The sequence below is a fragment of the Myxocyprinus asiaticus genome, chromosome 40, assembly GCF_019703515.2.
Source record: "Myxocyprinus asiaticus isolate MX2 ecotype Aquarium Trade chromosome 40, UBuf_Myxa_2, whole genome shotgun sequence".
In the NCBI taxonomy this organism is placed as follows: Eukaryota; Metazoa; Chordata; class Actinopteri; order Cypriniformes; family Catostomidae; genus Myxocyprinus; species Myxocyprinus asiaticus.
This window is the reverse complement of record NC_059383.1, coordinates 18,235,510-18,505,402: the sequence shown is the minus strand read 5'-3', so window position 1 is coordinate 18,505,402 and position 269,893 is coordinate 18,235,510. Positions and strand designations below refer to the sequence as shown.

Below are 269,893 nucleotides of genomic sequence, written 5' to 3'. Positions count from 1 at the left end.
CAATAATATCTCGGTTGCGTATTGGACATATGGCACTTAAATATTATCTATTTATTGTCGGTAAACATGAGTCTGGTATTTGTAATGCTTGTGGTTCTCCAGAGACTTTGGAGCATGTGCTTTTAAATTGTAGAGCATATGAAAATGAAAGAACACAACTCTGAGAAGAATTAAGAGGAATGGGTATAGAACAGATATAACTGAAAATACAGTATTATTGCAAATTGCCCCAAAGCAGGCTTCACACTCCAGATCAGTAAGTGGTGGAAATGCACCTATTGTTGGTTTGCCAAATGCCATAAAGTGATTGTTTTCAGGGAACATGAACATTCGGAAGCAGCATGTCGATTTCCCGTATGATCATGTTGACCAGCAGTGATTAATTGACCCATTTAATTGGCACATCCTTGCTTATGAAAATAAAGGTGGAGTTGGAGTGGTGGAGGAGAGATGCTGGATGAAATATTGGAGTTAGTTGAGGAAAGTGGCTTTTAATTTGTTCATCGAGTTTGACATCATACACTTTCCTTTCGAACTTTAATTTGGAACTCCATAGAGTATACTGAAAACCTTTCATCTCTGTGGAGTTATAATGCATAGAGTGAGTAAAGCATTGAAATGATAGGGCTCTTTAATGGAGTTCTTCCCTCTGAAGGTCATGTTCTCTGAAGTAGGCGTGAAGAGCCGGATCAGTCTCTGCACTTAGACTTACTCCAGAGAAATGAGTGACAGATCTTTACATCAGATTGTATGCTGCACCTGAGAATGAGCACTCCAAATTACCATCCGCACTTGTGTCACCCAGTGAACCAATTGAAAGTGACAGCCCCTTCCTCCCACTGTTTGGCTGTTTCAGCTCCATAACTAAAGTTTAGACCATTCATCTGAGCTTTAATACACAGTTTTATAGAGAGTGAGTGAGTAAAATATACCACTGTTGCCCTGGCATGTCAACAGCTGAAGTGCAGTTTCTCTCTGTACATGTATTTGAGCTTGAATCCAAAACTCTGCCCTCCAGTTAAACTCACGTTGCCCATAATTATCCCCTCTGTGTGTTGTCACAGTAATGGTCAGCTGTGATTAGCAGGGACAGATTTATTTACAGGATGGCTTGGAAAGGCAGTGGAGTCTGGGATTGTCTCATGTCATGCATCTCTGAGCCAGAGGGTAGTGCTTTTACCTAATGAGCCAATGAGTGCAGGACATATTGAGCCTCTGGGCAGAGTGAGCGCTCTGAACATTGAGACCTGGGACACAAGGAAAGAATGAGTGCCCCAGCTAGGGAATGGATTTAAAAGCCAGAGAAGAGATAATAAAAAGTAATAAAAAATAGATGATAAAGTAAAAAAAAAAAAAAAAACATACATTTGTATGTCAAAATTTCTTCTTAATTTATAACTTAAGAGAAATGTGAAGAATATTTTGTATTCCTAAAAAAAACAAACAAAAAAAACTTCTTATCCTTTTTCTTAAAATCTCTTTAGAAAAACTTCTTAAAAATCATCATAGATAACATAGATTAAAGTTAGGATAACCTCACAGTTTTCTTAAATCCCAAAAGGTACAATGTCTAATGAATTTACTGGGTTGTTTCAAATGTGACGTGTCCTATCATGTTGAGTCGAAAGTCGCGATGGGCTGTTTATGTAGAAACATGATTTTAGACCAAAACACATTTTTTTACTGTTTTGTGTTTTATATTGTTTTTATTTTCAGCTTTCAAACCATATACATTTCATCATGAAACTCAAACAATAAATGTTGTTTTGAAGCTTCTTAATGTGGTGACCATTCATGTGAGTCAATTCAAACGGACTCTCTCTCTATGATCTTTAGAGTCCATAGAAACATAATAATTATATCATTAGAAAGCTGAGACTGTATTCCGCCACCTTTTCCATGCCTGCCCCTTTCAGAAGTGATATAGCCTAATTATCAAGCTTCCCAAGGAGAACTTTTTCCTTGCAGTAATTTCCTTATTAAGAACCTCTAGCTCTTGTCTACTTAAAAAAAATAAATAAAATAAAATAAAAAAAATAAAAAATAAATTCTGATCGCAAAGTACTTGCTACTAAAAAAAATGGTTTATAGGAAAATATTTGAGAACATCTTAATAATTTTTCAAGAACTGCACTTAGGAACAATCTTACAAACTTATAATTTATTCTAAGAAATTTTTTTTTTCTGAAGAAAATTTTTGTGTATCCGGCTCCTCTGGTTCCTTTGCAATTTTATTAATGATTATTTTACCTATTACCCAGGGGGCCACAACGTGGTGCTGGGGGGTTTGTGGAAAAAAAAAAAGAAAAAAAAATTGTAAGTTAACGTATAGAATTGTACAGTAGTTTTACATTATTACTGTTTCATTCTACTTTTTAAAGACTGGGTGGAAATCAATTTTATTCTAAATAAACCTGCTTTCTGTTAAACTATATATAGACCTTATTCACGCTTGCACCATCTTTGATTTTTAATGTGAATGACATGAGGCTGTGATAGACTTACAGACTCTTCAAAGGGCTGTACTGCAGTTTAATGTGTTTTTGATAAAATATCTGTTCAAGAACATTCAGTCTAAAAAGAACTTGTGAAGAGTTGTGGAAAATCAGATGTGATCTAGGAGCTTTTAAACAGCTTTATACTGTTCGTGCCACTGAAGAGATGGAAGTCTATCCTTCAAAGCCTCATTGTCATTCCCATTAAAAATCAGTGATGGTGCTAGCCTGAATAAAGTCAATTGGTTGTGCTGCATCTAGCCTTTTTTAGTGCAAGAATGCAATTGGTCTGAAGTCATCATCAGTGTTTTGCACACATCCAAAATTCTAATGCACAGTTTTAGCATTCGAATGTGTTTTTTTTTTTCAAAGAATATTTGAATTTTGAATTTTAATTTGACAGCACTAATACAGTCAACAGCAATTAATATTTTGCTAACCCAACTCCCTAAACCGAATCATCAGTGGAGTAAAAATGTAATTCTAGAGCGATAATGCAAAATTTGAATTACTTCATGGTTTCCGTGGGATCAGAACCCGTGTCTCAGAGATTACTCGTGCCAGGGGTGGCTAGCAAGGTCCCCCCTTTATATTTAAAGGAGCAATAAAATATTATGAAATATTTTAAATTCATCAAACACTTTAAATATTGAAGAATTAAAAAATAGGCTCTTATAGCATTTTATAGCATGGGTTTGGTGAAAATCCGCAGAGTTCAGGCAGTTCTGGCTTGTGCTGCCATATCTTTTCTAACTCATCAGCGTTGCATTCAGAAGTGATCATCTCTATACCCTGTTTAAAACAATTTAAAACTTTAAGACAAGGTTTTGTCAAACCAACATTATATTTTGTCTTGACAAACTTATCTAGTTAAATCATTACATTTGTACCACACAAAATTAAATATCAAAATACCACTCTCAGGTGGTAGAGCTCAGGATGAGGCGGACGCTGAGTTGGCAGCCATGCTTGCCCGGGTGGCCGTGAACATCGGGCTTGAGTGGAACCCTCCGCCCTGCCCTGAGTGCTCGCGGCTAGATGATTGGTTTCTGGACTCACGGCCGCGCCCCGCCCCAGTGCCCTTCTTCCCAGAACTGCACGAGGAGCTCGCAGAATCATGGAAGGCACATTTCTCTGCCCGTACACGCTTCGCCGGCTCTTCCACCCTGACTACCCTTGACGGTGGAGTGGCTAATTGATATGTCGAGCTTCCCCAGGTAGAGCGCGCCGTTGCGGTGCATTTATGCCCGCAGGGCGCAGCCACTTGGAGGAACCGACCAAGGCTCCCTTCCAAGGCGTGTAAGTTTTCTTCATCACTCGTGGTGAAGGCTTACAATGGTGTGGGTCAGGCTACTTCCGCCCTGCACGCCATGGCCATCCTGCAGGTCCACCAGGCCAAGGCGCTCAAAGATCTGCATGAGGGTAAGACCGACCCAGGGCTTATGCAGGAACTGCGTACCACGACCGACCTCGCTCTATGGGCGACGAAAATCACGGCACGTGCCCTGGGCCGGACGATGTCCACCTTGGTGGTCCACGAGCGTCACCTGTGGCTCAACCTTGTGGAGATGCGTGACGCCGAGAAGGTCCGCTTTCTCGATGTTCCCATCTCCCAAGGGGGGCTCTTTGGCGACACTGTCGAGGATTTTGTCCACCAGTTCTCGACAGTGAAGAAGCAGATGGAGGCCATCAAACACATCCTGCTGCGGCGCAGCTCGGCCGTCTATAGGCCTCCGCCAGGGCCATCCTCCTGTGGTGCCGGCCCTGGCTCCCCCACCATCGAAGCCCGTACGCCGGTCTTTGAGAAGAAGATCCTCCTGCAGGAAAGCAGCACCGCCTGCCCGCCAGCCGGCTGCCAAGAACCCCGAACGGGCTTTGAGGCAGTCCTGAGACGGGCAACCCAGGGATGAGGCAGCTCTCATTGACGACTCTGACCCAGGTGTGCGCATGGGCCCCACTCCCGCCCCTGGGTCTGCACGAGGTGGGTACCCTAACATCGCCGGATGCCTTCTGGGCTCCGGCACCTAAACTGTCAATAGAAGAGCAGTTTCCTCATTCTCTGGGTCATTCTCCAATGCTCAGCCCCTCCGGCCCTCGCACCCGTGACGGCCAGGTGCTAAAAGTCTTTCCGGTCAGCGAGCGGGACACGAGTATCTTGTATTCCCTTGTTTTCCATCGAAAGAAAGCCAGCAAACAGGTAAGAATGGTGGTTCCTGGGGCCGCTAGCCCACCCCAGCCACCGGTCACAGCACGCCTCCCCTGGACGATCCTCCCGGTGGGGCGACGCAGAGCATCTCTTTTCTCGGTATGGAGATGGAATCGGTCACCCTGATGACACGCCTTATGAACGAGCATACACAGTCGGTGCTGGCCTGCCTGAAAACCTTCAGGCAGAAGGTAGCGGTTCCGGTGAAACAATTTCAGAGGCTCCTGGGGCATATGGCATCCTCGGCGGTGGTACTCCCCCTCGGGTTGATGCATATGAGACCGCTCCAGCACTGGCTACAGACTCGAGTCCTGAGGTGACTATCACGCCTTGGTGCCGTCAAACTTTCAGTCCTTGTCAAAAACAAAATACACACAAAAATTTACCAAGCCACTAGACATGTTCCCAGAAAAGAACTGCCAACTATCAAAGTATCGCATAAGGATGGAATGGGAAGAGACTGACGCCAGCGTCTCAACCCAACAATTGGCTGTAGGATGCCCATTTTACACCCCACTACCCTGTCACATAAATGATACAATACAAGTGTGTACATTTTCTTGTAGCATTTGTAAAGAAAAGTAAAATAAAGGAAAAAGAAAAAAAATGTGTATATTCAAGATTAGAACATTAATGAACACAATGAATCCTATTAGCAACTAACACTCTATTCTTGGAGAGCTTGAAAAACTGATCTACAAATGGTTTTAACATAACCCTTGGGATCATGGATCACATCTTGCCTTGACATGGTATATATCAGTCTGTTCACTGGTTTAATAACACGTCTGAATCATGATGTCATTTGAACAAATCCACTTGGAACGTCATCATTGACATGCACTCGAACGGTTTGACTATCGTTCGAATCACATGGCTGATTTGGTAGTGTTACAGTAACAGGAGACTGCTCTTGGAATTCAGTAAGTCCACCTGTCATTCCTTCCACCGCATCAGGATCATTGGCTGCATTAATAGGATAAGACACTTCACTGGATAGAGCAGGATCAGCTCGATCAGAGCTATCATCAGGTAACTGAGAGACCCATTCTAGAGTTCTATAGGTACAGTCTTTGACACAAGAACCTAAACAAATTGCCTCTGTGTGTTCACAGACATCAGTTTCATCCATTATAGGCTCAGATTCAGCTGGAATGGGGACAATACTAGCAGATTAATCAACAGCCGTCTTACCAGTGTCAACATAAGAACTTGCATTGACAGTCTCATCTGAACAATTACCATCAGAAACTCCACCAACAGTAGTCCCATCCCGTGTGAAGCACAAGTTAGTATTGTGCAAAGAGGCATTCTCAAAAGATGATGAAGGACTATCAGCTTTGACATCATTTGAAAAAGGTGGAGATGTTGAAGCATTACAGCAAGCATCTGTCACAGGAAGAAAGTTGACCAATAGTAACAAATTACAGTGAACTACTTTTTCCTGTCCAGTGATAGTATTACAAATTCTGAATGTGTTTGTGCTAGGAATTTTGTTAACCACGGTATACACAGTTGATTCCCAATGATCAGCAACTTTTTTCTTCCCCTTTCAGTACGGTTTGCAAAAAGTACGTGATCAGACTCTTCTATATTGGACCCTTTTGCCTTTCTGTTGTACAGCACGGCATGGCGGTGTTGCTCCTTAGAAGCAAATTTTTGAGCTATGTTCATAGCTTCAGAAAGATCCTTTGACAGGGAGGACACATACTTAGAGAAATTTGATGATGCTGAATCACTCAAAACACTTCGAAACATCATGTCTACAGGCAGACGGGGAACCCTCCCAAACATGAGATAAAAGGGTGCAAACCCCGTCGATTCATGCACTGTATAATTATACATGAAAGTAAGAGTCTGTAACTGTCTCGCCAATCGTGTTTCTCGTCAGGAGGCAAAGCACGAATCATATCACCAAGCATCCTGTTGAAACGTTCAACAGCACCATTCCCCATTGGGTGGTATGGGGTTGTATGGGATTTCCTCACACCTGTAACTCTGAGAAGTTCACTAATAAGGTTGTTTTCAAAACTAGCTCCTTGATCGGAGTGAATTCTCTCCGGAAACCCATAGATACAAAAGTATTTATCCCACAAAACCCTGGCTACCTCCCTGGCTGACTGGTTTTTACATGGGAAAGCCTGTGCCAATCTAGTAAAATGATCAGTCACAACTAGAACATCAACAGATTTGTTCCGCGAATATTCTGCTGACCAGAAGTTAATGCAGACAATTTGTAGAGGCCTGCTGGACTGTATATTCACTAGAGGGGCTCTACCATCAGGTTCAGCAATCTTGCTAACGACACATCGTTGGCAATGATGTACATATTCACACACATCCCTGTCTAGATGCAACCAGAAAAATCGTTGTCTCACCAGGCTGAGGGTTCTGAACTGACCCTGATGGCCTGCGTGGTCATGTGTGCCTTTCATCACCTCAGCTCTGAGAGAATCAGGAACCACAAACTGAAACCACGTTGTCCTCAACAAGCTGTACCTAGACACCCTGTAAAGCACCCCATCAACAATCATAAGTTTCTCCCAGTGCTTCAGATACCTTACAACCAGATCAGGCTCTTTCGCTCTCTCTCCTCGAGGGCCTACGACATCTCTCCACATACTCCAAAACACGAGAGAGAATCCTGTCACTGTGTTGTTTGTCACGAAGTTCTCTTATTGTTTAAGTAGGGAGAGTCAAAGTCAATGTCAACCATCTGTGGCAAACTCTGCAAAGTCGTCACAGCACAGACTTGTGCTCCAGCTTCCCACTCATTGTGAGACTGCATGACTGCTGAAACAACATCACTTGGCACAAATGTGGAATTCTGGACAATAGAATCAGCGTGAGTGAAGTGATCAGCACAATTTGCTGCCTGCCTAAAAGCATTTTGAACAGAGACATCAGACATCTCTTTCATATCGCACCTAAGATGATCAAACGATTCATTCAGCAACCTGTGTCCCATATTCACAAAAGGCACACGGCTCAAAGCATAAGCAACTGAATTCTGAGAGCCCAGGACATACTTGATGTCGAAATCATAACTGGCTAACTTCGCCACCCATCGCTGCTCACAACAATCCAATTTCAGCTTAGTCATAATATGGGTCAGTGGATTATTATCAGTGCAGGCAATGAATTTGTTACCTTTTAGTCAATGGCTAAACTTGTTGCACACTGCCCATTTTAAAGCCAGAAATTCTAATCTATGAGCAGGATAGTTCCTGTGAGAACGAGACAGCGATTTGCTAGTGAATGTGATTGGCCTAGCCATAGTGTCACCCTCTTGCACTTGAGATGGAACAGCCCCAAGGCCATCCAATGACGCATCAGTGGAAAGCATAAAAGACTGATCAAAGTTCGGATGTGCCAGAACCACACTATTAAGCAGGGATGACTTCAGCATTTCAAAGGCTCTATCGTGGTCATCAGTCCATTGTTCACGACTCAGCTTATGGCCCTGTGAAGATCGCTTCAACCTCCAGCCACCCTTAGACTTTCTCGTCTGTCCTGCAAACAATTCAAAGAGAGGTCTAGCAATGGATGAGTACTTGGGTATGAAATGTTGGTAATAATTTACCATGCCAAGAAATATATGTTTTTGACTTGGAGTCACACCATCCTGTTCCATCAAATCAGTACAAGTCATTTTAGCAATACTCTCAACTTTACAAGGGTCAGTAGAGACACCCGTCTCGTCAACTATGTGCACAAGAAACTTGACTGACTTTCTGAGAAAATAGCATTTCTTTGGTGACAGCTTCAAGTTGTGTCCACGCAATCTGCTAAAGACCATTTCCAGTCGCTCCAAAGCAGTCTTCTCATCAGGGGCAAAAACGAGAAGGTCGTCAAGATAACAGAGAAGGCTTAAGAAGTTCTGATCACCAAAAATGGCTGTCATCATTCTCATAAAACTACCAGGACTATTGCATAAACCCTGTGGAAGGTGGTTATACTCGTACAGCCCCATCGGGGTTGTGAATGCTGAGTATTTCCTGTCATCATCATGCAAGGGCATATTGTAAAACCCTGATGTGAGATCCATGGTGCTAAACAAACAATTGCCACCTAGCGCAGCCAAGCAATCAGCTTGGTGGGGAAACGGGTATGCATCTTTGGACGTTCTTTTATTCAGCCACAGAAAATCAGTGCAGATGCGAATGTCTCCATTCTTTTTCCAAACCAGCACCAATGGAGAGGCAAATTCACTGGTTGACTTCCGAATAATATCTCTCTCCTCCATCTCATTAAGAACTTTGCAAAGAGCCTGATAATGACTCGGGGGCACTCCGGTACGGCAAACGAAAAGGTCTAGTATCACTAAGGTGAATTCTGTGCACGAATCCCTGAACCTTACCACAATCAAGGTGATGGCGGGAGAAAATATCCTCATACTGCAAAACAAGGTCCAGAAGTTGTTTCCTACGACCTTCAGAAACCTCACATGAGTCAATGTCCAGCCCACCCAGACCAACATGTAGCAGCTGCTCATTTAACTCACTCTCCCCTCCACTCTGGCTTGATGTGGAGTCAGTCACTTGAGAATAGCTCAACAGAGGAACATTTTTACTGACAGGTACATCATCATCCATATCCTCAAGCGCCACACATGCAAACACATCAGCAATCTTTGCATTGCGTCTTAACAAAATTTGCTGATGAGACTGGTTAATGAGCTTCAGTGGTATCCAACCTTCACCCCACAAAGGCGTGACAAGTCTGGCCACTAACACATGTCTAGGAGCTGATCTGGAAGTAGTAGTTTCAGTTATCACAGTACTGCCTGGGGAAATGGCACAAGACTTATCTAACTTTCCCCACAACAGGTATTCACGGCCGGGTTCCAGACACACTGCTGAAGTACATCTGACTGTACCAACCTTATCTGGGATTTCTCCACCCTTCCAACGTTCCACTCCTGCCAACATGGAAAGAAACTGTTCAGATTCTAAATCAGCATTCAAACATGGATAAGACAATGCTTTCCAGTACACAGCACAACGTTTAGACTGATGGATCACATGTTTTATTACATTTGTCCCTATTATAAGGTCATCCAATTGGCCTTGAACAACCAAGGTAGGCACAATGATCTTACAGCCGTACACTTCCATTTCAAAATCATAAGCAGATTTAGGCTTCACTCGACTACCGCCACAGCCTGTTAGCACTACGTCAAGATTTGATTCATTCTTTTTTGCCAACACACCAGCATCGAGGAGTTTGGCCTCTGCCCTTTCACTCATTGTGCAAGCCATTGACCCGCTATCGAGCATGCCATCAAGAGTTAACTTGTTCCCCATGATGACTGGTGTGTAAAACAAACTATCACTTCTGCATATTGTATTGGTGTTCTGTACAATGACATTTCCAGTTGAATCACAAAAGTCTTTGATCAGCGTAAACGCAGCTTCAACATCAACATCAGTCATATGGGAGTTGTCACCTAGACCCGTACACCCCACCACCATATACGGTTCTATTAGTTTCCCTCAGTCTGACTGCGCCAAGCAGACACCCTGCGCGGATATGCATTGCGTGAGTGCCCAGAGGAAAAACAAGAGATACATAACCTTTCTCTAAGGCTGAATTTTATTGGAATGTGTGTTCGCTTTACAAACATCACATATTCTCACTCCCTCGCCTTGTCTAAAATCAGCACTGTGTGAAGTATGAACATTAATATTTTGCGCCACCTTCTCTAGCACTTGTTCCAGCATACTCATCATGCGGCTGGAAATCTCCCCATCTGGCTTCTGCACACTTTGTGCCATGGAGGCGACTGGGTTGGTACAATGAGCACCACATGTCTGACTTTGTGCAGTTAGAGGAACATTGGAACAGCTTGTCTGTGCATTAGATTGACAAAGTTCAAATGGCTGTGATGGGTCATCGCACTGAATGACAGCAGCAAGGTTTAGGAGATGAGGACTACCATGTCTCAGTGGTGCTCTTTTTTCTCTCTGGTAATCATCCAACCTTCGCTGAATGTCTCTTGCATTCCACTCGTCAATCGGCTTGCATTTAAAGATGCATGACAACTCAGGGTCAGGGCAATGTTTCACAAACATACGCACCACTTCCATACTAATACTATCCATAACTCTACCCTGTCTGTGCAACCCTTCTTCAGCCAAATCCGCTGCTTTATTAAGTCTGATCCAGTAATCGACTGGATTTTCTTTTGGCTCTGGACATGTGGAATAAAAATCAGCCTGAAGCAAGCAAAAAGAAGCATCGCTAAAGTACTTGAGCAGTATGGAATAGATAATGTCGGGGTTGCGTGCCACATCCAGAGAAACATCACTCCTCAACCCAATTTTTACGATGTCCCTTGCTTTGCCCACCGGTCTTGACAGTATCTCGTCAGCTTGGTCGGATACTGGACACTTCTGTTTGTTTAGTTGACATTTTGTCAACTCAATCCAATCACAGACAGAGTATTTATCAGAACCATCACATTTAAATATCACTGGTTCTCTGTCAGCTTTAACATGAACTGTGACTTGAGGCATATCTTGTCTGACACTATCAGAGCTTGCATCTCTGCCATTTTGTGAGTTACAATTTGCATTTACAACTCCAGTTTCAACAAGTCTCGCCATAATCGAATCACCTATTTGGGTTCCGAGTCTACCCATCATATCTGTCAACTGTTGCAATGCATGGTCAGTATTATCAGCTCTTGGAGTGGAAACAAAAGGTCAATACCCCAAAAATTGTCTCATTGTTGGATTTCTTATGGCATGTCCACGCCCTATACCCCTTTCACTATCACACATAGACTGGAGATGGTCAACCCCTTCACAAAATGACTTGTTGCGTGGCGTGCCACCATTATTCAACGCTGAAAGTAAAACACCAACTCCCTCTAGGGACAAATGGGCTAGTAGCATCATAATCTGAAGCAAATTTCTCAGCCATTAATTCAAAATGGATGGGAAGGAAAAAGAAAAGAAGAGAAAGTACTTGCAAGTACACAAAATGAAAAATGAACTTGCATAAACAGATGAAATTCAATTATGAATACATTACATGGCGAATTGAGTCCAAAGTTCATCAAACGTTCCACTTGACACACAAAGTACTTGTCAGAATGTAAAAGGAACGACCAACCAGTCCACTATTCATCCAGTCTTCTCAATTCCGTGATGAAAATATGAAGTCCATCGAGATTCAGCAACCACACGGTGATCTGCGTGATGCGGATCTTTGAGATGCGACGAGTCACGGCACTAGTGTAACGCTCCTTATCCGACGGCACTCAAATCACCAGGCGGACACAAGGAACTGCGTTTCATGCGTTGTGTTTATTTCTGTAACACAAGGAGAAAAATATTTCCTCTGGCGACACAGTGGGCATTTAGACATATACACATGTATCCCCTCTCAGCATGAGATACACTTCTCTGCCCTTGTTTCAACAAACACCAGATCGCGATGCAACGCAAATCCATCTTAACAGAATCATTTTAACAGTCAACATATAAACATACCTGTAACACAAGGAGAAAAATATCTCCTCTGGTGACACAGTGGGCATTTAGACATATACACATGTATCTAAAAGGACAAAGAGAAATAAGAGATTCACCCGCATTTGAAAAAGATGTTGTCAGCCTTGCTACGCATATGACGAGCAAATTACGTCTAAACTTCATAAAGTTGGTCAATCGACTAACATATCATTACACAACATCACTGAACTTTCAATGTAACATTATTTGTGAGATAAACATGTATTATTTTACAAAAAGAATCTCATTTTACTAGAGCACATTTTTACCTACCCCCTCTCAGCATGAGATACACTTCTCTGCCGAGGGAAGGGGAGTGGTTTCACAGGTAAAAGGCGAACAACCCACTAATTACTTAATGTCGCCACCAGAGGTCCCCCAACAATAATTAACTGAACAAAAACACAGCAATTTTGGTGAAAGTCATAATAACATTTACAGTAACATTTTTAACCCCGTTACACTTGGTCAGACCTGGCATTTCTACGGGCAGGGGTTCCCTTAGAGCAGTTCTCGAGGCGCGTCGTGGTCACGACAGATGCCTCGACTTCGGGCTGGGGCACTGTGTGCAATGGGCAGGCAATGACAGGGCCCTGCCTGCAATGGCACATTAACTGCCTATAGTTGCTGGCAGTATCGCTGGCTCTGTGGAGGCTTCGGCCATTGATTCAGGGCAAGCATGTGTTGGTACGGACGGACAACACAGTGACTGTGGCATACATAAACCGCCAGGGCAGGGTACGCTCACATCGCATGTCGCAACTCGCCCGCCGCCTCCTCCTATGGAGTCAGCAGATGTTGAAGTCTCTGTGAGCCACTCACCTCCCGGGCGTCCTCAACCGAGCAGAGGAATAGCTCTCATGGCAGGTAACGCTCTGCGGAGAGTGGAGACTCCACCCCCGCGCAGTCCAGCTGATTTGGGAGAGATTTGGAGAGGTGCGTGTGGAACTGTTCACCTTCCGAGAGTCCTCTCACTGCCCCCTTTGGTACTCCCTGTCCAAGGCTCCCCTCGGCACGGATGCCTTGGCGCACAGCTGGCCTCGGGGGCTGCACAAGTATGCGTTTCCCCCAGTGAGCCTCATTGCACAGATGTTGGGCAAAGTCAGGGAGGACGGGCAACAAGTTCTGATGGTTGTGCCATACTGGCCCAACCTGACTTGGTTTTCAGACCTGATGCTCCTGGCAGTAGCCCCTCCTTGGTGCATTCCCCTGAGGCAGAACCTTCTCACTCAGGGGCAGGGCATGCTCCGGCACCCACGGCCAGACCTCTGGAATCTCCACACCTGTCTCCTGGATGGGACGCGGAGGACCTAGCAGGCTTTCTGCCAGCGGTGGTAGACATGATCACTTAGGCCAGAGCCCCCTCCACGAGGCGGCTGTTCGCTCTGAAGTGGCATCTCTTCGCGAATTGGTGTTCTTCCCATGGGGAAGATCCACGGAGATGTGCAGTCGGGTCTGTGTTGTCCTTTCTACAGGAGGGACTAGAGAGACGGCTGTCTCCCTCTACCCTGAAGGTGTACGTGGCTGCTATTGCAGCATATCACAATACACTGGATGGGAGACCCTCTCGAAAGCACGACCTGATCACCAAGTTCCTCAAAGGCGCCAGGAGATTGAATCTCCCTAGACCGTGCCTGATTCCCCCTTGGGATCTCTCTGTGGTCCTACCTGCCTTACAGAGAGCCCCCTTTGAGCCCCTGGAGCAGACCGAGCTCTGCACTTTGTCCCTGAAGATGGCCCTCCTGGTGGTGCTCACTTATATCAAGAGGGTGGGGGACCTGCAGGCACTCTCTGTCACCAGCGAATGCCTGGAGTTCGGGCTGGCACACTCTCACGTGATCTTGAGATCCCGGCCTGGTAACGTGCCCAAAGTTCCCACCACTCTCTTCCATGATGAGGTGGTAAACCTGCAAGCGCTCCCTTCAGAGGAGGAAGACCCGGCCCTGCACATCTATCTGGACCACACGCAGAGCTTTAGATGCTCGGAGCAGCTCTTTGTCTGCTTTGGAGGGCAGCAGAAGGGGAAAGCTGTCTCCAAACAGAGGTTGTCCCATTGGATTGTGGATGCCATTTCTCTGGCTTACCAATCACAAGAACTGCCGTGCCACTTGGGAGCCCGGGCGCACTCCACCAGAGGTGTTGCATCCTACTGGGCACTGGCGAGGGGCGCCTCTCTAGCAGACTTATGCAGAGCAGCGGGTTGGGATACACCCAATACCTTTGCGAGGTTTTACAACCTGCGCATAGAACTGGTTTCGACCCGAGTGTTACGGGTGTATTGCTTGCATTGCGACTTTCCCCTTTTGAGGTGATGATGCACGCTATCTTGTCCACAACAGTTCCCTGTAACTGGTGAACAATGGATGCTTCTTTAATTCCTTAAGCACTATTCGGTGGCGAACTCAGCGGAGGAGTAACGGCGCCAGGCCCAGTACTCGTGGTATGCCCCTTTTCAGGTGAGCCAGTGTACTTGGGCTCAGTGCTCCATATGTGGTGATTCCCCCCTCTGTAATCCCGTATGATGCGTTTCCACTGTTCAGTTTTCCCTCAGGTGAACCCTGTGTTTCCCCTCGTCAGAGCTCTGCTCTGCCTCGGCCACTGTGGCTGTGTACCCTCTCCGTAGATAGGGTCTTCCCAGTGGTATCATTCCATATGTGAACTTCCCCGTCGGTAAGTCCATGTGAGGTATTCTCCACATGTTAACCTCCCTCCGGTAGGATGTGGTCTCCGTAGTGCTCTCCCTCCTGGAGAGGGAAGAGCACTACCCCAGCGCTATTCTAGCAGGTGCTCAGCGGGAAATTGCTTAATACAAAAATCAGGAAAGGCAACCGCCTGTAGCTTCCTCAGGTAAGTCTTCCTCCCACCCTTATTGGGACCCGGGAGACACCTTACCTAATTCACTGGAAGGTCACGACGTGGTCGAGCACTCGCTGCAAGGCACGCAGCAGTCTGCCCATGTCCGCTCCTCCATACCTCGCGGCACAGTTCAGCGCCTTCTGCGTTTCGTATAGGAACCCCTAGTGTCACTACATCGACACAATGTTGAGTGAGTGACAGACAGGGAACATCTTGGTTACTGATGTAACCTCTGTTCCCTGATGGAGGGAATGAGACGCTGTGTTCCTCTTGCTGTGGCGCTGAACTGACCGCTGACATGGCCGGGACTCTCTCTCGGTTCCTCAGCACAACACTGAATGAGTGGTGCACGCAATCTCCTTTTAAACCCGTATGTCCGGGGTGGAGAGTGGCATGCATATTCCACTCGCCAATTTTCATTGGCCTTTTCTGAATAAAGCAAAGGTGATTGGGGCTCTCAAGAGCGAACCCCTAGTGTCACTACATCGACACAATGTCTCGTTCCCTCCATCAGCAAACAGAGGTTACCAATCAGTAACCAAGACGTTTTTGTTTTATCTGACCATAGAACCTGTCACATTTGAAGTTCCAGTAGTGTCTGGCAAACTGAAGATGCTTGAGATTGTTGTTGGATGGGAGCAGAAGCTTTTTTCTTGAAACCCTCCCAAACAACTTGTGGTGATGTAGGCAGTGGCAGACCATGCATTTAAAGTCTAGGCCTTCAGTGAGATTCATGCCATGAAGAAAACACAGTTTCACAATGAATAAGACGGCGTATGCCTTTGGGCATCATACATTATGTCGCTGCTAACTAGTAATACCAATTTACATTTTAAAAACACGTCCACGCACGAAAGCCAGAAATTGAAATGACACTTAATGCTCAAGCAAGCCTAATTTTAACTGCAGCATGAATGTTTTTTGAAATGTCTCCCGAACAGACATTCAAAAATCATAATTTTTCATATAAATCTACCAAGGAGGTCTATAATACCTGGAAAAATCTATCTAATAACATTTGCGATTTAAATGTTGCTTGCAATAAATTTCGTTTCGTCAGGATACACGGTTATGCTGCATTCCATTCAAGGTGGATGTGGGATATTCCTACTTGATATCTCCGACCATAAATGCATTCCATTCCCTGATATTCGGAAGATGACATTTAAGGAAACAAAACTGCAATGCTCCCGATAGTTTAGCTGGGGTTTGACTCTCATTAGAGATGTCTCCTAGCAACCCAACTGATAAACAATGCTGCAGTGCTAGCATTTGTGCTTCAGGTGTACAATTATCAAAAGAGATTATAATGTTTTATACACCTCTTTCTGCAGGCGTTTGTTAAACAAGCTTTATGTAACGGGCTCTTAGGTACCGCCTAGTAGGGGAATACTACAACGTTACCCTGGAAGACCTAGAAGTGACAGGATCTTAGTCCCCACCCCCGGTGCTTTGAGTCTCAATATACACAGTTAGTGTGTATGTGTTTTAGCTTACCTATTGTATAATATACTGCAGGAATAAGAAGTGTGGGCTTCAGGCAATTAAGTGTCAACACGGTGGCTTCCTGAAGAATAAAACTGATGCAAAGTAATAACTTAAGCTCATGTTCCCACCCCGCTAAACCTAATAGTGTAAGTGAGATGCCCCTACTCCAAGGTAAGTTCCACAAATAATTATCAACTGTATTACCTTTAACAATTAATAATTTATTTTCTCTTTTTTTGTTACAATTAAATGAAATAATTAAATAAAATGATTAACTTCAAATAACTCTGATGACTCTTAACTTCATTCAAATGACTCTTTTGAATCAACTTTATGATTCAGTTTCCATTTGACTCAGATTCACATCAAATAGTTCAAAATCACAGTTCAGGTTCACAATTCAGATAATAACTCAGTTCAGTTAAATCCAACTCAGTAAAATGTTCATATAGGTGTGTGTAAAGAACATTTGTACCAGATTGTAGCAACGATGACTTTGATGCGTCGACTTTGCGATGACTTGTGACGACTTGCGATGACTTGCGATGACTTATGATTTATGATGACTTGTAACTTGTGATGACTTGTAACAGTGAAACAAAACATCTGAGACAGGATAATGAGGAGATGTCATCTGGTTGGCAGAGTAGTAAACACAAAAAACATCAGAGAAGCTTCAGCGCGGCTCGGGAAATCTCTGGAACTTTCTGGAACAAAATGGCGCGGCTCAGTCACAGCACGCACGTGGCCCACTTGAATAGGGTCGATCCACAAAAACAAGAAAAACACTTCTTGAAAGCAAATTTTGATCTTCTGCAATTGTCAGACTCTTCTGAATGCCAAAAATATTCAGAAAAAGGGAAAAAATCACTCCGTGCAAAACTAACTCTTGTTCTAGCGCACTTACAAATACACTAAAGCGATTTGCAGGAAAACAACGTATCACAGTCTATGACACGGTTCATAGATGACTCCAAAAACGCAGTATGATTCTACAAAAACTTAAATTCAGTATTACGCCAGAAACAACAATGTTCTGAATGAAACTCACGGCTTTAGCAACTCTCTTTCGTGCTCTCTAACACCGTTCTCCGTTCAATGTCACAATCAACCGAACTTCTGCTTCAACTACGTCTTCAGTTTCACATGATCATGTCGATGTACACTTAACTCACAAAACTTAAACTGACTGTGTGCATCTGTCGTCCTTTACATTTTCAGCGGAGAAAATGTCTACTTCTTACACAGCGATCACGGCGTGTCTCTCTTCTCGCACAGTGTGACATCTCCAACGACCAAGGCACGACTGACTTCTACTTCTCTCTCGCGCACAATGTAGACAGCGCCACCCACCAAAATAAAAGTCCCTTAGAGAAAAATATATCACCGTTACATTTAATATCATGTAATGTGGAAACTAACTAATTTATCGATATTACTTAATAAAGTGAATATTTATCACTTACTTTGCATACCTCCCTGAGTGTCGACATGTTTGTGTGACATCATGCCCCTGCATCTCGGCGAAATCAGAGTTGAGAATTTCTGCATGAGCCTACAAGTTGTAATTCTGACTTCAAGATGCACTTCCATTGCACTTTTCCTAGTAGGAACTTTCCTAGGACTTTCCGAGTTGAATGGAACGCAGCACTACTTTTCAAAACTCGATCCGACACTGAATGCTCAAGCAGCCTAATTTACACTTACACTCCTGATGTTGCTATAACACTGCAAAAAGCACTTACCAATTAGCTTGAAGTGAAAATTAGTCCTCCTTTCCTATTTAATAAATTAACCAATCACAGGGTCATGCAGAACATCTCCTGTTTTTAAATCCATAAGGATCTCTTTCTCAATGGTGATGTGGCAGTGACAGCCGACTCGTCAGCAAGATCTCGCGCTCTTTGCTTTCGAATTACGTACATCACTTAAAGTGTGATTGCGTCACTCAAGGCCAGCTAGAAGGCCTCTACTGGGACATATCCTAAAGATCACACCCACCAAGAACAAATAAATCTGATTTCCTGATGAATCTGACAATATGACTTTAGTTGCTCATTCATTTGCATTGTTGAGGGATTCTGAAGAAATTCTGAAGGCCTGACGGTGTGGAGCTCAAACTCACGCGCTGCTTCGGGTATGCGATTTGTGAAATAGTTGTCACACTTTGCTTGTAAGCATCAAGGAATAAATTCTGACTGGATAAACTTTTCAGTTTTTCTCTATTTGTTTGTAGATTAATTAAGGGTGGAAAGCGGTTAAAAATACATAGGCAAAAAGGTGATTGAGTATGAAAGGATGAAAAATATTTATTTATTTGGCATGTTAGGCCAGCAGAGAAGGCTTTGCTGGACCTGAGAAATCGCCACTGGATGCAGGTGATGTCTGATTGTAGTTTTGGAGACTTTCTGACCCCAAGACCCAACTAATTCCTGCAATTCTCCAGCTTGGAGAATTTTTGGCCACTCGAACTATCCTCCTCACCATGCGTGGAGACAATATAGACACACATCCTCTTTCTTAATTATTGCCCTGTTGGTGGAAATGGGTATTTTCAATACTTCAGCTATTTTCATATAGCCACTTCCCATCTTGTGAAGCTCAACATGCTTTTGCTGCACATCAGAAATGTATTCTTTGGTCTTACTCATTGTGATGGATGACTAAGATAATTTGGCCTGTGTATTACCTCATATTTATACCCATGTGAAACAGGAAGTCTTGGCTGAACAATTTCATGTTCCTTGTCACCCAGATGTTTTAGTACAATGGAACTGACAATGGAATTCTTGTCAAATATGAATGGGAATATACATACTTCAGATATATTTTACTCATATGAATTTCTAGGGGTACCAATAATTGTGGCAATTTATTTAAGACATTTTCCCTCCTTTCAATTAGTTTACTTCAATTAAAGTTTAGATTTTTGTGAATATTTTGAATGAAAGATCAAAAGGATAAACAATAAAGACATATTTTTCACAGCTTTCTTTGCTCATATTTACCAAGGGTGCCAATATTTTTGGCCACAACTGTACCTCAAAAGCCTGTTGTATCATATTTGATACACACATTTTCAGCATGATTTGTCTATAAAATAATTACATTTTAAGTGAGCACATGCTTCAATTAAATAAATACAAATTTTGAAATATCAGTAAAAATATAATCATTATTGTTTATTTTACTTTATCAAAATCAGCAGAGATTTCACATCAAAAAGACGAGAACATCAAAATGTGAAGGTAGCCATTCTGGAATATGTATTACTAGGTCTTCTACTTCCAGAAGAGCATGAAAACTTTCACCAGGAGGCAGTAAAGGTCTAGTACACAGCATACAACAGGTTTTTCAGCTATGTTTTAATCATGTTGATGATGTAGGGGCTCTAGAAAGTCATGTATCAAATATGATACAAGCGGCACTATAGGGTTAAAGAGTGGCTCAAAAAATGTAATTAGAAACAGGAAGGAAAAAGGGTTCTTGTGACAAGGAGGAGGGCAGGGCCAGGCTGTGACTATGGACTGTGACCCGGCCCCCAATCGGGCTTATCAGCCAAGGAGAGGGATAAGTGCAACGAGATGCGACAGTTCGGGAGAGAGAGATATACAGGCAGCTGCCCTGTATACGTTTATGTTTATGTGTCTTTGTGTTTAAGTTTATTAAAAACATTAAAACTTTGATGCTTCGTCCGGTTCGCCTCCTCCTTTCCATTGAACCCTGTTACAGCTCTATAATAGGACTGAGGGCCCTCATAGTCACAGGGCACTATTTAGGGGGACTTGTATAAGCTGTGAGGCCCACATATTCAAGCTTATATTAAATATTTGTTTTCAAAGTAGATGGGCCACAAGACCTTGCAGCCCAGGGACCTCCCGGGCCCCTGGTAGTCAAGGGCCCCTGGGTACTGTCCCCATTGGCCCAGTCCGTCATTCACCTATGACTCATGCAACACACTAAGTAGCGCCACAGGAAAAGGTGAACATGTTTAAATGTTACTGTTTCATTTTGCTTTCTAAATACTGGATGGAAATCACGTTTATTCTAAAAAATATATTTTATTCTGTTGACAGCCATAAGTCATAGTTTTTCACCCCCATCACCTTTACCTTGCTCAATATCAGGCAATATAATATGTAAAATGCTGTGGTACAATATTTATTGTATAAAGTGTTATGAAAATACATTTGAGTTGAGTTGAAAATTATTTCTTACATTAGACTTAAAGGAATAGTTCACCCCAAATTTTAATTCTCTCATCATTTACTCACCCTCACACCATCCCAGATGTGTATGACTTTCTTCTGCAGAACACAAACGAAAATTTTTGGAAGAATATTTCAACTCTGTAGGTCCATAAAATGCAAATGAAAATGTTGCCAAATTTTTGAAGCTCCAAAAAGCACATTTAGCCATTATAGAAGTAATCCATATGACTCCAGTGGATTAATGTCTTCTGAAGTGAAACGCTAAGTGTGTAATCAATATTGACATTTGTTTTTCACTAAAAATGTTCGCTTCCGGCCAGATCGTTGAGGAGGGTGGAGTTCAAACTGCCTCTTGCGTGACGTAAGCGCGAAAGCCTCCTTTGCATAGATATTCATATGTAGATACCTTATCAGCAGCTGTTTCTATGGACTGCAATACTGTTTCGACAAAAAAGCAGTTTATGCAGCGGTTTGACCAAGGAGCTCGGTCTGAGGCATCTCCTCCATTCACTTGCATTCAAACTGATTCAAACAGCTCTCCTTGTTGACCATTCCAAGATAGTTGATGTATCCAAACCAGCTAAATGAGTCATCTATGAATATCTATACTCCTCTGTTGTAAACAACACTGCGCTACCATATTTGTTTGTATTTCATGCATCAGTTCTCGCGTGAACTTGCCAACGCGCTTACGTCACGCGAGAGGCTGTGTGACTTCAACCCTCGTGAATTATTTGTAATAAAAGTTTTTAAATATTGATCTATTCCTTACACACACCTAGCATTTCGCTTCAGAAGACATTAATTAATCATCTGGAGTCGTATGGATTACTTTTATTATGGCTATATGTGCTTTTTGGAGCTTCAAAAATTTGACACCCATTCACTTGCATTTTATGAATATACAGAGCTGAAATACTCTTCTAAAAATCTTTGTTTGTGTTCTGCTGAAGAAACATCATCTGGGATGGCAGGTGAGTAATGATGAGAGAATTAAAAATTTTTGGTGAACTATTCCTTTAAGACCATTTAAAGGTTAGGGTCATACAACTGGGTTTTGGGTAATTTTCCATATATTATTTTAATAATTTATTTTGGCTGTTGTGCAGTGACAATATAAATGCCATTTGTTTATTTAGCATGTTGTCATTATAATATCACACTTATAATTTTTTTCTATACACAGTATAAATGAGTCTATACATGGAAATATATTTCTGCTGTTCTATTTTAGGAAGAGGGTTCCTTGCAAGTGGATCATGATATTTGGACATTACCGGGTTGTATTAGCGAGTTAGTGAGCAAGTTAGCCGTGGACTACCAATAGCAGCCGTAACATTACAGCCTGTAATTATAAAATTATATAAGGCTCTTGAGATTGACCATTTTGTTACACAGTTTTGGGTAAAAGCCGGCCCACAGCTGAATATTAAACCCTTACCAAAACAATAACATTACACTGCACTACCGTGGATTGCAGAGGTAAAATTACCGTTTGTAAAAATAAATCCATCTCCACACTTGATCACTATTCATGATAGTAAGAACGACAAACAATCTGCATAATTCTACACAATTGTAGGTAAAAGTGGGACCACAGCTGATTAGCAAATCTATTTCAACATAATAACATTAGCTAGCAGGTTAGCAGAGGCCTATAGCTGTGCACTGGGTGTACACCATAGTTACAACACAAAACTCTGCATTTGAACTCTCAGTAGCAGATAAATCCACAAATAATCAAGCATACTTACAGGTTGTGGTCCTGAAGCACCAGATTGTCCCAACAAAGTCAGAACTGCACCATTTTTCAGGAGTAACCATCTTGAAAATCCGGCATTTGTTGTGGTTGTACTGCTGAGGAATAGTGGTAAAAATAAATTTTAACCACTGACACTTCAATTTGTCTGCCTTTGGAAGTCCAAACAAAGAGGTTTTGCTTTCGCAGTGAAGACAACAGCGTCTTCTCGACATGGCGACAACACTAACCCAACTCATCCTGGCCTCGGCTTTAACTACGTTTGTTTGAGGGCAGGCCAATGTAGCCCGTAGGCGGGCATTATGCAAATATGTTATATAGTGACAGAGATACTTTATGGAAGAAATGGCTGGACTACAATCCAGCCGTTTTGTGTAGTTCTTGAGCAGTGTTGTCTGTGGGAGAGAATAACTCCCTTTTGCATGGACTTTGTGCTTTGTAGCTTTGCAGACCTTTTACATGCACAAAGAGCTATGTTACACACTAAAGGAAAAGCAAAATCCCAAAAAGCATAATAGAGCCTCTTTTAGTGGCATTTTACTATGATTCGATAAGGTGCGTTTACACAGATTTTTAAATTGTGGGAAACAATGTACTGAAAAGTAGATTGCTGATCTTTGATTGTAGATAAATACTAGTTCTCGATTCTCAACTGTTGTAAAGTAATTGTATATGCAGTTCAGACTCATGGCAATGTACAGCAGAACATACAGTACAGTTCAGTTAGAATCCCAGTGGCTCTGTTAGTCTGTTTAATTTTCTCTCATAGATTCTGCATAGTATGTATTAATACTTAATAAATGTCACCTAACATATAAAGGATTTTACCTTCTTTACAGCTCTGAGCCCTGCTGTTATGACTTGACAGGCATATAAAAATGTCTGTTAATGTCAGACGACTGAAAAGGAACAGATAAAACACCCGTCAATCATCAGCTGAGCTTTGAAAAGCATCTCTCAATTAGAAACACACTTTGAATTTCAGTTAGAAGAGAGGACATCGTTTGTGCCCTCAATTAAGTCCTAAATGGGTTCTTAAGGATCCATTTGCAAAAATCTCTATGAAGTTTTTAATAGATGCTATAAAGGAAAGGATGTGGCTTTGGCACCCTGCTGCCCTCAATTATGAATAGGTGACAAACACACAGTGGCAGAATGTGACTATGTCTACGTTAGCTTTGATGTCCTCTGTGAATGACCTATGATCTACTGTCACTGATCCACACAAATGTCAGCTTACGTAAATGCCTGCCAGAGAGCGTTTATTTATATCTAGATCAATACTGTGTTATAGATTACGACAACCTCAAGTGGAAATGGGACTTGTGAAGTAAATGTCTTTTAAGTGTGACCTGTATGTCTCTTGACTGAATGACTGCAAATGGAAATCTCATCCCATTTAGACATCAGCAACATATGTTCAAATGGTATCAGAAAAATAAATTGTGGTGTAGTCGGAAAGCTCAGAGCTGGTAATCTGAAGACTGATGCCCTTATGGAGCAAGCCATGAGCCATCATCATTGTGCCCTTGAGCAAGGTTGCTCCAGGGGGACTGTGTTACTTGTCTTGGCATTTTTCTATGGCGACATCATGTGAAATTCGTGGAAACAAGTTCCACTATATCTGGCCATGTGATGAAAAAGTGTTTTTTTTTTTTTTATAATACATGGTTACTTCTGGTCCTCTAATTTGATTGGACAAATAGTATTCCAAGAGTGGTCTTCCTGTCATCATTTATTCACCCTCATGTACTTCCAAACCTGTATGACTTACTTTTCTTCTGTGGAACACAAAATTACTAGGATTTCAAACAAAAACATATTAGTGTGGACGTGGCCTTAGTGTTAGTCACCATTCACTTTCTTTTTCCCATACATTGAAAGTAAATGGTGACTGGGGCTGTCATTCTGCCTTACATAATTATTCTATTCTATTTTATTCCATTCTATTATTTGTCTTGTCTACTCTGCTCTATTCTGTGTGTGTGGGTATGTGTGTGCAATGAAAGTTAACGGTGACTGAGGTAGCCATTCTGCCTAATATCGAATTTTTTTATTCTATTCTATTCTAATCTAGTTAAGTCTAATATACTAGTGCTTCTATTCTGTGTGTGTGTGTGCAATGAAATTGAATGGTGTGAGGGGTTGTCATTCTGTCAAACACCTTGTCTAAACTGGATGCGTCGACACTAACGTTTTAAACCGTTTACTTCTGTTGTTGGTAGTAGAAGTGAGTAGCAATGGAGGCTTCCAGTGCAGACAGCATCATTGATTATAATAGGTTCTATTGCTTTTGACGCAACACGCCACTGGCGTCTGCTATAGACAGGGTGTAAGTTTTAATTCTATTCTGTTCTATTCTATTTCAAATCAATGAGGTGCGCTACACCACCACATATCAGCTCCAACGTCCAGAAGAGCAGTGTGGCTGAATCAGAAGCATGTTATCTGCTACCTGGCACAAATAACACATTTTAAGTGGTGAACAACTGCATCGTGCAGCCCAGCTAGTCATGTTGAATCTCTTTTGAACACAATGTTACCACCTGCTGTCAGATCTGTTTACTCAATTCCACAGCTGGATCGCTGTAGGAGTCAACTGAATCTGTCTATCTGTTCAAACTTTTTTGAATTTGTTTGAAAAGTAAATGGCTTTCATGGTTCTGTTAAAATATTATGATGCAGCTGGCACTGTAGCAATGGCTGTGTTAATCAATGACTACAGAAGCACCATCCACTCTGCTCTCAGACACTGGTTACTCACACTTTTAGAAGCAGCTATTTTTTTTCTTTTGGCACAATCCAGAAAGCAGAAATATCTTAATTTCCATGTGTGTGTGAACTGTGTGTGGCAGAACATCTTTGACAGTGACGTCTTATCTGGCTGTGGCAAAGCTGTGCAACAGAGCGGCAAGTATTTAAACATTAGACAAAAAAAGGTGACTAATGTCTTTATGGGAAGCATTATTAAAATTGGTTTATTAAAGGTGAAAGTGATTTTTTTGTTGTTGAATGCCACACATTAAATGCCACGCTTACCTGAAAGATATCACTGAAAAAGGTATCCTGTGAAATTACCTGTCTACAATCACTGGGCTTGTTCTGGTTTGACGACTTAAGGTTTGCCTATGGAGGGTGTGGTTCTGTCTGGCAGAAGTTAGCAAAACAGCTGAAAACATGTAAAACCCCTTTTAAAGAAACATAAGTCTGTTTAAAGATGAATGATTGCCTAGTTACTACATTACTAAGTAAAACTTCAGCAGGCACTTCAGTCAGGTCACCTGTAAATAGCATATTATCTTTTAGATAGAACATTTAAACAGCCACATTTGTTTGGATGTGTTCTCATTCTTCTAAAACTCTGAGATACATTATTCTTAAGAATACTTAGCAAATGGGCATATCAGCAGCAATATAGGCAAATCTTGTAAAAATGCACAATATGTTATGTTGAGGTTTATGCTCAGAATAACAACACTCTTCCTGTAACTTATTTCAGGCATGGTAGAGGAATAGATATTCCATAAATGTAAGACTCCAGGCCCCTCATATTCTCCGCACAGCTGTTATTACTCCTCTCAATTTATCAGTTCACTATGGGAACATAAGTCCTACCATTGCTGAAGGCACACTTATGAAGTTAATTTTATCTGCTCATATTGCTTAACCTCAATCCTTTGCTTTGAAGCCAACAAAACATGAACACAGAAGTAGAGTGGGATTCTAAAAATAACTTTGATTGAAAAATTACAAGCTGTTTTTTTTTTTTTTTTTTTTTTAAGATGCATTTAGTTGGACTTGTTATGAAAGTTCACCACATTAGCCACAATAAGGTAAAACAAAGTTTCTACATGTAGCCAGTTAAAATAACACTCTTAGTCTATATGATCCCTTAAGCATTAACAGTGATTAATGAATGATTTGGATAGCATTGACCTGTTGTCCCACAGCTTGCCTCTTACAGAATGTTACATTGATGTATGTTAATTCTACCATCTGCCCAATCCAGTGTTATGCTTCTAAATCTTTTTTTTTTTTTTTTTTTTTTTTTTTTTTTTTTAGAGCTGTGAAGCATTGAATGTAAACTTTGTAAACTAAATTGTCTAATTATCAGTTTAAGGTTCTGCACTATTTAGCAGTGTAATGTTTGTACCCAGTGCAGTTCAGACTTGGGATAGAGTGCTTTACTCTGATGATTCACATTAAGAACACTCAGGTTTTTGAGCTCTGAAGCTCGTCTTTAGATGCTTGTTGCTATGGGTACCACTCTTCACAAGACATTCTCGAGACTTTTTGCTTCCGCATTCCCAGATAAAAAATCCATCTGTATTTTGTGTGCTGGCCTGGTCCTCTAGCAGGGCATGCTGCTGTGCTGGTGACCCTACCAGGCTTTTTAATTAGCTAAACCTGCTTTTAATTAGCTAAACCAGACCATGCACGTATGGATGACATTTATACTGACTGTCTGTGGTTTTTGGAGCTTCAAAAGAGAAATCTTCATTCACCTGCATTTAAGGACCTACTGAGCTAAGATAGTTTTCTATTTTCCATCAAATGTGTTCTGTGAAGAAAGAAAGTCATACACACCTGGCATATCACGAGAGTAAATAATGAGAGAATTTTCATTTTTGGGTAAACTATCCCTTTAATATTTGTTATTATTTGGTTCATCCTTCAAAGAGTATTATTTGCTTGCAAAAATTGTGAGAGCTTTTTACTGTTTAATGAAGGGGTTTAAGGATTTGAAACATTTAATAAATCTGTAGTGTTTGTTCAGATCACTTGATGTTTGATTTAATACTGCAGACTGATCTCACAGTGAAATCGGAAACAGTAGGTTGACTTTTCTTTAGCTAAAACTGGTCTGTGCTTACTAAAATTCGAAACACTGCCCCCATCGGTCATAGTGATAAGTGTTGTTGGGCATACGGGCACGTGTGAGCTCCATTTTCTGGGTGTAATCTCCACGGAGGGGTACCAAAGGCAAGTTGTGGAGCGAGTTGTTTCCAGCTGTCCAGGCAGTAAAACAGTGAAGAGGAATGCATGTTTTATAAACTATACCCTCCAACCCAAACCCCAAACCTAAACATCAGTGCATTAAGTCATTTAACAGACACTTTTTGTGGTCAAAATTTAATATTAGAGGGAAAAATACAACCTCAGAATCGTGCTTGTCACTGATTCATGTGTGTGTGTATCTGTCCTTTTATGCAAGTGCAAGTATGTGTGAGATTAAAAGTAACGCCAACTCCTGTCTTTTTTGCAGTTTTAGCATTTAATGTCCTTTTGGTCTCTGCTTCCTTGTAGCTTACTGTCTGTTGTTCATTTGGTAAGATTTCACTTACCTTTGTCAAATTCAAAACAACATCTCAACAGCAACCAAACATCGTCTACATTTAGAAACATTTTAAGACAATTTAAAAATTGTGAGACAGTAGACCAGCCGCGGGCCATGCATTTTAAGTCTAGGCCTTCAGTGCGATTCGTGCCATTAAGAAAACAGAGTATCACAATGAATAAGACACTATGCCTATCATACATTACGTGGCAGTCAACTAATAATACCAACTGACATTTTAAAAACACATCCACGCACGAAAGCCAGAACTTGAAACGACACTTAATGCTTAAGCAAGCCTAATTTTAACTGCAGAATGACTGTTTTGAACGTAAAAAATCATAATTTTTCATATGAATCTACCAAGGAGGTCTATAATGCCTGAAAAAATATCTAATAATATTTGTGATTTAAATGTTGCTTACAATAAATTTCGTTTCGTCAGGGTACACGTTTATGCTGCGTTCCATTCAAGTTGGATGTGGGATATTCCTACTTGATATCTCCGACCATAAATGCATTCCATTCCCCGATATTTGGAACTGCAATGCTCCTATTAGCTTAGCAGGTGTTTGACTCTCATTAGAGATGTCTCCTAGCAACCCAACTGATTAACAAGGCTGCAGCGCTAGCATTTGTGCTTCAGGTGTACGATTATCAAAAGAGATTATAATGTTTTATACACCTGTTTCTGCAGGCGTTTGTTAAATAAGCTTTAATATCATGTAATGTGGAAACGAACTCATTTATCGATATTACTTAATAAAGTGAATGTTTATCACTTACTTTGTATATCTCCCTGAGTGTCGACATGTTTGTGTGACATCATGCCTCTGCATCTCGGCGAAGTTGATAATTTCTGCACGAGCCTACAAGTTGTAATTCTGATTTCAAGGTGCATTCCATTGCACTTACCCTAGTAGGAAGTTGTAAAATCAAAACTTTTCAAAACTTGATCCTATACTGAACGCTCAAGCAGCCTAATTTACACTTAGAAAACTCCTGATTTGCTATAACAATGCAAAAAGCACTTACCAATTTACCTGAAGTGAAAATCATCCCTCCTTTCCTGTTTAATAAATTAAGCAATCGCACGATCATGCAGAACATCTTGTGTTTTTAAATCCATAAGGATCTCTTTCTCAGTGGAGATAGTGGCAGTGATGACGATCTCAAGCACTTCGCTTTCAAATTACGTACATAAAGCGTGATTGCGTCACTCAAGGCCAGCTAGAAGGCCTCGACCGGGACATATCCTAAAGATCACACCCACCAAGAACAAATAAATCAGTCTGATTGGCTGATGAATCTGACAATCTGACTTTAGTTGCTCATTCATTTGCACTGTTGAGGGATTCTGTGGAAATTCTAAAGGCCTGAGGGGGTGGAGCTCAGACTCATGCGCTGCTTTGGGCATGTGATTTGTGAAACAGTTGTCACGCTTTGCTTGTAAGGATCAAGGTATAAATTCTGACTGGATAAACTTTTAGTTTTTCTCTATTTGTTTGTAGATTAAATAAGAGTGGAAAACGATTAAAAATACATAGGCAAAAAGGTGACTGAATCAGAATCAGAATCAGAATGAGCTTTATTGCCAAGTATGCTTACACATACAAGGAATTTGTCTTGGTGACAGGAGCTTCCAGTACACAACAATACAAAACAGCAACAAGACTTTTAAAATATAATTAAAAATGTAATAAAAAATTAATAAATATTGAAAAGAAAAAAGTATATATAGAATACACAATAGACAATATATATATATATATATATATATATATATATATATATATATATATATATATATATATAAACATACACACATACATACACATATATATATATATATATATATATATATATATATATATATATATATATATATATATATATATATACATACATACATACATACATACACACATACACATACATAGTGCAAATCTAAATACAAATCGGTTATATACAGTGCAAGGGAATGTAATGGCAGAAGAGGTTGGATGTGTTGGATAATATAAAAAGACTAAGCTGTGTATTGCACATTAATTATTGCTCAATAGGGCAGTTTTAACTGTTCATGAGATGGATAGCCTGGGGGAAAAACTGTTCCTTTGCCTGACGGTTCTGGTGCTCAGAGCTCTGAAGCGTCGGCCAGAAGGCAACAGTTCAAAAAAAGTGGGGAAGGTGAGTGGGGTCCAGAGTGATTTTTCCAGCCTTTTTCCTCAATCTGGAAGTGTATAGTTCTTGAAGGGAGGGCAGGGGGCAACCAATAATCCTCTCAGTAGTCCGAACTGTCCTTTGTAGTCTTCTGATATCTGATTTTGTAGCTGAACCAAACCAGACAGTTATAGAAGTGCAGAGGACAGGCTCAATGACTGCTGAGTAGAACTGTATCAGCAGCACCTGTGGCAGGTTGAACTTCCTCAACTGGCAAAGGAAGTACAACCTCTACTGGGCCTTTTTCACAATGGAGTCAATGTGGGTCTCCCACTTCAGGTCCTGTGAGATGGTAGTGCCCAGGAACCTGAATGACTCCACTGCTGCCACAGTGCTGTTTAGAATGGTCAGGGGGGACAGTGTTGGGGTGTTCCTCCTAAAGTCCACAATCATCTCCACTGTTTTGAGCGTGTTCAGCTCAAGGTAGTTTTGACTGCACCAGACAGCCAGCTGTTTAACCTCCCTTCTGTATGCAGACTCATTGTCATCTCGGATGAGGCCGATGACAGTGGTGTCGTCTGCAAACTTCAGGAGCTTGACAGAGGGGTCCTTGGCGATGCAATTGTTGGTGTAGTGGGAGAAGAGTAGTGGGGAGAGCACACATCCCTGGGGGGCACCAGTGCTGATTGTACAGGTGCTGGAAGTGAATTTCCCCTGTCTCACAAGCTGCTGCCTGTCCATCAGAAAGCTGGTAATCCACTGACAGATAGACGTGGGAACAGAGAGTTGGTGTAATTTAGTCCAAAGAATAGCTGGGATGATGGTGTTGAAAGCCGAACTGAAGTCCACAGAAAGGATGCTTGCATATGTCCCTGGTCTGTCCAGATGTTGCAGGATATGATGCAATCCCATGTTGACTGTGGATGCACAGCCCTGTTTGGCCAACACCAGTCTCTCAAATGACTTCATGACCACAGACGTCAGGGTGACAGGTCTGTAGTCATTAAGTCTTGTGATTTTTGGTTTCTTTGGGACAGGAAGGATGATTGAGAGTTTGAAGCAGCAGGGAACTTCACACTGCTCCAGTGATCTATTGAAAATCAGTGTGAAGATGGGTGCCAGCTGGTTAGCACAGGATCTAAGACATGCAGGTGAAACGCCATCTGGGCCCTGTGCTTTCCTTATATTTTGTTTTTGAAAGACACGGCACACATCATCTTCACAGATCTTAAGTGCAGGTGGAGTAGCAGGAGGGGGGAGGAGGGGGGTTGCAGGAGGAGTTGGTGTTTGTGTGAAGTGAAGGTCAGAGCGGGTGTGGGTTGTGAGATTGGGCCTTTCAAATCTACAGTAGAACACATTCAGGTCATCAGCCAGTTGTTGGTCCACCACAGGGTTGGGGGTAGGAGTCCTGTAACTCGTAAGTTGTTTCATGCCACTCCACACTGATGCAAGGTCGTTAGCTGAAAACTTGTTTTTCAGCTTCTCAGAGTATCTTCTTTTAGCCAATCTGATTCCCTTATTCAATGTGTTCCTGGCCTGATTGTACAAGACTTTTTCCCCACCTCTGTAAGCATCCTCTTTGGCCTGACGAAGCTGCCTTAGTTCTGCTGTAATCATGGTTCGTCGTTGTTAAATGTTAAATAAGTCCTAGTAGGGATGCACATATCCTCACATAAACTGATATATGATGTGACAGTATCTGTGAGCTCATCCAGTTTGGTGTCTGCAGCCTCAAAAACACTCCAATCAGTGCAGTCAAAGCAGGCTTGTAGTTCCAGCTCTGCTTCATTGGTCCATCTCATTATAATCTTTACTACAGGCTTAGCAGATTTTAATTTCTGTCTGTAGTTTGGAAGAAGTTGAACCAGACAGTGATCAGAGAGTCCCAAAGCTGCTCTAGGGACAGAGCGATATGCATCCTTTATTGTTGTGTAGCAGTGATCCAGTATGTTCCTGTCAGTGGATCACTGCTACACTGCTTCACTCATTGAGAATTAAAGCATGCATTCCCTTCGCGAGGGACTTTGTTCCCTTCTCACTCAAAGCGCTCGTGCTTGTTAAGGAGTGGCGTGCTGTCATAGCAACCATGTTATGTTCCGTTTCTGTTCATCCTACAAGGGCCGTCTCGTTTAAACGAGACTTGTTTAAAGGAGGACACTCGGTATACTGCAACCTTCAAAGGAAGTGACCTCCGGAGGACGCATCCTTCCAAACGAGACACAGCCACTGAGCCCGCTTCATCTTCATCTACGCCATTCTTCTTCTCTGACGCTGACAAGACATGACATGCGGCGTGCAAGCGCCCTCTAGCGGCGGATGACTGTATAGAAAGCCTTATCAAAGTCTGCTGTCATGGTTACTGAACACGTTTGTCCTGAAATTAATTCATGGACGATCGATAAGCTTTATCGATCAAATTATTAATGACGCTTAATCGATTAATCATTAACATCCCAAGTAGGGCTAAAAGAGAGCTACAGTATAGTGGAAGTTAAGATTTGCACATAAATGTTGTATGCCTTCAGAAGACTGAGGTCATACAGGTTTGGAACAACACGAGAATGAGTCCTGTAAATAATGACATAATTAATTTTGGGTGAACTATTGCTTTAAAGGAATAGTTCACCTACAAATTACAATTATCTCATCATTTACTCACCCTCATGCTATTCTAGATGTGTATATGACTTTCTTTCTTCTGCAGAAGGAAGAGGAATATCTTAGCGCTGTAAATTCATACAATGCATGTGAATGGTGATCAAAACTTTGAAGCTCTGAAAAGCATAGAATAAAGAATAAAAATAATCAATTAGACTCCAGTCATTTAATCCATGTCTTCTGATGTGATTCAATCAATTTTGGGTGAGAACAGACCAAAATGGAACTTCTTTTTCACTATAATTCTTGGCATCAGCAATGTGCTTGGTAATCATGGTTTCAATCTCGATTACAATTTTATGCGCCATCAAGCACTCTGGCCATGCGTCAAGCACTAGGAAGTGTAATTAAGCTTGAAATCATGATTGTGCCGTAGAAACTGCATGTGGCAAGATGTGCAGAGAAAACAGTGTTATATATTTATTTCTGTTCTCACCCACACTTATTATATCACTTCTTAAGACATGGGTTAAACCACTGGAGTCTTATGGATTACTTTTATGCTGCCTTTTTGGAGCTTCAAATTTCTGGTCACCTTTCACTTGCATTTTATGGACCCGCAGAAAAAAAAGTCGTACACATCTGGGATGGCATGAGGGTGAGTAAATGATGAGAGATTTTTCATTTTTGGGTGTACTACTCCTTTAAGTTATTATTATTATTATTATTTTAAATCATCTTGGTTGAGAACCACAGGTGTAGCTACTGTAACTACATTTTTTTAAACAAGCTTGACTGTAGTTTAACTACTTTCAATTATGAGTAGCTTGTAGCTTGGCAAACTACAGTTTCAAGTTAGCTTTCCCAACACTGTTCTTAATGTAGGTCAACCAACCATGTAGTTGTTCTAGGCAAGTATAAGAGGAAACTCTACATAAATAAGCACTACAATTCATTGTAATGTCTGCTCTATTCTTCAGAGGTAAAGAAGACTAGCAGTGACAGTCTATGCAAAGCTTTACAGATTCCATTCAAAGTAGGGGCAAGCCATGAACTTTATCCTTGCTCTGTGATGAACTTTCACATGTTGAATATCAACTCTGAAGTTTCTTCAAAAGTCAATTTTTTTTTTATTTTTTATTTTTTTACAACTAACTACATACTTACTGAATACTAACTACAAGACAGACAGAAATTTCCTTGTAGAAAAATATAATTCCCTCCAATCACTACCTCTCTGCTGTCAAACTGATCAATGCAATAAAGCAGTGCAACAAAAGCAAACAATTAGGATAAAATAGAATGGTTGTTTATTAATATTTTTGATAACTGAAACACAAGATATACAGTGCATCCGGAAAGTATTCACAGCACTTCACTTTTTCTACATTTTGTTATGTTACAGCCTTATTCCAAAATGGATTAAATTCATTATTTTCCTCAAAATTCTACAAACAATACCCCATAATGACAACATGAAAGAAGTTTGTTTGAAATCTTTGCAAATTTATTAAAAACAAAAAACGATGTACATCACATGTACATAAGTATTCACAGCCTTTGCTCAATACTTTGTTGAAGCACCTTTGGCACCAATTACAGCCTCAAGTCTTTTTGAGTATGATGCTACAAGCTTGGCACACCTATTTTTGGGCAGTTTCTCCCATTCTTCTTTGCAGGACCTCTCAAGCACCATCAGGTTGGATGGGGAGCGTCGGTGCACAGCCATTTTCAGATCTCTCCAGAGATGTTCAATTGGGTTCAAGTCTGGGCTCTGGCTGGGCCACTCAAGGACATTCACAGAGTTGTGAATTAGGGTCGTTGTCCTGTTGGAAGATGAACCTTCACCCCAGTCTGAGGTCCAGAGCGCTCTGGAGCAGGTTTTCATCAAGGATGTCTCTGTACATTGCTGCATTAATCTTTCCCTCGATCCTGACTAGTCTCCCAGTTCCTGCCGCTGAAAAACATCCCCACAGCATGATGCTGCCACCACCATGCTTCACTGTAGGGATGGTATTGGCCAGGTGATGAGCGGTGCCTGGTTTCCTCCAGACATGATGCTTGCCATTCAGGCCAAAGAGTTCAATCTTTGTTTCTCATGGTCTGAGAGTCCTTCAGGTGCCTTCTGGCAAACTCCAGGCGGGCTGTCATGTGCCTTTTACTGAGGAGTGGCTTCCGTCTGGGCACTCTACCATACAGGCCTGATTGGTGGAGTGCTGCAGAGATAGTTGTTCTTCTGGAAGGTTCTCCTCTCTCCACAGAGAAATGCTGGAGCTCTGTCAGAGTGACCATCGGGTTCTTGGTCACCTCCCTGACTAAGGCCCTTCTCCCGATCGCTCAGTTTGGCCAGGCGGCCAGCTCTAGGAAGAGTCCTGGTGGTTCCAAACTTCTTCCATTTACAGATGATGGAGGCCACTGTGCTCATTGGGACCTTCAATGCTGCAGAAATTATTCGGTACCCTTCCCCAGATCTGTGCCTCGATACAGTCCTGTCTCGGAGGTCTACAGACAATTCCTTGGACTTCATGGCTTGGTTTGTGCTCTGACATGCACTGTTAACTGTGGGACCTTATATAGACAGGTGTGTGCCTTTCCAAATCATGTCCAATCAACTGAATTTATCACAGGTGGACTCCAATCAAGTTGTAGAAACAGCTCAAGGATGATCAGTGGAAACAGGATGCACCTGAGCTCAATTTTGAGTGTCATGGCAAAGGCTGTGAATACTTATGTACATGTGATTTTTTTTCGTTTTTTATTTTTAATAAATTTGCAAAGATTTCAAACAAACTTCTTTCACGTTGTCATTATGGGGTATTGTTTGTAGAATTTTGAGGAAAATAATGAATTTAATCAATTTTGGAATAAGGCTGTAACATAACAAAATGTGGAAAAAGTGAAGCGCTGTGAATACTTTCCAGATGCACTGTACATCTGTTTTTCCAACAACAGATGCATCTTTTGTTTTCAAGAAGGAAATTATATTAGATTCAGAATCACTGCATATTACGCCATCATTATATCCCAAATGTCCCATTAACTGGATAACTAACCTTGAGCAATAATTAAGCATGTCTGAAATGGCCTGCTTTCCATATCCACATCAGTTTTTGATAACAGTCCTTAGAGAACAGAGATGAAATGATGTTCTGCCTGTCAGTCGTGCATAAATCTGCCCTCCGTTACACTTTCCTCACACTCATGTGACTAAAGTTGTTTAATGTGGGACCTGACAAGACTGTGGCAGGGCGGAGGACGGGGCCGGGTAGTGATTCCGCACACCTGGCCCCTAATGAGGCTGATTAAGCCCGAGAGGGATAAAGGCGACCAGAGACGGCAGTGTGACAGAGAGAGAGTTACGGGCAGCTGCCCGACACCTGTGTAACACAGTTCAATGGAAAGGAGGAGGCGAGAACCGGCTTAACAATTTAAATAATAGTTTAATAAGAAACTGAACCAAAAAGACAAACACACACAGGTGTCGGGCAGCTGCCCATAACTCTCTCTCTCTGTCGCACTGCCGTCTCTGGTCGCCTTTATCCCCCTCGGGCTTAATCAGCCTAATTAGGGGCCGGGAGTGCAGAATCACGACCCGGCCCCACCCTCCGCCCTGCCACAAAGACCTGAGCATATAGTGAACATCTAAGTTTAAATTGGTTAAAATTGAAAAAAAGAAAAGAAAAACAATTACATTTGAAAGTCAAACAAGTGCAAACCTGTCTGTTTTCTGTGCATATAATATATTATCATTCTCTGCCCCCTCTGTTGAAGACAAAGTGAGAGAAACAATATCACATGAATGCATAAAGAGAGATAATTATGGCATTCGTTATGTAAAAAAAAACTTTTGTAGACCTCACACAAACCCTTGGTTTTCAGTCATCCTGTAGTGCAGTGCAGAGGTCTTTCTCTCTCTTTTAAACTTTTCTAAAATAAAGGAGCAAACAACACTATAATGAACAACACTGGAAATGAAATTTTCTACAAAGGTCTGATTGCTATTCAGTTGCATTTTATGGCCCTAGAGTTGTAGTTGTAGCCGATTTGAGAAACAAAAATTAGTTTTCTGTTAAACTATCAATGGATCATGGTTTATTTTTCAATAATTTTTATTATGTTTATAATACATTTTAAATAATTCTTATAAATAAATAATTATTTTAAATTTTCAAAAGCAAAATCTTCTGGTAGAAGTGTAGTGCGTGCCCATTCAATCACTTTTAATACTAGCCATGATTTGTTTGTAAGTAGATGAAAATTATTTATTGCACTTGCATTCTCTATAATTTAACAGAGCGTACATCCAAATCCTGATGAGAATCACATTTTCTGTGTATAAAAGGAGCATGTCACTGTCATAGAAATATGCCTGACATTCAACAAGGGCACGGTTAATGCACAAAAGAACGTAAGTCTATATTTTTATTCTTCTAATTCATTGCATATAGTCCATTTACACTACCAATGTCTTATAAATGTGCTGCTTTGTATATATCACTGGTGCTTGACAGGGAATGGATTAGATGGTGCAATAACTGGAGAAGAACCTCTGGATTAAAATGCACTTGACCCAGCCCATTAGCGCTTTGTGTGCTGTATTCACCAAACCCACTTGAGCCTAGACTTAGCACATGCTTGCACAAAAATACCAAAACTTCATTTCCATGCTCACACTGACTTTGTGCTTAGAACTTAAAGCATAGGGTTGCGCCTAGTGCTGCTAGTGCTCTTAAAATAGGGCTCAAGGGTACTTAACTCTTCTTTTTAAGTTACATTTTTGTCATTTTTCGCTGTTATGAGATAGTTAAGTGGCAAGGGAGACAGAAAACGACAAGGGGAACTGCATCAGGTAAAGATGTTGTGCCCAGACTCAAACCAGGCTCACACGTGATGCTACCACATCATGTCAGAACACCGCCTTCAAGGTAAATTATTGAAAAAGAGTCAAATCTTGACAGATTAGTGTTAACGATACATACACGATGAATATTTATAATAGCCTTATGACACTAAGAGAGTCTGTTAACTATGTGAATAGTCTTTTTAACCTATGGTTTCTGACACCACGGTTTTTGATTATTAAGTCTTCAAAGTGAGTTTTGCTACATGGCTTCCGGACGTTTGTTGATTGGATTAGCTGGTAACTAATTTGTGCTGCTGGCTCCACCCACCTGCTTGCTTGTCTCCTTGTGGCTCTTAAAGAAATGTGTCTCATAGGCTTAATGTCAATGATTCAGATGTCAATTTGGCACACTTCTTCCTCAGCTCTCTTTTAAGGTAAGGAATGATTTGCTTGTTTTGAAGAGATACAAAAAAATTTAAACTCTTGGGTTTTTGTATTCTTTTGTAATTTTTTTTAAAATTTATTTTTTATTCTAAACTAAGATTCCATGTATCCTCTGCAGAACTTAACATTAACAATGAGAATATTATCTGTAATTGTACACAGAGAGCATTATAGCTTTTCTTTAAATAATGAGGCTGTAGAGAAACAGTCTGTCTTTGTCATATCTTTTGTGTGCAACTGATTTCTTGCTGACTTTGAAATGCAGTATTTGAGATAGTTAGTCTTTTAGCATTTTAAATAAAGCATGTCCTAACATGACATATGTTGGACATGGACATATTATGGACACATATATATATATATATATATATATATATATATATATATATATATATAAACATTTTTATAATTATTATTTCTTTTATTAAACCACACATACAGTACAGGGACGTTGCTAGTGTTAGAAGAGTAAGTGGCTCAGCCCTCCTTAAAACCCAGCAGACACCCCTGTCAACCAGTTGTTTCTGAGCTAAATGATATAAACTCACAGTGATGGGCACAAATACATGAAAATGTATTTAAAATAAAAATAAAAAATACCTCAATAAATATTTAAATGAATCAAAATAAAATACCAAATACTGTGTGGAAAAAATTTATCAAAATAAAATACAGTAATTTGTATCTTGAAAATACACAAAATACATGTAAAATTGGGCATTCAGTGAAGTATCACTATTAGGCTGAAGTCTGTCTGGACCTATTCTGAATGAATAGAACATTTTGGTGTATAATGGCTTAGAAACTTTTGTTTTCATTTCACCTACATCTTCCCTTCCCATGCCCAGTAGGAAATAAGATATTACAAAAAAGTTTTTTTTATAAAAATTTTTTATGTGTTACCATGTTTTTCAGTGGCGATTTCTCAGGGCCAGCAAAGCCTTCTCTGCTGGTGTAACATGCCTAATAAATAAATATTTTTTCATCCTTTCATTCTCATTGACCTTTTTGCCTATGTATTTTCAATAGCTTCACATTCCTAATTAATCTACAAACAAATAGCAAAAAACAAAAAAATTTATCCAGTCAGAATTTATCCCTCAATGCTTACAAGCAAAGTGTGACAACTGTTTCATAAATCGCATGCCCGAAGCCATGCTCCTTAGCCGAATCAGCGCGTGAGTCTGAGCTCCACCCCATCAGGCCATCAGAATTTCCAAAGAATCTCTCAACAGTGTAAGTGAATAGGCATCTAAAGTCAGATTGTCAGATTCATCAGCCAATCAGATTGATTTATTTGTTCTTGTGGTTGTGGTCTTTAGGATATGAGTGACAGTCCAGTCCAGAGTGACGCAATCATGCTTTAAGTGATGTACGTAATTTGAAGCGAAGAGCGCAAGATCTTGCTGATGAGTCGGCTGTCATCACTGCTGGTTTTGCCATTGAGAAAGAGATTCTCATGGATTTAAAAACCTAAGATGTTCTGCATGATTGTGCGATTGATTAATTAAAAAGGAAAGGAGGTCTAATTTTCACTTTTTTTTTCAATTTCAATTTTTGCATTGTTATAGCAATGTCAGGAGTTTTCTAAGTGTAAATTAGGCTGCTTATGCATTCAGTGTCGGATCAAGTTTTGAAAAGTAACCGTGTACCCTGACGAAACAAATTTTATTGCAAGCAAAATTTAAATCGCAAATATTATTAGAGAGATTTTTCTTAGTATTAGACCTCCTTGGTTCTGGCTTTCGTGCATGGACGTGTTTTTAAAATGTCAGTTGGTATTATTAGTTGACTGCCACGTAATGTATGATAGGCATACGGTGTCTTATCCATTGTGAAACTGTGTTTTCTTAATGGCATGAATCACACTGAAGACTTAAAATGCACGAACCGTGGCAACATAGCACCTGATGTAAACTATGGTAATGGTTTATATCAAAGTACCATCTGATGCCATCACTGTACCATGGCACTGCCACAGTACTTTTTTGTAAAAGTTAGGCAATGTAAAGCAATCAATTAAAGACAATTATATATAAACAGGTACATGATTACAAACCTATGTAGTGCAAAATGCCAAATAGCAGCCATTTGTATACTTATTTCTGTCCAGGTTATACTGCATCCTGCTATTACTTGTGGTGAACCCTATTAAATAAATCACATTGTAAATTATCTCAGTTCGTGGGCAGTGGAGGAGTCAGGAGACAGCGAACAGTGTCTCCAACAAATGGCTCGTAGTGGCCAACTCAAAATAGCTTTCTCTCTGGTGATCAGTCTCAGTTATTCTGGGCCACTCTCTCTCTCCTCCTCTGCCGCTCTGGTGAGCCTTATCAGGTCTCCCTCTGCCATCACTATAATTAGAGACAGGTGTTAGAGTAATTACAGCCCAGGTGACGAGCCTTGCCGCTTTCCCCCTCCCGCAGACAGACAAATGACCACGGCCCCTCGTGCCACATACCCCCACCACTGATTCAGGCCAGGGCAACATCCGGCCTGCCTTCTCCCCCCCCATTTCTGGAGAGAAAGTCAGCCACCACCATCTGCGCCCCCAGTCTGTGGATCACCTCAAATTTAAAGGGCTGAAGAGCCAGATACCAAAGGGTGATCTGCGCATTAGTATCCTTCATGTGGTGGAGCTACTGCAGAGGAGCATGATCGTAACAGAAAGTGAAGGCCCGCCCCAGCAGGTAGTAGCGGAGGGTAAGAACAGCCCACTTAATTGCAAGACACTCCTTCTCGATGGTACTGTACTTTGTCTCCTTGAAGGAGAGCTTGCGACTAATAAACAGTACCGGCCATTCCTCCCCTCCCACATCCTACGAGAGCAAAGTGCCCAGCCCCCTGTCAGATGCATCAGTCTGCAAAATAAAGGGGAGAAAGAAGTCAGGTGCATGTAACAGCAGCCCCCCACAAAGTGCAGACTTTACTTTAAGGAAAGCCTTTCGGCACGGCTCTGTCCACTGGACCGGATCGGTAGCCCCCTTTTTAGTAAGATCAGTCAGTGGGCTGGTGACATCAGAATAGCTAGGCACAAACCTTCGGTAGTAGCCAGCCAGCCCCATAAACTGCCTTACCTCCTTTTTGGTCTTGGGCGCCAGGCAGGCTGCGATCACTGAGGTTTTGGTAACCTGTGGACGCACCTGCACGTGACCCAAGTGGAACCCCAGATACATAACTTCCACCCACCCAATTGCACACTTCTTCGTGTTGGCCGTGAGTCCCGCCTGTTGCAGTGCTCTCAGGACAGCCCTCAGATGTTGCATATGCCACCGCCAATCATTACTATAAATGATAATATCGTCCAGATATGTGGCGGCATATGCTGTGTGCGGTCTGATGATCTTGTCCATAAGGCGCTAAAATGTGGCCGGGGCTCCGCACAAACCGAACGGAAGCGTCATAAATTGGTGTAATCCGAACGGTGTGGAAAAAGCCTTCATTTCTTGGGATATTGGAGTTAAAGGGATCTGCCAATAACCCTTTGTTAAGTCCAGCGTAGAGTAAAACTGAGCAGCGCCGTCAAATTTGGACACCGCGTTCACTTTCCAGTAGTCAACACAGAACCGGACCGAGCCGTCGCTCTTCGGTACCAGAACTACCGGGCTGGCCCAATCGCTGTGCGACTCCTGTATTACGCCCATTTCAAGCATTGCCTCTAATTCTTCCTGAACAATCTTTTTCTTGTGTTCAGGAAGCCGATAGGGGTGGCTACGAACCACCACTCCCAGGGTGGTCTCGAAATGGTGCTCTATGAGGTTTGTGCGACTAGGTAGGTGTGAAGACACGTCCGCAAATTTCGCTTGCAACCTGGCAATGTCTGTAAGCTTCGACAGTGAGAGGTGGTCTCCGGAAGGGACCAGGGTGAATGAACTTGATTTGGGAGATACCTCCGGCCCAAGCTCCACCCTCTCTGGAAATACCATTGCCAAGGCTACAGGCACCGCCTCCCTCCATGGTTTGAGGAGGTTGAGGTGGTAGATTTGATGTGCCCCTCTCTTATCCGTTCGCCTAACCTCATAATCGAGATCTCCAACTCATCATGTGACCTCAAAGTGTCCTTGCCACTTGACAAGTAATTTGGAGCTTGAGGTGGGTAGTGATACAAGCACTTTATCTCCCTGTGCGAATTCCCATAGTCAAGTGCCCCTGTCGTACATTCGGCGTTGCCGTTCTTGTGCTTGGAGCAAATTCTCCTGTGTTACCTGCCCCAAAGTGTGGAGTTTTGCTCTAAGGTCGAGAACATATTGAATTTGGTTTTTACTATTCGAAGGTCCTTCCTCCCAACCTTCCCGTGTGATATCTAGCACGCCGCGTGGCCGGCGACCTTACACTAGCTCAAATAGGGAAAACCCTGTGGAGGCTTGTGGGACCTCTCGTACTGCAAACAGCAGGGGTTCGAGCCACTTGTCCCAATTCTTAGCATCTTCATGTACGAACTTACGAATCATGTTTTTTAAGGTCTTATTAAATTGTTTGACCAACCCGTCGGTTTGTGGGTGATAAACGCTGGTGCAAATCGATTTAATGCCTAATAATTAGTATAGTTCACGAAGTGTACGTGACATGAATGTTGTGCCTTGATCAGTGGGGATTTCCTTTGGAATCCCCACTCGTGAGATAATTCTGAAGAGTGCCTCCCCAATACAACGTGCTGAGATGTTGCACAGGGGCGCTGCTTCCGGATATCGCGTTGCATAGTCCACCAGAAATAATACAAAGTGATGGCCACATGCAGTCCACTCTAATGGCCCGATGAGGTCCATGCCAATTGAATGCCTGGCCAAAAGAAACGGGCCATTATATGGTTCAAAGTCTTTTCGTGACCTAAGTGGCCAGCCATTGGGTTATAGTGAGCTGCCTGGAAGAGTGTTTCCCAACGGCTCTTTGGTACTAACAGCTGAGTTGTATTCTCTTTGGTCTGAGTGTCCTGCGTCACTCGATACAACCGCTCTTTGATAATAGAAAAGTATGGGTATGTGAGCGCAACATTAGGCTGGAGCTATTGACCATCAATTTTTACATGCTTGTGGGACTCATCACACGACTTCTCCAGAGGGAAATCCCCTCAGGGAAGCCCCTGAGAACAGGAATTTCCTCGTCTGTGTCATCCTGACACGGAGCCGACGTTGATGGCCCTGGCACCGCCTCTCCAGCCATAGCGTGGCACGTCACACACTGCGACACTACTTTGCAGGACCCATCCACACACATTACCCTCAATAGATTTCTAAAGCCAGGCCAATTGGTTCTGAGAATTAGTGGATGGGTGAGGCGGGAATTAACCACCGCCTCGACTTTATGCCTTTTTCCCCTGAATTGTATCTCAATGGTAACCACTGGATACTTGTGAATGTCACCATGCACATACCTCACCCTCACCCGTTTATTCTTATCCAGTGCCCTGCCTAGCACCAAGCGTTGGTGGATCGAGGTTTGAGAACAACCTGTATCCACCAAAGCTTGATGTGTATCCCTTTTACTCTTACCGGTATCTGATACATCCCTGCCCGATTGGGGCAGCCTGTGGAGCGTCGAGGATCCGGACCATCCTCCACCTCCCCACCTCCATCACCGAACACCGATCCTGACTGTGTCCGGCTTCCCCACAGCTCCAGCAGACTGGCTCAGGTCTTCCTTCTGCACTCGTGGGGGCGGTCTCACCAACCTGGGGGTATAGCAGAGGGATACAGACAAGGGGAAGGGTCCTCTGGACTAGGGGTGGGGTATGGACAGGGCTCCTCCCCACTTCCGAAGAGCTGGAACTGGGTAGGACTGAGGGGGATGGGAGGGGGGGAAACATGAGACACAGGGGGTGGAGAGAGAGAAGAGTGAGGACAGAGAGAAGAAAACACTGCTTCGCTGCCTCCTGGAAACATCGCCATGTAGTCCTCCTCCAGAGATGCCAGGCGGTGGCACTGGACCCACTCGGACATGCCTCGAGGAAGTTGGGAGATGAACTGCTCCAGTGCCACCAGATCGATGACTTCCACGGCACCGCGGGTTCCCCCCACCAGCAACCATTTCTGGCAGGTGTCACAGAGCTGCTGCGCAAAAGCTCAGGGGGCAGCCATGCTTCCCGAAGCTCAGGGACTGGAATAGCTGCCAACTCTGCTCCAAGGTCTGACTGACCCCTTGCTGGATGGCCTTTATCAGGTGGCTGTAATCAAGGAAGCTGGCGGTGGGAAGTTGCTGTGCCGCTAGCTGCGCCTCCCCGGAGAGTAAGGGCAAAAGGCGGGCCGCCCACTGATCGGGAGGCCATCTCCATACCTCCGCTGTCTTTTCGAAACAGGTCAAGGAAGGCCTCTGGATCATCATTTTGCCCCATCTTCATTAGGGCCACAGGTGGGGTAGGCTCCGGGGAGGTTGCAGCGCCAGCCCCCTCCCTGGTGATCAGGCTCTGGAGCACCTGCCAGTCCTCCGCTTGTGCCTGGAGCAGGACTTGGAAGCGTTGTTCCTGCTCCAGGCATACCTCCATGAGGACTTCATGCTGGTTCTGCTGGATGCTGGTGAGGGTCTTGAAGACTTCGCCCAGCGGTGAGGACTCCATAATGGTGTTCTCCTCCAAAGCCGGGTTTTCGGCACCACTGTAAATGATCTCAGTTCGTGGGCAATGGAGGAGTCAGGAGACAGCGAACAGTGTGAGTGTTTTATTCTGACACTTCAGCTTCACACACAAAGCAAACACACAAAGCAAATGGATCGTAGTGGCCAACTCAAAATAGCTTTCTCTCTGGCGATCAGTCTCAGTTATTCTGGGCCTCTCTCTTTCTCCTCCTCTGCCGCTCTGGAGAGTCTTATCAGGTCTCCCTCCGCCATCACTATAATTAGAGACAGGTGTTAGAATAATTACAGCCCAGGTGACGAGCCTTACCGCTTTCCCTCTCCCGCAGACAGACACATGACCATGCCTCCTCATGCCACACACATGTAAAACAGTGGGTACTTTTCTTGCTATCTAGCAAGGAGTAATGCTTTACACACTTGATTAGCTAGCTAGTAAATACACAAGTTGATAACACCAACAACTGATTAGTTAGCAAGTCTGACTAATGTCCAGTGCTAGTGCTAGTGCTATTTTCCCCTTGCCAGTGCTCTTTTATTCCTTCATGTTAACTGAAGGCAAATCTTAATGATGCTCCATTTTAGCTTGCTAGCTAGCAATCTAGCTAACGCTTGCTAGTGACCTCGTTAATGATAATTAGACTATGCAGCTTGCCTGCATGAAAGTTGGGGTTGGGGGGGGATGCCTGAACTAGTTGATACAGGAAATCAGCAGCCTAACAAAGAGCCTGACTGGCACAAAGTATTTTATGTATTTTGAAAATACACAAATACCAAACATAAATGTATTTAGATACAAATTACATTGTATTTTAAAGTCTTAGAAAAAAATCAAAAGGACAAAATAGTATTTTTATTTCAAAAACATATTTCCAATACATATATCTGAAATACTACCCATCCCTGACTCACAAGTAGTAAACTACCAAGACCAGCATTTATTTGGTTTATTTGTAAAGAGAAATGTGTGAATCTTCAAAAAAGATCAGGGGCTTGCGACAACACATCAGGGGCTTAATCCTCCAAGGGATAATCGAGATGAAGAGAATAAAATTCAGTTAGTAATACGATCGCAACATAGTGGTGATCATGAATGTGCACCCAACACAATGAAGACTAAAGCAGGTTTTTCTCCAAGACCCTTAAGACTAGAGTTTTCATCTAATTTTAGTCTATATCATTTTTAGTATTTTTTTTTCAAAAACACTATTAATTTCATTTTGTTTAAAAGTTTAGCAATTAGCAAAAAAATAAAAATAAAAAATGCAATAAAAAAATAAAATAATCACTTACCTTTAACTGTAATAGCATACAGCACTGCGGCAGTGCTAGCCTGTAAATGTACTGCTAAATATAGATTTAGAGAATGTGCAACACTGGAACATATTACTCATACAGTCAGGAAATGTTGCTGAGCGACACTGCATCTCCCGACACAAAAAAAACCCCCTCCATCTGTGAGCAGTGCTGTAACACACCTAAAATAAAATGTGGGAGAGCCATCAGAAAGCCATCTCAGGGATTATCTATCATTCTTTCATTAACTATAGCAATTGGATAATTTTTGGCAGCACTTAGACTTCCATCTTTACATCGCTTTTTTGTGATCTTTTTAACTGTCGAGAGCATCGCTGTCCTCTTTTACTTCTCACTTCTCCGTGGACAGATTTTCTGAGGGTTGGTGATGAAGATGTGTCATGCTGTCAGCAGATGTTCCACATTCTACTATTTTCTGACTTTCTGTTGTTGGTTTGATGAGAGGGAAAGAGAGCTGACTCTGCTCCAGCAACTATCTGCCTGAAGTACTGCTGAACTTCTCAAGCTGACTTTCAGCCCAATTTCAGGTTAAACAGCAAGAATGCTAATGGTTCATGGTTAAAAAGTAGCATGTGCCATGGTGTTTCTTATACTTAGCCTAGGCCTGCAGCTAATGCAATGCAAAAAAAAAAAAAAAAATCTTCATTTTCTTAATCAGTATTTTTCTCTTTTGTTCCAGTAAAAAAAATCTAAACATCCCTAAAACAATATATAGGCATGTCCTAATTTCTAATTTAATGTCCTAATTTACTCACCCTCATGTTGTCCCAAACTAGTATGCTTTTCTTTCTTTTGTGGAACACAAAAGGAGATGTTAGGCAGAATGCTATAGCTTAGTCACCATTAACTTTCTTTGTATGGAAAAAGTCTGAGTGAAGTTTGTTAGTGAAGTGAATTTTGATTAAGGCTGTCAATCCATATAACATCTCCTTATACATACTGACTTATTTTCAGAGTATATACATATGGTATATTGAATTAAAATTGTACTCATCATTTTGGCAAATATTGTTTTTTTTTTTATTTTAAGCTTACATTTTTTTGTGATTTTTGTTTTTGTTTTTTTGTGAAGTTTATGCTTAAACTATTTATCATTAGGTTAAGAAATAATTTAAGATATATTCTCTGAAAACAAGTGATATTTTCAAACACACTCTTATGGCGAAATCGTAAGGATTCATTCGATTTGGTTCAATTTGGCTAAATTGTATATAATCAAACAAATTGTGTCATATGAATTCATTTGCATGTGTTAGTAGAGTATTAGCAGAGTGGAGTGGTGGTGGCATAGTGGACTAAAGCACTGAACTGTTAAGCAAAAGGTTGTTGGTTCAATCCCCATAGCCACCACCACTGTGTCCTTGAGCAAGGCACTTAACTCCAGGTTGCTCCAGGGGGGGATTGTCCCTGTAATAAGGGCACTGTAAGTCGCTTTGGATAAAAGTGTCTGCCAAATGCATAAATGTAAATTAGTACAGATTCAAATGACTGAAATTGCATAACATTGTGATTTAGCCACCTCATAAAATGAGTTGGAATTCATGAGATCAGGTTGGTTTTATTATAATTTATTCTTAATACGATTAATCTTGTTTTAAAGATGTTTAGCTATGGAAAACAAGAAAATACAGTGTAACGAGTTTCTTAAGATGGGCAAGGAGGAGGCGGGAACAAGCTGAATCGTCAATGTAAAACTTGAATCCAGAAGAACTCAAACATAACATAAACTGCAAAACAAACAGACACAGACACACACACACACACACAGCTTCGTGCATCTCTCTCTCTCTCTCTCTCTCTCTCTCTCTCTCTCTTAACTGGTGTCTCCGGCTCGTCCTTATCCCCCTCCCGGCTGATTAGGACGATTCAGTACCGGGCATGCATCCTCATGGCCTGGCCATGCCCTCCCCCTCATCACATGCAGATGATTTTTGCAGTTCAGTAAGTAATGAACAACAGTTCAATCATGATCTGACGATTTAAAGAAATAGTTCACCCAAATAATGACAATTCTCTCATCATTTCCTCACCTTTTAGATGTCTCAAATTCATATGACTTTCTTTCATCTGCGGAACAGAAACAAAGATTCTGCGCATGCGTTAATTACGTGTAAGGGTGAGGAAATGATGAGAGAATGATAATTTTTGGGTGAATCCTTTTAATACTTTATTTTATCTATAATGTAGTGTGGACACTTAAGATCAGCTCTGTGAGTTCAGTGAAATACTGTAAATGAGGTGTATGAGCACATTTGTTATTCACTGTCAGGTACAATGTGGTTGCACACACTATCATTAAATCTGCATTTTATGTAAATTAAGAAAGTGGGTAGTGTCCATTTTCTCAATGTATTCTTGTATAGTATTCTTGGCATTGTACTGCTCTATTTGTGTGCTGTTTTTCAAGTCTGGACACTTATGTTTGGATAATTCAATGCAAGGCAAGCAGGATGACTCATATATGTTTTTCATGTTTGAGGTCGAGTATATAGTACTCTCCCTCCCCTCCGCTGGGGTCTTGGTGGACTTATAAGCAAGTGGTGTACTGGTTCTGCACGTGTGGCACTTGCTGTGGAAATGCTTTCCCTATTACAGTTCCTTATATTTCACCTGAAGGAGAACTGCACACACATAAGCTTTAGACAGGCTGTGAAATCCTGTTAGTCAACTGAACATTCATAGTCTATTAAAAATATAAAGCATAGGGTGGACGTACAAACCGAAACAGAGGAGTGGGTGATAGGTAAAAAAAAAACCTCAATAAACTCCATCCATCCATCCATCCATCCATTCATCAAGCACATTTCACATTTCAACATACACCACATATAATATTTCAGAATTATGACCAGATTCATTGTATATGTACATTTTCTAGTTGTGGATGATGCCACAAGTTATCTCATTTTAAAGTTTAATTTGCTTCATGGATTTGATTTTGTTTGAGATGAAAGACTGCTTCCTGCTTGGCATTGCACTAAAGGGATGTATTAGTTTACAGTAAATCAAGTAGAGCATGATAATGGCATTCACACTATTCTTCCTTCATGTACCTTTGAATATTTTGGAGGCTTTTTTTTTTTTTTTTTTTTTGTAGATGTTGTACTTGCCAGTTAAGCATGACTCTGATGTTGGTCACATTAGGGAATGTAAATGGCAGTATTTGCAAGTCAGATCTGAATATTTTATTTTTGCATGTTAATGAAGTGAGAAGGTGTTGGAAAGTTGCTGAATGCTTGACTGCAATTTTGGAGGAGACACAGGAGAGTTTTGTGTGGACATAAACATCCGTGATGAACAGACAGATAAGGACAGGGAAATAAGCTTAAAAAGTCCTTGACAGGGAATTGTTTTGGCAAAGAATTGCTTTAGAGTGCTTTAACTGACTTTGCTTGATGCTCTGTTTGGCACACATCTAGTACCTAAATGAAAGTCGAGAGGTTTTATTTATTCTTAAGTGCTGTGTCATTCCACAGAGGTTGCAAACTTTGGCATTTTTAATGAACTCTCAAAAATTTCAGAAATTCAATTACAGAAAGTGGTTCCACATTGAAAAGGGCTTTCTAAACATTTAGTTGAATGTTGAATTCTTCTCAATACCTTGTTTAGCAGAAAGCTAACAGAATTGAGTAAATTGCAATAAATGCCAGACAGGCTTTTGCGGCACAGCACCTGTTAAAATACCTGTCCATAAGCTCCACTCTTTACCACAGGACAAGAGCATGGACAAGCAGCAAAAATGAATCTTTGAGCGCTGGAAGGTTGAAGAGCTTACCGGTCGAAACATCTAATGAACAATTTCTTTCCTCAAGCTTTTCCACCATGAAACTACTGACAACCTACCAAATGGACTTCCACCTTCTCCCCCACCTTCTTATTTCTGGAATTCCTCTGCACAGTATTTGCTCTACTTACAGTCATGTCAAAGGCACAATACACTTTACAATACAGTTTTTATCTGTTTAGCTGCTTGTTCTGCATTAGTATGCATGAGGTTTAAAATATTTGTCAAATATAATTATTTTGACCAGAGCAGGCTGAATCTGTAGGTTTGGAAGACTCACTTCAGCACATCAGAGAGAATGCTTGCTGGGAAGGGCTGGGCTTTAAAGTTGTCTGCCTTTGTACTCTACTCATCGTTTCCTCACTTAAAGTGAATAATGCATTTGCTTGTGATTGCTGCAAAGTACACAGCCCCACAACAGGTTTGTAACACAATACGGCCACAATAGTATGTGGTATTTCCATCATTTGAAATGAAAAATTAAAACATGGCATTTTTATTCAGTGCAACAGTAAATACAAAAATGATAAATTAAAAATTTAAGTCTGCTTTATACGCAATGACCCATACAAATTAACACAATCATTATTACATGTTAAAACAATCTCATTCTCATTCAATGACCACACTGTTTTTCAAAAGAAAGGTGTCATTTTTTAATGTTAAATCATTGTACATTGGCTCAACCACTGGTGTGAGTTTGGGCCAGGACTATCTGTTTGTCCAGAATACATTTTATGTCATTAAATTTGCAGATCAGTTTGGTGATGCTAGTTGCACTGAAAATACAAATGAAAATTTTCTGAAAACTCAATTAATTTCTGAAAACAATTAATTTTAATTACATAACCTGGTAAGTCCCTCTGCTGATCCTGTATGTAACTATTTCCCCAAAAAGGGATGTCTGCCTATCTCATGGGTCAACTCTGATGAAGATTAAAAGACTCACTGTGTGATATTCATAATGAAGGTCGATAAACAACTCAGCAGGTTTATTAATACAGTAGAGAAACTCTTTGAGAGGCATTTTTGCTCAACTCATTACGCATGTGGTCGCATGAAAACACTTGCATCATATTAGTGACTGGGGAGCTATTTAAACAGCTCATTAAGATTTACTCTGGGACTGGACTAGACAAAATGGCCGATTCATCACTTTGATAACTTGGTCCATCCCAAAGAGGCCAATCACAAATCTAAGTATACACCCAAAATTGACCTACTTTTTCCTAGAGAGCTAGAGCTAGATCATCTAAGAAGTGTACTGTTAAAGTAGCTGAATAAATGCACAACATTGTTGGGCCTCATGTATTCAGATAGAAGACAAAGGCAGGCCTAACACAGTCGTAAAAACATAACTCAAGACCCACCTTCTAAGTCGTAAATTTTACTGATAAAAATCGCACCAAAATCAAACAAAGGGAGTCCAAAACAGACTACAGATCCATGAAGCCTTGCTCACTAAAGGATCGAGCTCTCAACTCCTATTGGATGAGGCACACAACAGAACGTCCCTCAAACATGACATCATCAGGAGTTGAAATAATTCTGAAATGCATCCAGAATTCTCTTCCAGCGACTTAGTTCACCGAATATAGACGTAGCTTTTGCTGCTCTCCGGTGCAACCTCGTGGCACAAGGAAGTAATGTCTGACTTGAAACTGTAGCCATACAATCTCCAACTCGCTGGATGAGTTGAGATTACTCTGTGTTCAACCAAACACTCTAACGGATCCGAAGGAGACCGCCGAGCAATTCGCATCTTCATCCGTTTGCCTACAGAAGTGAAGAGATTAAAGATTTCTCTTCCATCTTCAATCAAGTCGACATTTCTGAGTTCTCCGCCAGCCCGCTGAGAATCAACAGCTGTACCACCCGCTGACAATCAACAGCCGTACCGCCCGCCGACAGAGCGAGGAAACGGCCTCCCGTCATCACACGAGCCTCAAGGAACCGGGTCAAAGTTAAAGGACGGAGGAAAACACATTCTACCTGTGTCCTCATGCGATACAAGTAAGAGGTTTACGTCTGGGCAGAGATAGAATATTATAGTGTGTTATTCTTGTGTTTCAAGGTTTTTGCTTGTACAGTTTACGGATCGCCATGTCCGCTCATTATTAATACTCAGGGTATTAATTATCACAAATTTGTTTTGCTGTATTGTGGTCCAACCAAATTGGATTGTGCAATTTCGCCATCGCGGGTGAGACAGAAACTGAGTTCATCCATTAAAGAGTCAAATAACGCAGGACTTTTACGAGCCCCGCTCGTAAAACTGCGTCTCTGAGTGATGAACATAGCTGCTTTCTCTCCCGCTAACGCAAGAATTTTTAGGGCTGTCACTTAATCATCTCTCTCTCTCTCTCTCTCTCTTACTAACCACACACACACACACACACACTGTCACACACACACACCTTATGTGTTATAGGATTATTTTGATTTCCATATCTAATCATATCAATGTTTAGTTTGTAGTTGTAAGTCGGAAGTTTATTGACTGCATTGTATTAATTATTAATTGATATTACTGCATAAATAAACTTTGTTTATATTACAAAGAGAAGTGTTTTGGTTTGTTTTGCATACGCCTGTGTCATGCTGATGGGATGTCAGTGCTCGGATTCAAACCTTCATTCATTGTTTTTTTTTTCCCGAAAATCGATATTCTTCGGATGCCGATTTTCCTAAGAAAACAATCTAATATTGAGACTGTTTTACTATTTGGTTATTAGTCCCTAATTCCAGGGTGGTGCCCCATCAATGTTAATCCTTATTAATATTCTATTGATTTTTGATAATTGACAATTATCTTTGATGATTGTTGAATTTGAATGATCAATAAACTAGTGTTAATTTTAATTAATGTTTCATCGATGTTAACAATTAACGATATATATATATATATATATATATATATATATATATATATATATATATATATATATATATATATAGACAGACAGAGACAAAAAAGCAACATGTCTCAGCCCAAAATGAGCTACCCAAGTTCTAAATGGTGCCATTAGTGGTAATGACATAATTATTGGCTCTAGTTGATAAAACAGATACCTTTGTGAACACACACTGCGAACAAATTATCACCCTTCCTACACATCTTTGAAAATGTATAAGAGTCTCAGGCTGCAGGGCCAATGACTTTTCAGAGCTATGTGATGAAAGAACTGATTCTGAAAGAAAAATACTTAAACCTTAGAAATACTATAGTATTTTTCCACTAAAGAAGTATTGTTGATATATGTAAGGTATAAGAAATGGTTACAAATCTGCATGGCATACCAAAATTTGGTACTTAAATATTAGTGGTTAAATAAAGTCTCTGAAACCATCAAATATTCAAATATCAGCTCAGACATACTGTAGTTAATTTACTGTCTGACACTCAATCATAATTTTGATAGAGCAAAACGCATATGGTCACTACTAATCACAATATATTAAAAAAATGTGGCAGACTGCTGCTTGCCTATCAGAAGCTTTTCTGTTTTTATGTCCGCTCTTTTAGATGTGTGTGTCCCTGCAAATGGCCATCTGAGATCATTTCTCAGCAACCATCTGTGCAGTTGGATGTCTAGCCCTGTGAAGGCCCCTATTAAGATCTGATTGACCATTACATGATAACGGGCTCCAACTGCCAGCACTCACAATGAAACACACTCAAGCTCCTTGACATGATATAATAGTTCCATGTATTATGTGTCCATGGTGACTGATTTCTGTCCAAAGTTCTTTCCTTTACTGGAACACACCTGCACACTTTAATATAATGTACATGTGTCAAAAGTTGTTATAGAATTAAAATTTGTATTATAATGCAATATGTTCCTGTAGCTCAGCTGGTAGAGAATGTTTTATCAACACTGAGGTCATAAGTTTGATTCCCAATGAATGCATATACTGATCAAATATAACATTTGAATGCTAAATAAACAAATCTAATATAAATGCAATAGGAACAGTAATTCCACAGAGAGAAATAAGCTTTGCTTATTGTTTACAAGAATGATCAAGTGTCCATTTGTGCTGTCTGGCCCACATGGCATCAGAACCCAAAATGCTTTAGCCATCATAATAACACAAAATTATGGCTAATCAGTTTCTTGCAATATCTTATAATTTCCCATTTGTTCCCTGCATCTGAGGGCTTCAATCAAATCTGTGAGCACATAGTAACAAGCATATATTAGCCCCAACAGTGACCAAGAGTCTTACTTTTTGAAATCTTGCTTCTCCAGTTTAAGCCAGGGAAATCGAGTATGACCCAAAGCTATCAGAGGCATCAACATTTGTTCTCTGCATGCTCATAATCTATTTGCCAGTTTGCTTGTTCTCTCTCATGTGCAGAGGAAGTCATTTAGAGAACATCCTTTTTGGAATAGCGCGATCTGTAGACAATTTCACACAGGCTTGATTCTGCTTCAACAAAGCTTGTTGCGATCGTGCTATGCTGTGTGTTTCTCTGTGTGACTTGGCAAAGAGAAGTAGAGAGAGAATTTGCTGACAAAAGGAATTGGGGGATCAAAGCAGGATTTCGTCCTAAAAATTCCACCGGGAAGAAATGTATGGTGCTTACATGACAGTGACTGCTTGCGTGTGAAATGAGAGGTGTGTTCTGGTAAGAACAGTTGAAGTGAACAGACACTTAAATGTCTCTATATGACACTGTCTGCATGGTCCATGATTTTTTTAGCATGAGAGGTGGAAAACCCATGTTTTTTTGTTGTGAGAACTATTAATTATGTTAGAGGAACTATTAGCCAACATAAAACTGCCAGCTAGTTTAACTAGTTTAATAGAATATATATAAGTTCATTTATTTCAGTAATTCAACTCAAATTGTGAAACTCGTGTATTAAATAAATTCAATGCACACAGACTGAAGTAGTTTAAGTCTTTGGTTCTTTTAATTGTGATGATTTTGGCTCACATTTAACAAAAACCCACCAATTCACTATCTCAAAAAATTAGAATATGGTGACATGCCAATCAGCTAATCAACTCAAAACAACTGCAAAGGTTTCCCGAGCCTTCAAAATGGTCTCTCAGTTTGGTTCACTAGGCTACACAATCATGGGGAAGACTGCTGATCTGACAGCTGTCCAGAAGACAATCATTGACACCCTTCACAAGGAGGGTAAGCCACAAACATTCATTGCCAAAGAAGCTGGCTGTTCACAGAGTGCTGTATCCAAGCATGTTAACAGAAAGTTGAGTGGAAGGAAAAAGTGTGGAAGAAAAAGATGCACAACCAACCGAGAGAACCGCAGCCTTACGATTGTCAAGCAAAATCGATTCAAGAATTTGGGTGAAATTCACAAGGAATGGACTGAGGCTGGGGTCAAGGCATCAAGAGCCACCACACACAGACATGTCAAGGAATTTGGCTACAGTTGTCGTATTCCTCTTGTTAAGCCACTCCTGAAACACAGACAACGTCAGAGGCGTCTTACCTGGGCTAAGGAGAAGAAGAACTGGACTGTTGCCCAGTGTTCCAAAGTCCTCTTTTCAGATAAGAGCAAGTTTTGTATTTCATTTGGAAACCAAGGTCCTAGAGTCTGGAGGAAGGGTGGAGAAGCTCATAGCCCAAGTTGCTTGAAGTCCAGTGTTAAGTTTCCACAGTCTGTGATGATTTGGGGTGCAATGTCATCTGCTGGTGTTGGTCCATTGTGTTTTTTGAAAACCAAAGTCACTGCACCCGTTTACCAAGAAATTTGAGCACTTCATGCTTCCTTCTGCTGACCAGCTTTTTAAAGATGCTGATTTCATTTTCCAGCAGGATTTGGCACCAGCCCACACTGCCAAAAGCACCAAAAGTTGGTTAAATGACCATGGTGTTGGTGTGCTTGACTGGCCAGCAAACTCACCAGACCTGAACCCCATAGAGAATCTATGGGGTATTGTCAAGAGGAAAATGAGAAACAAGAGACCAAAAAATGCAGATGAGCTGAAGGCCACTGTCAAAGAAACCTGGGCTTGCATACCACCTCAGCAGTGCCACAAACTGATCACCTCCATGCCACGCCGAATTGAGGCAGTAATTAAAGCAAAAGGAGCCCCTACCAAGTATTGAGTACATATACAGTAAATGAACATACTTTCCAGAAGGCCAACAATTCACTAAATTTTTTTTTATTGGTCTTATGATGTATTCTAATTTTTTGAGATAGTGAATTGGTGGGTTTTTGTAAAATGTGAGCCAAAATCATCACAATTAAAAGAGCCAAAGACTTAAACTACTTCAGTCTGTGTGCACTGAATTTATTTAATACACAAGTTTCACAATTTGAGTTGAATTACTGAAATAAATGAACTTTTCCAAGACATTCTAATTTGAGCTGCACCTGTATATATATATATATATATATAAAACAGCTAATATAAAATTTAGTTTGACTTCTTGAAGTCGACTGTCAACATTTTCAGAGACCATTTGTTGAATAATAAAATAATAGAACTAAATTTAAGAGTTACAGGCCTATTTGTACTTTATTCATGGTTAGTGCCCTGAGCTACAGCAGAGCATTGTTACCGCTGAAGTTTACACATTAATTAAACAAAGACTTTATTAAAGTTTTGCCCAAAGAGACATCTCTGCCCTTCAAACACCATATAAGCCGATCTGCCACTGGAATATAAAAGCTCAAATTCTACATCTGTATAGCTGCCAACCCACAGTCAAGACCATCTTTTATCACCATGCCTGTTTTTGCTTTGTTCCGGAAACTGATTGTGTGACGGGAATCTTCCTTGTGGGAGATGCTCCATTTTTAAGAATCTTTCATAAGGAGGTCACACTTGCTTTTTATCTGACAGCCCATTGTAACGTCTTCCTGTCTTCTTCTGTCTTAGTGTGACCGTCCCTGTCCTTGTCCATGGGCCTGAATAAGATGCTGTGGAGAAGAGATAGCACTGTGCTTGGGTGAGCTACAAGGGTGAATCACTGTGACAATGCACCATGACTGAAAGCCCACTCAGCTCCATCCCACATGCCTGTGCAGACAATGCTGTCACACCCTGGGCCTCTGCCCGGAAGAACTTCAACTGACTCAAATCAGACACCATCCAGAGATGCTTTTCATAAGGCGGACAGCTGCTTGTTGCTGTCGCGGTAGGCTCTGTGTTGTGGGATATACTTAGAGTAAGTTGATAGATGAAATATAAATAGAGAAAATCCCATATTTTTAGTACTATAGTAGCATGTGCATGTGCAGCTCTAAAAATGCATGAGCTGTTGTTCTGGTGATATGGTTTTCACTTGATTATAACCCTCTGTTTCATAGTTTCATGATGTGTTGGTTATGGGAGGCAGGCTAAGAATACTACATTCAAATTCATATGGCTATGCATGCATTGTCTGACAAAATGCTCCTCTATTTAGCAAATAGGCCTTGTCAGAGGTAAATATGATTAACTCGCTTGAATGCTGATGGCTTAAATGAAGATGACGTCTGACAGAAGTTGATGAGCCAAATAAAGTGGGCAAAGGATATCCTTTAATTAGCATCTTCATATGCAGGTAATTTTCCAGTCTTGATGGCTCTTTTAATGGGTAATAGCAGGCATTCTTGCAAGGTCCATGCCATGCAATTTAATGATGAAGTTAAAATACTTTCTCCTATCTCAGTTAAATATGTACAGACAACTATAAGTAATACTTTCAGAGGTTGAGTTGAGGTTGAAAACACTGACTTTATAATTTGATCCGTTTGTTTGAGTGGTCCACTTCTGACTCAACCAATGGCATGACTTCAGAGCAGGACTACTTGTTTCTCTGAAAAAAAGACAGATGTAATTGTATGGAAATGGCACAAGGAGTGGTTAGGAAACCTGCCAGACAGTTTTGGGTAGTAATGGACTACATATAAACTGGATTGTTATCAGATTCAAAGTATGTGTAATTAGATTACATTTTTTTAAATGTGCATCATCAAATTAAAGTTACTTTTTATGGATTACTAATGCTTATGTAGCTTTTCTTATTATTATTCCGCCATGGGAGTCTATGGTAGCCCTATGAACTGTATGTTGGAAAATGCTGAAATCTGGCACACTGATAGGGATGGGCATGAAAAGCCCCCATAGCAAATCTGCGACCTCTAGGACAAATTCTATAGTGCCACCACCTGTTAAAAGTTTCACTATTCTGTTCTACGGATATTTTGAACTGTTTGGCCTAGAAACAAAATTATTTTTGCATCTGATTACTCTTCTACTGATGATTGCAATGGCCCCTTACATTAAAACTCTGCCTATTACAGTAGCCATCATCTTGGATTATGGATAATGGATTATGACATTTATGTTTTTTCTGCTACTATTCCTTGACATTTTGTCCAATTTGCTCAAACAATGGCTCAAAACAGATGTGACTTTACCCCATTTTGATATTCCCAACTGTTGAAAAGTTACGCTACTGCAAAGTTAACAATGTCAATGTAAAACAAGAAGTGTGGCTGTATCTCCGGAATGCTTTGTCCTATCGAAATGAAACTTGGTATGCTTTATTAGGGCCATGATATAAGGGTAAAGTTTGGTGACAATGTATGGGTCATATGGACTCCAAAGATACCACAGACTTTTGAGTCTTCACATTGTGTTTACTACTATGTAGGCTTTACTACATTGCATAATTCTGCTTAAATTCAAAACCCCTTAGCTCTATCAACACCAATTTCTCAGCTATTGTTTTGTACTCTCAGGTAAGAATGTATCTTGCGTCATGTAGTCTTGTCAGTTGTATGGTGCAGTGATTAATGCTCTGGTCTGCAGTATAGAAGGTTGCAAGTTCAAATACAACATGGGCAAGTGCCTCTGTTGAACTGGAGCATTATTCTTAGTGAATGTGTCAACTAAAATGTTTTTTTTTTTTTTTCATTTGGAGAGAGAGCTACTCACAATGCACATTGTTTTAAATCAGCTTTCCAGAAAATTGTACAGTAATGTTTTAAAGCTGACAGTGACCAGCTTTATAGAAAGTCATGCCTTAATGTGTTTGTCAAACCATGAGGCTAAAGGGCTTGGTCCCGCTGCTCTGTTTACATATTGATTACATTACTTGTCAGTAATGTTTTGGATACAATAATATCAAAACATACAATAAGTAATCCAAAAGATTAGATTACCAAATAAATGTAATCTAAAATGTTACGTTACTGATTACAATTCAGTTGTGTAATTTGTAATAAGTACCAGATTACATTTTATCAGTAATCTACCCAACACTGCTGGCCACAATCATTTTTGCAATTCCACTTGGTGCCGTAAATTGTGCCGAAATTACACACTTTAAGTTCCACATCACAATCTTAACTTCTTCTTTAGTGAGTATTCTGACATTTGATTTGGCTAAATTAGTTTTCATTTAAGAACAGACTTTGAGTGAATATACACCCCTAACCCAGTTTAACCAATCTGTTTCTATAAAATGAACAGCTGTGTAGTGCTAAGGAAAAAACAGAGAATGGCATCTCTCTCCTAAATTTATTTTCATCATTTTACTTGACAGACTTTCTCTTAAATCATCTGTCTGTTTTTCATGAAGCAAGAGATGACAAACAGCATGGTACCTGTCAGAGATGTTCACTTTTGCATTCCCTACAAAATATATCAACACTAAATACAGTGTATTCAAAAGGCACTGGACAGATGAGGGTCATTTTATGAATCAAACCATTCCAATCACTCCAAGACCTGAATGAAACAATTTTTAGACAATGAAGAAGTACTGTCCTTTAACTAGAACTTGGGGAGTTTAAATTAAGGGTATGATTTGACAGGAAACATATTTCTGAGATACACAATAGATCAGGAAAACAGTAAAAGCTCAGCTAAGTTCTGTAGCCCAGCCTAGGCTCACAGCTGCAAGGCGCTTCTGCTCTGCCCTAGGCCTTTCCTGGATGAGTCACAGACACACATTGGAATTCACGTTGCTGAGAGTGCTGTTCAGACAGGGCTAATTAGATCTCAAAGTTCAGTAAGAATTCAGCTTCTCTATGACTGCCATTATTAAAATCTCAGTTTGCAACTGACCTTTTACAACGTTAAAGGTACAGTTCTGTCAACATTGACTCTCCCTCATGTTGTATCAAACCTACATACCTTCTTTCTTCTGTGAAACACAGATGGGGATGTTAAGCAGAATGTTAGCCACAGTCACCATTTACTTTTGCTGCATCTGTTTTCCATACAATTAAAAGTAATGGTTGTTGAGGCTAATGGCCAGGGTATACTTAGTTTTTCTGTGTTTCGGATCGGGTCGGGCCCGGCTGACCGCATTGCCTTTATGAGGATACTCTTCTGACCATGAGCAAATATGAACGCGTTTGATGTATGCTCACTAAAGCTGCTTTGTGAGACACTTTTAGTACAGTCAGTGGCCGGTGCATGCACCGACGTTGCGCACAGATGAAGACCACTTCCGCAGATTGAGAAATTTGCATCCGCATACTGTGTGCGTGATCAGCAGCGTGGACAACTGAAGTAAACTCAGGCCTTAAACTCAGGCTTTTTAGCTGTTCCTTGGAGGAAAGAAAGTCATATTTTAGTCGATTTGGAGAAGCGTAAGGGAAAGAAAATGATGATAGAATTTAAAATTTTGGGTGAAGTATCCCTTTAACAAGTTATTCTACTTTAAATCACTATAAAATTTCATTTCATTTGCTTACAATTCATGGCAAATGGCAAACTGGCAAATGCAAGTCTTTTAGCTGATTTTCTTAATATTTCAGCCTACATGTCCTACATAGAAAGGCACTGGACATACAAGAAACTGTATTAGAATCCATACAGTAATGGGTCTCTGGAAGTGTAATTAACATCAAAGCATGCTAGCTAATGCTGGTTAATTAGAAGCTCACTGGGATGCAAAACTATCAGTAATAAAAGTGCCGAGGATGAAGAGATTAGAAAGAAGATTAGGATTGGAGAAGTCAAGGCACATGACAGAGGATCTATAGGTTTAATGACCTGATTATTCAACACATGCTCCAATTATACTGATTAAGGTGCACAGAAGGCTTGTTTAATCTTTGAATTTTTCCTGCAACATTGAGGAATTTGCCAGATGAAAGTGTGTGGTCCTTGTGCAATATTATATTTAAATGAGGTTTTGGGACAGAAACAACAAGGTTTAATGTGTGACACAGTGACAGTGCCATCATTTAGGACTGTCACTGCATTTCTTGTCAACATTAAGAGTTCACCCAAATATGAAAATTCTGTCATTATTTACTCACCCTTGTGACTTCCTTTCTTCCATTGAACACAAAAGGAAATGTTTGGCAGTATGTTAGTCTCAGTCACCATTAATTTTCATTGCATCTTTTCCATCATTCTATGGAAGAAAAAAAAAGTCATACAGGTTTGGAACAGCAAGAGGTTGAGTAAATGATGACAACATTTTTGGGTGAACTATCCCTTTAAGATGTGCCATGTGATATCACAGTGCGTATCAGCCATTAGGCTTACTATGCATCAATTAAATCTTTTTGGAGACTGGCAACTATTTAAAGCCTTTATTAGGGGAGCTATTTTAGGGGTTATTTTGGAATTGTACGAATAACTGTATGCTCAGAAAGTAACTAATGAAAAAGAAAGCTTTGTCATTGTTTCATAATTAAGTTGGGTTGACTGAGCATCCCTGCATTCTCTGAATACCTCTAAATGAACTTTCTGAGCCCTCCAACAACAACCTCTTTGTTCAGGTCTCTTATTCCCTTAATCTCATTGTTTTGAGCATCAAAAACATATTACTCAAAAACATATTCCTCAACAGCGGCTGGAGTTGGGAGAGATGTCTACTGCCCTCAGTGTTTTCTCTCAACAGTGGAGAAAACACAAGGTTTAAATAAATTAAGGAACAACAGCGGTGGTTGTGCCGTTCTTGTTTCTACCCTGTGTATTCTGCACAGATGAGCATGCAAAATGGATTAGATTATACATAAAGCATTAGGACACACGGTTGCTCCTTGCTGTTCTGAAAGTTCTTAAATAGTACTCATAGATCATCATTCTTTAAAAGAAAGAGCACAACATAAATGAGACCAAAAACATTCCTTTTTCAATTTATTTATCTTGACATCTCCCTTAACCTTTGTAATTCTTATTTAAAGGCTCTTGTGTAGGATGTAATAGTTAAAATGTGATCTTTGTAAGACATTATTGAATGTCTATCCTGTTTAATGCATAAAATGCAACTGCTTAATCTGCTGTTCTGTATCCTCAGTTGCTGAAATATTATGACACCGCCAATGCGTGAAAAAGCTCTTGAAGACACACTTCACCCATTTTGAACTCCCTAATAGACAGGGTTGGGGAGTAATGGAATACATGTAATGGGATTACATATTTAAAATACAAAATATAAGTAACTGCATTCCACTACAGTTACAATTTAAATCATTGGTAATTAGAATTGTCACATATTCCCTGTTTTTTGCAATTACTTTTATGTTGAAATTCTTGATAAGTTCCCACGTTCCTGTTTCCTGTTAGTTTGTAGTCCTTTGTAGTTTCATTTTATGATTGGTTTTCCCCTGATTGTTTCTACAGGTGTTCCTCGTTCCCTTGTTTGCCCATGTGTATTTAAGCCCTTGTTTTCCCTGTTTCCTTCGTCAGTCTTCACATGTTTTGTCATGTTCTTTACCTGGTTTCATGTGGTTTGTTTTTATTAAAAATAGAGTTACTTTGTTCATCTTTTGCTCCATTAAAAGCTGCACTTAGATCATCCATCCCGCCAGCCTCTTTACAGAAAGACTGACCCAAAAATTGGATCGCCCGTCCCAGAGCCAGCGTCGCCAGCCTCGCCCATCCCAGAGCCAGCGTTGCCAACTTCGGCCATCCAGAGGAGGAGGAAGAGAAGTTTCTGTTCCCAAGTCTCTTCCCGTGTACACGACCACGGAGGTCGTTTTCCATTCATCCAGGACTCTGTCTCGAGCTTTCCATGGCTTCGCCCCTCGAGCCTCTCCTGGTTCCGCCCCCAGAGACTATTCCTCCAGCGGCTCCTCCCGCTCCCCCAGAGACTATTCCTCCAGCGGCTCCGCCCGCTCCCCCAGAGACTATTCCTCCAGCGGCTCCGCCCGCTCCCCCAGAGACTTCTCCTACAGCGGCTCCGCCGCCTGACCCGGTCCCTATCCTGCGGCCGCCTCCCAGGCCTCCTGACCCTGTCTCGGCCCTGCAGCCACCTCCCAGCCCTCCTAACCCTGTCTCGGCCCTGCAGCCGCCTCCCAGGTCTCCTGACCCAGTCCCCACCTTGAGGTCATCTCCTTGGTCTCCTGGCCGTCCGCCTGATCTGCTCTGGCCTCCTGGCCGTCCACCTGATCTGCTCTGGTCTCCTTGGTCCTCACTCCCACCGGCTCCGCCTCAGTCTTCCGAGCCCCCAGCTCCACCTCAGCCCTCTGAACCTCTGGTTCCAGCTTGGCCCTCCGAGCCTGCAGCGTCACCCTGGCTCTCCATCCCTCCAGCTCCACTTTGGTCTCAAGCCTCCCTAACTTTGCCTTGTTCCTCTGCTCCCCTTGTGCCCCCCTGAACTACCTGTTTTACCCCACACCCCATGGATTTCTTTTTTACAAAAAAATGTACCAGTGCTGAAGTAATCCAAAGTATTTAGAATATGTTACTGACCTTGAGTAATCTAACGAATATGTTACAAATTACATTTTACAGCATGTCTTCTGTAGTGGAATAAATTTCAAAAGTAACCCTCCCAACCTTGCTAATAGATTGCATGGCAGCTTTGCTCTGCATTTCACCTTTTCGTGAAACTTTTCCATTGGTCTCCCACTGTTTGTTTCCTGTGCAATTATTTTGCTTCATGAATAAAATAACATTTTAAAAAATAAAAAATAAACATTATTTTAACATGGGCTTCATCCACTGGTTTTGGCCGAGAAACACATTACTAATTGTTAAATTACAAATTATTCATCACATTTTTTTTAATGCATAATGCATTAGATATGCAAGCCTAGCAGGAGTTACAGAGGGTAACCGAGGGGGAGATTTGACTGTAGGTGTGCCCAAGCCCATCCCTCGCATGGACAGGGTTGACAGCTTCACTGGAGGAGGTTGGAGAGCTAAGCACAAAAACACTCACTGTAGTTCCATTGCTGGGTTTGTTATTGGGCTTATATTGACGGAGTCTTAAAATGCTGTTCTCTGGTGCTCTCAAGAGCTAGCCATCCCAGAAGAACCAAAGGCTGCTCATCCTACAATTTGGGAGGGTTACTTTTGAAATGTATTCCACTACAGATTACAGAATACATGCTGTAAAATGTCATTTGTAACGTATTCCATTAGATTACTCAAGGTCAGTAACGTATTCTTAATACTTTGGATTACTTCTTAAGCACTGACAGGTTTTTTCACTTGTTTTGACTATAAAAACTCTGCCAGTACAGTAAGACAAAATACACATGTTAAAAATACATTCTCTGAAAAACCTAAATATCTTATGCAGTGTTGTTTCTAAAACAAGACAAATTAAATGTATCTTGTTTTAAGGATTTTTAGATATTTTTACAGGAAAACAATTATCAAGAATACGATTTTTGCCCTAATATCAAAGGTCTTACTAGAAAAAAATAAGAAATTATGATCTAACATGAATTTTCTTGATAAAAAAATATGATCATGTCTGGTAACATGTGCAGGTAAAATGTCTAGAAATAGCATTTTAGCTTAGCGTAAAGCTGACAATTTACACAAGGTTTATTTCTATTTCTTCTGTTCCAAACTTACTTCTCTGTCTGCTCATATGAATGTAACACATCATAAGAAAGTGTTTCACCGCTGTCCAAATGCACTTTTGATCGCATCATTTATATGTATAAATGTTTTCCATCTGAAAGGACTAAATATTAAATGAAACAAATGACAATAAAAATGCAAAGTAATCTCTTCAGTAATCTAAATACTTTTTGAATGTAACTGTATTCTAATTATCAATTATTTAAATTGTAACTGTAGTGGAATACAGTTACTTATATTTTGTATTTTAAATACGTATTCCCATTACATGTTCCATTACTCCCCAAACCCTGAATATAACCTGACATTACCTTTCAACTAAGATTGTTACAAATTTCCTCTAGTCTGTAACAGCTGTAACAATTCATTAATTTGAACTGAAATATTTATGGACTCTCCAATTTCCTGTCACAAAACATATATTGCAAAATGTCTTTATAATGGCCTGTCACATAAACTTTTGTTCATTTGATAGTTGTAACTACAGTAAAGCCAGTCACATTCTGTGTTATAATATTCCCTGAAAGTGCTGTGCTAATGTTTCAGAACAGACGAGTGACTATAATGACATTCATTAAAGGAATATTCTGGATTCTGTACAAGTTAAGCTTAATTGAAAGCATTCGTGGCATAATGTTGATTACCACAAAAAAGTATTTTGACACATCCATCTTTTTCTTAAAAACAAGCAAAAAAACGAGGTTACAGTGAGGCACTTACAATGTAAATGAATGGAGCCGATTTGTGGAAATCACAAGCTGTTAAATTGGATATAATTTTACACAGAAAAGGTTAGTAAGCAATTTTATCTAAAATCATGTTAACAGAGTTTAGTGGCTATACTTCTGAAACAGTGTATATTTTAATGTTTACAGGTTGGCCCCATTCACTTTACTATTGTAAGTGCCTCACTATAACCCTGATTTTTGTGATTTATTTTTTTGCATTGTTAAATTATTTTCAAGACAGATAAGCACCCATTATGGCCCAGTTCTCAATATCTCATTATTCATTAGCATAAATTAATGACAGTACAACAAATACCTTACAACTTAAATATCATTATTTTTCAATTTCTGAAATGAATGTTTTAAGTACAAATATCAACACACTTTAAGGTAAAACATCCAGACACATTATAGTAACGAGTATTTGGAGGGTACACTGTAAAAATGTAAACTGTACAATTTTTTCCTTAAGGAGCTATTTATAATCTGATCCTTAAAACTTAATTTTGTTAATTTTGCCAGTTAATTTAGATGTTACCACATAAAGAAAATTATTTAGGTTACCTGAAAACCCTTATATATATATATATATATATATATATATATATACACACACACACACACACACACACACTTTTCACATTATTAATGTCCTGACTATACATTGTGATCAGCTGAATGCCACTTTGGTGAATAAAAGTACCAATTTCTCAAATTAGAGACTCTGATGTACTTATCCTCAATTGTACATCTGGCCTTCCACATCTCTTTCTGTCCTTGTTAGAGCCTGTTGTCCTTCGTCTTTGAAGACTTTAGTGTACACCTTTGTATGAAAATTTCAAGCATTGTATAGCCTTCATTCCTCAAAACAATGATTAACTGATGAGTTTCTAGAGAAAGCTGTTTCCTTTTTTGCCATTTTTGACCTAATATTGACCTTAAGACATGCCAGTCTATTGCATACTGTGGCAACTCAAAAACAAACACAAAGACAATGTTAAGCTTCATTTAATGAACCAAATAGCTTTCAGCAGTGTTTGGTATAATGGCAAGTGATTTTCTAGTACCAAATTAGCAATTTAGCATGATTACTCAAGGATAAGGTGTTGGAGTGATGGCTGCTGGAAATGGGGCCTGTCTAGATCTGATAAAAAATGACTTTTTTGAAATAGTGATGGTGCTGTTTTTTTACATCAGTAATGTCCTGACAATACTTTGTGATCAGCTGAATGCCACTTTGGTGAATTAAAGTACCAATTTCCTTCCAAAACAGCAAAATCTGTACATTATTCCAAACTTTTGGCCACCAGTGCATATATATATGTAAACTAAGAAAAAAAAAAAACGTCCCTTTTTCAGGACACTGTATTTTAAAGATAATTTTGTAAAAATCCAAATAACTTTACAGATCTTTATTGTAAAGGGTTTAAACAATGTTTTCCATGCTTGTTCAATGAACCATAAACAATTAATGAACATGCACCTGTGGAACAGTTGTTAAGACACTAACAGCTTACAGACGGTAGGCAATTAAGGTCACAGTTATAAAAACTTAGGACACTAAAGAGACCTTTCTACTGACTCTGAAAAACACCAGAAGAAAGATGCCCAGGGTCCCTGCTCATCTGCGTGAACGTGCCTTAGGCATGCTGCATGGAGGCATGAGGACTGCAGATGTGGTCAGGGCAATACATTTCAATGTCCGCACTGTGAGATGCCTAAGACAGCACTACAGTGAGACAGGAAGGACAGCTGATCGTCCTCGCAGTGGCAGACCACGTGTAACAACACCTGCACAGGATCAGTATATCTGAATATCACACCTGCGGGACAGTTACAGGATGGCAACAACAACTGCCCGAGTTACACCAGGAACGCACAATTCCTCCATCAGTGTTCAGACTGTCTGCAATAGGCTGAGAGAGGCTGGACTGAGGGCTTGTAGGCCTGTTGTAAGGCAGGTCCTTACCAGACATCACTGGCAACAATGTCGCCTATGTGCACAAACCCACCGTCGCTGGAAACGAGACAGGACTGGCAAAAAGTGCTCTTCACTGTCGAGTTGCGGTTTTGTCTTACCAGGGGTGATGGTCAGACTCGCGTTACCATCGAAGGAATGAGCATTACCCCAAGGCCTGTACTCTGGACCCAGGATCGATTTGGAGGTGGAGGGTCTGTCATGGTCTGGGGCAGTGTGTCACAGCATCATCGGACTGAGCTTGTTGTAATTGCAGGCAATCTCAACGCTGTGCGTTACAGGGAAGACATCCTCCTCTCTCATGTGGTACCCTTCCTGCAGGCTCATCCTGACATGACCCTGCAGCATGACAATGCCACCGTACTGCCATACTGCTCTTTCTGTGCATGATTTCCTGCAAGACAGGAATGCCAGTGTTCTGCCATGGCCAGCGAAGAGCCTGGATCTCAATCCCATTGAGCACGTCTGGGACCTGTTGGATCGGAGGGTGAGGACTAGGGCCATTCCACCCAGAAATGTCCAGGAACTTGCAAGTGCCTTGGTGGAAGAGTGGGGTAACATCTCACAGCAAGAACTCGCAAATCTGGTGCAGTCCATGAGGAAGAGATGCACTACAGTACTTAATGCAGCTGGAGGCCTCACTAGATACTGACTGTTACTTCTGTAACTTCTTCAGTTTATGTCTTAGTTGTTGAAACTTTTTATGTTCATACAAATGTTTAGACATGTTAAGTTTGCTGAAAATAAAAGCAGTTGAAAGCGAGAGGACGTTTCTTTTTTTGCTGAGTTTATATATATATATATATATATGTTTATGTTGGGATGGGGGTGAAATTTTGACCTGGCCTTTGTGTCGTAAATTAGTATTGTTGCCTGATCAGCTCTTGTTCCTGCCAGCAAACCACACTTGGACTACATGTCATGCCAACATATTCTTCATTTAAACTTGCCTGAATTAATTAGCAGTGGGTGAATTAGAGAGAAAATGCATTTGCACGTAGTAATTAGGGAAAGTCCAAAGCAGAAGCAGTTTTCCATTTGCTATCCATTTTTTAATGTGATCCATCATTCATTGAATGCAGCTTTTTATTTAACACTTAGCAAATTGCTGACTCTCCCTTGCATTATTAATTAGGCTCCAGTGATATACAATGAACGGTGGGGCTTTTTCTGCTCAATTCGGCAGCTTTGTACTATCATTTTGAAATATTTGTTTCAAGTTGCCATGTTATTTTGGGGTACAGTGTTTTATCTGCTAAATTGGATGTATGCTTTCCGAATTTCCAAACTTCCAGTGTCCAAAGTTGGAACTACAGTTTTGTGCATGCGTACTTTCTTTTAATGCACGAGCAAGTGCAAGAACTTGTGTCTTTGAATGGATGTAACATGAAAGGCACAACGTGGGCAAGAATATTCACCGCATGGTGGTGCTTGTCCGAAATTCGGCACTTTGAATCTAAATTTGGGTGGAAAAACATTTGGAACTAACATGCCAATTTCCTGTGTGATCATGTTGGTTGAAAGACAAGACTTATTTGCTTTCTTTTCTGTTATTCAAAGTTTTTCTTTGACAGCCATGCTCTCAAATCTGTTTGTCACACCACCAAAAGGACATCACTCATATCCGAGGCAAATCTTTGTCGCTTCTGTCCTCTCATTCTTCCACACACAGCAGTTCTTCTGTGCATTAGCCTCTCAGTCCCTGATGTGTTATGCTTGTGTTCATGCACTGCACAGTCTGCTTGTAGACCCATAAAGCTGAGAGTCATTACCCCCCCTGCAGAACTCACAAAATAGCTGCACAGTTGCTATGACAACCGAAATAAAAGCAATTAATGATGATAGACAGTAGGAAAGACAGATTCAAGTCTGCATATAACCCTAGCTCCTATGCAAGTTAAGTGTTAAAGTGATCCTTTATCCATGCTTATCTCTCATTATCCCATTGAACAACACTTAAGTTCTGACAAATGAACAGAGCTGCTGGTTTAGGGGGCCTTGAGCAAGTGTAAAGGGATAGAGTAATTACTTAATAAAGAATTATACTTCTTCAATTATAAGATTATACATATAAAAATAATTCAGACTGGCTAATTTTTCTGTCTGCTAAAACTTTTTGCTAAATGTGACCCTGATTTCCCTGTCTCTGCTGTTAACTAGCCAAACGAAGGGCAAAAATATGCTGAACCATTGTTAAAATGCCCATTTTAATATTGTTTTCTAACCTGGCATATCATGACCAAAGTCATTTAGAATTGATTGTGAATATCTTAAATTAAGCCACAGTTCCTTCTGTTTTAAATATAAACACTTATGCCCCTGAAAAAAACAGATGTTGGTGTGTGACACCTGAAAATTTTAGTCTTATTGTAAACAAATTATTTATTCATGTTATTACAAAAATGTATTTAAAATATATATATTCTTAATCTTTAATCAAAATGTAATAACTTTTCCTGTAAAACAACATTCATTCTCTGCTGTTGTCACTTATGCTACGTTCCATTTAAAGTGGGATGTAAGGTATTCCTACTTGATATTTTCAGGTGTGCAGGAAGGAGGACCCAAACGCAGGCATAAATGAAAATAAGACTCTCACAAGGGAGAAAACACAACAGGGTAAAATAAGAAATAATCAGATAAGCAAACCCGACTGAGGAACAGACAAAGAACACGTACATGTGAGGTAGGGTTGCCACTTTTTAAGTTTTAATATGAGAGACACTTAAATTGGGGGGGGGGGAGGCTGTCCAATCACCTAATAAGACTACTGGGCCGCTGGTCATCCAACGCATTCCTTGGTTACATCTGTACCAACCACCTTCATATCAGGAAGGCCCATCGATCCCTGATTATCTAGCCACAAGTTCTCATCCGGGGTCAGGGGGACGCTTGCTTCATCCTTGAATTTCCAACAGGCCGGCCCCACAATTCAGACCCAGCAGGGGTCCACCCCAGCCAGTCCGGAATCTCCCTGTCCCACAACGCAGGACAGGTCCGCCTAAAGCACTCAAGGGCTCTCCCGTTCGAACCGCCAAGGGGGGGTCTCCCACTCGAATGCCATGCAAGCTAACTTACGTTTATTTGTATCGTGGGCTCCCCTGTTCGAAGTGCAGTGAGGACTCCCCCGTTCGAATGCCGTGAGGGCCCCCCATTGCCAGGAAGAGAGGCTGAGGATGTCCCGAGCACCTAGGATCCACTCCTATACTTGGAGTGACCTGCCCTAGCAGCTAGGATTCTCAGCCCTTCCCACAGGGTTCACCCGTTCACTGCATGGGCCTATCCGTCAAACTCACCAAGCCTGAAGGGAGACTTAAGGTTGGTCCGGGCGGCTAGGATTCTCACCTCCATCCGGGGCAACCCGATCCCTCCAGCGCTTTTCAGCTCTTTCAGAGCTCATTTCTATGCGGCCGCAACCGCCACTGTCTCTTCAGTGCTTCTGCCTAATTTTCATTCTCCATCTCTACCTATTCTATACCTCCCAGTTTCCTATCCCCAAGGGTCCCTAGTGTGAGGCTGCCTCCACTAACAACCCCCGCTTGTTCTGTCATACTTTGGCACCTCTGCCCACCTCTCACAGGGCTCAGCAAGTGCCTCCCCCTTCCCCAAACTCATTTCATTGCTCCACGTTCCTTTTGGGGGGTACAAGTGGTATCATAAATACTTTGTCTCATCTCAAATGCAAGAGGTATCATAAAATACTTAGTCTCATCTCAAATAAAAGACTCCATAGACAACAGCTCACTATCCCATTTGGTATTTATACTCAGGTCAAGCCTCGAGCCTCAAACCCTTTGCCCAGGGCAGCGGGCCACAAATGTTTACACTATTCTCTAAGCAGGATTACATTAACTTGCATTAACTACTGAAATAAATGTTAAGTCATTCTGAGGAAGTATGGCCCCTGGGCTCCTGATTGAGCCCCCATGTCTACTCCCTCAGTAATGTACAATATACTCAAAGGTCTCCCAAAAAAGGCCAGTTTAGCCACATCCTCCACAGTTTTAGCAATACATGCATTGAGTTAATATGTGTTATTAATAAAAAATTTTATATTCTTTCTTATATGCTAAAATGAGAACATTCCTGACCCATGACTTATAAAAAAATACACCATTTATATGTTTCAAATATATTTATTTAAATTTTTTCAATTATTTGTCTTCTTTATCTTATGTATACATTTTGGATGGTTTATACATATTTTAATTTTTTTATAATTTGTATTTATTTTATTTGTTTATATTTTTTCCTTCACCTGTACTTGTCTTTATGATTGTATTCATTGTTTGATCTTACTGAACATTTATATAGAAAAAACTCCACAGTTTTACCACCATTTGGGGACTTTTCAGACAGTCCCTTACCCACCGTAGGCAAATTTTCAAACTTATATCAAAGTTAAATTGGCGATCTGGAACAATTTCACCATGACTAAAATAGCTTAAATACGGGACGCATCATTTTATCTTTAAAGACGATTTTACGGGATGGGTGGCAACCCAATGTCAGGGCTCTGCCACAAAGGTGAAAAACCCCAAAACTAAGGGCAGAACACTGACAGTACACCCTCTCAAGGGGACAGATACACAGAACCGGTGAGGCCGGTGGAACAGACCTTTGGGTGGAGGGGGGAACCAAAGATGTAGTTCTACGTTAGGGGTGGGGTCAGGCAGCCTGGGAAGAGGGTCCAGGTAGGGGGACGGGGTCAGGTGGCCTGGAAGGAGGGTACAGATGAGGGGCGGGGTCAGGCGGCATGGAAGGAGGGTCAAGGTAGGGGGCGGCAGCCGCTGGCGACTGGACAGACTCGTCGACAGCCACAGGGACCTGGACAGGCTTGTCGACACCCACCGGAGAATGGACAGACTGGGCGGCAACTGCAGGGAACTGGTCGGAGGCTGCTGGTGAATGGACTGTCCCATTGAGGGCTATGGGAGACTGGACAGGCCCGTCCATGGACACTGGGAACTGGACAGGCCCATCCATGGCTCCTTAACCGGGTTCAAAAGAAAAAAAATTCATGCCTGCAGGGTCCATAACTGGTTGGATCGTTAAGTCAGGTGTGCAGAAAGGAGGACCCAAACTCAGGCATGAAATACTGAGGATTTTATTAAATTAAAATAAGACAGAACAAAAACTCTCACGAGGGAAAGAAAACAACACAACAGGGTAAAATAGGAAACAAACATATAAACAAACCACAACCCATCTGAGGAACAGGAACCGCCAAAGACTCGAACCAACTGACAAGGAAACAAATTCACAAAATGATCCAACACCAGACAGAGCACACGAGGGAACTAAACAGAGGGAGAAATCAAAATGTAAACGAGGAAGACAGGTGAAACACATTAACTAAAAACCAGACAGATAACAAGGCAAACGAGAGGGTGGGGTTATAATTGAAGACAGACATGAATGCACGAGGTAATGAAAAAACACAAACCCAAGTGCATTCACATAGCACGATACAAAACACAAGAACCTGGACACAGCCACAGAGTGAATAAACTGAACCAACCGAAGTGGCTGAATCCAGACACAATTCATAAAACAGACAAAGAACACGTACATGTCAGGGCTCTGCCACAAAGGGGAAAAAACCCAAAACCGAACACTGCAGAACTCTGACAGATATCTCTGATCTCCAACCTTAACATCCTGAGACCTGAACATGACTGCTGTGTGCATTTTCCATTTCTCTTTTTTAATTGTTACTAGCAGTACCTAATAAATGTGCAAAAAAAAAAAAAAAAAAGGAAAAGAAATGTGTAGTGGGAAAAGCACAAATGAAAACAATAGAAATACAAATTATTTGACTTGATTTGACTTTTATGTTACAACGTTGTTGTTTTTTTTTTCTACTTCAACCAGGGGTGTAGCAGTCATTTTAAAAGTGTGGGGGATACAGCTGTCAGTAGGTGGCTCGCACAGACCCAACACTTACAGTGCAGTATTTATATATTACAGTATATATTAATATACAAGTATTATATTAATATATAAATATTTTATACTTGTAGTCTTTGTAGTATTTTAAAGATTCAAGTATTGCAAATTAAGCGCAAAATTTAGCAAAATTAGCTGCAAAAAAAAGGGCATCTTGTATAGCACTTGCTTCTGTTTCACATATGACAATATAAGACTGAGCACAAGCTGGTCCTTGAACTAAATTATTTAATCATTAATTTTTTTTAATTAATTACTATTTTTTTAAATTTTCTTTTTACTCCGTGCTAATGCATTGTGGGATTTAAATTTATCCAAGTGGCTCGAGTGTTTTGACTATGTTCACCAAAATTCGTTCAGATCCATTTTATGATTCTGTCACCATTTCTGGTGATGCCACCTGGTGATGTCTTGTGTGAAATGAGTTAGTCACTGTATCAATGATCAAAAGAAAATCTTAATCCTTTAAAATTTGTATGTCTACAGACCTACAAAGAGACTTTATTAGAGGTTTTATGCATTATAAGAACAAAGCAAATCTATCATTTCCCTACAGTTTTTGAGCTGCTGAGCATGACTTATCAAAAGACTACAATAATAGTCTTATATTATTATGTTTTCATGTATAAAAAAGCATGTCAACATATGTATTGACTTCAGTAAAATGCATGTGTTCTAAGAACACAGCAGATATATCTTTTTTCCTAAAGTTTGTTGTCTGCACACCAACATAGAGTTAAAAAACAGGAGCTGATATTAAAAATAGCTTTACATATTTAACACAGATCTAGTAATCCGCTTAAATTGGCAAAAAGAACTGATCAAACTATTACCTCACAAACATAATGTAAAAAGCATAACTTAATGAAGACTCAGGCGCTGATATAAACTCCACTTACAATGTGTGCTTAAAAGAAGAATTGTCCTTTGTTTTTGTTTTTGCTGCCAATCAAGAACAATATGCCGATAAATAACTCTCGTTTGTGTGTTCCTCATCTCTAGATTATTAATTTAGATCAACATCAATGCTGATAAAAAACATGGATAAATGAGCATTGTTGAAAGCAACTTTGTAGAAATGAACGGAGCCGTGTTATTTAGACTGTCTGACTGATGGCCTATTACGTAAGGGTTGTTTCTGCTCATGAAACTCACCTGTGATTGGCTGGATGGTTGCTCAATCAGCCCAAAGTAACAAAACGCAAAGAATACTGTATACAAATCCACCATTTGTACTCGGTATGGGTTTAGCTTGGAAAAGTGCGGGGGACCGAATCACCTTTTTTAAAGAGTTTTTTCAAGGCTGCTACGCCCTTGACTTCAACTTTCAACTGTAACTTTACAAAGTGAATTTACACTAAGTTAAGTGCAAATAGCCCATCTTGTTGAGGCTATTTACACAAACTCTGCCCACCACTGCTCAGACCAAGCTCAAGACAGCCACAACAGATTGTTTTGGGGTCAAATGCTGGTCAAATGAAGGCAGGCATATTTGTCGCCCGCAATTTTTATTTATTTATTTTTTATTTTTTTGGTGGAAGCTATAGTTTTGATGCAGTTAACCATGGTGTTACTACAGTAATATGTTGTCAATAGCCGAAAGTAACCATGTCTAATTTTGTGGTTACTATGATTTTACTAGAAATAGTAAAACCATGGTTAATTTTTGAAAGATATGGTTAGGTTTAGGGGTAGCGTGTCTGTGGGACTCAAACACAATAAAAATGCTGCAGTGATGCCCCTATACTGTATGTTAGTATTTAAACAGGGTTGTAATAGTACTTTCCACTATTTACACTAGAGTGCAAATAGCATCGTATGCTATTTGCACTTAGTGCAAAGAAGATGCTTTTCATTGCTTTTTTACACTTAGTGTAAATAGCATCTATTGCTATTTGCACTTAGTGTAAATAGCATCTATTTCTATTTGCACTTAGTGCAAATAGCCTCTGCCTTAACTTTATTGTCCCTCAAGGGGAAATTAGTTTTGCAGCAAAGGTATCAACACAGTCACGTAAAATCTACACCACAAAGCAACAAAAAAGACAATACAATAAATACATAACACATACCAGATCTCATAGAAGAGACACCAGTCCATAAAGTACAATATCAGCATAGATAAATTAATCAACTTGAGTTTAACAGCCCAAAGGCCACCAGCACAAAAGAAGCCTTAATTCTCTTGGTCCTGTTAACCAGCACTCTAAAGTGACAACCTGATGGCAGTAACTCAAAGTATGGTCAGAGGTTTCGAGGATACAATATGCCTTTCTTAATACTTGTTTATAGATATCAGTGAGCTTTGGCTACAAAATCTCAATGTTCTCTATTTGCACTGTCAAACAAACAAGTGATAGTCAGTGTTGAAACATTTTACCAGTCAGAAATTAGCATAATGAATTCTGTTTCAAAGTAATGGCCAGCATCATCCAATCATTGCCAACCATGTTAAAATAAAATTAAACATTATAAATTCTGAATCTAAGTACTGATTACTATTGTCCCATGTCTGCCAAACATGTTGACTGGTGCAAACATAATTTGCAGCCTGAAACTGAACCTTTATGCACTTGCTCCCTTGCTTCCTATTTAGTGAATGATTTAACCTCCAGTGTGCTCTCTGTCTGCACTGGTCTTAGAACAGTTCGAAATGCACCTTATTTTCATCCAAACTCCATTTAAAGCCTCTGAAAGCAAAAAATAAATAAAAAATAATAATTCTCAATGTGAAAATGTACAATAAATATAGGATTCCTAAGGAATAAATAGTGCTATAGTCCACATCAGTGGCCATTAAACAGCGTGCCGTTTCGCAATAAATCACTCAAATTTTCAAAATGCATATCAAATGAAACTACAGACTCTAATCTTTTGACTGAAACAGGTTTCAGTGTAAAAACATGTTAAGGTTTCTTACCAGATATAGTTTTATATGCGTTTCTCCCAAAGAAAAACTCTGCTGAGATCGGTGCCATGTTGTTTTATTGACATGACTCTTTTTTTTTTTTTTTTTAAAGAAGTTTAATCCTTTACTGACAGCACAGAGTGTTCTGAACTGAGATCAGTTGGTTTAAATTAAATTAAATTATGCATAGCATATAGCGAAGACAAAACACACAGTCCACGAATGAGGATGCAAGTTCGCACGAGGATAAAAGCATTCCATTGCCAAATGCTCAGAAGATGACGTATAGAGAAATGAAAGTGCAACGCTCCCTTTAGCTTAGCAGGTATTCGATTGTCACCAGAGACGCTTCCTAGTAACCAAACTGCAGAGGATAAATGATGCTATGAAATGCTATCATTTGATCTACTGGTGTATGATTATAGAAAGTATAATTTACCTTATTTAACACTCCTGTCTCATGGGCAAAACAAGATTTATCACATAACGCTGAAATTCTGACCCAATGATGTTTATTATTTGCATAAAAGTGAATGTTTATCATAAACGTTGAACGTCTCACTGGCTACCAACATGTTCAACCTAGTCTCATAGAATGAACATAACTATTACTACATTTTTGCAAACTGACTTTTACCACAGTTTTCTGGTGAAGTTAACACTAGCAGCACTGCAACAACTGTGTGTTCCCTGTCTGTCACTCACTCGACATTGTGTCCATGTAGTGACACTAGGGGTTTGCTCTTGAGAGCCCCAATCACCTTTGAATTATTCAGAAAAGGCCAATGAAAATTGGCAAGTGGAATTTGCATGCTGCTCTCCGCCCCGGACATACAGTTATAAAAAGGAGATGGTGTGCACCACTCATTCAGACTTGTTCTTTGGAGGCAAGCGCACATGTGTGTTCGTCCCGTCACCTTACTGTTGCTGCTGGATTTACGGCCGCAGGTTAAGTCCACAGGTGTAAAAGAGTATATTAAAAAAAAGTATATTTTCTCTAAAAGAGCTCTTTTTAAAGATGTCCTTTTGCCATTGTGCTACTGGGTGTGGCCGTTATCTCTCTCCCCGCCGGATGGCCACGAAATCTGTCTTGAGTGCTTGGGTCGCCAGCACACCGAGGCAGCTTTTGTGGATGGGTCATGTTCTCACTGTGAGAACATGCCCATGAGAACGTTGCGGTCACGGTTCTCTTCCTTTTTCATGAAGCAGAGAGCCACTGCGGCTGCTTCCCGACCCGGTCCATCCTGTGTTGAAACACAGGCGGCTGGAACCCAATTGGGCTACACCCAATACCTTTGCGAGGTTCTACAACCTTCGGCCCGACTGTTACGGGGTTCCAACAGGTAAGGTCTGGCAGCCGGTTGGGTGTATCGCTTGCATTAGCACCTTTCCCCTTTCGAGGTGATAATGTGCACTATCTTGTCCACAACAGTTCCCCGCAACTGGTGAACACTGGATGCCTTCTTGATTTCTTAAGCACTATCCGGTGATGAACTCGGCGGAGGAGTAACACCGCCGGGCCCGGTACTCATGGTATGCCCCTTTTCAGGTGAGCTCGTGTACTTGGGCTCAGTGCTCCATATGTGGTGATTCCCCCCTCAGTAATGCCGTATGATGTATTGCCACTGTTCGGTTTCCCCTTGTTGAACCCTGTGTCTTCTCCCTCAGCCACTGTGGCTGTGTTCCCTCTCCATAGACTGGGTCCTCCCCAGTCATTCCATATGTGAACTTCCCGGTCGGTAAGTCCATGTGAGGTATTCTCCACGTGTTAACCTCCCTCCGGTAGGATGTGGTCTCCATAGTACTTGCCCTCCTGGAGAGGGAAGAGAACTTTCCCATCGCTATTCTATCAGGTGCTACATCGACACAACGTCGAGTGAGTGACAGACAGGGAATGTCTTGGTTATTCATGTAACCTCTGTTCCCTGATGGAGGGAATGAGACGTTGTGTCCTCGGCACAAATCTGAGTGGTACACGCCATCTCCTTTTATACACGTATGTCCGGGGCGGAGAGCGGCATGCAAATTCCTCTCGCCAATTTTTATTGGCCTTTTCTGAATAAATCAAAGGTGATTGGGGTTCTCAAGAGCAAACACCTAGTGTCACTACATCGACACAATGTCTTGTTCCCTCCATCAGGGAACAGAGGTTACATCAGTAACCAAGACGTTTTATTTATTTTCACACAAATCACTACAACAGCTAATTATGGCTTTATAAATGTATTTATTTATTTATTTACTTTTATTTTATGCCCTTTTTTCCCAATTTGGCATGTCCAATTCCCAGTGCTTTCCTATTCCTCATAATGGCACAGTTACTCGCCTCATTCAGGGTGGTGGAGAACAAATCTCAGTAGCATCCGCTTCTGAGATAGTCAGCCTGTGCATTTTTTCATGTAGCTTGCTCAGTGCAATGCTGCTGAGACTGAGCACATGTGAAGGCTCACGCTATTCACCAAGGCATCCACACACTACTCACCACGTGCCCCACCGAAAGTGAGAACCACCATATGACCAACTTCGGCATGTTTTCTCAAAGACCATGAGGAAGTTAACCCATGTGACACTACGCCTCCTAGCAACCGAGCCAACTGGTTGCTTCAGAAGCCTGGCTGGAGTCAATCAGCACGCTCTGGATTCCAACTCTCGACTGTATATTGTTTGCTGAGCTACCCAGGCCCCCTTAAACAATTATATCATGCACACACTGCTGTCTTATGATATTGAAACACTATTAATATATTGCATCATTTCAAATAACAACACTTTTTTACACTTGTATTATAGACCCACCTTCATTTATACACTTATTCTAACATGATTAGCTTCTGCGGTAGCTCACCTGATAGATTGTTGGATTTTGGACTCGGAAGACTGATGTTCGAGCCCAGCAATTCACACAATCTGACATGTTAAACAAAAGTGTCATAGAGGCAACACGTAATAATGTGGTTGCTTCAGAAAATGTGCTTTTCTTCGTCGCATTTGCTTTTTCCACACCAGAGGTTAGGTTTAGGTGTTGGTTTAGGGAAAAGATGTCTGTTTTGTTCGCCTCTCATTTGCTTTTAGGACACTTTTGGTTAGGTTGAGGTGTTGGTTAAGGTTAAGGATGTCTGTTTTGTTCACTTCTCATTTGCTTTTAGGACACTTTCGGTTAGGTTTAGGTTAAAGTTTCAGGTTAGGGAGGTAGGTTTACTCATTAAAACCTCCATCTAATATTCACCTTAAAAACCTTGTCTGATTATGAGGTTTTTCCTAGTGAAATGCTCCCCACCCCCAAACCCAGGCTGTGTATGTTTGTGTGACGTTCTGCATCTGCATGAGTTTCCAAGTCTGCCTTCAGTCGTGATGTTCCATTGCACTTTTCTAAGTAGGAAGTTGTAAATTCTGACTTTTGTTCAAGTTAGGCTAGGTGGGCTATTGGATAATGCTAACCAAGGGCCAAAAGGGCCATTCTGGTTTGTAACGGCCACTTTTAACGATCCAATCAATCCCTGGTGGATAAAATCCAGTCCCTCCCTATATTTTCCTTTGAATATCCTGTTTCACCTGGACATAAGTCACATTATGGAAGTAAAATAGGTTGTGAACAGCAAATTCATGTTGACTTTAAGTCTGTGCAGTCACACCTGATTAATTGCTCTTCTTCCACAGAATGACATCTGTGTTGTACTACAGGCTGCTAGAGTAATGCTGACCAAGCTGCATATGTCTCATTCCATCAACCACATAATTTGATGTACATACTCCAGTTAAATACACTGTCACCCCTGCTCAGGGGCGGTGCCAGGATTTTTTAACAGTGGTTGCCAGGCAGGGGCCAGCATTCAGTCTGTGGTGGCCAAGAAACTCTGTCTGGGGGGTGTACTTTTATATCATCTGGTGTGGGGGGGGAGGGGGGTATATTATTGTCAGAGGAGCATACATACAAAAACGGAGGGGAGTGGCAACCCCCCCCCCCACCAGCTCCGCCCCTGCATCTACAAACACTAGCATAAAATGTCCTATGATGTGGATCAGTGTACAGAAGTCTAATTGGAAATTACTGCTTTTAACTCCTTATCCTATTTGGTTAGAGAGATGCTAAATTTCGAAAATCGAAATATTATCTAAAAATTTTGTTAATGTATTTTAATTGTAGAATCCAAGGAAATTCTGTTCATATTATTCTGTTTTATCCTCCTTTTATTCTTTTGATTGACAGGTGAGTGGTGGCGCTTATAGGACGCATTCAGGACGTTTTAGCGTTTAAACCACAAATGTGATGTGGTTACATGTGTTTTTGATCACATTCATATGTGGTTTTTGTGATTCGATCACAAAACACTTTAGACCCCATTTAGACCTGTATTTAGCGCTGACTACAATCACCAAAAACACATCTTAATACCAGGTGTAAATGGGGCCTTAGTTATACAGGTAAGATTAAGGATAATTTCTAATCTAACCCATTTTCTGTAATAGGATTACTGGCTGAAGTTTTTAAGTGACCTATTGTTTTGATTTTGATATAATCACAGTAATTAACCAAATCCAGCATGTTTTCTTATCATAAAGAAAACAGAACACAAAAGACACTCCATACAACAGTGATGCTGATTCCATTTTTAAAAGGTTACAAATTACACAAAGCAACAATGTAAGACATTTTCTATATCTCTTTCTTTCTTAGTCCTCATTCAAAAAGAAAAAGAAAAGAACTCGTTCTCCTCTTTTTCAAACTCTTGTCTCTTCCCTGGACTTTAATGAAAACATGGAATGACAGTTAAGTCATACTGGCAAAATTAATTTAAAAGGAATGAAGTCTTTCTTCCCTTTCTCTCTTTTGTCACACAGCTTTGTTCTATAATGATGGTAAAGGCTTCAATGCTTTCTTTTCATAGACCTTTTGCTTCACTGTCTGCCTTTCAAAGGTGAAAAGCTTTTAAGGTATAATGGAAACGCAAATGTTACTTCCCAGTGCTGGCGAATTAGCTATGCCTCATCTCCTTTAACAACTAACTGGGGGAAAAATGTCCTGGACTGAGGGCTGTACCTGGGCTGTAATAGCATTTCTTTGTGAACATTCCACTTTAAGAACACAAGTGCACAATCAAGGCAGCAGCCACTTCTGTAACAGGAACTGTCATCTACAGTAGCTTGAGGTTTTGCTGCATTATTCACTCACTAAAAGTTTAATTCACTTGCACCTTTATGTCAAAGAATTGCTGTGAACTTCAGGACAAATTGCAATACTTACTGTAGTGTTTTAAATTGGATACTGTAACAGGTAAAGGTTGGGCAAGGAGGAGGCGGGAACCAGCTGAACAGTAAACATAAAGTTTAATGATAACGCTCAACATAAAACAAACACAGACACACATGCAGTGCAGCCGCACACATCTCTCTCTCCCAAACCAATGTCTCCGGCTGCCCTTTATCTTGCTCTCCCACTCATCAGCTGATTCAGCACCAGCTGTGCTCCATCACGGCCCGGCCATGCCCTCCTCCTCATCACAGATACCTTTTTGTTACTTTTTCCACACACAATCCAATATGGCCAGGGTGGGAAATTCCCTTTATCTGGCAAAGTGCCTGGTGAATGGCATATTTTTTTAAAACAGACATGCATGTTTTTTTATCAAATACATAAAATGCATCACTTGAATATCATAAAATAACTCTAATATATCTTTTGGGATCTGTTTAAGTCTCTGTTGACTTTCCATTCAAATTATTGTTTTTGAAATCCAACCCGATCAATGAGTCAGAAACATGCATCAACACCTTTATTTTGCCTCTTCTTTATAATATAATCATACGTACTACTTCAAGCACATGTCTGTCACGTATTCCTTATGTTTTTGCTTAGACTTTTATTTTGAAATTCTTGTTTAGTTCCCGTTCCTGTTTCCTGTTAATTTTGTAGTCCTTTGTAGTTTCTTTTCATGATTGGTTTCCCCTGACTGTTTTCCCCAGGTGTTCCTCGTTTCCTTGTTTGCCCATTTGTATTTAAGCCCTTGTTTCCCCTGGTTTCTTTGTCAGTCTTCACATGTGTTGTTATGTTCTGTGCCTGGTTTCCTTTGTAAATTGCATTATTTGTTAAATCCAAGATGTCTCATAGGTTGCCTGCCACAATAGCTGGCAGATAAGCAAAACTACCCACCACTATACAAAAAGTTCCTGCATTTGGCTGTTGGCAGGTGTTCATTTAACACTTTCAATGTACTGGCACTGGTGTACTCATTGGCCTCAAGATCATTGGGATCAATTTATTTTGCTTAGTAATACTGCCTTGTCAGGTTCTCTTATAAGGGAATGTGAGTTAATTTGATTTGGATGACTTTTTAAGCATACATATGATTGCCAAAAATGTATGTGCTAAAGAATAATCTGTCCCAGACAGCGAGGTGCCAATGATGCGGTCTCAAAAAGCTGAATCTGCACTTCTCCAAAAATCTTAGCCAGCTGATTTTCTAAGATGTGGGGAATCCACAGATTACCACTGAAGGGAAAATCAAAGAGCAGCAGTAAAATTGGTGCCAGTACTGTACTTACAAAAAGCACCAGAGGATGGAACCTCTAGTGACCAGAGGATACTGCTGTAAAGGCTGATTCTTTTAGTTCCAGCATGCTTTACACAACCCTGTAGTGTTTCCTGTTTCTGTCTATTCAATATTGCTATAGATTTACTAAGAAAAAAAACAATAATTCTTAGGATCTAGATCCTAAACACAGTCCAAAGCAATACTCTATATAAAATATTTTTACTTACATACATTTACTGTATCATCAGACCTTCACTTCTGTGTATACACTGTGATTACGGACAGTTGTTATCTTAAAGGAAAAGTTAATCTGAAAATTAAAATCCTTTAATTATTTAGTCAGTGCAGTTTGGCTTTGAACCTGTATGACTTTCTTTATTCCAAGAGAACGTAAAAGGGAAAATTGTAAAGAGTCTTCAAACAACTTTTTTGACATATAATGAGAGTGAATAGTGACTGGGCTGTCAACCTCCAAAAAACAAACAAACAAAAAAGGAAACAACAGTATAATTCATTGATTGATTTGACTTGTCCACTATATTCCAAGTCTTCTGAAGGCCTATAATTGTTTTGTGTGATGAATAAACCAAACTTTAAAGCACTATTTACTCTCAAATCAAATTATTGATGGAAATCAGATACTGTATGACATATAAATGTGTCATCATAATGTTTGCTCATGAGACTAGCAAAAAACCATGAGGTTGGTGGAACCTAATGTTAATGTATTTAGGTTGATTTTGTCATATTAATAATATTTTTCAAACATTTAAAATTTAAATGTTACCACATGAAGCACATTTTTTGGTTACCTGACAAACATTTTTACAGTGTATCAAAAATGACAAATACTTTATAGTTATTTTTAAATGAAGTACATCTAAAGTACATTAATTACAGAAGTTCTAAAGTACAGTAATTAAAAAATCCTAAAAAAATACATCAGATGCATATTATCACTCATTTATAGAGGACTCTTTCTTCAAAAAGAGCTTTTTAAATTCTGAAGACCTTTAACAAATTAATGCATTATTTATGGTTGCTCAATAAACCTTTTTTTTCCCCCAGCTAATTTGCTGTAACTCATGTTCCCAATTCCCATCAGGCATTTTTGACACTTTCCAATAAAACGTAATAAACCATGCTAGCAGAGTTCCTCCTTCTGTAGGTATCCCAAGAGGGACTGGAGCTCCACTTCACAATAATTGGTCTGTGTCACGGATGTTAATGTCATTACATGTTGTAATGTAATGTACATGTTAGTTGATGAAGACATGTGTGCTGTTTTAATTAAGTAGGATCATGTCACTGTTAATATAATCCAATTTCAGTTGACAGAGTTAATCTGCAGCCCAGTATTACATTTACATTTACGTTTACATTTATTCATTTGGCAGACACTTTTATCCAAAGCGACTTACAAAAGAGGAAAACATAAGCGAATCATCTTAGGAGACAGTGGTATGAAAAGTGCTGTATTACAAAGTATCACTAGCATCATAATAGTATTTAAAAAAAATAAAATTATGAATCTATTAAGCTATTGTAGATTTACATAACTGGATAACTCACTATAAATTATACTCAGGGATGGGCAGTATTTCAGATATATGTATTTAAAAAACGTATCTGAAATACAAAATACTATTTTGAACTTTGTATTTTAATGTCTTTGAAAAAATAGGCAGATGCTGTTTACACTAAGTGTAAAAAAGCAATGAAAAGCATCTTCTTTGCACTAAGTGCAAATAACGTGAGATGATATTTGCACTCTAAATTTACCAGTGCTGAAGAAGTAATCCAGAGTATTTCAAATACGTTGCTGACCTTGAGTAATCTACAAATTCTGTATTCTGTAATCTGTAGTGGAATACATTTCAAAAGTAACCCTCCCAACCCTGGTCTTGTTACCATTGTCCATGTATTTAAACCCTCATGTTTGCCATGGTCCTTGGACAGGTTGTCTAGTCAAGTCAAGTCTAGTCAAGTCCATGTTTATGTTTATGTTTTTGTTTTATGGTTTTTGGATTTCATGTTTATAAATAAACTGCACTTGGGTTCTTCACATCATCATCGTCTTCGTCTGCCTATCATTGCCAAGCTACGTGACACCAAGAAGGGTGAGTCATACATAACATATTCATGTTATTGAAAAAATTTACAGAAGTTGAAATAATTTTGCAAAATCATTGCTTTTCATCATCTTTCATGTCGACACACCCCTTCCAACGTCCCAACTCGGAAACTCTCATTTAGAATTCCAAGTTTCCCACTGGACATTAGCGCTAGCTAGTCAGCCTTGCTAGCTAATCGGTTGTTGGTTTTAGCAACTGCTTGTGTATTTACTAGCTAGTCAAGTGTGTAAAGCATTACTGATAGCAAGAAAAGTACCCACTGTTTTACATGTCATTTATTTAATAGGGTTCGCCACAAGTAATAGCAGGCTGCAGTATAACCTGGACAGAAATAAGTATAGAAAAGGCTGCTGGTTGGCATTTTGCACAACGTAAGTTTGTAATCATGTACCTGTTTATATATAATTGTCTTAATTGACTGAAGAGGTAGGTGAAATGAAAACAAAAGTATCTAAACAGTTGTACACCAAAATGTTCTTTGCATTCAGAATAGGTCCAGACAGATTTCAGCCTATTAGTGATACTTCATTGAATGGGCAATTTTACATGTATTTTGTGTATTATCAATATACAAAATACTGTATTTTATTTTTTATAATTTGTTTTCCACACATTATTTGGTATTTTATTTTGATTCATTTCATTTTGAGGTATTTTGTATTTTTATTTTAAATACATTTTCATGTATTTGTGCCCATCACTGATTATACTATAGGTATAGTAACTAATTAAGCACCTTTTTATTGATAAATAAATGCATAACAGCAGAAATATTGTCTTTATATATTCAATGGACAAAGTTGTGTGTGACTGTGTAAAAGACTAAATTAAAAAAAAATGCTGACAGTTTCAAGTCTGTTATGTATTACAGTACATGTAATAGATGGGAATACAAAATGCATTTATCATTTATTAATTAATGGAATGGTACTGTAAAGGTGCAATCTATGCAATTTCCTGCTGTATATTGGGCAATGCTATTATTGATACACTATTATTGATACAAAGCCCACATTCAGAAGGGTTTCATAATATCATTTCATTTTACGAGTGTTTTGTGGGCTCAGCTATGTGATTTCATTCCAAAGGAAAATGCGATTCATGAGCAGATGTTGGATTATTGTTCAAAGCACTGGATAGGAGTGAAGGTATGAATATGAACAGTACAGAACCATTGCCTTGATTTAACTTGTTTTACAGGGTGAAATGTAGGTGTTTCGTTGAAGTCTAAAGGGGTATTCATGACCTAACTGATGGCATTCAATGTGTTTATTTGGCCAGTTCACACAGTTATGTCACTGAGGCAAATAGAGGCTATTTTAAAATATTTAACAGGTCTTACTGCACTTACTACTTTGCCTAGAACTTATCACAGGTGCATAAGGGTCAATGATGTGACACTAATTTTTTTTTAGCTGACATTTTAAGCTATTCAAAAACACACTAAAAATGCAATTCATACAAAAAAGATTTGAATAATCTTTTAAGATGAGCATGTTTTCAATTCAGGAATTAAAAATACATTTTTTTAAATAAAATATTTAAAATTTTAAAGAAAAAGAAAGATATTTTTGAATGACATAAGTAGTTTTCCCCTTGAAAATATGTTTGACTTGTAACTTTTTTGTAATAAATACATTTTGTACACTCATGAATAGGGAAGTGCCCGAAGCCGAATACCTTATTCGGAAAGGCACGAATAATGACTTTAAAACGAATAACGGAATCATCCGAATAATCGAAAAAATATTTGTAAGACTGATTATCCAAGAGGCACAAGGATAAAGTGACATTTTAAATAAACTTATTACAAAGAATGTATTAATCTGTGCAGCCAATATTTCTAAAGTGTAAACCTTATGAATAAAAATGTGCTCGTTATGATTTCAGATCGGATGGGCGCGGTCTCGACTCAAGTGTAACATTAAGATACAACATCATATACACTTTCCACTTCTTGATATGTCTTTGTTAATGTATCACATGATTCACACATGATTCCTATGTATTCATTTATAGCCTAAACCTGAGCACGATGTTAAATTCCTGACCTGAAGTGATGCTTTCACGTCGGAGCTCGTCTATCCGTCTTATAAAGTTGACCACATTTATGTCCACATCATCGATTAATTAAATTATCTGGTAAAGACTTTATTCTGAAAAAAAAGTTAAAATGCTCCATAAAGGTTTAAATCCTCCATAGAGTATTCATCTATTAGTGTGGGGGGGTGGGGGGGTTTCGGCTGAAGTCCCGGTTCTCCCTATGGCCAGTCCGCCCCTGTCTATAGGAATATTCCTCCTCATGTAAGCGAAGAAACTGAAATATTATTAGATAATTAAAGACTTTAAACTTTTGTTGGATTGATCAAATAAAAATAGCATGCGTTTAGTGTGTCTGACCGAGTTGACACTAATTACAGTAAGATATAAGTTATGAAGTGATTAAATGTCAATTTTAAGAAGAAAAAAAAACATTGTTCCCTTACATGGTTTGTTAGCTGAGATCTTTGTCTATAAATGTATCCACAGTGTCGTATATGCGAGGAATGGCAGCCTTTTTAATAATAAAAAATTTAAATCCTTTCTTATATGCTGAGAACTTTCCTGACCCATGACATAAAAAATACAATTATTTTATTTCTTCAATTATTTATCTTCTTTATCTTATTTATGTGTACATCTGTGTTGGTTTATATGCATTTTTACGTTTTTTTATTTTATTTTATTTTATTTAACTTTATTTATTTTTTTCCTTCACCTGTACTTCTTGTCTCTATGACTCAGTATTCATGCATTGTTGGATCTGTGTAATTTTGTACATCTTATTGAACATTTATATTAAACCTTCTGTTTTTCAATAAAAAAATATCCACAGTTTTAGCACAATGTGTGGACTTTTCAGACGGTCCCTTAGCACACCCTCCACAGTATTAGCACGTTTCAGCACAATGTGTGGACTCTTCAGATGACCCCTTACCCACCATATGAAAAATTTCCAACTTTTATCAATGTTAAATTAATGATATGGAACGATTTCACCATGACGCCATCTGACCAGTTTACGGGACAAATCGCGGCCCGTATTGATTCGATACAGTACGCGTCATTTCATATTTAAAAACGGGACGATCCCGTATTTTACAGAGGTCTAATACATTCTCATGAGCAAAGTGTGGATGCGGAAAATTGTGAGTTTATCGGGATAAATTGTGAATCAGGAGTACAGGGGTGGATAAACGGGAGAAACCTGGTAAAATCGGGAGTGTTGGAAGGTATGCACTGTGCCCCCCCCCACTTTGGCCACATTTAAACCACTGACATTTTAGTGCAGTGGGTGGACTTTTCAGACGGTCCCTTACGCACCATAGGTGAATATACAATGAACTACAACTGCTTAGAATTAACGGTCTTCCCACGGAAAAGTATCTTTAACCAAAAAAAAAAAAAAAAAAGAAATAAAGAGAGAACAGATGATAAGCACTGTACAGTACAAAGGGATTATCAAAAGATAATCAAAGATAATCTAATCACAAAATAAGATGTGCCCCATGTGCATACAGACTTCATACACTGACATGCAGTTTCTTACCCTTAAAAACAAGAAATCATTGAGTGTTTGAACCAGGGCCGGCCCAGGCTCTGTTGGCCCCCAAGAAGAAAATACTTATTCAAACTAAGTTAGAATATGGAATAGACCAGACATGAGCTTTACTCAAACCCAAATAAAGAAATGCAAGCACACACATACACACACACACACACACACACACACATAAACAACTGTGCCTACGGTTGCACAAGTAGTTAATAAAACAAAGGGTAAAAAAGAGGAAGCAATATGAAATATGTACCCAAAATAGACCTACAAAATATAGGCTATATAACTGAATGTATCTGTAGATGTTAGCCAGCTACAGGCTCAGCTAAATCACTGAGGGTGCTTCTGAAAATAGTGGGGGTGCTCTGTATAAAGTGGAGATGTATCGTAATTACGCATTTTTTAAAAGATTAAATCATGTTTAAATGCTACTAAAACAATGTAAAGAACAGTTTTTTCATGTACAAAACATTTATTGCTTCGTTTTTGTTTTTTGTTTTTTCACATGATCTGTCACTGAAAATAACAGCAAAATGCTGCACCTGCAGATTAGGACATATATTAATGCAGCATTTTGTGTATTCACAAAATGCAGGGATTTTTGTGTGTTTGCTGGGATTCAAGGAAATCTGCAATATTTACAGTATTAGTCTTACATATTCAATTGAGCAGGTGTGTGTGATTATTTTGGTACAGGGGCCACATCAGCTATTAAGTAGATCAGAGAGAAGTTAAAAAGTTCTGCATAGTTGTATCTTTTAAGCCCAGAAGTAGTAGTGCACTCATGCACTCAATTAATGATGCACAATTTTCTGAAGTGTATACAGACTGACGGGACCATTCTGCGATTGCTTGAAGTTTTGCTGTTAATTTTCTATCATTTGTTAGTAAAACTGAATAAAGGCTGAGTATAATTATTAATTGTTTATTTTACCATACTTTAATGCAGTGGTAATTTAGCATTCAATTTAACACTCTACATCAGGAGTCTGGTTTAATAGTAAAATAAAATATTCTCAAATTATAGATTCTAAAAGCATATTTTAATGTTTGCCATAAAGTAGACAAAGTTGTTTTATTCTGAAAACATTAGCAACCCATTTACATGCTCATGTGACATGATGTGTGTCTCATCAATGGTTTGTTTGGCATCCCGTTCAGCACACAACTGAATAAAACAGGCTGCATGACACTGATAAATGATTACTGCCAGAGTAACATTCGCATACAGGTGTGAGGGACTTCAGCATTTCACATATAACAAACATATTCCTCTCTTGCTTGGTTTTGCTCGCGTGTCCCCTCCGTGTGCGAATGATGCAAAGATCTACTGGTATTTTACTAAAGTTCATCACTGAAAAGGTTTGCTCACAGACTTGGCACTAAACAGCACACGCAGCCTCACGAATGGACACGGAGTGGCTGCACTTTTCTATGAGCAGAATATTGCACTATTGAGCGCTAAGTTTTTTATTAATTTTTTCGAAGAGAGTGCGCACAAGCACATACATGGTTGCCACATTGCATAAATTAAGTATGACATAAGGCGAAATATTTCCTATTTGTGCATGTATAAATCTTGCATCTATTCTCTGGCAACCCTGAGCATATTAAAAGCTCTAAAGATCAAATAAAAAAACGTTCATGATAAATCGACCCGTGGACAGTAGTTTACCCTGGTCTGCAATTGAGGGTGCTCTAAGCTTCGTTTGAGGGTGCTTAGCATGAATGCTTTAGACTACAGTCCTAATCAAGGTCTCTTTTAAAAGAAGGATTTTTTTTGGTGAAGTGAAAGCAAGCAGCAATATAACTGAAATTAATACAATATTATAGAAGCTTAAGTTTATTTTAAAGAAAATACACAGCACTTAACTTGCACTAAACTGAAATAAAACAAGCAAAAACGGCCCACAGTGTCCGTGCCAGATAAGAGGTTTTAAATAAGCTATTTCAAAGTAGTAAATAAACATCAATGGCTGACATGAACAGTCGTTAACTTGTGATTCCTACCTTTATATTGCTCTTTTGTTTCTGCTCCTCTTCTTTGTGCCGCTTCCTGCTTTGTGCATCTGATAATTTGTTTTTTTTTCACTCATTTTGCCCACATATGATAAGGATCCGATAATAATATAATCACGTAGTGTTGGTGCTCAATAAATGGGTAGAGGGACGTACAGTCGTCACTAGAGTGTGCACTTCCAAAAAAAAAGAAAAAAACCTCTTGTGCGGCGCCTCTCTGTCAGTCTGCACCCTAGGCAACCGCCTATGTCGCCTATGCCATGGGCCACCCCTGGTTTGAACTTGAGCTCTTTGTCACTATGTAGCAGCATGTAAGTAAATTATATTTGTGTATTAGGCTATATCTAGCCTAAAATGTACTAAGTATCAATCAAATTGTCTTTGATTTTCCTGATTTTTAGTTTATCTAAGTTTATCTAATCGTTTATCTAATTTTATTTTAGTCTAATATAGAAGGGGAGACAAAAGAATATTCAAATAAAATGGCAAATCGTCTTCGTTACGAGGATAAAGAGGCGATTAATTTCAGAGCTTAAAGGGAATTGTTGTCCAAAGGTTAAAAGACCTTTTCGTGGGGGCATGGGTAGCTCAGCGAGGAAAGACGCTGACTACGCCCCTGGAGTCGCGCGTTTGAATCCTGCCAATGACAAGCATTAATTGAATCTAACAAGGTTCACCTTTATTGCGGAGCGCAAAATAAGGAGACACGTGGAAACTGCGCTTTGGGGATATTCACCAATCACACGGAGGACTGCTCTTTACTGGCAAGTGATAACGGTAACAGCTACACAACATGTGCGGTAGCCTACTACACAACGCGTGGTGCGGGCGAGAGCGCCCTTGGGTGTCAGAGATGAAAAGGATACGAGGATGTATACAGACGATTTTCGTGCACGGCAGCAAGTTATTAACATTTTCCTTCTCTCTCTGACGTATGTATAATGATATTAAATGATCATACAGTTTAGCTATCACAGAGTCTGCTTTAAATAAATAATTAAGGGGTGCGGGGTATCAGATACTGTGTATCTATAGCCTATGCATTTATATACACTTTGTTCGCCCAGTATTTCATCCTGGCGCTGACTCAGCGTATCCATTTCAAATTAATTTAGTATTAAATAATAATAATAATAATAATAATAATAATAATAATAATAATAAATATATATATATATATATATATATATATATATATATATATATATATATATATATATATAAGTTTTGTCCCTTATCTCAAGAATCAGTGATAGATATAATTATATTATTTTATATATAGCCTATAATAATCTTACTCATTATCAGCTGGAGGGAAATAAGCTGCTATGAAAATGGTACAGTCTGCGCTGGGGTTCGAGGTTATCCAAGCATTTGCTCTGCTTTTCTGACTAGTGTGACGACCTACCGAGAGCGCGGTGATGGTAAGAAAGCGATCAAGATCCCCGTTTTCCCCCTTCTGCTGACACTACAGAGTCTCTTCATTAGTAAGTAGGGCTGTCAGAGACACGCTTCTTTAGGTGCCAGCTGTATAACCAACTGGACTGACTGTGCGCAAAGCAGCCGGCGCAGCTCGGATTTACTGTGCGCTCTGCTGGCTCTGTGTCACTGCTATGGACTCGTTGTGAGAGAGGAGACAAAAGACTCTGGAATACATGTTTGGAATTTGGCTTTTTGTTAGTTTCTCCAATGCAAAAGAAAATATGTGGCAAAGCTTCGCCTTTTTCCTCACCGCTTTGCTTGGGTTGTGTTCATGTTCAAGTTTCCCAAGTAATATCAACATAGGTAAGTAGGTTTTTTTTGCAGCGGTTATCGTTCATTACCGTATCATGACGACGTTTTAAAGTTTCCGTCCTACCAGATATGGTAGCCTACTGTTTGACCTGTTTCAATATTGCTCGTCTTTTTTCGTAAATCACCTTTTTTTTTTTGTATTAATCTCGACAGGAGGTTTGTTTCCAACCGACTCCCACGAATATGATGTTTTCCGCTTCGCGCTCTCTCAGCACAATGATGTTCCTAAACTGGTACCTCAGGTGGACATGGTGGACACGGGGAGCAGCTTTGCCATGACATATGCCTGTAAGTTCTGTATGAATTTATATGTCAGATGTCTGTTTCACTCGCGCTGAAGCCAAACCACTGCAGTGCGCATCCGACCTGTTTCCAAGAAGCTTGTTGCTTTACTATTTCACTACGACTGCTCTGAGATTACAGAGTAACCTCAGGCATTTAAAGAGAAAGCGTATACATTTTCCACATTAGACTATTTTAAACTTGTTTTCACTTATTATATTAAATCCAGCTGCATATATAAAGAATAAAGTCAAGATGATGTCTTACAGGTGTCAGGTGCTATGGTGCCTTGATCCCACCACGAAAAGGAAAAAAGTAATTCGGGCTTTAGGCCTTTGTCTCGCAACTGCGACTTTATTTCTTAATTACGATAGCCTATATAGTCACAATTGCAACAAACTGAGTCACAAGATATAAAGTTGCAATTATAAGAATGTCGCAATAGCAAGATATAAACTTGATAGACTTGATATTGCGACTTTTTTGTTGTAATTGTGACTTTATATTTTGTAATTGCGAGTTTACAGTATCTACAACAAGCAAGTCTATACTGCATATAGATATATAAAGTCGCAATTACGACAAAGAAAGTCACACTGTACACAGCACAATTGTGACTATTTCTCATAATTGCGACATTATTTTTCGCACTTGCCATTTTATTTCTTGTAATTGCGAGATATAAATTCACAATTACTAGAAATAAAGTTGCACTTTACACCCGCAATTGCAAATGTATTTCTCATAATTGCCACTTTATATCAATTGCGACTTTATTTCCTGCAATTGCGACTATTTCTCCCAATTAGTCGCAATTGCGAGATATAAATTACAAGAAATAAAGTCGCACTTTACACCTCACAATTGCGACTTTATTTCTTGTAACTGCGACTTTATACAGTATTTCGCTATTGCAATTTGTTTTATGTTAGTTCTTACAATTTTGACTTTAGCCTATTTCTCGCTATTAAAGTAGCAAATGTGAAATAAAAACTCGCAGTTACAAGAAATAGTCACACTTTACACCCCACATTTGCGACTTTACCTCTTGTAATTGTGACTTTAAACCTTGCAGTTGCGACTTTATTTTATAGCTTATAATTACAAATGAAAATCGTGCAATTAAAGTCACAGTTGCGAGATATAAGCTCACGATTACAAGCAATTGCGAGAAGTAAAGTCACAGTTGTGAGATATAAATTACTTTTTATTATTCCATGGCGGGATAAAGGCACCATACTGGTGGAACTACTAAACAGCAGCAAATTTTCTTAGAACACCTGAGGTTGTCCCGTGAAAGTTACACACATCAGTGGAATATTTCAGCATTTTAAGATGCAATCAGAGCTTTCACCAGACAGGATATGCTCCTTCTCATCACAATCAAGCTTTCTTCTACATTCTACATTTTTATATAGTACAAAACAGATGTATGCATTCATTCATCACAATTCATGTAATAAATATAAGTACAGATTAGATACCATATATTCTGTCATAGGATGTAGTAGGCCTCCATATCCTGTATATTTTTAATATTACTGTAACATTTTTAGACAACCCTGGCGATGAAAACATCCTTACCCCTGGCTCAGCTTGCTGTCACTCAAAACCGCTGCCCTTTGATGTCTAAGACTGACACAGACAACCTTTCCATGTTTGTGCTAACTCCTGCCAGCGATAAACAACTGTGTAACACCTCTCCTTGCTGTACAAAAAGTCTTCTGATATATATTTGAGACATTTAAGATTCATATATGCCAGTAGTTGACTGATTACCCGGTCATAAGGGCTATAGTTTCTCCCACAGGAGTAGCCTATTTGTGATAAAAAAACTTCTCATGTACACATCAGTGGTGTCCTTTAAGTGAGCCTCAGAGCAACAAAGCGTAGTATGCTGGCTGAGCACAGAAACTGGAGCTGAAGCGATGTTTGCCATTTCAGAAGGGTCCTTGGGGTGATTTTATTGGCTCACAATGCAGGATTTCATTAGAGGGAGGCTATCAAAGCAAAGTTTAACACACAATGTGCATGATGAGTCTGTATTTTCTTTTAAAACTCAAGTGTGAAAGTAATTGTATGGAGGTAATTGCATCTGCAGAGAGTTCACTCATCAGGGTGATTGTGCATGCTGCCTTATTATTCTCTGATCACTCCAAACACCTTGAGTTTTCTATAGAGAAGATTCTTTCCTCTTCTTTCTTGTTTGTTACTTTTTGATGAGATCTCACAGCAGGCAACTGGCCATTAAAAGACAGTGAATGGGGCTTTCAGAAACAATACAAAAGAAAATCTGTGTTTTTGTTACTTGATTGTAATGCTCAGGAGAACCATCTTTAAATGTGTTTTGGTTATAAGTGCAAAATAAAACTTGGAATATATTATGTTTTGTTTAAAATTAAAGACCAGCAATAACAGCAATACAATTCAAACTTCTGATTTCAAGGCCATTTGGGTCTATTTATGTTAGCGTCCATTCAAAGGAGGGTATTAGTCATAAAGCCATTTAAATAAAGAGCGTAAAACAGCCATGTTATAGAAGATATTAAAATACTGTAAAAAATAAATAGTAAAATATGTTATTTTTTGTGTTTCTTAATTTTTTTACAGCTGCAGGCATTCTGAAAAGAACAAAGGAAAATGAGAGGGATACATTTATATTTATTTGTTGATGTCACATGCAAGGGCTTAGTAGTTTTTTTTCTAATGAGACATATTTCCAGCTCCTCTTTTTGAAATGTTCCAATCTGATCATATTCGTTGCTGTTTGCTTTGTAAGAATGCTCTAAACATCATGTTCCCACATTGTATTTTGTAAAGTCACATAGATGGCATAAATTGCATGCACAGCAGTGATGTATGAACACAGCAGTATAGACCCCTCTGTTTTCTTAGATAGGAGCCTGAACCTGTTGCCTTGTCTCTGAGGAGCTACAGTAATCGTTTAGAGCAGCTCAAACAGATTCATTTAATTTATTATTCATTGTATCATAGCCAAAGTGATTATTTTCTGGCTTTTTGATGTGTGCATGTGGGAACAGAGGCACAAAGTGGGGTATAGTGAAAAATCAGTGTTTATGTCTTGTCGCTATACTTTTGAAACAGTGTGTATTTAAAGAGATAGTTTGCCCAAAAATGAATATTCTCTCATCATTTACTCACCCTCATGCCATCCCAGATGTGTATGACTTTCTTTCTTCTGCAGAACACAAATGAAGATTTTTAGAAGAATATCTAAGCTCTGTAGGTCCTCACAATTCAAGTGAATGGGTGCCAAAATTCTGAAGCTCCAAAAATCCACATAAAGGGAGCATAAAAGTAATCCATATAACTCCAGTGGTTAAATCCATGTATTCAGACACGATATGATAAGTGTGGGTGAGAAACAGATCAATATTTAAGTCATTTTTTATCATAAATTCTCCTCTCTGCCCAGTAGGGGGCGATGCGCACTAAGAATGTGAATTACCAAAAACAGAAGGATGAAGTGAAAGTGAAGGAAAAAGGTCTTAAATATTGATCAGTTTCTCACCCACAACTATCATAGTGCTTCAGAAGACATTGCTTTAACCACTGGAGTCTTCTGGAGTACCGTTATATTGTCCTTATTTGGTGCTTCAAAATTTTGGCACCCATTCACTTGCATTATATGGACCTACAGAGCTGAGATTTTCTTTTGTGTTCAGCAGAAGAAAGTCACACATCTGGGATGGCATGAGGGTGAGTAAATGATGAGAGAATTGTCATTTTTGGGTGAATGAACCCTTTAACAGACTATGGCAAGACACTGTATAGGTGTGTTTGTGAGAGGACAGTTTGGCCAGAAACTTTATGCAAAAGTAGGTGAGAATGCTTGGCAGAAGCATTGCAAATGCATGACCCTGTTGAACATTTTTAATGTGTGCTCTTGCTTTGCTGTTGTGATAACAAACCTCAAAACTCAAAGGGGTATTAGAGCTACCTTAAAATGTCTGTGCCATTAAACTACATGTGTTATCATTCAAGAAGCTAGCTAAAAACTTTATGTTATAAACTAACTAATTCTCAGCAAGAACCCTTTCTAACTGCTGCTCCACAATGACAGCAATTGACTTGAAAGTGAAAACTAACTGTAGAAGTTGTCAGTTTATTCTAATTTCCGGTAAAGTGCCCTTTGCGTCAGCGCTTGAGAATGCTACATGCTTTGCCTTGAATTGTGGTCTGTAATATTTCGTAACGCAATGACGCATGTAATTAATCTTGTGTAGCTAGATGCGTTTGCGCTCATGTGATTTTTATATATATATATATATATATATATATATATATATATATATATATATATATATATATATATATACAGGTGCATCTCAATAAATTAGAATGTCGTGGAAAAGTTCATTTATTTCAGTAATTCAACTCAAATTATAAAACTCGTGTATTAAATAAATTCAGTGCACACAGACTGAAGTAGTTTAAGTCTTTGGTTCTTTTAATTGTGATGATTTTGGCTCACATTTAACAAAAACCCACCAATTCACTATCTCAAAAAATTAGAATATGGTGACATGCCAATCAGCTAATCAACTCAAAACACCTGCAAAGGTTTCCTGAGCCTTCAAAAAGGTCTCTCAGTTTGGTTCACTAGGCTACACAATCATGGGGAAGACTGCTGATCTGACAGTTGTCCAGAAGACAATCATTGACACCCTTCACAAGGAGGGTAAGCCACAAACATTCATTGCCAAAGAAGCTGGCTGTTCACAGAGTGCTGTATCCAAGCATGTTAACAGAAAGTTGAGTGGAAGGAAAAAGTGTGGAAGAAAAAGATGCACAACCAACCGAGAGAACCGCAGCCTTATGAGGATTGTCAAGCAAAATCGATTCAAGAATTTGGGTGAACTTCACAAGGAATGGACTGAGACTGGGGTCAAGGCATCAAGAGCCACCACACACAGACGTGTCAAGGAATTTGGCTACAGTTGTCGTATTCCTCTTGTTATGCCACTCCTGGCGTCTTACCTGGGCTAAGGAGAAGAAGAACTGGACTGTTGCCCAGTGGTCCAAAGTCCTCTTTTCAGATGAGAGCAAGTTTTGTATTTCATTTGGAAACCAAGGTCCTAGAGTCTGGAGGAAGGGTGGAGAAGCTCATAGCCCAAGTTGCTTGAAGTCCAGTGTTAAGTTTCCACAGTCTGTGATGATTTGGGGTGCAGTGTCATCTGCTGGTGTTGGTCCATTGTGTTTTTTGAAAACCAAAGTCACTGCACCCGTTTACCAAGAAATTTTGGAGCACTTCATGCTTCCTTCTGCTGACCAGCTTTTTAAAGATGCTGATTTCATTTTCCAGCAGGATTTGGCACCTGCCCACACTGCCAAAAGCACCAAAAGTTGGTTAAATGACCATGGTGTTGGTGTGCTTGACTGGCCAGCAAACTCACCAGACCTGAACCCCATAGAGAATCTATGGGGTATTGTCAAGAGGAAAATGAGAAACAAGAGACCAAAAAATGCAGATGAGCTGAAGGCCACTGTCAAAGAAACCTGGGCTTCCATACCACCTCAGCAGTGCCACAAACTGATCACCTCCATGCCACGCCGAATTGAGGCAGTAATTAAAGCAAAAGGAGCCCCTACCAAGTATTGAGTACATATACAGTAAATGAACATAATTTCCAGAAGGCCAACAATTCACTATAAATGTTTTTTTTTATTGGTCTTATGATGTATTCTAATTTTTTGAGATAGTGATTGGTGGGTTTTTGTTAAATGTGAGCCAAAATCATCACAATTAAAAGAGCCAAAGACTTAAACTACTTCAGTCTGTGTGCATCGAACTTATTTAATACACAAGTTTCACAATTTGAGTTGAATTACTGAAATAAATGAACTTTTCCACAACATTCTAATTTATTGAGATGCACCTGTATATATACATATATATATATGTTTCAGGAATTATGATTAGAATGCAGTCAGGCTGGTAGCACAATATTGACCACTTTAGTGATAAATTCTCCATCAAAGAAAAGTTGGTAACACTTTATTTTAATGTGTCCTTGTTACACATATTACATGTATTTACGATAGTAATAGTAACATTCAGTTATGCGTAATTACAAGCAACTAACCCTAAACCAAACTCTTACCCTAAACCTAAACCTATAGTATGTACACATTGTTAATTAGTAATAATCAGTAATTACTTTTGAATTACACTGTAACAAGGACACATTAAAATAAAGTGTAACCGAAAAGTTTAATTTTCTCAAGCTCCACAGAGAGTGTAGAGTACTTCACATTTGCTAAGACGGGAATGTGAACCTAGTAGCACTGTGCTTAATATGAGAGTGGCTGTATTGCTTGAATGGTAGATTTTATCCTTCATTAGCAATGCATCACCATTATGCAGTATGTTCACAGTAAACAGAACATCCTCTTCACAGCTTTTTTTCAGAATTGGCTCGGCCCTATATTTTCAAATGGAATATCAGACCAAGAAAGAATGCATGAAAAATTGCTATGCAATAGTAATCATCAAGAAATGCATGCACTTTGTATTTAATGTTGAAAAGAGTTGTCAGCTGTGTAAATGAATATTGAGTTGCATGCAATTCTCTGGCCTCCCAGTGACAGTTCAAATAACCAGTCAACGTCTGTCATCATGACAATAAATATTTATCCTCTAGTCTTTCTAGTTTAATGAAACCCTCTCATCACACCACTTGTCGCATCATTTTAATTTGAACAAACATTGTCAATAGGACATTCTTTTTTTCTTTCATATATTAATTATTTTAAGAATCACTCTGCTGTTGCTGTATCACAAGCCTTTATGTCTGTTCTGAGCACTGGTCCCATCTGGCCCCCTGGTCCTCCCTTCAGCGAATATCAGTCCTTTCATCACGTTGACATGCAGTCAGGCCAAATGTCCACAGCATGTCAATCAGGCAGGCTCCAAAGAGTCCCATTGAAACAAACAGCATTTTGTGTGTCTTCCCAGTGGAACTCACACATCTTCGATAGACCTCTGAAGGGCTTTTACCTGTGTAGTTGCCTTAAAGGGATGGTTCATCCAAAAATAATTTACTCACCCTTAAGTTGTTCCAAACCTGTATGACTGTCTTTTTCAATTGAAAACACTAAAGGAAATGTTTACCATTCACTTTCATTGTATGGCATAAAGAGCAGCATCAACACTCTTTGAATATCAACAGAAAATTGTTCTCTCTTGCCAGTGATAGCTCACAGTGTAACAACACCACACTAGCATCAGCTGTGTAGCCAATAGCAAGAACATTCAGCCCTTAGACACACTCAAAATAAAGCATTGTCAAATGTGAGCGTTGTGTTTGGCTCTTGTGATACCTGTTAACTTTCAATGCTTCATTATTGATAATATATGACAGGTGTCTAATTAGCTTGATTAGTCACTAGGAACTGGACCTAGTTCAGGGGTAATAAAAGAGGCAGCTGAGGTTACAGGCTGTGTCTCATTTGGAAGGATGCGTCCTCCGGAGGTCGCATTTGTCGGCCGCATACGTCATCGAGGCTGTCTCGTTTCATAAAAGCGAGTAGGACACTTCGAATGCATCCTTTGAATGCGACCTTCTTTCACGGGAATTCGGAGGATGCATTAGGTGTATCCTTCGTGGGCACTCACAACCCACAATTCTTTGCTTCAACCAAAATGTCTAAAAATTTGCCCGTAAATATGATGTTCAAATGCAAGGAATGTTAATTCCCAAATTAAAGTACCTCAGAAGATGGGTGCAGAGTATATAATATGTATAATTATATTAATATATAATTAAAATAAAGTATTAGACTAAAAGTACACCTGTAAAATCTATTTTCTTTTCTCTTTACTTCATTATAACTCTCCTAAAATGTACCTCATACATTCCCTTCTAAAGGGACTTTGTTCCCTTCTCACTCAAAGCGCTCACGCTTGAGTGGCATGCTGTCATAGCAACCATGATACGTTCCGTTTCCATTTGTCCTACGAAGGCCGTCTCATTTAAATGAGGCTTGTTTAAAGGAGGACACTCGGTGTACTGCAGCCTTCAAAGGATGCGTCCTACCTAGCATGCAGCCTTCCAAACGAGACACAGCCACAGAGTGCGGAAAGTGGTTATGTCAGGATCTATGTGCCTGTGGGGCTAAATGCTCCCCGACCTTCACTGGGCTGGAATGATACAGTGATAAAAATGTACCTTATCAGATTTATCATCTTGCTAAGACTGAGGCTACAAGAAGCTTAGAGGACACTGGGGACAAAATCTGATTCTTTTAGGTGACAAAAACTATTGCCTGCAATCTGTGGAACAATCTAGGCATTTACTCTCAGGATAAAACATTGGGTTCTAATGCTACTGGATTAATCAGTGAGCTGCAAGTTTTTTTTTCTTCTTTTGTCAATGAAGTTGTTGGGTAACTTAATTGGTAAAATTTCCGTTCAACTATGCCTCACCACAGTCCAGACTGATCTCACTGTGATTTCGGCAACAGTACGTTGAAAGTTCTTCAGCCCAAACTGTTCTGTGCTTATTGAAATTCAAAGCACTGCCACCAGTGGCTGAAGCAGAAGTGTAGTTGAATTTATGGTAAAATGTCCACAGAGGGGACAAAAAGCGAGTCGTAAAGTGAGTTGAGATACTGTCAACAGGAATGCACATCTGATTAACCCTATGCCCTGTCCCAAACCCCAACCCTAATCCTAACTGTCAGTAGTGTAAAAATGCAATTTTACAGGAAAAATGCAATTTACAAATTAGGGATGCGTAAGGAAAAGTGTGAGATTTTGACGGTTAGATTACTGTCTGTGAAAAAAACATGGTTAACTGGTTTTATGATTATTTGCACATTTTCTTTTTATGCAACATCACTGAGGCAAAAAAGGCATATCATAACACCATTGAATGTGTAAGTGGACACGTTTGTTAGGGATATATGGACTCTAAGCGCAGCCATACAAAAGGAAAACTGTTAAAAACACAATAAATAAACAGAAGGTATACAGCAGGGATTCAATTAAAGTTCCTAGAGGTCCGGTCTCGACATTTCCGTCCCACCAAAGGCCTGGACAATAATAACTTGTTTCGTAACCATTATGACTAATGACGTGTAAGAAATAAAAAATTTTTTGGAGTAGTTCTTATAAATTTCCAAGTTGGCAGCAATAGTTCTTTGTAAAATAAAAAAAAAAAAAATGTCAAAAAAGTCTCTTAATAACTGGGCAAGAATGAGGACATTGGGGGCCCAAAGACACTGAGAGAAAACTTAGGTAATGTAAAAGTCCTAATGAACAATTTTCATATTTTCCTTAAAATTCAAATCTACCAAAAACAAACAATGTACATCTAAATAGTGTAGTTTAAAAATACTGTTTGCTATAGTTAAGTATAAATGGGCTGACTATTAAATAGACAATGGAAAAGTTTTTCATCATAAGCAGAGAACTTATTTCAAAGTTTGGTTGTCTTTTTTTGCCATCCATTTAAACAAAAATCTTTTTGTTTATTATCAGTAGGCTCGAAACATGTTGATTAATAAAGCTAATTTTAGATGGGGAAAAAATCATTTATAGTCAAATGGCGCTCTGGAGCCATGATAAATTGTCTTGCCACAAACCTTGCTGAGCTGAACTCTCTGAGTCATACCAGACACATGAAGATTGTTTCATTTTCATTTTCTACAGTGTATTTTAGCGAAAGATGATGGTATCCATCTGTATTGCTGCTCACTGCATTTCTCCGTTACGGTCTACTGTCGTTAAAATAACCACGTTTGCAGCTCTACTATGCAGTCCCTCATGCTGTGGGCCGGGGGAGAGAGGCAGTGCGTTAGGAGCGAGAAAGGGCATAAATGAAGCATGTTTGGTGCTAGAGAAAAATATTAAAGGATATAGCACTGAAAGATCAGTGCTATCTATGGACCGTATGTCTGCTAATTGGTGACGCTGGTATACAGTATAATAAGAGACGCAACACCAGTTATCTGCATCCCGGGTGCAAAATGCACTTCAGTGTAATTGGATGCATTGTGTTGATGGCTTACTGAGATGGTGCAAAGATGGTGAACTAGTGTTGAACATAAATAGGTCTAAAGAAATGGTAATCAGTAACATAAACAAGAAGTAACCACTTCAGTAATGATTAATGAGCATGCTGTCGAAATTGTTAAAGTGATAGTTCATCCAAAAATGAAAATTCTCTAATCATTTATTCACCCTCATGCCAACACCTATCACATCGCTTCTGAAGATATTGATCTAACCACTGGAGTCTTATGGATTACTTTTATGTAGACTTATGTAATTTTTTCGGAGCTTCAAAATTTTTACACCCATTCACTAGCATTGTATGGACCCAGAGAGCTGAGAAATTCTTATAAAAATCTTAATTTGTGTTTAGCAGATGAAAGAAAGTGATACACATCTGGGATGGCATAAGGGTGAGTAAATGATGAGAGAATTTTCATTTTTAGGTGAACTATACCTTTAATAGTTTTAAATACCTTGGTACATATTTGGATAGTAATTTTAGTTTTTCTGTCAATACAAATTATGTATCTAAAAAATTTATGCAACATTTATTTTTATTTAAAATTAAGGAGTTTTAGTGTGAGTCAGACAATTTTGGAGTTGGCTTACAAGGCATTGGTTGAGAGTGTGCTTACATTTTATTTGACTTTGTGGTATGGACATCTCAGCTGTAAAAAAAAAATAAAAAAAATACCCTGGCTAGAGTTGTTAATACAGCCAGTAAAATTATTGGAAAACCACAGAGTCAGTTAGGTGAGTTATATATTACTAGAAGCTAAAAAGCAAAAAAAATTAAAAATTAAAAAATAAATCCAGAGGTATCCTACAAGATTTCCCACACCCTTTGTATGACCTGTTTGTTTTGTTGCCCTCTGGGAGACATTATGAACTGCCCATGGCAAAAAGAAAAATATATAAAAGGTAATTTGTTCCTACTGTGATCGGAATTGTAAACCGAACTAATGGTTGTTAGTAGTGACGTTTTATAGGGTGGTTGGTGTGATGTGTTTTTCTAAGATCATGTGCAGGCAGCAGACTTACCCTCAGTGGAAAGATAGACATATATTTAAATTTTATTGTTTTTTTATGACTAATGATGTGTTGTAAATGTGCAGGTGTGGTCAAAGACAAGTTGTATTGTTTTGTATTTAATTGTATTGTATTGAGTCGCTTCAGGACTGTATACATGTAAGATTATTGTGGGTGCACAACATGTAGTTCACGGCATACAGTTTTGTCTGCTGCAACAGTTTATTAAAGCGATCCGTTTTCTGTCAGACACCCCAACATAATAAATCTGCAACAGATCCGTAAAAATACTGTCCTTTAATCTGTCCACAAAATCTCACAAATAAACCTGTGGACTATGCATAATAATGGGAACATTGCTTAAAGCAGGCTGTTTAAAATCCAATAATTACTAAAATGGACATTTATTGTTGAATACGGTGAATTTGTACTCAAGCAATGCTTTAAATAATGAGGATGGTTTAACTACACGTAAATGTTCCGCGTGCTGTCAGCACGCTTAAACAATACAAAAAGTTGCATCTTTCAATTCATCCCTTCAAAAGCACCACAGCTAAAATATTCAACTCACTAGTTGGTTGTTTCATGACTAAGTAGAACATCCTGTCCCATTTGTAGGATGTGTAACTTTATATGACTTCTGACTGCATGTTTTCCATACGTCGTCTTCAGTCAGTCATTGAAATGCTCCCACACTGTCGATTTTAAGTCGCTTTTTAGGTGGACACGAGTCTGGTAGATCGAATTCCTCTGTTATGTTTTGGAGTTTGTGTGTACGCCCTAGTTTCACAGAAATTGAAAGTTCACGTTCGGTTTGGGCGACATGGCCAAGCACCACGTGGCCATCGTCTGTAACCATAGTAACAGCTGCTCTAACCATCCAGGCACAAGCAAAAGAGACCGGCTTACACCGGGCGCATTGAGCAGCCCCAGACTGAAGTCTGGACAATGGGGCAGGGCGTCACGTTGGGACGGACCGGTACGTTTTTTTTTTTTTCTCCAGCAGCAGCAAGAGACATATTAGAAGATGTCCACTACAATGCAAGTCAAATAAAATGATAAAGTTCACTTGCATTGCAGAATAAGTGCTAAAACAAAATTATGGCAAACTCATCCCATGTGTCCCTCATTTAACTTTTAATAAAATATGTGGGCCAGTATGTTGGTTCTTTTAATTTTTTAAAGCTGTGTAGAGAGTTGTTGCACTTACAAAAACTGAAATTCCTGCAGGTGCGTGCAGCCAGAGAATCTTGCCCAAATTTTAGAGAATGCTGTCCGCACATTGAAAAATACTGACAAAATCCAAAAAAAAAACAAAAAAACATTTGATGCAGGAGGTGGCACTTGTCAGTAACTGTCAGGGTACTGGAACATTCGGTTTATAACATGATGACCAGCCTAAGCTGTTTGCTTGTCTTACAGTAGCTTGTTTAAGATAGTCAGGTCTCCCAGCCTAACCTGTTGACAAGTTGACAATACCCCTCTAAAACCAGCGTGATATTGCAGGGAGACCAGCTAAGACCAGTAAACCCGCTTAGGCTGGTTTAAGATGGGTTTTTTTTTTTTCAGCAGGAGTTCAGAGAGTAGGCTATCAGTATAAATTCACATATCTAAATAAAACAGGCTTTACCTTGGCCAGCATAAATTATTCCTGTCATCATTTTGGCTTCTCAGCCATGACACAGCTCCCTCAGGACAGCACATCAGTTCAAACAGCCTTTTTACCTTAGCTGCCCAGCAACCAAAGGCAAGCAGAACAGAGGCTGCTGGAACAGATTGATGCAGCAGAGATTGTCTCATCTTCACTACATTGACTGAAGATCAGAGGAGATCACTTCACACTGGTCCCATCACCTGTCACAAACATCTTACAGCATTGGGGAGATCACCTCAGGCAGAAAACTTGTTTTCTCCTCCCTGACCCCATTCCCCCACTTCACGCTGTACCCAAGCACAGCCCATAAAAGAATCAAACTCTGATACTCTTTCCAAGCAGCATTGCATAAGACTTAGTTAGCCTTTTCCTTTTTTCCCCATTTTTTATCTGTGGTAGGCAGAAGGAGAACTGATAGCGAAGATGTGCACACAGAAATCTTGTGTTATCTTTTAAACTGATTGAGATAAATGCATTGTGTGGCCTTGCATTGACATTTTATCGCCTGTTTTAAAAGATACACATCTTCAAGTGACAGTACATTTGTCAGTCCTCGCTATCAGAGTTGTGAAGGAAATAATGATGGGAATTATTAATGGAGAATGAGATTTAAACAGCACTTGCAATGGAAGATGAGAGAGAGAGAGAGACGAAAAGCGAGGAGAGAAGCAGAGAACGCTATCTGCTATCTGAGTTGTTCAGAAGGCTTGACTTGTTTTCTAAAGTTGGGTTTAAAGTTTACTTGCCTGAAGGGAAGATTTGGAGTTGAAGCATTTCACAACTATGGCACATCCCTCATTCACATCCTCAAAGCCCCAGGGAACAAACATGTCTGAATGCAAATGTCAAGAACCTCCCCTGGAATTGCTAGCTGGAATGAATAGGTCTTAGCTTGAAAAAACACTATTGAAACCAACACGTTTTGCTGCTGAGATTCAAATTGATGGAAAATGTGGATCTTGTGTGGTGCTTAATTAGAAAGGTTCTATAATTGGGTAGCGGATGCATAACATGTCTGTCTATTTACTTTTATTTTTCAAATTTACATCAAGATTTTAGGTATTTGTATACTGTAGGGGAAAATGTATATCTTAGTAACTGCTTACCATTTGTTTTAAGTTTTTCAACATCATTTTTTTGCTCTACATAATTCATTTTAAATCCAGTGGTGCAACAAATGAGTTAAAAAAAAAAAAAAAAAAAAAAAAAAAAATCTATATCACTTAATTAATATGAGGTCTTAAAATCTGCATGCATAATAATTAGAAAAGAATGAGCAAAATGCTGTTTAAATAATTAGATGAAGTATAGCATGTCACACCACAGGATGTTAACTTCCCATAAGCATTCCACGTCAACTACCCATTTAGATCAGATGAAAATTACACTGAAAATGTTAACCTGAAAAATGTGCTTCCTGTGGTAACATTAATTATTTAGTTAAGATATTATTTAATTCAGATTTTTTAACATCACTGAAATAACCTGAATATATTAAGTTACACCAACAAAGCTAATCGTAAGAGTCAGATCAGGTAGAAATAGCTCACAACTGCAGATTACCTCTTTTTTTCAGTGTATTATGTATGTATGTACATAATATGGAAGGGTTTAAAAGACAGCAGTGAAGTGACCCAGAGGGACATCTATTTAATAACAAAGCCAAGGTCAAGAAAATATTGTTGGAAGTGCTGGTGAAAATGTAGAAACTAGGTTGTGGTGTCCTCAGGTTAGGTGTGTATGGTGAGAAAAGTTACATTCAATACACTCATGTAGAAAAGTCAGCACACAGTGTTTCCAGGGTATTCTGGTGTTTTTATTTGAAGAAGACCCAGCTTTGCTTGGGCAAAGGACTCAAAAATACATGAAACACATTCCCTCCTGGAGTACTGCAATAAAAATCAATTTCCATGTGCTCCTTAAGCACTTGGGGTTTAACCGGCTGTGAGGGGGCTGGAGCAGAGATGATTGGTGGGTGGAGGTTTCACTGTCACTGTAATTACAAGAAGAATGTAGGGCAAGACATATTGTGGTCTTGCTTTTGTACAGGAGGAAGTGCTTTGGGGGAAATCATGACAGAATTTTATATAACGTTGTACTGACTTGACCAGCACTTGCTTTCTTGTGTGAACCTTGTGTATTGATTGAAGATGCTGGAAGTACAGTGCTGTCACCTGAGGTAAATAAGTGTTTTACATGTTTTTTGATGTTGTGTTGATGAGCTGTTATGCTTTATTTCAGCAAAAGTCATCGACGTATTGCTATTGAATGTTCCGGTGCCCTAAAATCAAACCCATTCTGTCAAATTACTGACAAGCTCTATTCCCCATCAGATCCCTTTGCATCATTTCGTATGTGTTTACCTTTTCCTGTGGTCGCTACTGACAGCGTGTGGTACGAGCAGCCTCAGAGACAGAATCTAGTCCCATGGAAACCAGGAAGTAATCGCATTCACAAAATCAATTATGAATGTGTTTCTGAGGTTGCATTTCCCCTCTAAGATTTCATTTTTCCTTCACCGATGGTTAGTTTTAGGGTTGGATGGATGGTTGATAAAATATGCATTCCAGTTTGTTTGAAATCATTTACAGCTAAAAATATAACTCGCTTTTGTTGCCGCTTAGTGGGGATTTTCACCCAGCTTCAGCCATTGGGGGCAGTGGTTCAAATTTCGGCAAGCACAGACCAATTTCAGCAACAGTGAATATTCACTCGTTAATCGACTTTGTTAACAGTAATCCTTTTATTGTAAAATGTATCATTAAAATATTCATAATGCATGTTATGTTTCTATTGTTGCAGTCTAATGATTATTTAGTTAATGCTTCAAAAAACAAAATATTTAAAAATTAGTTCTGCATATTGGTTATTAGACACTTGTAATTACTGTAAAACAACATATAATAAACATTATTGTATCGGTTACAAAAAAACAAAAACAATATCAGTCTGCCTTTATTGTTTGATCTCTCATAAAAATACTAGCTGGATAATAATTGCTGGATAATGCAAATCTTATGTCCATTCAGCAGTCTTACCTTTCTTCTCCTGCTCTCTTCACAGTTTGTTCGCAGTTCTCCAAAGGAGTCTACGCCATCATTGGTCTTTATGACAGGAAGACCATGAATATGCTCATGTCGTTCTGCGGCGCCCTGCATGTGTGCTTCGTCACGCCCAGCTTCCCCATCGAAACAAACAACCAGTTTGTGATCCAGCTGAGACCAGAGCTCCAGGATGCTCTGATTGCCCTTGTTGAGCATTACAAGTGGACTAAGTTCGTCTACATGTACAGCTCAGACTCAGGTTAGCAATTTATTCTGCTAACATGATGTTTCAAAACCACAAGTATAACAGAAAAGCCTTCTTGTGTTGACATTTTTTTCATGAAAACTGGAAGGACATGTTATAGAGATTGGCTGTTTTTTTTTTTTTTTTTTTAAAATAGCCAATAGGCTTTACAAACATCAGGAGGAGGGTCATTCTAGAGTCCTTTTGCTTGCACAAAAATCTGTGTAGTGCAAGATGAGGCATCAGTACTTTTGGTCTGTTGTCCCAGAAGAAGAAAACCATTTTAAAATTTGAGAATTTAAAATGCATATTTCTGCTAAAAGTGAATTTGTCAACATTTAGGAGTAGTACACTAGAATATAGATGACCTCTAAGCTAACAGACATGGATTAATAGCCTCAAAACTCTAATTCTTATTTTACTGGGTCTTTAAAATGTTTTCAGGATGAGGTAAATATTTCATTCTAATGTTATTTTCCTGTTTATCTGCATTGCATCTAGACATGCAGCCATGATAAAATATTGCAATACCCTGTGCGGTTGTTCAGGATGTCATGAAGATAAACTGTGGGTGATTTAGTGATCTGTGATTTAGGGGCTTTGGAGGATATTGCTGTGAAATCTTTCTCATGTGAAAAACGTGATGATTTCGTTTAATCCTGTTGAGGTGCTCTGCTTGGCTTGTAATATATGCTTTGACATACCCAGTGCCTCGGGTGTTGTAATTTTACTTATGGCTCCCTGATTCCCACAGGAATATTCTGATAATCTTTTTGGAGCTCAGTGAAAGAGCTTGATTTGTGACTTGGGTACGGATGAGCTCTGGCCGCATATCATATTTCTCTTGTGAGTGTAGACACATGTGTGGCGGCCTGTCATATTTGCCAGATCCAATCATTATCAAACTGTCATGTTGTCATCAGAGAATAACACCAAATCATTACTGCAGAAAGACAGATCTACGCTATCAGAACAATGAATCAAAGGCAAATCAAAGCATCAGAACAAGACAATGTTTGTGTACAACACGTTCTGCGTTTGTCCATGAAAGGATGATGTGTGTAATATTTTTATGTTAAAATTCTTTCTCATATCCCAGCTTTATATGCCAAGACAACTATAAGTAAACAATTTGTAGGTTGATTTCACCTATAAGTGTAACACTGTAGCTCTGTAGCGCTATAAAACATTTGGTTTTTTGAGCGTCCAAACCAGCCTGACACAGCAACTTCGTGGTTGATGGCTTAGCTTGACCAATGGTGTTGGGTTCCTAACCAGACTCGATGCATTATCACAGTATTCATACACTAAAATGATTATAAAAGACCATAAAATCAGAAGTTACAACAGTCAGATGTTACAACAGTCAGATGGAACAGTCTGTTTACTGAACGCATCTAATTTTTTCACTGAAGCTTCGAATGGACATACACTTCCTACGACAAATTTCAAGGGGATAATACATGATCACACACATACACAGGGCAAAGCTACTTTATGAATTGCATCAAAATTCAGTCTATTACCATTTTTATGTTCACGCACTCACGGAGCACTTTGTTGTTATTTCGTCTGTCTCCATATGACAGGGAAGCAGAGAGAAAGTCAAACTGAACCGCCAGTGTGTGTGTTTGTGAGTCTGTGTGTGTCTATGACAGAGCTCCAGTAGGTTGAAGAGAACGAGACCTCAAATGTCTCAGTTACGTACGTAACCTCGGTTCCCTGAGATGAAGGGAACGAGACATTGCGTGCTAACGCATATGGAAGTGTACTTCCACACGACCGAGTTGAAACCTCTCTACAATAACACCAATATTCTAAAATTGGCTATGGTGTTTGAGTCCCGCCTTTTTAGGCGCAAAGCTGTCTGCTATAAAAGCAGGTGTGCAAACACCATTCCTCAATTGTCTGACTGAGGGAAAAGGAGTGCATCACTCACACCTCAGAAGAACTCTGAGTCTTGGAGTGCGGCCAGCGTTTGCAATGTTTCGTTCCCTTATGACTCATTACACTTGACATTGCATGCTAACGCATGCGGGGAACAGAATCCCATCACACCGCACTACACGACATAACCTTCCAGAGAGGAAACATGATGCCGCAGTCTCACGGGATGGTGACTGACATTGTAAAGACTCACCATTTGTCCATGCCCATGAGGAGGCCATGCCTCTAGTTGGTTTAACACCAATTGGGCAAATCTTACCCTGCAACTCGTAAGCCAGGGCAATCGCATCAACGATCCAGTGAGAAAGTCTTTGCTTGGAGACGGACATTCCTTTCATGCGTCCTCCATAGCACACAAAGAGCTAATCAGACAGTCTGAACTGGTGGGTGCGCTCAGCGTATGCGTGTAGCACCTGCACAGGGCATAACAAATGCAAGGATTGTTCCTCATCCGAATTAAATGGAGGAGGGAAGAAAGCTTGAAAGTGAACCACCTGCACTCTGAAGGGCGTGGTTAGAACCTTAAGCATATAGCCTTTTCTGGGTTTGACAGTGGCTTTTGAAAGTCCGGGGCCAAACTCCAGACATGAATTGTCAATTGATAGTGCATGCAAGTCACCGATCCATTTTACTGAGGCCAGAGCCAGCAGTAGTGCGGTCTTAATGGAGAGCATATGCAAATCAACAGAGTCCAAAGGCTCGAAGGGGGGCCCTGCGACAGCTTTTAGGACCAAAGTTAGGTCCCAATTTGGGACTGTAGCCGGCCGAGGTGGATTTAATTGTCTTGATCCTCTAAGGAACTTTATGAATAAATCGCGCTTGCCTATAGTGGCGCCGGCTTCAGGTGCGTGATATGCAGAAATAGTCGCCACATAAACTTTGAGTGTTGATGGAGTGAGTCCTGCGTCTATTCGCTCTTGAAGAAATATGAGAATTTCATGTATAGGGCAGTTTACTGGGTCTTTGCCATGTGAAAGACACCAATCAGTGAACACATAGCACATAGAGGCATCTCGTGGACGGCGCTCTGGCCCGTAAAATGGTGTTCATGACAGAATGCGTCAGTTCTGACGTTAGCGCACTCCGTTCAGGGGCCACACATGCAGGCTCCGCATGTGAACACATAGCGCGTAGAGGCATCACGTGGACAGTGCTCTGGCCTGTAAAATGATGTTCATGACAGAATACGTCAGTTCTGACATTAGCGCGCTCCATTCAGGGGCCACACATGCAGGTTCCACAGCTTGGGCTGGGGATGCCAGGTTGTGCCTTGCGCCTGAGAGAGGGGATCCCTCCTCAGTGGTATTTCCCATGGTGAGCTATATAACATCTCTATCATTTCCAGAAACCATGGCTGATTGGGCCATTTCAGCGCAAGAAACAGAACTGTTTCCAAGTCCACTCGGACTTTGCTGATGACTGAATGAAGGAGGTGCACCGGCGGAAGCGCATACTTGCATTTCGCCGGCCATACATGGGCCAGCGTGTCATGGCAACATATATATGCCACTACTGTTGTGTTGTCCGAACAAATCAGAATGTTTTGATTCACAATATTGGAATGAAAAGCTCTCAAAGCTAGAAATACAGCCAGTAGCTCTAGGTGGTTGATATGTCATGGCCATCTCGCACCTGTTTCCAGGTGTCGAAAGTTGGGTGTCCATTACACACTGCACCCCAACCTGTGTTGGATGCATTTGTGGTCAGCACTTTCTTTCTGAAAACTTGACCCAGCATAACACCCTGTTAGTATAAGGCTGGTGCTGTCCATGGTGCTAGAGCAGCAAATGGTTCACCCAAAAATGACAATTCTCTCATTATTTATTCATCCTTATTTCATCCTAGATGTGTATGACTTTCTTCTGCTGAACACAAACAAAGATTTTTAGAGGAACGTCTCAGCTCTGAAGGTCCTCACAATGCAAGTGAATTATGGCCACAATTTTGAAGCTCCAAAAAGCACATAAAGGCAACATAAAAGCAATCAATATGACTCCAGTGGTTTAATCCATGTCTTCAAAAGTGATATGATAAGTGTGTGTGAGAAACAGATCAAAATGTATTTCCTTTTTTACTATCGATCTCCACTTTCACTTTCAAAGTCATCTTTTGTTTTTGGCAATTCTCATTCTTTGTACATATCACCACATAGTGGGCAGGGAGGAGAATTTATAGTAATGCAGGACTTCAGTGTTGATCTGTTTCTCACCCATCATATCATATTTCTTCTGGAGACATGGATGTAACCACTGGAGTGTTATGGTTTACTTATACGCTGATTTATGTGCTTTTTAGAGCTTCAAAGATTTGGTCACCATTCACTTGCATTGTATGGACCTACAGAGCTGTGATATTCTTTGTGTTCTACAGAAGAACGAAAGTCATAAACATCTGGCATGGCATGGCATGAGGTTGAGTAAATGATGAGAAAATTTTCATTTTTGGCTGAACTTTGCCTTGAAGGAAATTAAGCAGCAATCAAGAAACAGGTAAGCAACGTTTTATTAATTCACAAATCGTATGGATGTTCGCTGGTGCAGTACTAGGAACCAGGGCCATATTAACGCACGGGCTTACCGGGGTTTAAGCCATCCGAGTCCCAGTCACGGTATTCTCCCCCATCGTCTGGTGTAAAAAACAGAGAGGGAGCGCAACGGCTAAACCTGTCCGTGTAGCGCATGGTCATCGAGTGGTATTGATTCCGCACCAAAGGTGCAGTTTACGCTGGCTGTGTTCAAAGCTGATGGTTTAAATTCATATAAGCAACAGAATTCGTGCAACAGTATGGAGGACTTTAAAATGGTTAAGTCCTGCATGCATTTAATGTTTAATGATAAAGCAAAAGATGCCTTAATACCATAAAGGTGTGCACAGTAACCTTTTGTAATATTTGGTTAACCGCGAGAGTTCACTAACGGTTAGTCTGTTATTTGTCGGGACTCGGGAATAAAGAAAGTTTATTGCCATGAATGCGTTAAACACAATCTCAGATTAGCAGGGAATAAAGTGCACAGTGAGCTGTGAGCCTAAATAGCACAAAACATAGATCTTCAAATGATAAAATCACATTAAAATCAAGCAAAATAATCTCTGTCACTGCCTGCAACATAGTAGGCCTATTCTTAAAGGTGGAGTAAGTTATTTGAATCCATTACACTTTTTGTCAAATTCTGTGAATATCTCTTCATGGTCCGCTAGCTGTCCATTCTGTGTGTGTGCTTGTTGGCTCACTGTTTTATCAAGCGCTGAAACTTTGCCAGGCGAAAAACAATCTGGAATCATGTGTAAGACATTGCACCAAATTTTCCTTCCGTCTGTTTGAAAAATCCAGCCAAATCTGCCAAGCGTCCTGTAGCATATAAAGGTGAAGATAATCACGTCATAAGGGGGCCATCATGGTGTACCGGCCCATGGGCCTCTCAGTTCTTAATCCGTCCTTGGCTACACTATGTAAGTTTTGGCCCTCTAGCGGCTGATGCATAAAAGTGCAAGTTACTTGTGGAGGAACACTTTACATCAATTGTGATTCGGCACTGCTCTTCTGCATGGATTAATCTCATGGTTTGAGGACGCGGAGATTACTAGCACAGCAGAGTCATGATAAGCTGTTTTCATGTTGATATTATGTTATTCGCTTAAACATTTATAACCGATATACTACTTACTTTGAGGATGATGAACAACAAAAGCCTGACAGAAGCCTGCCATCCCCACCCCCATGTGCCCCCCCACTCAAAGTTCGATTCATTAAAGCATGACAAGCAATATAAGCTTCAACATCCCTTCCAGAAAACAGATCCAAGCATTAAAGCAGGTAAACAACTTCGCCAAACAGTTAAAAACAGTTAAATCCATTAGCAGAGTGATTTCACTCCACTGTTGTTCTGACTGCTGAAACTCCAACTGGACTGACTGAACAGCAGTCACACTTGTGCTTCCTGCTTCTCACACAACAGCCGGACCATCTTTCTGAGCTTACGAACATGACATTAACACGCAAGGACGAATGACGTATGTGTAATGTATGTGGTGTTATGTATGAAGCCTATGTTTCCTCTATCGTTTGTCTTACATTATTTGATGTCTTTATTGTTTGGTGAGTTCTTGCTTGTTTTACTTTGTCCTTGTTTGTTTTGCTCAGTTCTCGTTGCCCTTTAAGGTTTTTGGTTTTCATTGAACTTAATAAATGTTCTGCATTTGGGTTCTAAAATCCTACTTGCCAGACCCTCATCATTACAGTATGCCTGTGATTCTGCACCAAATCCGACCCGACCGCTCTAAATAAAAGTCTTTATTGTAGACTTACCGTAGTGAATCGGGATAAGACAAGGAGAGAATTTTGAACAAGTTTTTTTTTTATGTACTCACTCAATAATGAACTTTTTTTCATTGTGACCAAAAAAATCTTACATAGTGCATAGGGTTGCAGCGGTATACCGGTTTCACGGTACATTTGCTTATTTACGGTATTGAGAAAAAAAATGCAACCGGACGGAGAATCTCACCTGTGCGTGCGCATCTCCTTTCCTCCTCGACTGCCTGTCAGACTCCTCAACTTGCCCCAAACACACACACGCAGCAGAGAACAATGCCATGGTTCTCCCATTGAAGATATTTCGGCGGCCGCCCAAGTAATAGTCTATTTAGGACTGCCGAGGCAGATCTGATGATAATCTCGTAATCAGCAAAGGCTTCTCATCTGCACTTTCGCACGAGTGTAACGGTCACGGAACCAGCTCGCGATCATGATATACTCTGTTCTCTGGCACGCGTGTGCAACAACTGGGCTTCCCTCGATATTGCAGAGTGCAGACCTCAAAAATGATGTGACCAATTTCAATTCTTTTCTAGTCTAAAGCATTACGGAGGAAGTCAAGTCAAACCTCTCAAACAGTAGGCAGCCCTGACATGCCAAACAGCACTGAGGAGGAAAAGATCAACACTGTGTTATCATTATACATCATCACCTTTATAAAATTGTTTCACGATTTTACATGAGTAAAAGTAACTGTTATATTTTGACAAAAATGTTATAGTTTCATATGAAATAATCTAAAGGTAGAATCTATTAGACAGGTAGAATCTATCAACAGTGGCATTTTTCAAGATGTGTTTCAGCTAGTATTTATTTTTTCATAAATACTACAATTTGTTATTATTATTACTATTATTCAAGACTAGCTACACTGACCTAACCATGGTAATGAGGAGCCTTTCCTCCTGTGTAATATGTATGTTCTGTTTGAATTATGTTTGAAATTAGAAACAAACGGGATAATCATGGGCTCATATAAGTAAATATGCTCTTCAATTTTTAAAAGAGGAGAGAGGAAACTTCCTGTCACTTTTGTTGTTTACATCAACAGCAAAAATAATGTCATATGATGCATGTCCTTGTACTTGAAAACCATGAACAAATCTATGCAACATAAAAGGAAATGCGACCCAGGATACATTAAATACAGGTTACGTTTTTACTGTGGTGGGTCGCTTGACTTCCAATGAAAAATCTGGGTCCTGAAGCAAAACCTGTTGAGAACCACTAAGTTAAAGGTCCAAACAGGAGCAGTCTCTCTGCACTGTCGCGCACCTACAGTATATGTTAATTATTAATAATCATTGGACATTACTTTAAAGCTCACACAGCTGATGTTATTTTTCATTTATTAGTTAATTTAACATGCTATGCTAACATGTAAACTAGCATGCTTTAGTTATATAACATGTTATAGTTACATGCAATTTTTTTTATTATGTTTATAATTTGGTTTATTATTATAATTCTGTAAGCTTTCTTATTTATTCTGTTTATTTTATTTATTTTCAAAAGGGAGACTTTTTTTTTACGCATACTTCAATTAAAAAAAAATGGTTTCAAGTTTTGACTCCTTTAAGGGTCATTGTAACTGATAATAATAACTGTGTAATTCTGTATACCGTGATACCGTGAAAACGTGATATTTTCTGAGACGGTTATCGTGCCGTGAAAATCTCATATGGTTTTAACCCTAGTAGTGCAGCTATAAGCCATTATTCACTAATAATCTTCCCCTGCATTGAAGCTTGTGTCTTGCACACATTTACACCCATATTTTAAATGGTGTGTCAGTGTCACTGATGTCATTGATACGAAAATGGCATGGGTTCTCATGTGTGTAGTAATCGAACATAACGTACCATTTAACATTTTTGATGTGAATGTGAGCTACACCCAAGCTTTGGCGGAGGGGAAGATTATGAGTGAACAATGACTTAAAATTTTGTCAGGTTGTCACTCAAAACTATTTTATGTCTTCAGAAGACTTGGATATAGCACATGTTGTATGGACTATGTTTATGTTAACTTACGTGGTGTTGGGGGGTCCCCAAATTGGTGTATTTTAGTAAAGATAATAATGACAAATACTATTTAATTTATACAGTTAGGATATGGTAAATTTAGTGAATTATTTGCAATAATTAGGGCTCTACTGTGCGAGCATTTTACTCGCATTTGCGAGTGAAAATTACTGCTTGCGAATGCAGAAAATTATTTGGGCGCACGGTGCGAGTAACAGCTGATCTAACGCCCAAAGTTATGAACTTATTATTGCAGCCTACCATCTGAATTAAAACTCCCTAATGTATCTTCCCTCATATACCAAATACTTTTAAAAGAGGTGCGTTAGTTATTTTTGCATTAAAAGCACCTTTTTTTCACTCTCACATGGCTGCGAGCACTGTCCTCTCCCTCCCTCTCTTTCTTTCATGCGCACGCAGAGACCGAGGGAGAGATATACCACGTGAAGATGGTTTAAGCGGAGTTTCTTGCTTGTTTTTATGTGTCAAAATTACAGACAGCTTTTTGAATAATGACGTATTAATCTCGCGCTCACACAATATTCTGAGAAAAATAGCGAGTCAAATTAATATGTGCGAATCCATAATATGCGTGATAACAGTAAACCGCATGTCAGCGTCCTCGTCCAACTCAACGTGCTAAGCAAAATTTCAAACATAAAAAAAAATTAATAAAAAAAATTTCACACATGAAATGTCACTCTACCAATAACAGCCTCTTTGCACAACTACGTGAGGATGATGGAGTATTCTGCTTCTATCGCAGGTGGGCTGGCTGTCGCGTCGACAAGTGCTTGTTCTTTTTCTTTGATCTTCAATGGTCATGAAAATTCATCACATCATAACCATGCACTGCAAGACTGTAAACCTCTTAAAACGGCATACCTTGTTGATGCTTTATAATGAGACCATAAAGAAGCTGCATGGCTCTGCGTCAATGTGTAATAGACCAGTAGAAATGTCAACCACTAGAAATGTATCAAGTATCATGGCAATTCATGTTCCCAGAAATCATTGTATTATAATAATAATTTTGCATTTCTAACAGCCATTGATGATAGTGTTCTCTCGTACACGCACACGAGCAAACACATAGAGCGCGAGGAGAGAGAGCGCGCATCCATGGCAATGATATACTTTATGTGTAGACTTATAAGTAGAGGGGGCTTCAGGGTAAAAAGGTTTGGAACCACTGGTCTGGTGCATATTTTCATAGAAAAACTATTTAAAAAAAACAGCATATACAGATGTAGAATTGCTTCATTGTGGTAGTTTATGTCATATAAAATATATTAACATTGTAGAACTTTCATGAATAACCCATTATTGCATTAGACAATGCTTAATAGACAGTTCAAACTGAAATATATTAATGTAGTTATGAATGTTATGAAAGTTTGATTTGAAAGATTTAAATGTTAAGAATTTAAATCTGTTAAGAATTAAACCTACCTACAATATATGTTTGTTAATCACAAATTCAAGTATAAAGTATATTTTACATCAAAACAATACATCAATATATTATTAGTTTATTCCAAAAATATTTTCAGTCCAACTCAAAACCTCAAGGGTTAATAGATATTACAGTTTTTCTCAGTCACTTTGGCTCATTTTTGAAACAGTCTTAACTATAAGTGCAATTGTCACAACTGTTTTATGGGACATCACAACTCTATTGCATGTCTGCTAAATGTAGTAACTCACCCAAAACATTTAATTCATGCTTCAAAACCTAGTTATTGTGTCAGTAAATTGGCCAATGCCACCAAATAAAAGTTTTGTCATCATGTGAGCTGTACTGGTCAAAATGTTTAGATGTTTTTTTCACCATGGCAGTCAGCCCTGGAACCCTGTTTGTTATATACAAATTTCATTTTTGTTCTACTTTTTTATCAGATTTTGATAATTGTTAATTATTTTGCACGTGATGGCTCACACGATGAAAGAATGTTTAGAAGTTGTGAAGAGTATGACAGTTTCACTGTATCAGTGTCATCACTCATCAGTTTTGATCAGCAAGCCGTGTGCATTTAGTTACTGTGCAAATTGTAGACAGTTGTACTTACTCTTTTGCACACATGTGCCAAACCATGTGCAATTTGCCATGAAGAAATTCAAATCTGGTGTGAACAAGAAACTTATTGTTCAGAGATTTGAACTTGTTGTTTTGAAAAAAATAATTCTCATCTGAGAATTGAGCCAAAGCGATTGAGAAAAACTGTATATATATAAATATATAATAGAGTGCAAAAAAGGTGTTTTAAGGGAGTTGTTGTGTTTTCTTTGCAACCACGCTGAACCACTGCTGCAATAGCCCGGTCTCACACTAAAATGTTTATGGCATCATTTGTCAGGTGCTCAGAGATTTCATCTCAAAGCTGTTACAGATGGGACGAGCATCATCTGTGGAGCTTACAGCAGTTTAGTGATCACAACCCCCCAAATCTGTCCTAGCCAACTCACACAGATGTTTACTGAGTTGAAGCATAATGAGCTGGGCACATGTGCATTTGCCTCAAAGACCCAGAAAATGGAGTTAGGGCCTGTAAACACAGAGCTGGCTTTATTGACTCTAAAATGGAAAAGATGCTGCTTTGGACTCTTAAGTTAACAGACAGAAATGTAATTTGAGTCATGTGTGAGATATTTGGAGAAGCGAGTGGAGAGTGCAGGTGATACCAAGGCAGTTCTGCTCATCTAAGAATCCCTACACTCATTCCTGTTTCCTCCCTTATCACCAACGCTGTAGTAGCACTAGGCAACACTAACGGTAGACGGACAGAACACAGCATCCAGCTCTCTCCCAGGGGGAAATAAAGCTGGTTTGTTCTCCGGCACGAGACAATTTCACAGCTGCCACGTCGCGCTCAGATGCAGGCGACAGGAGAGGATAGAGTATTGCCATGGCCGAGACTGCAGAGGCATTTCTAAATGCAATCTGGCACAGTCTTTTAATGAATGCCAGTAAATCCATTGGGCGGCTCACCAGTCTTTCAATGGCAAACCTAATTCTGGCATTCTACTGCATAATCCATTACCCATTTTATAATTAACAAATCTTCTTTTAATCTGTTACTATACAGAGAGATTTGAAATTAAAGGAAATGTTTGCTCTTGATATAATGACTTGGTTGCACTTTACAAGGGCCGCACAATTGATCGAATAAATAATCTAGATGACAATTACAGCTTCCATAATTAACTAATTGTAAAAATTGTCAATTATAGCAGTCTGTACTGTAGGTCTACTCATCCTGCGTCACAATTTTCAATAAAATGTTCTATTTAATGTGTGTTTTTGCAGCCATTAAGCATTGTAACCTTTCACGGACATGTCCGTTGCTCGCTTCTGTGTATAATATATTCAAAATTTAAATAAAAACAGCTTTGATTTTAATGCCAATAAGGGGGCCAATGTGACGTTGTCATTTACTAATAAAACAGCTATAAAGTAATTCAGAAACATAAAAAATACATGCAATTGTATGAATCGACATTAATCGTAATTAAAATATCAAGGGAAATAATTGACAATTAGGATTTTTTCATAATTGTGCAGCCATACTTTACAAAAAAGTTAATGAACTAACAATGAGCAATAATTTTATACAGCATTTTATTAATTAATCTTGGTTAATGTTAATTTATAAATATACTTTTATCTATTCATTTTAGATTTACAGGGACAATGCACATCAATAAACATCTCTGTATATGTGGCAGTTTAGCTATTACAGCTAATTTTCAACTGTAGTCCCTGTTTCTATCTGCAGAGCTCTTATAGTCGACTATATAGTTGACTTTCTACCAAAAGAAATGGCATACAATACTACTGTTCATTGTTAGTTAATGTTAATTCATAATGCATTAACTAATGTTGACATACAACTTTTAATATAAAAATGTATGCGTATATGTGTAAATTAATATTAAGCAAGATTAATAAATTCTGCAAAAGTATTCTTCATTTTTAACTAATGTTAACATATAAAACCTTATTGTGAGTGTTAGCGATGACTTTATGACTTAAAAATGATATCTAAACACTGACACCAATGAAAAGAAGAGTGCAGTTAGAATGTAAGAACATTTTGTCTTAATGGCAACTGAATTTCAATGATTAATTCCACTGAGGGTAACATTTGGATGTAGGAAAACGTCCTGGTTACTTGCGTAACCTCCGTTCCCTGATGGAGGGAACGAGACGTTGTGTCAATGTAGTGACACTAGGGGTCACTCTTGGGAGCCCGAAAAACCTCTGGTCTTTGATAAAAGGCCAATGAAAATTGGCGAGTGGTATTTGCATGCCACTCCCCTGGACATACGGGTATAAAAGGAGCTGGTATGCAACCACTCATTCAGGTTTTATGCTGAGGAGCCGAGACAAGGTCCGGCCATTTCAGCGGGTAGTTCAGCATTGTGGCAGGAGGGACACAACGTCTCGTTCCCTCCATCAGGGAACGGAGGTTACGCAAGTAACCAGGACATTCCCTATCTGTCACTCACTCGACGTTGTGTCGATGTAGTGACACTAGGGGTCCCTATACAAAACGCCACAACTAGCTGAACTGTGTTACGTGAACTGGCAGTGTGTGACGGGCAGATGACTGTGTGCCTCGTAGCCAGTGCACCAGGCCGACACGTAACCTCCCCCAACATAGTTATGAGTGTCGAACAGCCCTTTGGGGACAAGTCGACTACCCAAAAGATAGAGACAGGCTAACCCAGTCTTGCCGACCATGTGGAGAGTCTCATGGTAGATCCTACCCAACGGGGGAGGAGTTACTACAAACATGGAGACTGTGGCAGAGGGGGAGAACACCACTTAGCGAACAGACGCCACTTAAAGGCATACAGGTGCCTCGTAGAGGGGGCCCTAGCCTGAGTGATCGTGTCTACCTCCGCGTCCCGTCCAGGGGCCAGACATGGAGATTCCAGAGGTCTGGTCACGAGTGCCAGATGGTGCCCCGTCCCTGAGAAAGAAGGTCCTTCCTCAGGGGAATTCACCGGGGGGGCTGTCGCGAGGAGCGTGAGGTCCGAGAAGCATGTCTGGGTGGGTCAGTAGGGTGCTACCAGGATGACCTGCTCCTCGTCCTCCCTGACCTTGCACAGAGTCTGTGCAAGTAGGCTCACTGGGGGAAACGCATATTTGCATAGGCCAGGAGGCCAGCTGTGTGCCAGTGCGTCTATGCCGAGGGGTGCCTCGTTCAGGGTGTACCAGAGTGGGCAGTGGGAGGATTCTTGGGAGGCAAACAGGTCTACCTGTGCCTGTCCGAATCGACTCCAAATCAGCTGGACCACCTGAGGGTGGAGTCTCCACTCTCCCCTGAGGGTAACCTGCCATGACAGCACATCCGCTGTAGTGTTGAGGTTGCCCGGGATGTGAGTGGCTCGCAGCGACTTGAAGTCCAGAGGAGGAGACGGCGGGCGAGTTGTGACATACAACGAGAGCGCAGACCGCCTTGGCGGTTGACATATGCTGCCTTAGCCATGTTGTCTGTCTGAACTAACACGTGCTTGCCCTGGATCAACGGCCAGAACCTCCGCAGGGCGAGCAGAATTGCCAACAACTCGAGGCAGTTGATGTGCCAATGCAGCCACAGGCCCGTCCATAAGCTGGCGGCTGCGTGCCTGTTGCAAACAGCACCCCAGCCCGTTTTGGAGGCGTCTGTCATGATGACGACGCGCCTGGAGACCTACTCTAGGGGAACACCTGCCCGTAGAAATGAGAAGTCGGTCCAAGGGCTGAAGAGATGGTGACAGACCGGCGTGATGACCACGCGATGTGTCCCGCGGTGCCATGCCCATCTCGGGACTCGAGTCTGAAGCCAGTGCTGAAGCAGTCTCATATGCATCAACCCGAGCGGGGTGGCCACCGCTGAGGATGCCATATGCCCAAGGAGCCTCTGAAAGAGTTTCAGGCCGTGAGACGGGTGGCATCTGCTTCCTGCGGTGGCTCCACGCCGGGGCTGGGCCGAAGGGCGGGCTGCGGCGGAGCCGGTGCAGTCACCGCAGGGGGACACCCTTGGTAATGAGCAGATGGGGTGCGGGATCTTGAGCGGCGCCGGGGCAGGATCTGCCGGATAGCCTCTGTCTGCTGCTTCACCGTCGAGAACTGCTGGGCAAAGTCCTCGACGGTGTCGCTGAATAGGCCAGCCTGGGAGATGGGGGCAGCAAGGAACCATGTCTTGTCGGCCTCACCCATCTCGACCAGGTTGAGCCAAATGTGGCGCTCCTGGACCACTAATGTGGACATCGTCCGCCCGAGAGACCGCGCCGTGACCTTCGTCGCTTGGAGAGCAAGGTCGGTCGACGAGCGCAGTTCCTGCATCAGATCTGTGGCGGAACTACCCTCGTGCAGTTCTTTTAGCACCTTGGCTTGGTGGTCCTGCAGGAGAGCCATGGCGTGCAGGGCAGAGGCAGCTTGTCTAGCAGCGCTGTAGGCTTTGGCCGTTAGGGATGACGTGAACCTACAGGGCTTGGATGGGAGCTTTGGGCGTCCGCGCCAGGTGGCAGCGCTTTGCTGGCATAGGTGCACCAGGGGAATCACCGTATAGCCCCTGGCCACCTCGCGATTGAGGGTAGTGAGAAATCGGGACAAGGCAGTAAAAGGTGCCTCCCACGATTTTGTTAGCTCCTCGTGCACTTCCGGGAAGAAAGGCACTGGAGCGGGGCGTGGCTGCTTTGAGCGGCGCCGCAAGCCCAGGAACCGATCAGCGAGCCATGATGGTTCAGGGGAGAGCGGAGGGTTCCACACTAGCCCGACGCTCGCGGCCGCCCGGGAAAGCATGTCCATCATCTCTGCATCAGCCTGTGACTGGGCAATCGACCCCGAAGGGGGGAGCCCAGCTGAGGCTTCTGCGTCCGTCTGGACAAGCCCGCTCTCCGATGCTGCGCTCGAGAGCTAATCAACTTCGCGGGCTCCGAACAAGAGGTCGAACTCGCCGTGAGACGAGCCGGCAGACTCATCCAGAAGCCCGATCGGGGCAGACGAGTGTGCTGGGGAATGGGAGGTCCGCGGGGGGATACCCGGCAGAGGCGATCCCATTGGAGTCCCCAAATCGCCCCCAATGCTAGCCGCGCTGTCTTCAAACCCGTAGGTGGAAGGACGAAGGGAGGGAGCCGCTGGGGTGCCGCGACCACAACGTTGCCATGGACATGTTCTCGCAGTGAGAACATGAACCATCCACGAATGCTGCCTCCGTGTGGGTCGTGCCCAGACACGAAAGACAGCGATCGTGACCTTCTGAAGTTGAGAGGTAATGACCGCAACCAGGAATAACACACAATAGGAAAGGCATCTTTAAAAAGACGCATCTTTAAAAAGACGTTCCGTGTGTGCCGCTCTTTTAGAGAAATATACTCTTTCAGAAAAATATACTCTCTTTTTTCTGCCGAAGTGCCCAGGGGGGCAGTCGTGAGAATTCAACTCAATGAGCATGACTGAGTGGTTGCATACCAGCTCCTTTTATACCCTTATGTCCGGGGGAGTGGCATGCAGATACCACTCGCCAATTTTCATTGGCCTTTTATCAAAGACCAGAGGTTTTTCGGGCTCCCAAGAGTGACCCCTAGTGTCACTACATCGACATAACGTCGAGTGAGTGACAGATAGGTAACTGCACCCAAGTCTCTCTTTTTAAGTTCACTACAGTCCATTTTTCTTGTTTTTAAGTTAATTATATGCACTGTTAATGTACAGGCATTATGAAGATAGAATGCAGTGGGTCAAGATCAGTGTCTATATTTATAATGGTTCTATCTGCAGAGCTAGTCAACTTTCAACCAAAAGAAATGGAATTTTTTTTTTGCTTCATTTGGAAGAATTCATGCATGGGCATAGTTCTCAAAGGCATTGTGCTAACAAAAGTGGACAACTATTGTGATCCATATTTTGACAGTAGAGCAAATCTAATCATTCCTTTTCTCACACCAAGCTTCCATGTGAGACTAGGCTGTAATGAAGTAACTGTGATGACAGCTCCAATTATGAGCCAAATCCATGACTTCAAGCGCAGCCCTGGATTAACAACGAATGCAAATTCATTTAAATTCATAAATTGGCTTAATAATGTTGTCTCAAATGCTTTTCTTTGAGTTTCATAGTTTGTCACATTTCAAAATTATTTCCTGACCCATTTAGATGTGCCTGCTAGTTTGCATTGAAACGTCTCACTAGCTGAACTGTACTGACCTAATTTTTCAGTAACTGCAAAGTCAGGGATTATTAGGAGGGTAGGCTGATTACATTGGTCAAGTGTATTTTTTGTTTTGTTTGTTTTTTTTTTTTTTTTTTTTTTGTGCTGCTCACAAACACTTCTGTATGTGAACATTCTACATGACTAGCTTCTGCTTTGAAGGCAGTTTGGCTTTTTTGCCTCTGGATGAATCAGAGATTCGTGTTTCTTTGAAGTTGAAATTCTGCGGCTTGCAACTTGTCCTTCATATTGACCAGCAAGCTTATCTTAATAGAGCACAGGCCAACACTGATAGCTGCATTAGAGCACCACAGCTCCATTTTATAAAATGCAGAGGCTTTGATCCCTAGGTAAATCCTGACAGGGAATGCACATAATTCATTCAGGATGACAGAATGAGATTTTCTTTTGAAGTTGGTAAATGCTCTCTAAAACACGGTTTTGATTAGTATTTGGATTTCTGACAAATCTTTTGAATGTTGAAATACTTAGATTTAACACTGTAGTGTTGCTTATGGTATGTTTTTTTATGTTTGTATGTTTTTGTTTGTTTGTTTGTTTGTTTGTTACATTTAAGGACATTGGACAATAAATATACTGTATAATATTTTTTTAAGACAGACAGACAGACAGACTGAGAGATAGATAGATAGATAGATAGATAGATAGATAGATAGATAGATAGATACACACACTGTATACAGTATACTAATGTTCATTGTTAGTTCATGTTAGCTCATAATGCATTAAATAATTCTAAATAAATAAATATGTGCAATTTAACATTAAGCAAGATTGATAAATGCTGTAAATGTATTGTAAGTTCATGTTAACAATTGCGTCAACTAATGTTAATGTATACAACATTATTGTAAAGTGTTACTGATGACTTTTAGACCAATGACTTTCAGTGTGTCTGCTACACAGGAAACAAACTGTCAGTGTCAGCAGAATAATCATTAATTCATTCTTTTATTAGTTTCTCCTCATATGTAGAAAGCCAATACATGACTAAAGTACATGCAGGTAACAAATACATTGACCAGCTGCCTGGTGGAAAAGTCAGATGATCTGAAACAGCTTGTGTTTATTCATACATGCATTTCCACTCTGCATGGTGAGAGACATCCAATAAAATTGGTTGTTAAGTTCTAATGAAATTCACAGCAGGCTGTAAATTTAATGCTGACTCTCAGCAGAGTACTGACTATTAATATATAATTTTGTAATTTCCTCTACTTACACGTGGCTATCCAATTCATACATTTCAGTCAGGACCACTTAAGTCAAATGAATAGACTTGAAAACTTTTGTATTTATTGACTTTATTGAAGCATCTGTTGGTGTTGGCGGTATCGTTCTGTTCTGGGCAAACTCTCCACCTGTCCATATAACCAAGCATGGACAGAGCAGTACAATACAACCCCCGGAGCAGGTCGAGCAGGACTGGTTACACACAGAATAACAAGATAGATGCAAAGAAAACTAAAAAGCAAAGCTGCCATCTAAGATGTGGAGCTGGGGATAGAGGAGGTTGTCAAGTGCAATTTGCATCCATGCAATGGAAAGGCAGCTAAGGCATTGCATATAAATGGAGGACTTAAATAGAACTGCTCTGATGAGCATCTGAATTGTATTGGTAGACGTCATAATCAGCTGAGCGTCAGCTGATTGCAAGCTTGACTCACGTGACTTGTCTGAACTAATGCTACACTTTATTTGGAGGTAATGACTTTGGAGCCACCAGGGCAGTACAGTTTCCCAATACAAAGGCCTGTACTGTCTTTAAAAAGAGAATACACACTGGGAGAAATTAGCTAAGAAAAACATATTCAGAACTAGAAGATGTGATGTTGAGAAAATATGGTGCATTAAATAAGCTCATTCGCCCCCCAAAAAACTTAAAAATGTCTGAATGTCATTTATGAGATAACAAAATATCAATCCTACAAGATCAATACTACAAGCTCACTTTACTAGCAAAACATTTAACAAAAAGAAGTTTGGATTTCTATTATGAAACTATAGATATTCTGTTCAAAATGAAGAACAAAAGTATTTGTTTTTGGAACATGTCCATAGTTAATGTGCTGAACTACACCAGTGGTTACTCTGCTAGGACACCTGTTTGAACCTGAGGGGAACTGACTTCATACATCCACTAACAATCTCCTTGACATCAGTTGGTTAAATGTCATTGCAGGACTGAGTTCTGGGAAAAGCTTCAGCACCATTTGTTGGCAGATACCACTTGCTTAATATTTTGTTATCTAAAGCAATGACATCCAAACATTTTTAAACATGGCTTAAGTGTACAAATACTTTTTTCTGGTTCATTGCATCTACATACTTTAAGTTACAGGCTCACTCAAGATTCTGCTAAATGTGCTCAAATTAAATGACTTCAAGCATGTCTCTGCTGATCCTAGAGTGGAACAGCACGGGCCTCCTGCTAAATGTGAGTCTCTCCTCAGGAGTCTCAATGGTGTGTGTGTTTATCAGATTTAAGTGATATTCATAGTTGCATCACTTTGTCTTACAATACTGATATTCCAGAAGAGGTACTGATACAGATGCTATAACATATTGTGCTGAAAAAATGTGTATCCATGCAAGCAGCTGCCTGTTGTGAATATTCAGATCTAGCCATATGAGGCTTTCTCATCAGGGTTTTGTTTTTGAAGGTTTGACTGTGCTGCAGAAGATTTTGGACACGGCTGCTGAGAAGACCTGGCAGGTGACATCCATCAACTTTGACACGCTGACTGAGGTAGCATTCTTGAAAGCCATCCAAGATCTGGAAAATAAGAAGGAGTACAAGATTATTCTGGATTGTGAGCTGGAGAGACTCAATTCCATCATAAACTTGGTGAATACTTTGAGGATAAATCTTAGGGTTGAACTATGGTTAAGATAAAACGAAATACATTTTACTATATATAGTGCATATTGTAAACCTATTACTGTATAGTAGAAAGACACAAAATGAGTTGCTTTGGGAAAGCTCTGCCTAGACCAGTCAAATACACATTTATTTTGAGGCAGTTTTTTATACTGACTGGAATTTGTATATTTACATTACATTTATTCATTTAGCAAATGCTTTTATCCAAAGCCACTTACAAATTAGGAATGTTTACTTCAATATGGAACATTACAAAACTTTTTTTTTAAAATGAATAGTTTGTTCAAATTCTTCATTAAATCATCATAATTCAATCATTCACTTACCCTCACGTCATTCAAACCGACAAACAAGACTTTCTTTTGTGGAACGCAAATTTAATAGTTTGAAAAGTCATCACACAGGTCTTTTCCATACAGCAACAGTTCACAGTGGCCATAGATGTTAAGGATGTTAAAAAAAAAACAAAAAAAAACACCATCAGTTTTATTTAAAGTAGTCCATATGACTTGTGTGGTATATTCCAAGTCTTCTGTAGCCATATGATAGCTTTGTGTGATGCACAGATCAAAATTTAAGTTACTGCTCACTGATAATCTTCTATTCCAGTGAGCTGTAACCTGGAGAACTGTTGTGACTGGATCGTGTAATCAATGCATTGAACTCAAGAACTGAATCAATCTGATTCATGAACTGAGTCACAACCGGTTTAATGAAAAGAATTGGCTCAAAAGAATGATCCAGTTCTCAAGTTCTCATGATCTGGCTCTCAGGTTAACAGTTTACCAGATGAGCAGCATATTATGTATCAGTGTTAATCTTGTCAACGAAATCACTGACAAAAACATTTGTTGATGAAGGTTTTTTAATTTTATTTTGCCAACTTTAACAAATACGAGACAAAAAAAAAAAAGACGAATCATTAAATAATTAAACGATTTTATAAAAGCATACTGTTGATGAAAATATGAGAAAAAAAATTATTCTCCAAGATATTAACAGTGCAAGACATAAACAGAAGAATAAACAAAGAGCAACATCTGTTTATAGAAGAAGATATTAAATATGTTAACTAGGAGTACTATAGTTAATATAAAGATATTAAACACTTGAGCTGCAACGTGAGTTGAACATGTAGAACACCGGCAAAATAAACCGCTTTAAAATCGGTTAATTACTTCACTCAAATGTTTCATTATTAAACATAAGGTTAGTCAATATATCCAAAACATATATGTTATATTACAACTTGTATCTGCACAGACAATAAAGCGAATGAACAGATGAACTTGAACTAAGTAATGCGCTAGTCATATGGTAATACGAGTAACTTTTGTTGCGTAACTTGCATTGTGAATAGGCTGCTTCCATAAAAAAACACGTTACATGCAGTGCAATATCCTAAAGTGGTTAAACACAGAAAATTCATAAATCTCTAAAGTATGAAGCATTTGAAATACAGTGGGCAGAGTAGCTAAAACTTCAATGTATTTATTATATACTAATATTTCAGGAGCTCATGTTTACACATCAATGACAGTTTTTGTGTATTTTGTAGCCATCTTGTACATGTTTGACACGTTTAAATTTTTTTTCTAAATATCTGAATATTTTATTAAAGTTTGGTCTGTTACAGTCTGACACACGTTTTTGTCATTTTGCACATTATCATCACCTAAAAGATATACTGTATATATGTATATATATATTTGTTTTTGTTTCTGTTTCTTTTTTTTTTTTTACTAAAATTATATGCCATTTTAATGAAAGGAAAACTGACTAAAATTAAGGAATATGACATGACAAAATATTTACAAATTTTAAAGGACATTTTCGTCAAAAGACTATGACTAAAACAAAAAACTGTAAAAATTAAATGGACCATGAAATTTCTCCTTTTGTGTTTCAGTGAAAAATTAAGAGCTTATGGTTTTGGAACGACATGAGGGTAATGAGCAGTAAATAATGTAAAAAATAAATAAATATATATATACTGTATATTTTGGGTGAACTAGTCCTTTGAAGATATGTCATGTCTTCCCAAAGCAAAGGCAAAAAATTATTTGAGAAACTAAGAATTCCCCCTTCAGGCCATTTGCACACCAAGTTAATTACTATCTTCCCTATTCACGATTCAAACAGCCAAGATCTCCAAGAACCCATTACCGAATTAAATTATCAGAAATCAGCATCAGATACAATTAACCCTGACCAAAGCCGCTGCTGTTCACAGGTGTTCTTCTAGTCTTGGTGCACATTGTCATTAAGCCCTATAATTAGACTTCCTATGGTGACAGGTGCCAAATATTTATTTCCTTCCCTCCATCTCATGTAGTTCCGACTGCTCCCTCTGATCACAGATATTCCAAACTCAGTGAGCTTAGGAGGGTGTGCAATTAACTCCTGATGGATAGGACCTATTCATTGCTATTTAGAAAATCATGATAAAAATGATACTTTAGCTGGCATTAAATGAAAGAGGGCTGCCATTAGCTGACAGTGAGAGAAAGGCTTGAGCTTTTATACTTTTATTCATGATGCATTTGTGTCCTCCAGATTGCTGCACAAAAAAAGAACTTGAAGAACTACCACTACATACTGGCAAACCTGGTAAGTGTAACAGCCTATAGCCTACAGTTGGTCTGCATGAATGAACTAAAAGCCTTGAGGCTACTTAGCATATATTGTCAGTTAACCTCTTGCATTTTTACTGGAATCATAAGGGAATACTCAGACAATCAGATGGTGGTGTTTTACAATGGACTGTTACTCATTCTTCCCTTTTTCTATGTGACTGGGGAGCGTGCATGCTTTTAAATGCAGAACACAATGTGGACAGATTGCAGATTACTATCTGCGCTGTGGGAATAAAAGTTTGTTCTCTTTCTGGAAGGCATTGGATGCTTTTTCTTTTCTGCATCTGTGTGAGTGGGAGTGTGTGTGAGTATGTGAGTAGGTGGCATTTGTAGGGTGAGCATTTAAAAGCATTTAAGAAAATAAAACAGATCTTGCCTCCCAGCAAAACACGGGCAAAAAGTAACAAGACTAATAGCAATAACTAAATAGGTAAAGTTTGAGAAGACAAACTTTGATGTTGACTTACAGTTGTGCTCAAAAGTTTGCATACCCTGGCAGACATTGTGAAATTTTGGCATTGATTTTGAAAATATGACTGATCATGCAAAAAAACTGTCTTTTATTTAAGGATAGTGATCATATGAAGCCATTTATTATCACATAGTTGTTTGGCTCCTTTTTAAATCATAATGATAACAGAAATCACCCAAATGGCCCTGATCAGAAGTTTACATACCCTTGAATGTTTGGCCTTGTTACAGACACACAAGGTGACACACACAGGTTTAAATGGCAATTAAAGGTTAATTTCCCACACCTGTGGCTTTTAAAATTGCAATTTGTGTCTGTGTATAAATAGTCAATGAGTTTGTTAGCTCTCACGTGGATGCACTGAGCAGGCTAGATACTGAGCCATGGGGAGCAGAAAAGAACTGTCAAAAGACCTGAGTAACAAGGTAATGGAACTTTATAAAGATGGAAAAGTATATAAGAAGATATCCAAAGCCTTGAAAATGCCAGTCAGTACTGTTCAATCACTTATTAATAAGTGGAAAATTCAGGGATCTCTTGATACCAAGCCAAGGTCAGGTAGACCAAGAAAGATTTCAGCCACAACTGCCAGAAGAATTGTTCGGGATACAAAGAAAAACCCACAGGTAACCTCAGGAGAAATACAGGCTGCTCTGGAAAAAGACAGTGTGGTTGCTAGATAGATAGATAGACAGACAGACAGACAGACAGACAGGTAGGCAAACAGATAGATAGATAGATAGACAGACAGGCAGACAGACAGACAGATAGATAGATAGATAGATAGATAGATAGATAGATAATTCAGTTATCAGTTAGAAAAGATATAGCGCAATAATTAAAAACGGTCTGTTGGTCTGTGTGGAGTTAGGGTTAGAGTTAGGTTTAGGCTAATGCGCTATTGCGCCTCATAAGGCCAGGGGAGTAAGGTTTATACATACTTAATAGCTATCATGTACCAGCTGGCTTCCATTACACTCACCCCCTAACATCCTAGGAGGAGTTACAGTTGATTATTTTGGTCTTGGTTTAGGGATTTTGGAAAAAGTATATGTAGAATAACAGTAGAATGACAGTATGTTGGCTTTGTCAAGCAATCATAATAAGCTTTAGGTGTAGAACAGTATGCTGGCTTTGACAGGCAAATAACAGCTTGTAGTATCAAACAAAAATAGGCCTCATGAAATATGCTTGTTGCTGTATGGTTGTAAACACTTAAGCTTGATGAAACTTTGATGTGTCTTGGTTTTTAATACGTAATACAGTATATTAATATAAACATACAAATATGTTATTGTACTGGTTGCTTTTTGTTAGTCACAAGTGTAAGGTTAATGGTGTTGCTGGTCTTTAACCCAGAAACTGTGTGAAGATCAAATGGAATTGCACTGGACCAACAATAACCAAACCAAAAAAGTGGGGACTTTGTAAATGATTTGTTTACTCAAGCCATAGGTTCTTGTGAAGGCTTTATATTCAAGCTGTACACTGTAACAAAATAATAGGTGCTCAGAATACAATTGTTCAGCAGAATAAATTGTAATATAGTGCTCATGAAATATGACTTCACAGGAAGCATTGTAAATGTATAATTGGGATTTTTGGTATGAAGAAAAGAAAGTCCTCCAAACAATAATGACAAAAATGAAACCAGTAAGGATGCAACACTTTGCATGACAGACTCTCCTGGGGTTCATCTCCCCGTGACCCAATCACTCGTGTGAGCAAATATACACGCAAGCAGATACAATTAGCTGTTATCACGGTGATGATATTCACATGAGTGTGTTATTCACCCAGCATGCATCTCTACATGAATATCACTATATCATCTAACACTGATTGCCAAAGTGTGCCGAACTATACACTTTACTCATGTAATCATGTCACCCACTGCTTCAACAATATAATGATATTTAAACAATAAAACAATTAGGGATGCACCAATAATGACGTTTTTAAACGGATCGGGTATCGGTCCGACGAGCCCGATCCAAATCCGATACTGTGTGTTAGTCATGTTCGTTACTTTCAAGCTCAAAAATTGACATAAAAGAACCATTAAAACACAATTAAAGTAGTTCATATGACTCGTGCATTTTATTCAAAGCCACTTGAAGATGTGCAATAGCTCTGTGGATCACAATAGGCTGTGTTTAATAAGTAAATACAGTTGTGCTCAAAAGTTTGCATACCCTGGCAGAAATTGTGAAATTTTGGCATTGATTTTTTATTTAAGGATAGTGGTCATATGAAGCCATTTATTATCACATAGTTATTTGGCTCCTTTTTAAATCATAATGGTAACAGAAATCACCCAAATGGCCCTGATCAAAAGTTTACATACCCTTGAATGTTTGGCCTTGTTACAGACACACAAGGTGACACACACAGGTTTAAATGGCAATTAAAGGTTAATTTCCCACACCTGTGGCTTTTTAAATTGCAATTAGTGTCTGTGTATATATAGTCAATGAGTTTGTTAGCTCTCACGTGGATGCACTGAGCAGGCTAGATACTGAGCCATGGGGAGCAGAAAAGAACTGTCAAAAGACCTGAGTAACAAGGTAATGGAACTTTATAAAGATGGAAAAGTATATAAGAAGATATCCAAAGCCTTGAAAATGCCAGTCAATACTGTTCAATCACTTATTAAGAAGTGTAAAATTTGGGGATCTCTTGATGCCAAGGTCAGGTAGACCAAGAAAGATTTCAGCCACAATTGCCAGAAGAATTGTTCGGGATACAAAGAAAAATCCACAGGTACCTCAGGAGAAATACAGGCTGCTCTGGAAAAAGACGGTGTGGTTGTTTCAAGGAGCACAATATGACGATTCTTGAACAAAAATGAGCTGCATGGTCGAGTTGCCAGAAAGAAGCCAATGCCACAAAAAAGCCCGGTTACAATATGCCCGACAACACCTTGACACGCCTCACAGCTTCTGGCACACTGTAATTTGGAGTGACGACCAAATTATGGTCACAACCATAAGCGCAATGTTTGGAGAGGGGTCAACAAGTATTGTGCTCCTTGAAACAACCACACCGTCTTTTTCCAGAGCAGCCTGAATTTGGTTTGTATTTTCTCTTATTTGTTAAAAAAAAAAAAAAAAAAAAAAAAAACCAATACACAAAGTATTTACACATAGGCTTTGTTTACAGTGCATGCAATACCAATTTGTTTTTCATGTCCGATCTTTAAGACTGACTGCTTATGTCTGTCATGACATCTCACTGTGGTGCTGAACTCATGAAAAGCATCAGACAACATAAGCGTCAGAGCATTTTACACATTCATGCATGTACTATATCCAAAATCACTGACTCGTTTACTCATTGACTATTCCCTAAACATAAATTAATATTTAAGGAAATGATGCACAAAAATGTGTGTAATGGAACCCAGCTTCAGATAAAATTATGCACTTTGTATAATGTTATGTAGATGTCGTGTCCTGGATGAAAGAAAAACTATTTTGAATTTGATCTATCTGGTCAGACGGAGACACATTTCAAAAAATTAGATTTGAATCAGATTTCAAACTGCATATGGATGTCAGATATGGCAAAATATCAGATTTTTGCTGCCTTGCTAAACAAAGTTCTGAATTATGTCGACATGTTACACTTTGTACACTTTGTGTCTTTGAATCAAATCAGGATGGGCAGATGTTACAGTTAGACATATCAATAAATGGAGATGTTGATGTGTTTCTTTCAGGGATTTCTTGATCTTAATCTAACCGAATTCAGGAAGGGAGGTGCTAATGTGACAGGCTTTCAGCTCATGAACTACACAGACCCCACTGTCAGCAGGACAATACAGGACTGGCTGGAGTTTGACAGTAAAGATGTGAAAATTCCCAAAAGGAGGCTCAAGGTAAAGCAAGGTTGTAGTTGAAAAGAATGTGTTTTTTAGACGCTATGTTAGGGGGCAGTTCACCCAAAAATGAAAATTCTTTCATCATTTCCTAACCCTCATGTTGTTCCAAACTCATATGACATTTCTGTTCTACTGTGGAACACCAAAGGAAAAGTTAAGAAAAATGTCTGAGCTGCTCTTTTCCATTCAATGAATGTGCATGGGGATGAGGGGCTGTTAACCTCCAAAATGGAAAAAAGGACCATAAAAGTAGTCCACATGACTTGTGCACTAAATTCCAGGTCATCTGAAGCCATATGACTAAAATGTAAGTCTTTATTCACTGAAAATCTTGCTTGATGGCCTTGGTCACCATTCACTTTCATTGTATGGAAAAGAGCAGCTTGGACATTCTTCTAAACTTCACCTGTGCTATACAGTAAATAACTAAATTTGTTCCTATAACTTAACTGGCAGAACATGGCGCTAGCAAAGCCAAGGGTGTGGGTTTGATTCAAAGGGAACATGCTGATCAATGTATACCTTAAATACTTAGCATAAAAGCAACTGCCAAATGCATAAATGAAAATGTAAATTTGTATTCCATAGAAGAAAGAAATGCATACAGTGTTGGTTTGGAGCAACATATGGGAGAGTAAATCATGACGGAATATAAATTTTGGGGTAAATGACCCCTTTAAAGCTGTATCAAAGTTTTCACTGAGGATCTGAAGACCTATTAAGTGCTGAAACAATTTGCTGCCCAAAGTTTGTGGATAAATTCCTTTGTCCTCTTCTCTTCATTCTCATTGGAACTGTCATTGGAATCTCCATGGAACTTCTCAGTACACTGGAGCGCTCACATATGATGGGGTGACTGTCATGGCTACCGCCTTCCAGAACCTGAGAAAGCAACGCATTGATATCTCTCGTAGGGGGAATGCAGGAGAATGTCTGGCCAACCCGCCTGCACCCTGGGGACAAGGCATTGACATTCAGAGAGCCTTACAGCAGGTAGTCAGCCATATTACAATATATGGCCCCTATATGGCCATACAATCTCCTTAGAAAGACATTTTCAGTAGAATGGGGTGAGCCAAAGTATTTTTTGTAGAAGAAGAAACTAATTGCTTGCCATGTTAACATATTTTATGATGAACTATCCAATTATGTGTGATTGTCTGTATAGGTACAGTTTGAAGGACTAACGGGACACGTTCAGTTTAACGACAAAGGACATCGAACCAACTTCACTGTCAACGTGATGGAGTTTGGCCCAGGCGGACCCAAGAAAGTAATTCAAATCCTATTTTCCTTGCTTGTAAAACAAATGGCTTCCATATTTCCTGTCGCAACACAAAAAAAGTCACTTCTGACTTGTCACTGAAGTCAGAATTGTCATTTTGTGGCTTTTGGTCATGTCCCTTTGCTTTGAGTCCACCATCTAAATGCAAGTGTACTCCCAAATGTTGTCAAAAATGACTTATAACTGATATTCACATAAAATGTACAGTCTCACTCTCTTCCAGAAATACAGACCAAAAAATATTGATGACTCCTACTAACATCATGCTCATGGCTGTGATGTGAACTAATGGCTACTGGCTAAAATATGGGGTAGCCCTTCAATATGTCCTGCCTGGAGTTCATGTTTCAATAGGATATACATCCTATAATACAGGAAAGACAACTGTGCTTGTCAAGCCAATTCATGGAGACTTTAAAACACATTTGTGCTTGACATTCTTCTGACATAAATTTGATTGGTAATGATTAACCTGAGGTTGCACCTGAGACTCCAGCAATGGCTGTGATGAAAGCGAATGAAGTGTTAGTCACAGGAAGGCTAAAAGAGCCGTGCATGCATTTCAAGTGATTACAGCTTCTCTTAAACTGTCAATATGAATATTTAACATTCTAAAAATAGCAACTCTGAAATTCTGCATACACTGCTGTGATATTCCTCCCTTCTGACTGTAGGTGGGCTACTGGAATGAGCGTGAGAAATACGTGAGCACAGCTGCCTACAGCAACATACTCAATGAGACATTTGGACTGCAAAACAGGACCTACATTGTCACCACCATCCTTGTGAGTTTTGCGATTTATTGAAGGTCTATCAAACAATGTCTTGCCATCAATTGAAGGGATTTGACAGTTCCAAGGCAATAACTAGACTTAATTAATTAATGCAAATATACACTAGATCTGGCAAGACAAGGTGTGCCAGATCAAGGTATTCTTTATTTTTAAATTTGAAGAATAACACAGAAGGTATTTAGTATAGATATTGTGTCTTTATCCTCTATATGGCACTGTTTCTGTTCTGCTGATCTGGCAGTATGGTTTTTTTAATTGGTTTCAGTTTCGTTTTAGGTAGTTTTAATGGTGCATAAAAAGTTTTTATTTGTATTTTTTAAGCGTATTATTTATTATTATTATTTCATAATTCTATAATTTTTATTTACGCTCAGTACAATTTTAGTTTCATAACTTATAACATCGCACCACAAATTGTTCCATCTGCTTATGATTACATATACAACATTTTTATCAGAAATAATCCCATACTCAAAACAGGTGGGTTTGCTCATACACAGACTGCATATACAGTACATTGTCAAAAGGACAGTATGTTTACACTCCCTTCTAATTAGCAGGTTTGGCTGCTAAATACTTAGAGGTGCACAAAACCATACAGTGACTCTTAAAGGTGCTGTAAGCGATTTTTCATGGAAAGGTATGCATAAAAATGTCCTACTCCCTGAAAGATATTAATGAAATAAGTGTCGTGAGATATCTCATCGATCTCTGTGACAGCTCTAGACTCTGTGAACAGCAAACAAAAATGTGTCCATGGACCACGGTCTCTGATGCTTTCTGCCTTTCAATAATTTTTCGCTATCTCATAGTGTTGTAGCTGCAGTGAATTATTGAGGCTTAATGCTATTTTTATGCCATGTTGCTCATAACAGTTGTCAGCTGAGGGTGCAATTTTTCTGCTGTTGTTTTTACAACCGTTTTTGCTAGATGTTGGTCTCAATAAAGCTCATTTGGTATCTTTGGAGTGCGGGTTTTGGAAAGAGGGGGCGTGGCAAATCCAACAAAATTCTAGAACTGCTAAAATCGCTTACAGCACCTTTAATGTGGCACTGTCATAGGATAAATGAACAGTCTCTTCAATGGGCTGTACTGTAGTTTAAAGTGTTTTGGATTGTTCCACTAATGAAACATTGAAAAAACTTTTCACGAAATTTCAGTTGACAAAAAAATCCAGAAAAAACAAATATGGCACTACTGTGAATAAGATCATCCTGGTTACTTGTGTAACCTCCGTTCCCTGATGGAGGGAACGAGATGTTGTGTCGATGTAGTGACACTAGGGGTCACTCTTGGGAGCACGAGACACCTCTGGTCTTTGATAAAAGGCTAATGAAAATTGGCGAGTGGTATTTGCATGCCACTCCCCTGGACATACGGGTATAAAAGGAGCTGGTATGCAACCACTCATTCAGGTTTTATGCTGAGGAGCCGAGACAAGGTCCGGCCATTTCAGCGGGTAGTTCAGCGTTGGTGCAGGAGGGACACAACATCTCGTTCCTTCCATCAGGGAACAGAGGTTATGCAAGTAACCAGGACATTCCCTATCTGTCACTCACTCGATGTTGTGTTGATGTAGTGACACTAGGGGTCCCTATACAAAACGCCGCAACTGGCTGAACTGTGTTACGTGAACTGGTGTTGTGTGGCGGGCAGACAACTGTGTGCCTCTTAGCCAGCGCACCAGGCTGACACGTAACCTCCCCAAACATAGTTATGAGTACGAACGGCCCTTTGGGGACAAGTCGACTACCCAAAAGATAGAGACAGGCTAACCCAGTCTTGCCTCTTTTCCCCTTCTTTTTTTCCACTCCCTAAAAAACAAGGGGGATTATCTGACTGGGTCGCCAGGTTTAGTCGGGGGGTGTCCCTCCCAAGGGGAGGACACCGCGGAGACCACACCTCGTCCAAAGAGAGGGGGGATATTTAAGTGGAAAATACGTCACGTGGTCTTGGCGACCATGTGGAGAGTCTCATGGTAGATCCTACCCAACAGGGGAGGAGTTACTACAAACATGGAGACTGTGGCAGAGGGGGCTATGCCCAAGGAAGACGCAGTTTGCCAACAGGGAAACGAATTAGCGGAAGATATACATCGCATGGGGTTACCTTACAGCGAACTGTCACATGCGGAGCACCTACCCCAGAACAGGGCTCTTAGCACGTGTACTGGGCCGGCAGCGAGTCTCTCCAAAAACTCGACTGCCACAGGGCTCGGAGGAAGTCAACCAGGGAACATAGTTTGTGAACACTACTGGGAATTAATGGCGCACGTCTTCAGCTCAGAGGAGGTGAAAGGCACTATGTGCAGGCGATAAACCCGGCCGGCTATCCCGGGCTTATCTGCTTGTATTGCGTGCCACTACCTGGGACGAAACCAGTTCCATCCAGAGGTTGTAGAACCTTGCAAAGGTGTTGGGTGTTGCCCAGCCTGCTGCTCTGCAAATGTCTGCTAGAGAGGCACCCCTGGCCAGGGTCCAGGAGGCCGCTACACCCCTGGTAGAATAGCCCTACCGGGGGTGGCACATCCTGGGTGTGATATGCCATAGCTATGGCGTCAATGAGCCAGTGGGCGATCCTCTGCTTGGAGACAGCGCTTCCTTTCCGCTGTGCACCAAAGCAGACAGACAGCTGCTCAGAGATCCTAAACCTCTGCGTGCGATCCAAATAGATGTGTAAAGCGCGCACCGGACACAGCAATGACAGGGCTGGGTCTGCCTCCTCCTGGGGCAGTGCTCGCAGGTTCACCACCTGGTCCCTAAAAGGGGTCGTGGGAACCTTGGGCACATAGCCCAGTCGTGGTCTCAAGATCACGTGAGAGTAGACCGGACCGAACTCCAGGCACGTTTCGCTGACAGAGAATGCTTGCAGGTCTCCTACCCTCTTGATGGAAGTGAGCGCAGTCAGGAGGGCAGTCTTCAAGGAGAGTGCCTTTAGCTCAGCTGACTGCAAAGGCTCAAAGGGGGCTCTCTGTAGACCCTGAAGAACTACAGAGAGGTCCCATGAGGAATGAGGCGTGGTCTGGAGGGGTTCAGCCTCCTGGCGCCTCTCAGGAACCTGATGATCAGGTCGTGCTTCCCTAAGGACTTACCGTCCACTGTGTCGTGGTGTGCTGCTATAGCAGCAACGTACACCTTCAAGGTGGAAGGGGACAGCCGCCCTTCCAACCTCTTCTGCAGGAAGAAAAGCACCGATCCCACTGCGCATCTCTGGTGGTCTTCCCATCGGGAAGAACACCACTTAGCGAACAGACGCCACTTAAAGGCATACAGGCGCCTCGTAGAGGGGGCCCTAGCCTTAGTGATCGTGTCTACCACTGCGGGTGGTAGACAGCTTAGGTCTTCCACATCCCGTCCAGTGGCCAGACATGGAGATTCCAGAGGTCTGGTCGCGGGTGCCAGATGGTGCCCCGTCCCTGAGAAAGAAGTTCCTTCCTCAGGGGAATTCGCCGGGGGGGGGGGGGGGGGTGGCTGTCGCGAGGAGCATAAGGTCCGAGAACCACGTCTGGGTGGGCCAGTACAGTGCTACCAGGACGACCTGCTCCTCGTCCTCCCTGACCTTGTACAGAGTCTGTGCAAGTAGGCTCACTGGGGGAAACACATATTTGCATAGGCCAGGAGGCCAGCTGTGTGCCAGTGCGTCTGTGTCAAGAGGTGCCTTGGTCAGGGCGTACCAGAGCAGGCAGTGTGAGGATTCTTGGGAGGTGAACAGGGCTACCTGTGCCTGTCTGAATCAACTCCAAATCAGCTGGACCACCTGAGGGTGGAGTCTCCACTCTCCCCTGCCATGACAGCGCATCCACTGCAGTGTTGAGGTCGCCCGGGATGTGAGTGGCTCGCAGCGACTTGAAGTGCTGCTGACTCCAGAGGAGGAGACGGCGGGCGAGTTGTGACATACAACAAAAGCTCAGACCGCCTTGGCGGTTGACATATGCTACCGTTGCCGTGTTGTCTGTCCGAACTAACACGTGCTTGCCCTGGATCAATGGACGGAACCTCCGCAGGGCGAGCAGAATTGCCAACAACTCGAGGCAGTTGATGTGCCAACGCAGCCGCGGGCCCGTCCATAAGCCGGTGGCTGCGTGACCTTTGCAAACAGTGCCCCAGCCCGTTTTGGAGGCATCTGTCATGACCACGGGAATGCATGTCCGTCATCTCTGCATCAGCCTGTGACTGGGCAATCATCTCCGAAGGGGGGAGCCCAGCTGAGGCTTCTGCATCTGACTGGACATGCCCGTTCTCCGATGCTGCGCTCGAGAGCTCATCAGCTTCGCGGGCTCCGAACAACAGGTCGAACTCACCGTGAGACAAGCCGGCGGACTCATCCGGAAGCCCGATCGGGGCAGATGAGCGTATTGGGGAATGGGAGGTCCGTGGGGGGATGCATTCTCACGAAAGCAACGTTGCAATGGTCATGTTCTCGCAGTGAGAACATGAACCATCCACGAACGCTGCCTCTGTGTGGGTCATGCCCAGACATGAAAGACAGTGATCGTTACCATCTGAAGTTGAGAGGTAACGACCGCAACCAGGAATAACACACAATCGGAAAGGCATCTTTAAAAAGACGCGTCTTTAAAAAGATGTTCCGTGTGTGCCGCTCTTTTAGAGAAATATACTCTTTCAGAAAAATATACTCTCTTTTTTCTTCCGAAGCACCCAGGGGCGTTCTCTGCAGTGCACCAGTGCAGAGGAGGGAGAAGCCGCTGAGGTGAATGAACAGTCGTGAGAATTCAGCTCAGTGAGCATGACCGTTCGGCTCTGAAGAGAAAATCTGAATGAGTGGTTGCATACTAGCTCCTTTTATACCCGTATGTCCGGGGGAGTGGCATGCAAATACCACTCGCCAATTTTCATTGGCCTTTTATCAAAGACCAGAGGTGTCTTGGGCTCCCAAGAGTGACCCCTAGTGTCACTACATCGACACAACGTCAAGTGAGTGAAAGATAGGGAACTAATGATGTGTCGTTAGAGTGTCTACATACTTTTTTTTCTTAATGTTTTTCCTGTGCATTCTCTGTGACTGAGCAAAAATAAAATACTTCAATAATTTATAAGCTACAAAACATGCTGGAAATGCAGAAAGCATTTAATCTAGCTGACGCAAAATTTTCTTTCAAGCCTGTCCATAACAACCACCCTGAATCAGGTAATAACCAAACAACTAGCCTGAACTAAGCAACTGACCCACACTATCACAAAAACAAGGCAAAACTGCTTTCAATTAATACAGAGAGAGCAAAATTAACCTACACTATGTTTCAAATCCTTAGGAATCTCCCTATGTGATGTTGAAGAAGAACCATGAGCAGCTAACGGGTAATGAAAAGTATGAGGGTTACTGTGTGGAGCTGGCTGCAGAGATCGCCAAGCATGTGGGCTATTCCTACAGGCTAGAGCTTGTGGGGGATGGAAAGTACGGAGCTAGAGACACAGAGACAAAGATGTGGAATGGAATGGTTGGAGAACTGGTGTATGGTGTAAGTAGGTTTTAACTTTGAATGTTGGAAAGTTCTCTATGGTTAGGATATTTTTGTTAGGTAATTGTAAGTGTAGTTTATTTTAAGTTTTTATGTTTAGTTTAGTTTAGTTTAGTTTAGTTCCAGATAGTCAGGCATATTCTGTTCATATGTTCTTTAGCTTACATTCATTGTCACTTTGACTTAAAGGTTCACTCAGTTATTTTTTCCCAATAAAAAAGTTTTACTCCAAAATAAATTAATTGTAATTTTAAAACATATGTATAAAATCTTGACCGCTCACATGAGAAGAAGACTGTAGTCATATCAGTAACATTATAAAAGCTGTTTTATTGTACGTACATGGGGCATAGGCACCCTCATGGGGGCTGCCATTTTGGAATCACATGACCAGCTGAATACTACTCGCTTATTCTCAGTAACCATCTTGTTATCATTTTCACTCTTGGATTAAATTAATCATGGCTGATTGTGAATAATGAATTTCTACAGTGGCATCTGTAACTGAAAACTATTAGTTTTGAATGATGCTGCATCCACACCACTAGGTGTCATTGTAAGTCCAAGATGAAATGAGCAAAAAGTTACTGAGTGCACCATTAAGGCTGCATTTTCTCCATTGTTACTGCAGCAGTATATGTAACACTGACACAAATCTTTTCTGAAATAAAAAAATGAAAGAAAATATGTGTCACAGATGGACAAGGATGAGGACACTGTGTCCAAACTTCAAAACCTCAAGGTTGGACAAAATGTGTCATTAATTTTCAAGTAGCTTTTCCCTGCCGTCAGATCATTTCAGTGCAGTGTGGATAATATGTCACTGACTTTCTGCCAATTTGTCAACAAAACAAAGAACCCTAACACTCAGCCAACAAAGGCCAATTAGCAAGACTGAGGTGTATCTGTGGATTATTTTTGCATACACTCAATTTTTTATTCAGAGCATTTTTTGCCCCGAGGCTACAGGCTTTGTGGCTTTGGAATGCTAAGCAGTGTCAAATGTAGTATGTCTTCATTGGGCTAAATGTGAACACTCCAACTCTCTGTTGTCAAGCGATGTTTGTTAGTTCCCTATCTGTCACTCACTCGACGTTGTGTCAATGTAGTGACACTAGGGGTCACTCTTGGGAGCCCGAGACACCTCTGGTCTTTGATAAAAGGCCAGTGAAAATTGGCGAGTGGTATTTCCATGCCACTCCCCCGGACATACGGGTATAAAAGGAGCTGGTATGCAACCACTCATTCAGATTTTCTCTTCGGAGCCGAACGGTCATGCTCACTGAGCTGAATTCCCACGACTGTTCATTCACCTCTGCTGGATCTGATGGCGCATTTCAGTGGCTTCTCCCCCCCTGCACTGGTGCACTGCAGAGAATGCCCTGGGCACTTCGGCAGAAATAAAAGAGTATATTTCTGTAAAAGAGTATATTTCTATAAAAGAGCGGCACACACGGAACGTCTTTTTAAAGACGCGTTTTTCTAAAGATGCTTTTCCGATTGTGTGTTATTCCTGGTTGCGCTCGTTATCTCTCGCCGTCTGATGGTCACGATCACTGTCTTTCCTGTCTGGGCACTGCTCACGCGGAGACAGCGTTCGTGGATGGTCATGTTCTCATTGCGAGGACATGTCCATGGCAACGTTGCAGTCGCGGCTCGCCTTCGTAAGAAAGCAAGCCACCCCAGAGGCTCCCCGCCTCAGTCCTCTTACCCACGGGTATGAGGCCAGCGCGGCTAGCACTGGGGGCAATTTGGGGACCTCAATGGGACCGCCTCCGCCAGGTATCCCCCAGCGGACCTCCCATTCCCCAGCACGCTCGTCTGCCCCGATCGGGCTTCCGGATGAGTCCGCCGGCTCGTCTCATGGCGAGTTCGACCTCTTATTCGGAGCCCGCAAAAGTGATGAGCTCTCGAGCGCAGCATCGGAGAGCGGGCTCGTCCAGTCGGAAGCCTCAGCTGGGCTCTTCCCTTCGGGGATGATTGCCCAGTCACAGGCTGACACGGAGATGATGACATGCTTTCCCGGGCAGCCGCGAGCGTCGGCTAGAGTGGAACCCTCTGCTCTTCCCTGAACCCTTGCGGCTCGGTGATTGGTTCCTGGGCTCGCGGCGCAGCTCAAAGCCATGCCCCGCCCCCGTTCCTTTCTTCCCGGAAGTACATGAAGAGCTGACAAGGTCGCGGGAGGCACTTTTTACTGACCGGTCCCGATCTTTTCAGCTTCCCCGCCCTCATTACCCTCGATGGTGGGGCGGCCAAGGACTATTCGGCAATCCCCCGGTGGATAAAGGCACTCGCGGTGCACCTCTGCCCGCAGAGCGCTGCCACCTGGCGCCGGTGCCCAAAGCCCTCATCCAAAGCCTGTAGGTTTCTGTCATCTCAGACGGCCAAGGCCTACGGTGCCGCTGGACAAGCCGCCTCCGCCCTGCACACCATGGCTCTCCTGCAAGTCTGCCAAGGCACTAAAGGAACTGCACGAGGGTAGTTCCGCACCAGGATTGATGCAGGAACTGCGCTCGGTGACCGACCTCGCTCTACGAACGACGGAGGTCACGGCGCGGTCTCTCGGGTGGAAGATGGCCACACTAGTGGTCCAGGAGCGCCACCTTTGGCTCAACCTGGTCGAGATGGGCGAGGCCGACAAGACACCGTTCCTTGCTGCCCCCATTTCCCAGGCGGGCCTATTCGGCGACATCGTCGAGGACTTTGCCCAGCAGTTCTCGATGGTGGAGCAGTAGACGGATGCTAGCCGGCATATCCTGCCCCGGCATGGCTCAAGATCACGCACCCCGTCTACTCATCGCCAAGGGCGTCCCCCTGCGGTGACTGCACCGGGTCCACCGCAGCCCACCCCTTCGGCCCGGCCCCAGCTTGGAACCCACCGCAAGAAGCAGACAGCACCCGTCTCGCGGCCGCCAAGAACCCGTGAAAGGCTTCAAAGCGCAAGAATCCCAAGAATCCTCCCCACTGCCCGCTCTGGTACGCCCTGACCGAGACCCCCTCGGCATAAACGCGCTGGCACACAGCTGGCCCCCTGGCATGTGAAAATATGCGTTTTCCCCCAGTGAGCCTACTTGCACAGACCCTGTGGTAAACACAATCACTCAGGCTAGGGCCCCCTCTACGAGGCGCCTGTATGCCTTTAAGTGGCGTCTGTTCGCTAAGTGGTGTTCTCCCCGTCGGGAAGACCCCCAGAGATGCGCAGTCAGATCAGTGCTTTCCTTCCTGCAGGAGAGGTTGGAAGGGAGGCTGTCCCCTTCCACCTTGAAGGTGTACATTGCCGCCATAGCAGCACACCACGACGCAGTCAACGGTAAGTTCTTAGGGAAGCACGACCTGATCATCAGGTTCCTGAGAGGCGCCAGGAGGCTGAATCCCTCCAGACCGCGCCTCGTTCCCTCATCAGGGTCTACAGAGAGCCCCCTTTGAGCCTTTGCAGTCAGCTGAGCTTAAGGCACTCTTCTTGAAGACTGCCCTCCTGACTGCGCTCACTTCCATCAAGAGGGTAGGTGACCTGCAAGCGTTCTCTGTCAGCGGAACGTGCCTGGAGTTCGGTCTGGGTTACTCTCACGTGATCCTGTGACCCTGACCGGGCAATGTGCCCAAGGTTCCCACCACCCCTTTAGGGACCAGGTGGTGAACCGGCAAGGGCTGCCTCAGGAGGAGGCAGACCCAGCCCTGTCGACGCTGTGTCCGGTGCGCGCTTTACGCATCTATTTGGATCGCAGGCAGAGCTTTAGAATCTCTGAGCAGCTCTTTGTCTGCTTTGGTGCACAGCAGAAAGGAAGCACTGTCTCCAAGCAGAGGATCGCCCACTGGCTCATTGACGCCATAACTATGGCATATGTCGCCCAGGACATGCCGCCCCTGGTAGGGCTACAAGCCCATTCTACCAGGGGTGTAGCGGCTACCTGGGCCCTGGCCAGGGGTGCCTCTCTAACAGACATTTGCAGAGCAGCGGGCTGGGCAACACCCAACACCTGTGCAAGGTTCTACAACCTCCAGGTGGAACCGGTTTCGTCCCAGGTAGTGGCCGGGTGTATCGCTTGCACATAGCGCTTTCCACCTCCCTTGGAGCTGAAGACGTGCGCCATTAATTCCCAGTAGTGTTCACAAATTTTGTTCCCTGGTTGACTTCCTCCGAGCCCTGTGGCAGTCGAGTTTTCAGAGAGATTCGCTGCTGGCCCAGTACACGCACTAACTAAGAGCCCTGTTCTGGGGTAGGTGCTCCGCATGTGGCGGTTCCCTGTAAGGCTAACCCCATGCGATTATATATATCTTCCGCTAATTCGTTTCCCTGTTGTCAAACTGCGTCTTCCTTGGGCAGAGCCCCTCTGCCCCAGTCTCTATGTTTGTAGTAACTCCTCCCCCATTGGGTAGGATCTACCTTGAAGACTCTCCATATGGTTGGAAAGACCATTTGACGTACTTTTCAACTTAAATATCCCCCCTCTCTTTGGGCGAGGTGTGGTCTCCGCTGTGTCTTCCCCTTGGGAGGGACACCCCCCGACTAGACCTGGCGGCCCTGTTGGATAATCCCCCTTCTTTTTTAGGGAGTGGGAAAAAAGAAGGGGAAAAGAGGCCACGACTGGGTTAAGCCTGTCTCTATCTTTTGGGTAGTCGACTTGTCCCCAAAAAGGGCCGTTTGACACTCATAACTATGTTGGGGGAGGTTATGTGTCGACCTGGTGTGCTGGCTATGAGGCACACAGTAGTCTGCCCACCACACACCGCCAGTTCACGTAACACAATTCAGCCAATTGTGGCATTTCGTATAGGGACCCCTAGTGTCACTACATTGACACAACGTCGAGTGAGTGACAGATAGGGAACATCATGGTTACTTGTGTAACCTCCATTCCCTGATGGAGGGAACGAGACTTTGTGTCCCTCCTGCCACAACGCTGAACTACCCGCTGAAATGGCCGGACCTTATATCGGCTCCTCAGCATAAAACCTGAATGAGTGGTTGCATACCAGCTCCTTTTATACCCGTATATCCGGGGGAGTGGCATGCAAATACCACTCGCCAATTTTCATTGGCCTTTTATCAAAGACCAGAGGTGTCTCGGTCTCCCAAGAGTGACCCCTAGTGTCACTACATCGACACAACGTCTCGTTCCCTCCATCAGGGAACGGAGGTTACACAAGTAACCATGACGATTTCCAGTCCTCCTTGAAGAAAATTTTACGTTAATATGAAGCATACACAGTGATACTCATGTCAGAATGGCTCGATAGCATGCATCAACATTGACTCTGTAATGATTCATAATGTTTGAAGATATTTATTTGTTTAGCTGTTGCTAAATCAATGGTTAGTGTTTCTTTCTTTTTCTTTTTGGCACTAGATTGCTAATATCAGTGTGTTTGGATGACCTACAAAGAAAAGCCTTATTGTTTTGTGTGCAAACTTGTTTGTCACCAGAATTTCTGTAAATGTATTTTATGTTTAATTTTTCAACACTTAGTGATGAAAAATCAGTTTTTGTTGAGAACACATTCTTGAGAGCAAGTTTAAGAGAACTTTGTGTTGATTTATACTGTATGCTTTATTGTCAACAAAATAAATCACACTGCACTCTCTGTCTTTGGTTAATTATATAAATCCTTATATCTTGAAGAAAGCAGATGTAGCTGTGGCTCCCCTCACCATCACTTTGGTTAGAGAGGAGGTTATCGACTTCTCCAAGCCCTTCATGAGCTTAGGCATCTCCATTATGATCAAAAAGCCCACCAAGTCCAAGCCAGGTGTCTTTTCCTTCCTGGACCCGCTGGCCTATGAGATCTGGATGTGTATTGTGTTTGCTTACATCGGCGTGAGTGTGGTGCTATTCTTGGTGAGTCGCTTCAGTCCGTATGAGTGGCACGCAGATGATGAAGAGGAGGGAACAGAACAGCAAAGCCAGAATCAGAACCAGTCGCCATTACCAGAAGCCAACGAGTCGCCAAACCAGCACAGTCAGAATCAGCGAGAAGAGAAGCCGGAGAAGCAACCAGAGCACAACAATGAGTTTGGGATCTTCAACAGCCTATGGTTTTCCCTGGGAGCCTTCATGCAGCAAGGATGTGACATTTCACCAAGGTAAATGGCAATGCAAAAAGAGTAGATTTCATAAGTACTATCATATTTTTTTATCCTCCACTGCTACTTATTTCTTTGGACTGAGTCATCTTACTTCACACTGTCACAAACAACATCTGTCACAGAGAAAATAAGTACAATAAAGATGATCTTTTGAATTGTTTGCTGCATTACATAATTGTGTGTACGCACATATTTATGTGTAAAACCTGTGTACGCAGAAATAATTATTCATATAAGCTTGCACTTGCATTTTTTAAAATTTTGGATAAAATTCTCATGCTCTCTTTAATGATAAAAAAAATGTTAAAAGAAATTTTACATGTGTTAAGCCAGTTTTTTATACTGTATTTTATTATTACAAACTGAATAACTAAGTGACCCCTCAAGGCCATGTCCGCACTCATTTTTAACTAATAAATTTGAAATCTCTGATTTCAATTTCCTAACAGCATTCACTTTCATAAGTAAGCAGTTATGGTGAGAATTTTCAAAAGTCTCAGTTTTCAGTGGAGGAAAACGCTGTTCAAATGTGGACAAGAATTGTAAACGTAGCAATATCAATGTTATTTGTAAGGGATAATCTACAGCTAGGTATGCCTTAAACGATTTTAATGCACAGCGTGGAGGTGAAGAACCACCCGACACAAGTGATTTTTACAGCACAAATTTTGACTGGAAGGATAAAAATAACAGTTAACTTTATCCACGGGTCATTAGGTCTAGAGTTTTGCCCATTCTGAATCAGACACAGAGATAAAGTAGTGCAATAATATCACATTTATTTGAATGAATTAAATAAAAATCTGTTCGAATAATTGGAAAAACTAAAATAATTATTTTTGGAATCAAAACACTCTTTAAAAACTATAAATTTAAATACTCAATCCAGAAATAATCATAGCCACATAATGTAGAATAGTTGGCACTTCTCAGAACATATACATTTAATTCATATTCTTTGTCATTTTCACATTAATGAGGAAAAACCAGTGTTGCTGATGTGACAGTTGTAAAAGTGGCACTTACTTGTACATGATGAGGGGAAAACCAAAATAAAGTTCTAAACCTGCAGACTTTGACCTCTGAAACATCCATATGGTATCCATTAAGGCTGCACAATTGATTGAATCAAGAATGAAATCGCGATGTGACCTTGCACGATTACTACACCGTAAAAGGCTGCTGTTATGAAACAGTCTCCAGTAAGCAATGTGTGATCGCAGGGCGTCTTCTAGCGCACTTCAGTAGTACGTATGTTAATATAATTTTGTGTTGAAGCAGTAAAGGTATTTGGCTTGCTGTCCGTATACTGGAGGGCTCAGAGCTCAAGACTCGACTCCCGATTACCCCAAAACAGTACCGTGACTCTGGCAGGAAGTATTTAGGACAGCAACCCAGCAACAATTCTATTTGGTAAATTGGCTTGGCGGATGCTTCTGAATTGTTCTTCCCCCCCAAAATCTGTGCAGAGGGAGTGCTTTAAGCATTTGTTTGAAGGTGCATTCTTGTACGATGGCTGGTCGAGAGGGCTACGCTGCTGCGATTTTAACGAGAGACCACCACTCGTCATAGAAGTGGGTGGGCTCACGGTATGCGAGCAGGGAAGGAGAAAATGAGAGTTGGCTCTTGCTGCGTTCGAAAGGGAGGGCTCACACTGCGATTCGAACGGGAGTCTGCTCTATAGAGAGAGCGCCTGCAGCATTCGAACGGGTAAGCCCAGCAAGCAATCAAAAGGGGAGAATGAGAAGAGAGGAACAAGGCTTGTTTGCAGAGATAGCCTCACTCAGTAGACTACCCATAGATAAGGAAATATAGTGCTTTGAGAAGAGGAGGTGGTGAAGACAAAAAGGCTTCGGCAGAAGCATGGTAAAATGCTGCTGCAGCAGTAGAGTAAAGTGGGCCTCCTGTGGGAGCAGAGTTAAGGCAGTGCTGTGGCAGTGGAGTAGAGGAGATGGAATATTTTAAAAAGGCGGGGGGTGCTCATGCGGGAGTGGAGTTTAAACCACTGCTGCGGCAGTGGATTGAGGATTTGGGGGCATAGTGAAGGAGCTTCTGTGGGAGCGCTGCGCTTCCATTGCTGTAGATGCACTTCTATGAAAGTATGGAACTTAGACATTGAAAGCACCTGTGGAGAAAATATTAACAACCATGTACACACATTTGGTATGGGTGGGGCACTGTTGCTGTGGTATCGAGTAGGGCACAAAAGACTTCATTATATTTATTAACACCTGTAGGGGAGCAAATGGTTAGTTAGGAATACGTAAATGTATTACCTTTATATACGTCTGTAAGGGAAGCAAAAGTTTAGTTATGGAAAATGTGTCAATTACGATTATATGCAGCTTTGAGGGAAGCGAAAGGTTAGTTAAGAATACAATTTTATTACATTTGTCGTGGCAGGGCACGGCTGCAGCAGTATCAAAATGTGAAAGGGGTGATGCTGTGGCATAATCGAGAGTATGCAGTCAATGCTGTGGCAGTATCGAGCATGGGCGGGCGCTGCAGCACATTATCTGGTGGGGCACTGTGGCTGCAGTATCAAATAGGGCACATATGGTTTATCACATTTAGGCACACCTTATTGTGTGTCGGGCTCATTTCGACCATGAGTAAAGGAAATGCCAATGCAAGGTTAATGGGAAAAGCTGAAAGGCTCTTAAGATTACTGCATCACCACTGCACTTGAACAGGAGAGCTCATACTGCATTTCAGACGGGAGAGCCCACGGAATGAACGACATGAAATCTCACACTGCATTCGAATGGGAGAGCCCACCCTGTGATTCGAATGGTAGAGCCTGCATTGCGGTCGAATGGGAGGGCCCACACTGCGATTCGAACAGGAGAGCCTGCGACTAATGCACTGAGGCTCACACTGCATTCGAACGGGTGAGCCCACACTGCAATTCGATGGGAAAGCCTGCATAGTGTTTGAACGGGAAGGCCCACACTGCATTCGAATGGTGGGTGGCGCAGAGTAAAGAACCTTGCTGAATTGCGGTTTGTGATGGGTATATGAGCTGTGCCCCTAGAGTTTTAATAATAGGAAACATAAGAGGAAACAGGAAACATGATTGCGGTGTTGTGGGAGATTTAGTGGCACGGCCTGAAAGGTTCCGCAGTTGCGGCACCTGGAAAACACATTTGCGCTGCTTTGCCGTGTGGTGGGAGTTTGTCGCACGGTCCAAAGGACATCGCAGTTGCGGCACCTGTACAGCACGTTTGCGCTGCTTTGCGGTGTGGTGGGAGTTTGTCGCACGGTCCGAAGGACACCGCAGTTGCGGCACCTGTACAGCACGTTTGCGCTGCTTTGTGGTGTGGTGGGAATTTGTCGCATGACCCAAAAGATGCCACAGTTGTGGCACGTGGACAGCACATTTGTGCTGCTTAGTGATGTTTTGAGCCGAAGGCAGAAGCACCGCAGTTGCTAAAATGATCTGTGAAATAAGAGCTTTGGCTCTGTACTGCATACAGATATGCATGGACTTGCAATCATCATTGAAGGATTCACTTTAGGCCATTCGCTCCTTAGGAGTATAACTGTCACCTGTAGTACAATATACATCTTGCATAGGAAATGCATTGCATAGCAATAGGTGTGAATTATCTAGGAATGCATCGAGTTGCAGCTCTGCACTGCATACAGAAATGCAGGAGATATGTGCTGGGAAATACTGTACATCTTAATAAACAATGTGAAAAACAGCATAAAATGATCTGAGAAATAAGAGCTTTGGCTCTGTACTGCATGCAGATATGCAGGAGAAATGGACTTGCAATCATTACTGAAGGATACACTTGTGGTCATTCGCTCCTTAGGAGTATGACTGCCCCCTGCTGTACAATATACGTCAATAATGCCGAGAGCAAGTGAGACGCGTTGCGGGATGTTTATGAATGAGTTGGGACGCGGCGCATGATCCGCCTCTTGCGGAGCCGAATTCGGCTCATGTCTGTTCGGACAGAGGCCGTGTAGAACTGCAGTGTGCTGTGGAATGGTCAGAGCGAGTGCTGCGCGACAGTGAGCTTGCGTTAAAATGTCTGCGTTGGTTTGAAAAGAATTTGTCATTAGATTATCGGTCGATTGAAAAGAGTTCTGTGTTGCATGATGCCCCTGTGTTCAGAATGAAATAAATCACGCTCCAAAGGGCACTTTGGAGGGAGAAACAATCATGATATTCATGTTAGAAGATGAGGAACAATCGCTGGATAGAGCACGCCCCCTAAACAAGCTGCAGCGAGGTAATGAGGCTGATTGGAATCACCTGTGCGGCAGAACCTGATAAACATGCTGGGGTTGAAATGGTGGTTGGATTGAATAGTTAATCTTTGTTTCTCTCGCTTAAAAAAAAAAACTGAATTCTAATGGCATGAAGCCGGAACTGCTCTCCAGGTGGAAAGTTCAGATAAGAGAAAATATGAGCAGTCATAGAGAGCTTTTAAAGTGCAGGAGCAGCCAGTTTGCAGCAGCAACTTCATGCTATAAACTGCTTCGTCGAATGGAGCATAGAAAGACAGACAGGGTAAAAATACATAAATTATATATATATATATATATATATATATATATATATATATATATATATATATATATAAACACTTAACTTGGTAGCCGTCAATATTGCTAAAAACAAAGAGCTGCTGTGGCAGCTTCTGTTGAATAACGAGACTGTTTGGATGGAAGAGCTGTTCTGGTGGAGCCGAATGCTTTGCAGGGAAGTTGCATCCTATGATCCATCTGCCTGGGTCTGTTCGTGGGGAAACGGGCGGGGCCGAATGCCAGAAATATTCTCATGTCAGGAGAGTTGTCACAGGAAACAGGTAAGCAGCGGCTTATATACTCCTGCTCGTGGGCTGTGATTTGTCAGATTAAAATTAACATGCTCCTCCCAGACCTCTGTTAATTAACTCCATATGTTGAGCAGGGCAGCAATATTAGATGATGTTTTAGCATATTACAATTCAAATCGTCTTGCCTCGTCTTGCCGGACAGTGAAAAATTAATTTAACAGCTACAGGTTACCTTCTCTTCCCCTCTGTGCAAAACAGCTGAATGTCAAACCATACTTTCCTTGCATGCATTTTGGCTGAGTAAAACGGGGCTGACGAGCACTGTTGTTTTTTCTGTGTTTCCTGTAGTGCTTCACTGTTGATTTAAAGACGGCACTGCATGACTTGATTATGTTTTTTGTTATGTGATGGTTAATTCCAGCTCTGAGACTATATTTGTGTCTGCAGGTCATTTGATCAGAGGCATAAAATTCTGCCTAAAATCTTTCTGATCCATGTATTTATCCTCAGACTAATAAAATCACTGTACTGACAGGTTAGATTTATAGATCAAGTTATCAAATTTGCTATGTGAAATATTTATTGGAGCTTTTAAATTTGTCATCAAGAATGACCATTTATCAAAACAGTCAAAAGATTATTTTACATTATCAGAAAATAACATAATTAATATTTGTGACATCACCCTCTCCCAAATATCCCCACCACAAGTGACACCCCTGACAGAGACTCTGTTTAATGAGAAGGTAAAGATGGATTTTTTAGTCTTCAGCTTAGAAGGCAATGTAAAAAGAATGAAGAAGCAGAAAAGCCAAAGCAAGAGAAATGTCAGCTTTAAAACAGAGAGTTAGGTAGCCAATAGGAACACCTGCATAGGATTAATGGATTAATCCCAGACATCACAAAAATCCGCCTATCTAAATCCAAGGATCAGGCGTTGCAATATGTCCGAAGAATAATGACAGTTAGCTTAGGTCTCCGAGGGTTTTAAGATGATTAAGACAAGAAATTGAATGGTGGATGTAAAAGCTTTAAGGTAGGCAAACACTGGCAGCTCATAGTCTGTAGCTGAAAAAGCAGCTGATGTGGCACGTGTAATGTGAAGAAGAATTGGAGCAAAATAATGAGTTCTAGTAATTGTCAGAAGGTACGGTGGAGCTCATGGATCTAGTGTTTTTCAATTCTCTTTACTTCACAAATCTTTCTCAAGGTCTTTGATTTGCAGAAGTGCCAAATCCATCCCTTTTTGTGTTTGCTGGAAAAGTCCTGCAGCTCAAATTCCTTGACCTTTCCACTCCAAGCACCTTATGTGATGCTATCCTGTCTCCTCCACTGAACTGACACTTGTTCACACAATTTTTTTCATTACCGTTAGTCATGAGGGAAGTGTAACCATAGGTTAGGCTAGTGCTGACACCCCTGATCGGGTCTTCTACCCTCATTATGTGCAGATTGGCCTTGAGCCTCTGGATGTGCTGGCTCCTCAGTTAGTGTTTGACATTTTGGTTGGACATGTATATCCTTGGCTTGAGGGAAGGAACCAACATGCTCAAATTAGATTATACCGCCAGAGAGCTTTCCATGACAGATGTGATTGTCTCCGCCTGAGCACTCAGCCTGACATAGCGTTTGTTTTTATCACCTTATTCTTTGAGCTAAAGGAGGCGTGTTGATGTTCTGGGCAGGCACAAGACCATAATAAAATCTTTTAAAAAAAAAAAAAGAAAAATCTTTCTTGGCCTTCAAGATTGTGTTTTATAGAGCTCTCAATTGGTTACTCTGCATTTTAAATGTGTGAGTGAAGACAGACTGTAGATGTGGCATCAGCCTTTAGAGAGGTGTTTCATTTTGAGCTGGATTTGAATTTCCTAAAGGATGTACCATTGCTTGCAAGGCAGCAAAAGAATCAAATTTCAGGTAAGCTAAGGTTTTAGGCAGTGGTTTATGTGTAAATGAAATACTGCTAAATAAAAGACAACAAACCCAAAGCAAAATGTTTGAGAAATATTCATACAGTACCGCCTTGCTAGGAATATAATAAATTGTTTCCTTATGGCAATGAGGCACCGAAGGTCTGTAGCCTGTTTCACACAACAGCATGAAAGAATGTCCCAAATTACAACCATCTAGCATGTAGTAAATCATGGTTCATGGCTGTAAACTAAAGGCATGTCCTAAAAAATATGTCCCACACAAACGTCCTGTTTCAATCAAAAATACAGGTACATCAACAAAGTAAAGAAAACTGCTTGGGTCTTTAATACACTTGAGATTTAATATGAGGGTGCTTGTTCTCTGTGCTTTTTGGACTGTGAGGCTATTTGTCAAACATTTCACACACCACTTTAAAAAAAAGAAAAGAAAGTTGTTTGGCATGAGTGTTTTGGTAATGAGGATTGTGTGGGCCAGACAGAAGACATAGGCTGCTTACAGTATTTGCCTCTGACAGGAAACTTGTTTGTCCACGACAAATGTCAGAGCTGTCACTCAGAGTTCTTATTGTTCACATTGTTATTCGCTGCAGCTCACTGCAGTGCTTCAAATAAACTCTTTGGGGTAAATTCACTAAATGGTTGCATCACTTAAGCATGTGGTATTTTAGTGCGGTACACTGCTATTTCGCTGCCTGCTTAGATTGGATTACGGGTTTTGGATTATATGCTTTTTTGTGCAAACATGCCTCCTTTCGATGTAAATTAGACTTTATGTAGATTTAACTTTACTCACAAAACTCAGAGCTATTTGCCTGGCACAATAGAGTGCAACAGTGCCCAGTAACTTTTAAGCCATCTTTGTTACGCAAGTGTTTTTCCCATTCATTTTTTCCATAGAGATTCCATAAAATCCTTAATAAAAGAGTTCAAAGCCATTAACTAAACCAACCAGCTCCGAGGTGAATCACAACATAACAAACTTTAATTTGAAGCAGAATATCAGACAAAGATACAAGACAAAATACAAGTATGTGTTTCAGGTCCATTTCTCTCAATTTGTGAAACATTCTCAGCAGTTTGGGTGTGAGACGCTAAAATATGGGACAAATGGCATCGCGTATAGATTTAATTCAGAACGCAATATTTTCCTTTAATTATGGGACGATTCCTTATTTTAAGGGACGTTTGGCAACATATATTTTGCTAATTAATTTTACCTGATACTGCTTCAGCATAAGGGTGACTCTCTCTCTCTCCACTCACTGTCATAAATTCCCTCGGTCGATGACGGTGTTGACAATGGATGTCAGGGGCAGGGAATGGTAAAATTCAAGTGATAATGCACCAATTACAACAAAGAATCATCAGTTTCACAAAACATCATCGAATACAGTTAAAAGGAAACTAACGACAGTAGATTATGGACTTCTGATGCAGCAAAACAAGTGGGTATACGGAGGGTATGCGCAAATATTGATCCTTAGAAGTCGTTATACGCAAACAGCCCTGGAAAAAGTAAGCATACGGCATATACGTGCGTATGGCCCCAACTACACCACTGATCCTTGACATTAAGTAGTTTGAAAATGCCTGGCCTGGATCACAATTGTGTGTACAGTCACTTTACAGGCCTGAAGGGTGCCAGGTCACGATCTGCTGAATCCTTCACAATCTAGCACACAGAACCGACTCGCAAGATCTAGAAATTGTGCCGTGCAAATTGCATTTAGCACTAATTTTGTGGCCCTGTTTGTACCATTACCTGATTTGCATAATTCCTAGAAGTTAGTTCTGTGTAAATGAAATAATTCCTAGTAAATCAGATGCTAAACCAATGCAGACAGAATGTGCAAATAAATCACTCTATCAGTGGGCCCCCTCTCTCTCTCTCTGATTAGTTTCTGATGAGATGCCCATTAATGGATTTCATTCATTCATCATTTCTTATAAAGGTGACAAAAATGTACCCTCTTTGATGTCTCTCAGGACAGATAGCAAAAAGAAGAACTACTGTAAGCGCACAGGCAATCAAAACAATTAAAGTCATGAGGAGATGGCACAAATGATTAGCAAGCCTCAAGCAAGCTGCAAACCTGAGCAGAGAGTTACTGAAGCACAGCAGCCTGATATGGCTCTGATGCATAAATTAATAACTCAACATACGGTATTGGCTGCTCCTGTTGTAGTGGATCACCCAGCTGTAGGAATTACACACTGTTTACTGTGCATATTATTTACTATCACTGTCACATCTACTAGCATTTATAGCATACCATCTCATGGCTTATTGTAGTGCTGCAGCAGCTTGGTTTTGCAAGCATTATGTGTGCTGATGTGAGCAATATTGTTAGGGATAGGGGTGGTAGGAGTTTTTGGAAACATGTTTAGAAACCTTTGTTATTTTTGCAACTCCATTTGATGCTGCTAGTGGTGAAATCACATACTTCAGCTTTAAGGTAGTATATGATAAAGTTTATTTAATCAGAGTACGTTTTTTTAGAGCAAATCCCTATTATAGATGGCTCCCACACTAAACTGTTATTGTGACTATCATGGTGTGAAAACAATTTACCAAAAGAGACTGAATGAATGTGACTTCTAGGAAAGCCATTGGGGGGAAAAGCCAGCAGAATTTTCCAATGAGTTAAATTGGCCTAGAGGACAGTGCTCTGTCTGTTCAAACCTACTATACTGAAGAATAATCTGAGAGCACTTCAGGGTATTTGTGTGTATATGTATGTACTGAAGAGAGAGCAAATAGTAACCCTGAGGATCTGTTGCCGATTTCGATATTTCATCAAAGGATGGCTCCATACGTGTCCACAGAAGTCCGAGCTCTCTCGGGGGGTCCATTGAGGATATGTTGTGTAAAGCCTTTGGTGCATTTAAAGAGATGTGGAGTGTGTCTTTGTGTATGTGTGTGTGTGTGTGTGTGTGTGTGTGGGGGGTGGGGGTGGGTCAGACCATTCGGCTTGCAGCAGGCATGACAGTTCAACACGGGTGCCACGGTGCTCCCTTCTCCCCCAGGCTTCAGACTGTCACTTCAGCTTTATCTCGATCTCCTTTCTCCTGTATAAAAATACTCTGCCGTTTACAAACACTTCCATACACAGTGACGCTAGCAGGATTTAGGTCACACACACATTAGTGTAATTTCGCAACACAAACACACTCAAGCCTGAAGAGAGGTCTCGCTCAGGCCTTTCCCACTGTAGAGGTGACCTTGCCATCCCGAGTGTGTGGAAATGTTCTGCAGTGTTTAACGGAGTTGTGACACCAGAATACGAGGAGATGATCAGTATGTCACAATGCTCCCAAGAGCTCCAATCTGGATGTCTATAATGGAATGGACATTTTGCAGCAGTACAATGTGGAAGGGAAAGGAGACTTTTTTAGTTTTGAGCTCTATTGTGAGAAGTTGTGTCTTCATGGAGATATGATCCAGTGTGGTTGAAAGAGTATGTCTATTGAAAGAACCTTTTTCTTTGCTTTCAGAGTAGGAGTGAGCCATATTCTAAGGATTACATTGTTAATTTATTTTGAGTGTTCATTAGGGGACTGACACTGCCAGGTATCTTGCTAATGTGCAATTTGTGTGTGTTCAAATACCTAGGAGTTCTATTTTGGCTTCAAGGTCTTATGCAACCTCTCAGTACAGAGGAGCATAGAGAACTGCAGCTACTGCTGTTTTTTTTATTTGGATTTTTATTTTTTTATGTCAAAATGTCAGAAACCTTAAAGGACAAAAGCTGTCTGGAATTCTTTCCCTTTCCCCTTTAAAGCTTAAAAGGAATAGTTCACCCAAAAATCAAAATTCTGTCATCATTTACTCAACCTCAGTTTGTTCCATACCTGTTTCAGTGCATATTGTATACTAGGGATGTAACGGTGTGAAATTTTCACGGTATGAAAATCATCACAAAAAATACCTCGGTATCACGGTATTATGGTGCTTATCTTATAAACCTTTAATTTTAGGTTTGGCACATGTCTGATAAACAAGTTCTTTAACTTAATTTTGTATTTCTTTAGAACACTTTCTTAATCACATGACATAAACATAAGATAATCATAAAACAAGTTTAAAAAAAGTAAAAAAAAAAAAAAAAGTTTGCAATAAGTCAAATGGTTTTTAATATAATTGAAAAATGTCAAATATATGTCAAATCAGATTTATACTCTATCAAGTCAGGGTAGGTTGTGATGCAAAAAAGTAAGCATATTTATGTTATCTGTGCTGAGGCGGGAGCGTTGTTTTAAGCATAAACCTTGTTGAATTTTGATAAATTACCCTGAAAACACAACATTATATTATATTGTGTAAATATATTGTGTAAATGAAATCAAGTTAATATATCTTGAGAAAAATATTTTTTGCAGTGTAATGAATGGATGTAATTTTAAAGTTTATGAAATCAAATTGAACCAAACAAGATACATTTGTGAGACATAAGGATTTTTATTTTAATTTTTTTTAATTCATGAAATTCACAAAATAAATGTTATTTTGACAGTCTTTGCCATGACCACCAATCACTGTTCCCCTTCTGTCACTCACTCGATGTTGTGTCGATGTAGTGACACTAGGGGTCGCTCCTTGGGAGCCCCAAACACCTCAGATCTTTGAGAAAAGGCCAATGAGAATTGGTGAGTGGAATTTGCATGCCACTTCCCCGGACATACAGGTATAAAAGGAGCTGGCTTGCAACCACTCATTCAGATTTTTTCTTCAGAGACAAGCGGTTGTACTATCAGCAAGCTGAATACTACTGCTGTTCCATTCACCTCTTAAGAAGTGTATGCTGTTGGATATATGGCGCATTTCCTGCAGCTTTCTCTCCTTCTGCACGACGAGTGCAGATTTCGCCCCTGGGCGCTTCGACAGCACTAAAAGAGTGTATATTCCTGCTAAAGAGTATATTTTCTCTATTAGAACACACACACTGACGTTGAACGTCTTTTTAAAGACGCATCTTTATAAAGATGCCTTTCAGTCTTTGTGTGATTCCTGGATGCGGTCGCTATCTCTCCGCTTCCGACGGCCACGGGCGCTGCCTCACGTGTCTGGGCAGCGATCACACTGAGGTAGTGTTCGTGGATGGTCCATGTTTTCATTGCGAGAATTTGACCATGGCAACATTGCGTCGCAGCTTTCCTTCTTCCGGGGGAAAGCCACTCTAGCCGCCCCCCATGCCTCACCTTTTACCTCCGGGCACGAGGCCGGCCCGGCTGGCGCTGGAGGCGATTTGGAGGCTTCAATGGGCGCGGCTCCACCGGGTAAATCCCAGCGGACCTCCCATCCCCCAGCACGCTCGTTTGCCACCGGCGAGTTCCGAGAGGAGACCAGCTCGCCCCAGGACCAGCTTAGTGTCCCTTTCGGAGCTCCGGAGCGGGATGAGTGCTCGATTGCTGCATCGGGGAGCATACTGGCGATGTCAGACGGTGAGGACTCGACTGGGCTGCCACCTTCGGGTCGGCCCGCCCAGTCTGAGGCTGATGGCGAGATGACCGCCATGCTTGCCTGGGCCGCCACGCGTGTCATGTTGGAGTGGAACCTCCAACCTCCCCTGAGCCCTCGCGGCTAGATGATTGGTTCCTGGGTCCCGGGGGGGGGGGCACCTTTTTCTGCCTGAAACTGACCTCCCAGCTCATCCGCTCTCACTACCCTCGATGGCGGGGTGGCCCACGGGTATACGGAGGTCACTCAGGTGGATAAGGTGGTTGCGATGCACCTGTGCCCGCAAAGCACAGCCACCTGCCGGGATTGCCCAGCACTCCAAGGCCTGTAGGACGATGTCTTCTCTGACGGCCAAAGCCTACAGCGCCGCTGGTCAGGCTGCCTCTGCCCTGCATGCCATGGCCCTCCTGCAAGTACACCAGGCCAAGGCACTAAAGGAACTGCACGTGGGTAGTCCTGATCCCGATGTGATGCAGGAGCTGTGCTCGGTGACTAACCTCGCCCTCCGGGCAATAAAGGTCAAGGCGCGAGCACTAGGGCAGGCGATGGCCACCCTCGTGGTCCAGGAATGCCACCTGTGGCTGAATCTGGTTGAGATGAGGGACGCAGACAAGGTTTGCTTTCTCAATGGCCCATCTCCCAGATCGGCTTATTCGGTGACACCATCGAGGACCCAGCAGTTCTCGGCGGTGAGGAAGCAGGCGGAGGCTATACAAGAACTTTAGACACTCTGAACAGCTCTTTGTCTGCTTTGGCGGACAGCGGAAAGGGAACGCTTGCTTGCTTGCTCACTGGATCGTGGATGCCATCACTATGGCGTTCCAGGCCCAGGCCATGCCCGCCCCTTTGGGAATACAAGCACACTCCACAAGGAGTCTGGCATCCTCGTGGGCACTGGAACATGGCACCTCTCTAGCAGACATCTGCAGGGCAGCGGGCTGGGCGACACCCAATACCTTCTCCGGGTTGAGCCGGTTTCGTCCTGTGTACTGTCAGGTGTGAACAGGTAAGTTTGGGAATATGGACAGCTGGCCGGGTGTATTGCTTGCGTATAGCGCCTTTCCCCTCCAAAGAGGTGAAGATGTGTGCTTCTTTTCCCATGCGAGTTCACGAACCAATGAACCCTGGATGTCCTTCCTCCCTAGCCCTGTGGCTCGCAAATTCAGCGGAGGAATTCACAGCCGGAACCAGTACATGTGCTAATATGCCCTTACTGAGGTAGGTGCTCCACAGGTGCCGGTTACACCGGTAACCCCCTGTGATGTATTTTCCACAGTACGGTCTCCCTGTCGGTAGACCTGCGTCTCCCTTCGACAGAGCCCTCTCTGTCCCAGTCGCTGTGTTTGTAGAGCTCCTCCCCTTTCAGGCAGGACCTACCACTGCACCTCTTCCATGTGCGGCTCTGAGCCCACATGATGTGCTTTCCACATTTTACCTCCCCTCCGGGCAGGATGTGGTCTCCGCGGGGTCTTTTTCCCCTGAAAGAATAGGATAGGAAAAGAACACCTTCCCTGGTGCATATATTGAGCGTTAAAATGGCCCCAGCCGAATAACTGATATTCTGTGGAGAGAAACCATAGAGAGAAAAGACCGCGGCTGGCACGGCCTGCTTCCATACTAGATATGTCTAGTACTCGACACAACGTCGAGTGAGTGACAGAAGGGGAATGTCTCGGTTACTGTCTTAACCTCCGTTCCCTGATGGAGGGAACGAGACATTGTGTCCCCCCTGTCACAACGCTGTACTACCCGCTGAAATGGCCAGGACCCTGTCTCAGCTCCTCAGCACAAAACCTGAATGAGTGGTTGCGAGCCAGCTTCTTTTATACCCGTATGTCCGGGGTAGTGGCATGCAAATTCTGCTCGCCAGTTCTCATTGCCCTTTTCTCAAAGATCTGAGGTGTTTGGGGCTCCCAAGGGTGACCCCTAGTGTCACTGCATCGACACAACATCTCGTTCCTCCATCAGGGAACAGAGGTTACAACAGTAACCGAGACGTTTTTGCCTCAAGTTCGAGCAACGTCACTGAGCAACACTCGTGGCCCGCGGGTGTATCATTGTATGTACATTATTACAAGTAGCACAAAATGGAAAATATCAGAGATTTTAAAAGATACAGTATACATTACTAAAATGTTTCATCTGCATGCCAAATCTGTGTTTCAACCACGGGGAGACGGCATCTAACGCATGACATTTACCTCATCTAATGCCCGTAGTTCATTATTTGACTAGAACAATAAATTCGAGAGGAGTATATTGCCAAAATGTTAAATATAATATTACATTTGTGCATTAATTTGTATATGTGAATTATATATTTTTTCTTAATCTGTTATTGATGGCTGAGACTTTTCTCGTTCATGCAAAATGCGTTTTGGGGACAAAATGATGGATCAGGTCACAATTGTAGGTAATATATTAATGTTTTACCACAGTAAATTTGACTTTCTGTGGGTTTTATTATTTTGCAAATACATCATTGCCTTAGTCTTTCAAAATGTTACAGATAAGCGCTTAGAAAGCAGAAGCACTAACGCAACGTACGCTTATAAACCAATTCCAAATAATGGGTAACTAGTCTTGTAAACGTGTATTGCATCTGCTTATGTATTCTATGAAAGAGGATCTATATTTTTTTAATTGATTACCAGACAATTCACAGAGTTTTCGTTTACATTCATGTCCACAAATTCTGTGGGATGGTGCTCTTGGAGATGCTGCTTCATGTTTGAAGTGTTTCCCGACTGAGCCGACACTTTTCTCCGACACATTTTGCAAACAGGGTGTCCGTCAACACTGATGTTGCCTCTTGTGTCTTTTAAATAACCGAAATACTCCCACACAGCGGACTTTACCTGCTTAGGAGGGTGGAAAAGAGGCTCCTCCAAGTCCGACATTTCGTTCTCTACACAGCGCTCGTGCTGCTGTCCGTTGGTCTGACAGAGTGACATGACGTGTTGAATGCGACTTTCTCATCTTTCATTTAAAATGTTTTTTATTGATTTTTATTTTTTTTTAGTAGTAAATGGAAATATAATTAATTTACTTGGGATTTTTTAAATTGATATATATATATAATTTGTTTCACACAATACCGTCATTAAGGAAAAGTCAACAGTATTGAAACCATCGTATACCATCATACCGTTACATCCCTATTGTATACATACAATTAAAATGAAAGCTACTGAGGCTGTCATTCTGCAAAGCATCTCCTTAAGTGTTCCATGAAGGATAAAAAAATATATACCAGTTTAGAACGAAATGAGAGTTTGTAAATTATGACAGAATTTTCATTTTTGTGTGAACTATTCCTTTAATAATATACAGTATGTTTACATGTATCAATGCCATGTTTCATGTATAAAGGTGGACTTGACTAAAAAAAAAAAAAAAACAGCTGCAGCCTTTGCAGGGGTGGTTATAAGTCAGTTGATATTCAGGGCTATGTTCAGACCTCTGTGGATACGTATGGGGCCATCCTTTGTTGAAATGTTGTAATAGCCTACACTTTACGTTTAAATGACACAACTGTCATTTAAATAGTAAATCTTCAAATATTAATCAAGCCAAAACTAAATGGTCCCAATAACATTTGTCTTAGCTTCAGATACATTCAAAGATTAGAAGTTGCATGCTTTTAACGCTATGTTCTTTAAAACTTGATATAATAATAACATTGTTTTTGTCCCTTTCAGCTTTCCATAGTTTGACACACATTACAATTGAAAGCTTTATTGCCTATTATTGATTCGTTGAGTGTTTTAAGTTAGTTTAGAAGACAGCAGACTGTAAAAAGGCTAAAGTAGGTGCTTAAGTGAAAAAATAATTGCAAGATTTGCTAAAGTTTGCGAGGTTCATGGCATTGTGCATTAATTAAAAGTTTTTTAAAAAACGGAAATGTCCTGCCGTGTGACTTAACATTTGCAAATACCTTGAGCACATCTGTATATATTACTCTTTGTTTTCAGGGTTATTTATCTTAATATTTGGTACTTACTGCATCTGGATGGCGCAACTTGACATAGTTTCCATATCTCCCCAAGTAAGGTATTGTGACCATTCACACACAGCAGTTGTGTGTCGCGATCACTCTTCTTGCATGCATACATGCATGGGTGCTGGAAAGTAGCACATAAGACAGTGAGTGTGTTCTGAATTGAGTAGGTATTTGGTATTATCGAAACAGTGGAAAGTGTGGTATCATTAATTTATCGATATTTCTTAATTTTAAAAATATATTTATACTTAGTATCAACTTGATGCACTGGTACTTTTGACATTACTACAAGATTATAAAAACACTCGGGGCTGTACTGAAAACATCGGGGGCTTAAGCCCCGGTAGCTCACCCCTGGCCTTCTGCTTGACAGACTGAATGGAAGTCAACTTCATATCGCACTCCTAACAGCTGAAACGTGAAGGAGAGAGAGAGAGAGACGGGGAGAGTGAGAAAGACAGAAGTAGATAAGCAGAGTAAATCAGAAGTAGAAAAAGCTGAAGGAGTTAGAGACAGGATTTGATTAGAGCAAAGCCTGCTTCTGTAAACAACAAAGGTGGAAAGACAGGACACTGTTGAGATGATTGATTTTGCTCTTCTTTTGGCGGGTTCTATGATTGTGTCTATAGTGTGTTACCCCACCACCCCCGTTCTGTTTTAAATTCTCTTGTATTAGTTGCATTGTGTGGGGCGATTCAGGGTGATAAATGAGAAGTTTGGATAAGGATGTAGATTGGTTCACACCGCAGCTGAATCTATCCCAAATCCTTTTCTTCCCCTCATATTCCCATTTCATGCAATTTAATGCTGGGCTCCACTGGCAATAAGGTTTACTACTATTTTCTCCATTTGTTTACTTCAGATGGGCAGATCAGGATGGAGTGTTTTACGCATATTATTTTTACATTACTCTGCCATGTTTTCCCTTTTTGTCATTTCCTTTGCTCCCTCGCTCTTGACCTAAGAGATTTCAAAGACACTCACCAGTGGAATTTCATTTAAATGATCATTTAAACTTAAAGTGTAGGCTATTACAACATTTCAACAAAGGATGGCCCCATACATATCCACAGAGGTCTGGGCAAAGTCCTGAATATCAACTGACCTATAACCACCCCTGCAAAGGCTGCAGCTGTGTTTTTGAGTCAAGTCCACCTTTATACATGAAACGTGGCATTGATACATGTAAACATACTGTATATTGTTAAAGGGATAGTTCATGCAAAAATGAAAATTCTGTCATAATTTAATAACTCTCATTTCCCTTTTTGTCATTTCCTTTGCTCCCTCGCTCTTGAGCTAAGATATTTCAAAGACACCTTTTTAAACTCACCAATGGAATTTTGCTTCTGTGTTTTTGCTCCTTATTACTACTCCTATACTATATGTCTACTATACAATTGCCTACTAAATAGAATTTTTTTAGTAAATGTGTACCATAATATCTGTTCTAGATCAATATTTCATATGGTACTGTAACCATACCAGCAATGCTCTAACAACTTCCTTTCTTAAAGACCATTACAATTCATATGGATTTATGGGCTGCTTTAATATTACTGATAACATCATAATACTGTATATTTCTCTTGAAAGTGAAAGAGAGTGGAGCGGTGCACAGCATGTATTGGAAAGTGGGACACACGGGAACTTTAGTGCAAGCTCGGCAGAGCAGAATCTCTGATTACATTTTAAGTTGAGTTTTATAGACCTCAAAGGAATCTGTGAATAAGAGCAAGGTGTTCAAATGTTTGAGGACACTCAGATATGCATAGAGAAGTCAAAGATCAATTCAGGTCATGGTCTCCTTTAAAAAGAACAAGGAGGGCTATATCAGCAATGTTTTATAAAGTTCAAGTAAAGTTATTGCTTATGTGAATTTTAAAATCACCTTAGTTTTACATACAACTTAGTCTTATTAGTCAGACACCTTCTTTCCATGATTTTAATTTACTCAGCATAAAAATGCTGACTTTTGCATTGCTTGGCTGAATCCACAAGCTTGTGCAGAACATTCAAATGACTTTTGATGTTGATGTTATTGCATATTTAATATATTCAAAATGATAAATATCACAATCAGGCGTCATACACAGTAAGACCAAGGCAGTTTTTAGTGAAGATGCTGTGAAAGTGCATGAAAGTTTCCTTAACTTTCCTTTATGTATAAGAGAAGTATTGTCACAAAAGAGAAGCTTCATTTGAGTCTGATTCCATAAAGTTCACTACTATATTTAAATGTTAAAGGAATAGTTCACCTCAAAATAAAATTCCCTTCATCATTTCCTCACCCTCATGTTGTCTTTCTTTTTCTTTTTTTTTTTTCTTTTTTCTTTTTTTCCAGAGGAACACAAAATGAGATATTTTAAAATATCTATTAGCTGATCTTTTTTATAGACTAGGCCTGTCCTGAAAAAGTGGTAACCTGCAATTGTTCCCTAAAGGATATATTTCTACTCGATGAAACCCATAAAAATGACTTTCGTTGGTTTAACCTAATTTGTCAGATTGATTTAGTCACATTAAATAACATTTCTGCCTTGAATAAAACCAGTTTATTTAGATGCTACCACATAAAGCAATTTAATTTTTTTTGTTTGTTACCTGACAATTTTTTTCTTATGATAATAGTTTTTAAGATAGCAATTGTTGGCTCTTTTTACAGTGTACAGTTATAAGGCTTTTTGTCCTTTTTGGAGCTTGACAGCCCCTGGTTACAAGATTGTTATTGTCATGATTGCCTGGAAAAGAGCAACTTGGAAATTCTTCCAGTATTTTGTGTTCCCTTGAAAAACAGGAAATTCATAAGTGTTTGGGATGACATGAGGGTGAGTATGTGATGACAAAATTTTAATTTTTGGGTGAACTATTCCCTTAGACACCTGTTTTGTTGCTTGTCACTTTTTTCAGATCTCTCTCCGGTCGCATAGTTGGAGGTGTCTGGTGGTTCTTCACTCTGATCATCATTTCCTCATACACAGCCAACCTGGCTGCCTTTCTCACAGTGGAGAGGATGGTGTCGCCCATCGAGAGCGCAGAGGATCTGGCCAAGCAAACAGATATTGCCTATGGGACTCTGGATGGAGGATCCACCAAAGAGTTTTTCAAGGTAAGAGAGAAGGGCTTCACTCATCACATCATTTACAATTCAGAGAGAGAATTCTAAATGTTCTGAACTGACACTACAGGATTCAAGTCATGGTAACACTGGAACTGTATCTTGGCTTTTCTACCTTCTGGATTGTGTAATAAAATATGGATGTAAGTACAAGAGTATAGAAACATAAAAACTGAAAGCAGCCTCTCCAGTATTTCTGTATTTCAAATGTGGTATTTGCAGATTGCCAGTATTTTTCGATCTTAAGTACCATGTGGGAGTATATAATGATGACAGTCCGGAAGATTGTTGGTGCTAAGCCATTCAGAGCTTGGAAGATTAGCAAAGAATCTTAAATCTAACATTGATCATCAGGTTTTTCACAAACATGTGGAGTCCTTGCCAGCTTGAGTGCATGTGGGGGGGGGGGACCAAATATTAAGAAATGTCAATTATTCAATTAAACCTTTCACTCAAATGTTTTTCAGTCAAAATATGTTTTTTAAAGTTTTGTAGTAAATGAGTTAAAAATGCAAAATAGAAGCATTTTCACAATTGGTCTCAGACTGTTGGACCCCACTGTATACTAAATAAATATCTCTTTGGCTGAAGTTGATTCAGTTATGGAAAGTGATTCCATATTTATGAAATGAGTTTTCTTAAATTGAAATTATTATGTCAAATTACTTCAAGTAGAGGGAACCTAACTGAATCAAGTAAACATAACAACATTTAAAATATCAAAATAACTCAAATTAAACTCTTTTATGATGTGCTAGCTAGTGAAATGTTAGCATGCTAAATACATGCTAGTTTGAAGTGCTACTGAGTGCAAATTTGTCACTATGCTATGGTTAACACAGTAATTGCAAATAGATAAAGCAATATGACTCAAAATGTGTACACTCAAACTCCACTCTTCACCATGATTGTAACTACCAAAACTACAACAGCAGAAATTCTTCTAAATCTCAATAAGTCTCCTCCTTTATATTCATCCTGTACAAAGACACATAAAATAACACTTAATTTTAACATCCACTCTCCCTGTCGAGTCCCATGCAAAGCATGCTAGGAACTAGAAATCCTCTGGCTAGTTTCAGTTAACCAAATGAAAAAGTTCCTTTTTTGAGTGTTTATGTAATACTTGTTTTACAGCAATTTTAACATAAATCTGACTTCAGTATATCCTTCCTCAGAGATCGAAGATCGCAGTATTTGAGAAGATGTGGTCCTACATGAAGTCTGCAGAGCCATCTGTATTTGTGAAGACGACAGATGAAGGTGTCGTGTGGGTGAGAAGGTCCAAAGGGAAATATGCTTATCTGTTGGAGTCCACTATGAATGAGTACATCGAGCAGCGCAAACCATGTGATACCATGAAGGTGGGAGGGAATCTGGACTCAAAGGGATATGGAGTAGCTACACCTAAAGGATCTGCCCTAAGGTAAACCTGAGCCTACTGACGATACAAAGAAAATTGTACTAATTTTTGACACGATTATGATTCCTTAAAAGTCTGAGAGTTTACACTGGAGAGATGGTGGGTTCTGACATACACAATATAGAAATTACATTTTATTTAACAATTGTTTAATTAAACATTTTAAAGGCTTGACCAGTGTTATTATAGTTTTGAATTTTTATTTTATTTTTTTATTTGTCCTTTTGTTTTTGTTAGTTTTCACTCTATGATTGTTTTAGTTTAGTTTAAATTATTTTCAGTGTTTTCCTGTTTCAGTTAATTTTAGTTTTTGAGTATATTGAGTTTTTAATTTAGTTTTAGTACTGCCAAAGTTAATGCATTAACTAATATCATTTAAACGTTTCATGCTGTTAAATTTCTCATGGCCATCTTGACTTATTGCTTTAGTGTCATTTTCATGATTTGTGAATTTTATAATAAACTTTGTATTAAAAAAAACCCTAAAATTAATTCACTGTCATGTTTAATTAATTTTAGTTCGATTTAGAGTCATAAAATGTATTTTGTTTTAGTTTCATTTTTCCAATTATGGTAGTTTTTATTTTTATTTCATTTTTCATTTGTTTTACATTTCAGTTTTCATCAATGATAATAACACTGGCCTAGACTTTATGTAGTTTCAATTTTCTCCTCTGTAACCTCTTTTTTGTGTATTGATTGTAATTATTTATAAATGTCTGTGTCTGCTCTGTACCATCAACCCTCATCACAGCAAAATATTTACTCCTTGCGCCTCATATTTTCATTGTCAAGAAAGTCGTTTTTTAATATTAATGTGTGAATACCATTTTCCATGTCTTATTCTTCTCTTGCATCTCACCACATTGACTAAATTTATCACAATAATTAGGTTCTGTAAAATTCTGACCACAGCAATCCAAGTAGTTAATTGTATTGCTTCTTGAAATGCTAAGCTCTGTTTTCAGTAGCATAGTGGTGTGCCTGTTCATACATAAGAAGCTTTAACAATAGGAATCATGGACAAGTGATGATTCAATCAATTCAAAACTAAACCTCACCTCCAGCTAATAAAAAATATAAACTGTGAACAGAAGCTAAAATGGATAAACCACAAGGTTTCACAAACGTTTAGATATATTTTTCGTCGGGAGTTGCGATTTGGGAATAAAGAACGTTTATTGCAATGGAATTTCCTCAAACATTTCTCAAAATAGCAGCAAATAACGTGCACAGTGAGATATGAGCTTAAGTAGCACAACACATACATTAGATCTTTAAATGATAAAATCTCACATTTAAAGTCTAACAAAAATAATCAAACTGTCAATGCCTGTTTATGCACTCTGCCCTGGCAGGTTCACATTTCCGTAAAGGCAACGAACACAAGTATTGTCAAGTGCGTGGAGTTACACCACTGTGGTTAAATAGCCTCTTCGGGGTGCTTTGATCTTTAAATGGTTTCAAATCAAATGGCATTGAACTTGTCTAATTTTTGTACGTAAATATGCAAACCAGAGCAAAAGGGGAAAACGCTGTCCTGACGTTTATCAAGCGCTGAAACTTTGCTCGGTGAAAAACAACTTGGAATCATGTTTAATGGTGTAACAGTCACATGAAGTCCTCTTTACAACCTGAACTTGTTTCGAACGCAGCACAATGAATGAAACACAAAGCAGGTGCTTCGAGATGCATTTATAAAAATTTACGTTTTTCAAGTTGGTGTCTAAAAATGTGGCTATCCTGCACAAGACGCAGAAAGAAAAAACTGTGAGATTCAGCGCAACAGTTAAAGACGTCCATCCAGCACATGTTAACAGTATATAGAAAAACAGCGCAGATGCACCCCAAGTTTGAACAGCCCTTAACTCGCCCTATACTTGGAAAAACTGACCCAAACCCAGACAGAAAACACGATGGTTTGTCAGAACTCGTTGATTTCGGGGTCAGGTTGAAGTCTTCTATTGCACGTGTAATTGTTACACAATTGTTATTTTATTTATACTAAAGCTACTGTTAAAACTGAATGAATGTCACTGCATTATATCAAACCAAGTAAACATATGCTAGAGCTTTTCTCAGAACTAATAGCACTTTCCGTGGTCATTTTGCAATGACTTGACAAACAACTAGTCCAAAGGTCATTTTAGTTGATGTATGAAGTCCATTCCCCTCAAGTTCACAGAGGTGTATTAGCTGAGAAACCACAGGTGAAGTTCAGCACATGAACTATGGACATGTTCCACAAACATTTGATAACCAGAAAGTCCCGACAGTAAATACTTAATTTTGAACAGTATATCATATACTGTATATAAAGGGCACACTTTTTAAAGAAAAGACATTTGTTAAGTTTTTGTATCGTGATATATAAACAGAATAAATATATATTGTAAAACCTAATAAATGTCATTTTGTGAAACATTTTGCTTGAAAAGTGTGCTAGTGCTATCTTTCTTTAAAATAAATGTGACTTGATTTGATATTTATATTGGATGCAATGAAATGCACACATTCAAATACTGTAAGAACCATTGTATAAAATGATGTTTTAGGCACATACAGATAAATCAACAACATTCTCTGGCATTTAGGCATTTTCATCACCTTTCTCAAATGATCTCTCATCCAACAGTGTGTTCCATTGTAGATGCTGAGATGCTCTTTTCCACCATTAATCTTCCTGACATGATTGTTGTCTTGTGTACCCTGAAGACTTCAGATTAATGTTCATGGATGAAGTTTGGCTTTGTTTTAATCATCCATAAGCACACTGGCCTCTTTCTGCTCCTGTCTCGATGGGTACTGGAAGAAGTCAGGGGTTTTACTGAGAAAGACACTGCCACACAGATGAGGATGGGCCGTATTAAGAATGCTCAGGGTGTGATAGCAGCAGCGGGATTTCCCAAAATATGGAAGTACAGTGCCTTTAAACTATAATGACAAAGAAATAGATTATCCAGAGCTAATCTAAAGTAATTTTGACTTAATCTGGGAATCCTCTTACACAGGCCAAAGGCTACTATGTGACAAAGAGCTTAAGTCCAGAGCATTGCTAATTCGCCCAGAATCTGGGTCTTGCTCGGTAAAATCTCTCATCATTTGGTCACAGTACATTTTTTACACTTTAGTACAGCACAAGACAACTAATATTACATCAACTAGTCCAGCAGAGCCAGGCGCACAGTCAGCTCAGTTTTATGTTTTCCTTACTTCCTCTAAGATTTAATAGAATCATTTTTATTTGACACAACCTCTGCCTCGCCGTATCATATCACCAATGCTGACCCAGATTATTTTATTATCATTTCAAGAAACCCAGTAAACCTGGCAGTGTTAAAACTGAACGAGCAGGGCCTGTTGGACAAATTGAAAAACAAATGGTGGTACGACAAGGGAGAGTGTGGCAGCGGAGGAGGTGATTCCAAGGTCAGCCCCAATATGAGCTATATCCAGAGGGTAACCACCACCCTGGGGGGGTAACCGGCAACCTCGGTTAACAAACACCTCGGCAGCATTGTGCACCTCTCTGCTCTAAGAAATTTTTATATACATCAAGCCATTCCTACTCAAAGGTTTATTTGCATACTTTTAAAATCATTGAGTTTTGGAGACCTATGAAATGCTTAAAAATCGATTGTCAAATTTGTGCAAATCCGAGTGTTTCCATCTCTTGCCGGTTACCCAAAGTGATATAGTAATACACATCTTGCAGTAGGGAGAAAGGCCATAAAGCTAGATGGAGTATTAATGCATATCACTTTTGGCAGTGAAAGTATTCAAACTCTGTGACTGTGCTGTTCTTTCTTTTTTCTGTTCTTTGATTTTCTTTCCTATTTATCTGTAGACATGTAGAACACATCAAAACTTAATTATGGGTGTATGTTTGCTTAAATGCTGAATAACATAAGATAACATGGGTAATGTTATTTATGTTATTTTCCTGGTTGAAGAATCCCCGTAAACCTAGCGGTGTTGAAACTCAATGAGCAAGCCGTCTTAGACAAACTGAAAAACAAATGGTGGTACGATAAGGGGGAGTGTGGAAGCAAGGACTCCGTAAGAAAGGTCAGTTCACTCATCGTTCACCCATAGTTTCCCTCACTGTGAGATTCAGCTTTAGCGCTTTGCTGAAAGCCCTGTCCTCCTCTCTCTGCAACACACGGTTCTATCTCCAGTTTGCCATTTATCCAGAGACTTATGCACACTGTCATCATGTTGCTGTCTGGCCCCTGTTACTTCCCACATTACAAAATAGATGTGATGCTTGGGGTGTATTTATAGAAATGGGCAATGTGGATGTTTTTTCTTCACTCAGAACCACTTGGTTCTTTGATTGCCACATTTACAAATTATATATATTTTTTTTTCTGCCTTGATTATTACGGCCATTGATTTCTCCGGATCAAAAGAAATAAACATGTTCATATAATGTGTTTGTTTGGCTTTGTTTGAGTGTTGTTGAGGAAAAACATCATAAAAAAAGACCTCTATCTGGCGAGGACAAGTGTAGCAGACTGTATTCTAAATTAAATGTCTCAAGAATCACATTATTGGGGTGCAGAAAGCTATGCTGTGTGGCAAGTGCTATTTACACCTGGTGCAAGTACACTTTACACTTGTTTAAGAAAATATATCTTGGTGATCACATCTATTTTGTTCAGTTTTCACTTCCAATATTAATTGTAATCTACTGCATAAACAATAGTTTACATCAAGAAAGATGAGCCAAGGTAGTATCAGCCTTCAGAGACAAACTATTAAATTAAGCTAATCTAATTTAAAATACAGGATAGAAATATAAAATTATGTCTTCAGTATTATGCTAATTTAAGAAGTGCATCAGCTATGTACTGTACAGCTCTGTTCATCCAATTAAATTCTACATGAAATCATTGAAGTAATAAAGATAGATTAGTGGAATTTACCAATACATGTTAAGTGGACATTGAAGTTGATTTATTTACATGTGATTTTACTAAATTATTATTATTATTATTATTATTATTATTATTATTATTATTATTATTATTGAAAACTAGTCAAACTTAAAACCTTTAAAGGAATAGTTCATGCAAAAATTTTAATTCTGTCACCTCCATGACATTTCCAAACCTGAATGACTTTCTTTCTAATGCGTAACACAAAAGGATTTTTTTTTAATTTTTAAGAATAACCTGTTCCATCTATTCAATACAATGACAGTTGATAGTGACTCACTTAAAAGCTTAAAAAAACATGCAAGAACTTTGTTTTTGTGCTTAAAGGTGCTATATGTAAGGTTGACAACAAGTGTTTGAAATGGGTACTGCAGTCCAAATTCAAAATATCGGAGAGTTGTCTGCCCCGCCCAAGACTCGGAGCTCATGCGGGTTGCCAGAATGTTGACATGCAAATTAGCCAACTGAGCATCCATTTTAAAGGATTTCTGGGATTTACGCTGTCTCCATCTTCCAAAGACATCTCCAATGTTTTTAGACTGATGGCGAGGCTTTTTAGGTCGGGTGGAATCTGTTATCTCTGATCCTGTTGGTATGTTGACTTCCATGGCTGCAGCACGCAGTGTTGTTTGCCTGCAAACTTGTACAAATCTGACAACCTGGTGGTGTGGAAATACTATTGGTGAGTGGGCAGTGGGTGGGATCACACAGGCCAAAACATAAACAGAAATTCCGGCCCGGAATGGAAACTTCAAAGTAGAATATACTGGCTCTAGCATTGTTATCGGAAAAGCCAGTATTTCAACTTAGCATGTTTCCTAATTCTCTAATGACATATTATGGTCATTTTATGATTTAGTACAGTAAAAATATTACATATAGCACCTTTAACAAAGAAGGTTCTTGCATGAACATGCATGCCACTGTGAATAAGCTTTTCTCACAGCACTCATGAATGTGCAGTGGGACTTAAATTTCAGGTTCTCACCAAATTCTATCATATACCTTCAGAGGACATAGAATATGAATACGACTGAGCAGCATGGCTAATTTTATGACACATTTGGATGCTTTTATTTTACTTTAAAGTGAGATACTATCAACTACCATTGCACTGAAGAGACAAATGTATTTTCATGTACTCATTAAAATATTTCCTTTTGTGTTCTTCATACTATTTGTATTTAATCACATGGGTTTGGAACAACATGAAGTTGAGCCAATTCTGACAGAATTTTCATTTTTGAGTGAATTATTTCTAAAATAATGCTTAATTTGATCAGAGGTAATGCATTCTTAGAAATGTCTAAAATGAAAATAGACCATTATGAAAACTGCAGTTGTTCAATAGTAGCTGTTAGACGTTATTCTCCTGATTATAGTCTTAACTTTTCTTTAAAGTACCAGTAACTGCTTTCTCTTAAACTCTTCCCCATAACAATAGCAGCAGACAAACCTTACAGACATCTATCCATCTTAACAAGAGTAAATGACAGTCTGGAGAGAAAAGCGTTGCCATGAAATTCCCCCTCTAACTGGATTGCTTTCCCATTAAGAGTCTTTTAAAGCTGTCTTGTCTCAGTCCAAAGACAATGTGCATGCCAATGGATGAGACCTCAATACGGTCACCAGAGAGATGCATGTCACTCACTCCCACTACCCCTGATGTGACATCTCCACCACCAGAGACAAAGAGAGAAGGCTCTCTGTTATGACCTTTGAAAAAGAAATCTTACAATTTGAATAGGGAAGTTTTATAAACAACACAAAAAATACTTGATTTTATAACTGCATGGTTTAAAATTATACAGACTTGGCTTGACATATTTTTTACAATGCATCCAGAAAGTATTCACAGCACTTCACTTTTTCCACATTTTGTTATGTTACAGCCTTATTCCAAAATGGATTAAATTCATTATTTTCCTGAAAATTCTAAAAACAATACCCCATAATGACAACGTGAAAGAAGTTTGTTTGAAATCTTTGCAAATTTATTAAGAATAAAAAATATATAAAAAAATCACATGTCACATAAGTATTCACAGCCTTTGCCATGACACTCAAAATTGAGCCCAGGTGCATCCTGTTTCCACTGATCATCCTTGAGCTGTTTCTACAACTTGATTGGAGTCCACCTGTGGTAAATTCAGTTGATTGGACATGATTTGGAAAGGCACACACCTGTCTATGTAAGGTCCCACAGTTAACAGTGCATGTCAGAGCACAAACCAAGCCATGAAGTCCAAGGAATTGTCTGTAGACCGCTGAGACAAGATTGTATCGAGGCACAGATCTGGGGAAGGGTACAGAAAAATGTCTGTAGCATTGAAGGTCCCAATGAGCACAGTGGCCTCCATCATCCGTAAATGGAAGAAGTTTGGAACCACCAGGACTCTTCCTAGAGCTGGCCGCCTGGCCAAACTGAGCAATTGGGGGAGAAGGGCCTTAGTCAGGGAGGTGACCAAGAACCCGATGGTCACTCTGACAGAGCTCCAGCATTTCTCTGTGGAGAGAGGAGAAACTTCCAGAAGAACAACCATCTCTGCAGCACTCCACCAATCAGGCCTGTATGGTAGAGTGGCCAGACGGAAGCCACTCCTCAGTAAAAGGCACATGACAGCCCACCTGGAGTTTGCCAAAAGGCACCTGAAGGACTCTCAGACCATGAGAAACAAAGATTGAACTCTTTGGCCAGAATGGCAAGCGTCATGTCTGGAGGAAACCAGGCACCGCTTATCACCTGGCCAATACCATCCCTACAGTGAAGCATGCTGGTGGCAGCATCATGCTGTGGGGATGTTTTTCAGCGGCAGGAACTGGGAGACTAGTCAGGATCGAGGGAAAGATGAATGCAGCATTGTACAGAGACATCCTTGATGAAAACTTGCTCCAGAGTGCTCTGGACCTCAGACTGGGGCGAAGGTTCATCTTCCAACAGGACAACGACCCTAAGCACAGAGCGAAGGTAACAAAGGAGTGGCTATGGGACAGCTCTATGAATGTCCTTGAGTGGCCCAGCCAGAGCCCAGACTTGAACCCGATTGAACATCTCTGGAGAGATCTGAAAATGGCTGTGCACCGACGCTCCCCATCCAACCTGATGGAGCTTGAGAGGTTCTGCAAAGAAGAATGGGAGAAACTGCCCAAAAATAGGTGTGCCAAGCTTGTAGCATCATACTCAAAAAGACTTGAGGCTGTAATTGGTGCCAAAGGTGCTTCAACAAAGTATTGAGCAAAGGCTGTGAATACTTATGTACATGTGAATTTTTATTTATTTATTTTTTTTAATACATTTGCAAAGATTTCAAACAAACTTCTTTCACGTTGTCATTATGGGGTATTGTTTGTAGAATTTTGAGGAAAATAATGAATTTAATCCATTCTGGAATAAGGCTGTAACATAACAAAATGTGGAAAAAGTGAAGCGCTGTGAATACTTTCCGGATGCACTGTAAATCAGAGGCATTGATATAGACTGTTAAAATTAAAAAGGGAGAGCTATTGATTTGATTAATGCATTTTTTTTTATTTTATTTTTTTTGTAATTCAATGTAAAATGGATAGTGTACCCGAAAATTACAATTTTATCATCATATATTTACCCTAAAGTTATTCCAAACCCATATAAATTTCTTTCTTTCATGGAACACAAAAGAAGATGGTAGGCAGAAGTCACCATTCTCTTTCATTGCATCTTATTTCCATATAAAGAAAACGAATGGCAACTGAGGCTGTCAGTCCTAAACATTCTGTCAAACATTTCCTTTTATGTTCCACTGAAGAAAGTTATATTTAAAACAGGTTTGAAGCAACATGAGGATTAGTAAATTGTCAATTTCATTTTGGTTTAACTGAGAGTGCCAGATTTTACTGAAATATTAATAATTATCCCAAGCTTGCAATTCTCGCATGCATCTGCATGATTTAAACAGTTCTAGTAGTACATTTATTAGATGTCTCTTTTTATTGTTGACTATTTTTATTTAGTAATATTAGATTAATTTAATGGATAGTTATTATAATATATTGTGAATAAATTAGTATCCAGTTTTTGTTAGTTAACAACAGGGGCGGACTGGCCATAGGGAGAACCGGGACTTTTCCCGGTGGGCTGGCCACAAAACTGGGCCGCAAAATGGCACCACGATATGCTGAAGGGGGTCGCAATATGCAGAAAAGGACAGCAACAAACCCCTCCAACAACTTTTGGGCCGGTTACTATGTAAAATCCAGGGCCGATTTCTCTTCCCAGTCCGCCCATGGTTAACAATGTTATAATATGTGTAAATGTTATGTCTCAAAGCTGTACATTTCATGTTTTGTGTTTTTTTAAATTGCTGGTTGTGTTTATTGAATAGCATAAGAAAGAGATAATTTATGTTTTGTGCTTACCTGTAGATTTGTGTGTATGTGTGCGTACTTGCAATTGCAGTGCCATTATCTGATCATCATCTCTGTGCCATGCAGGATAAGACCAGTGCTCTGAGCCTCAGTAATGTGGCTGGAGTTTTCTACATTCTGATTGGTGGTCTGGGGCTGGCCATGCTGGTGGCCCTGGTTGAGTTCTGTTACAAATCCAGAATCGAGTCTCAAAGGATGAAGGTAATTAAAAAAATTACAAAAACTCTCGTTCAACTGCTGTCATGATAAAGCTGAATTATAAGGCATAACCTCTCGGGTTTAACACTTAGCAATAGGTATATGCAGCCTGAAGCATCCAGCATAGTGCAATATTTAATTCTGTCCACATTTCATTATGGGTTTTGTTTTATAACTGCTATCTTACACTGACCTCACTTCCTCTGGGGGATCTGCCAGGGAAATGTGTTGGCAGTAAAGAGGTAATTGTGGGTGGGTGTAAACATAATACCACCCACTGTGCCTCTCTCTAATCCTGGATCACAGTGCTCTCCAATGCTTACAAAATTAAGAAGAAAACAGTGGCTTATATAAATTTAATTACCAGCAAACCCATGTGGTGACTCATAATATTCATTTCAGGCCCTTGAAAGGGAAATCTTCAAAATAATTTTTAAGGCATGGATTTTGAAAAGGAAAAAAAAAAAACAGTGTTGCCTAAATATATTTTGGAGCTTTCAAATAACATCCAGGAACAACACTCTCACAGGTCTTTTGGTCTTTAAAGGGATAGTTCACCGAAATATGAAAAGTCTGTCATTTACTCACCCTCACGTTGTTCTAAACCCAAATGACTTTCTTCTGTGGAACACAAGATGTTAGGCAGAATGTTATCTTCAGTCACCATTCAGTTTCATTGCATCTTTTTTCTATGCAATGAAAGTGAATGGTGACTGTAGCCAACATTCTGTATAACGCCTTCTTTTGTCAAAGGTTTGAACAACATGAGGGTGAGTAAATGATGACAGAATTTTCATTTTCAGGTGAACTGTCGCTTTTAATGTAACACTTTATTATTTGCTATATTTTTTTCACCGTGCATGTTTTGTGTATGATCTTTTTCTCAAGTAATACGATACGCTCTCTCGATTATTCAAGTGTTAAGACATTACAATAACAGCCACATTTAGAATATCACAGCGACAAATCGCTGTTGCTAGCAGGCCAATTAGTCTGCGTCAGCCCAAACATCATAATCCTCGGCAATCCACTGAAGTGATCTGGATTAAATCATTTATTCGTCAAGGATGTACAAGCCAGCATCCACATCATTAGCTCCAGTTTCAAGCCTACAGGGTTTTATTATGTAAAACTGCTGTATGAGAGAGTGGGCTTCGAGTTGCTGTGTTGGTCTCGTCATTGCTGCACTTGATGCCTGTTATTTTCCACAATTTCTTATCATGAAACGATGCCCGCACTGACTGGAGCAAATCCATAGATCAAATGAAATATGCTTCTGTAACTTATAAATACACATAATTGATGTCAGAGCTTAGCGTGTACAGTTAGCCAGCATCAAAGCAATACTGCATGTGCACCTTATTCAGGAGACTGGGGTGAGTTGTCACAGAGGGAAGTTGTCACATGGTGCAAAAGGTTTTGAGTCAAAAGGGCAATTGCAAAGATGCTTGTTTTCTCTAGAAATGGGTTTGTATGTTGGTTTTTAAACACCTACTTCAAACCCCTCTTTTCTCAAATTTGGACTTCATTGTTTTGCATCATATGGACAAAAACACCTCATACATCCTTCAAAAAGGAACTCTTCTGTTCCGCAGAAGGAAGAAAGTCCTAAGAGTTGTGATGGCATAAGGGTCAGTAAATAATGAGAGAATTAACATTTTTGAGTGAGCTAGACATTTTATATTGCCCCAGTCTCCCCTGCAACACCCCTGTTTGTGTTGCAATGCCATTTTGCAGTTGTCTCTGTGTGAACTGCTTGACCAGCTTCTGTGTGTTTCATTTCTCTTAGCAAATCATTGATGCAGCCATGCTGAGCTCCACATTGACCAGGATGGGCAGTGGAGGAGAGAACGGTCGTGTGATGGCCCATGACTTCCCCAAAGCGGCACAAACTCTGCCATGTATGGGCCAGGCTGCTGCCATGGGCCTAAGCACCACAGGGATGTAAACGGTCAACAGGGCACGAGGGCTAAGACATGAGGGCTAAAAACAAACAATAGAGAGAGTGGGATAGAAAGTGAGAGAGCAGTGCAGCATACAACTCACCTGCCACTGAAATACTGCCAGATGAATTCATTGACAACACTCTGGACTCCACAAGAAATTGGATAAGGATGGAGGAAACTTTTCTAATAACAAGATGTAGTCATTTTTTCTGCTTCGGTGCAATAAGGAGACCATGTGTGAGGTTTTTGTATGAAGCATCATTTTTGTGTACTTGAGAAAACTGAGAAATGTTTCCCTCACTTTCACAAATTAGTGACAACTGACCTACGCTGTTTCTTTATTATCTTGTTTCCCGCAAAATCACCTCACAACTAATTATGATGCACATTTAATACTCTTTGTTGCTTGCCTTATGACATCTTTGTTCTTTCTACTCTGTAAAAAGTGAATACGGGCAGTTGTTACCTTAAAGGATTAGTTCACCCAAAAATTTAAATTCTGTCATAATTTACTCACCCTTATGTTGTTCCAAAACCGTATGACTTCTGTTTAACACAAAAGGAATTTTAATGAATATTTTGGCTTGTCTTTTAAATACAATGGCAGTTCATAGCTGAAAACTACGCAAGTAAACAAGCTTCTCTCATAACACTCATGAACGTGCAACTGACGTCAAGATCTACACTGAAAAACAACTTTAATTTTGGGTTATTTCTCACTAAAACCTATTGTATACCTTCAGAAGTCTTGGAATATGATGCACAAGCCACATGGACTACTTTTGATACTTTTGGGTCTTTTTTTTTAAGCTGTAAATTGAGTCAGCTGCCATTGTATTGAAAGCCCAGAGCTGAAATATACAGTTGCTAAGGTACTGTAGTGACACTATTAATTCACAGATATTTCAGTAAAATTACTAAATATTCTTTTTTTTTTTACTGATGTTCTCCTCTGAAAAAGTGCAAGTGTGCTATATCAGTGTGTCCGCTCCATTGCAGTCTACAAGTGTCTTCCGTACCAACCAAATTGATTGGCAAGCCCATCTAGGGAAGGAGAATTTTTTCATAGGGAGGAATAGATTGATTACTAGTCCTGTCATGGTTACTGTAGCCCATAGTCTCACCCTTTACGGATGAACATTTTGGATCAATCACCTGTTTTCTGTCCATGCTCACTGATAGAGTCTGAGAGTTACAAAAGAGAGTGCAAGGAATACACAATTCCACTTTTTGTGTTGCGTTTTTATTGTATTACTATTATCATTTTTTACACTTCCAATCGCAGTGGTTTTCAACTGGTGGGTTGTTACTCAAAAATAGGATTACAGGTCTGTTATGAAGAGTTGTGGACATCAGGGAACAAAACTAATTCTAAATGCAAATAATGCAATGCAAATTATCATATAATAGGCTTTTCAACATCAACAACAATGTGTTCACTTCTGCTGTTGTTCAAGCATTATCAGAATTGTCTGTTTTCCTTTTCAGCCAATGTAATGTTAATAATTTTTAGATAAAGGTATCCACTGCAAATTACTAATCTGATTACTTTACTGATTATTTAATCAAAAAAGTAATCACATTTATACTTATTATTTTACTTTTACATTACTTACTAAATTAATTTCTATAGAAAAGTAGTTTGTTTTGCTCAACAAATTCAAAATAATGTCTATATATCCTCCTTGTTCACTTTCACATATAAGTCACACATTCAGCACCACAGGTTTCTCCCTAACAATGAATATTAGGTGGCATACGGCCTTCAGCTGGCACAGAAATGCAAACAGACTTACATATAAACAGAAATTGTCTTTTAAAATCCATATAAATAATACTATTTTAGAAATGTGTTACCCAAGTAATGTACTGTATTTAATAGTAATTAACTTAATTGAAATTCAGTAACTGTAATCCAATTACTAGAATTTAAAATGTAAATACTTTTTGACTTTAATGTAATTAAATTACAGTAACTAATTACTTCATAATCAGATTACATTGATCATTTAGCATATTGTTAGCCTTGTGGGAATATTAATACATTTAATTTTGTATTATAAGAACAGTTTTATAACCCAAACCTAACTCTAACTCTTTTGTACAACAAACAGTTTTGTTACATTAATGGGTTGTCATTGTAAAACAACCCATTAAGAACCACTACTTTACATTGTAAACTCTCTGTTTAAGTAGCTGATGGTATGTGTTGTACATCATTCCCACACTGAACTGCTAATGAGGTCATCTCTGTACAAAAACAGTCGGAGCACACAGATGTGAAATAATAAACAGATCTCAGCAGGAGTACTCAGGAGACCTCTCCATCCACTTACAACCCTTAGACATTCTGTTTGTAATATTGTCACTGTAATAGCAGTTGAAACATTGTTAGTGTAAACACCAATTCCATGCAAAGTATTTTATGGAAATCTGCCTAATAGCTGAAAAAGGGACAGCCACATAAATTACTCTTGCTGTGATATTAATAAGGTGATTTAATAGCCTGACTCTAACAGTCCAATTGAGAGGAACAAAGCATGGTGGCAATATCCAGCTTATTGGTTTGCCTGTTACTGCAGTCATTGATTTATGCTCCAATAAAGTTTGCACACTTTTGGATAAATAGACAACATATGATGTCATTAACGAACAATGATACTCTTGGATTCTATTTAAAAGTATTGCATCCTAAGCTGAGACTTTATCACTTTTTTGAATTTTGAGGTGCCACATTGGGCCTGTTTCTGTACTCGACTGGATGCATTGATTCAAGCACAGAACTGGATGCGAGATTGAACAGCATCACAATCAGACAACCTCTTGTATTGAGAGCTCTAATGGACCTGATCATCAGATATGGAAGAGCACAGGGGTAAAACTGAATGTCAATAAAGCACAAGATTTACCCATACAGGAGAACGTTCTCTCACCAGTAAGTATTTGTCAAGGTTCTGTGGTGAGTCTTTCTCTGTTTGCATACTTTGGCATAGCACAATGGAGAGAGAGCTTCAACGATCCTTACACCGTCTATCATTTTTATTGCTGATTCCATTTGTACAAAATAGAGATAACGAGGTAGAGTATCAACCATAACATGATGTGAAACATTAGTGCTGACAAAATGGTGCTTTGTGGCCTTTGTTTTGCATTCAGTTGGTTATTTATGTAGCTGATTATATTTGGATTTATTTCTGGTCTTGTATTTAAAGTGGACTTCTGTATTTTAGATGTTTTTTCTTTTCTCTTGGGGTTGACATTTCTATGTTTATATTTCCTTTAGAAAATTGTCTTTTTCACATTCTCCTTAAAAAAAAAAAAATTTTTAGAAAACAGCAGCAAGATGTAACAGCAAGAAGCCAACGTGTTGACAAGGAGTATTCAGAAATAAACTTTTCTTACTAAACTGTTTTTGCATTCTGTCAAGTTCTATTTCTGCTTATTGACCTTTATTTGTTTGTTACCCTTTCCTCTTAAATGTTGATGTTTATGTGTTTTAAAGAGTTAGTTTGCCCAAAAAATGAAAGTTCTGTTATCGTTTATTTACCCTCATGTTATTCCAAACCCATGTGATTCCAAGTCTTCTGAAGCCATACGATAGCTTTGTGTGATGGACAGACCAAATTGTCGTTATTCACTGAAAATCTTCCCATCCATCACAGCTTTCAAATCTCATTTGTGTTCGTCTACATTCAAATATGGCATTTCAAGATACAGTACACTGCACCACGTTTGATGGTTCTTACAGTTCTCATAACCGATTGCAACATGCCAGATTTGAATATGAGATTTTCATTTTCACTTAAATTTCAGTGTGTTCGTCACACGAAGCTATCATATATGGCTTTATAAAGACTGAATAAAATAGACAAGTCGTATGGACTATTGTTATGATCCTTTTATGGTGTTTATGTTATTTTTGGAGCTCAACAACATCCATCCCCATTCACTTTCATTTTGTGGAAAACGACAGCATGAACATTCTGCCCATGATCTCCAATTGGGTTCCATCATATGGGTTTGGAACAATATGAGGGTGAGTAAATGATGACAGACCTTTTATTTTTTGGTGAACTGTTCCTTTAAGACTGGATAGTACCAGTGGTCATAGTTATGCAGATCTCTTACTGTCATTTCCATTGTGTTACTTCCCTTATCTTTCTGCTCACCATCACTGTAGAGCAGATTACTTCATGCCAATGGTTGAGCTGCACCAATATAAAACATATTGTGGAACTTTGAGCTGTGTTAGCTTTTCCTGTTGGCTCTCAGAGCACTGTATCGATCTCGATAAATGGCACATTTGTTCTCCTCCTTTTATTTCCCCAATAGATCTGACCTTTCAGTCACTCACTTCCAGAGAGGAGAAACAGCCTGTGATCAAGTATATCACAGAATGTGCCAGAGACTTTCATCTCCTTATAAAGTGTTCAGAAATGCAGCACTATATGGAGTTGGCTAATTGTTTTGCAGAAGGTATGCATTGATCTTTAAAGTATGAATATGCTCTGCCTGAAGCTGATAAGTTTTGTTGTGATGCAGTACAATTGTAAAGCCCAGATTTGCTTAGTTTATACCTGGATACCTCATAAAGCTTTATAAGTGCCTACATTTAAGACAGAATTTGAGTTAAACCCTTTATCTCTGATTTACAAAACAAAAGACTTGGACATGTTGCTTGAATTTAGATATGGTATCATGCGCCTCATCATCACTTACTATGGCACACTTGTTTGGTCAAATCTAAAAATTAGATTAGGTTAGGTCTATAGAATGCCATTTATTTCTGAAAAACTCTGAATCACATTCTCCTATAAATTCAGTGAACCCCATGCATAATACGTTTTAAATTATTCACATTTCCTGCTGTCAGCCACAAGCAAAGTTTCTCAAATGCATCAGTATTTGTAAGCATTCACAGTCTTGTAGTAGTTTTTAAACAAATTTTATGCTACAGCTTTCCAGAAATATTTTTTAGTTATTCAAAATTAAATGGTTTTGAGTTTGCATCTCCATCAAATTATTATTATTATTATTTTTTTGTACAATATTCTCAACAATTTTAATGGTTTGGTGTGTGTCAACAGTCTTAAGACAGCGAAACTTCAACTGGAACACAATTTAAAATAATCTGAAAATGTTTCATCCTTTCGTGAGCTTTTACAGACCCTCCTCAAACATAAAGTTTCCTTCCTAGTTAATTAGTTACATTGTTTAACTTGCTAAACCTTTTCTGTTGTAGGATGGATGAATTCAATATAATTCCCAAAATGTGCATGCACTTCCTTGTAATCCTACACTATTCAGCCACAACATTAAAACCACCTACCTAATATTGTGTAGGTCCCCCACGTGCTGCCAAAACAGTGTCAATCCGCATCTCAGAATAGCATTCTGAGATTATATTCTTCTCACCACAATTGTACAGAGCGGTTATCTGAGTTACCGTAGACTTTGTCAGTTCGAACCAGTCTGGCCATTCTCTGTTGACCTCTCTCATCAACAAGGCGTTCCCATCTGCAGAACTGCCGCTCACTGGATGTTTTTTGTTTTGAGCACCATTCGGAGTAAATTCTACTGTTGTGTGTGAAAATCCCAGGAGATCAGCAGTTACAGAAATACTCAAACCAGCCATTTGGCACCGACAATCATGCCACGGTCGAAATCACTGAGATCCAATTTTTTCCCGATTCTGATGGATGATGTGAACATTAACTGAAGCTCCTGACCCGTATCTGCATGATTTTATGCACTGCTGCCACACGATTGGCTGATTAGATAATCGCATGGATGATTGTTGGACTTGTTGATGAGAGAGGTCAACAGAGAATGGCCAGACTGGTTTGAACTGACAAAATCTATGGTAACTCAGATAACCACTCTGTACAATTGTGGTGAGAAGATTATCATCTCAGTATGCTATTCTGAGATGTGGGTTGGCGCTGTTTTGGTGGCACGTTGGGGACCTACACGATATTAGGCAGTTGATTTTAATGTTGTGGCTGATCGGTGTATATCGGGGACAAAAAATTATAATCTTTACAATAATTTACATAATAATTTTAAATGACTGGCAGTTATTCTTTCAATTTGAAATTATATCAGAAAAATCAAAATATTTGTACTAGACCTAAATGTATGCCAAAATATTTGTAAAATTATTAGCCTAGTTGTCATGTGGTAAGAGGAAGGCCCATAAATATAAATCAAATAACAACAGACCTAATTAAAAAAGAAAGTTTCTCACTGGACTGACAAACTAATAAATAACGCAACTTCGCATTATGTCATTTTATGTCATAAGAAAGGGAATTTTCATGAAAACAGGCAACTGATCAATTAAAAATGAGAATGTAATGCAAACAGTGCAAACGTTTAAAACTAGTAAGATATGGCTAAAATCCTAAATGCCTACATTGCTAAGGCAGGACACCAGAGTCTGAGCTGTTTTTAAGACAGGCTGACTTCTCACAAGGTTCTTCATTATTCTGTAAGCAAACACACAAGCCTAATTTTGTCAGTTCCCCTAAAATGGTTGCCATGCCAACCAAAGCAATTCCATGCCTTAACCACAACTTCGGAGAGTGCCTCAATCCTACCAACTTCAGAGAAGCCTCTATTCATAAGCTGTTATTCATTTCTTTCTCCCTCTCTTGTACTCAAACTGGCAGAGTGCCTTACATGTAGATTAGTTACATTGGAAGCTAAATGGAATTTAAAAAACATGCACTAATATCAGGGTCTCAGCATGCTCAGGCCTCAGCACGTTCAGTAATGATCACTCAGGATGCATTGCATTTAAAAATAAAGGCTTAATTATGACATAAGAGCTACAGTACATGTAACTCACCAGCACAAAGGCAAGTGGGTATAGAACAGTTTTATACATAGGCTACATAATAATTGCCTACAGACATCAGAGCTCCAGATGACGTAAACCCTGAGGCCTGATATCTATGACATTCTAAATGATCATAATTTGGATAGCGCCTGTGTCATTAATGATGTTAATGTGTGTTGATTGGGACTGCCATTTGACCTGCGAATAATAACTTCTGCCAGTGCTGTCCAGTTATTGAAATATTATATTAATTACATATCCATCCCTATATAAAAGTGCAGCTGGGCAATGTAACAACAACATCTCAGCATCTCTCTGTGTGGCTGCTGAATTGTTTTTTAGAGCTTGTGTGGGAGGCACGAGTAAGGCTCCGTTTTGAATGATCACGGTAATTAGTGCGATGCACACTGCACAAAAGGCATCTTGAAAATAGAACATGCTCATACAAATTAAATCTGTGTATTGCAATGAGTGACATATTCTGTCTCTCTCTGTCTTTCTCTTTCAGCTGACATCTGACATTTTTTTCTCTTTCTCTGAACTGATGATGATAAAGCTAGGTTGGGTAATGGAAAAACCTGCACAACAACTCTATATCAGATGGGTTGTAGTTGTTGAAGGCAAAATGAACAAATTTAATGAGAGGCAACCTTTTGGGGGTATTGATTTGATAAAATCCACAGTACCGTTCTGGCCTTTTATCTATAACAACAAAAACTGTGGTTAGTTACCCCCCTTTAACCCCTGTCTGCATTCTATAAATGAATTTAATGAATTTACCATATCTTTCCAGTCCTTCTTTTATCCGTGTAATCACACTGGAGAATGAAACCGTTTTGGTGGAATGGGTGCTTAGCAGAGCACAAACAAAAATCCAATTCCACTGTGTGCCCTTCAAAATTGGTATAATTGAAGAAAACATCTCAACAAAAAGCCAACCTGGTTTGACTTAAGATTATTTTCTTTTCAACATAATTGTTAAAGATAAGAGTTTAACCTCCTAGGGAAATGTTTTTTGTCTATTGGTCTGCAGTGACATCAACTGGACACTTATAGAATTGTCCTGTAATAGTAGGCCCCTTTATGCACTCTATTGGAATTTTGCAGCTGGTTGGATTTTAACCTAGACAGCTCTTTCATTACAGTTTTTGTTTGCCCATCCCTTTCTTTGTCAGGAAATCTTTTGTGCAGCATAATTATTTCCCATCTTGTACTTCATATTGATCATGATGTTTAAAATTCCTTGACTGCAAGATACTCTGCAAAAAACCAATGCCATTTTGTACAGCATATTCTCAGAAACCCCCACACTCAGATATTCACCTGATGAAATTCAGTGGAACATGCAGTTATGCAGCCAGTGTCAAGGGAGTACACTTGCTCTTGGTAACCAGTCTCTCAGCTGTATGCAACGACCCAAGGTGCTCTAATTAAAAACTGATTTTGGCACACCCTTGTGCAACAGAATAACTGCCAACAAATCTTGTTCTAACATGTGACTCCAGCCATGTAACATCAATATTTGGGGCCTAAGAATATTCAAATTGATTTGAGTAGGCCTGAATATGCCAAAACATATATTTATGTATGTAATAAAATAGACAGTATGTTTTACATATATAAAACATCAGAAAGCAGGGAGATAAGAGGTTGATTAGTTAAGGCCCATTTTGATCAGAATTTTGTAAGCCTAATCTGTCTCTGTTATAATCTAAGATTGTGCTGTACTAATAAACAGCACTTTCAACAAACTGAAGCATGTTTTGTCATGTCATCCTTACCAAAGCCTGTTATGAGCCAAACTGGTTCTCCAGCTTTCTATGGGAATCTTGTGATGTCAGCCAACACCATCAGCAAAAAAGTATTGGGTGTCTGCAGCTCTGAGGTTAGAGAAGTAATAATGAAATAATAATAAAGGCTGATTGACATGACATAGGCATTAGCCCCTTTCACACTTTCATTCATGTCATGCGTGAACTCAGTCTTTTTGAAAATACTGGTAAATTTTGCTCTGGCAATTTTCCTTAATGAGAAGTTGTACCATTACCTATGATGGGAGGGGCAGTGGTGGCTCAGCGGTTAAGGCTGTGGGTTACTGACCAAGAGGTTCAAGCCCCAGCACCACCAAGATGCCATTGTTGGGCAAGACCCTTGACCCTATCTGCTCCAGGGGCACCGTATCATGGCTGACCCTGCGCTCTGACCCCAGCTTAGCACAGCAAAAAAAAAAAAAAAAAAAAAAAAGAATTTCATTGTATATTTGCAAATGTATAATGTGTGACAAAAAAATAAAGGCTTCTTCATGTACCAGTAAATGCAACCCAACAGTTTTCCTGTAATTTACATGGCTGCATGTGTGCAGGGGCAGACTGGCCATAGGGAGCACCAGATGTTTTCCCGGTGGGCTGCTGGGTAATTTGGGCCAACCAGCTGCTGTGCAAGTACCGGCCCATAATACAGGCGAGATAGGCAGCCACCCTGGGCTCCAACATGTTTGCGCAGACGTCATAACAAAGCGAAAATTTAATTTGACTCTGCAAGACAAGACAGTACAATGGCTTTCATTTTGAAATAATGTAATGGCTAGCTTTTATTTTGAAATCACTAACACGTCAGAGCACATATGCCTATCTTGTAGTGATGGGTGGTTCATGAACGATTCGTTCATTTTGAACAAATCTTTTATGTGACTCAGAAGAACGAGTAGTTTCAGAGAGTGATTCGTTCATTTTGTGTTGACCGCGCATGTGCATTGTGCAATCTCCGTTCGTTTATTACGTGAAAACCACATAGGCACTGTATAGGAAACAGAAATGATTAGTTCACCTTTCAACTCTTTTGGTCCGAGTCGTTCATTCTTTTGTCACGTGACGGCCGTATATGCTATGCATTGCACACACAGGAAACAGAAATGATTAGTTCACCTCTCGAGTCTTCTGGTCCGAGTCGTTCGTTCATTTGTCATGGGAGAGCCGTATACGCTATGCACATACAGCTGTCACGTGACAAAAGAACGAATGATTCAGACAAGAAGATTCAATCCAGAGGTGAACTAATCATTTGTTTCTCATAATTTGTCCATGGCTGCATTATCAGTTTTTTCTTATTGGGATTATAATCAAAGTTTGTGTAAGTAGATGTGTTGGGGGGGATTTGGCTATTGAAAATGTAACATTTTAATTTAATTCTGCTTAAATGAATGAAATGAACGAAATGACTTGAATAAAGATTCGTTCATTTTGCTGAACAAGACTCAAAGATTCAAGTCAGTAAAATGATCCGATCTTCCCATCGCTAGTACCAGTAAAGGCAACCCAACAGTTTTCCTGTTATTTACATGGCTGCATGTGTGCAGGGGCAGACTGGCCTTAGGGAGCACCGGACGTTTTCCCGGTGGACCGCTGGGTAATTTGGGCCAGCCAGCTGCTGCGCAAGTACCGGCCCGTATTACAGGCAAGATAGGCAGCCGCCCTGGGCTCCAACATGCCTGCGCAGACCTCATAACAAAGCAAAAATTTAATAAACTCTGCAAGGCAAGACAATGGCTTTCATTTTGAAATAATGTAATAAATATCTTTTATTTCGAAATCACTAACACATTGGAGCACATATGCGTATCTTCGTGTCAATTTTGTGGACCTGATTATTTGATATACAGTGCATCCGGAAAGTATTCACAGTGCTTCAATTTTTACACATTTTGTTATGTTACAGCCTTATTCCAAAATTGATTAAATTCATTATTTTCCTAAATTCTACAAACAATACCCCATAATGACAATGTGAAAGAAGTTTGTTTGAAATCTTTACAAATTTAATAAAAATAAAAAACGAAGAAAAAAAATAAATCACATGTACATAAGTATTCACAGCCTTTGCTCAATACTTTGTTGAAGCACCTTTGGCACCAATTACAGCCTCAAGTCTTTGAGTATGATGCTACAAGCTTGGCACACCTATTTTTGGGCAGTTTCTCCCATTCTTCTTTGCAGGACCTCTCAAGATCCATCAGATTGGATGGGGAGCGTCGGTGCACAGCCATTTTCAGATCTCTCCAGAGATGTTCAATCGGGTTCAAGTCTGGGCTCTGGCTGGGCCACTCAAGGACATTCACAGAGTTGTCCCGGAGCCACTCCTTTGTTATCTTGGCTGTGTGCTTAGGGTCGTTGTCCTGTTGGAAGATGAACCTTCGCCCCAGTCTGAGGTCCGGAGCGCTCTGGAGCAGGTTTTCATCAAGGATGTCTCTGTATATTGCTGCATTCATCTTTCCCTCGATCCTGACTAGTCTCCCAGTTCCTGCCGCTGAAAAACATCCCCAAAGCATGATGCTGCCACCACCATGCTTCACTGTAGGGGTGGTATTGGCCAGGTGATGAGCGGTGCCTGGTTTCCCCCAGACATGATGCTTGCCATTCAGGCCAAAGATTTCAATCTTTGTTTCATCAGACCAGAGAATTTTGTTTCTCATGGTTTGAGAGTCCTTCAGGTGCCTTTTGGCAAACTCCAGGTGGGCTGTCATGTGCCTTTTACTGAGGAGTGGCTTCCGTCTGGCCACTCTACCATACAGGTCTGATTGGTGGAGTGCTGCAGAGATGGTCGTTCTTCTGGAAGGTTCTCCTCTCTTCACAGAGAAATGCTGGAGCTCTGTCAGAGTGACCATCGGGTTCTTGGTCACCTCCCTGACTAAGGCCCTTCTCCCCCGATCGCTCAGTTTGGCCGGGCGGCCAGCTCTAGGAAGAGTCCTGGTGGTTCCAAACTTCTTCCATTTACGGATGATGGAGGCCAATGTGCTCATTGGGACCTTCAATGCTGCAGAAATTTTTCTGTACCCTTCCCCAGATCTGAGCCTCGATACAATCCTGTCTCAGCGGTCTACAGACAATTCCTTGGACTTCATGGCTTGGTTTGTGCTCTGACATGCACTGTTAACTGTGGGACCTTATATAGACAGGTGTGTGCCTTTCCAAATCATGTCCAATCAACTGAATTTACCACAGGTGGACTCCAATCAAGTTGTAGAAACATCTCAAGGATGATCAGTGGAAACAGGATGCACCTGAGCTCAATTTTGAGTGTCATGGCAAAGGCTGTGAATACTTATGTACATGTGATTTTTATTTCCTTTTTTTTTTTTCAAACAAACTTCTTTCATGTTGTCATTATGGGGTATTGTTTGTAGAATTTTGAGGAAAATAATTAAATTAATCCATTTTGGAATAAGGCTGTAACATAACAAAATGTGGAAAAAGTGAAACGCTGTGAAGACTTTCCGGATCCACTGTATATATATATATATATATATATGTTCATGTTCTGGCCAAATTTGTTTTTGACTGATATTTTAAAATAAACATTTACACATATTTATTCTGAATAATTAACATGAAATTTTAAGCATTGTCATCAGTGTCCTGCTGTGTGACACTTTCTTCATCTAAATATTTTAAACCACATTTTATGATCTCGTATAGCTATAAATACATATACAGTATAATATATTATTATTATACTTGTTGTTTCCACAACCTCATATTAACTAAGACAATAGTTTATTTGCACTTCTAGAAAAAAGTTGAAAGGTGATTAAGATCTTTAAAAACTTTAAAGAAATGCTGACTTGTCACAGCACCTAAAATACACACTTTCCCTTGTACGTTCATGTACATTTTAACCTAACATCTGTATGTTGGAAAAACAAAGTTGTCAGACATGTTATTTGTCTGATCTATAAAGTACTTATTTTTAGTGCTTTCTCTAAAAAAAATCCACTCATCACATTTACAGTGGTTTTATATGTTTAAAACATGATGACAATTTTTGCACTGGTGGGGCCCCTTGTCATGACTAGCAGTCAATAGAAATGTATTTTTTTCAACACAATTTTAAATTGAGCTGGAAAACGAAATCAATGAGCCAGTGTGGTGTGTTGGGTTTGAGTTTGGTGGGTAGCTCTTGGCCAGAAAGTCCAGGGCCACTTTTTAGTCCCAGTCTGCCCCTGCATGTTTGAATGGGGCTATCGACATTAAAGGTAGAAAACAACAACAACAACAACAACAACTGGCCATTAAGCAAAAATGCAAGCTGCATATATTGCAACATAATTTATATCTATTAACTGTATCACTTATCCTATATATTAGTTAATATTGTAATTGTATTGCAGTTTTGTTGTTCAAATTCTGTTGTTTTAAAGGAAGCTTATAACAAAAACAAGTTTGTTTGTTTGTTTGGTTTTCTTTTTTTCTTTTTTTATTTCACAACTTCCTCACCCTAAATTAATTATAATATAAATGGCATGTTTAAATAGGAAGTTTTAAGTTTGTTTGAGTTCCGTCTATTGTGTCACACAAAAGGTCAGTATCCCTCCTGACAACGACTTGCTTGTTATTCCGCATGCTGAGTCAATTGAGAGCACTTCTGCACTCGGGCGTGGCAGTAGATACCTGCTTTGCGCGTGATTTGTTGTCGTGCACGCGCTCAACAGGTAGCTATCTATCGCCACTCTGGTGCTCACTGGCAGTGTGAAGTTACGCGCGCAGATGACACTGATGTGAAACGTTTATTCTGACAGGTGCAAATGAACCAACGGATTTATTTCGTAGATTAATTATGTTTTGTTTTTAAATGGATTCATTTCGATAAGTTCTAGCAAGCCGTTTGTGAAAGTGGGAAATACAATGAAAGACATATATCTGCCCTCCCATTTATGTGTAAATGGTAAGCGACTTTATTATCTTTTTTCATGAACGACGACCAGATTTCTGAAATGAAAAATATGTCGTTGAAATTTCACATGTTACTTATCTAGGATTTAAAAAAGGGGGACAATACGGTTGTTATGTATTTTGACCATGGTGAATGTAGTAATGTGATGAACTATGGTATATCATACTCTGTTGAATATGTCTCAATGACATTCCGATACGGAGGTAAAGTTGATCGTTTTTAATTGTCTTCTGTTACATGAGTTCATTCTTTTCTGCACTGTATACAGTAGATGACATTGTGGCATAAAAGTGAACTAAACAAACATAAATATATATAAACAATGATTGAATATAGGAACTATTGCAGCTGACTCCACAGCACAGGGTCCCTTGCCCCTTGGTCATACTCTTTACATCACTCTTCTTACTCTCTTCTAAAATTCCTTCTCTTATCCTATTTTCCTTCACCTTTTCCTGGCACTTTCCTAAAAGTAAACGGTAGGCTGCCAACTTGCTTGCTTGCATGAAATGAGCTCACTTGACTACCATTTCCCTTAGCATTACATCTGAAATCATATGAAACACTTACACTATGGACAATATCAGGGCCTGAAATTCATTTCTGAAGGGGGGATTGCCCCCTTTAGATGCCTCATATTGTTGGGGATTTTTTCCACTTTGTAGTCATGACACAAATATATTCAATACTGTATAATTATTATTAATTATTATTATTACACTATTTCACCTAACTGTTTCTATCAGTTATCTCATATGGTATCTCATGGACCTGTTTTTCTTAATTATACCTTTTATTTTGATCAACTCTTATGCATTATGATGCTTCTTTTCAGTCACTTCTTTCCCAGCAAAGCGCTATGTAATCTATGCTGTAATGTGCTGACTTACATTTATTGTTGTTCTTTGCAGATACTTTATTATACATTTCATTTATTTTTCCATGTTATTAATGTTGTATTTTTATTTTAAATGCATTAATTCGATATAATACATAACAATATAACTTCTTTATAACATAACTAGTATGTGCCTCACCTCTTAACTATGTAAGCTGTTAACGATGATAATGATTCTTTTCAATTGCGCTTGCTGCCTGGTCCAGTTCTTAATGGCAAAACTGGCAAACAAGCATGGGCGGCTCCAGGGCTGAGCTACCGTGGCTTAAGCCACGAATGTTCTCCGTAAAGCCCAGAATGTTTTGATCATCTTTTTTGTGACGTCATAAGTACCAGTGCTTGAGTATCAAGTTGATATGAAAACATATTAAATTTTATTATTTTAACATTACATTTTAAAGTTAGGGTAATATACTATAATGCCCACTGACCCTAGTACCACCCCTGCAAACAAGTAATCAATAAAGGAAGACGAATGATTTAAAGCTGCTATTGCGAGCAGCCCCCTCTGTTGGTCAAAATAAACAGCACATGGCTAACCTTGTTGCCAGTGGGCTTCAACAGGGGCTTTCTTGCCATGTATTTTCAATTAGCTGACTTTTTTGAACGCGCAATAAATACGGGGACATTTCTGGGGACAGCTCCAGTCGGGGACAGACCGTCAAATACAGGGACTGCCAATGGAAAATGGGGATATCTGATCACCCTACTGAATATGCTATTTGTAAATGTTGCACACCACACTTGGTTTGGATTCATCAATATGGGCTCTCGTGAAAAGTTAAGGATGGCATCATGTTTCTATATCTAATTTATTTGTTTAAAGGACAAACATTCCTCATCGTATGTCTGAGGTAAGCCTTGATGGATAAATGACAAATAATTGTCCTTTGGTTCCATTGTGTGCCCTATAAGAGCTCTTTGTAAACATTGTAAAGGTGGTTTATAAAACAAAGTTTATTGTTATTTTTATTATTAAAGATGTTAAAGTTGTGTAGCAGTTGTCAGTTTCTTTATTTAACCTATAAAACTAAAAGGTCCCCTTTAGATATATGCATCTTAGGCGTAGATTTAGGTAGGGATGATAGAGACATGTCCCTACCAACTATCAAAAAATCAGAAATGTCCAAACCAACATTTAGGCAATTTTACCACACAGAAAATACTTTAACTTTGTACTATATATTTATTTTCATTTTAATAACTATTAAAGGTCCTTAGTAGGGTTGCACGATATACCGGTGCTACGGTAGTATCGCGATACTACAGCTTCAAAATACTACCAGTGCCACAGTATTTTTTAATTCATAATTAATTTGGTAGCATTTGCAGTAGTAAATATAATTTTTACTAAAACCTAAATTTGAATCAGACCTATAATATAGTCTTTTCGAGTGGCGTCCCCTTCACACAGTGCCCTGTAGGAGCGCAAAATGCTGTTTAGAATTTGCCCCTTCTATGGTATTGTTTATTTTCAATTTGTAGTTTTCCCATGCTTCAAACACACATGTCTGAATCCCAACATGTTAATTTGGCGGCCATGTCTCCTAATGGATAAAGTTTGAAGAGTGAGAAGCTTTTTAAAAAACACAATTCATGTAACGAGATTTGGAATTATTTGGGGTTTTTCCTCATGAGACCGGGAAAAACGCATCTGCCGTAAATGTCAACAGAGATTTCAAGCCAAAGGGGGAAACACACTAACCTTATTAACACCTTAAGACACATCCCACTGCTTCTGCAGAATACACATGGGTTAGTGCCACTTCGTTTAACCTAAATGCTTTATCTTAACATTTACAGATTTACAGTATCTCTGAAAAATTTAACATTGCATTTGTTTAATTTTTTCCAATTACAAATGCATGGTGGCAGTAACTTCGCACTTATGATCTGGGCTTTGTTTCCCAAAAGCATCGTAAGCCTTAATAGATTGTATAAACCATTGGCGCCAATGGTCTCTATGATCAATTTCATCTTGCAGTGCTTTTGGGAAACGCTGCCCAGATCGGTTTGATCACGTCCCTGATACATGCTATCAAACCGGTGTGTGTGTAATCTGCACTTGCGCTGCTGTTTACCAGGATAGAGGGGCTGAAACAGTTGTAATAATGAAACAGCTGCTCAAAACAGTCTTTTCAATGTTACAATATATTTTTAAGTTACCAACATTCCAATAATCACAGAAATAATGGAATAAAAGTTTAAAGCCATTGCCATTTGTTATGATGCAGTGAAGATTTATTTTAAAAAAATAAAAAATGTATTTACGTCAAACATAGAATGTATTAGGTAACAAGTTCTGGAGCAACAAGTGGAATGGCTAGTTTCTAAGAACCACCTTTGCTATGACAAACTGTGTTAAGAATAACACACTATCGTGTGGTATCATGATAATACTTGGTATCGTGATACTTTAGCTGGTATAGTATCGTAAGATACGATTATGGTATTGTGACAACCCTAGGCCTTAGTGTAATTATTGTCCTACCACTTCTGAAACAGCCCATAAATGGTGCCGTCACATGGCATCTGTTACTTTTCTCAGTAACAGATGCCATTGGTGCAGGATGCACCAATCACAGTCGTTTGTTAGGTAAAAAAAAAAAAAAAAAAGAAAAAAGAAATCAGTTTCTGGGGATTACATTGGTATCTTAAGTCCAGTCCTTGAAATGAATATGTTCCTACCAACTTTCAAACCAAATCTACGCCCTTGATATGTATTATTCAGATCAAAGGCTAATTAACACATATAGCCTATCTTTTTTTGTTTATTGATGGCACTAGAATTTCAAAGCTGAAAAGAAATGCACTATTGGAATCTCTGCAAAGGTTTTTTTTCATGCTTTTGCAATTAACAGCATGTTGACTTGTTTCATGTGAACAGTCTGTTTAACAGATTAAAATTAAAATGAACAAAGAGTGTGTTTGTAATCTGTGTTATTATTACAGTTTAATATTATTGAAAGTTCACATAACAACTGTTTCTTTCTTCTTTTGCACAGGCTCAGTAATAAGAATTTTCTGTCCCACGTCCACCTCTGTTTGTATATTTGACACGGGTGTTGGCAACATATCTTTTAGTGAAGACCACTCCAATGTAAACTCTACAGTCAACAAAGCATCCCCAGTCATCGACAAATGGAGCAACTACAATTTCTGGACAGGCTTGACACTGGCCATACTCTCGGCTTTCTTGATAGGAGGAAGTGTTATTTTAAAAAAGAAGGCACTGCTGCGTCTGGCCAACACCGGGGAGACGAGGGCAGGTCAGGTCATTTACATCAGTATTTACATAATAGAATAGGGACATTTTTGTCACAAAAGGACTTTAGTTTCTTTTTACAGACTGAATCAAATTCTGACAGAATAATGCTTATCTAATGTTGATCTAATGTCACATATTTAGATTTAATGATAATTATTCACTGCAAAAACCATTGTCTGAACCATTAGTCTTGTTTTCCAGTAAAAATATCTAAACATCCTCAAGAGACAAGATACATTTGAAAAGCAAAATTGCTTAAGATACTTGATTTCATAGAGTTTATCTTTAATTAAGTTTATGTTACCCTATTGGCAAATAGTTTTCTTTTTTTCTTGTTTTAAGAATAAATCTAACAAGATTTATTGAGGTATATGCTTAAAACAACAAAAAATAAACTATCCCAATATTGTAAGTAAAATAAACTTAATTCAAAATAAATTAATTGTCTTTTTAAGGATTTTTAGATCTTTCTTTGTGGGGAAAAAAAGACAAAAATACATTTTACTATACTTGACTGAGTTTTTTATTTGACTGAACATCAGTTGTGAAATTGGTTGAAAATGATATATACCTCTTTCCTGAATGTGGAAGTGTTCCACGATTCGACTGTTTTCGATTTCCAGTCTCCAGTGTTTTCAGTGTATATTCTTAGCTGGTAATGTAATGTTTAAGTATTACATTTGTAAAAATGGTCAGAAAACATGCCGATACTTCACAGAGTCGAGATGACTGTTTTTTATAGACAGTGCCTCACCTGAGTGTGGAGATGACATGAAGCGATGGTCTGAGGTTAGTTATGTTGATATCACTAATTATTCTGAGTTGTTATGACAGCCAACAACTGCACAAGTTGAGCCTGAAATAAATTTTTACTCTAAAAAACCTGGTTTTTGTTCTCTGTCTGGATCACTCATTTTGGTAGATTTTAAAGTGTGTCTCGAGTCAAGAAACAGAAAACAGGCAATTAGAATCATCATGTTGCTGCAGAGTGGTTACTCAGGAAAACTGTGGCTGGATCACTGACACGACAGTAAACTGTCTGCAGGAGGTGAAGCCACCAGAAGTGTTCGAGCGGCCATCTTGGTATGCCCAAACTGTCAAAGGCCATCAATGACTGACAGGCAAAAACACCCCCGTTTCACTGTCTCCGACCTGCGATACGACAGTCACATTTCACCCTCTAATGACAATCATGTTTCATTTTTAATTTTCTCGTTCTGGATAATATTTGTTACGAGGGAGAAGATATTTGCCGATCACGATGTTAGAGCATTCACCTGCCCTGGTGTTCAGTCTATCAGTGCAGCACATCGATCACCAAAGGAAGTGGCAAAGCTGTCCACAAGTTCTAATGTAAGTAGGAAAAGCTGTAATATCTGCTTGTTTAGGGTGATAATATGTCCTTACCCCAGAGAGGGACTTTAAAATAGCTAGATCGGGATTTCAAAATTGCTTTAAATGCCTGGGATTTGCTTGTTTTCATATTGAAGTGCTCTCTGTAGTCATATATGATACTTATATAAATATTTGTTTGTTTGCCATTTAAACCTAGTTTATCAGTTTAATCTTAACCAACTTTGCTTTGCCTGTCTCCCTCTCTGAGTGTCCGCTGCGCATGTGATAGAGGGAGAGAGAGCGTGCGCTCTTATTCAAGTGACCATGCAAGAACAAGGCACTTTTAAGGAAAACATAAAACAAGTAGCTCTGAACAACACTTCGATGTTCACAATAAATAGTCAATAGGGACATTGGAATGTTTGGGCATTGCAATATGGCGGCGCAGTGGCTTCACTGTTATGACTTCATGAGCAATCTAGTATATATATATATATATCAGTGGTTGAAACCAGTTCCACCTTTTTTCTGCTTAGCTTATACTGAGGGCTTTGTCTCACTAAACTAAATGTCTGAAAATGCTTTGTTTAGCTGCGGGAGGCCATGGGTACCTCAAGGACTGGCTATGGTGGGGTGGCCTTTTGACCAGTAAGTGCAATTCAACTGTAAATCATCTTGGTATGTTGACTCTGACAGACTCAGGTAACATTCTCATTTTTTTATTTGTTCAGTGGGTGGAGGTGAGGCAGCAAACTTCGCAGCATACATGTTTGCTCCAGCCACAGTGGTGACACCATTAGGAGCTCTTAGTGTTCTTATCAGGTAATGGCACCACTCTTTTCTTTTCCAGAAGTTAAGAATGAGGCAAAAATATTCTTGTGAGCTTGATAAATTAAAGCTGAAGTGTGTAATTTATTTGATGTTAAAATAATTGCTCTTATCCCAGCTTATCAGAGGCAGCTATATGTAAACCATTAGTAGGTTAATTTCCCAGAAAAGTGTAAAAACAGCTGCTTTGTGACATTTTCAAAACATTGCTCTTTCAGCATACTGACAAAACCGAAACAGCAACATTGTCTCAACCAACTGGAATGAGTTTGGGGTGGGACTATCAGTTTGTCTGACCAATGGGAGATGAGGGTAGTGTTCGGGAAACCTATTTGAAAACAATCATAATTTTTGCGAGCCTAAAAGTATAAAGAAACAGCAAATATGTAAATAAAGACTTGAAAAGAATATACTGTAAACATATAGATGGATTATTTCTGCTGATGTTAAAACTTAAGTGTTACTGGAAATTAAAGATGTCTAGCACAGAGTGTGGTACTCTCATAACACCGGTCTGGATGTCTGAACAAAGATATTTACCACTGTGTGGTCCTTAATACAGTTTCAAGGACACACACTCATAGGCAACATCCACACTATATGGAGCTTTCAAACGAAAACAGATTAGTGTGGATGTGTCAATAGTCTCCTATTCTGTTTAATCATACAGACGCAGTGTATATCTACATATATCTGCGTAGTCTAATAGAGGACCAGATGATGATGTTTCTCTGGCAGATGTCATCTTAGCAAACAGGTTGTTCAAAGAATACGTCAATAGATAATTTCAAGAGAAACAGTCAAACAGCCTTACACATCATATTATCCTACACACTGATCCCCACCCAGGAAGTACTCAAGTCATAAAATCATAGTTTACACAAACATTTAACATTTAAATAAATGTCAACATTAAATGTCCTTCTCTCAGTAGGATGTTATGTACAGTTGAAGTCAGAAGTTTACATACACTTAGGTTGAAGTCATTAAAACATTTTTTAACCACTCCACAGATTTCATATTAGCAAACTTTAGTTTTGGCAAGTCGTTTAGGACATCTACTTTGTGCATGACATGAGTAATTTTTCCAACAATTGTTTACAGACAGATTGTTTCACTTTTAATTGACTATATCACAATTCCAGTGGGTCAGAAGTTTACATACACTAAATTAACTATGCCTTTAAGTAGCTTGGAAAATTCCAGAAAATGATGTCAAGCCTTTAGGCAATTAGCCAATTAGCTTCTGATAGGCTAATTGGAGTCAATTGGAGGTGTACCTGTGGATGTATTTTAAGGCCTACCTTCAAACTCAGGTGCCTCTTTGCATGAGCAATTTCCAAAGGCCTGAATGTACCACGTTCATCTGTACAAACAATAGTACGCAAGTATAAACACCGTGGGAACACGCAGCCATCATTCCGCTCAGGAATGGTGACACATTCTGTCTTCTAGAGATCAACATAGTTTGGTGAAAAAAGTGCAAATCAATCCCAGAACAACAGCAAAGCATCTTGTGAAGATGCTGGAGGAAACGGGTAGACAAGTATCTATATCCACAGGAAAACTAATCCTATATCAACATAACCTGAAAGGCTGCTCAGCAAGGAAGAAGCCACTGCTCCGAAACCGCCATAAAAAAGCCAGACTACAGTTTGCAAGTGCACATAGTGACAAAGATCTTACTTTTTGGAGAAAAGTTGTCCTCTGGTCTGATGAAACAAAAATGTAACTGTTTGGTCATAATGACCATCGTTATATTTGAAGGAAGAAGGGTGAGGCTTGCAAGCCGAAGAACACCATCCCAACCGTGATGCATGGGGGTGGCAGCATCATGTTGTGGGGTTGCTTTGCTGCTGGAGGGACTGGTGCACTTCACAAAATAGATGGCATCATGAGGAAGGAAAATTATATGGATATACTGAAGCAACATCTCAAGACATCAGCCAGGAAGTTAAAGCTTGTCGAAAATGGGTCTTCCAAATGGACAATGACCCCAAGCAAACCTCCAAAGTTGTGGCAAAATGGCTTTCGGACAACAAAGTCAAGGTGCTGGAGTGGCCATCACAAAGCCCTTAACTCAATCTGATAGAAAATTTGTTGGAAGAACTGAAAAAGCGTGTGCGAGCAAGGAGGCCTACAAACCTGACTCAGTTACACCAGTTCTGTCTGGAGGAATGGGCCAAAATTCCAGCAACTTATTATGAGAAGCTTGTGGAAGGCTACCCAAAACATTTGACACAAGTTAAACAATTTAAAGGTAATGCTACCAAATACTAACAAAGTGTCTGTAAACTTCTGACCCACTGGGAATGAAAGCTATAATAAATTATTCTCTCTACTATTATTCTGAAGTTTCACATTCTTAAAATAAAGTAGTGATCCTAGCTGACCTAAGACAGGGAATGTTTTCTACAATTAAATGTCCAGAATTGTGAAAAATTGAGTTTAAATGTATTTGGCTAAGGTGTATGTAAACTTCTGACTTCAACTGTATAAGAATGCCCCTTGGGTTCTAGAAATAGCCTTTTGTGTTATTTTTGGGGTTTTCATTAAAACTAAATGGAAAGGTTCTAATGTTAATGATTGTTTATGTCAGTGCAGTGCTGTCCTCTCACTTGTTCGGAGAAATGATGAACCTCCTGGGAAAACTTGGCTGTATGCTCAGCATACTGGGAAGTACTATTATGGTTATACATGCACCTGAAGAGGAAGAGGTGACAACTCTTAGAGAAATGACATACAAATTGCTGGACCCTGGTTAGTATTATGAACATTTTAGTTACTGTATCTAATATTGAGACTTTTTTGTGATCAATATTTAGCCTAATTCTGAATTGAAAACAAGTTTGAATGGACTTAAAGGGATAGTCTGTGCCTAATCAGTAGTTGTATGCAGTAGTAGTATAAATATTAATTACAATTAATTATTCATGATTGTTATTGTATATTTAAACGGTTCCTTACCATGTACATTGAGCTCGGCAGCGATCTCATTCATGATATGACATATGAGATATGTCATTCAAACATATGTGCTGACTCCAAAGAGCAATATACTTCTCCCCAAATTCACCGTCCACGAGTGCTTTCCAGATGCCATGCTTTTTCTGCAGAAAAAAAAAAACCACTTCTGTCCTCTGGCACTTTACACTTTATACATGAACTGCACACATTGGTCACTGCCTTGGTGGCATGTTCCCGCCCCACCCACAGCCAGTGATAATTTAAAACAAGCCGGATGTGTATTTTCAGTCCAGACAGTCAAGTGATTAACACCTCCAGCTGAGAGGTGCTAATGTGCGCTCTGTCTCCCTCTCTCTGACCAGTGATTATGTTAATGAACCTAACACCTGAAAATCATTGGAAAAATCAGCTTGTGTTGAGCCAGCTTTAGGCAGAATGTTCAGTCTCAGTCAACATTTAATTTCATTGTATGGAAAAAAAGATGAAGTGAAAGTGAATGATAACTTCACTGTCTTGGATGAATAATCACTTGAAATGTAGACACATTTACATGTTTTCTGCTTCTCCTGAAGGTTTTCTGGGGTTTGCCAGCATCCTGCTTGTAGTTTGCATGATCCTCATCTTCCACTTCTCTCCTCGCTTTGGTCAAACCAACATCTTAATTTACATCAGTATCTGCTCTTTGCTCGGAGCTTTTACCGTGTCCTCAGTCAAGGGCCTCGGCATTGCAATCCGCACCGCCTTCTTTGACCATTCTGTGGTCTGTCACCCTCTCACCTGGATCCTTTTGCTTACCTTAATTGGATCCATCATCATCCAGGTCAACTATCTGAACAAGTCACTGGACACCTTCAATACACTCCTGGTCTACCCCATCTACTATGTCTTCTTCACTACCGTTGTCCTGAGCACCTCCATAATTCTGTTTAAAGAGTGGAGAGCCATGTCAGGTGTGGATGTGGTGGGCACTGTTGGGGGCTTCTTGGTGATAGTGATCGGGGTGAGCATGCTGCACCTCTTCAAAGACTTGAATGTCAGCTTTGAAGATCTGAGAAGCAACCTCTGTCAGCCACTTGGTCAGAAGAGCCCATCAAAGAGGGAGGACAAGCACATCCTCATTGAGAACATAGAGAGCCTGCCGCCCATGAGAGAAGAAGGCCCCAGAGTTTTTATCATCAGCTGAGCAGTGCAGCTGTTCTTTGGCATTTTGTAAAATATGGTCTGAAATTGCAAGCCTCAATTATGAATTTCCATTTTTTACTTTTTACTATCCTAATTTGTCATTTCCTTTGCTGAAGGCTGTTGAATTATGAGGCAGCAATTTGTATTGACTGCTGCTGAGTACCTTTCCTAATGAAGCAGAAATGCCCCTAGAAAATTTTGTTTTCCCATTGCACAAGTTTGATGCATTTTCATTAGCGATATTATGAAATACGCTTCAATAGAAAATCTTGACATGCTTAATTTTGTAAATACTTAGTTTTATATTTAAAACAGAGTTTATACGTTTGAAACGGCATTTACAGTATGTGATGCAGCAAAACTTGAAATCTGCTGCCTAAGACAATGCTTTGAACACATTTGTTTATTGCACAGTGAAGGGGTGGATTTACCACCCCTTCTCTTCAGCCTATTGATAAGTTGAATACATTCACTAACAACTGTTAATCGAAGTGTTTTTAGTCAAGTGCATTTATTCCGGTTATAATTATGAATGTTACAAGTAATTTGTATATTTGATCTCTGAGGTGTGATTGAGTGTCTGACCCATGTCAGGAATGCAGTTAACAGTGCTTTCTCATTTAGCCCGGCTCCCGGAGAACAAATATACATCTGGATAAGGCCTGAGTCCCAGTGAGTGTGTCTTAACCTTGAGAGAAAAGATAGCCTATGTTGTGTTCTGTCTAATTATGTCATTGCAGGGATTGTTTGTAGTTTTGAGAATCATATGACTAAGTCAGAGGAACTGGATGCCAGTTTATCTAAAGAGAAGACTCACCTGTGACCCATTTCTGCTTACTAAATTGACTTAGTGTTTTAAAAATATAATCTTTTGAATGATTGCATTCACGTAGTTAAACAGAACGTCATGTTTGTAAGATTTCTAGAATTGTCTGTACTGTTCACATATCAGATCTCCGTACTCATAAGAGATTATATCAATTCATTTGCATATGCCTATAATTATGGTTGTTTCTGTAATCTAAGTTAGTTCGAGGTTAGATCCTCAAATAATTTTCTGTTTCTGTTTTTTTGCTTTGGAAATGTGGAGAACTTTGTCTTCAGTAAACTTTCTCTCTATTGATTAAAACATCAATTTTGACTCCTGGTCATCATTGTTCATACTGGTCTCTTTACTGGGTATAACTGTATTTCCTTATAACAACACCATCTTTTTTTTTTTTTTTTTGGATCTTGTACTTTAGTTCACTGTAAAAAAAAAAAAAAAAAAATCCTGTTAAATTTACGGTTAAAAAAAAACTGGCAGCTGTGGTTACCAGAAATTCACAGTAACAAATTCGGTAACCACGTTTCAGGCTTTACAGGATGTAATTTTGATACCTGTATATTTTACAGTGCATTGCCGTTGTTTATATTATTAAAATATTAAACTTGATATATTAACCTTCTGAAACTGTAAGAATCTGCTTTTCACTTTATAATGTATTATTAATCACCATAGTAATTACAAAAGGGCACATGATGCCATGAAATTCATCAGTAGAGGCTCTTCCTGGAGTAATGACCAGTAAACATGTAGAGACAGTGCTCAGTGTCACTCACACAAACACTAAACACCATCAGGATAACACATGTGAAATTAAAATAATGCAATAAACATTAACTAATCTACATCAAATATAACACAGAACACCCCAATGTACATAACTGACTAAAAATAAGAACATAACTATTCCCATAAAATATAATTAAATGAACTGGGTCACGCAGGGAATTCTGGAAATGCCCGATTATTGTTTTTTTAGCATAATTTTAAAAATAATGTATACTTGTATAATACATGTACTCTCTTGTTAAACATAATAAAATGTTTTACTGTTAATTATACAGAAAATCATACTTTTTACATTTAAAAATATATATTTTTACAAAATCTTACCGTAAAACTACAGGTATTGTCTTTTTAAATATATTTAAAAATTTTACCATATATTTAAAGATAACTACCCGTTAACCAATTAAAGTTTTTTTTACTGTAGCATTTTTAGTCTTTTACCGTTAAAATTACGAACATTTTTTATAGTGTTTGTCATCATGTTTTGAATCCTGAGAAATATCTTAAAATAGATTAGAGAAGCAGAAACATTTACATCACTGCTCCACAGGTTTGATGGCTCACAGTGTTTGTTTTATTAAAATATTTTGCTTCGGTTGCAATCTCCACAAGTACAGTCTATGATATTTTAGTGCATTAAAATGCCTTTCAAGTTACATGTTTTTTTAAAGTAAATAAATGAATATTTTACTATACATTACATTTATTTTATACATTGCAATACAATGCATTTCGTGCTAAATGAACAATTCAAGTTGCATTTCATGAATTTATGTAAGACTGATTATTTTGACAGACCTTTATTCAAATATAATGCTTATTGACAAAACAAAAAATTAAATACATTGCAATCATAAAATTTAAGGAGTTTACTCAGTTATTGAATGCTCAGGAATTTAAAGTGAATACATACATCATGCTATTCTCAGTTTATCAATTTACATCACCCGTTTTACAATATGTACTGTATGTGTAACCAAGGGTGTCCAACTAGTGCTGAAAGTAAACAATATGGTGTTTGTATGACATTCACTGCACTCTCCAATGGTTATGGTTGTGGTTAGGAAACAAGTCTATTTATTTTTCAGGAACAACTGATCAGAGCACAAAACAAATATTGCTGTTTGTTGTAGCACCAGTAGATGGCAAACTCTACACATTCAATCTATTGGTGCCATGTGCCCCACACATACTAGTCACAAAACTGCCTAAACAACCTACTACAAATTTCAAAGCTTTGCATGGCCGTGCCTGAAAGTCTTCCTCAATTAGTGAACCTTAGTGCTCATGGTGCTCAGTATTGCTATGATACAGTTAAAACTGTGTTATAAAACAAAAATAATACAAACTGTTTTGAATCAATTTGATGTGAAGCGACAAATTGCTGAGTCAAATTGAAAGTCAAATTCCTGGTACTTGTAACTTTGCCAATAAATGTGAATTCTGTTATAAGGTAAAGTGATATGCTTTTGTTCCAGATCCAACAAACTGTTAACTGGAAACCATTCCTATCTGGACTGACAGTGTGAATGAAGTCATTTGATCCAACTGCAAAACACAGAACATTTAATTTATTTGGAACAGCAGAACGACTGAATTTAAATGATCTCTATTGTTCTATTGTGCTCACCATCCATCCACACACACAGACACATACAGCACTCCCACTCAGTTAACACAACAGAGTCAACTGTATCACCACATACAAGAATGCTTTTGCTGGATAGTGGAATATAGGGAGATGGAGAGAGAAAGTTCAAGGGAAAGAGGTCTAACAAGCATTCCCTTTGGTAACACTCCCACGGACCTATTCTTCATCATCCAATCACTGTTCAGCAAACAGGTACTGTGACTGCTTACCACACCTATGATAGGCACCAGCATGTGGAAGAAAGATAAAGAGGGTGGGGAGTAGATACAAAGAGTTAAATTCAAATACGCAGAGTAAGAGAAGTACTGGAAACTTTCAAGAAATCAAGGCAATTCATTTGGACAGAGTTGGACAGAGTGTAAAACAGTGCACAGGACGTTCAGAACAACAAGTAAACAGCATAACATAGACTCACGGTCTGAGAGAGGGACAGACAGAGAAAGAAACACTGGTGGAGGATGGACACATGGCTAAATGAAGTCCAGAAGTATCCAGCCCTGTATATACTCTGCTGCTCCGCAGCATTCAGGATCCTTCATAGGTTACTACAGACTGTGCCCTGTCCCAGGACGGTGGACACAGACCCATGGAAGACATGGAAATGGAAGAACCTCTCAGTGTCTCTCATCCACTCACTGCTGACTGGAACCTGGGCTGTTGCCTGGTGAGTTTTATGCAGCTCTGTTGTGTTTTAATAAATCATTTGTGTACAAATCTTAAAAGTGTGAAAGCAGCAAATAGTTTAAATGCAGTTCTAGCATCTAAATCATATTGTAAAGCAAAAAGAGAACAAACTTTGTGATATTATTGCAATAGGAGTGGTGATGGCGTTGTGGGCTAAAGCCCATAACTGGTAATCAGAAGGTTACTGGTTCAATCCCCACAGCCAACACCATTGTGTCCTTGAGCAAGGCACTTAACCCCAGGTTGCTCCAGGGGAATTGTCCCTGTAATAAGTGCACTGTAAGTCGCTTTGGATAAAAATGTCTGCCAAATGCATAAATGTAAATGTATTATGAAAGCACAACATGACATGTTGAGTCATAGCCCACTAATTGTGCAATGCAATAACACCTAGATATGTCTTTTATGATAATGAAACACAAATTGTAGAGTTTCAGAAAAAGTACAAATACCTTGAATAGCACCTAACCTTCAGTTATATATCTCTCTCAGTTCAGGAACAAGAAAAACTTGCTAGACAGGCATGAATCGAGAGAGCCACAGGAGACTGTGTTGCTAGTGCCATTACGATTGTATGAATCATTTCACCCCTCAAACCAAGCAGTTTCAACACCATTGGGCCTGTTTTCTTGCGATGAAAAGAGCTTAGGCTGTTTCCTTCTCTCTTCTGTTCCATGGTCCCAGTTATTGAGACAATTTTTGTCAGTTTGATTTTAGTCCTCTGCATGGTTGACATTGTAAACAGTCTGCATGAATCTGCTCCAACAGTGTTATACAGCATCCTGTGATGGTGTACGAACTCCATTCAACCTACACCCCTCTATCCTACCTGTTAATCATCGTCTCATCTGGTCAGTAGGCAACACATTGCACTAATATACAGTATTATATTGCAACACAATATAATAAAATCACCACAATCAACACAAGTAAAAAAATTAAAAATAATTGTACTATATCATTCTAGTGCAAGTTCTACTGCACTTTCTACCAGATATGCAAGACTGTATAGTACATTCCCTCACCTACCCTTGATCACGATAAGAGTTTTAGCAGTATCGTGACTCAAGTCTGTGGAATGATGTTTTGGATAATCATTAACATTTAATAAAAAAAAATATAGGTATATTTCTTTCACAGTCACCTGAAGAATTAATACTGGAGTTTCTTCCAATATGCAAAAACTACTAATACCTTGGTTTTTCAATCCCTTTCCAAATAAATCATGTGATGATATGGGAGGGTTTGGCCGGTCAATAAATTCAGCACTGAATTGTTTCAACAGGGTATTTCATTCAGGATGCTGGTGACATTATCTTTAGTGGGTATGCTAAAGAATCTTGGGAATTTCTTCTTCACCATGTTCTGGTAAGTCAATGCATTGGTTGTCATACAGTACATCACATAAGACCATGAATATTGTTTTAAAACTTTCAGTTGAGAGACAGTTCCTAGACAGTCTACTCTAATGTGTCGAAACCTGTGCACTATTGAAGGATTTTAAACATCTAGAGATTTAGAGTAACATGTTTTGAGCAACAGATACATGTATTGATCTTTTAACACAGCACACAGGGCTAGGCATGAAATGGAGTGTGTGCACTTCTAAATAGAAAGCCTTCTTGCTTTTTTCTTTGTTGACAAGACCTTAATCTGAATAATCCATGCAATTCTAGCAGGTTGGAATAATGTGCAATAATGACTACAAATCCTGTCTGAATGAAACTCATTTATGCCTTATAAAATAACAAATGCTTACATCACTATACTGGGAATGTGACTGACTTGTGTGACTGACCTGTGTTAGATCAGTATTAAACAACCTAACACTTGGTTATATGCTCACATTAGCAGAATCTGTATGCATACCCGTAAACAGGCTTGGGGTGTAACGGAATACATGTAACAGGATTACGTATTTAAAATACAAAATATAAGTAACTGTATTCCACTACAGTTACAATTTAAATCATTGGTCATTAGAATACAGCTACATTCAAAAAGTATTTTGATTACTGAAGAGATTACTTTGCATTTTATTGTAATTTGTTTCATTTAATATTTAGTCCTTTCAGATGGAAAACATTTATACATATAAATGATGCGATCCAAAGTGCATTTGAACAGCGGTGAAACACTTTCTTAGGGTGCGTTACATTCATACGAGCAGACAGAGAAGTAAGTTTGAAGTAAGTTTGGAGCAGAAGAAATAGAAATAAACCTTGTGTAAATTGTCAGCTTTACGCTAAGCTAAAATGCTATTTCTAGACATTTGACATGCACGTTACCAGAATAGATCATATTTTTTTTATCAAGAAAATTCATGTTGGATCATCATTTCTTTTTTTTTAGTAAGACCTTTGATATTAGGGCAAAAATCATAATCTTGATAATAATTTTTGTTACATTTTTGTTGCAAGTTACATGCAGAAAACATCCCTATTACCTGTTAAATATCACTGAAATAGATGCAATGAAATCTCAAATTTGCCTTTGAGACAGCACTTGGCTGTAAACAGCGGTAAAAAAATTTTTTTTTACGCGTGTAGCAGCCAGATTAGCCAATCAAAAGATTGCGAGATGTTTTCTGCCTATCGTTTTGCTCGTTCACAGGGCAACCCATATATGGGCAGCAGGAAGCTGAAAACGTCTGTTTGACTTGTCAGTTTGTCGAATATATGAGAATGCATATAGAAAGTTTTTCTATGGTTGCTTTTGCCAACTAACATCATAGTACATCCTAGGCACCCCGTACAAGATCAATGTAACTGTTCGGGTTTGCTGATCTCAAGTTGCATGTTCATTTATGTTCTCTTACCTGTGACAATGCTCTCCGTCTTCATTTGTTTACACCAGTCTCGGTGTGCATGCGTCTTTGGAGGGAGGGTTTTTGGAAAGAGGGGCGTGGGTAATTTAACAGTCTGAGGAAAACATCACTTACAGTGCCTTTAAAAGAATAGTTCACCCAAAAATGAAAATTCCCTCATCATTTACTCACCCTCATGCCATCTCAGATGTGTATGACTATCTTGCATCTGCTGAACTCAAATGAAGATTTTAGAAGTATTTCTCAATTCTTTAGGTCCATACAATGCAAGTGAATGGGTGCCAAAATTTTGAAGCTTCAAGTCAGCACAGGGCCGTTTCTAGGCATAGGCGAACTAGGCGGTCGCCTAGGGCACGATCAGCGGGAGGGGCGCCAAATTGGAAATAATATTAAACCTCTGTAAACTTCCATTTTCTCTGGTGCAGTCTAGGCATAGGCGAATTTTTCCAGGTGCCGTGAGAGATAACAAATATTTTCTTTTCTCTGAGCAGCTGCGCCAGCTGCATTGGTCTTAGATAATCACTTTAGACTTTATTCACAGCCAATCATACAAAATTGGACTGAGTTCATAACAGACTGCTGAAAACATGGAAGAGGAATTTCCCGAGTTATATGATCCCTTAAAAATCTCATAGAGATATTAATTTTAAAAAGCCAGCGCTTGGGAGCTTGTGAGTGCGTGAGTTGTTTTACCAGGTAAAATAAAGTGCAAAATGAAATATAAATCATGAAGTAAACAGAACTTGATGGGTGTCATGAAGTCTAGTCATAAATCATAAAGTATTTTTCTCAATTTTAATTAAATTATTAATAACAACAAATGTAATGGAGGCATACAATGGAAATCACATCATTGCACACAAGGAGCTCTAAAATACAATTGCATACAAGCAACCTGGTGTTGTATGATGAGTTCTGCTGAAAACAGGAGCGGGAGGGATCGAATGTCTATTTGAAGCGCATGAGTGATCCGCTCTGAATGTGCCAGAGAAAATTAGTTTACTTAGGTTTAATTATAGTGCCATATTAATCTACTTTATATAGGCTAATGCTGAATATTATGTATAATTATGCTATGGGGGAATATACAGGTGCATCTCAATAAATTAGAATGTCGTGGAAAAGTTCATTTATTTCAGTAATTCAACTCAAATTGTGAAACTCGTGTATTAAATAAATTCAATGCACACAGACTGAAGTAGTTTAAGTCTTTGGTTCTTTTAATTGTGATGATTTTGGCTCACAGTTAACAAAAACCCACCAATTCACTATCTCAAAAAATTAGAATATGGTGACATGCCAATCAGCTAATCAACTCAAAACACCTGCAAAGGTTTCCTGAGCCTTCAAAATGGTCTCTCAGTTTGGTTCACTAGGCTACACAATCATGGGGAAGACTGCTGATCTGACAGTTGTCCAGAAGACAATCATTGACACCCTTCACAAGGAGGGTAAGCCACAAACATTCATTGCCAAAGAAGCTGGCTGTTCACAGAGTGCTGTATCCAAGCATGTTAACAGAAAGTTGAGTGGAAGGAAAAAGTGTGGAAGAAAAAGATGCACAACCAACCGAGAGAACCGCAGCCTTATGACATTGTCAAGCAAAATCGATTCAAGAATTTGGGTGAACTTCACAAGGAATGGACTTCGAGCAGCTGGGGCTCAAGGCATCAAGAGCCAGCACACACAGACGTGTCAAGGAATTTGGCTTACAGTTGAAATACGTAACTTGCTCTCTCTGTTAAGCCGACTCCTGGAACCACTAGACAATAGTCCAGAGGCGTCTTATCCTGGGCTAAGGAGAAGAAGCAACTGGACTGTTGCCCAGTGGTTCCAGAATTCCTCTTTTCAGATGAGAGCAAGTTTTGTATTTCATTTGGAAACCAAGGTCCTAGACACGTCTGTGAGTGAAGGGTGGAGAAGCCTCGACTCCAGCCTCAAGTTGCTTGAAGTCCAGTGTTAAGTTCATCCACAGTCTGTGAATCGATTTGGGGTGACAATCGTCAGTCTGCTGGTGTTGGTCCATTGTGTTTTTTGAAAACCAAAGTCACTGCACCCGTTTACCAAGCAAATTTCTGTGAGCACTTCATGCTTCCTTCTGCTGACCAGCTTTGTAAAGATGCTGAGTTTCATTTTGCCATGCAGGATTTGTGCACCTGCCCACACTGCCAAAAGCACCAAAAGTTGGTTAAATGACCATGGTGTTGGTGTGCTTGACTGGCCAGCAAACTCACCAGACCTGAACCCCATAGAGAATCTATGGGGTATTGTCAAACGGAAAATGAGAAACCAATTTGAAGACTCAAAAAACCTTTGCAGATGAGCTGAAGGCCGACTGTCAAAGAAACCTGGGCTTCCATACCACCTCAGCAGTGCCACAAACTGATCACCTCCATGCCACGCCGAATTGAGGCAGTAATTAAAGCAAAAGGAGCCCCTACCAAGTACTGAGTACATATACAGTAAATGAACATACTTTCCAGAAGGCCAACGAATTTCACTAAATTAATGTTGATTTATTGTTTTTATTGGTCTTCTGATGTATTCTAATTTATTGCCTGTAATCCTAATGTCAAATGTCATGTCTGATTTGATTTCAAATCATTCATTATTTAACTGGATAAGCATACACCTCCATTAAATATGTATTTTTGAAAATAATATTTAGATGTAATCAGAGACAGTATTGTTTTAGAACAATACAATTGTAATTAAAAATATTTTAAATGTATGTAATCAGTGACAGTGTGTGAGAGGCATGTGTATCTAACATAAGTCTGTTTTTTTTTTTCCCCTCTCCAGTTAGCAGGATTATTAGCTAATATTTCCTTCTGCTGTCACCATTGCCCTATTCACGGCTGATTTTTAGTCCCATTACATCTCTGATGGATCATTTAACACTTTTAAGAACTGTAGGCCTAGCTAAATTGTAAAGGAAAGGAACTGTCTTTAAAGTGATAATAATAATAAAAACTTTCAATCTTAACTTTTCTTGATTTAGGCTAAGTTTAAAAAAACGTAAACCGAATGGAACCGTGAGCTCAATATCGTAAACTATATAAACAGTTAAAGACACGGTGAGCCCAGTTTAAAATCTGTTTGGTCCAGCTGTATCTAAATTATACAACAAGGGCAATTCTCCACGAGGTGATATTAACTATGTGCAGAATTTTTCTCTCACAGACATTGCAAGTCTGCTGTTGGTGTGTGTAGGTGACTTGGCACAATAGAGTTCACGTTGATGGTATGGCAACGGCTGCCCCTGAAACAGTGATGCGAGCACCGCCTTGACTGTACAAAACCCTTCTACTTCGAGAGAAAGCGGCAGCCTCACAACACTTTTACTGTTTTCCACGTCCCCTGTGTAACAGTCCTTAATACTTACCGTACACCGCACTCCCCAAAACTCCGCCCCTTGTTAGTGCCTCATCCACCCCAATATGTGATTTTTGGAGCTACAAAATATTGGCACCCATTCGCTTGCATTGTATGGACCAACAGAGCTGAGATATTCTTTTAAAAATAGTAATTTGTGTTCAGCAGAAGAAAGAAAGTCACACACATCTGGGTTGACATGAGGGTGAGTAAATGATGAGAGAATTTTCATTTTTGGGTAACTATTCCTTTAAATTATTAAATTGGAACTAATCAGGTAACCTCTGCATCTTTTCCTAGGTGATCTGGTGTTTTCTGTATGCTGTATTCACACATCATTATGTAGCAGGTGCAGTCGTGGCCTTATTTGTGGAGGTGAACAGTGTATTCCTACATACACGTTTATTGCTCAAACTTGCTAAAGTGGCCCACAGTTCCTTGATCTACTCGATTAACAAACTATTTAATTTGGTAACCTATGTAACCTTCCGGCTTGGAGCACAGTTTTACCTCACCTGGTACATCATATACAACTACTCATCATTAGACCACGCCTTCCTCTTCCTGGTAACTATGGTCCTAATGAACATCATGATTCTCATTTATTTCTACCGCCTCCTACGATCCGACTTCTTCAGCAAGCGCTGTCATGAAAACAGTGTTCATAAATTTGCGGAGGACTAAATCAACAATGCTTAAAGAATAGTTCACCCAAAAATGAAAATTCTCCCATCATTTACTCACCCTCATGCCATCCCAGATGTGTATGACTTTCTTTCTTCCGCAGACCACAAATGAAGATTTTTGGAAGAATATTTCAGCTCTGTTGCTCCATACGATGCAAACGTTTGTGTTCAGCAGATGAAAGAAAATCATACACTTCTGGGATGGCATGAGGGTGTGTAAATGATGAGAGAATTTTCATTTTTGGGTGAACCAACCCTTTACCGATTTGGGTAAAGATTAGCTGCAGATAATTAAAAGCATTTTCAGCAAAATAGTGGCTTTGGGGGTCACTGTGCCAGTTGAAATAGTAACAGTGAACGTTGCATCCAAATGTAAAAAGTAGCATTACACTGGAATTGTTTAGGAATGCAGGAAGTAGAATTCAAGGGAGCCCAAGCGAAGAGAAACCCATCTTTTGAAGGAATTTATGTAGAAGCTAGCTCAGCCTCACAATGCTGAGGTAACTGTAAGGGGGAACAAGGTTTTGTACTAACTACAAACTTCATGGTTGGAATGTGGCAGTAACGCCTCAATTTGTGCAGTGCAATAAAATATTTTATAAGCTTGTTTGTGTTTCCCCCCAATCATTTTACCTTTTTTATTTTATTTTTTAGAAACAAAGAAAAAAATAAAATCAATAACAAATACAATAAAAAAATAAAATAAAAAACATTAAAATATTCTGACCCTAAAATATAAAAATATTAAATTCTTTGATCACTGGTTTATGGATATCTTATAAAATGTGAAGCAAAATAAGAGTTTGGAAACAGGAAAAGGGGGCATTATGAAATTACTTTTGTATGAGTAGTCATTCATATTCAGATTTCTATTTAGAAGTAAATTATTAGAATATTACCCAATTATTCAACAATCCCATTGGTATGACACAACTGATCCCTGAAATGTCACTTTTGATTAGTTATATTTCTACTGTCCTATGTTATAGATGCTTTCTTATAGAGCTGATGGCAGACATATTGAAATACAATTAAACATAATAGTTTTTAACCCATTACACCATGCTTTGAAGACAACTTGAGTAAGACTGTGACAGTTTACTTCACTACAGATCAACCCAGAGAGACAGCCTTGTACTTACTGTACAGTACCAATCCTTCTTAGCAGGGAATTGGAATTGAAATCAATCCAAAGCTTAATAAGCCTTGGCAGCTTGCCATATGTTTGTCACATGTGTACAAACTTGTATTAAAATGGCTACCTGTAAACTGGTCCAAAGCACTTGCCAAATACATTGAGAGCACAACACTCCACACAACTCCACCTTATAGGTTAGAATGCCTAGGGGCGTGGATGCAGTGTCACTCAAACGCCACAGTTTTCAGTTTCAGATGCCATTGTAGAAATTCACTATTCACAGACAGAAATTATGAATTTAATCCAAGACTGAAAGTGTCCAATATCAGGGTGGTTAGAGATTAAGCTAGTAGTATTTGGCTGGTCATGTGATCTTAGCATGGCCGTCCCTATGAGGGGACCCTCTCCATGTAGAGTGCTGTGGAAAAGTATTTGCCCCCTTGCTGATACCTTCTATTTTTGTGTATTTTTAATACTAAATTGTTTTAGATCTTCAGACGGGATATAACAAAACAAAGGCAACCTGAGTAAACACAAAATACAGTTTTCAAATAAATATAAACACATATATATATACACATATATATATATATATATATATATAAATTGAAGTTATCCAACTATATCACCCATATGAAAAACTAACTGCCCCCTTAAACTTAATAGCTGATTGTGCCATCTTCAGCAGCAACAACTGCAACCAAACGCTTCCGATGATTGGAGATCAGTCTTTCACAACACTGCAGTGGAATTTAGAGGGTTTTCGAGCATGTTTAAGGTCCTCCCACAGCATTTCAATTGTGTTCAAGTCAGGACTTTGACTAGGCCACTCCAAAACTTTGATTTTGCTTCTTTTGAGACATTCAGAGGTGTACTTACTCCTAAATTTTGGATTATTGTCTTGCTGCATAATCCAGTTGCGCTTGAGCTTCAACTCACGGACTGATGACTGCAAGTTCTTCTTAAGGATCTTCTGGTAGAGAGCATAATTCATGTTTCCCTCAATTATTGCAAGTCGCCCTGTCCCTGAAGCAGCAAAGCATCCTCACACCATCACACTACCACCATCATGCTCGACCGTACATATGATGTTCTTTTTGTGGAATTCTGTTTGATTTACGCCAGATGTAATGGGACCACTGTCTTCCAGTTTCACTTTCGACTCATCAGTCCACAGAACATTCTCGCAAAAGCTTTAAGGCTCATCAAGGTGTGTTTTGGCAAAATTCAGATGACCCTTAATGTTATTCTGGATTAGCAGTGGTTTTCGCCTTGCCAATCTTCCATGGATGGCATTTTGGCCCAGTCTTTTTGATAGTGGAGTCAGGAACAGTGACATTTATTGACGCAAGAGAGGCCTGCAGTTCCTTGAATGATGTCCTTGGTTTTTTTGTGACTACCTGAATGAGTTGTCGCTGTGCTCTTGGAGGAAGTTTGGAAGATCGGCCACCTCTGGGAAGGTTCACTACTGTGCCAAGTGTTCTCCATTTGGATATAATGGCTCTCACTGTGGTTCTTTGCATTCCAAGAGCCTTTGAAACAGCTTTGTAACCCTTCCCAGACTGATGTATTTCAATAACCTTTGTCTTCATTTCTGGAATTTCTTTCGACCTTGTCATAGTGTGCTACAGGGTGAGACCTTTTAGCCAACTTCATGCTGCTGAAAAAGTTCTGTTTAGGTGTTGATTTGTTTGAACAGGGCTGGCAGTAATCAGGCCTGGGTGTATCTATTCCAGCTGAACTCCATTATGAATGCAGTTTCAAAGATTTGGGGATTTAGTAACTAAGGACAAATACTTTTTCCACACAGGCCCAGTTGTTATTAGATAACTTATTTGCTTCAATAAATAATGTAAAATTTTTATTTTGTATTAACTCAGATTGCCTTTATGTTAGATTTTCGTATGATAAATACACAAAAACAGAAGAAATCAGGATGCGGGCAAATACTTTTCCACAGCACTGTAGGATTAAACAGATATTATAAGGTTATTAATATGTCTGGAGTCTTCATCTCATGCGAGTGGTTGTAATTTTATACACAAGTTTCAAAATTACCATACATTTAACTAAGAGTAAAATTTATTTTAATAAATCACCCTTTACCAGCACTGACCTGTAAGTAGTGATATGCATGAAGAGAATTGCCAAAAATTAAAAGAATGTGGAAGTGAAAGTGGAGATAAATAGTTAAAAAAGGACTTAAGTCCAGTCAGGCTTCCTAAGTAACCAATTGGTCCGGTTGCTATGGTGGGTAGAGTCTCGTTGAGTTATCCTCCTTGTGGTCGCTATAATGTGGTTCTCGCTCTCGGTGGGGCATGTGGTGAGTTGTGCGTGGATGCTGCGGAGAATAGCGTGAGCCTCCACACGCGCTAGATCTCCACGGTAACACGCTTCACGTGATAAGATACACGGATTGACTGTCTCAGACATGGAGGCAACTGAGATTCGTCCTTCGCCACCCGGATCGAGGCGAGTCACTACGCCACCACGAGGACCTAGAGCGCATTGGGCATGCCAAATTGGGGGGAGGTGGGGGACTGAAGGACTTTTGATCCGTTTCTCACCCACAACTATCATATTGCTTCAGAAGATATGGATTTAATCAATGGAGTCATTTGGATTACATTTATGGTGCCTTTGTGCTTTTTTGAGCTTCAAATTTTGGCCACCATTTACTTGCACTGTGTGGACCTACAAAGGTGAGATATTCTTCTAAAAATCTTCATTTGTGTTCTGCAGAAGATCATACACGTTTGGGATGGCATAAGGGTAATTTTTTAACTTAAATTATGAAAAGACTGTGAAACAAATGAAAAATTATGAAAACACAAATGTTTCCTGGTTGTAACAAAAAATATGAAGCCACAGCAACATAGTTTTAACAAACATTTATTCTTCTGTACATCTGAGCAAGAGCACTTTAGATTATACCGATCTGTAAAAGAAAAAAATTAAATATTGAGCACAGATGAGCATAGATGTGTTCTACAATAAAAGGAAAAAGCAAAGCATCAGTGGTTCCTTTGAATGCATCACAATCATTCAGGCAGAAAGTAATTTACATCATTTGCAGAGATTAACAACTCCCTCAATTTAAAAAAACATCTTGTTGCATATAGAACAATGCAATGTCCAAATCATCAAACACTAATTTACCTTGTTTGCAACATCCAAGGCATCATAATCCGGTGCAAGACGAACGTATGCCTTCTTTTCGCCATCAGGCCTGCAGGAAGAGATAAAGCATTCAGAACTTGTCATACACCACTGTATCACAGAAATCAAATCTATTTTTTCCCTGTGCATCAGTGGTTCCTTTGAAGACATCACATTTCAGACTAATAATTATTTTTACATCATTACACAGGAGTGTTTCTCTTCCAGTGGCCAGATGATCCAACACATCATGCTAGTAGTACTCGTTGGCCAGAAAGGTACCGACTTCAAACCAAAACGTACCTGATCAGTGTGTTGACTTTAGCCACATCGATATCATACAGTTTCTTGACGGCGTGTTTAATCTGATGCTTGTTGGCTTTGACATCAACAATGAACACCAGAGTGTTATTGTCCTCAATCTTCTTCATGGCTGACTCAGTGGTCAGAGGGAACTTGATGATGGCATAATGGTCCAGCCTAGCAGAATGTAAGGGATATCACTTTAAACATCATGCAACAGCTGACAACTTCCAGCTACACCTCAAATTCAAATAAGGATGCATCAGTAATAAAAAATTTGAAATCACATAATTTCATGCTTTGATCGCAATTCCCATCATTTGCATCCATAATGTAACATACATATAGAGGTGATTCATTGTCAGCCAGACAAAAAAAAAAAAAAAAAAAAAAAGTGTAAAAACTGAAAGGCACAACTTCACCCTCATACAGATATCATTAAAACACCAAAGGCATTATGCGTTATGACTTTAAGGAGCCACAGTCACTAATACAAGAACAAAGATGTGTCATTCTCACTTGTTTCTGCGTGGAGCGCTCTTCCTAGGGTACTTCGGCTGTCTCCTCAGACGCAGGGTCTTAGGCCGGCGGAAGGTTGGGGTGGTCCTGATCTTCTTCTTCTTCTGGCTGTGGACACCCTTCAACACAGCCTTCTTGGCCTTTAGGGCTTTAGACTTGGCCTCAGTCTTAGCCGGGACAGCTGTGAAAAAGTTTAAACTTATCAAGTCATTACAATTATTTCAACAATCTAGTCTATATAGCACCATAATAGAAGTCAGATGAAAGCAACCTCAAAGCACTTCTAGAGCTACACTTTTAAGAATCTTTGCAACATTATTTAGTGGTTAAAATACAAAGTGTACAAAACTCATGTCAGCAGAGAATAAAAGTAGCCTACAACAGTGTTAACACTGTTGACATTAGCAGCATTTAAGTGTTTTTCCTTCAGTGAACAGATCTACCGTTTGCGTTTATGGATGTTTACATTCAACAGCAGCATCAAATCGTACGTGCTAAACCTCCAAAACGACGTTTGTACAGTTTGTCCAAGGTAGGGTACATATGTGTAAAACATCTCTAATCCAACTCTAACTATGCATGGAGAAATAGTTATATTGGTAGCCACGTGTGTGTACAAGCTAGCGTTGACAAGCTAAACAATGTGCCACTCGGGTACTTATTTATTCTGGGTGATTTATTCAGTTGGAATAGCCGTACACAATTCGATATGATTAATAAATGATTTAGTAATTTGGTGTTAACACGCGGACACAGCGATATAATGATTATCTTAGCTTGCTAAGTCTGTCGTGAACATGACTGAGGACGTTCCACTCCGGCACTTGATGCAATTAAAACATGCTATGTCGTCCCAGGCATCCAATTGCACAGCTAGGAACAAATATAACTACCTCAGCTATTTTTAATCGAAATTACAGGTATATATAATTACAATAACCTCTAATTTACAGTATAAAATCAATGAACACAACGCACCTTCCTTCTTCGCCTTCGGGGCCATGTTGGGAAAGGAAGACCGAGCGGGGTTTCCTCAGTATATCGCAGGGGTTCACGCACGCAGTTATCGCGAGAACATCGCTGGAGTGTTGGATCCTGTAGTTCAATTGTGCAGCGTTAATACCGATCGCTGCCACGAGAGGAACAAGGCTACAGTAACCTAAATACACTGGCACATTTACGCAGAGTGAGAGTGGTAATTTCTTGTCATTTGACGTCGTTGTTGAAATGTTTCATGTATTAGCTGTAAAAGATAGACTGCAAAAGGACATTTGCCTGAACAACACAAAATGTGTCGATTAACTAATAATTAATAATTAATGTCAAATCTTGAATGGCTACTTGAAGAATCTAATAAAAAGCTGTTTTGCCTTAGAGGTAAGTTAGTTAATCCTTTTTTTTTTTTTTTTTTTTTTTTAAGAGTTGCCTATTGCATTGCCATCACATATATTATTTTACAGTAGCATTCCAATATTCTTACTTTTTTAATATTGCTACAAACCCTATTTAGCCTACTATTTTGTTGGTGTATTCTTTTTGTTGCTTGTGCAATTTAGAATTGCACAAGCAACATTCATTTCATATTCATTTCTGTGTTTATTCATCCACTAATCACAGGACAGAATGATTCTGTGGTTGCATTTGTATCAGTGTGATCTTAAAGCTCTCACATGATGAACTCTCTACCCCCTGTGAAAGGAGATAGGATCATCTGTGATCTCCCTTTGGTAACCATTTTTATTTATTTGTTTATTTGTTACTTTTTTATATTACTATAGATTAGATTTGTTTGCTTGTGTGTTATGTACAGTATTTTGTGTCTCATTGTTTTGTTTTCATAATTTCGACACTTACTCTTTGCTTTTTTGCTCAAAGCACATATTTTGCAATGTTTTAAAGGATTATTGTGCAATCAGTCTCCTACAGAGCTTCATTTGGAACTGTGGAAGCCAGATTCAGATAACAGATTATTATATAAAATTGACACATTTCTAATTTGTCTGAATTTTTACACCTTAGCCTAACTAATTTGTATTCAATTTTGTATTTATATTGTAACTATTCAGTACTTCACAAGGGACGCTGCAGTGCACACCAAATATGGCTTCTACATTGCTGTTAGAGAAGCATGTCAGGGACAGAAGACAGGGTTTGTCTCTTTTTCTTTTTCTTTTTGATTAGATTGCATAAAGTTTTATGACACACACACACACACGTATATATATATATATATATATATATATATATATATATATATATATATATATATATATATACACTGGTGGCCAAAAATTTGGAATAATGTACAGATTTTGCTGTTTTGAAGGAAATTGGTACTATAATTCACCAAAGTGGCATTCAACTGATCACAAAGTATAGTCAGGACATTACTGTTGTAAAAAACAGCATCATCACTATTTGAAAAAAAGTCATTTATGATCAAATCTAGACAGGCCCCATTTCCAGCAGCCATCACTCCAACACCTTATCCTGGAGTAATCATGCTAAATTGCTAATTTGGTACTAGAAAATCACTTGCCATTATATCAAACACTGCTGAAAGCTGTTTGGTTCGTTAAATGAAGCTTAACATTGTCTTTGTGTTTGTTTTTGAGTTGCCACAGTATGCAATAGACTGGCATGTCTGAAGGTCAGTATTAGGTCAAAAATGGCAAAAATGAAACTGCTTTCTCTAGAAACTCATCAGTTAATCATTGTTTTGAGGAATGAAGGATATACAATGCTTGAAAGATTTCATACAAAGGTGTACACTAAAGTCTTCAAAGACAAAGGCTCTAACAAGGACAGAAAGAGATGTGGAAGGCCCAGATACAACTAAACAGGAGGATAAGTACATCAGAGTCTCTAGTTTGAGAAATAGACGCCACACATGTCCTCAGCTGACAGCTTCATTGAATTCTACCTGCTCAACACCAGTTTCATGTACAACAGTAAAGAGAAGACTTGGGGGTGCAGGCCTTATGGGAACAATTGCAAAGAAAAAGCCACTTTTGAAGCAGAAAAACAAAAAGAAAAGGTTAGAGTGGGCAAAGAAACACAAACACTGGACAACAGATAATTGGAAAAGAATGTTATGGATCTTAACCCCATTGAGCTTTTGTAGGATCAGCTAGACTGTAATGTGTGTAAGAAGTGCCCGACAAGACAGCCACATCTATGGCAAGTGTTACAGGAAGTGTGGGGTGAAATGTCACCTGAGTATCTGGACAAACTGACAGCTAGAATGCTAAGGATCTGCAAAGCTGTCATTGCTGCACGTGGAGAATTTTTTTTATGAGAACTCTTTGAAGTAGTTTAAGAAGTTCTGAAAAAAACAAAAAAATCAAATTGTAATAGTAATTTTTCACATTATTAATGTCCTAACTTTACACTGTAATCAGTTGAATGCCACTTAAGAGCAAAAGAGCAAAATCTGTACATTATTCTAAACTTTTGGCCAACAGTGTATGTGTGTATATATATATATATATATATATAGGCACACACAAATCAGCCGCAACATTAAAATCACCTGCCTATTATTGTATAGGTCCCCCTTGTGCTGCCAAAACAGTGCCAACCCGCATAGATCATATTCTTCTCACCACAATTGTACAGAGCGGTTATCTGAGTTACTGTAGACTTTGTCAGTTCAAACCAATCTGGCCATTCTCTGTTGACCTCTCTCATCAACAAGGCATTTCCGTCCACAGAACTGCCCCTAACTGGATGTTTTTTTGTTTTTGGCACCATTCGGAGTAAACTCTAAAGACTGTTGTGTGTGAAAATCCCAGGAGATCAGCAGTTACAGAAATACTCAAACCAGCCCATCTGGCACCAACAATCATGCCATGGTCCAAATCACTGAGATCACATTTTTTCCCCATTCTGATGGTTGATGTGAACAATAACTGAAGCTCCTGACCCGTATCTGCATGATTTTATGCACTGCACTGCTGCCACACGATTGGCTGTTTAGATAATCGCATGGATGATTGTTGGTGCCAGATGGGCTGGTTTGAGTATTTCTGTAACTGCTGATCTCCTGGGATTTTCACACACAACAGTCTCTAGAATTTACACAGAATGGTGCCAAAAAACAAAAAACATCCAGTGAGCGGCAGTTCTGCGGATGGAAACGCCTTGTTGATGAGAGAGGTCAACAGAGAATGGTCAGACTGGCTCGAACTGACAAAGTATATGGTAACTCAGATAACCGCTCTGTACAATTGTGGTGAGAAGATTAGCATCTCAGAATGCAACAGAATGCAAAAGTCATACTACTTAATGCAATGCCACTAACCATTATAGTAAATATTTCCTATATTTTCAGATTTAATGTAGCCAAAGTCATTGTTGTTGGTGATGTGGCAGTTGGGAAAACTAGTTTAAGTAACAGGTAAATGTCTATAATGTAAATGTATCTTTTCTTAATTCACATCTTCGTGTGATTTACCTGAACTAAAAGGTCAATTTAAATCATTAAGGAGAAAATCCTTTCATTTATATAGAATATTTGTAAAAAAAGAAAGTTTAATTAACTTCATATGTTAATGATTCTGACTGTATTTCTGACCTCAAGATTCTGTAAAGACACTTTTGACATGACTTACAAAGCAACTATTGGAGTGGATTTTGAGATGGAGAGATTTGTGGTCCTCGGAGTGCCCTTCAGTTTGCAGCTGTAAGTTATTTTTTTTGTTTTTTTGGTTCAGGCACATGGTCATCTATATGGTTTCATTGTTAGATAAAGGGTCTCTCTCACTGCAGGTGGGACACAGCTGGTCAGGAAAGATTTAGATGCATTGCATCCACATACTACAGAGGAGCTCAAGGTTATACAACAGACTATAATAAGCAATGTATGTGCTTGTATTATGCAAATCAACAAAACAATTTGTCTTTTGTTTCCAGCCATCATTGTTGTGTTTGACCTGAGCAACTATAACTCTTTGGATAGTGCAAGGTATGTCCAACAACACTGTACATTCTCATGCTCATTTGGTTTGAAACACTTGTTTGTATTGTAAGACTTTTCTGACAAGAATTGTCATGAATCATGTCTGCTGGATCTGGATCATTGTTCAGAGAGTGGCTTGAAGATGCCATGAACAATAATGACCCATCTAGTGTTCTCCTCTACCTCGTTGGTACAAAGAAGGATCTTAGTGTGAGTTCATTTTTTATCACCTCTTGCAAGTTTGAAAAGCATGCCACTTTTAATGTGATGTTGGCATACAATGTTGCCATTAACTTTTTCAAGAAAAAATGAAAATGGTGGCATGGAATTACTGGGGCAATCCCTCAGGAGCATCCTGGGGTTAAGTGCCTTGCTCCAAGACACAATGGGGTTGGATCATGAAGTGCTACTTGGAGGCATCAAACCATCAACCTTTTGGTTAACAGCCTTGAGTCTTTACCACTACACCACACCCTCTTAAGTTAACTGGTCAATTAATCAATAATTGTGGTATCTTTCTCTCCCGTAGCACCCAGATCAGTTGGCCCAAATGGAGCTGTGATATTGGGCTGTGTCTGCCATGTCAGGTATGATGATCACATGGCTGGTCTCAAGACCTTTAACAGCAGGTGTTTTGAATGCCATCAAACCAGTTTTTGTGTCAAGGTTGAGGCCAGAAATAGTTGAGGTTGCAAAAAGCATTAAAAGGCAGTTCTGACTCCAACAAAATAATATCTAGAGGAAAAGTGTTTATGTATACATATTCTGCAAAGTAATTAAAAGTTAGTGTTGGGTTCGAGTCCACCTTAGTCGAGTCCGAGTCAAGTCAGAGTCTTTAAACAATTGAGTCAGACTCAAGACTGAGTCCATAACAGGGCGAGTCGTGTCCGAATGAATCTGTTCATGAATCTGAATTAAAACTGTAACCGTAAATTCAACATAAATATTTTAAGATTATTTTAAACTTCACAACTAAGAAAAACAGTTTGTCAATATAACAATATTCATTTTGTATATACATTTTATGATCAATATCCTGCTGAACAGACTTCAAAGTGGTTTCAGAATGAAAGCATATGCTTTAGGTGTATGAAGACAAAACTGTCCTTCAACACACTTATTGCATTCTGTTTATATTTAAATTATTTGTTGGTGTTCCCCTCCAATCAAACATACTCCAAAAGAAAGTGAAAACTGCGTTAGTCATTACAACTGGAGTTAGTATTGTTTCAAATTTTTATTTTGTTTTTTATTTCTACTTCATTTTCAATTTGTCAATTCAATTGAATTTAGTTTTATTTTAAATGATCCCTATGTAAAGAAATAATAGTCTATATTGAGATTTCTTTCTGAATCTTTTTTCTCTATCTGCCGACTGATTTGTGAAAATACGTACAAATGAGTCAACACAGTAGTAATTAGCACTCGCTGAGAAGTTACGTCTCACGATTTGACTGCAAATGCTACATACGAAAACACTAGAAATGCTAATCCTAATATTAATGTCATATCGTCACAGACATGATTTTCTAGTTAATTTGTGGGAAACCGCGCAATGCAGGGAAGTTCTGCGTGCTGCTCATGTATCTAAATCCCCGATGTGTCCCTGTGCGTCTCGCAGCAGCTGCCACAGAAGATAAAAAATAAATAAATAATAATTTATATTTGTTTGAGTGGCAGCTGCGTTGGTGTGCAATCAGTCTGAAATCTTTAAATACCAACCAAAGAAAATTTCATTGAGCTCTTCATCAGAGATGTAGGCTAAAAAAAAGACATGCTTAAGTTACCTGGTGGTTTACAATAAAAATAAAATAAACATTTAAAATAAAAACAGCGTAACCAACTAAATTCATCTCTTAACATGAAATTTAGCTTCATACACAAACTCTGTAATCGAATAATACTTAATAATAATTTAATTATAAACAAAACATTTCACTGCCCAAAATATCCTAATATTTTGTGCATGGTTGAATGTTGTGAATGGTGGACAAATGCTGTAAAAGAATGTATTTTAAGCAGCTCATCAATGCTCTGAAAACAGTCAATCAGTAACAAATAGATGCTGTTTATCTGTTTAGAGTTGCTGTCTACTTTAGCAATAATGCTTCTTTCCCCGACTATTTAAAAAGTTACACAGTTAATTCATCAAGCTATTATGGACCAGTTCAAGCTGACAACGCTGCATGGACCACAAGAGACTACAGAAGCCTACATGTGTAGAGACATTATGCTTAAAAAGACTTAATATCCAATATTAATACTATTTTTATTTCGATATGCTGTTTTTAGTAAACTGTAAGAGACATGATGTGGGTGACTTGACTCAATGAAGTTCTTGATTTTAAGTTTTTAACCACGATGAAACCACAATGCGAGCACCGTCTTTCTGCACAAACGCCACATGCAATTTTACCAGTTGTAAGGTCCCGTGTCATGTGAAACTGCCTTGTTTAGTTCTAGTACATTGGATACATAGCGACTTTGTTTTCGTCGTGCCAGCCACCTCGGTAGTCGCTGTTATACAGTAGTCTCTGTAGTAACATTCAAGCATATTGGTTGATTGATGAGTGTGCCTGTGCACGTGCGTATGTGTGTGCGTGTGTTTGCTTAAACACAGTGAAAAAACTCTGGCTACGTCTACGACTTAAGGGGCTTCATACACAAGCTGCATGCAGACATAGATGTGTTTATTAATTTCTGTTTTATTTTTTTCATTGCATCACAAATGTCATGGACTCGGCTGGACTCGGAAAAAAAATCCAGAGTCCCAAAGGCTCAAGTCTGAGTGAAAATGCATCCGAGTCCGTGACAAGTCCAAGTCCATTAAAATTGGACTCGTGACTCGGACTCGAGTGCAAACTCGAGTACCCCAACTCTATTAAAATTATTATACACACTTAAAAACATTTCCCCATAATCTATATGAAACCAGTCTGATTCTACTTGAGTTTGGGAAATGGGATTGTTTTGTTTCTAGCTATCATCGTGATACTCGATGCAAGACAGAGGGTTGTTTGCTGCATGACTAATTGAAATTATAGTTCACTAAAGTAATACATGAAATATATCATTTGTGTCATATTGTCATCCTAAGGGGAGAGTGTAGAGACTTCTTTCTATGGGTCGCATCACTTACATTTGAGCGGCCATTTTATCTCGGCTAGAGAGGAACAGTTCTAAACAAGTTGGTGACATTGTCAGTAAGTTTTCTTTAATACGCTCAAAATGTGATTCTAAAAGCTCTGCTTTCTCCATAGTCTTAACATACTGAAAATGATTGACCTCTTTCCTTATAATTGTTTTTTTTTTTTTTGTTTTTTTGTTTTTTTTCACTCCACAGAAATCTCAAATAATTGTGATAATGATTTCAAGACTTTTAAGAAGCGGCATTCCAGTTGTTGTCATTAACTGAAAGTATACTGTATAATCAATGCTCTGATGGATATGATCAAAGATGAATAGAAAAAGATTACACTGGACAGATTTTGGGATGATGACTTCATGAGGATCTGTAGCAGTGGCCAGTTATATTAAAATAAATAATGAGGAAATTTCCACAAGAAGCAAAGTTCTAATTCTATTTAGAGATTTAGCTAATGCATGGGAGAAGCACAATTTTGAAGGAGGCATGATTTAATGTTTTTTTTTTATTTTTTTATTATTATTGTGGATTTACTACTGTAACGCATGTATTTTTAAAATTGTTTCTTTATCATGGTTATTATATTTGCCTGTATATAGGAAAACATTTTTATGTAGTTTGTCATGGTTTACATCAAGAGCAGGAGTAACAAATGATGAGAACCAAGTGAAGTTGTGTTACTTTCTGAATGTTGTTAACAGAAACTTGGTTAATTTTGTCCTGAGCAGTGGCATATAGACATCCTATTGCCAGTCTATTATTACTGTCAAACTTATTGTATGATTTGTAAATCTGGTAAATCTGTTTATAAGTACTTGAAGTCTTTTACTAATCACGTCTGGTCCACATAAAGCGGCACTGATCCTTGTAATTTGATTGTAATGAATGCGTTTGTGAGGCTTTTGCCTACAGATTTCATTTTTGTGCTATCAAAAGAGCAGTGTTTGAGCAGACTACTTAAGAGGTCACATTATAATTTTCTTAAATGCCCTCCTGCCAGTTTGCAGTGGAACTTTTGTAAATGGTCCTTGTTTTTGATTGCATCATGAGTTTCTTTGACTAATATGATACTTACGCCAGCAACCCATGACCACAGGCTCGGCTGCCATCGCGAGAACATAACATTCCCACTTTGAGCTAAATGGAAGGACTGTTAGATGTAAATGGAAGAGAAGTATCATTCAAGAACAACTGAACTATTGCAAAGCAAAAATTATATTCAAATATAAAATGTGTTCAGCTCATTTCAGGTCTTGTTTCATAAGTAAATAAAATCTAAATTGTTAGTATTAATCTAGAGTGCATTCAAGTTGCTGACTGTGGTAAATGATTGCAATTTTTTTCTTCTTCTGAATCCTTGTAGGCATAAGTGGCATTCAAATTCTGATGAATGTCACATGGAAAGCTGCGTAGCGGAGCCCATTTAGCCAGATCTCAAAATCACTGCTGTCTTGATCTAATAATCAAAAGTCTGAACACAGATAAAAACACTTGAATCTGTGTAGTTTCATTTTTAACAACTTCATTAAAGGAAAGTAATGAAATGGATCTCAGCAGTGAAATATGGTAAACAGAACAGTTTAGAGCTCATTTCCAGACCTTGAGGCACGACGCAGCCTCTGCTAAACACATGATCAGGCCTGAAAGACTCCTCAGAACTCAACGCCATGATATAGAAGATTCAATTTACTGGAAGGAGAAAAAATAATGTCTGTAATATGTTGTATGTGAAAATATTGTCACAGAATAAGGAGCCAGAGTTCACAACCATTCTTTATGTTTAAATGTCTATGTTGATACATGGGGAAAATGGAGAAAGTTCAGCAAAACACTGATAAAAAACAAACAAAAAAAAAAAAACAGCATGTGTGCAAACAAACACCTCTGAAGTCTGGCCCAGCGAAGATACATTCAAATACACACTCAAACAACCCCTCATTGAAAAAAGCATACAAGCTGGTCAGAGGTTTCAATACTTTTTAGGACAACAGTTCAGTTTACTTGTATAAGATCAGTGATATTTGATATTTAACTTGGAAAATTCAAAAGAGCTCATCGGTTTCAAACTAAAGAACCACTAAATAATCAGTGTAGCAAACCTTAAAAACACGGCTTGACACAAGGGATTCAAAAACAATGGCTCATTCTTCACTAAGTACTGATGGATGTCACCCAAACATCACTTTCTTGGTTCTTGCTTTTACAAACTTGTACAATAGAGAAAGATAGTTCTGGGTTTCAGGGTACAGAGTAAAAACATGCCATTCCCTACCCTTTTATTACAGTCACATACTTCAGTTTTTGTGTAGATGGAATTGCTAAAAAGCTACATAAACGCTCATCTTATTAGTGCTCAGGTCTTAGAGCCTTTAAGTGTTGTGTAACAGCTCAACAGAACACACAGATTTAGAAACATTACAGTGCTATGGTTCATAATGAAATAGGGTTTTATTTAAATGTTTAAGCCAGATACAAAAAGAAAAGCTCTCTGTTTGGCAAAGCCTGTTTTGGCCTGAAAGAAAGATCTTATGGTGAATAAAACACCAACTCCCATCAGCACAATCATGCAACTTAATGTTTTAAGCCTTTCCTCTTAATTTTTCTAGTTAAAAAACTGAAAATGGAAAAAAAGGGGTGCATTGTGCACATAATTTTTAAAAGTAAAGAAAGAAACCCCTTCTGACAAACTTTAATTTAAGGTCCATTTCCTAAATCTGTTTGTCGTCACCACATTTCAAGTGTTTGTCATTGTTTCAGTAGCTCTGAATGACTGCTATTCCTGAAAAGAAACACTTCTAGCAGCGAAAGTGAGCAATGAGGACAGCAAAGGATGGAGGCTGAGAAATGTAATGTGGATGGATTGGGTTTTGCATGAGTAGCTTGAACACAACCCTCCTCCCCATTCCTATCGGTCCATCTCGTCCAAGAGAGGGGTGGCATCTCCAGCAATAGACATGGGTGTGCTCTCGATCATGGGGCTGGGCGAAGGTCGGGGCGTCATGCGGGGCGTCTTTTGCTTCCGCCGTTCCGCTTCTTTCTCCTGTAGCCACTGTTCGGCCATCTTACCCCAATCCACGGCAGTGTGGGAACTTGTCCTGCAGGGAATGCACATAGACCAAGGTTAAATTGAGCAAATGATACAAATTTTCATTACCTCAGAAAACAAGACTAGAAGTAAACTAAACTCCTCTGAAAACAGTTTAGTAAGTGCTTTAATCTGTGATAGATATTTACAAAGCACAGATCAAGCTTTGTCCTGCTTTAAGAGACAACAGAATAAAGTACCTCTGTGTTCAAGAAGAAAGTACAAAAGCACAAAAGGTAGAGTTCAAGATGTTCAAAGTGTGAGCTCTTCATTCTTTGCAGTTCACTACTGTAAAGGGCACTCACTTGGGCTGTGGCGTCCGGACCCTGGATGAAGAGGATGACGGAGTGGAGGAAGAATGCTGATGGTGTCCGTGCGAGGACTGCGGGGTGCTGCTGGGATACTGGGGCGTGGTCATGGCCTGCTGCTGGCCAGGCGTGGTGTAAGAGTAGCTGGGTGTCATCAAGGGTGTCGCCATAGGCTGCTGGGGCGTTGCAAACACCTGTCAACCAAGATGGAAAAAAAGGAAACACAGAATATTAAATATTAGCATGCTGGTTCACTGCAACCAGTCATGCTTCATGCTAATGACCTTTTTACAGGTTTCCCACACCTTTTCGACTTTTCCACTTGTTTATTAGGACTTTTAAAAATCATTTTATACTGTTTGCACTCACAAAGAGCAATTTCTAGCTGATGAAATATTTCTAGTTGCTTCTCTGTATAATTCGCACTGACAGAGGGTGCATGCAGCAGGCACTAGGACCCGGGATGCAATGTATTAATAATCCGGCTCACTAACTAAATGTTTTTACTACGAGTGTGACTAAACATCATGTTGTGGGCATGCGAGGAGTTGCATTTGACAGCGGACAAGAGTTTTTTAGAACAATAATGTTATGATGGACAAAGTATTTAAACCAGTTAGAGAAAGTACTTTGTAAAGGCAAAATATTCTGAATTGGCAACTTTAAAATGCTTCTTCTGTCTCTATGTCTGATGTTTTCATCTGTTTTTGTGCATGTGTGTTTGACAAGCCGGCATCAGTTACGTATAAATAAGTCGCAGGACCTTTCAGACGAAAAAAAAAAAAACCAAACAAAAAAAATGCAACTTATATTCCGGAAAACAGGGAAATGACTTTTCAGGCCTGGATTTCACAATATTAATATTTCCAGATTTTTCCAGGTTTTCCATGATCTTCGGAATCCTGTTGTTAGGCCGGTACTTTCTCTCATAACAGATGCTTTGAATGAATGAAGCTATAGCTTTCGTACATGATAAGCACTGCTGCTGCCGCCTCCTCCTGCGCTGCTGCCTCCACTGTAGCCATACTGACTGGAGGCCCACTGGGCTGGTGTTGTATTAGGGTTCTGACCCTGCCCCGTCACTGCTGCAATAGCGTTGAACATCTGTGACGTCATGTTTCGTGGGAGAGCGTTGACTGCACGAGTCAGATCTGAGAGAGGCAGAGAATGGTTAGTCAAATGGAAGAGTGTTTTAAAATGTGTCAACTACATTTCTGAAGATATTTTTTTGGGAAGCATCAGAAATCCACACTATGTTCAGGGGAGACGTCAGCATGTCTGACCTACCCGCAATGTTGATGTTGGCAGGTGTGGCGTTCACTGAAGCGGGTGTTCGCGTTCTGCTGCTGGTTGGCGTGATGCCTGTATAGGGAGACAACAACACAAAATTAAAATTACAATACTAGTCCAGAACAAAGGAATAGTTCATCAAAAATTCTCTCATCCTTTACACACCCTCATGCCATCCCAGATGTATATGATTCTGTAGGTCCATACAATGCAAGTGAATGATAATCAGACCTTTGTAGCTCCCAAAATCTCAAAGTTAACAAAAGTAATCCATAAGACTCAAGTGTATAAAATCCATATCTTCAGAAGCGATATAATAGGTGTGTGTGAGAAACAGGACAATATTAAAGTTCTTTTTTTACTCTAAATCTCCACTTTAACATTCACTTTCAAATGTGATCGTAAACAGGCACAACATGTGACTTTCAGATGTAAAAGTGAAAGTAGAGATTTAGAGTAAAAAATGGACTTACATTTTATCAGTTTCTCACCCACACCTATTATATTGTTTCTGAAGATATGGATTTAACAACTGGAGTCTTATGGATTACTTTTATGTTAACTTTGAGATTTTTGGAGCTACAAAGGTCTAATCACCATTCACTTGCATTGTATGGACCTACAGAGCTGAGATATTTTTCAAAAAATGTGTTTGTGTTCTACTGAAGAAAGCCATACACATCTGGGATGGCATGAGGGTGAGTAAATTATGAGATAATTGTCATTGTTGGGTGAACTATCCCTTTAACGCAACCATTGCAAAGCTGAGAAACACTAACCTGGCACAGGATCCTGATAGTGGTCCTTGAACCAGCGGAAGAGACCATTGACTGAAGGGAATATCTGAGAACGATACCTAAAGCCATCAGGAGTGATGGTTACATATTCTATCCTACAAAAAAAGGTTACAAACACATGTATTTACTGCTACAAGCACTGGACTTTTGCACTGCTTTTGGCACAGTTAAAAAACAAAAACTTATGCTTGTAAATTGTGTGAACAATTTTATGTCAGGGTAGTGTGTTTGTTACCTTGGCTTCCCTCTAGGCTGGTAACCCAGCAGAAATTTTCCTGGCAGGTCTCTACAAGCCGAAACATAGTAGGGGATGAATGTCGGCTTTTCCTTCTTGCTCCTTATGAGGAGCTCCTCCATTTTCTGTGGAGAGAAAAAAAAAAAAAACATTTTTGCTTATCAAAGAACTACCAAAGAAACCTCATTGTCCTGCTGGAAAAAAACAATCCTCAGAGTTGGGGAACATTGTCAGAGCAGAAGGAATCTTCCTTCTCAGGACAATGCTCCATGCCACACAGCCAGGTCAATCAAGGTGTGGATGGAGGACCACCGGATCAAGACCCTGTCATGGCCAGCCTAATCTCCAGACTTGAACCCCATTGAAAACCTCTGGAATGTGATCAAGAGGAAGATGGATGTTCACAAGCCAAACAAAGCTGAGCTGCTGGAATTTATGCACCAGGAGTGGCATAAATTCATCCAACAGCGATGGGAAAGACTGGTAGAGAGCATGCCAAGATGCATGAAAGCTGTGATTGAAAATCAGGTTTATTCCACCAAATATTGATTTCTGAACTCTTCCTAAGTTTAAACATTAGTAATGTGTTGTTTAGAAATGAATATGAACTTGTTTTCTTTACATTATTTGAGGTCTGAAAACACTGCATATTTTTTATTTTATTTTGACCAGTTGTCATTTTCTGCATATAAATGCTCTAAATGACAATTTTTATTTTGAACTTGGGTGAAATGTTGTTAGTACTTTATAGAATAAAACAAAACATTTCATTTTACTCAAACACATACCTATAAATAGTAAATCCAGAGAAACTGATCATTTTGCAGTGGCCTCTTAATTTTTCCAGAGCTGTATTTTCTAGTGAAAACACAATATTTAATTTGACACACACAAAAGAAAAACGAGGTTGTGAGAGTTAGGCATACAGTCAGTTCAATATATTTGACAGCAAAAAAAATATGAAAATATGTCTTTCATTGTCAAAGTTTTTTGGAAAACATGGGTTGTGTAAATTAGGTGACCTAATACTGTGACACCCTTTTAACAGATTGTACCCCTTCTATCCCTTACAGCCTCGTTTTCATCAAATAAATATGACGTCTATACTGACTGAAGTCCATTTGGATGGTATATTCTTAAGCCAAGAAATGCCTATGAGAATACACATCCAAAATCATCAGCTCTAAATGCGTTCTGAGATTTTTAGGACCCCATGATTTCCATGATGCATCCCTAATTTGTAGGAGCCATTATATCCACAACATTGGGTTTAGACTAAGATGAACAGAATTAGTGCAGATCCTCAGAATAATTACATACCTTCCTATCACCGCCATTGCACTCATGGAAGTACTTGTGACCAAGCAGATCTCGTGCAAACGCAGCCATGGGCTGAATAAATCTGGCTGTGATTTCATCCAGATCCTCAAACTCCTGCAGACATCACAACAGTCAGATTTCAGATATTCCAATTATATGTGTGAGATAGTCTTTTGTTAAAGTGACAGCTCACCTCATTGTTGATCCAGAGAGTATGTCCAAGGCTGAAGGCATTCTCTTTGCCCTCCTCACGCACATCCACATGCTGATAGATCCCATCAGCCACCTTCCATGTAACCGTCAGGTGGTTCTCCCCTTTACTGCTGGGTCGAATAACCACATCACCCTGGTCCATAGATTCCATCATTTTCTCCGCTTGTTTGAAGTTGATGTTATGGAAGGACGGGTGAGCGATCACACGCTTAATGTAAGCTATAGACAAGATGGTCGATGAGATAAGTGAATGATACTTGTGTCATGTGATTAAAAAGACAAAGAGCTGCATGAGTGCATTGATAGGAGTTGGTACTGACTGGTTCTCTGTTGTTTCTTCTTATGCTCCTCATCCTGTTTAATGTCATCTGTCTCAGTGTCAAAGTCATAGTAGGTGTCTTTGGGAAGCTTCCACTCATTGTTCTTGTCGCTCAGATCGGATGTCCTGCAGGTGAGGTCCACATTGAACTTCTCAATGTCGATCTTCATGATGCGGCAGTGCACGGTCATGCCAACCTAAAAGTGGAGAAACTAACATAAATCAGTCATCCAATAGTAGATAAGTGTGCCAGACGGTGATATATTTTGTAAAGCCACATAAACTTGGACCTGCAGAAATGTCTCAAGTTAATAGATTTAAGAAGTCATCTAGCAATTCCTTCTATCCAAAACAGCTTATAGTACACACATTATATGGACAATCCCCTTTGAGCAATCTGAAGATAAGTGCCGTGCTTCAGGGGACTATGTTGAAGGTTCATTCCTCAAACTAGCAACCTTTCAGCAAGGTTGTTTTTGTATATAAATCAATGGTAGTGTATCAAACAAAACAATATCAGATTAGCTCACCTTGACCCTCTCCTCGGGGTGCTTGACTACCTTGTCACTGAGAAACTTGGTTGGAATGAAGCCCATGACGGCATTATCTAATCTGGTTCTCACACCGATGGCTTGACCAGGGCAGGAGCCACTGTCAAAGTGATTCCACACCTGAGAAAAACAAAACAACAGTACCATTACATGAGCATTTTGCTTATGAGTAAAAGTTCCCATGATGCCATTGCTTTTGATGGTATCAGAAAAGACAGATTCCCACCTCACTGAGCTCAGGGAAGTTGTCCTGCTGGCAAAAAGGACATTGCCAGAGTCCGGTTTCATCATTACGGATGGCCTGGTCGTAACTCTCACCCTGTGGCCGTCTGTGAGCAATGCCAGTCACCACACAGATGATCAGTTTACCTACACATGCACAGAAAATAATTAAGCTCAAATGTCTGAGGGGAGCACAACAACTTTGAAATATTCAAAGGAATAGTTCACCAAAAGATGTGTATGACTTTCTTCTGCAGAATACAAATGAAGATTTTAAGAAGAATATTTCAGCTCTGTTGGTCCATACAATGCAAAGTGAATGGTGACCAAATCTTTGAAGCTCCAAAAAGCACATAAAGGCAGCATAAAAGAAACCCATATGACTCCAGTGCATTAATCAATGTCTTCTGAAGTGATCCAATTGATTTTTGATGAGAACAGACCAAAATATAACTCCTCCATTTTAAATGTTGACAGCAGACTCTTTAGCGATCATGACTGAAATCATGATCGTGCATAGAGATGTACAGTGAAAGTTGTATTTTGGTCTGTTCTCACCCAAACCAAATAGATCGGTTTTGAATACCTGGATTTAACCACTGGAGTTGCATTGTTTACTTTTATGCTGCCTTTAAGTGATTTTTGGAGCTTCAAAGTTCTGGCCACCATTCACTTGCATTGTATGGACCTACTGAGCTGAAATATTCTTCTAAAAATCTTCATTCAAGCTCAGCAGAAGAAAGAAAGTCATGCACATCTGGGATGGCATGAGGGTAAGTAAATTATGAGAATTTTCATTTTTGGGTGAACTACTCCTTTACCCCTTCAGGATTTAAACAGTCTTACAACATCTTACATATTATTCAGGACTACATGATGCAGGTGATCATGTAGTATTTACCAATATAGAAGGTCTCAGGTGTCTCCTTGGTGAGCAGGTTGAAGACCTCTTCAGTGTTAGGAGGCCTGTACGGGGCTCTCAAATCTTTATATCTACAGCTAAGCTCTGCACGGATGTCATAAAGTGTGATCCCCTTATTACCATAACCCTGTAAGAAAGTAAAAAAAAAAAAAAAATTGGTTACAGAAACTCTGAGTAATTGGATGGGTTATTATAGATGCAGTGGATGGCACTGAGGTGCATAATATAAACTAAATATGGCAACATCCTCAACCACAACATTACCACTCAACAACCTCAGCTCAACTTCTCTGATAACATCGACCACTCAGTCAGGCATATTTGTGTAATACAATCAGGAACAGACTGATTATTATTATTATTATTATTATTATAAATAAAAATCTATAAAATATTCCTTCAATATTGTTGCACTCTCTCACTTCCATCTGTTCTAGCTTGTACTTTTTTATGCAACTTTGAAACATAGCATGTCCTACAGGGGCATAGCAATTATTTTAAAAGTGGGGGGGATACAGCTGTTAGTAGGAGGCTTGCATAGACCCAACACTTACAGTTTAGTTTTTATATATTACAGTATATATTAATATACAAGTATGATATAAGTAGTGGTCGATGAATATGTTTTTTTTAAATGGCCAATGTCGATATCCAGAGAGCAGGGTGGCCGATAGGCCGATACAATGCTGACATATCACACAAATTAATATAGTAAATAACAAACATAAAATGGCTAAAAAAAATAAATAAAAAAAAAAATGTATATATACACTATTATACTCAATTTCACACAAAACTACAAAATGTATTTTAAATGGTAGATAGTAATGTAGAATATCTGTATAAAGTTGAATATAAATTAATCAAGTATAATCAATGTAAATATAGCCATTTTGTTCTACAATTATTTCTGATGGTCAAAACATGTATCTTACTGTGTGTGTCAATGTAGAGGCCTGTGTAGGAATAGAATGTGCTGACATATGATAAACAGTTTCCTGTTTTGACACTAGAGATAATATATGGTGTGGCCCCTCCACAGATGTTTTCTGTACACTTCTTAGAAAAACAGGCTGGAGTCACAGATCAAAATGATAGATAATGGTGATATGTGATGTGTGGAATGTATTAGCCACTGCTTGGTAGATCATATGTATTTAAGTGGGTGCAAACTCAGATTCTGGAGTTGCGCTGGGAGCAGCTCGGCTTTTGTATCTCTGATAATAATCTTCTGGCACCAAAACTTCAAAAGTGATGTTACACAGAGGTGGCAGAAGCCACAACAAAAGCAGTTCCTTCAGATTTCTGTTTAGTCATCAAATTTTAGTAATTTATTTGCACATGAAGAAATAGTTAATATATTAGGAAGGAGGAAATAACAGTACACACAGTTTGAAAAGCACCTTATTTTATTCCGACTTCCGTATACAGCCTCCGGAGGTAGCGTTTTCCTGATTTCGGGCACAGCTTTGAAGTTGCACTCACGCGCTCATGCGCATCCATCTCGAGCCTCAATCTCCTGACAGTTTAAAATGGCCTGGACCACCAACTTGGATTGACACGGACTGACCGTCATGATTTGTGAATCAGGAGGAACTTTTGATCCTGAAGTTTTTGATTCTGGCCGATGGAATACACGCTTCAGAGGAAGATATTAGACGAGCACTCGACGAGAAGAAAACGCTGGATTTTTGTCAGGTTCGTGAATTACATCTGTTTAAATGAGATATCTGCATATTTGCAAACAGTATATAATACAAGTTTTATTGATATTTGCCTTTTATCATTAGAAAAGAAAGTTAAAGGTGACAGGGAACTCTTGAGGAGAGACTGTAAGAATACGTGCTTTAGAGGAAGATTTACGAGCGCTCCACAGGATGCTGGATCTGCTCAAGTTGTGTGAGGTTGGGTTATTACATCTGTGCGTTTAAACGAGACATGTGCATACTTGCAGAAGGTATATGATATTAGTTTTATTGAAATTTGCCTTTTTATAATTAGAAAAGATACAAGTTACAGGGAACTGTTCAGGAGAGAGAGGGAAAATGAAACAGGAGAGCACTTTAACATTATGAGCTCAAACGCGTCTGCCGCGGCTTTGATATGCGGACCATTTAAATCAGTGTTTCTCAACTGATGGGTCACGACCCACAGCAGGGAAAGAACAATGATTTTTCGGCAGCCACCCAAGTGATAGAAATTATTTAAATGATAATATATAATGAAAAGATTTAATGATAAGCTCGCATTCAGCTAAAGGCTTCTCATTTGCACTGCAATATTTTCATGGTGCGATAAGAGTGTAATGTTACCAGCTCGTGCTAATGATCTCCTCTGCTCTCTGACGTGCACGCGCAACAGCCGGCCTTCCCTCGATATTGTGGCGCACAGACCTTAAAACTGATGTGACCCATTTCAATTCTAGTAAGACTTTTCTAGATTAAAGCGTCACAGAGGAAGTCAAGTCAAACCCATCAAACAGGCAGCACCGACATGCCAAACAGCACTGAAGAGGAAAAGAGCAACACTGTGTTATGCGCTAAAAAATAAAATCATTACACACCATCACCTTTACAAAGGTTCACGATTTCACATGAGTAAAAGTAACTGTTATATTTTGACAAAATGTTATATTTTCATATGAAATAATCTAAAGGTGGAATCCATCAGACCTTTATATCAACAGTGGCAGTATTTTTTTCATCAATAGGCTACTATAATTTATTATTATTATTACTATTATTTAAGACTAGCTACACTGACCTAACCATGGTAATGAGGAGCCTTTCTTCCTGTGTAATATGTATGTTCTGTTTGAATTATGTTTGAAATTAGAAACAAATGGGATAATCATGGGCTCATATAAGTAAATATGCTCTTCAATTTTTAAGAGGAGAGAAAACTTCCTGTCACTTTTGTTGTTGATATCAACAACAAAAATAATGTCACATGATGCATGTCCTTATACTTGAAAGCCATAAACAAATCTATGCAACATAAAAGGAAATGCGACCCAGGATACATTAAATACAGGTTACGTTTTTATTGTGGTGGGTCGCCACTTGATTCCCAATGTAAAATGATGGCACGTAACAAACAAACTGTGACGGGTCGTTTACATGTTTGTTTGTTTAGCATTTATTGCCATATCAGCTACAATGGCTATTTCATGGCAAATACAGGTGGCAATCAAACAATTCATAAATACAACACAACTTGCAAAAAGCAATACATAGATAAAAGGAAGACTATTCAATCCAGTGCAGTAAATCAATTATATAAAAGATCCTTTTGTTGCAGTCATTTACACATCTCAGTCGCTTCACATGAAAGCAGGCAATAATCGGCAGATGCTGATAATGAAAAAAGTCTATCAGCCTCAAGAATATCGGCCAAGGCTATATATCGGTCAACCACTAGATATAAGTATTATATTAATATATAAGTATTTTATACTTGTATTTGTAGTATTTTAAAAGATACAAGTATTGAAATTAAGTGCACAATTTAGCTAAATTAGCTGCAAGAATAAAGGGCATCTTGTATAGCACTTGCTTCTGTTTCACACGTGACAATAGAAGACTGAGCACAAGCTGGTCCTTGAACAAATTAATCAATTACAAAAAGCCAGTTGTGCATGTGCACAATTGTATTTTTTACTCTGTGCTTATGCATTGTGGGATTTAAATTTATCCAAGTGGCTCGAGTGTTTTGACTATGTTCACCAAAATTCGTTCAGATCCATTTTATGATTCTGTCACCATTTCTGGTGATGCCACCTGGTGATGTCTTGTGTGAAATGAGTTAGTCACTGTATCAACGATCAAAAGAAAATCTTAATCCTTTAAAATTTGTATGTCTACAGACCTACAAAGAGACTTTATTAGAGGTTTTATGCATTACAAGAACAAAGCAAATCTATCATTTCCCTACAGTTTTTGAGCTGCTGAGCATGACTTATCAAAAGACTACAATAATAGTCTTATATTATTATGTTTTCATGTATAAAAAAGCATGTCAACATATGTATTGACTTCAGTAAAATGCATGTGTTCTAAGAACACAGCAGATATATCTTTTTTCCTAAAGTTTGTTGTCTGCACACCAACATAGAGTTAAAAAACAGGAGCTGATATTAAAAATAGCTTTACATATTTAACACAGATCTAGTAATCCGCTTAAATTGGCAAAAAGATCCGATCAAACTTTAACCTTACAAACATAATGTAAAAAGCATAACTTAATGAAGACTCAGGCGCTGATATTAACTCCACTTAGATCAACAATGGCGATAGAAAACATGGATAAATGAGCATTGTTGAAACGTCCCCCCCACCCCCACATCCCCCTGGCTGCTACACCCTTGATGTCCTACATTACTACCTCCTTAGGATGAATCGCTTAGGTTTTTGTACTCTTATCTGTAAATCACTTTGGATAGAAGCGTATGCTTGATGACTTGACTTCTCTCTCACCTGTCTCTCCAGCTCCTCGGCAAAGGCATCCAGATCCAGGTCTTTCAGCCTCTCCGGGTTCTCTAGGATCTCCTCTAGCGCTCCAGCTGGGTTAGCATCTTCTGCCGACTCGTCGTACTCCAGAGCATCCACTGCCATTTTACGTGCCCACTCATATGTTTCAGGGTGCACTCGGGAACCATCCAAGACCTCGATATAGGAGTCAGTGCTGCAGAGTGAAAGATGACATCAAACATTTCTTTATCTTTTCATTGTTGAAGCAGAATTCAGAGTGATCTAGCAGACATTCATACACATTAAAGGTAAAATCGTACCTGTCTCCAAGAGAGGCAGTGTCAATCTTGATGAAGCCAGCACAGTTGATAAAGACTTTGGGTCCCATATGGCACATGGTGACCAACTGGGTCCGGTTCTCTAGCCTAGTGTTGTTCTGTTTGAGAATCTGAGGAACATTGAAAAGGTATGGAAGACAATGTCAACAATTTCAAATTTAGTTTATCTATCAAAAACTTATTTTTACAAATAGACAAATAAATTAGATAAATTCAGTTCCAAATAGCAGCAACATCCATTGACAAAAAAATTACACAAACACACTGTGATATTACATTTTAGCAAAAAGCTGTAGCAAATGTGGTGGAGAACATCTTACCTTGAGCAGGTGCGAGCCTTTTCTAGGTCCCAGACCACAGATGTACTGGACCAGGCTCTGTGTGTAGGGGTGAGCAATGGCTCGGTTCACATCCACACCAACCTCATTCACACGGTTTATGAACTCACAGTACAGAGCCCCCAACAGCTCTTCTTTCACCACATGCTCCTGAAGAACATTCATACAATACAACATACAATAATTTGAATACATCATTGATGCATATATAATCATTATAAGCTTGGTTATAAAAATTAAATAAAAATCTAGATCATAACTATGTTTGCAGCCACATATCAGAGTAGACAGACCTCACAAAAGCGAGTAATTAAGATGCATGTAAACAAACATTGATGGCAAAAAAAGAGGTCACGAGTTGCAAGAAAGAGCTGGTACCTGCAGGGGATGCAATTTTAAACACAGGATGTCCTCATCGCTGCTGCACACTTGGGAAAACTCCACCAGGGGGTCCTGAATCTTGCGAGCCACAGACACAGCCTGTCGCAGCAGAGGTGGGTAGTCCCTGAAGTCCGCCTATGAGGGGAGCAGTTTTTGGAAGAAACATTATGAAAGGCATTACTGAAAGCCATTCCAACAATGTTTCTGCTGGTTTAATTGATGTTCTTGTCTTGCTGCACTGACCTCAGATTTCTTGCTGTTCATATAAAGCACAGCCAGTTCATTGTCAACCAGTTCTACTCCCACCACAGGAAGAGAGGAGTCCTGCTCCAGCTCACTGATGGTGCGTTTAATGTCCTCCATCACCATATGAGCATCCCTACACATGCAGATACAGGACAACACACATTAAAGGTGGGCAACTTAGATCTTATTTAGAGGGACATGTCACCCCAAAATGAAAATTGTGTCATTTACTTCATTTTCATGTTGTTACAAATCTGAATGACTGGAGATGTTTTTCCGTTATCCATACAATGAAAGTGAATGGTGAGTGAGGCCAACATTCTGCCTAACATCTTTTGTGTTTCAAGGGTTTGGAACAACATGAGGATGAGTAAATGACACATGGGTTAATCCTTTTAAGCAATTGGTATTTAAAAAAAACAAAACAGAAAGTAATGGGTATTTTCACAAATAAGGAGCAATCATGAACGTACCGATTCTCCCCGGCAACAGCAACAACATGTGGCTTCTTACTAAGGAGGAATTTCTTGAGGTTTTCAATGTCTTGAAGCTATGGAAACACAAATAAATATTAAAAAGCCATAATACTTGGGGGGCCTGGGTAGCTCAGCAAGTATTGATGCTGACTACCACCCCTGGAGTTATGAGTTCGAATCCAGGGCATGCTGAGTGACTCCAGGTCTCCTAAGCAACCAAACTGGCCCGGTTGCTAGGGAGAGCAGAGCCACATGGGGTAGCCTCCTCATGGTCACTATAATGTGGTTCTCGCTCTCGGTAGGGCGTGTGGTGATTTGTGCGTAGATGCTACGGAGAATAGCGTGGGCCTCAACACGCGCTATGTCTCTGCGGTAACGCACTCAACAAGCCACGTGGTAAGATGCGCGGATTGACGGTCTCAGACGCAACTGAGATTCATCCTCCGCCACCCGGATTGAGGCGAGTCACTACGCCACCACGAGGACTTAAGAGTGCATTGGGAATTGGGCATTCCAAATAGGGGAGAAGAAAAAAAAAAAAGACATAATACTTAAGTTAATTAATGGCTGCATCATGAAAGATTGTAGGATATGGGCTTTCTTCTGTTTTCTCACCTTTTTCTCCCTTTCATCTTCTCTCCATGCATTTCTCCTCTTCAGGAAATAAGGAAGTCTGAGGAAATCCACAACCTCTCCCTCACCATTAATAAGAGAGCAGAACACTGGTGTGTCTCTATAGAAACATAAGCAAACTCAGTCAAATACCATTAATTCGAAAACAGGTGAAATGCTCTTACAAAGTCTTATGCCCCGTTCACATTAACCTGGTTTTTGGAACACTAACACATACCTGTAGCCCAATTCTATAAAATTATTGTTTAGCTTACTTTTGAAAAAATGCCGGCAAAATTCCCTGTATTAAATTAAATAAATGACCAAATAAATGAAGCATTAAATTATTTTATTTTTTTATTACCAAACAAAAAAAATTATATTGTTAGGCCTATATACACTTGCCTTTTATTTACACAAACTTAAAATAGCCTTACCCTGTTCTGTAGACGAAAAAAGTCGGCTGAATGACATTCTCAGAATATTCTGCACTTTTTTTCAGGACTATAAATAATCAGAACTATTTGTCCAATGCAGAGTTCACTTTCAGAAAACTAGCTTTTGAACATTTTAAATCTAACCCTCTTTACCTCGGATTGCATTTGCTGAGCTTCTTCAGAAAATGTAAATTGCATTATGATGCTAAAATTAATTTTAGATGACAATCAAGTTCAGTTAGTCGTTAAAAGTTGCCGTACAAATATGCGGGACATAATGCAGTTGTGATGGCGATGCTTTAGATGATTGTTCAAAATAGCCTATTGAACATCAGAAATGTTTCATATGTAAACCCTGATATTACACATCAGTTTTTCTTAGCTGTGTACACAGCATATACACATTGATGGATGGTCCTTAAACTAATATCGAAAGTTTCCCCCACTACTTGGTGCAGGTTGCCACCTTGAACAGGGCCATAACGATTCGCTTTGGGTTGGAACCGGTGCCAACCTGCGATAGGCGCAACATCAGGACCAATATTACAGTCCTATCAGAAGGGCAACTGCTCCCTTTTGATTGCAATTCCTCCTCTTCTGATTGCATTTATTTGTGAATTTAAAATGACAGTGGGGACATCTGGGGAGGTGAAAGGTACACAATTAGCAATATTCACACATTTCTGTATGGAAATGGCTTAAGGGCAGATTTCTTTTGCAATAAACAAAAACTTAAGCGACAAATTGTTTAAGCATGCTGTCAACGTGCGCACCATTTTTATCGATAAAAGGCTATTTGAGTGGAAACATGCAGAAGACAGCTAATTTTTTTTTTTTACGCACTTTCACTTTGTCGATAACAAAACAGCACAGAAACTGTCGGCATTGAGTGAGTTTAATTCATACATTAACAGATTGTTTGTCTTGTTCATTGAGCACAGTTGCATTTCATATAAAAACTCACCTGCAGAATATTCATTTTTAGAGGAAAAACAAAAGATTAATTGTCAATACATCTCATCTGTGATCAGATTTTCTAAAGCTATGGTTGTACAGTTGTTCAGCTGACCAATAACATTAGAGCAACAGCAGTAGGAATGCCCACTAACGACACACTATGGAGACTAGAAGCATCTAACAAAAAAAATAAAAATAAAATAAAAAAAACAAACCAAATATAATCGCTGACAGTGTCAACGGTGCTTTAGTTTGGGGGATGCTCCATTTTGAGAATATTCAGAATTGTCTTTTGCATTGGTTAAAATCTGATTTTTAAAGGGATGGTTCACCCAAAAATTAAAATTCTCTCATTATTTACTCACCCTCATGATATCTCGGGTATGTATGACTTTCTTTTTTCACCAGAACACATTTGAAGAAAATAGAAAAGTATCTTAGCTCAGTAGGTCCTTAAAATGCAAGTGAATGGAGATTTCTCTTTTGAAGGTCCAAAAAAAAAAAAAAAAGACAGTCAGCATAAATGTCATGATTCACCAGAAGTGATTGTGTCATTAATTTAACAGCTGGTGTCGTTTCAATGACATTTATGCTGACTGTTTGTGATTTTTGGACCTTCAAAAAAGAAATCTCAATTCACTTGCATTTTAAGGACCTACTGAGCTAAGATATTTTTCTATTTTCTTCAAATGTGTTCTGGTGAAGAAAGAAAGTCATACACACCTGGGATATCATGAGGGTGAGTAAATAATGAGAGAATTTTCATTTTTGGGTGAACTATCCCTTTAAATTAACAAGAGAGGACAAACATTGTAAACTTTTAAAAACACATCAACCACAATGTTAACATAAAATTGTCATCATTCACTCACCCTCTTGTTGATCCAAATTCATATGACTTTTTCTTCCATGGAACACAAAAAAAATGTTAGGTAGAATGTTTGCCTCAGTCACCATTAACTTTCTTTGTACTAAAAAAATTATGAAAGTGAATGGTGACAGAGGTTATCATTCTGCCTAACATCTGCTTTTGTGTTCCATGCAAACAACATGGCTTGAAACAACATGAGGGTGAGTAAATGACACTTTCATTTTTGCCAATTTTAAGCAATACATGCTCTTACCAGCCATTTAAATCAACTTGAGGAGAAACTTCTTAACTTTAATTTGTTTTTTTATTTACTTGTAACAGTACATATACATACCTGCCAGAAGCAAAGGCCACCCCGAGCACACGGATACCCTTTCCCTGTGACTCATCCATAAGGTCATCATCCTCCTCCACCTGCTGATCAGGCCGATATGGTGCCACCTTCAGCCAGTTATACAGCTTCTTGCAGCATGACTGTTCCACACATACAAAAGAGACATGCCCGTATGTTTTAGACCACATTTCGCTACATAAAGTGCTTTTGGTAGGGTTCTAGGGAAATATGTGGTATGCAATCAATATGTGCCACCTTCACGATATTCTCCTTGGCTTCTGCGATGAGCTTGTTCTTGAGTTCTTTGGCCATCTGAGGATATAGGAAATGCTGCAGGGCTCGTTCAATGGCCAGCGTTCTCTGCTTGTTCCATTCCTGCACCTGGTGACTGAACTCATCTCTGTAGTAGAACTGTTTAATCTCATCAAAGTAGGTCTGATCTCCATACCTGTAGAAAAGCCAAAGAGAACACTCTTAAGGCTGATTTATACTTCTGCGTCAAACCTACAGCCTCTGCCATGGCCTGACATGCACATCTTCAAAAATGTGACTTCGTGTTATGCAGACCGCAACAGCTATGATTTGTCCACTTTAACCAGAGACCGCCTCCCAGGATGATAACAAGGATGACAAAGGTAGCGTTGCATTTTATCCAAGATTATTTTCATATCTGTGCATCATATCACATTGTATTTGTTTTGTGACTATTAAAAGCAATTGTCTGAATCTGGGGCATCTGCTGTTTTTTTTTATTTTTGTTTGTGTTTCATGAAGTTACAAGCTTACTAGCTCTGTTTACAGCTTAGATACCCTAAAAGCTTTTTCTCCAGAGTTTTACTTGATATTAATTTGATATGGGAGTGAAATAATGTGTTTTCTACTTGCAACCTTTCCGATCGGCACAATGATTTGGCCATATGTTTGACAGTATGTGTTCAGTAAATGATCATATTTCATAAGTAATGGAAACAGATCACTTCTAATTTGTCAGCAAATTAAAAAGCACCTGGTAAGAGTTGGCTATTTTGCCTGCATTGTAAAGTCTTTAAAACGACACACATTTTGTGTTATTCAGGCGAGTAGTTATAAATTAATTTGATGATTTCTTTTTCAGCACGGAATGTCAAATGTATGCCAAAATAGTTATTTATTATAATTTAAACGACTCGAGAGCAAACGTACAGTAATTTCCTCGCATTTTCTGGCAACATCTATAATAAATAATATGTACCCACATTTCAACAAATTCACATCCTTTGAAATCATTTTTGATGCTACAATAATTTAATAAATACTTTTGAATCCAGAAACGTCACTGCTTTTTTTTTTATTTATAAAACATATTCTTAGCATTTTGGCTGTGTACTCAGAGCGATGCCGACACACCAACACAGAACTATAAATGCAACCCAACGCGTTGGCCACTACAAGGAGCCTATGGCATAGGTTCAACACAGAAGCATAAATCAGCCTTTAGAATTCAATATATGTTACTTCTTAACTCATTAATGGAATAGTTCATCCAAAAATGAAAATGATTTTACTCACCCTCATGCCATCCCAGATGTGTATTACTTTCTTTCTTCTGCAGAACATTTAGATTTTTAGAAGAATATTTCAGTTCTGTAGGTCCGTACAATGCGAGTGAATGTTGACCAAAACTTTAAAGCTCCAAAAAGCACATAAAGGCAGCATAAAAGTAATCCATACGACTCCAGTGGTAATGTATGTCTTCTGAAGCAAACGAAGCGGTCTTTGATGAGAACAGACCAATAATATAACTACTTTTTCACTGTACATCTTGCCATTGCAGTCTATAGGCACCATCATGATTAACCTCGATTACACATCCTAGTGCTTGAAGTATGCGCAAGGATGTGTAATCAAGCTTGAAATCACGATTGCCAAGGAGACTGCGATTAATATTGAAAAAGTTACACTTTGGTCTGTTCTCACCCAAAACTGATTGAATCACTTCAGAAGACTTGGATTAAAGTCACACTGTAGTCATATGGATTATTTTATGCTGTATTTGTGTGCTTTTTGGAGCTTTTAAGTTTTGGTCACCATTTACTTGCATTGTATGGACCTACAGAACTGAAATATTCTTCTAAAAATGTTCATTTGTGTTCTGCAGAAGAAAGTAATACACATCTGTGATGGCATCAGGGTGGGTAAATGATGAATTGAGAATTTTCATTTTTTTGGTGAACTATTCCTTTAACTATTAGTGGATTCAGGAATGTTGTAATATTGTGAAAGGCTTTGAACTTACGCTGGTATCTTAGATGAAACCAATGTTTTAAAGACACAGCATTACCCTTTGACTCCCACAAGATCAATGCAGATGTCTATGGAAAGCAGGCCTTCCTCCTCAGCCAGGCACATCTTCAAGAACTGATCTCCACTGAGCTCCTTCACAGGCTTGTTCTTCAGGTACTTGAAAGAATAGGCATAGTGTGCCTCATCAATGTCCTGGGAAACGTGACAGACATTAGCTGATGTGGAACTACTCACAATACAGTCATTGGCACCATCAGTTCAACAGTTCAGCCTGGGTTGGAATAGAAGGACAAGTTCACTAAAAGGTCTAAAACAATGCCTACAGCAAGCACTTAAATGCATCAATTGAACTTTCTAGCTAAAGCCACAACTCAATAAAATTCACATCTCTAAGCAAATTCTGCTGGGGTGGGTAGGTTGCTATTCTGCTAATACCCTTTCCTTGATGAGGCAAATATGGTCAAGCAACAAAACAGAAGATGAACATAACACAAAATGTTAGTACAAAATGGTTGAATACTAGCTCTCCCTTCATATTATAAGGCAGGTCTGTTTATTTTGTAACAAACCCTATGTACCAACCTTCTTGCCCTTCTTAGTTGGCTTGATGTTAATCTTGGCCCTTTCCTGGAAGGTCTGTCTGAGCACGTGCCTGACCAGAGGTTCACGGGCAATCTGCATGGCCACCATGTAGCGAGCGCCTTCCAGAACAGCCTCAGGACTGTTGAATTGGCTAAGAAAACAGGAGTTTGTATGATTTAAAGCAAATTGCTATATTTTCAAATCAATGCGCAGTGGGTTAAAGACTTCATGACCACAGAACATGGCTTGTTGATTAAGCACTTACTGATGCAATTGAAATAAAAAAAAAAAAGTTGTTTTTGTTTTGTCTATTTTTAAAGAAACTTTACAGTTTGGGCTATTTAATTACCTGCACACATAGTCCTTGGCCAGCTCCAAAGGCTCTGCAGGGAACTGCTCAGTTTCGTGCCTCTGATAACTGTCTCGCAAGTTCTCTCCAAATTGCTCTGGGGTGAGACCAAACTTCTTTGCAAGACCATCTGAGGGAAGGTAATGACAAGATAAACAATAAGTACACAAGGACATATGCTGCAGAGACTTAGCATAGCATAAAGTTTGATTTAAGGTCTAACTCAATTGTGAGTCCTAAGAAATGGCTATAAATGACACTTATCAGGTTTGTCTCAATTGTAAAATATATTTTAAACAGTATTTGTGAGATGCACACACCAAGGCCAGCGCTCTGGCAGATGCTGTACATATCTCTGCGGGAGGCTAGTTTCAAATCTGGCCCCTTTTGCTCCTCTTCTTCCTCTTCCTCCTCCACTTCTGCCTCTTCACCTAGCAGACCAAAAACAGTGTCAGCCCAATGCATGGGGGAGCATTGACATTTAAAGCAACTCAGGGCAAGTCAAGCAGTACCATCTTCCTCTGACACTTCCTTGATCTTTTTCAGTTTCTTCTTGGTGGCCTTGGCTGCGTTTTGCATTTTAGGAATGTCTCTGCCATAGTACAGCAGGAAGTGGTTGTAAACATCCCCCAGCTCATCAAGAGACTGGACATCTTTCAGTCTGTCAATGTAGAAAGAAAAAGTGACAAGGACAAAATAAACAAAAAATAAAAATAAAAAAATAATGTTTGAAATCTTAAATGGCCAACGCTTTCTGCACCACAGAGGCAGCACATTGTTCAAGCAAAACTGAACCAGTGGCATGTCCAGTCAGCAACAGACCCATTTGAACACATACTGCACCTCTCCATATCAGCAGTGTCTAGGGGACGAGTCGAATCGGCCAGTGGCTTGTCTGGGTCAGCTGAGATCTGCTCGAACTGATAAGACTGCATTCTCTGGAAAAGACGTGTCAGATTCTGCTTCCTGGTCTTCAGCTGGGTCCACTACGGAAAAGCGTAAACAGCCACATTATGATAATTTGATCTTTCGATTAAAACAAAGAACTGAGCGACCAGTAGGGGTGGGTAAAAATATTGATTTTCCAATGCATCGCAATCTTCATTTGAATGATCTCGCTATCGATTCTAAAATCCTAGAATCGATCTTTTACTATATGCGCAACCCTAAAATACAATGAGGAATTTACTACCATTTGTGACCAAATTTCACGCTATGCTACTAAAATATATATATATTTGGCAACTTGCTGGTAAATGTTTAGATTTCACTCACCAGTGATTGTGTAGTATAGTAGTGGAGTATTCAGCAGCAAAATCCTTTCACTGCATGTTGAGAGTAAAAGTTGTTCCGTGTAATGAGTCCAAAGACAAGATCCACGCGACCCATTTGTCATTGAAAAATGTCTCTTTTAATACACTTTGTTCTCTACAGTCAGTTTTTGATCAAAAACAAAAAATAAACATTTAATTATAATCATGCATACCAAAGATGAGAAAGCCGTTCGAGTCTCTCTCGTTAACATTCGCTCAAATACAGACGCTCTTTCCAGAAATGCCAGTTTTGTTAAAGGGATAGTTCACCCAAAAAATGAAAATTCTCTCATCATTTACTCACCCTCATGATATCCCAGGTGTCTATGCCTTTCTTTCTTCAGCAGAACACATGTGAAGAAAACTAGAAAAATATTTTGGCTCAGTAGTGGATTGTGAGCAGACTTTTGAAGCTCCAAAAAGAACAGACAGTCAGCAGAAACGTCATCCACATGGCTCCAGCGGTTAAATTAATATCTTCTTAAGAGACACGATTGCTTTTGGTGCAAAAAAGATCAATATTTAAGTACTTTTTAATTATAAGCAATCACTTCTGGTCAGCAGCAGTATGCGTGTTATGTAATCGCATTGGCATGTTCACGTGAGAACAGACGCACGAGCGCACACCCGGAAGAGCAGCACTGTTTACAACCAAGTAGGAGGTAATACTGTACAGTAACTTCTTTGGTTTTGATCTGTATTTGTTACTCACAATGGTGTGTTTGTGTGATTATCCTGGATGTCTCAACCGAGAGTAAAACGTGAGATTTCACCTTAATATGGCAACGCAAATACTTCACGAGAGACCACGTGAACTCATAACTCTCATGAATGCGCATTCTGCTGCTGACCGGAAGCAATGGTTTATAGTAAAAAAGTACTTTTTCACACCACAGGCGACTGTGTCGCTTTAGAAGAGAGAAGATTAATTTAACTGCTGGAGTCGTATGGATGATTTTTATGCTGACTGTCTGTTCTTTTTGGGGCTTCAAATTCACCATCCACTTGCATTTTAATAACCTACTGAGCTAAGATATTTTTCTACTTTTTTCAAATGTGTTCTGGTGAAGAAAGAAAGTCATACACACCTGGGATTTGGGTGATATGCCCAAAATCATATATCACGATATCGTAAAAGTTTTCTGTAAAATAATAAAAATTGATTTATATATTAAATTACCTTATTGTAATGCCTATTTTTGGAACTCCAGTCAGTGAATTAAACACTTTATAAATGAAAATTACTTCCTCTTAATTTGGAACAAGACAATGTCAAAGTAAACAAAAAGTTAAAAACAAATTATCAAAAATGTACCTTACCAAAATGCTAAATTTCACAGTATGCCACATTTCAGTTTGAAATGTTGTTGACCATTATTATTATTATTATTACTACTACAAACTTTCCTCAAGAAACTTAAGATCTTCTCAAAGCAATGTGATAAAGAAAATAAAACACAGACACAAAACAAAAAACAACGAAAATAAACACTTCTTGAAGAAAATAATTATCAAATAAATATCACATCTTGCAAAATAAATAAATTACAGAATTATTGCAGAATTCATCTTTTGGCTTTCATAATATTCTTTTGCGTGCTTCATTTTGAGGTGGAAAAACAGATTGCTTGTATTACGAGTGATTATAGCAATGTGCGACACAGTCTGCAGATTCAATTTTTCTGCTCTGTGCTGGCTTTTGTGAACCCACACCACAGATGTCACACCTGTCATCCCATTCTGTAGAGATTTATTTCTCCATTTAGGGTTTTCCTGGGTCAATAATGATTTGAGTTGCACGAGTGATCCTGCTCGGAGTTCTCCTGTCTCTGGAGCGCAAATATTGGACAGCCTGCTGTATTCGCGCGCACTTCGGTGCTCCAGAGACAGTGCGCACCACAGTCATGTGAAACATTCGTGTGTCAGATGAGAAGAATATTTAGTGCTTTTGAAGTGCCAAACGCGCAATGAAGGTCATTAAATTTGCTTGGGCAGCCGTAGAAAAATTTTCAATGCTGGAAAAACTCTGTCCATGTTTCTTCAATTCTCTCAGTCTCACGTGAAGCCCTGCCCACAGATAGAGATGCCCATGCTGTGCACATGTACACATTTACATAATCACAATATAGCAAAATCTCTATTGACTGACACTTTATATCGGTCACCACGATATATATCGTCATATCGCCCAGCCCTATCTGGGATGGCATGAGGGCGAGTAAATGATGAGAGAATTTTCATTTTTGGGTGAACTATCCCTTTAAAGAGACAGTACCTGTTTTAGCACCTGTTAAACAAATCATGTAAATAGTACACATAATAATAAATATTATTAAACAATAAAAATGTAACAAAATAATATAGCAAATATACAGTATTATTTATTGAATACATGGATTTGTTCATTTTTAAAAAGCCAAAATGTGACCAAAATGATGAAAAACTACTAAGATATAATGTACATAGTTAGAAGGTCCCCTGAATAATTAACAGCTTTAGTTGGAAAATAATTTATTTCATATGTAAGCAAAAGGGACATTACAACTGAAATATATCCATATAAATTTATATTAAATCGAAATCTAATCGAAAGCTTGTGAATCAGAATTTAATTGGGAAATCTGTATCAATACCCAGCCCTAGCAACCAGGATGCACTTTAAGAACATTCAGCTTTGATTTTCCAATACCTTCTCATCCCACTGCCACACCTTCCATAGATCATTAATGTTTAGCTCTGGTTCCACGTACTCCTTCCTGTAGAAAGCAATGAAGGGGACCTGTGGAATTGAAGATGGCATGAGCAGGCAGGTCTACGTTAAAACCACACATCCTTCAGTCAAGCATTTGTACCATACTCTGGTTTGTTCCTTGACTTTACCTCAAAGTGCTGGTTCCTCATAAAGTTTAGGGCCTCTTTGATCTTAGCAATGGTACTAGGGCCCTTCCTGCTAAAATTGGTGGTTGTCCCACGATCCAGGTAATCTGTGCTCTCCTAGAATGCAAACCACCATCAAGTAGAAGCTCAGAAGATGAAATGGATGGTTTTGCATTGTCCAAAACGAAAGTCATGCTGTTGTGATACAAATACTAAAGTTTTTACCTGCATAGAGATGGTTGGTGTGGAAAAGGCATTCCTGTAGATCCATTCAGCTTCATCCTCCAGCTCATCATCCTCAGCAGGTTTCACAGGGATGGCCCTCAACTGCAAGTCACAAGAGACTATGAAACATCTTCATCCACACAAACTGAAGGAAGCACCTAAAGCATTTAGGCAACATACTGTAAGCCGAAGCCTAACATAGATCCTTACTTGGAATCTTTCTGGCATGTCTGTAGAGCGGATCTCATTGTCCTGGTCAGTCATGTGGCTGCTCTCCAGCTCACTGGGTTCATAGATCTCAAAAATGCTACGACGGCCAGTTCTCCTCTTTGTCTGCTTTTTCGGCCGATCCCATGACTCATCATCTTGATCCTCCTCTTCCTCTTCTGCATGATCGTACACCTCAGTGTCGAACTCAGCAAAGTCAAAATCACCCCCGAAAATCTCTTGAGCTTCTTGCAGAGCACTGGAATGTCAGGAAGTCATAGAGGGTTGAAGGTCATTTTGATCAGGGATTCAATACAAAGACCATCATACTACAGAAGGAAGTAAATTTTACCATAAATAAAACAATATTTTCAGTTTACCCCACTTACGCATCAGTGTAGCCAGAGAATTTCTTTCCCTTCTTTTTTGATGTTATGGGCTGTCCATCATCATCCACAATGAAATCATCTATATCTGTAAAGATCAAAGCAAAATAACTTAAAACAAAACTCTGCAGAATTCTCAAAAGCATATCAAAAATGTAATTTACATACTACACAGCTGAAGTCAGAAGTTTACATACACTTAGGTTGAAGTCATTAAAACTAATTTTTGAACCACTCCACAGATTTAATATTAGCAAACTATAGTTTTGTTAAGTCGCTTAGGACATCTACTTTGTGCATGACAACAGTAATTTTCCCAACATTTGTTTACAGACAGATTGTTTCACTTTTAATTGTCTCTCTCTCAATTCCACTGGGTCAGAAGTTCACATACACTAAGTTAACTGTGCCTTTAAGCAGCTTGGAAAATTCCAGAAAATGATGTTAAGCCTTTAGACAATTAGCATCTGATAAGAGGTGTACCCGTGGATGTATTTTAAGGCCTACCTTCAAACTCAGTGCCTCTTTGCTTGACATCATAGGAAAATCAAAAGAAATCAGCCAAGACCTCAGAAAAAAAATTGTTGACCCCCACAAGTCTGGTTCATCCTTGGGAGCAATTTCCAAATGCCTGAAGGTACCATGCAGCCATCATACCGCTAAGGAAGGAGACGCATTCTGTCTCCTAGAAATGAATATAGTTTGGTGCGAAAAGTGCAAATCAATCCCAGAACAACAGCAAAGGACCTTGTGAAGATGCTGGAGGAAACAGGCAGACAAGTATCTATATCCACAGTAAAACTTAAAACCTATATCAACATAACCTGAAAGGCTGCTCAGCAAGGAAGCCACTGTTCCAAAACTGCCATAAAAGCCAGACTACAGCTTGTAGTTTGCACATGGGGACAAAGACCTTACTTTTTGGAGAAATGTCCTCTGGTCTAATGAAACAAAAACTGAACTGTTTGGCCATAATGACCATCGTTATGTTTGGAGGAAAAAGGGTGAGGCTTGCAAGCCAAAGAACACCATGCCAACTGTGAAGCATGGAGGTGGCAGCAACATGTTGTGGGGGTGCTTTGCTGCAGGAGGGACTTCACAAAATAGATGGCATCATGAGCAAGGACAATTACGTGGATATACTAAAGCAACATCTCAAGACATCAGCCAGGAAGTTAAAGCTCAGTTGCAAATGGACAATGACCCCAAGCATACCTCCAAAGTTGTGGCAAAAAGGACAACAATGTCCAGGTATTGGAGTGGCCATCACAAAGCCCTGACCTCAATCCAATAGAAAATTTTTGGCAGAACTAAAAAAATTGTGTGCGAGCAAGGAGGCCTACAAACCTGACTCAGTTACACCAGTTCTGTTTGGAGGAATGTGCTAAAACTACAGCAACATATTATGAGAAGCTTGTGGAAGGCTACCCAAAACGTTTGACCCAAGTTAAACAATTTAAAGGTAATGCTACCAAATACTAACAAAGTGTATGTAAACTTCTGACCCAATGGGAATGTGATGAAAGGAATAAAAGCTGAAATAAACCATTCTCTCTTCTATTATTTTGACATTTCACATTCTTAAAATAAAGTAGTGATCCTAACTGACCTAAGACAAGGAATGTTTTCTACAATTAAATGTCAGGAATTGTGAAAAACTTATTTTGAATGTATCTGGCTAAGGTGTATGTAAACTTCTGACTTCAACTGTATATACAGTACTGTGAAAATGACTTGGGCACATAAGATGTTTCACAAAAGCGTTTGTCTTAAGATGGTTATTTATATCTTTAGCTTTAGTGTGTCAATAGGAATTACAAATGTTAGACTCCCAAACATTACTTTTGCAAATAGAAAAGTTTAGAATAGAAGAACAGGGAGCCCTGCAACAGATGGCATGGTCCCCACAGAGCCCCCCACTGAACATCATGTCAGTCTGAGATTACATAAAGAGACAGAAGCAATTGAGACAGCCTAAATAGATAGAAGAACTGTGGTGAATTCTCCAAGAAGCTTGGAACATCCTATCTGTCAACAACCAAGAAAAACTGTGTCCAGGTGTACCTAGGAGAATTGGTGCTGTTTTAAAGGCAAAGGTTGTCACACCAAATATTGATTTAGCTTTTTTATGTTTACTGGACTTTGTATGACATTAAGTGAAACTATTTATGGCATTATTTCTGAAAACATCCTTACTATGCAACATTTTTCACAAATGCTTAAAACTTTTGCACAGTACTGTGTATATATAAAATGAGTAGAAGTATTGTCTTTTCTACCAGATTCCTCATCTTCTTCCTCCTCTTCCTCCTCCCCTGGGTGAAGCGTGTCCACAGCCTCTCCTTCCTCCACCTCTCCATCTCCATCCCCAGTGAAGATCTCACCAGCAATCTGATCTTTGTCATCATCTTCCCCCTCATCATCCATGGTTTTAACACGTGAGTATTTCTTTTTCTGAACACACACAACAGAATGTTTTAAGTTTTAGTAAGACATGTTTTCACAAGTCAAATTGTAACTCAAACTTGGACAAAATAAAGTTTAGCTGTCAGAAGTTTCTGAACATGTCAACTTTCAAAGATTCAGTACAGGTAGTAATTTGGTGACTTACCCTCCTTTTCACTTTCACTCCCAGATTCTCCTCGATGAGGTCCAGATCATCGTCATCCAGATAGTCATCATAACCTGATGAACATGAATGCACATCCTTAATGTGAACAACATGTTCACTAGTCAACTGACATCAGACTCTAACACACAAAGCACCTGAAGGAGATTTTATGATGGCAAATTACTTTTGTAAACCATTTGGAATTATATTTCAGACCTCATAGATGAGGTAATGGTTTGAGCATTGAGAAGTTTTGCACCACTACTGGACCACTCAACCATTGATGGGACATGCTTTATAATTGGAGTAACTTACTTCGCTTCCTGCGGCGATGACGGACCTCTTCACCAGAGTCACTGTCCTCTCCCCCGCTTCGCTCTACATGGCCTACTTCCTCTTCCACATCACCATCATCGATAAGTCCTCTCAGGTTACCGTGCTCATCCTGATCTTCAGTATTCTCTTCTTCCTCCTCTTCTGGAGACATCAGAAACACAAACATGTAAAATTAAGTATTGGGTCAAATCATGTAATGTAAGGTAAACACTGCAAACTAAAGCAGGCTTTCTGATTGTATCCACGCCCTCTGTAGGATTTGGCATTAAGTCTTTTAAGGAACATCTTACCATCATCTTCCATAAATCTCTGTGTCTTCTTGGGCTTCAGGTCCTTCTCCTCAAACTCCTCCTCTGACTCCTCAGCCTCACTGTCGATGAAGTCAGACATGTTTGCAAGGCCTGAATGAGAGAAAAAAAAATAAAATAAATAAAAATAAAAAAACACATGATGTGCCGCTGATGTGCCTACATAACTGTATCAAATGTTTTGGCACTGAATGGGTTACCATCAGAAAGGACAGGCAATTCAGAGGCTTACAAAGTGTGATTTTGCTCTGACACACACATTACACAGACATACAGTGCATTCAAAACGTATTCAGACCCCTTCATTTATTTCACATTTTGTTATGCTGCAGCCTTATGCTAAAATGCTTTATATTTTCCCCACATCAATCTACACTCCATCCCTTATTTGACTCAAGATTTTTGATAACTTTGCAAATATATATATATATATATATATATATATATATATATATATATATATATATATATATATATAATAATAATAATAATAATAATCACACTGACGCAAGTATTCAGACCCTTAACTCAGTACTTTGTTGTAGCACCTTTGGCAGCGATTACAGCCTCAAGTCTTTTTGGGTTTGATGTGACAAGCTTTGCACACCTGGATTTGGGGAATTTCTGCCATTCTTCACTGCAGATCCACTCAAGCTCTATCAGGTTGGGTGGGGACAGTCGGTGGACTGCCATTTTCAGATCTCTCCAGAGATGTTCGATTGGGTTCAAGTCCAGGCTCTGTCTGGGCCATTCAAGGACATTCACAGTTGTCCCTAAGCCAGCCTTGCTTTGTCTTGGCTGTGTGCTTAGGGTTATTGTCCTATTGGAAGGTGAACCTTCGGCCCAGTCTGAGATCCTGAGCGCTCTGGACCAGGTTTTCATAAAGGATATCTCTGTATTTTGCTGCATTCAGCTTTCCTTCAACCCTGACCAGTTCCCCAGTCCCTGCTGCTGAAAAACACCCCCACAGCATGATGCTACCACCACCATGCTTCACTGTTGGGATGGTATTGTACAAGTGATGAGCGGTGCCTGGTTTCCTCCAGACATGACGCTTGGAATTGAGGCCAAACAGTTCAATCTTCGTTTCATCAGACCAGAGAATCTTGTTTCTCACAGTCTGAGAGTCCTTTAGGTGCTTTTTTTTTTTTTTTTTTGCAAATTCCAAGTGGGCTTTCATGTGCAGGGCTCAATGCCAAGAATTTTTTTCTACTGGCCCGGTTAGGCCAATGCTTCAGATTTTTACTGGCCCTGCCAAACTTTTCACTGGCCCCAACACAAAAATGACAAATAGCTGTTTTTACCATCATGGCTTTAAAAAAATATGTCTGAAGATAAATATTTGTTACATATCTTATGTTTTTAATACAATGTCCCCCAGGGGCCTGGGTAGCTCAGCGAATAAAGACATTGACTACCACCCCTGGAGTCACGAGTTCGAATCCAGGGCGTGCAGAGTGACTCCAGCCAGGTCTCCTAAGCAAACAAATTGGCCTGGTTGCTAGGGAGGGGTGAATCACATGGGGTAACCTCCTCGTGGTCACTATAATGTGGTTCTCGCTCTCGGTGGGGCATGTGTTCTCCACGTGGATGCCGTGGAGAATAGCATGGGCTACATCTCCACAGTAACGCGCTCAACAAGCCACGTGATAAGATGCGCGGATTGATGGTCTCTGACACAGAGGCAATTGAGATTCGTCCTCCGCCACCCAGATTGAGGTGAGTCACTACGCCACCATGAGGACTTAGAGGGAATTGGGCATTCCAAATTGGGGAGATAAAGGGGAGAAAGAAAAAAATACAATGTCCCCCAAAATTGAATCACATTTATAATTTGCAAGATATGATTTATGCCTTATGTAATCCCATATATGTGCTTTACAGATATAAATTCATAAATACATCATATTAACCTCAGCCGTTCTGCCATTTACACGTGTTTTTAAGCCAAGAGTTCTGTGGAGGAGATGATGAGTTTTCTGTCACTCATTTAGTCATGCAACTTTTGCCCATGTGTAGTGTTTTCACAAGAAGGATCAAAGATTATCCACGGAGTTAAAGATCTGATTATTGGCTGAGAGAACAGACTTGATATTAAATCGGTTGTGATGTGTAATATACAGTAGGTAGATATTAGGCCTAATCTGTGAATTAACAATGTGTATATAACATGAAATCAGACAACCCAAACAAGACCAACACTGACTGATATACAAAGAACAAAAACAAAAATACCTGTATTGTCCAGAAATTAGACATGTAACAGGTGTGTTGTGAGGATGATATGAAGTAGACTGTTTCAAATATTCATCTTCACCTTGCAGCTGAACAGCGCATGATAATAATAACCTAATAGCCATAGTGATCTTGCTTCTTTTCATATCAAACGGCATTATCATGTTGAATTAATGTTTACGTTTTGAAACATTACCTAATTAAATGTATACTTACATTTTGGATATTGAGCAGCTTGTGATTTCCAGACACGTGTATAACTGGGGTTTAACAAAGTTTATTACGCCTCATTCGGCGCTTCATCTCTAAAGGCGAATTAATGAGACACATTTTTTTACAGTGGGAATAAAACTAGCGCTCTGTCACTTTATGAGAGCATATGCACGTTAAACAGTCTACGCTGCTTGGAGAGAGATGATGATGAGACATGCACGGAGAGACATGGATTTTCAGTCCAATAAAAAGAAACTGTTGATTTTGTGTGTTCCAATGTGTGGATTACTAATTTTCAAAAACATGTAAAAACGAAAAAGGGGGGATTTCGCGCATTTTGAACACGGAATGTGCGGGGATACTTAGTGTTGCACAAGACGTTAAATCCCACTACGAAATTCATTAAGTGGGTTTTATCCTGCTATGTTCTACACATTGGTAATAGCTGCTGCTAAGACACTTGGAAAAGAGCGAGGACAGTGCTAGGAGAGTGCGCTCTGTGTCTGCACGATCTTGTGCGTGCACACGACTGTGCCTTGGCGCGTCCAGTATATTATGCATTTGCGCGTCTTTGCGAGATAAATATTTGTGCTCTCTCGCTTGATGTTTGCTTGCACTAATGTTATAAATGCAGCACTGGCCCGATCGGGCAAGTGACAGTTTTAGCAACTGGTCCGAATCTTTCTCACTCTGGCCCCAGGCCATCGAGCCCTGATGTATCTAGCACTGAACCTGAGGAGAGGCTTCCATCTGGCCACTCTGCCATAAAGCCCAGATTGGTGGAGTGTTGCAGTGATGGTTGTCCTTCTGCAAGTTTGTCCCATCTCCACACATGATCTCTGGAGCTCAACCAGAGTGACCATTGGGTTCTTGGTCACCTCTCTTACCAAGATCCTTCTCCCCCAATTGCTCAGTTTGGTAAGCTCTAGGAAGAGTCCTGGTTGTTCCAAACTTCTTCCATTTAAGAATTATGGAGGCCACTATGCTGTTGGGAACCTTCAATGCAGCCGAATGTATTTTTTTTTAAGCCTTCCCCAGATCTGTCTCTCGACATAATCCTGTGTCTGAGCTCTGCAGGTAGTTTCTTTGACCTCATGGCTTGGTTATTGCTCTGATATGCATTTTCAGCTGTGAGATCTTTTATAAACAGGTGTGCCTTTCCAAATCATGTCTAATCAATTGAATGTTCCACAGGTGGACTCCAATCAAAGTGTAAAAACACCACAAAGATGATCAAGAGAAATGGGATGCACCTGAGCTAAATTTCAAGTGCCATAGCAAAGGGTCTGAATACTTGTCAAATGTGATATTTCAGTTTTTATTTGTAAAAACTTTGCAGTAATCAAAATCTGTTTTTTTTTTTTTTGCTTTGTCATTATGGGGTATGGACTGTAGATTGATGTGAAAAAACAAATAAAGCATTTTAACACAAGGCTGCAACATAACATGTGAAAAACAAATGAAGGGGTCTGAATAATTTCTGAATGCATTGTATTACATTTAGATTGACTGAAGAAAAAAACAAAAACTAATGGTATGTCTCATAATCTGCCTCTAAGAAAACCACAGCACAGTCAGCAACAGCATTTACAGCTAACTACCAATGGATAAAACTACTCAGATCTCCTGTCCTTATCAGCAACATTCAGATCAGAATCAGTTTTAAAGAGTATGTCGCTGACACATGTCTTCAAGTAAAAAAAAGACTGTCAGGATCATATCTCAAAAAATCGACTTTATTGGCAGTTTACCTTGAATATTTTATTCTTGCACTAGATTGTCAAAACATTACTTGTTTATATTAATTTGAAGACATAACATCTGAATATTGATTTCGTAAAACCAGGCCTAGTAAGCTATCAAAACCAACACACCATGATGCCGAACATGGTACCTATACGACTAGCTATATTATCCATAGACGAGGAATTTAAGAGGAACTTAAAACGTGTAAACATTTTAAATGTAAGCCTATTGCCAGAGACGAATTATATGTAAACAGTAAACAGGGGTTTTTTTTTATTTTTATGTAAACATGGAAGGGCTCTCTAACGCAGCACAGTATGAGATCAAGGCCCTCATGCTAACAAGAGAACTAAGAAAAACAACAACAGATGTGATATACGGCGTTATAAAACAGCAGACAGACATTAAACATCCAGCACGAACGCTCACTTACGTTCCCTTGCGAGGCAGCTCGATTAAAGACGTGAAAATAAGCGCTGAGATGAAGAAAGAAGCGTCAATTTTCAAGCTGCTTGTTGGTGACAACAAAAAATGGCTGAGGGTTATATCAGAGATTCTGCTTCCGGTAAACATCAGATTTATCTTCCGCTCTGAATTATTATTTAACATTTTATGGCAATATGAAGCAGATATTATTATGTTGTGGACGTTTGTGGTATGAGTACGTGTAACTATGTGTAATGTTTTTTTGTTTTTTTTGTTTTTTGACAAGGGTTGCATGTCGGGGGTGCACATTAGATGGCGCTCTATTGTTTCTGTCGTTAATCTGTCCATGTGACCTCATCTATGATTTTTAAAGATTTATTTATGCGTAGGGCTCGTTCAAAAGCTTAAGTTATGGACGGGCTGAGGTTCTTGAGGGTCCATTTGCCTGTAACAGTGTTATTGTCATGTATGCTTTCATTCTTCTCCTGCAGAGAAATGGATTTTGTGACGTGCGGGTCGGTGGTGAAGCTGCTCAACGTGAAACACAACGTCAGATTACACTCTCATGATGTCCGCTATGGGTCTGGTGAGTGACTATCAGACATGAATTCTGCTCGTTCCATACATTTGGGAGTGATGTTGAATGTTGGATATGTTAAAGAGTCTAATTTAACAATTGTCATGTATATTATATTTAACTTGAACACTCAGGTCAGACTCAAAAGCTGTGTTTTATTACAAGTTTGCAACGTGGAACAAGACAACCCATTTTTCGAATGAGATTCACCTGTAACTGTAGCATACACCCTCTTGTTTGTGAGCTGTTAAAGGGATAGTTCACCCAAAAATTTAATTCTCTCATCATTTACTCACCCTCAAGCAATCCCAGATGTGTATGACTTTCTCTCTTCTGCTAAACACAAATTAAGTTTTTAGAAGATTATCTCAGCGCTGTTGGTCCATGCAGTTTAAGTGTGACCAAAACTTTGAAGCTACAAAAAGCACATTAAGGCAACATAAAAGTAGTCCACACAACACCAGTGGTTTAATGTATGTCTTCTGAAGCGATCCAATTGGTTTTGGGTGAGAACAGGCCAAAACGTAACTCCTTTTTCACTATAAAACTTGACATCAGCAGTCTCTTGGCGATCATGATTTCAAGCTCGATTACACTTCCTATAGAGTGCGACAGCGCTTACCCACTTTTTCAGCCTTCTGGCTTATGGAAGCATTTTCCCCATTCATTTCTTCCATAGACTTTTAATAAAATCCTTCATAAAAGAGTTGGAAGCAATGAACCAAACCACCAGCTCTGAGGTGAATCACAACATCACAAACTTTGTTTCGAGACAAAAAAGTATTTGAAAATCAGACAAAAAGACAAAGGCAAGGCTGTGTACTTACCGTCTTTCATGAGGGCACGGACTACAATCCCATGAAGCGTTCTGAAAGATATCATTGAATAAAAAATGATGGGAATATATATATAGCTATTGATTTTAGGTTGTTGATTATAGGTATATAAACAATATATTTTACGTTTATTGCAAAATATTCCGATATGTACAAATAGATAAGTAGTTTAAGGGTGAAGAGACACCGACTCGATTGTCATGGGAGTGGGCGGTCACTCTGAGGCATGTTTCGCGGGCTTTGTTTGCAGCAGTTCTATGATTGGTGTAGCTTTCTCTGCTGGACCATGGGTAATGTAGTTGTTTACCATGAATGTTGTTCATTGGAAGCATATACCATCGATGAATAACCTCGTAGCTCGCAGTAGATCTGCCTCTAAAGGTTTATAAGTTATCGTTGAAAATCAATTCGTCTGTGGGATAAATACTTCCAGAACCAGACTGTTGCACTCTATAGCGCCATCTAGCGCCAAATTCCCTTTCAAAGCAAGTCAGTCCACTTGGTGGCCATCTTTGTGCAGGCAGGGCAGCTATTTTTCTATGTAAACAAGCAGCATACAAGTACAGCTCCTATGTACTTGAATGGGGAAAGACCGAAATCTCCAAAATGGTTAGTCAAGATTATGATCAGAGAACATATTTAAAATCAGCAGTAAAATCTGACTACACCGGTATCATAAGTTGTGTTTCTTTACCTCAGATCACGCAAAAAAAAATGCTATTTTCCCGGCTTGTCTATCTAATGTGCATGCGCGTACACAAATAAAACCTCTGGAGTTGTATGGATTATTTTTATGCTGCCTTTATGTACTTTTTTAGAGCTTTAAAATTTTGGTCACCATTCACTTGCATTGTATGAACCTACAGAGCTGAAATATTCTCCTAAAAATCTTCATCAGTGTTCAACAGAAGAAAGTGCCATCTGGGATGGCATGAGGGAGAATTTGTATTTTTGGGTGAACTATTCCCAACTATTGGGTGAACTATGCATGATTGTTTTAAATTTTCAGGTAGTGGTCAGCAGTCAGTGACAGGTGTGACTGCAGTGGAAGACAGTAACAGTTATTGGAGCGTGCGGGGCAGTAGTGAAGCTGGATGCAATCGAGGGACTCCTGTAAAGTGTGGACAGAACTTTCGCCTTACCCATGTCAACACGGGCCGCAATTTACACAGCCACTACTTTACATCCCCTCTGTCTTCAAATCAGGTTTACAATTTTTTTCCTTTTTTTTTTAATGAACAACTCAATATTGAGAAGCCACTGTTGTCACACATTGTCTTAAAGGGATAGTTCACCCAAAAATGAAATTTCTCTCATCATTTACTCACCCTCATGCCATCCCAGATGTGTAGGGCTGTCTTTCTTCTGCTGAACACAAATTAAGATTTTTACATCTTTTACAATATTTACATCTTTTTTTTACAATAAATTGACTTCTTCAGAAGATACATATTTAACCACTGGAGTTGTATGGATTGCTTTCATGCTACATTTATGTGGTTTTTGGAGCTTCAATATTCTGGCCACCATTCATGTGCATTGTAAAGACATACAGAGCTGAAATATTCTTCTAAAATTCTTTGTTTGTGTTCAGCAGAAGAAAGGAAGTCATACACATCTGGGATGGCATGAGGGGGAGTAAATGAGAGAAGTTTTGTTTTTGGGTGAACTATCCCTTTAAAGCTGATCCAAGTTCAAATGTCACTCTTTCCATTCAGGAGGTCAGTGCGTTTGGGGGTAATGGTGAGGGTGACCATCTCGACGAGTGGACCATTCTGTGCGCAGGCTCAATTTGGCAGCGTGACGAGTCCGTTCGGTTCCGTCACACTGCCACTGACGCTCTGTTGTCTGTAACAGGCGAACAGTATGGCAGACCCATCCACGGCCAGAGAGAAGTGCATGGCATGATGATCAGCAGCCCACACAGCTACTGGAGAACAATGGAGGGCGTTTTCATGAAACCGATTGAGAGTGGATCCAGGGATTTCAGCAGCCCACTACACACAGAGTTTTAAAGGAAGACATCATGCAAGAGAGCTGAACATGCTAAACTTTTGATAGAGTTCAAGTGTTCTACCTTTTCTTTCTTACCTAATGATCCTGCCTTGGGCCGTAAGAGGAACACTGAGCTGTTCCAAAAAACATGACATAATTAATACTTGAAGTAAATGATTTCATAGTGCACAGTCAACATGAAGTGTGGACAGAAAATCAAGCTTTTCATTCAAGGCTTAAAATAAAATTTTCGGGTTTTGCATGGCAGAATGAAAGCACTGTTAGCTTTTCAAACTTTTTTCAATATGAATTCCATAATCTTATAAATCTCATAATTATAATGCTGAGCAAAAGATTGACACCAACAGTGTTCTAACCAAATTTGTGGTTTGAACATATTTTGCTCTCTTATTAGAAAATTGACTGCTTATTCTACTATTATTATACAATATAAATGAATCTTATAGAATATTACATTTGATTTTACAGTCAGACCATAGGTCAACAACTATTTAAAATCTGTGAGGTTAATAGTCAAGTAATGTCAATCAAGTCATTTATCTGTCGAGATTAATTCTGCATCCTGAACAAGCTAATTAAAGGAATGTTCCGGGTTCAGTACAAGTTAAGCTCATTCGACAGCATTTGTGGCATAATGTATTTCAACTCGTCCCTCCTTTTCTTTAAAAAAAAAAAAGCAAAAGTCGAGGCTACAGTTGGGCACTTACAATAGAAGTGATTTTTGGAGGGTTTAAAGGCAGAAATGTGACGCTTATAATATTATAAAAGCACTTGCATTAATTCTTCTGTTAAAACATAAAAAAAAAAAAAAAAAGTCATTTTTACAGTTTAAGGTTTTAGGGTTTGTTGACATAACATCGTCATGGCAAGAAAGTTGTAAAATTGGCTATAACTTTACACAGAAAAGGTTATCAAGCGATTTTATCACACTAAAATAGTTTGTACACAGATATCCTTTATGTCTTGTAGTTATACTTTTTATAAAGTAAGTATTTTAATGTTCAAAAATTGCCCCCCATTCACTTCCATTGTAAGTGCCTCACTGTAACCCAGATTAAAAAAAATATTATTTTTTTGAAAGAAAAATAATATTTTTGTATTAATCAATATTATGATTAATAAATAATATTTTTGTATTAATCAATATTATGCCACAAATGCTGTCGATTGAGCTTAACTTGTATTGAAGCCAGAATATTTTTATAATTTTTTGAAGTGTAACTTTAGGGGTATGATTGAGCAACCCTGCTCTATGCTAACTTTATCTTTAGAGTGAAAACACTACAGCAGTGGTGGTAAAGTGTGATTCAAATGTAAATATTGCAACAGTATTAACATCATTTACTTTGAAAAATGTTACTGTTACCTCAGATAACTTCCTGCAATTATGTGGTGCTGCACTACGTAAAGATGTAGGCTGTTTTTTTTAAAGGAAGCCATCTCACTCATGATAAAAGCTTTGAAACAGGCATTAGTATTGTACACACTTCAGTGTTAGACTTGCAATATTCAGGAAAAGCATGTTTCATGCAAGGAATAAAGTATATTTCTCATAGTAAGGTGATATCCTACATACCAGAAGTAACTATATTTTTTAAGTGCCACTGAAAGTCATTCACCTCTGTTCTGAATTTGTAGTTGAAATCAAAACACATTTTAAGACATGCCTTTTTAACATAGACCCAGACCTCTACGATAATTACACATAGATGCAGTAAAATTTAGGTTACACCTTAAATGGCATTGATTCATGTTGGGTTACCATTTCTTGATATGGTGATATATTAAGGTGACCATTATTCTCTTTACATGGTAGGGGTCAAATTTACGTACTGTGTTTTTCTTGGTATATATTATATTGTTAGTGTACAATGTCACAGTTATATCAACGAAGTAACAATGGAGAGGAACACATTGATAAGATTTTTGTAATATTCTTTATTGAAAAGCCTCTAAAGTATATTACCTCAGGCTGCGTTCACATTCTAATTCAGGTCTTGAAAAACAGTATTTTTGTTTAAATATGACAAACTTTGATACCTTGTTGTAAACATGCTATTTAAAGATGCTTTAAATTAAAGTGGTCAAGGCTTATTTGTTTATGGTGTTTTTATTTGTCTGCATATCTATGTATGCAGAGCTTGGGAAAAAAAGAGAAAAACATCATTAGCATAAAACAGAAAATGTAATATCTTAAAACGTAAGCATATGAAGCACAGGAGTTGTTAATGAAAAGATGTGATTTTTATTGTATTAGAAGTTTACATTTTGAATATGAACATCTGTAACTGCAAAAATGCATGTTTTTGGTAGAGCTCCAGGTAGTGTTCAGTGCTCATGGTCGTGATCTTCCATCTTTCTTTCCTTCAGAGTTACACTCACTTCATCAATTGCAGACTTAATGCTAAGGAGAATAAGAATAAATACACCAGGAAAGAAATACGACGTGATATGGGTGATCGCAATTGTTTAGACATGAGTATGTTTATGCACAAATCTCACCGTTCCACTGGGATGTTTTCCTCACAAAGATTAGCAAGCATATGGAAATGCTTAAGTGCTGACTGATACTGTAAAAAACAATGTTTAAAAACTGTTAATTGATGCTAATCTTGCTGTTGGCTGTGCAACCACAAATGACCCATTTTAGTTTAGCTGTAGAACAGAATAACAATGTCATATTTTTCTAAAGATATTCTGTTTTACTGAAAGCCATTTCCCACCTTTGGCTCATGCCAGTTGTAACACATGGCTCTGTAATATTCTACAACCTCCTTGTAGGTTTTGCACATGTGGCCTGTGCTGTCTGGTTTCTGAACACGTTTTGCTTGCTCTGGAGAATCTGTGGCCTTTTTAACTACCTGCAGCATGGAGTCCCTGATCAGTTCTCTTGCCTGTGGAAATGCATCACTTCATTAATTAACCATAGGAGGAAAAACTAGACTGATGGTTTGATGATCATGCTGTTCACAAGCAGTTACAGTGTTTATTTATTGATCTTTACCAGCATTAGCTCGCCCAGTTTGTTTTCAAG

General features: G+C 39.6%; 7 protein-coding genes and 3 non-coding genes across 16 annotated transcripts; 5 read left to right on the top strand and 5 right to left on the bottom strand.

Moving 5' to 3' along the window:
* Window positions 1–91,700: 91,700 nt before the first annotated feature.
* LOC127430481 (glutamate receptor 1-like) lies at window positions 91,701–184,626 on the top strand. Of its 4 annotated transcripts, none has more exons than XR_007895452.1 (16): window positions 91,701–91,979; window positions 92,142–92,276; window positions 108,038–108,277; window positions 127,434–127,618; window positions 130,211–130,264; window positions 134,484–134,642; window positions 135,471–135,638; window positions 135,814–135,918; window positions 136,605–136,715; window positions 141,997–142,203; window positions 147,825–148,285; window positions 167,387–167,585; window positions 168,773–169,020; window positions 172,332–172,446; window positions 172,971–173,085; window positions 178,428–178,561. XR_007895452.1 is itself a non-coding variant. In XM_051680284.1 (16 exons), exons 1-16 carry the CDS (start codon window positions 91,850–91,852, stop codon window positions 180,505–180,507), a joined length of 2,811 nt encoding a protein of 936 aa, XP_051536244.1. In that variant the 5' UTR covers window positions 91,701–91,849; the 3' UTR covers window positions 180,508–184,626. The 4 variants fall into 4 exon arrangements, 3 of the variants coding, with proteins under 3 accessions (XP_051536244.1, XP_051536243.1, XP_051536245.1); XM_051680284.1 differs by lacking the exon at window positions 172,332–172,446 and adding an exon at window positions 180,349–184,626 and having other exon boundaries at window positions 178,428–178,562; XM_051680283.1 differs by lacking the exon at window positions 172,971–173,085 and adding an exon at window positions 180,349–184,626 and having other exon boundaries at window positions 178,428–178,562.
* A 9,240-nt stretch (window positions 184,627–193,866) lies between these two features.
* LOC127430484 (magnesium transporter NIPA2-like) lies at window positions 193,867–205,699 on the top strand. Its single transcript, XM_051680288.1, has 6 exons — window positions 193,867–194,063; window positions 197,976–198,239; window positions 200,165–200,221; window positions 200,305–200,395; window positions 203,001–203,161; window positions 203,941–205,699. The coding sequence occupies exons 1-6, from the start codon at window positions 194,024–194,026 to the stop codon at window positions 204,549–204,551; spliced, it is 1,224 nt and encodes a 407-aa protein (XP_051536248.1). The 5' UTR covers window positions 193,867–194,023; the 3' UTR covers window positions 204,552–205,699.
* A 1,291-nt stretch (window positions 205,700–206,990) lies between these two features.
* On the top strand, window positions 206,991–215,984 carry LOC127430485 (TLC domain-containing protein 1-like). The gene is made up of 4 exons (XM_051680289.1): window positions 206,991–208,480; window positions 209,269–209,351; window positions 209,786–209,868; window positions 215,003–215,984. Exons 1-4 carry the CDS (start codon window positions 208,275–208,277, stop codon window positions 215,384–215,386), a joined length of 756 nt encoding a protein of 251 aa, XP_051536249.1. The 5' UTR covers window positions 206,991–208,274; the 3' UTR covers window positions 215,387–215,984.
* A 3,418-nt stretch (window positions 215,985–219,402) lies between these two features.
* Window positions 219,403–221,634, bottom strand: LOC127430487 (60S ribosomal protein L23a). Its single transcript, XM_051680291.1, has 5 exons — window positions 221,486–221,634; window positions 220,508–220,688; window positions 219,989–220,165; window positions 219,686–219,755; window positions 219,403–219,464 (listed from the first exon to the last, which is right to left on the bottom strand). The coding sequence occupies exons 1-5, from the start codon at window positions 221,508–221,510 to the stop codon at window positions 219,450–219,452; spliced, it is 468 nt and encodes a 155-aa protein (XP_051536251.1). The 5' UTR covers window positions 221,511–221,634; the 3' UTR covers window positions 219,403–219,449.
* LOC127431399 (small nucleolar RNA SNORD42) lies at window positions 219,536–219,602 on the bottom strand. Its single transcript, XR_007895601.1, has one exon. It is a non-coding gene; the product is annotated as a small nucleolar RNA SNORD42 (small nucleolar RNA).
* Window positions 219,830–219,894, bottom strand: LOC127431398 (small nucleolar RNA SNORD42). The gene has a single exon (XR_007895600.1). It is a non-coding gene; the product is annotated as a small nucleolar RNA SNORD42 (small nucleolar RNA).
* On the bottom strand, window positions 220,245–220,315 carry LOC127431379 (small nucleolar RNA Z17). The gene has a single exon (XR_007895583.1). It is a non-coding gene; the product is annotated as a small nucleolar RNA Z17 (small nucleolar RNA).
* A 40-nt stretch (window positions 221,635–221,674) lies between the features above and the next one.
* On the top strand, window positions 221,675–230,049 carry LOC127430486 (ras-related protein Rab-34-like). Of its 3 annotated transcripts, none has more exons than XM_051680290.1 (10): window positions 221,675–221,884; window positions 222,125–222,234; window positions 222,574–222,656; window positions 224,841–224,906; window positions 225,090–225,191; window positions 225,278–225,342; window positions 225,422–225,473; window positions 225,596–225,677; window positions 225,997–226,054; window positions 228,565–228,800. In XM_051680290.1, the coding sequence occupies exons 2-9, from the start codon at window positions 222,178–222,180 to the stop codon at window positions 226,027–226,029; spliced, it is 540 nt and encodes a 179-aa protein (XP_051536250.1). In that variant the 5' UTR covers window positions 221,675–221,884; window positions 222,125–222,177; the 3' UTR covers window positions 226,030–226,054; window positions 228,565–228,800. The 3 variants fall into 3 exon arrangements, 1 of the variants encoding a protein (XP_051536250.1); XR_007895454.1 differs by lacking the exon at window positions 225,596–225,677 and adding an exon at window positions 228,811–230,049 and having other exon boundaries at window positions 221,679–221,884; window positions 228,565–228,670; XR_007895453.1 differs by having other exon boundaries at window positions 225,596–226,054.
* A 207-nt stretch (window positions 230,050–230,256) lies between these two features.
* LOC127430633 (transcription elongation factor SPT6) lies at window positions 230,257–263,599 on the bottom strand. Of its 2 annotated transcripts, XM_051680527.1 has the most exons (37): window positions 263,438–263,598; window positions 258,793–258,903; window positions 258,482–258,643; window positions 258,167–258,240; window positions 257,835–258,009; window positions 255,559–255,643; window positions 255,173–255,428; window positions 254,963–255,064; window positions 254,741–254,854; window positions 254,550–254,639; window positions 251,391–251,533; window positions 251,060–251,208; window positions 250,868–250,978; window positions 250,548–250,677; window positions 250,199–250,349; window positions 249,654–249,808; window positions 247,589–247,781; window positions 247,334–247,473; window positions 244,738–244,855; window positions 244,120–244,196; window positions 243,644–243,779; window positions 243,398–243,535; window positions 243,002–243,169; window positions 242,664–242,791; window positions 242,350–242,557; window positions 237,854–238,001; window positions 236,957–237,099; window positions 236,710–236,850; window positions 236,181–236,376; window positions 235,841–236,079; window positions 235,648–235,761; window positions 234,328–234,452; window positions 234,075–234,187; window positions 233,293–233,367; window positions 232,975–233,156; window positions 232,003–232,199; window positions 230,257–231,707 (listed from the first exon to the last, which is right to left on the bottom strand). In XM_051680527.1, exons 2-37 carry the CDS (start codon window positions 258,890–258,892, stop codon window positions 231,518–231,520), a joined length of 5,166 nt encoding a protein of 1,721 aa, XP_051536487.1. In that variant the 5' UTR covers window positions 258,893–258,903; window positions 263,438–263,598; the 3' UTR covers window positions 230,257–231,517. The 2 variants fall into 2 exon arrangements, with proteins under 2 accessions (XP_051536487.1, XP_051536488.1); XM_051680528.1 differs by lacking the exons at window positions 230,257–231,707; window positions 232,003–232,199; window positions 232,975–233,156; window positions 233,293–233,367; window positions 234,075–234,187 and adding an exon at window positions 235,116–235,185 and having other exon boundaries at window positions 263,438–263,599.
* A 182-nt stretch (window positions 263,600–263,781) lies between these two features.
* Window positions 263,782–268,627, top strand: LOC127430634 (stromal cell-derived factor 2-like). The gene is made up of 3 exons (XM_051680530.1): window positions 263,782–264,016; window positions 265,853–266,049; window positions 266,562–268,627. Exons 1-3 carry the CDS (start codon window positions 263,842–263,844, stop codon window positions 266,856–266,858), a joined length of 669 nt encoding a protein of 222 aa, XP_051536490.1. The 5' UTR covers window positions 263,782–263,841; the 3' UTR covers window positions 266,859–268,627.
* The last annotated feature ends 1,266 nt before the right edge of the window (window positions 268,628–269,893 follow it).

Coding starts and splice junctions, on each gene's coding strand:
- LOC127430633 (XM_051680527.1), bottom strand. CDS start 258,892: ATGTCTGACTTCATCGACAGTGAGGCTGAGGAGTCAGAGGAGGAGTTT. Junction 242,558..242,663: donor ACTGCCTCTCTTGGAGACAG/GTACGATTTTAC, acceptor TTCACTCTGCAG/CACTGACTCCTATATCGAGG. Junction 233,157..233,292: donor TGCCAACATCAACATTGCGG/GTAGGTCAGACA, acceptor TGCCTCTCTCAG/ATCTGACTCGTGCAGTCAAC.
- LOC127430485 (XM_051680289.1), top strand. CDS start 208,275: ATGGACACATGGCTAAATGAAGTCCAGAAGTATCCAGCCCTGTATATA. Junction 209,352..209,785: donor GTTAATCATCGTCTCATCTG/GTCAGTAGGCAA, acceptor TTGTTTCAACAG/GGTATTTCATTCAGGATGCT. Junction 209,869..215,002: donor TTCTTCTTCACCATGTTCTG/GTAAGTCAATGC, acceptor ATCTTTTCCTAG/GTGATCTGGTGTTTTCTGTA.
- LOC127430486 (XM_051680290.1), top strand. CDS start 222,178: ATGATGAACTCTCTACCCCCTGTGAAAGGAGATAGGATCATCTGTGAT. Junction 222,235..222,573: donor TCATCTGTGATCTCCCTTTG/GTAACCATTTTT, acceptor GTAACTATTCAG/TACTTCACAAGGGACGCTGC. Junction 224,907..225,089: donor AAAACTAGTTTAAGTAACAG/GTAAATGTCTAT, acceptor TCTGACCTCAAG/ATTCTGTAAAGACACTTTTG.
- LOC127430484 (XM_051680288.1), top strand. CDS start 194,024: ATGAAAGACATATATCTGCCCTCCCATTTATGTGTAAATG. Junction 200,222..200,304: donor GTGGGGTGGCCTTTTGACCA/GTAAGTGCAATT, acceptor TTATTTGTTCAG/TGGGTGGAGGTGAGGCAGCA. Junction 200,396..203,000: donor GCTCTTAGTGTTCTTATCAG/GTAATGGCACCA, acceptor TGTTTATGTCAG/TGCAGTGCTGTCCTCTCACT.
- LOC127430634 (XM_051680530.1), top strand. CDS start 263,842: ATGGACGGGCTGAGGTTCTTGAGGGTCCATTTGCCTGTAACAGTGTTA. Junction 264,017..265,852: donor TGATGTCCGCTATGGGTCTG/GTGAGTGACTAT, acceptor TTAAATTTTCAG/GTAGTGGTCAGCAGTCAGTG. Junction 266,050..266,561: donor CCCCTCTGTCTTCAAATCAG/GTTTACAATTTT, acceptor CTTTCCATTCAG/GAGGTCAGTGCGTTTGGGGG.
- LOC127430487 (XM_051680291.1), bottom strand. CDS start 221,510: ATGGCCCCGAAGGCGAAGAAGGAAG. Junction 220,166..220,507: donor AGCGCTCCACGCAGAAACAA/GTGAGAATGACA, acceptor ACATTCTGCTAG/GCTGGACCATTATGCCATCA. Junction 219,756..219,988: donor AAAGTCAACACACTGATCAG/GTACGTTTTGGT, acceptor CTCTTCCTGCAG/GCCTGATGGCGAAAAGAAGG.
- LOC127430481 (XM_051680284.1), top strand. CDS start 91,850: ATGTTTGGAATTTGGCTTTTTGTTAGTTTCTCCAATGCAAAAGAAAAT. Junction 108,278..127,433: donor CATGTACAGCTCAGACTCAG/GTTAGCAATTTA, acceptor TTGTTTTTGAAG/GTTTGACTGTGCTGCAGAAG. Junction 130,265..134,483: donor ACTACATACTGGCAAACCTG/GTAAGTGTAACA, acceptor TGTTTCTTTCAG/GGATTTCTTGATCTTAATCT.